At 42.6% G+C, this 221,779-nt stretch overlaps 1 long non-coding RNA gene across 1 annotated transcript; it reads right to left on the bottom strand.

Annotated features, from left to right (window-relative positions):
- Positions 1–15,561: 15,561 nt before the first annotated feature.
- Positions 15,562–200,615, bottom strand: LOC140188435 (uncharacterized). Its single transcript, XR_011883314.1, has 3 exons — positions 200,594–200,615; positions 199,764–199,806; positions 15,562–15,597 (listed from the first exon to the last, which is right to left on the bottom strand). It is a non-coding gene; the product is annotated as an uncharacterized lncRNA (long non-coding RNA).
- Between the last annotated feature and the right edge of the window lie 21,164 nt (positions 200,616–221,779).

The raw sequence follows: 221,779 nt of genomic DNA on the forward strand, positions 1-221,779 counted from the left end.
CCTTGCTGAGGCAGGAGTTCAGTCTAGTCATGACCAACCTCTCAAAGCATTTTTCATCACTGTAGATGTGAGTGCTACCGGGTGATAGTCATTAAGGCAACTAACATTATTCTTCTTAGGCACTGGTATAATTGATGCCTTTTTGAAGCAAGTGGAAACTTCTGCCCATAACAGTGAGAAGTTGAAAATGTCCTTGAATACTCCTGCCAGTTGGTTGGCACAGATTGTCAGAGCCTTACCGGGTACCCCATCCGGACCTTCTGCCTTGCGAAGGTTCACTCTCTTTAAAGACCGCCTAACATCGGCCTCTGAGTCAGAGTTCACAGGGTCATCAGGTGCAGCAGGGATCTTCACAGCTGCAGTTGTATTCTCCCTTCAAAGTGGGCATAGAAGGCCCTTTAGCTCATCAATAGCAAACAAGAGAAAATCTTGTACAACACCTTATATTCCGTCTGGGTAGCCTCCAATCTGATGGCATGAACATCGACTTCTCTAACTTCCGCTAAGGCCCCACCTCCCCCTCGTACCCCATCTGCTACTCATTTTATGCACACATTCCTTCTCTCACTCTCCTTTTTCTCCCTCTGTCCCTCTGAATATACCTCTTGCCCATCCTTTGGGTCCCCCCCCCCTTGTCTTTCTTCCCGGACCTCCTGTCCCATGATCCTCTCGTATCCCCTTTTGCCAATCACCTGTCCAGCTCTTGGCTCTATCCCTCCCCCTCCTGTCTTCTCCTATCATTTTGGATCTCCCCCTCCCCCTCCAACTTTCAAATCTCTTACTCACTCTTCCTTCAGTTAGTCCTGACGAAGGGTCTCGGCCTGAAACGTCGACTGCACCTCTTCCTAGAGATGCTGCCTGGCCTGCTGCGTTCACCAGCAACTTTGATGTGTGTTGCTCCAAGAGCTGAAAGTTGGATTTGAATCCTTTGTGAACCTGAATATAATACCTGTTAACACAGCCGACAATCCTGAATGTGCCAGACCAGCATTTGAATACTGCTGGAGCTCACTGGATAAACTTGTAACTGAAAAGCAAATACTTCAGTGAAAAAATCGATGGAGAAATAACCATTCCTAGTAGTGAATTAATGTATTTGGGAAAGGAATTTACTGATTCTTCACTTGATAATCTGCACTCTGGGCACATCAGATCGAATTTTTTTTTTGTTGTGTTGTTTATTGGTTTCCTGTCTCCCTCCTCCAACACACTGGCTGCTCCCTGATATAAATCCCCTTACTGCAGGTGTCCTCAAGCACTTCAGCTAAGTGACATCCTTCACTTTAAGCACGCTGACTTTTTTTTTAAACACAGAAAGCCATAATTGATTCAGCTGTAGTTTTAGCAACAAGTTGGAACCCCTCTGTCTTTGCCCCTCGCCTATCAGCAGCAACTCACATCCGCATTAGGGGAATCAACCTTTCAAATATCTCTCTGCGGTGCCCTCAAGGTGAAGAGCAATGATTGTCATTTTGTTAGCCAACTGTGAAGCTAATCCGCTGTGCACTCAGCCATTTTTGTAGATTATAAAGGAATTTAAAAAGATCAGACCATGCTAGCTATGTGAGAGACGGTAATTTCCACTCAGTTGTGTAGGTGACTTCACTCTGCGTAATTAAAATTGTTCTCCATTTGATGATTGCATAGAAGAAGGCATAGCATATAATAGGGTGGGATAAAATTAAAGGGCTTTTCTTTTTGGGCATGCCTTTATCGTTGAGGCCCAGCGAGCATTGATATGTGGTGATTTTGCTATTTAGACAAAATGCTTCATATATTTTATGTGTGATTGGGACAGTGCATTTGAGTCCAAAGTGTCTCTATCAGGAATGCTTTAGTCTTCAGTAATGAAGCAGGTGAAGGATGTCTAAGGACATGAAGAGAAGGAATAGGAATTAATGATTACTTACTGCGTTCCTTGCTTGTAACTTCTCTCTCGACCCTATGCATGATCTGCTTCAGGATGTAAGGCAGAAGAACAGCTCCCAGATTTGCCACTTGTGCCCTGCTAACACAAATGTAATAAACGAACAACTTCAATTGGTCTTGCATTAGAAATGACCTGTCTCTGTTTACACTTTCCTCTCTGAATAACCAAATAGCTGACTCTTTGCCTACCAGGAGTATCCTGCACGAAACCCCACATCGTCAACTGAGAATGAGGATTCCGCACTAAAACTCTTGCAAAAATATGCCTAAATTGCATTAGACCCTGCCCAGCACCAACCCTGGTCGTTTCTTCTCCTCTCTCCTATCAGGTACAAGATACAAAAGCTTGAAAGCACATACCACCAGGCTTGGGGACATCATCCACCTCTCAGTTATCACATTCTTTTGATGTTGCCGCAGTTTGCCCAATTTGTTTTTCCGTGCTGGGGGCGGAGAGTTGATGCTCTTGAAGATGCTACTGCATTATTTAAATTTGGCGCGATTGTCTTTCTTCATTCTGCAGGGTGTTTGGGGTTTGATGTTGTTGCAGTTCACTGGTTTGTTTTCCTGCATGGGGGAGTGGGGTTTGGTGGGGTAGGTGTTGATGCTCTTGTTGCCATTGCAATTTCAATGTAGGGTGATTTGTAAGGTTTTTTGCACGTGGGGGTGGGGTGGGGGTTGGTTTGACTTCCATGTTTTTTCTTTGTTTCGTGGCCATCGGGAGAAGATGAATCTCAGAGTTGTATACTACATACATACTTTGATAACAACTGAACCTTTGAACCTTGGATATGATAAAGATGAGTTCTTGATCTCCCAGTCTAACTCTTCAGGCCCTTTGCATTTTATTAGCCTATCCACACCACACTTACTCAGTAATTTCTACACAATCTTCTGTCTTTTTTTCCCTTTTACAATATCAGTGTTGTTACAAATGGCGTGGTTTGTCTGGATGCCACACAAACAAAACCGTTGCATTGTAACTTGGTACAGGTGACAATAATAGCCCAATACCAATACCACTCACTGCCGTATGACTTTGGGAAGCCAACTGGAAACGCTGCACAATCCAGTTCTTATAGTAAGTCTGATGAAAAACAAGTGTACTATGTGCATTTTAGTCCCCAGAGGTATCCTGTCTATTACGAACTCGAGTCAGTCTCTGCAAGGAGCAATATTTTCATTCTTCACAATCTACAGAAAAGCTTTTTACCTTACTGTTAAGGTCTATGTTCATGAATATCTTATCAGCACCGTCCAACATGAAGCATTTCAGTTTGCCCTTTGTAAGCTGTTGATATGTGGTTCTATTTTACTATTTGCTTTGATCAGAAGTATATTTGTGCCCTCGGGCTGTCTAGCATCAAGTCAAATGTGAGGCAGAGGCTCTGTCATCTTAATTTAGCTGTTCTGATTTTTGCCATCAATTCTAATGCACTTCCAGTTTGGTGTTTTGACTAAACTAGGCTATGTCCAACATCCAAAATATAGTAGATACTGGTAATCTAAAATAAAAGCAGAAGGTACTGTAAAGCAGATCAGCAAGTGTTTGTCGATATGGAGACTTAGTGTTTCAAGCTGGTGACATTTCGTCAGCAAACTTAGTGATAAAGCAAGTTTTAAAAATGCGTATAGAGACACAAGAGGCTATGGTTGCTGGAATGTGGAATCAGGAGGCCAGGCAGCATCAGTGGAAGGAGATAGTCAATGCTTTGAGTCATTTGGGTGTTCTGACATCCTTTTGGAGATGTCAGTTGCCCATTTCCTTTGTGCATACCGCCTGACTGGCTGAGTTAAGACATTAAGATATAGGAGCAGAATTAGGCCACTTAACCCATCGAGTGTGCTGCGCCATTTCTTCATGGCTGATCCATTTTCCCATCACAGACCAAAACTCCTGCCTCCTCCCTATGTCCCTTCCATGCCCTGACCAATCAAAAATCTTTCAACCTCCACCTTAAATATACTCAATAACTTGGCCTTCACAGCCGAGTTCTATCAGCAGGTTGTTTCTTTGCTGTTGTTTTAAGATGCAGAAGATGGTGGGTGGGGAGGGGAGGCAGATAAGAAGAGGACAAAAAGGAACGTTTGTGGTTGAGCAAACTTCGAGAGGTGAGTGTGCATATGCTGGCTGCAGGATGGTGCTAAAGGCTGACAATTTACAGAAGGAGATACGAATAGGAGAAGATAATGAAATCTGAAACTACCAAACGTGGAGAAAAAATAAAAATATTACTAGCAGTATAAAATATAAAATAGAGTGGCTGATTCTTTGACCATTAAGTCCAGAAGGCTATAACTTTTCTTGTGTGAAGGAAGGTGCTGAGTTTCATTGAAACAGGGTAGCCAAAGGCAGCAACATTAGAGTGATAGGCAACTGGAAGCTTCAAGGCCTGAGCTCCAAACATAATATAACACCCCACCAACAGGGCTGTTCACTGTTTACGGAGAGAACACTGCATGGGTGAAACATTTCCTCATTCCCGCTCCTGGCATATCCATTACCAAGTAAGGGTACTTTAAGAGTATGTGTCGAAGTACCAATCTACCATCAGACACAGGCATGTTCGAATCTCATGAGACAGCCAGGGTACTTAGGGATCTTAAATAAATCTGGAATCAAAAAGCTGCTCACAGCCGTGGTAACTATGATATCACTCATTTGTTGCAAAAGCACTTCTGTTTTGCCAGTGTCCTTCAGAGGAGGAAACATGCCAGATTTAGCCAATCTGGTCAATATTATTAACTGCCGGTCAAAAAGTTTAATTCTTAACTGCTTCCTAGGTTCAGGTGCAATTAGAGACAGGCAATAAATGGCAGCAATGCCCAAGTTTCATGAATGAAGAAAAGAACTACTTTCTCCAAATATGACGGTACAGGGTTCCCTTAGAATTTAGGTGCATTTGTATCCATTTCAATGAAGTTTCAAGGCCAGATCAGAGTAGGAATTGAGGCAATAGTTGTTTTGGCAGCTTTGCCTAACCTCTGGAATTCTCCACTGAAAGTGGATTTTGAATACGCTGTGTCTGGGAGGTTATATGCAGTTATAGGGTATTCTTGGTTGTATTGATTTATGCCCTGACGAGGCCAGCTATAAGGAAAAGATTAGATTATGAGGACACTCAGTCCTCATTTATTGTCATTTAGAAATGCGTGCAGTACAAAATGATACAATGTTCCTACGGTATGATATCATAGAAACTCAAGACAGACCAAGACCAAAACTGACAAAAAACACATAATTATAACATATAGTTGCAACAGTGCAAAGCAGTACCATAATTTGATAAGAGCAGACCATGGGCACGGTAAAAAAAAAGTCTCATAGTCTCAATAGCCCATCATTTCACGCAGACGGTAGAAGGGAGAAACTCTCCCTGTCTCGTACTCTACACTGCTTGCTTAATATTTGTAGCATTCCTTGCTTAAAGGCACAATACAGCTGCAGCAGCTTTCACCAGCTCAAAATCTTCCAAAGCACACCATGTTTGAGGTACCTTTGAACTATAGTCCCCGCTGTAATAAAAAAAATACTTGGTAGTCAATTTGTACAGAGCTAGCTCCAGTAAAGGTGACTGTGATATCGATTAGATAACCTGTTTCTGGATAATACTCACTGATTGACAGCTGCTGGGCAGCACACTACCAAACCCTCGCCTGCTCCTCCTCAATATAACACCTGAGGATCTTCCAAAGTTGGTGCAGTATTCCCTCTGCACCACCCAAGTGTCAGCCTAGACTTTTTTGTAGTCCCTTCTATGAGCTGAGGCTTGTGTTTACAATCTAGAATAACAAGTAGGTTTCAAAAAAAAATCTTCTAGTGAAATAGTTTGAGATACTTTGAAACGATGCATTATAAATACCTGCTATCAATAAGTATGCACACTACTAACGTTGGTCTTTTTTCTAGGTTGTGTTTCTAAATATGTATTAACTGCATGGCTTAGCCCTAAAGGAAAAAACGTTATGTAAGTTTTTAACAAATGTTCTTATTTGACTCTGGAGATTTTATCACATGTATTTACTTCAGTCTGTTTCATTTTCCTGTACCGTCCCAGATCCCATTTTGATTGGAAGTGAGGGAGAAGAAAGCTGTGCAGAGAATGCTTGCCTGAGGCTTGAAACAAGTGCATTATGTCCACGGATGAAGCACTGCCAGCAACCAGCATCAAGAAGAGCATAAATAAATGAGGCAAGTTTATCTTCTGACTGACAGTCTCAAAACAATTGCTTGGGCCAAATCATAAACCATTTTTTTCCAAGCCACTGAATGTGGCCATGGAGACATTCCCTCATCAATTCTTTTTCTTCTAGGACAGTATAGGCAGAGGGGTGAGGCCATTCACATTTGCTGGCTGAACTAGTTCCTTTAAGAATATCAGCACAGCACTGACATTCATTGAAAGCTCAGCTATCAAGGGAAAGGAACCACATAAATAGTCTTGGCAGATTAAGAACTAGTCTTGGCTTCTGAATGTGTAGCAACTCATGTTGAAAATTACCTTATCAAAAGATCTGAACATACACATGGCCTTTCTTTTCCTCATCTCAACCGAGTGAAGAATTCACTAAATAGTTTCCCATGATATCAGTGTGTCTGTAACACATGATTAAAGGTTACCAGGTCTATGACCTTATCAGCCTTGTCAGCTGACCACTGCCAGAGTGATTGGCTTCCAATCCTGTTGGTCACCCACTGAAACAGGCTGGAAGCAGCAAACAATCTGCTGGAGGAACTGAGCAGGTCAAGCAGCATCTGTGGAAGGAAAGGAACTATTGGCTTTTTGGGTTGAATCTGTACATCCGTGTTTTGACTCAAAACATTAATGATTTCTTTCCTCCCACAGAGTTTCCAGTGGAAGTGTACATTGAGAGGGAGGAGTTGATGATTGAGGATGATGGTACAGCAATAATTATCCTCCTTCTTCTCTCATCTATCACCCTGTCACTTGGTGTTGCTGCTTGCATTGGTCCAATAATCCAAGTACTTATCAGCAGCTTCACCAAGGAGATCAATTCACCATGCAGAAGCTTAGACATGGAGTAATTTGGCCGATGTCAGACATTGTAGAGCCGAACCTAGCCTGTCTCACTACTGAGCAGCTCAGCACCTTCCAGGTGAGGCAACTCTTCCCCTGCGGATCTGCTGGAGTGCTCTGTTATGTTCAGTGTTTCTGATGTGACCTTCTCTAAATTGGTGAGACCCGTCATAAATTGGGGGACCGCCTTCACTCCATCCACCAAAAGCAGAACTTCCCAGTGGCCAAACATTTTAATTCCCATTCCCATTCTCATTCTGACATGTTGGACCATGGCCTGCTCTTTTGGATGGTGAAGCCATCTTCAGGGTGGAGGAGAAACACCTTATATTCGGTCTGGGTAGCCTCCAACTTGATGGCATGAATATTGGTTTCTCCTTCCAGTAAAAAAAATGTTCCCTTCCCCTTCTCCTCTTCCTCCATTCCTCACTCTGTCCTCTTCACACCTGCCTATCACCTGCACCCCCCAGGCCCCCTCCTCCTTCCCTTTCTCCTGTGATCCACATCCCTCTCCTATCAGATTCCGTCTTACCTTTTCCACATGACTTTACCTATTACCTCTTGGCTATCTTCCTTCCCCTCACCCCACCTTTTTATTCTTGCATCTTCCCCTTCCTTTCCAGTCCTGAATACGGGTCTCAGCCTGAAATGTCGACTGTTTATTCATTTCCATGGATACTGCCTGATCGACTGAGTTCCTCCAGCATTTTGTGTGTTGTTGTCTCAGCACTGAACACGAACCAAGCCGGAATCTTTCCTAAATTGGATGTATGCTGTAATATTTTGAACCAGACTGGAATTCTATAGACAGTCATTCAGCTTTGGCTTGCTCTAAAAATCTCCTTTTAAAAAAAAAACACTTAAAACTTGTATTGAAAATAGTGAAACTTGGATCAATCTAAAACTGGTCATGAGAATGGAAACTTTAGAGCAGGGGAAGGTCATTCAGCTCTGTCAGCCTGTTTTACCATTCAATTAGATCACATTTAATCTGTACTGTAGCTGTTTATACACACTAATTCTGTAATCTTCAGCACCTCTGTCTAGCAAAGATCTATCAATGTCAGCTTTGAAATTTCTTATTGACTTAGACACATTTTATTTTCTCTCGGAGTTTCAGTTTTCCTCTACCATTTGTTGAAGGGATTGCTTCTGACATCACTGAGAACAACATAAGCCGAGCTTCATGCCCTTTGTTCTGGACTCTCCCAGTGAAGTAAGTCTCTCTATCTACCGGAGTAAATCCTTTATCAGTCCTCTCAATCCTACCAGAGGAAAAAAAAGGATCTAATTCCCAATATAAAACTTGTCATACTCAATATACAGACACTTCAACAATGAATAGTAATTAAAATACAATTATTAATAGTCAAAGGTTAAGATATTTGCTTTCAGTTTTCATTTTTTAAGGTACATATCACTGGCAAGGCAGGTTTTATTGCGTAATCTTAATTTCCTTTGACAAAGTGGTGACACACCACATTCTTCAACCACTGAAGTCCTTCTGGTGAAGATATTACAAGAAAGCAGTCGAACAGGATGCTCCATGACTTCTATTTATTTGTTTATTTATTGAGATAGAGCACGGAATAGGCCCTTCCGGCCTCTTGGGCCACACCACCCAGCCATTCCGAGCCTAATCATGGGACAATTACCAATGCCCAATTAACCTACCAACTGGTATGCCTTTGGACTGTGGGAGGAAACCAGAGCACCTGGAGGAAACCCACCTGACCAAGGCAAGAACGTACAAACTCCTTACAAGCTGTGGTGGGAATTGAACCCTGTACTGTAAAGCATTTGCTAACCACTATGCTACCGTGCAGTCTGAGACTAACTATCAATGAGAAAGGTGATATTTTTCCAAGTTTGGAGGGTATCTTGCAAGTGGTGGAGATTCCTGTCAGAGTAACTTAGGCAAGGAACCGCCGTCCATCTGTAAGAGCCTACCGTACTCTGCCTGCAGAAGGAATGAAACTTCATGGTGGTGAATGGAGCACCGATCAATTGGACTGCTTTTTTTTTCTGAAAAGAGGCGAGCTTCTTGAGAGGCATGGAGGTGTTGTCTAATTGCCACTGTCATTAGCGTTTGCAAAAATGTGAATAACTATGACTAGGAATCATCTCATAGAGAATGCACATACTAACCTTCAAGGAAAGTCCAAAGCTTAAGGTGGACCCTGTAGAACAGGCATTCCCAACCTGTTTTATGCCTTGGACCCTGACCATTAATTGAGGGGTCCATGGACCCCAGGTTAGGAGTATAATACCGTGATTTCTCATAATTTCAATAGTGTCCATGCCGGATGTATAAACATATTGTAAACTGTAGCACAAGAATAAGCAGGCCTCCAAATCTGAAAATTGGTGCAGTGTGCTTTTAAAGAAAATTTCAGTCCTTAAATGCAGAGAATGGATGATCTCTTGAGTTCGACACTTAGGAATGGGATACGGCCATTCAGCTTCAGTACTGCTACTTATCCAGATAAAAGAGCTCAACCTGAAACATCGACTGTCATTTCTCTTGATAGATGCTGCCTGACCTGCTCAGTTCCTTTGGCATCGAGTATATTGCATTGGCAGTTTCTAGTGTGAGCCAAATAAATTCTGAGCCTTGACTTATAATGAACGTGGAGGATGTGGCAGAGTGAAAACATTTGAGTCAAAGCTACAGAGGGTGAAAGTGTTCACGCCCTTTTTTTGAACTAGGACAAGCCTCAACAACTTTATTAAGTTTATGGCAATTGTCAAGGTTACCGTTACATGGAAAATGAGAACTGAGTCTATTTGCAAGGGTTCTGATTTCATAATCCAAAAATAAAGATCATTCCTGCTGTTATTGATGCTTGATGAGGATAAGCTGTGAAAATGAGCTGGGAGACCACACCGCCACACTGGGGAAGGAGAGAGAAACAGAGCCAGCAATTACTTTAGAACCACAGGGAATATTAGAGCTGCTCTCTGAATACTCATAATTGCCTATGGACATCCTTTGGTATCTTTGGTGCAAACTCTCACTCTCACAGCTTGCAACTATTAAAGATTTCCTTATCTGGTTATCCAGCACTGCAGACAGTGCAGAGTGTAAGGGGGAAGGTTATATCATTAATAAGTAGGAGGGTAATTCTCCCTGCAGGGAGTAAGTAAAAGAGATTTTTTAAAGTTGTGCAGAAATAGTAATTAAGAGCTGTGATGTGGTGGTATTTCCTCAAGGCTAGGTGGCAAGGCTAAGTACTGCCCAAAAGCTGATTAGGTCCTGTTAGGATACATACACACAAATAAAAGCACTGCTTTTTTTAAATCCAGGTAACCTCATGCAGTTTCAATATTTATTGGCGCTTCAATTTCCAGACCTTGGATCTCAGCAGGGAGAATGGCTTGACATGGGGAAATGAAACACGTAGGCAAGCAATGTGCATGCCTCCGGATTTCTGGGGCTTCTTTGTACAGTACTTGTAGCTGGATCAGAAGTAATAGGGAGACTTTGGGATGTAACTTTTGTTTTGGGAGAATCGAGGTATGGTGAAAATAAACGTATACTGCAGATAAGGCTGAATCTTGCCTGCGAATGTGGTTCAGCTGCAAATCAACTTTCAAAGCAGTACACACAAAATGCCGGAGGAACTCAGCAGGTCAGGCAGCATCTGTGGAAAAGAGTAAACAGTTGATGTTTCGAGCCGAGATCCTTCTTCAGGACTGGGGAGTGGTCTCGGTCAGAGAAGTTGACTGTTTATTCTTTTTGGTAGATGCTGCCTGACCTGCTGAGTTCCTCCAGCATTCTTTGTGCGTTGCTTTGGACCTCCAGAATCCGCGGACCTTCTCCCATTGGTGACGTCCACCTTCAAGACTGAAAGAATGTTCAGGGTTTCAGCACGAACATGATACAGGTTCAAACCAATAAATCCGACAGAATATCTGCATTTTGAAGTCAGATTCAACGCCGAGTCTCATGGCAGAGCACAGGTCGTCAAAATTCTCCAGTAATTGTGCAAGAGAGATGTGTGCACTGAACCTCTGCCGTTAGTCCTGGTGTGAGAGCAGTAAACCCATCTATATAAATGGAGTGTGTCTGTGAATGACAAAGAGAAGTATAAAATCAAATGCTCTCCTTTTTCAATTGCCTGAGTTTACTTTAATATTCTTAATGTTCCAGTGTGTGATTAAGTAAATGTATTTTATGCTATTTCTCACAATTTAAAATAATTACTATTTTTTCACTGTTCGTAATGTTTGACATGTTTCACATCCCGCATAGCTAGGGTACTGGCTACATTTTTAGCACACCTGAGTGTTGGCTGTTCTGTTTGCCATCCCCTTCACTTGGCGGAATTTCATCACACAGGGTCCTGCCAGCAGGCAGGGACGAGGCATTTCCATTCAGTTCAGCACTTACACAGCAAAATGTAAGTCTGGATTCTGTTTTGTTGTCCGTGACAAGCAAGATATTTACAGCAGGCTCATTGGGTAAAGGCCATTGTGATGGTAATTTAGTAATTTTCATTCTTTAAGTTAAATCATAGTATTGCTTGCTTGATTGAGATGTGTAACTCTAACCATCAATGCAACAATCAAAACTTGCCCAGCCAAAAGGAGAACCCGTTTCCTCCAGTTGTGGATGCGGCATAGATGATATTTTTCAGATATTTTAAAAACAGCACTCTGTCCTAAAGATGTCAAAGCACGAACAGAAGAAAACTGTCATCTTATATTTGGCATCTAAGTCTGAAAGCTTAATTTCTCTTGCCTCTAAGGAAAAGGACTGAAATTGTACAAGTAACTGCTAGACCAAAGAAACTTCTGTCATTTTTTTTAGATCACAGATCTGCCTCTTTAAAATACTTCCCCACATGACAGTGGTGGAGAGAAACTATAACAACATTGTTTCATCTTAGGCATCATAACCATGTTCTAGATCTCCTCTAACCAGGCCCAATTAGAAATCTGATTACAATGTGTCTAGTATGCAGAGCCCAATGGGCAATGCACATCTGGAATTTAGTTTTGGGAGCTCTTCTGTAACAAGAGCTGAGAACGTAGCATCAGTGGGACCTGGGAAGCGGAACCCAAGGCTGATCTAAGCTGCAGCATACTTGTGTAAATATTAGTTTTTTGAAGTTGTGTTTTTTATTTTGTTGGAACCTCTGGGAGTGATGCTCTGCGAATATTTGGGCAGGGAGGCTGAGGGAGCTTAGTGGGTCAGGCAGCATCCATGGATGAAAGTTGACAGGTTGGGACTCTTCATCAGGACTGGAAAGAAAGAAGAGAGAAAGACAGTATAAATAAAAGATGGGGAGAAAGGGATAGAATAAGAGTTGGTGGGTCATAGGTGGATCTGGGTGAGGGGGGATATAACAGGAAGGTGAAGAGAGGGTGAGAGAGGGAATACAGTGAGGAACTGAGAGGAGATAATAGAAGTAACAAAGGGCTGAAGAAGATGGAATCTGAAGAGCAGATATTGAATCATGGAGTAGAGGGAAGGTGGTGAAGAGGGATCTGGTGGGAGGAGTGGATATCTTATATGCAGATTGAGAGGACGGAAAAGAAGGAAGTCACCAGCCAGGAAGAACCAAACCTGGGAAAGTAGTGCTGGATTTTGGTTTACTTGGGCCAGGCAAAAACACCTCACAAACACAATTAATGTGAGTTGTTCTGCACTATTTTTTAGACTAGAACATTTCTAATAGTGATACTTTGGACTCAAATGCACTGTTCCAATTGGCACCATCATTCTACCCAGATGAAAAAAATGGACCATAACTTCTTTGCCCATATTGTAAGATTAGCTCTCTGCCGTTCTATAACACCAATGGAGTTCAATGTTTGGTGGGCCCAGCAATAAAGGCATGCCCAAAAGTTCTGAGGTGTATAAAAGGACAGCACCATGTTAACCAGAAAAATCATGCAAAGTTTAGTGAATGTAAAGGTACTTTTTAAGCCTTCCTTATCTGATGTCAGGCAAAGACCATACCTAGCAAGGGAGAGCATAACATAAGAACATAAGAATATAAGAAATAGGATCAGGAGTAGGCCATCCAGCCCATCGAGCCTGCCCCACCATTCAATAAGATCATGGCTGATCTGTCCGTAAACTCATCTCCATCTACCTGCCTTTTCCCCATAACCCTTAATTCCCTTTCTATGTAAAAATCTATCTAACTGTATCTTAAATATATTTAGTGAAGAAGCCTCAACTGCTTCCCTGGGCAGAAATTCCACAGATTCACCACTCTCTGGGAAAAACAGTTTCTCCTCATCTCCGTCCTAAATCTTCTCCCCTGAATCTTGAGGCAATGTCCCCTAGTTCTCGTCTCACCTACCAATGGAAGCAACTTTTCTACTTCTATCTTATATATCCCTTTCAAAATTTTGTATGTTTCTATAAGATCCTCTCTCATTCTTCTGGACTCCAGAGAGTATAGTCCCAGGTGACTCAATCTCTTCTCATAGGTTAACCCCTTCATCCCTGGAATCAACCTGGTGAACCTCCTCTGCACTGCCTCCAAAGCCAGTGTGGCCTTCCTCAAATATGGAGACCAGAACTGCACATAGTACTCCAGGTGCGGCCTCACCAGTACCCTGTATAGTTGCAGCATGACCTCCCTGCTCTTGAATTCAATCCCTCTAGCAATGAAGGCCAACATTCCGTTTGCCTTCTTAATAACCTGTTGTACCCGCAAACCAACTTTTTGCGATTCATGAACAAGCAATCCCAAATCCCTCTGCACAACAGCATGCTGCAATCTTTCACCATTTAAATGATAATCTGCTCTTCTATTATTCCTTCCAAAGTGGAAAATCTTGCATTTACCAACGTTGTATTCCATCTGCCAGACCTTGGCTCACTCACTTAACCTATCTATATCCCTCTGCAGGCTCTCCACATCCTCTGTACAATTTGCTTTTCCACTCAGTTTAATGTCATCACCAAATTTTGCTACACTACACTCAGTCCCCTCTTCCAAATCATCAATGTAAATGGTAAACAGCTGCGGGCCCAACACCAACCCCTGCAGCACCCCACTCACCACTGACTGCCAACCGGAGAAACACCCATTTATAACAAATCTCTGCCTTCTATTGGTTAACCAATCCACTATCCATGCCAATACACTTCCTCCAACTCCATGCATCCGTATCTTGTTTATAAGTCTCTTGTGCGGCAGCTTATCGAACGCCTTCTGGAAATCCGAGTATACGACATCCACCTGTTCCCCTCTATCCACTGCACTCATTATGTCCTCAAAGAACTCCAGTAAGTTTGTCAAACAGGACCTGCCCTTTCTGAATCTGTGCTGCGTCTGTCTAATGGAACCACTCCTTTCTAAATGTTTTGCTATTTCTTCCTTAATAACCACCAGCCCCGACACCTTGCTTGTTGTTCGATGGTTTTATTGTTAGCTGAGTATCCCAGGAGCCACTATTGAACAGAAACTGAAATGGAAACATAAATACTGTGGCAGGATAGAGGCTGAGTATTCTGGAAAGAGTGGCAACTCCTAACTCTACTAAACTTTGCAGCATCCATAAGGGACAGCTGAGGAAATGAGATGGGTTTCTTACCTATTGCTTGGTGAATGCAGCTCCAGCTGCTTAAGAAAGCTAACATTGTAATGCATTTGTTCCTGAACCTCCCCTACTCTCTGGTAGAGTGACAAGCTGATTGTTACATATTTTAGGTATGGATATTATCCAAGTTAAAGTAGTTATATTGATCAATTCCCTGTACACTGATTTAATTACTTGCTACTTCATTTTATCATGGCTGTGTTATACACTTCTTACGGAATCAAAGACATGTTTGTCAATACTCCCAACTTCACTAATTAGAAAAGGAAGGAACAGAAAGAATATGGGACTACCAATACCTTAATGTCCTTCAGCCCAAATCACACACCATTCTGACATAAACATATACACTTACTTCTTCAAAGGTTTCAAAGGTACATTTAATGCCAGAGAAATGTATACAATATACATCCTGAAATTCTTTTTCTTCACAACCATCCACAAAAACAGAGTGCCCCAAAGAATGAATGACAGTTAAATGTTAGAACCCCAAAGCACCCCCCCCAGCTCCCACCACCCATGCATAAGTAGTAGTAAAGCAACGATACCTGCAGAAAAAGCATCAGCGACCCCACCAAGCACTCAAGCTTGCAGGAAAGCATCAATAAAGACACAGACTTGCAGTACCCCAAAGACTACTCGTTTACCCGGTAGTTTGACTTACCATAGGCTCTCTCTCCCTCCCTTATAAGAGAAAAAGAGATGTCCCCATTTCACAGCGAGAGGGGAGGCATAACAAACAACTCGCTGATTTACGATGTTTAAAGTCTGTTGCGTTGCTTTTCCTGAGCTCTGTGCGCAAAGAACTCAGTTTTTTGGGCACACAGCCAGCAGCCAGCTTGCTGCTTTCGATCTTCCGTGTACTCCCACGCCACTTCAGGCAGAGGCACCGACCGCAAGTCCCCTCGCCTCCAGAGCCACGAAATCCCGGAACCCTGAAGGCAAACTAATCTTCTAGGCCGCGTCCTTGGTATATTGAATAGCGGCCAGTCGTGAGACCCCGAGAATGGGTCCCATTCCCACAAGGAACCAAAGTCAGTGTGTAACTCCAGGTCAGCATCTTCTAAAGAAAGAGAAAAATAGAGATATTGAAGATAGAAATAGAGCTGTTTCCGAAGATGCAAGCGGAGGAGTCACCGTTAGGTTCCATCATCCTCCTAAGCTTCATCAGCAGAACCTGAAAATCTTGGAAAGCCCCACCTAACACCATTGTATATTCAACAGTATACAGTCTGAATGTCATTCCCAGCCCTAGGGTGCAGTCGATCAAGGCTGCTGCCCATACTTCTGTCAGATGTTGCGCAATGGATGTCTTATTGTCACTTACACCAAATTTGACCCAAGTTGACTAAGAGCATATGTCCTCTTTAAACATTTTGTATTAACACTTAGCTTACCTCTTCTCACCAGCCTAACATCTCCCCTGGTTCTCCTCCTCTTTCACTTACTCCTTTGGTGCACTCTCCTCTCCTATCAGATTCCTTCTTCTCCAGCCCACCTGACTTCACCTATCGTCTTCTAGCAATCCTCCTTCCCCTCCCTTCACCTTTTTATTCTGGTGTCTTCCTCCTAAGTCTTGAAGAAGGGTTTCGGGCCAAAATGTCGACTGTTTAGTTAGATGCTGCCTGAGCTGCGGAGTTTGTGGTGCATTGCTTTGGATTTCCGGCATCTGCAGACTTTCTTGTGTTTATGTATGAACACTTGTTCCCAACCCCCAGTCAGATGTCCAGCCATGTCACCCCACAGCCTTCAGTTTGGTTCCCTACTTGAACCACGCCCGATCTTCTGCTCCATCTTCATTTACTCCACTGTGTCCACTTTCAACCCACCCCTCACTGCCCCTCCCACCTAGATCCATATGTGCAGTCTATACACAGTGTCAAATCTGGTGGAATTCAGAGAAGGCAGCCTTTGTGTATATCTTCATGTGCAAGACAAGTTCTAAGTCGCAATACACTAGCCCCCATGCAATAATTGGCCAAATTGCCTTACACAAAATTGATTTGAACCTAAGTCAGCAATGCTTTAACATGCAACACCAAATCTACTGGAGGGATTCAGCAGGTTGAACAGAACTTATGGAAGGAAAGGAATTGTCCACAGTTCAGGTTGAAACCCTGCATCAGGTCCTGATCCAGGGATTTGACACAAATCATTTCCCTCCCACAGAATCTGCATAACCCACAGAGTTCTTCTAGCAGATTATTTGTTGCTTCAGTTTCCAGTCACGGCTGTCTCTTTAACATGTCGCAGTGAGTTCCGCAGAATTTCTAGGCCTATATCTCTAGTCATGCATAACTCAAAGTACCAACTCCCAGACTGGGACTGAATGGCTCTGGATTGGTTCATATTCCTATTAATGCCACCACTTAAAACTGGAGTGACACCTTCGAGCACATTTCAACATCACGAGCTAAAAATGAGACCGTTGTGAGGAGCCTGAGGGGCCTGAGGTGTATGTTGGCAGGGTGATGATGCATGACATCATTAATATAATTTGAACGTTCTGTGCGTATGTTTTTAGCTTTGCAGGAGTGTGAGACAAAGTGGAAGGGAGGATGGGGTGGGGGGAGTTGGTGGCAGGTGAACTGAGGGGCTGCTTTGTGAGGTTAGTGCAAGGAAGGATTTTGTTTTGGAATTTTTCCTTTTTTTCCCCCAGAACATTCCAGAATTCCCATATTAGAAAGGAAATTATAACCCGACTGATTACTGCTGCAGCTACTATGGGAATCAATGTCAGTGAACCTAGCTCTGCAAGGACACACAACAGTAACTCTATAGAAAACACCAGTTGTTGATTCTTTCCTATATAATATCTTCTATCAATCTCTTCTTCAATTACTACCAACCTAGGACTGCCTTGCAGGACTTCTCTTGCATTTCAAACACCAGTACATCAGTAAGCTGCATACTCAAGACGCACTGTTAAAAACTTGGCATATACTGACATTCTCTAAAGTGGCCACATGCATGCATGATTAGTCACTGATATCAAAGCTAACTTTATATTGGGGTCATGACACTTAACAGAGTCAAATGCATGCTTGGAACCAATTGACTTAGCATTTGATAGGAATCTGCTTTGTGCACCAGTTACCTGTAAGAGCCCTGCATAGATATCACATTATCCTAAACTTAGCATGAATTGGGAGTCGGGCAGAGGTGTAATAGTCTAGATGGTGGCAACCTTGCCAACCATTGGCAATGCCACATAACATTGCAAGTTGGCTGTAGGGATTGGCGCCACAGATGGCAAATCTTTGCCCTGTTAACCCAGAGCAAGTTGTGACAGTTGTCCTTTGTCATTAGCAGAGAGAGGAGCCAAAACCTGCAGATGGTCAGGGACGTCTGAATTTCCCTGGTGCACCTTCCTTTTTCTTGTAACCATGTCAACCATGAAATATCATATTAGAGGAGCTCTCAGATTCCAAACCTAGCTGGGGGAGTGAAAGTGTCTCTAAAAACTAGTTCATAAATATTTAAAATTCTAGAACAATGGAGCAGTGTCTGGCAAAAACATTGGTGCATTAAAATTATACAATATATTACAATACTGAAATTGTATGGCAAACATTGTAAAAGAAAAGCAATTAGCTTTTCTTGCTCCCATTCCAAATGGCCACTCAAAAGGGAAGCAAACAGACAATCTGGCACACTCACCACTGAAATGTTTATTCCAATCATTTTGCATTAAATTCTAGGTCCTTAATAACCATGCAGAATGAGGACACGCTCTGCAGCTCGCTAAGTGCTGATAGCGTGACTAAATCAAGCAATAGTATGGATTCTACTTCAAAATTTGGCAGTCCCTGGCTTGGTATGTCTCTTGATAGGTGAAGACTGCTGAATCAGTTGGGAAGACCAGCATTTGCTGGAGTAGTCTGGTAACCTATCTTTACTGGGAGGGCAGATTGCCACCTGGCTGACTCAGTTGCTTGGTCGCAAGGCAGGAGATGAATGGATACTTTGCTTAAAGATCTTTGGTGGTGGCAAATGCATTTTACAGGGAGATAAATGCTTTCATTTTTACCTGAAAAATATGCATTATGTTACATTCTGGAAACACATGCATTAATTTCCCACAAAGCTCACCCCCCCCCGACCTTCATCCCTCCACCCATCTCCACCTTCTGCCACAACCACACCTCCTATCCATGGCTTCCACCCCAACACACATTTCCCACTTAACCCAGGTCCACAGCCCCACTTCCCCTTCCATTCCCATTTCCTCCAATCATCACCATCCACACACATCCATGTCGCTCTGCCTCCACCTCTCCACAAGGCACAACCTCCCATCCATTAGTTTCTTCACTTCTTCACTGAGACCCACTCAAACCTCTAGAAGTGAACAGCCATTATTTCCAGAAAAAAAGTGGGGAATTTTCCCCCAGGCAATCCAGTACAACCTCTTGAAACAATCCTTAAGAACAGATTTTATGGTCATTAACTGCTCATGGTTGAAATGACTCATTGGAAAGCAACTATACGTTACAGACTCATAGCACAGCAAGTGGCAGTGAAAGAGGATTTGAGTGCAGAAGTTAAGATTGCTTTCAGGAATGATATCTCAAAAAGAGGAATACCCCTGTGTTAGAGAGACGGCACTGAAGATTCACCAGATTGATTCCCAGTGTGGGATGTTTGTTCTAGGAGAGATTAAGCAGTTTGGACTGATACCCTTCTGAGCTTGCAAGAACATAAAGTAATCTCATTGAAACATATAAAATTCTGACAGGACTTGACAGGAAGGACAAAGGGATGATGTTTACCATAAGCTGGAATGCCTAGAACAGGACGCACAGCCTTCAAAGTGGATGGCCGTTCAGGACTTAAATAAGAAGCGATCTCTTCACTGAGAGGCGAGTGATTTTTTGGAATTCTCCACCCAAGAACACTTTGAGAGATCTGGGTGCTGAGTATATTCAAAATAAAGCTTTAAAGAATTTTGAATATTAAGGTAATGTACGGATAAATGGGGCTGAAGTAAAAAATTGAGTGTTGATCTTATCGAATGGCAGGTCAAGTGCAAATAATATATAATAATATAGTATGTCACCCTAGATTAAGTCTTCACGTCTTCGGAGTGACAAAATAATGTACTTCTGACTCAGAATGAGTCACAACTGATGTGTAATACTAAATACTTCAGAAATATATTTAAACACTGGATAAAAATCCCACTGTTTTTATAAATGACTTGGATGAGTAAGTGGAAGTGTGGGTTAATAGGTTTACAGATGACACAAAGAACAACGTTGCTGTGAATTATGTAGAAAGTTGCAGGTTACATCGGGGTATCAATAGAATGCCAAGCTGGGCAGAGAGGTGGCAGATGGAGTTCAATCCAGAAAAGTGGTAAGTGATACACTTTGGAAGACTGAACTTGAATGAAGAGTAGAGGATTAATGGCAAGATTCTCAGCAGTGTGGAGGAACGGAGGATTCTTGCGGTCCACGTCCATAGATCCCTTAAAGTTGCTGTGCAGGTTGATAGGGTGGTGTAGAAGTCATATCAAAGTTCAAAGTAAATTTATTATTGAAGTACATTTATGTCAGCATATATAACCCTGAGATTTATTTACTTACAGGCATTCACAGTAAATGTAAAGAAACACAATAGATTCTATGAAAACTACACGCAAGGATAAGCAACCAATGTACAAAAGACAATAAACTGTGCAAGTACAATAATAAAAAAATCAAAATAATAAAAAAAAATAAATGAATAAATATCAAGAACTTGACCTGAAGAGTACTTGAAAGTGAGTTCATAGGTTGTGGCAACAGTTTAGTGTTAGGGTGAGTGAAGTTAAGTGAAGTTATCCCCTCTGGTTCAAGGGCCTGAAGATTGAGGAGTAACAACTATTTATAAAGCTGCTGGTGTGGGTCCTAAGGCTCCTTCCTGATGGCAGCAGTGAAAATTGAGTATGGCCTGGGTGGTGGGAGTCCTCGTGATGGATGCTGCATTTCTGCAACAACACTCCTTATAGTTGTGGGGAGAGCTTTACCTGTGACTGGCTGGGCTGTGTCCACTACTTTTTGTTGACTTTCTCATTCGAGGGCATTGGTGTTTTTATACCAGGCTATGACGAAACCAGTCAGTGTACTCAACATCATGCATCTATAGAGGCTTATCAAAGTTTTATATGACTTACTGAATCTTAACAAACTTCAAAATGTGAAGGTATTGGGTTTGCTGACCACAAAGTTCTTAACTCAAATAAAGAGCTTAAACCCTATCAGATATAAATAGCCACAAGTACTCTCACAAAAGGAAGATTATACTCTAGCTACCCAATCTTCAAAGACTAGTTTCCTTCCTTGCTTATTCTCCATGGCAACTTAAGCTGTCTATACCCATTATTTGACTAGTGGGTTCCGCCTTCCTAGCAAGGAGAAGATAGAACATAGAATAGTACAGCGCAGGACAGGCCCTTCAGCCCACAATGTTGTGCCGACTCTCAAACCCTGCCTCCCATATAAGCCCCACCTTAAATTCCTCCATATACCTGTCTAGTAGTCTGTTAAACTTCACTAGTGTATCTGCCTCCACCACTGACTCAGGCAGTGCATTCCACGCACCAACCACTCTCTGAGTAAAAAACCTTCCTCTAATATCCCCCTTGAACTTCTCACCCCTTACCTTAAAGCCATGTCCTCTTGTATTGAGCAGTGGTGCCCTGGGGAAGAGGCGCTGGCTATCCACTCTATCTATTCCTCTTATTATCTTGTACACCTCTATCATGTCTCCTCTCATCCTCCTTCTCTCCAAAGAGTAAAGCCCTAGCTCCCTTAATCTCTGATCATAATGCATACTCTCTAAACCAGGCAGCATCCTGGTAAATCTCCTCTTACAAAGTTCCAGCTCCTCTTCCAGCTTACAAAGTAGTTTCATACACAGCTCATTTATTATTTTCAGTGATACATATTTAAATCCAAGCATTCTTTAAACACATTTAAAACTCACAGAGGATTTCTATCTTATAAAACATTTCCAAATTCCAAAGCATTTCTAAAATACAAAGGATTTCCAAAACACAGGTACAATTCCTGTGAGCTGAAAATACATCCCAATGATGCAGGTGAACAAATTATTCATTGCAGAAGTTGAAGCCAGGGGAATAGATTCTAGTTCACCCTGTGTTTCCTTCATGCTTCTTGATGTTTCTTACCTCACTCCTAATAAGCCAGAACTGCTCACTACATTTATACAGTTTCTTGGCCACTTAGGTAACTTCACATGTATATGATATTTGCTCAGATACCCTAATGGTCTAAATGCTTTTTGGAGGCACAATTCCCAGCTGCCTTCAATTATCATTGCGAAACTAACTTCCTTGAGTACAAAAACCTTCCAACTATAAACGACATCAGTTATTTGATATGCTAAATGATATTATCCATTTGGTCGGCAAGCTCCCTTGAACTAAGCAACTTAGTCAGGTTCTCTATTTTCAAACAAGCCAAATTAAGTAGCCCACTGACTTACACTGCACTCTTGAGCAGCAATAAGCCAGCGCAGTGACTTTCTACAGACAGAGTGTCTGCTATGTACAAAGCATGTTTGCAAAGCCTCTCTCAAAACAAAGCTTTGTTTTAGCTTCAAACTGATGATTGCTTGCCAGTTATATTTAAAAAACTGAAGACTGGCTCCTGTTTATGACCAGAAGCTAAACAAATGATATAGTTGGAAGTTTAACTTACACTGCTTGATCTTACAAGTCGGTCTTGGCAAAAACATGAGGCTACCTGGGCCAGGAAGTGAATATCCGTCACAGGAGTAAGTAGAGGCACTGCCATATCTTCTTTGTAATGGCACTTATGTGCTGGATGCAGGACAGATTTACTGAAAAGGTAACATTGAGGGATTTAAAGTTGATAAGCCTCTCCATCCCAAATCCCTTGATGAGGACTGCTCATGGACCTCCTGTTTCCTCCTTCTGAAGTCAATAATCAGCTCCTTGGTTTTCTTGACATTGAGTGAGAAGTTGTTGGAGTGGCACCATTCAGCCAGGTTTTCAATCTCCCTCCTTCATGCTGATTTGTCACCACATGTAACTCAGCCAACAGCAGTGGTGTTGTCAGCAAACTTAAATATGGCATTTGAGTTGTGCTTACCCTCGCAATCATAAGGAGAAAATCCAAAAATCTGAGATGCAAAGAGACTTGGGAGTCCTTGTGCAGAACACCCTAAAGGTTAACTTGCAGGTAGAGCTGGTAGTGAGGAAGGCAAATGCAATGTTAACATTCATTTCAAGAGGTCTAGAATACAATAGCAGGGGTGTGATGCTGAGTCTTTATAGGGCAGTAGTGAGGCCTCACCTCGAGTATTGTGAACAGTTTTGGGCTCCTCCTCTTAAAAAAAAGCTATGCTGGCATTGGAGAGGGTTTGGAGGAGGTTCCCAAGGATGATTCCAGGAATGAAAAGGTTATCATACGAGGAACATTTGATAGCTCTGGGTTTGTACCTGTTGTAATTTAGAAGGATGAGGGTTTTCTCATTGAAACCTTTTGAATGTTGGAAGGCCTAGACAGACTAGATGTGGAGAGGATGTTTGCCATGGTGGGTGAGTCAAGGACAAGAGGGCACAGCCTCAGTATAGAGGGGTGGCCATTTAAAACAGAGGTGCAGAAAAATTTCTTTAGCCAGAGGATGGAGAATTTGTGGAGTTTATTACCACAGGCTGCTGTAGAGGCCAGGGTGCAGTTAAGGCAGAGCTTGACAGTTTCTTGACTGGACACGGCATCAAAGGTTACCAGGAGAAGGATGGGGAGTGGGGCTGAGGAGGGGTAAAAGGATCTGCTATGATTGAATAGTGGAGTAGGCTTGATGGGCCAAATGGCCTAATTCTGATCCTATGTCTTATAGTCTTATAAAATGTGTGGAACGTGGGGTAAGTACACAGCCTTGTGGTGCACCTGTGCTGATGGTGATTGTGGAGGAGATGTTGTTGCCTATCTGAATTGGCTGAGGCCTGCAGGTGAGGAGATTGAGGATCCAATTGCACAAGGAGGTATTGAGGCCTAGGTCATGCAGCTTATTGATTAATTTTGAGGGGATGATAGTGTTGAATGCAGAGCTTTAGTAAATGAAGGGCATGTTGATGTATGCTTCTTCAACGTCCTGATGTTGCAGGGCTGACTAGAGAGCCAAATAAATAGCATCTGCTGTTGACCTGTTGTGATGGTAGACAAATTGGACTGGATTCAAGTTACTGCTTGGGCAGGAGTTCATATGTTTCATCTCCAACCTGTTAAAGCCCTTCATCACAGTGGATGTAGGTGCAACTGGACAGCAGTCATTTTGGCAGTTTATCATGTTGGCCTTCACTGGCCGGGACACTGAGTTCAACAGCCATGAGGTAATGCTGCAGATCTATAAAACCCTGGTCTCCTCATTATAGGAAGGATATGGAAGCTTTAGAGAGTGTGCAGAGGAGATTTACCCCTATATGCTGACTGGATTAGAGAGCATGTTGTGTGAGGAAAGGTTGAGCAAGCAAAGGCTTTAGAGAAAAGTGGCATTGATAGATTGGACAGCTTGCACCTTTTCTCCCAGGATGGAAATGGCTAATAAAAGAGGGCATAATTTTAAGGTGAGTGGAGGAATTTACAGCGGGCGGGTCAGAAGTAAGCTTTTTACACAGAGAGTAGTTGGTGCATGGAACACACTGCCAGGTGTGATGGTAGAAGGAGGTACGTTAGGGACATTTAAGAGATTTTTATATATATAGGCACATGGATGAGGGAAATATGGAGAATTATGTGGGAGGGAAGGGTTAGATTGATCTTGGAGTAGGGTGAAAGGTCAGCACAATATGGTGGGCAGAAGGATCTGTACTGTGTTGTACTGTTCTATGTTCTATTTTGCTGTTTGTTTTTTTTTCAATATCATTCATGCTGTAACATTGCTACATGCAAAGTGGCTATGCATCTTAGGCTGCAATGGTGACTCACTTCGATAAAGAGTCTCATTAGTTGCAAAAGCACCATGGGACATCTTGACACCATGCAGACTTTATAAGAATGCAGATCTTCATTTCTTTACGGGCACTAAAGTTCGGTCTAACCTTTATAATACCTTGCTCAAATTTCACACAGAACAACCTGTGTAGAACCTGTCCCCGTACAATAAGTACCATAAGCAGCAGCCCAGAAACTATAATATAAAGGGTTATGAGAATAATACTGGAACTATCATAAACATTGGAAAGTTTGAGCCTTTTAGTGAAAAGAAGATTTATAAGAGAGCTGACAGTGGCCTTAAAATTATGAATGGATTACATGGCATAAATGTGGGAAAATATTGTTTCATCTTGTCAGTTGATTGGCAGAAGGAACGAATGTGGAAAAATGTGCACAAAATAGAAAAGCCGAATATCTGTTAAATGATGAGAGGTTGCTAAACGTTGGCATTCAAGGGGACTGGGCCTGTTTGTATCCATGTCAGTAAGAGTAGGCATGTAATTGCAATAAACCTCTGGAAGAGCAAATGATATTTTAGCCTTTATTATGAGAAATTTGAAGACAAAGGCAAGTTTCTTATTGTGATTGTATAGAGTCTCACCAAGACCACTCCTGCAGTACTGCACACAGTTTGTCTTCATTATTTAAGGAAGAATATACTGGCTACAAATTTGTTGACCATACAACCTTTGTTGGTAGAATCTCAGATGGTGACGAGAGGGCGTACAGGAGTGAGATATGCCAACTAGTGGAGTGGTGCTGCAGCAACAACCTGGCACTCAACATCAGTAAGATGAAAGAGCTGATTGTGGACTTCAGGAGGATAAGACGAAGCAACATATACTAATCCTCATAAAGTGATCAGAAGTGGAGAGAGAGAGCAGTTTCAAGTTCCTGGGTGTCAAGATCTCTGAGGATCTAACCTGGTCCCTACATATTGATGCAGTTATAAAGAAGGCAAGACAGCAGCTGTACTTTATTTGGAATTTGAAGAGATTTGGTATATAAACAAATACACTCAAAAACTTCTATAGATGTACTGTGGAGAGCATTCTGACAGGCTGCATTACTGTCTGGTATTGGCCGGGGGGCTACTGCACAGGACTGAAAGAAGCTGCAGAGGGTTGTAAATTTAGTCAGCTCCATCTTGGATACTAGCCTACAAAGTACCCAGGACATCTTCAAGGAGTGGTGACTCTGAAACGCAGCGTCCATTATTAAGGACCTCCAGCACCCAGGGCATGCCCTTTTCCCACTATTATCATCAGGTAGGAGATACAGAAGCCTGAAGGCACACACTCAGCCATTCAGGAACAGCTTCTTCCCCTCTGCCATCCGATTCCTAAATGGACATTGAACCTCTCTCTTTTAAATATATAGTATTTTTTTGCACGATTTTTAATCAATTCAATATATGTATACTGTATCAAGCATACTGAATAAGATTTACTTATTTATTATTTTATTTTCTTCTATATTATATATTGCATTGAACTGCTGCTGCTAAGTTAACAAAGTTCATGTCACATGCTGGTGATAATAAACCTGATTCTGATTCAGATTCTGAGTGACAGGTGTGCCTGTGGAGTATTCTCTGGAGCTTATTACAATGAGAGGAAATCTCATGAAAACTAACCAAAATCCTTGATGGGCCAAGCGCAGGGAAGGTGGTCAAGGAGCGTAGGACCTGGGGAACTTTCAGAACGTGTAGCCTAGTTTGGACTGAGATGAAGTGAAACCTTTTCATTGAGAGCATGGGTTCCTAACCTGGAGTCCATGAAGCCCTCGGTTAAGTGTAGGGTTCCACGGCATAAAAAAGGTTGGGAACTCCTGATTTAGAGGATGATAGATCTTTGAATGCTTTATCCCTTAGAACTGTGGGCACTCTATCATATTCATTCCAAACAAAAATTGATGGCTTTCTGGTTAAGGGGATAGTGTTGGGAAATGGCACTGTGGTAAAAGGCGAATGGCAGAGCTAGGTTAAAGGACCCAGTGGCCAGCTCCTGCTCCCACTTCTTATGTTCATATTATAATTTTTATTTCTACCTCTGTTCTTGAGAGTGCCATGTTTACTCCTGTGGATGCTGGACTCCTATATTTAAAAGAGACTAATTCCCATGAGTGAGTAAAGGCTAACACGACCCATTCATCCCCCAAATCCTAACCTTTCCAAATAAATTTAATCCATCCTGCATTGGGTCTCAAGGTAGCAACTGCGAGCATCCTCCTGATCAACTTTCCCTCATTTGCACAAAGTCCCCTAATGGATACAAATGATTTGTGACCTTCTTGTCAGAAAGTTGTTCTCAACAAACACTCTTTGTTTGGGATATGGTTTTGGGATCACCGCAGGTCGAGGTTAAAATTATTGGCACTGACCTAATTGTGGCAGCAAATCTTGAATTCAGTTTGAAAATCTCAGTTGATCATCTGGCACAACTATCCGTTCCTGCTCTAGCCTCTTCTGAAATAGAAAACCCTGCTGTGTAATTTCTTAATATTGCAGACTTGACAGTGTCGTCCATCTTGTCAGACTGAAAGGTCATCCTCCAGTACCAAATCTGCTCTGGGTTTCAAGAGCAGATTGTCAGTTTTCAAGAAGGCTATATTAATCAAATTAAATCACAAATTTGATCATCAGAAGGGAAATGCTCTCCAGACATCAGGCTCAGAAAGTCTCTGGTTTGGTCTCCTTTTCATATTAGTTTCTTCTTTAGATATCCTTTTTCCTGAAGATGCTGGAGGGAGTCCTACTGATTGTATGGGCAGCTTCAGCAGGTCACTGAGCTGTGAACAGGATCATAGATAAATGCAATCCCAGCCAAAGCCAAACTCCACATACTGGATAGTAATGAGAAGCAGTAACCTTTGACTGGAATTTACTCATCCCTAGCATGTCCAGAGCCATTGAAGCCTTTGATTGTGCCCCTTTGCACGGGTTGGTTATTGAATCTGGGCCTTCCTAACCTGTACAGAAAACGCAACACTAAATAGCTCACTCAATCCCTGAGTCATTATTACTGGCAGGTGAAAGGAGGAAGAAATCAGCATCTTGTCACTTCGTCAATTTGTAATTGCTTTGACATCCTGGGAGAAATGTGAGCCTTTTACTGCTATCTTCACACAGACTCAATTTTCAATTTCTCCTGTCCATCTCTGTTGTATCAAAATCACTCTTGTCAATGCACCTTTGCAATCTTTTTGCTTGTCCTTTTGTGAACTTCTGCAATATGTTCCTGAATCCACACAAAGTATCGTGCCTTCAGTCTATTTTCCACCAAGCCTTGGACCTGCGGAAATTTAGTTTTTTCATCTACTTGCAGCCCACAGGCTTTCACAGTTCAGGAGAGGTACAAATGAATTGAACAGTTTTCAGAACAATGATGAGTGATGCTAGGAGTTATTGTTCACAAAAAAAAAGTTGATAGAAGTTTCTTTCCAAGAATCCGTTGATGCTGGGGCTTAATAAATTGTTACAAAATAGAGACTGAAGGATGTTTATATGTTGCTGCTTGCATAAGCAAATGGATCCATCTAGTAACAGAACATCCTGTGTTGAAGGCAGTAACTCTCAATTAAAGTGCATTGTCTTAAGTTCAGAGTAAATTTATTATCAAAGTACATACGTCACCATACTCCACCCTGAGATTCATTTTCTTGCAGGCATGCACAGTACAGCAAAGAAATACAATAGAATCAATGAAAAATTACACACATACAAATTCTCACAAAAAACCAATGTGCAAAAGAAGACAAACCGTGCAAATATAAATAACACTAATAATCATAATCATCAATAAATAAATAATACTGAGAACATGAGCTGTAGAATCATTGAAAGTGAGTCCATAGGTTGTGGAATCAGTTCAGTGCTGATGCGATTTGTAGGGTAATAACTGTTCCTGAACCAGGAGGTGTGGGACCTAAGGCTTTGTTCCTCCTTCCCTAATGACAGCAACGAGAAGAGAGCATGGTCTGGATGGTAGAGTTCCTTGCTGATGGAATACAATAATGCGTCAGGAATCATACCATGTGATGTAAGCTGGTACTGAAAGATACCCCAAATTATTGTTCTCTCTTTCAAGGGGAAATAAACTACTTGCAAACATGAAATTATAAAACCAACAATTCAATTAACAATTTGCATCATAGTCATAGTCATACTTTATTGATCCCGGGGGAAATTGGTTTTCGTTACAGTTGCACCATAAATAATAAATAGTCATAGAACCATAAATAGTTAAATATTTATATGTAAATTATGCCAGTAAATTATGAAATAAGTCCAGGACCAGCCTATCGGCACAGGGTGTCTGACACTCCAAGGAAGGAGTTGTAAAGTTTGATGGCCACAGGCAGGAATGACTTCCTATGACGCTCTGCGCTGCATCTTGGAGGAATGAGTCTCTGGCAGAATGTACTCCTGTGCCCACCCAGTACATTATGTAGTGGACAGGAGACATTGACCAAGATGGCATGCAACTTGGACAGCATCCTCTTTTCAGACACCACCGTCAGAGAGTCCAGTTCCATCCCCACAACATCACTGGCCTTACAAATGAGTTTGTTCATTCTGTTGTTGTCTGTTACCCTCAGCCTGCTGCCCCAGCACACAACAGCAAACATGACAGCACTGGCCACCACAGACTCGATAGAACATCCTCAGCATCATCCAGCCGATGTTAAAGGACCTCAGTCTCCTCAGGAAGTAGAGACGGCTGTGACCCTTCTTGTAGACAGCCTCAGTGATCTTTGACCAGTCCAGTTTATTGTCAATTTGTATCCCCATGTATTTGTAATCCTCTACCATGTCCACACTGACCCCCTGGATGGAAACAGGTGTCACCGGTACCTTAGCTCTCCTCAGGTCTACCACCAGCTCCTTAGTCTTTCTCACATTAAGCTGCAGATAATTCTGCTCACACCATGTGACAAAGTTTCCTACAGTAGCCCTGTACTCAACCTTATCTCCCTTGCTGATGCATCCAACTATGGCAGAGTCATCCGAAAACTTCTGAAGATGACAAGACTCTGTGCAGTAGTTGAAGTCTGAGGTGTAAATGGTGAAGAGAAAGGGAGACAAGACAGTCCCCTGTGGAACCCCAGTGCTGCTGATCACTCTGTCGGACACACAGTGTTGCAAGCACACGTACTGTGGTCTGCCAGTCAGGTAATCAAGAATCCATGACACCAGGGAAGCATCCACCTGCATCGTTGTCAGCTTCTCCCCCAGCAGAGCAGGGCGGATGGTGTTGAACACACTGGAGAAGTCAAAAAACATGACCCTCACAGTGCTTACTGGCTTGTCCAGGTGGGTGTAGACACGGTTCAGCAGGTAGACGATGGCATCCTCAACTCCTAGTCGGGGCTGGTAGGCGAACTGGAGGGGATCTAAGTGTGGCCTGACCGTAAGCCGGAGCAGCTCCAGAACAACTCTCTCCAGGGTCTTCATGATGTGGGAGGTCAATGCCACCGGTCTGTAGTCATTGAGGCCGCTGGGGCACGGCGTCTTCAGCACAGGGACGAGGCAGGACATCTTCCACAGCACAGGAACCCTCCGGAGCCTCAGGCTCAGGTTGAAGACATGGCGAAGTACTCCACATAGCTGAGAGGCACAGGCTTTGAGCACCCTGGTACTGACACCATCCGGTCCTGCAGCCTTGCTTGGGTCGAGACGTTTCAGCTGTCTTCTCACCTGTTCAGCCGTGAAGCCCACCGTGGTATCAATATACAATTGTAAATTCAACTAGTATTGAGCTCATTTAATCTCTTGGTCTCTTTACTCACTGAATTTTGCATTACGAACTGCACTCACCATTGCTAGGGCAATTAGTCTAGTGATTCACTTGCCCAGATGAAACTCATATAAACCTGCCTCATTTTCTGTTCTGCATCTGTTCTTTCAACATTAACATCTCCATAACTCTAAATACATTGAATTAAATGCTTTGGATCACCGTGTTCTTTCTGTCACTTGTATCATTAGAATGTCCATATATTAAACTTAACAGTTCAATAACCGATCAATAACTGCAGTAATTGAGGATTATATATTGTACTTATTACCGTACTTGATATCATGAACTCACTGTGTTTCAGTGACAAAGGATATCGCAGATGTTCTAACCTGAAACAAAAGGAAAAAACCTGCTAGAGGAACTGTGGAGGGAGGGGACAGTTGACATTTTGGATCTGCATCGGGACTGAGCTGTAAAGGGGAGATAGTCAGGATAAAGAGGTGAGAGGGAGGAGAAGGTTTTTCTTGTGAGGTAACACGTGCATTCTTTAGCTAAAAATTCCCTCTCCCATCTCTTTGCAAGAAGCCCTTGGTATTTAACTGCTTTGTTTTCTTTTTGTTCAATCTTCATTGTTCTCAGGTTTGTCTATCATCAAATGCAAACTGTTTCAACTCTAGTTGATCACAGCCTGTACCTTGGACAGTATACTTATGAGAGCTCCCTATATTTACAGTGCTGTCATCTAAGTTGCTTTTTCTTTTATGGGTTTTGGTAACTGTACAGCAGTCACTGAACATCTATTTTCTATAGGGTGTCATTCAGGCTGGTGTCTGGTCTACCAGATCTGCTGGCTGCAGAACCCTTGCACTTCCCATCAACCACCTAGCCATTACTATCTTTGAATGGAGCCAGTGTATTCTAAAGTATGGTGGCTCTTTAATCTCCCTACTGCCCAAAACCCTGACCCTGAGTGATTCATACTGTGTAATCCCTGGCCCATACCAATGATGGGCATCTGGACTCATTGTCCTCTCCCAAAGACTTGAAAGTTCAATTCCCCTGTTACTTAAAAGCCGCAATATCATTTTCCTCTGCCTCAGAGGAAAAGAGTTTGAGGTAGATCAGATAACAAATCCTGCCCTACAACTGGCTGATGGTGTAGTATCACTTAGGAATGTAAATATTATGTTTGGCTTTACTGTAAGAAGTTTGAGTAGGAGGGATTTCCTACTCCAATTATATAGGGCACTGGCAATACTCCATCTGGCATATTGTGTGTAAGTCTGGTTTCTCTCCGTGTGATAAAGGGAATTCAGCAAAAATTGATTAGATTGACTGTTTCCTAGGACAGGGGTCCCCAACCTTTCTTGCACCTGGACTGGTTTAATATTGACAATATCCTTGTGGACCGGCCGACCCGGGCTGGGTGTTAATCATGACCGGAATATAGGTGATAAGTCAACTATAAGCTAATTGGCTAATACGCTCAATTTTGTTTCTAAAGGGGTTTATCTAATGAATTTAATATTAAACACACAGTGCGTATTTTCCTCGCATGAATATAGTGATAAGTCAATTGTAACAGTGGTTGGTCCCAAACCTCCGGGCTGCGGGCCAATACATTGCCGCAAAGAACGCAGCGGTACAGCGGTGGCAGGAACGCACCCAGCACATCTTTAAGAAAAAAGCCGAAATAAACAGGCTAATTGATTAGGTGCTGCCCAGCACGTAAGTGCCGGCCCAGATCAGAGCCAAACATGTACTTACTTTGGAAATTACCTTGGGTTACCCATAGCTCTCTATTTTCCTAAGCTGCATGTACCTATCCCAGAGTCTCTTAAAAGACCCTATTGTATCCGCCTCCACCACCGTCAACGGCAGCCCATTCCATGCACTCACCACTCTCTGCATAAAAAACTTACCCCTGACATCCCCTCTGTACCTACTTCCAAGCACCTTAAAACTGTGCACTCTCGTGTTAGCCATTTCAGCCCTGGGAAAAAGCCTCTGACTATCCGCACGATCAATGCCTCTCGTCATCTTATACACCACTATCAGGTCACCTCTCATCCTCCGTTCCTAAACATGGTGGTGAGAGTCCTGTGTTTCCTGCACTTTCTTCCTGATAGCAGCAGTGAGAGAGAGCATTACCAGGGTGGTGGAGGACTTTGATGATGGATGTTGTCTCCCTGTGACAGTGCTCTGTGTAGATGGAGAAGATGGCGACGCGATGCAGCTTGTGTGGCCACTCTGGTGAATGATATCTGTAATCTGTCAAGTAAGGTGCTGTGCACAATCCTAATTTGATGGAGACAGACGTGAGAGAACGGAGGAACATCTGGAGAAACTTCTGAAATTCCTTTTTCGCTGCCGCTACTACTGTGTGATCCAGAATCTCCAGAGGGGAAGGCCTCGAGTCCTTGGCTTTGCTTGTTGCTCGGCGGCCGGGACGGGGTCGAAGTGCTCGGCAGAGATGGTGCTTGGTGCTCGGTGTCGAAGGGCTGGTTGGAGGCTCGAAGTTTTCGGACGGACTCAGAGTCGGCTGTGGTCGGGTACTTCCAATGCATCGACAGTTGTCGGTGTCTGGAGGTTTATGGCAGAGAGAGTTTCTCCCTTCTGCCGCCTGCTATCGGGGACTATCAGGAGTTGATCGGAAATTTGAGACTTTTTTTTACCGTGCCCATGGTCTGCTCTTTATCAAATTATGGTATTGCTTTGCACTGCTGTAACTATATGTTATAATTATGTGGTCTTGTCAGTGTTAGTCTTTGGTTTGTCCTGTTTTTTTTGTGATATCACTCTGGAGGAACATTGTATCATTTCTTAATGCATGCATGCATTTCTAAATGACAATAAATGAGGACTGAGTGTCCTCATAATCTAATCTAATGTGCACTATGGTGGGAAGGACTTTACTGATGGACTGGGCCATATTCACTATATTTTGGGGATTTTCTGTTCAAGGGCATTGGTGTTTCCATACCAGGCTGTGATGCAACCAGTAAATATAATCTCCACCACGTATCAGCTGGCCAGTAATGGTATCAACACCGAACTTCGAGGTGAATGGTCCCGAGTTCAAATCCAGCCGGCTCCTTGCACGCTTTCCATCGCTGTTGGGTTGAGCGTCGAGCTGGCAACTCAACCTGGTTATAAAAAAGGCAAAATGCTGCTGAAATGACAAAAATGCCACCTGATGTGTCAGGAGAGATGAAAAGGAACAACAACACATCTATAGAAATTTGTCAGAGTTTTAGATGACATGCCGAATCTTCGTGAACTTTTAAAAACATAGAGGTGCTGCCATGCTCTCTTCATAATTGCACTCAATGCTGGGCCCATTACTGATCCTCTGAAATGATAATAACTTAAAGTTGCTGACTGTCTCCACATCTGATCCCCCTGTGACTCATGGACCTATGGTTTCCTCCTCCTGAGGTGAATAGTCAGTTGCTTAGTCTTGCTGACCTTGAGTAAGAAAGAGGTTGTTGTTATGGTACCATTCATCCCGATTTTCAATCTCCCTCCTATATGCGGATGCACCGCCACTTTTGATGCGGCCAGCGCCAGTGGGGTGATCGGCAAACTGAAGTATGGCATTGGAGCTGTGCTTAGCCTCACAGTCACAAGTGAAAAACCGATGGAGCAGCAGTAGAGCATAAAGCAGACAGGCCTGTGGTGCACCTGTGCTATGTGCCTCTGATACTGCTGGTCTTTTTTTTTACTGCACTTGCAGATATCTATGAAAAAAAACATCACCTCCTGTTAATGAGTGAATATAAGCAAACATTAGGCTGACTGTATATTTTAATCCACAAAAAAATGTGGTAAAGAGAACCATGGTGTTGGAATGCACAAAGCAAGCAGCAAAAGAATTAAATGGACTTTTGTGTTCCAATTGTGTTCTTTCTTGTAAAAAACATGGATAATTTATTTTTATACTTTATACTTTATACTTCATTGTCACCAAACAATTGGTACTAGAACGTACAATCATCACAGCGATATTTGATTCTGCGCTTCACACTCCCTGGATTACAAATATTAAATATCAGAAATATTAAAAATAGTTAAAATTAGTAAATATTAAAAATTTAAATTATAAATCATAAATAGAAAATAGAAAAATGAAAAGTAAGGTAGTGCAAAAAAACCGAGAGGCAGGTCCGGATATTTGGAGGGTACGGCCCAGATCTGAGTCAGGATCCGTTCAGCGGTCTTATCACAGTTAGAAAGAAGCTGTTCCCAAATCTGGCCGTACGAGTCTTCAAGCTCCTGAGCCTTCTCCCGGAGGGAAGAGGGACAAAAAGTGTGTTGGCTGGGTGGGTCGTGTCCTTGATTATTCTGGCAGCACTGCTCCGACAGCGTGCGGTGTAAAGTGAGTCCAAGGACGGAAGATTGGTTTGTGTGATGTGCTGTGCCGTGTTCACGATCTTCTGCAGCTTCTTCCGGTCTTGGACAGGACAACTTCCATACCAGGTTGTGATGCACCCTAGAAGAGTGCTTTCTACGGTGCATCTATAAAAATTAGTGAGGGTTTTAGGAGACAGGCCAAATTTCTTTAGTTTTCTCAGTAAGTAAAGGCGCTGGTGGGCCTTCTTGGCAGTGAACTCTGCTTGGTTGGACCAAGACAGGTCATTTGTGATATAGACCCCGAGGAACTTAAAGCTTTTGACCCGTTCCACTTGCGCACCACCGATGTAAATTGGGTCGTGCTGTCCGCTACTCCTTCTGAAGTCAACAACCAATTCCTTCGGCTTGCTGACGTTGAGGGATAGGTTATTGTTTTCTCACCATGCCACCAGGTTCTTAATTTCCACTCTGTACTCAAACTCATAATTACCTGAGATACGGCCTACAATTGTTGTGTCATCAGCAAACTTATATATTGAGTTTGATGGAAACTTGGCTACACAATCATGGGTGTACAGTGAGTACAGCAGGGGGCTGAGTACACAGCCTTGTGGGGCATCGGTGCTCAGAGTGATTGTAGAGGAGAGCTTGTCCCCTATTTTTACAGACTGGGTCCTGTCTGTGAGGAAGTTGAAGATCCAACTGCTAATCCATGTTTTTCTTGTGAGTGCTGTTAATATGATGCTACGTGCCTGCGATGCTGCTGGAAGTAAGTTTCTCATTGCAAGTGTACATACATGTACTGTATGTCTGCCTATGACAATAAGCTCAACATTGACTTTGATTTTAACTTCCAATCTTAAGGATGGGCTAAGAATGTAAATCATTAAAGAATGCCACCAAACCAACGTTGATGGAAGGCCAGTGAAATGGATGTTGAACTGTCCAAGCTGCAGGAAGACCATGACACTTTCAGAAGATTGAGTAGTTTATGTAGATTACCATAAGACAGTGCTATAGAGAGAATGTGAAGCGAAGGCAAACATACATGCATAACTTCTCACTTAAAGGCATCAACAGAAGAGAGTGAACAGTTATCAGTATCATTTGTCAGAAATCAAAACTGCAGTGGTAGCTAACACACAAAGCGGAACACTGAGGGGGAAAGAAACAGTGCAAGTCATGTGATTGAATATGTAAATCAAGATGCTAGTCTATAATGTAAATGCAAGTAGTTCAGTAACTAAAATAGTTATAGTAACAGCACTCTTTCATGAAATTATACCAATGTCATAAGATATGTGTAAATTTCAAATGAGCTCACAATTGCAATAATAATATTTTTGTGTGCATTGTCGTTTTTTGGGGAGGTATGTTATCACACTGTATTGTGACTTTCTATGGTAGTACAATTCCTTTGTATGAATATTATATATTTTTTCTTTAATACAGTTCTGAGTATTTCAGGTGCAGCTATAGATTAAATAGTTCCATGCACAACAGTGACCCTGTAAAGTTAATCACAGGTACAAGGGCTAACGGTTGCTGAAAGACACCACAGTGCCACAGTGGGTTTAGGCAAGGTGGACAGGGCATGTTTCTTCCGTTAGTGGATGGTTCAAGGGCCAGGGGACACAGATATCCAGTCAAGGCCCAAGGATTTGGTGGAGGGAGCAGTGTGGTTGGGAGGTGAAAAAAAGGAATTGTTGCACAGAATACTAATGATCTAATAATTGTGTGTGTGAGGGTAGCACACAATTGAAATTTGATTGAAGCAATTAAGGGCTACAGGGAAAGAACAGGGCAAAAGAATGGAACAGATTTCTCTGCGGGGCATCAATATGGACTGGATGTGTTGAATTGTCTGTTATTACAGCATAATAATGCTATGACTAGACTGTTCTTGCTTCTATGTCTCTAACCATTACCTCTTTTTTTTTCCCTAATTACCTTCATCCTGAGTGGTTGGAGGGGAAAGCTGGGGTGGGGTAGTGGAAGATTGGGTAGTCACCCTGCACTCCTGACCTCGAGATTATTTAATAAAAACAACACTGACAGCGACGACTCTTACCTAAGTATGTGTGCTTGTATCTGTGGATTTCTGAATGGAGTCTGAGTTTCTGTAGTATGTAATGGATTTCTCATTTGCTGTTTCCCCTTGGATGAAACTGATTTTATTCCAAATGTCACTGGACAGATCACTGTGCTTTTGAATCTAACAACCCAGATGTGAATTCAAGCACATCTTTATGGTCTGAAACTGTGAAAAACTCCCATAAACCAATTAACCATGATCCTCTTATCTGTGCATGTATCTATCCGTGACACGGCAGCTGGTTTGGCGGATGGCAATGAAATAAGGGATGATAACGAATAAGTTCAAAGCCTGCCCTGTGTTCACACAGTTTTTTGAATTCTTACATTTTAATAAACATTTAACAGCTTCCAATCTATCCAACTGATTCGCACCACATGGGGGTTCCTCTCATCCTCCCTTCCTCTTTCGACTCCTGTCTGATGAGCTGTTGAGTGCTTTGACTAAAAGTACAATCGAACTTGGGATGGTAACTCTCTTCGGCCTTGAAGGCTGTGACAGCGAAGGAAAATTTGTAAGATCTCCTTTCTCCATTTTCCATTCAGTGCTGCAGGCCAGAAATAAAATTTTTTAAAGTTGTGTAATTGAAATTTTTCCTTATTTCTTTGAAAATGGGTGATTGTTCCAAATAACAAGAAGCAGTTTCTCACTGATTCCAGCTGAATATTCCTCTTCAAGTGTTATTTTTAATTCATCAGTCTTTCTCTGGGAGGTAGAGAAGGGAAAGCGTGAAGCATTATTGCATTTATTTTTCTACTTCTGCACCAATTTGAGTATGCCCTTGAGATAAAATTTCTTGCGTATTCAGGAAACAACACCAGAGTACAATATGCAATCTCTTCAGAATGATACAGCACAGCAAGAGGTCATCAACATCATCTCCCTGTTAACTCTATGAAAGGGCTTTCCAATTAGTCACTGCTCCTTCCTCATGATCCTTCAGGTCTATATGCAGCCTCCTTCTGTAAACCACTCTTGGATCTGCTTCCTTTATCTTTTCAGACCCTCTGCTATGGAACATAACAGTTCGCTGGATAAATCAGTTCCTCCTCATTTTATCCTGGATTTTTTTTTTGCCAATTTGAAGTTCTGTCCCCTGAATACTTACCCTCCTGTCAGTGAAAGCAGCCTCATTGTTTTCCCTTCTTTATTTGAAATCCCATCTCCTTTTAGCCATGGCAGATTCCAAGAACAATCCCAGTTTCTTCAGATTATCCTTGTAACTGAGATCCTTTGTTCTTGGCATCATCCTGATAATCCTTATTTGCAACCTTGGTGAGATCTTCCTCAAAGCAGAATGTTCAAACCTGGATGCTGAATTCTGATGAGCAATTTTGGATGGTAAGTATACAATCTTTGCCTTAGTACTATATACTTCTATTAATAAAACCTAGGATCAAAAATGTGTCTTTTTTTCCCAAGTACCTCCTCACATAGCATAGGAGCAGGAGTAAACCACTCGGGCCTTCAGGTTTGCTCTGCTATCCAGTAAGATTGTGACTGATGTGATTATAATTTACACTCCCCATCCCATTACTTTCATTTATCAAGAGTCTATTTGCATTTGCCTTAAGGTGATCCAAAGGCTCTGCTTTCCACCTCCTACTGAAGAAACAATTTCAAAGGTTCGGGGCCTTCAAAAGAATTTTTTTCTTCATCTCTGCCTTGTATGATTTACCCTTTTTTAAAAAAATGGTGACCCCTGGTTCTAGATTCTCCTACAAGATGGAGCAACTAGTCTACCCACCCCCCACCCTTTCAAAATCCTTTGGCACCACCTCAGTCCATCAGCTATGTTACATGTTTGTGAACAGTTCTCAGTTCCTGCTTTCCTTTTAAAATGTAATGCAAGGAGATGTTAATAATTTAAAGGCATGGCACAGAGGAATAACTAGAATTTAATGACTAGCAAGATAAAGGAGGAGATACTAGGTGTGGATATTCAAAAACTTCACAAACTGTTGGGTTTTAAGAAAGGTTATTTTATTAAATGGGATTAGAATAGCGTAGGATTAGTGTGAATGGGTATTTGATGGTTGGTATGGACTCACTGAGTTGTGGGGCCTGTTTCTTTGCAGTATGATTCTATCACTCTAAGGGGAAAGATCAGGAAGTTTTCTGTTGGGAATTCCAAAGATTGGACAATGGGGATATAGATTGTTACACAAAATTCCAGTCAACTGAACAGAGCACAGGTTCTAGTGATAAAGATTGGGAGAGAAAATATTGGGGCTGAGATTCGAGAAAGTTACAAAAATGAGGAGGGCATGAAAGAAATTTATAAACAAGAACAAGAATATTAGATTGAAGGACTCGGGCTGCAGGTCAGTGAGCTGAGGGTTGGTAGGTGAGTAGAACATTGTGCAAAAGAGGATTGGATCATCTCTAGTATACATGGCCATACATACTGGATTACCCAGCAAGGGTTTGAGGTGGCTGACGGGCTGAGGTAGAGGCAGCAGGTGATGTCATGCAGGTATACCACTAATGAAGATGGAATGAGTTCAGGACTTCATGTTAGGATTGAATGGGACTCTGAGGTTATTCACAGTTTTGACTGAGACAATGGATGGGAGAGGAGTGAGAATGGCCAGGAAATAGTGTTCATGGCAGAAGCCAAAGACAATTGCTTCAGTCCTTTAAATGCATAAATTGTAAAGGGTGTCAGGTCAGTAGTTGGAGCACTCAAAGAGAATAGAAAGGTGAACAGGGTGTGATGAAGTGGTACAGCAGATATTTACCTAATCTCCACTGTTGCCAAGGGACTTCATACAGCTAAGAAAGGAAACAGGATAGACTTGTCAGGGTGATGATGGAGGGTTAGGTAAATGTGCGAAGATGGGGTAAATTACCTTGGTTTCCATCAGCTGTAGAATAATGTCAAAAACAACACCAAGGAATTACTTAACATGGAGGGGAGGGAACGTCGACTCAGACCATAAGAGGCCTGCATCGGGCATTTTCATGCCTTACAAGGCGCAGATTGGAAGTCTGTGTGGGGCGCCACTCCTCGCACAGACACTAGAGCAATGTGTGGTTAAGTCAATAAATATGCCCTGAGGTTTTCAAAACCCGGACTCCAGCAACGACCATGGACACCTTCACAGCGATTGCGCAACCACCAACTGCAACGCCAGCCTTGAACTCCAGGCCGAGTCTTTATGTGCTGCTGTTGTGACTTCCGTCTCCCCTTCCCCCACCACCACTCCGCAGCCCTGTCTTCCCCAGATCCCACCGTCAGCTCCTGGGCCCTCAGAGGCTCCATCTTCCTCTCACCCCAACCCTCCCCTCTCCATTGACACCCCCAGCCTCCCCCCTCCCCCCTCTGATCCCAGCTCTCATCCGTGCCGGGTCTTTACCATCCCCTCCGACCTTCAACTGTCGGAAACAGAACGCTCTGTCCTCAGTAAGGGCCTCAAGTTTGTCCCCCTTCGCCCACACCTCAGCGAGTTCCGTGTTCGCCATGATGCGGAACTTTTCTTCCGCCGTCTCCGTCTCCGAGCCTACTTCTTCGGCAAGGACTCTTCCACCCCCACCGATGACCCCTTCTCCCGTCTTCAACCCTCCTCTTCTTCATGGTCACCCCGCTCTGGTCTTCTGCCTGCTCTGGATCTCTTTATCGCTAACTGCCGACGGGACATCAACCGTCTCGACTTCACCGCACCTTGTCCCCATTCCAACCTCACTCCTTCGGAACGCTCTGCTCTCCACTCCCTCCGCACTAATCCTAACCTTATTATTAAACCCACCGATAAGGGGGGTGCTGTTGTAGTCTGGCGGACTGACCTCTACCTTGCCGAGGCACAGCAACAACTCGCGAATACCTCCTCTTATTTAGCCCTCGATCGTGACCCCACTAAGGAGCACCAGGCCATTGTCTCCCACTTTATCTGCTCAGGGGATCTCCCATCCACTGCTACCAACCTTATAGTTCCCACACCCCGCACTTCCCATTTCTACCTCCTACCCAAGATCCACAAACCTGCCTGTCCTGGCAGACCTATTGTCTCAGCTTGCTCCTGCCCCACCGAACTCATTTCTGCATACCTCGACACCGTTTTATCACCCCATGTTCAATCCCTTCCGACCTATGTTCGTGACACTTCTCATGCTCTTAAACTTTTCGATGATTTTAAGTTCCCTGGCCCCCACCACTTTATTTTCACCATGGATGTCCAGTCCTTATATACTTCCATCCCCCATCAGGAAGGTCTCAAAGCTCTATGCTTCTTTTTGGATTCCAGACCTAATCAGATCCCCTCTACCACCACTCTGCTCTGTCTAGCGGAATTAGTCCTTACTCTTAATAATTTCTCCTTTGGCTCCTCCCACTTCCTCCAAACTAAAGGTGTAGCTATGGGCACCCGTATGGGTCCTAGCTATGCCTGCCTTTTTGTTGGGTTTGTGGAACAATCTATGTTCCGTGCCTATTCTGGTATCTGTCCCCCACTTTTCCTTCGCTACATCGACGACTGCATTGGCGCTGCTTCCTGCACGCATGCAGAACTCGTTGACTTTATTAATTTTGCCTCCAACTTTCACCCTGCCCTCAAGTTTACCTGGTCCATTTCCGACACCTCCCTCCCCTTTCTAGATCTTTCTGTCTCTGTCTCTGGAGACAGCTTATCCACTGATGTCTACTATAAGCCTACTGACTCTCACAACTATCTGGACCATTCCTCTTCTCACCCTGTCTCTTGCAAAAATGCCATCCCCTTCTCGCAATTCCTCCGTCTCCGCCACATCTGCTCTCAGGATGAGGCTTTTCATTCTAGGACGAGGGAGATGTCTTCCTTTTTTAAAGAAAGGGGCTTCCCTTCCTCCACTATCAACTCTGCTCTTAAACGCATCTCCCCCATTTCACGTACATCTGCTCTCACTCCATCCTCCCGCCACCCCACTAGGAATAGGGTTCCCCTGGTCCTCACCTACCACCCCACCAGCCTCCGGGTCCAACATATTATTCTCCGTAACTTCCGCCACCTCCAACGGGATCCCACCACTAAGCACATCTTTCCCTCCCCCACTCTCTCTGCATTTCGCAGGGATCGCTCCCTACACAACTCCCTTGTCCATTCGTCCCCCCCATCCCTCCCCACTGATCTCCCTCCTGGCATTTATCCGTGTAAGCGGAACAAGTGCTACACAGGCCCTTACACTTCCTCCCTTACCACCATTCAGGGCCCCAAACAGTCCTTCCAGGTGAGGCAACACTTCACCTGTGAGTCGACTGGGGTGATATACTGCGTCCGGTGCTCCTGATGTGGCCTTTTATATATTGGCGAGACCCGATGCAGACTGGGAGACCGCTTTGCTGAACATCTACGCTCTGTCCGCCAGAGAAAGCAGGATCTCCCAGTGGCCACACATTTTAATTCCACATCCCATTCCCATTCTGACATGTCTATCCACGGCCTCCTCTACTGTAAAGATGAAGCCACACTCAGGTTGGAGGAACAACACCTTATATTCCGTCTGGGTAGCCTCCAACCTGATGGCATGAACATCGACTTCTCTAACTTCCGCTAAGGTCCCACCTCCCCCTCGTACCCCATCTGTTACTTATTTTTATGCACACATTCTTTCTCTCACTCTCCTTTTTCTCCCTCTGTCCCTCTGAATATACCTCTTGCCCATCCTCTGGGTCCCCCCCCCCCGTCTTTCTTCCCGGACCTCCTGTCCCATGATCCTCTTGTATCCCCTCTTACCTATCACCTGTCCAGCTCTTGGCTCCATCCCTCCCCCTTCTGTCTTCTCCTATCAGTTTGGATCTCCCCCTCCCCCTCCAACTTTCAAATCCCTTACTCACTCTTCCTTCAGTTAGTCCTGACGAAGGGTCTCGGCCTGAAACGTCGACTGTACCTCTTCCTAGAGATGCTGCCTGGCCTGCTGCGTTCACCAGCAACTTTGATGTGTGTTGCTTGAATTTCCAGCATCTGCAGAATTCCTGTTGTTTATTACATTCCACCCAAATGAATGTATGTAGTATGAATACTATGAAATGCAGGTTTTTTTTTGTTTAAATAAAGCAAGATATTTGCCAAACATACATTGTGTTTTTTTTTCTGAAACTTGAAACAAGGAACAGGAATCAGGAAAGTGATCTCCCAAGAAATTTCTGGTACTCATCTATATTATATCATGAGTCGTATCTTAATTCTGCCAACCTGCCTGGGTTCAGTGACACACGCCTATCAAACACATATCCATCTTACTGTTACTGCCTGCCTTTTTGTTGGCTTTGTTGAACAATCTATGTTCCGTGCCTATTCTGGTATCTGTCCCCCACTTTTCCTTTGCTACATCGACGACTGCATTGGCGCTGCTTCCTGCACGCATGCTGAGTTCGTTGACTTTATTAACTTTGCCTCCAACTTTCATCTTGCCCTCAAGTTTACCTGGTCCATTTCTGATATGAGAGGATCATGGGACAGGAGGTCCGGGGAGAAAGACAAGGGGGGGGAACCCAGAGGATGGGCCAGGGGTATAGTCAGAGGGACAGAGGGAGAAAAAGGAGAGTGAGAGAAAGAATGTGTGCATAAAAATAAATAACGAATGGGGTACGAGGGGGAGGTGGGGCATTAGCGGAAGTTAGAGAAGTTGATGTTCATGCCATCAGGTTGGAGGCTACCCAGACGGAATATAAGGTGTTGTTCCTCCAACCTGAGTGTGGCTTCATCTTTACAGTAGAGGAGGCCGTGGATAGACATGTCAGAATGGGAATGGGATGTGGAATTAAAATGTGTGGCCACTGGGAGATCCTGCTTTCTCTGGCAGACAGAGCGTAGATGTTCAGCAAAGCGGTCTCCCAGTCTGCGTCGGGTCTCGCCAATATATAGAAGGCCACATCGGGAACACCGGATGCAGTATATCACCCCAGCCGACTCACAGGTGAAGTGTCGCCTCACCTGGAAGGACTGTCTGGGGCCCTGAATGGTGGTAAGGGAGGAAGTGTAAGGGCATGTGTAGCACTTGTTCTGCTTACAAGGATAAGTGCCAGGAGGGAGATCAGTGGGGAGGGATCGGGAGGGACGAATGGACAAGGGAGTCGTGTAGGGAGCAATCCCTGCGGAAAGCGGTGGGGGGTGGGGAGGGAAAGATGTGCTTAGTGGTGGGATCCCGTTGGAGGTGGCGGAAGTTACGGAGAATAATATGTTGGACCCGGAGGCTGGTGGGGTGGTAGGTGAGGACCAGGGGAACCCTATTCCTAGTGGGGTGGCGGGAGGATGGAGTGAGAGCAGATGTACGTGAAATGAGGGAGATGCGTTTGAGAGCAGAGTTGATAGTGGAGGAAGGGAAGCCCCTTTCTTTAAAAAAGGAGGACATCTCCCTCGTCCTGGAATGAAAAGCCTCATCCTGAGAGCAGATGTGGCGGAGACGGAGGAATTGCGAGAAGGGGATGGCATTTTTGCAAGAGACAGGGTGAGAAGAGGAATGGTCCAGATAGTTGTGAGAGTCAGTAGGCTTATAGTAGACATCAGTGGATAAGCTGTCTCCAGAGACAGAGACAGAAAGATCTAGAAAGGGGGGGGAGGTGTCAGAAATGGACCAGGTAAACTTGAGGGCAGGATGAAAGTTGGAGGCAAAGTTAATAAAGTCAACGAGCTCAGCATGCGTGCAGGAAGCAGCGCCAATGCAGTCGTCGATGTAGCAAAGGAAAAGTGGGGGACAGATACCAGAATAGGCACGGAACATAGATTGTTCCACAAAGCCAACAAAAAGGCAGGCAGTAACAGTAAGATGGATATGTGTTTGATAGGCGTGTGTCACTGAACCCAGGCAGGTTGGCAGAATTAAGATACGACTCATGATATAATATAGATGAGTACCAGAAATTTCTTGGGAGATCACTTTCCTGATTCCTGTTCCTTGTTTCAAGTTTCAGAAAGAAAAACACAATGTATGTTTGGCAAATATCTTGCTTTATTTAAACAAAAAAAAACCTGCATTTCATAGTATTCATACTACATACATTCATTTGGGTGGAATGTAAGAGACAGACAAAAGAGGTTGGCGAAGATTACTGATAAAAATTATCAAAAAAAGGATTTTCTGAGCATCAGACTATTGATTTTCACTCAACTGCTGTCTATGAAGAATAATATGTTGAGTAAGCTGCAAGGAACTCTCTCTGTGATGCCTCCATTGTATATGAATATATTTGGTATTGCTACTCAAGTAATAAAAAGAGGAGTCATTTCATTTTTGTTTGAAGGGAAAGCTCGTGCAGCGGTCAAAGTGGAGGTGAGCTGCAAGAGGGATCTTCACTGAGTGAAGAACTGTCACAACAAGGGACAAAATTGACAATAAGATTTTTTTAAAAACACGGCTTTCAGAAGACATTACTTTGCTTCAGTCCATTTCTCTCAATTACCATTGCTCTCCTTACTCTGACTCCCTTGCCCTCACTCTTCCCTGACTCTGATTAGAATTTGCTCCACCACAATTCATGTTTACCTCTTCCCTGAAAGCTGCTCATGTCAATAATCAGCTAAAGTTAGTTTTGTGTTTGCCCCCGATCCAGTTATCGTTCAGTACCTTTCTTCTCAAATGGGTCCTGCTTGACATATGGTTAATGACCTCCAGAAATTTTACCAGAAAATCACAAATTTGACCAACTGGTCATATGGCCAGTGTTCTCCTCCCCCACACTGCAATCAAAAACCAGTGCTTCCAGGGAGCATCTCTCATTATAATCCTGTTATGTTTTGTAACTTCAGAACAATAGACTAATTGAAAGGAAGACATGGGATTCCAGGAATGCGGGTCTATGAACAAAAATGCTTTATCAACCTATATATAACAAGATTATTCAAATATTATTGAAATACTAAATACACAACAAAGTGGTTTCGCATTACACTGCATCTTCTGCAGTGGGACGATTTAAAGAAGGCCTATCTGGAACAGATCACAGCCAAAACTAACTCAGAGTAGGTTACCCGTAGCCTATTTATACCTGATTTTGTCTACACACTTCCCAAAGCTCAACAGACTGCTCCAGTCCTCATCCCATCCTGCAGACCTTTGGGTGATCCATCCTGACAGGCTTCATTCTGCCTGACATATTTTCTTTTGTGATCTGCTCCCAGAACCCAGTCTTTTGACTTCAACCAGAAACCATCAAATTAGATTAGATTAGATTAGATTTGATTATGAGGACACACAGTCCTCTTTTATTGTCATTTAGTAATGCATGCATTAAGAAATGATACAATGTTCCTCCAGAATGATATCACAGAAACACAAGACAAACCAAGACTGAAAAACTGACAAAAACCACATAATTATAACATATAGTTACAACAGTGCAAAGCAATACTGTAATTTGATAAAGAACAGACCATGGGCACGGTAAAAAAAAGTTTCAAAGTCTCTCGAAAGTCCCATCATCTCACGCAGATGGTAGAAGGAAGAAAAATCCTCCCTGCCATGAACCTCTAGCGCTGCAAACTTGCTGATGCAGCACCCTGGAAGCACCCGACCACAGCTGACTCTTGAGTCCATCCAAAAACTTCGAGCCTCCAACCGGCCCTCCGACGCCGAGCACCATCTCTACTGAGCGCTTCGACCCCGGCCCCGGCAACAGGCAATAGGCAAAGCCGAGGATTTGGAGCCTTCCCCTCCGGAGATTCTTGATTGCACAGTAGCAGCGGCAGTGAAGCAGGCATTTCAGATTCTCCAGATGTTCCTCTGTGCTTCTCACGTCTGTCTCCACCAAATCAGGATTGTACACGGTACCTACTTACAAATAGGATATCATTTCGGAGCAGCCACGCGCTGCATCGCGCTGCCATCTTCGCCTCTCCTTTGTCATTAGTGCAAACTCTTTGTTCCAATTATACATGAGAACTATCTTTATGCACTGTGAATGGTAATCAAGGATGGTAGTTGGATATCTCATTGCACCACTGACTTGATTTCAGTCTTGACCTTGAGTGTTGTGTGTTTCCATAGAACTTACAGTATAGTCATAGAGTCAGATAACACAACAGCACAGATACAGGCCTTTCGGCCCATCTAGTCCATGCTGAGTTTTTAATATGACTAGTCCCATCGACATGCACCTGGACCATAGTCCTCTATACCCCTCCAATCCATGTACCTATCCAAATTTCTCTTAGATGTTGAAATCAAACCTGCTTCTATCACTTCCACTAGCCACTCATTCCACACTCTCACGGCCCTGTGAAGAAGTTCCCTATCATGCTCCTCTTAAACATTTCACCTTTCACCCTTATCACATGTCCTCTAGTTCTAATCTCACCCATCCTCAGTGGAAAAAACCTTATTTACATCCTTGTAATTTTGTATATGTCTATCAAATCTCCCCTAATTCTTCTACATGCCAGAGAATAAAATCCTAACCTATTCAACCTTTCCCTGTACCTCAGGTCCTCAAGTCCGGGCAACTGCCTTGTAAATGTATTCTGCATTCTTTCAATCTTATTGATATCCTTCCTGTAAGTAGGTGACCAAAACTGCACGCAATATTCCAAATTAGGCCTCACCAATATCTTTATAACTTTACTATAACATTCCAACTCCTGTACTCAGTACTATGATTTATGAAGGCCAATGTGCTAAAAGCTGTCATTATCACCCTATCTACCTGTGACGTTGTTTCCAATGAATTATGTAGCTGTATTCCCAGATTCCTCTGTTCTACTGTACTCCTCAGTGCCCTACCGCTCTCTGTCTAAGTCCTACCCTGGCATATCCTCCCAAAGTGCAACAACTTATAAATGTCAGACTGCATTAAAATCTATCTGCCATTTTTCAGCCCATTTTTCCAGCTGGTCTGAATCCCAGTGCAAGCTTTGACTACTTTCCTCACTGTCCACCACAGCCCCGATCTTTATTCATATTTATTTATTTAGAAATACAGTGCAGAATGGGCCCTTAGGTACCTTTGAGCTGTACCACCCAGCAGCCCTGGATTAATCCAAACCTAATCACAGGCCATTTTACAATGACCAATTCATCTCCAAACTTGGGATTCAACTCCAACGACTTGAACTGTATAGCATTGCGCTAACTGTTATGTGACTGCGGTGTCATCTGCAAATTTGCTGATCCAGTTCACCACATTATCATCCAGATCGTTGACATAGATAAAAACAACAATGGAACCAGCACTGATCCCTGCAGCACACCGCTAGTCACACTCCTCAGAGAAACAAATCTAGCTTCTCCACAAAGCCAATGTCTAACTGACTTTACTATCTCATCTTGAATGCCAAGCAACTGAACCTTCTTGACCAATCTCCCATGGGGGATCTTCTCAGAGGCCTTGCTAAAGTCCATCTAGATGACATCCACTGCCTTGCCTTCATCAACTTTCCTGTTAACTTCCTTGAAAGCTTTGTAAGACTGGTTAGACAGGACCTAGCATGCACAAAGCCACGTTTGCTATCCATAATCACTGTCTGTCTATCCAAATAATTATACATCCAGTCCCTTAGAATACCTTCCAATAACTTTCCCATGACTAATGTCAGGCTCACAGGCCTATAACTTCCTAGATCATTCTTAGACCCTTTCTGAAACAACAGAGAAACATTAGCTCTCCTGTTCTCTGATCTGCTGAGTGTTTCTTGTATTCATTTGTTTTGATAGCTGTCTCTCTAACTACCTATTCTAGAATGACACTTCTTTTTTGTCATTGAAGAGGCAAAAATAGGGAGACTTAACTTCAGTTATAGAAGAATCAGGGAGACCTCATCTGGAGCAATCCTTTTTGGAAGGTTGTTTATTTGTGGCATTACAGGTAGACAGTGTGATGAAGAAGGCTTTTGGCATTCTGGCCTTAATCAGACAAGGCATTGGGTAAGGAGCCTGGACATTATATTGCAGTTGTACAATTCTGCAATAAGAATTCTGCAATCATTCACCAGTCAAAGAATGTGCTACTTCTATTTTGCCTTTCATTATGGTCAATTTCACATTTTCTGACATTTATAATTATACTTATATTATAGATGATTGTAATTCACTTGCCATTTTTTCCCCAGTAACACAGCGCATCTACATCACTTTTTCAGTCTCCTTGTGTACTCTTTACAACCTAGTTTTTCCACTTACGTTTATGTCATCAGCAAACTTAGCAATAATATCTTCAGCACTTTCATCCAAATCATTTATATATATTGTAAGTTGAGGCCCCACCATCAACCCCTCTTCACAGCTTGCCAACAAGTAAAAGAAACCCACTCTCTGCTACATGTTAAACAGACAATCTCCTAATCTATACCAGGAACTTTCTTTTTTTTGCATAAACCTGTTATAAATTAAATTTAATTCATCCACTGGTTCCCTTTCATCTGCCGCACATGTTACTTCTTCAAAGAACTCCAATAAGTTGGTCAAACATAACTTCCCGGTTATAACACTGTACTGATTTAGCCAGACTAACTTAATTTTTTATATGATGCCCAGCAAACAACTTACGGAATTTTCCTCCCACATGGATCGCACAATAGTCAGCAGTGTGAGCATTCCAAAGACGTACGGATAGGTAGGTTCATTGGTCACATGACTATATTAGACAGCACAGACTTGTTGGGCCAGAAGGGCCTGTTGCCATGCTGTATGTCTAAAAAAATCTACATTTTCACTTTGACAAACCTTCAGTGCTTTCTCTTCCTTTTTCTATTCAGGAGTTGCATTTGCTCTTCCCTAATCTGTGGAGCTGTCCATGAATCTAGGGAAAATTGAAAATCTAAACCAATATATCAACCATTTCATGGCTGGTAGCGTAGTGGCATCAGCGCCGGACTTTGGAGCAAAGGCTCCCGAGTTCGAATCCAGCCAGCTCCCTTGCACGCTTTCCATCCGTGCTGGGTTGTGCATCGAGCTAACAACTCGGCCTCGTAAAAATCAGAAAGCCTGCTAAAAAAACGCCGTCACGACGGCGTCCCGATGACTCCACTCGGAGTTAAGGGCTTTCTTCTTCTTCTTCTTCTTTGTACAATTCATTGGTGAAGCCACACTTGGGGTGTTGTGTATAATTTCAGTTACCTTGTTATACCAAAGTAGTCAATAAGCTGGAAGGAGGGCAAAATGCATTTAAAAAAGGTTGCCAAGATTTAAAGGCCTATATTTAGGAGAGAAGTTGGGCAGGCCTGGACTTTATTGTTTAGAATGGGGGAGACTGAGGGGTTAACTTACAAAGTGTATGATACTATAAGTCAAAGTCTGTCCTGAACCCTTGTGGCCCATCAGGCCGGTGCTTATGCCAGTTTCTGTGGCGTGAAGCGACTGAGAGTACGAGACTCCAACCCCCCCGGATAGGATGCCAGTCTATCGCGAGATTAACCCCCATTTGCCAGTACCTATTTTCAGCTGGGTGGACTGGAGCAGTGTGTGGTTAAGTGCCTTGCTCAAAGACACAACACGCTGACTTCGTCGAGACTCGAACCCAGGACCTTCAGATCGTGAGCCCAACGCCCTAACCACTTGGCCACGCACCACAATGGTATTATAAGGGGGATAGATAAGGTGAATGCAGTCTTTTTTTTTCCCAGGGAAAGGGAATCAAAAGGTAGAGGCTATAGTTTTAACATGCTGGGGAAAAGATTTCAAAGAGGCCTGAGGGAAAACTTCTTCACACCGACAGTGGTGTATATACGGAATGAGCTGTCAGAAGAAGTGGTTGAGGCAGGTATAATATCAGTATTTAAGAGACATTTGGACAGATACATTGAAAAAAAGGTTTAGAGGGATACCAGCCAAACGCAGAGAAATGGGTTTAGCTTAGTAAGCGCCTTAGGTTGGCAAGGATGAGTTTGGCCAGAGTGCCCGTTTCCATGCTGTCCATTACTCCAGTAACTGTGTTGGAAGCATGTCAAGAAAGGTTTACTAGAGTGATACCTGGAATGGGTGGTTTGTCTTATGAGGAAATGTTTGGATAAGCTAGGCTTGTGGTTAGAAGACTGAGAGAATTTTATTGAAACAAGATCCTGAGGGGCGTGTGTATGAAGAAGATGTTTCACCACTTGAGAGAATTGGGAAATAAAGCACCAGTATTTGAAGATGTGTTTCCACATAAGGCAGAGAGGAGGTGACATTTTATCTCTCAGAGGATCATTAGTCTCTTCCTTATGACAGCAGAACTGTTGAATATTTTTAAGGTAAGATAGACAGATTCTTGATAAGCAAACAGACGAAAGGTTACCATGGACTGATGAGAATGTGAAGATGCCACGAGACCTGTTCTTGTGCCTAATTTGTGTATTCTTTTTGTTTAAGTAATCCTCTGTTTATGGTGAATTGCAACTGGTTCACAGTGCAGTGTCAGAGAAAATACATGTTAGCCTTCACACAAAGTTATATCCCAGGGCATCTACCCAGCTTTGGAACAGATCAATGTGGACATCTGGGGCCTAAGAATGTTTTTGTTTGTTTGTTTAAGTTCTTGCAGAATTATCTTTTCTCTTTCTTAAACACAAGAGATTCTGTGGATGCTGGAAATCCAGAGCAACACTCGAAAGCAACTGGTTCCTCCAGAACAACCTGGAGGAACTCATCAGGTTAGGCAGCATTTCTGGAAAGGAAAAAAGAGTCGAGGTTTCAGGTGGAGACCCTTCAGCAGTGTTTATACTTTCTTACTTTGATTTGGTTATAGGGACTGTGCTTCATTCAATTAAAAAAAAAATCAGCATCTGATGCAAGCTATTGTTCGTGAAGTAGAAACTGTGATGAAAGGAATTAGCTGAGGCTAATAATTTGGGACAGGTGATGGCACTGCTGGGTTAGTGCTTGTCATTGAACCTCAGTTTGGGCACTTTTGTAGATTGAGTTGTTCAAAAACATGTTTTATCATGCTAAGAGAACAGCTTTGAGACAGGAAAAGACATTGTACAATCGTTGTGCCATACTGTGGACTAAAACAACAGATATCATTGCTCCTAAAAATAAATTCCAGTGTATAACAGGAGCCATCCAAGGAAACTGCTCCTGCTGAGGCTAGTGTGTGGCCTTTTCCAGCACAGGCCCAAACCCTGGGATCAAAGGGTTGCATTATGTTCATAGCTACGGGCCTGAGACACTACTTCTGGCATTCTGCAGTAACTCCGTCTTGAGAAAGTTACATCTTCATCTTTATTCTCTCCAACCATTCTCCTGTTTTTACACAAAATTGTTCTGTTGCTCCGAAAGTAACAGCGCTCATTATTAATTGCTGATTTGTTAGAGTAGTATTGTAAAGTTCCACAAGCTAATTCATCATTAATGGCAATTTGAAATGACAAAATATGAACACTTAGCAATAATTGGAATAATTAGCTTAACAAACTAGAAATTAGGTCCTTTATCCCTTATAGGGTTTCACCTGATAATACCACCATATCACCACTGTATAAATTTACTAATGAATAGAAAAGACTGAGGATGTTCTGATCCACGCTGAGCTCACAGACTTTATTCTCGCGTGGGCTAGTGAAAAAGTGGGCAGCTGTATTGTTCATGAGAGTCAGTGGGTGAATGATTGAAATGCTCTCTGAAATTCACAGAATCCGGACAGTGATTGGAAATTATTCATTAATAAGAAGAGCTGAAGTATAAACGCTAACCTTCAGTATTGAACGCTAATGATTGCTTTGACTCCCCACTGCACAGTTTGTAAGTGTGGATTGAAATCAGTCACATGATCAATCTCTCCGCCCAACACTTCAACCATTAAAACAAACTGCTGGGGGAGGGGGGAGGCTACTGCATGAGACAAGTATTACTGGTGGTGTAAACAACTTGATGAAGGGTCTCAGCCTGAAACATCAACTGTACCTCTTCCTAGAGATGCTGCCTGACCTGCTGCGTTCACCAGCAACTTTGATGTGTATTACTGGTGGTGTGCTTTCTAACCCTGTAAATCGGAAGAAGTAATTCTTGAGAGATTGGGAGATAGTTAGTTCTCTGAGCTCACAAAGAAACCATTGTAGGGCATTTGCACCAATGGGGTCTTTGTCAATGAGTTCAGGATGAGGAGGTAATTATAAGGTAATGGGAAGGAAGAGAAAGAAACAGGCCAAACTTGGAACTGAATGGGAAGAAGGAGAGAAGGGAAATGATTGAGGAAGGTAAATGCAATAAGTCCTGAAAGAGGAAATAACAAATGTGTCTTCTTTGGACTGAGAGCATGTTTGTTGGGTGTTGGAAGTGAGGGAGTGAAGTGGGTTAAAATATTACTTGGTTATCCAATACCATTATTCATTCACTAATTGTTTTTTCACATTAATTTAAAATGCAGCTTCACATTGCGAAATTACATAACTACACTACAACAAGGCAAGTTATTATTTTCTTTACACCAATGACTTTTAAAATAAAATTTTCTTTCCCCTTCAATAATTCTATAATGATGTAAGTAAGCATTTAGTTCATTGCTGTTTACATTGTGATTTCACTGAGGTGTGATTTTGCATGCATGCTGATTTTTTCTTCTCTGCTGTTTCCTGATGGTGCAAAAGTAGGGAGCTAATAATTAATAAATAGTCTTTTTGTAATATTTAACAGGTGTCCATGTGTAGTTGCATATGAATGAGACACAATGATTTCAAGATGCTGGGAAATGCAATTAGAAATGTGAAAATATATCTTTTTTCTGCAAGAGGAGAAGCAAGGCTTCACACCCAGGAAATACAATCTGTTTGATGAGAATTTACTCATCTACCTTCCAAAATGTTCAAACCACTTCAGCAAAAAAAAACTAATGTGACCTTGAAACACAGGATGATAAAAAATTCAACCAGTACTAGATTCTTTCAAGCAGCCTTCTCTGGTGTGTATTTGTTGACTCTGCCTTTCAGTTTCAAGCTGATTAAATGTTAGGATTTAAAAAAATATATTTTAGATTTTTATAGCCTGCTATCTGTAAGCTTTAAACTATTCGCATATCTTTTGAATAATAAAGAAAATCTGACAGCTTGCTACCTATCTCTCTCCCTGTGGTTTCTTTTTTGCATGTTTTGTCAGAAGTAATTAGACTAAGTGAACTCATTTAATTGAATAAATGTCATATTTGCCTCACTTGAGAGAAGGAGAGGTAGGTTGCAGAATACCTTTGGCAAACCTTGGCTGGATCCCCAAAGCGTACCCAAATATTTCGAGTAACGCCATGGTGGCATTATTAAATGTGGAACCCACATCCTAAATTTAATAAAGGAAAATGATTCTGATGATTTACATCAAAGAAAATTATCCTTAGAAACTTTAGTGTAGGAACCCATCAGATATTTCCTATTTGTGGTAGACTGAACACCTACTTTGAACAGGCTCATTTTTAGATTAGATTATGAGAACACTCAGTCCTCTTTTATTGTCATTTAGAAATGCATACATGCATTAAGAAATGATACAATGTTTCTCCGGAGTGATATCACAGAAACACAGGACAAACCAAAGACTAACACTGACAGAACCACATATTTATAACATATAGTTACAGCAGTGCAAAGCAATACCATAATTTGATGAAGAACAAACCATGGGCACTGTAAAAAAAGTCTCAAAAGTTCCCGAATCGATCAACTCCTGAGTCCCTGATAGCAGGCGGCAAAAGGGAGAAACTCCCTGCTATAAATCTCCGGGCACCATCAATTTGCCGATGCCTTGGAAGCAGCCGACCACAGCCGACACTGAGTCCATCCGTCCGAGAACTTCAAGCTTCCGACCAACCCCTCCAATACAGCCTCCGGAGCGCCATCCTCTGCCGAGCGCCTTCGACCGCGCCCCGGCTGCTGAAACACGCAAAGCCGAGGATTTCGGGGCCTTCTGCTCTGAAGGTTCCGGTTACCACACAGTAGCAGCGACAGCGAAGCGGGCATTTCAGAAGTTTTCCAGATGTTACTCCGCACTCTCACATCCGTCTCCATCAAATCAGAATTGTGCACAGTCCCCTACTGGACAGATTACAGACATCACCACCTAAGTGGCCGCGCACGCTGCCGTCACCCCGGCACCTTATTTGGATTTTCTATTTTCTATTTTCTACTCAATCCTTCTCAATACTCTCTAAGTAATTATTCTTTTCTCAGCATTTTATTGAGGTAAAGCATTTGCTACCAGTGTACCCATTAAGTATCTTTAGATCTTCTGCCACTGTTGATAGACATACAATGGGTGGCAGAGTAGAGATATGTCTCTACCAAAGAAGGCGTAAGGCGCTCCTTTCCCCTGCTAGCCTGCAGGTCACCCTTGGGCAAGGAGTAGCACCTGCTTAGCATCCCCCCGCGCCCGCCCCCCCCAGATGAGGGTCATGTGAAGCCATGGGAGCAAGGGGATGGTCGTATGAGCAGCTGATGTATCTCACAAGTCCTGGTTATGTGACCACTGATGCCAGGCAGACAATCTCTGAAGGGTATTGATCATGGCTGGGATAACCCTTCTTGTAAAGTCACTGCCCAGAAGAAGGCAATGACAAACCACTTCTGTAAAATAAAAATTTGTCAGGAGCAAACATGATCACCCATGCCATATAACATGCACCTAATGATGGTGATCATGACAATGGTAGGAATCAACTCTGCACTTTTGGTTTCCACCATTTTGAAAATGCCTATAAAATCCCTCTGTTTGTACTTAGATAGAATACACATTCGTTCACTGGAGCCTTTCCTGAGAACCCTCCAATATAAAATATTAAAAGGCCTAAAACTGCATTTACAATTCTAACCTGGCCCATTGATTATTTTCCACATAGTACTTTGACTTCATTTTTTTCCCATATTTTCTTATAACATAGGGAGCTATTTGGTTCATTAAGTCTTCACGGGCTCTCAGAATAATTTGCCATTTCTTTACTTCTAACCCTAAAGCCTATTTTTCTCTTTTACAAGTCCATCAACTTGTTCTCCTGCTACCTAGCTCTTCTAGGAGTACCTTAAAGAAGCCAATAAATCTACCGATCAGCACATAAAAGAGAACCGGAGCACTGGAGAAAGCACATACGACTACAGGAAGAGTCTGCAAACTCCATACAAAGAGTGCCAGAAAGATTAAATTTCGGTCCAGGGAATTGTGCGGCAGCAACTTTACTAACTGTGCCAACCTTTGCTTCAGCATGTAAACCCTGAAATTAATTCTGATTTCCTTTGTCGCATACCTGCCTGGTTTTATGTAATTCCTTGTGCTTCCGTATGTAGTGCTGAAAATAGATGATCCCTTTGTTTCTGAGGTGAATTTTAAAGACATTTCATGAAAGACCACAGTGGCCAAAGCTGCCGAAAAGCATGTGAGAGCATCTGCATGCTGTAGAAGACATGATCATCAGTTATTTAGCTATTGTGCATCTGAAACCCTGAGAACAAGCTGTCCCTATTCATAGTGAAATTTTACAGTAGAGATGGAAGATTCATAGAACAAGCAGGTCTGACAGCAGAACCAAGGGGACAAATAATTCTTGAAATTATGCTTCTCACTGCATTCAGCAACACAGTCAAGGGCAGCAATCCCAACAGTATTATATGACAGTCTTTGTTACAAGCTTTCTAAAAAGTCTGGCTAAGTAGCAGGTTACACAGGTGGTGTACATTACAGTTCACCATCATCGTCTTCATTATGTGCCATGTTGTATGACATGGGTGATCATAGTCAATGTCCATGATTGTTCTTGGCAAACTTTTCTACAGAAGAGGTTTGTCATTGCCTTCTTCTGGGAAGTGTCTTTGCAAGACAGGTGATCCCAGCCATTATCAATCCTCTTCAGGGACTGTCTGCTTGGCGTCAGTGGTCACATAACCAGGACTTGTAATATGCACCAGCTGCTCGTACAACTAACCACCACCTGCTCCTATGCCTTCCCATGACCCTAATCGGTGGGGCTAAGTAAGTATACACCTTCCCCAAGGGTGACCTGCAGGCTGGCAGAGGGAAGAAGCACCTTACACTTTTGGCAGAGATGCATCTCCACCCTGCCACCCATGTAGTTGACCATAGCACCATAAAATATGGAAGCAGAGTTAGGCTATTCAGCCCATTGAGTCTGCTCTGCCATTTGGTCATGGCTGATTTATTTTCCTTCTCAACCCCATCCTCCTGCCCTGCACCCATAACCTTTGACACCTTTACTAATCAGGAACCTATCAACTTCCGCTTTAAGTGTACCAATAACTTGGCCTCCACAACCAACTGTGGCAATGAATTCCACAGATTCGCCATCGTCCAGTTAAAGAAACTCCTTTGCATTTCTGTTCTAAAAGGGGCTATGAATTATATTCCTAGATTCTTCCTCTTTTGGATCCATCCTCTCCATGTCCACTCTATCTAGACCAAATGCAATGTTAAGCTGTGAATAATCGAGTGGCCTCCAAGTTGAATGCCATTTTGGAAACAGAGACAAAATAGTGCTAAATCTGCAGAAAAGGTAATATTGAGATTCTCAGTGCTGCCCATAACTATTAAATTAGACTCTGACTTCCAGTGCCAAATAGGCAACTAAATGCACCAATTAGAAGTCAGTGTCTCACACTGGTCCTCCAGCAGCTTCACTTGAACAGTATCAGGACTTCACACATTTCTGGACCCATTGGATGGGGATGGAGAAGAGGGCCCAGAGATCCATTGGATGGGGATAGGGCAGGGGATCCAGAAATTCATTGGATGGGGATGGGGAAGAGGACCCAGAAATCCATTGAATGGGGATAGGGAAGAGAACCCAGAAATCCATTGGATGAGGATGGGGCAGGGGATCCAGAAATCCATTGGATGGGGATGGGAAAGAGGACCCAGAAATCCATTGGATGGGGATAGGGAAGAGGACCCAGAAATCCATTGGATGAGGATGGGGCAGGGGATCCAGAAATCCATTGGATGGGGATGGGGAAGAGGATGGTGCAGGATAATGGAGCAGATATAGGAGATCAGTCATGATCTCAGTGAATGAACAGCCGCAAAGGTTAGGTGGCCTTCGCCTGCTCCTAATTATTATTCTACAGCTCACACTGTCTCTTCTGCAGTGTACCCTATTTACAATCTTGCCCTTTTGCTCCATTCACTTTTCCTCCCCCTCCCTTTGTCTTTCCCTGGCTCCCTTACAGTCTACAGCCATTAATGTTCATGGTATATAAAAACCCTGACAAAAGCCCAGAGAAGCTTCCCGGCCCTTTCATTCATTTTTTCAGAACATAGCTGTCATCGGTAAGTTTTTATTGTCTTCCCCGCTCACCTTTGAGAAAGCGATGGTGTTCCCACACACCTGATGCTGTTGTCCATTTTGCTGGTTGTCATGGGCTTGAGAGAAACTGAGCGACAAGGTGAGGTGAGCAGCGACATAACGGGTCACAAGTGATGGTGAAGAGAGTGAATGGTTGGGGTGGTGGACGGGGCTCTGCTGTTTTTGTCCTGGATGGTATCACACTATTTACCCATTGATTCTGCGGGTGCTTCAGCCCAAAGGAAACACTATTCCATCACTTTGAAAAGGTCAGGGTGTCAGGGCCCAAGGCGAGAGACAGGCTGGTTCAGGTCACTGCCCTGCGGCGTTTACTCAACTCTGCGCTGAGCTATGAGTCTGGGGATATACCTCTGTGGACTTCAGTTCAGAACCCCACTTGCTTGCATTTATTATTTGCATGGTTTGTGGGTTTGTTTGCACATTGAGTGTTTGACGGTCTTTTATGGGTTCTTTTCAGTTCCTTTGTTTCATGGCTGCCTGTTAGGAGACAAATCTCAAAGTTGTATAATGTATACATACTTCGATAATGAATGTACTTTGAACTTGAACACCCCTAAGGTGTGCCTTGTAGATGGCAGAAAGTCTTTAGTGTGTGGGGTGTAGTTCCACTGTTTATTGTTTATTTTTCAGTGAAGCTACAGCATCAAGCCACAAGGAGTAAAGCATGCATGCCTTATTAGACAAGCTGCTAAAAAAGAATCGATACCAGCTGGCATATAGAGCAACAGACATTGTGTCTAACAGACTCTTACTGAACTCTTATGATTTCTGCTGTGCAGATCCATGGGCAAAGACAGGGCCAATGACTACAAATGCTAAATGCCTCACATTCTCCACACGGATGAATATCCTGGAGATTTGGTTGTGACACTTACCACGTTTGCGACATTTGGTTGAAGGACCAAGGTGCAGTTACCCTGGTGGAACATAATGATTGTGCAACAATACCTGCAAATTTTAATGCTTGATGATTGTAGGAGGTGAGAACCGACTGTCTTGTGGTTCAGGTAAGGAGCAGGTTTGGGGTGGAGTGATTCATTACAGTGGGAAGGCAGGAATAGTGAGCTACTGGAAAGAACAGAAGATGGTCAGAGGCCCACCATGCTGTGGCCTCTCGGGACTGGAGTTTGAAATCCAAAATCAACCGCCATACTGCTGTTTCAGTGAGGTGCCGAGGGATTCATAGGGTACCAGAACGTCACAGGATCTGATGTGCCTGAGTTAAAGATGTCCTCTCTCATATGAGATACCAACTTGTGGCCCCATTTACTATTGCGAGTTGATGAGGAAGATCATTGATGAAGAACAGCAGTGAAGTTATGGCTACTATTGATTGGCAAAGTTACTAAAGCAGAGTATCTGGTTATGATGAAGTTGTTGTCTGGGGGGTGTTTGCTTATAAAAATTACCTGTTGCTTTTTCTATATTAGAGTTGTACTGACAACTCTGCAACTATTACTAGATGTTCTGAAAGAGCCATAAAAAGACTTAAAGGCAGGTCTTTGTCCCAGCACAAAACACACAAGCTCTCTAACCAACAATCATAACTTCCCTCCTCTCAGACCTGACTGCATTTCAGTCCTTATCTGGCTACATCACAGCGCTGCCTCTTTGGATTTGCTGTGTACAGGTGCTCTGCTGCACTGCAGACACTACAACAGTGGCCACATTGCATTGACTTTCAGTAGTGTGAAATACAAATCTTTGTTTCAGCATTCATGGCACTGAGGAACCAAATAAAAGACATAAATCTGAGCTGTGCATTAGGAGCAAAGTGAGGCCCAGTTACTGTTTTCAGGGTTAAGAACCAAGGAGTCATACAGCACATAAACAGGCCTATCAGCCCATCAACTTCATGCTGACAATCAGCCATTTATTTATAATAATCCGACCTAATTTTTTCCTGCAGTTTCAACAACCCTCAGATTCTAACATGTAGGGGAAACCCACTGGTCCCAGGGAGAACATGCAAACTTCACACAGGCAACACCCAAGTTCAGGACTGAATCCTGGTCACTGGCATTGTGAGCCAGTGGATTACTAGCTTCTCTGTTCTGCTGTCCTGTTTATATCGCCTTGCATGTTAATATGTGAGAGGGCTGCAACAGGAACCACAATCGGACTATCCATGCACCGATGCTCTCTCTCCAGATGCCTTTGTTGTTCCATTCAGAGTAAAGTGCACTATTAAGCCTGTTAATGGAAGACCGTTGGAAAAGAAGAGGAAAACTACGACAGTTTCTCCTTGCACAAATGTAAGCATCATTATATTCATGTCATTAACGTAACAAATGCTGTTTTGTGGTCGTGTACTTCTGCTGTTTTACAGGACTTCTGAGTGCTCCCAACAGATGAGCTCATGGTTCCCAATGCCAACCTGCTTGCTCCACCTTCATTCTGAGTCCCGCGCCGGGGAATCCCACAAGTCAGTGACATGTTGCATTTATATCAAGAAAGCTTTGAGCGCATCCTTGAATCTTTCTCTCTGTCTGACTGGTAATCTGTTGCTACGTTGCAACTTATTGCTTACTTGCACTGGACTTCCTCTGGGGTTGTTACACTTTATTCTGCATTTTGTTATTGCTTTGCCTTGTTCTACCTCAATGCACTATGTAATGATTTGATCTGTGTGAGTATGTAAGACAAAGATTTTCACTATATCTGAGTACATGTGACAGTAATAAACCAACTCCAATGCCAAGTCCAATTCTCAGAAAGATTTGTGGAGGTCAAAGACCTGAGGTCAATGAGTCCAGAGGGCAAAGCCCGTGCTTGGTGAATCTGGAGGTCAAAGCCCAAAGGTCAAACCTCCTATGTTGGCAAGTCCGAATGTCAGAGGCCTGATATCTGCGAGTCTGAGCCTACAATTTGGAAGTTGGAGAGCTGGAGGTAGGCTGTCCTGGGGTTGGAGGCTCATGTGTGTGTGGGTGTGTGTGTGTGTGTGTGTGTGTGTGTGTGTGTGTGTGTGTGTGTGTGTGTGTGTGTGTGTGTGTGTGTGTGTGTGTGAGTGAGGGAGGGTGGGAAGGCATCTGTTTGTTTGTTGCTGCTTGCTGTATGTTGGCTGAGAATTGTTCTGCTGAGCATCGTGGGCATGCTCTGTTGGTGCAAGAATGTGTAGCATCATTTGCGGACTGTTCCCAGCACATCCTCAAATTGCGTTGGTTGTTAACACAAATGAAATGTTTCCCTATAGATTTTGGTGTACATATGATTCATGAATGAATAAATCTAAATTTAAATTTAATTCCATCTGAGACAATTTAGTCTAATTAGTCAATGCATTTTGACCTAAGAGAGGATGCTGATGTTGCTTCGCTTATCCTCCCAGTGGAACGGGGAGATTCTGGGCATTGATGCCAACTATCCAGTACTTTCATTGCCTGTTCAAGGTCATGCAAGTCTGAGAAACACACAGAATCATTGCTGCCTAGTTGGATAAATGCTTTATATTGGATATGAGTCCTGATCTTACAGCACAGCAAAGTCATTCAACACAGAAACCTATCACCAGGAACCCCCACCACCCAGGTCATGCTCTCTTCCTGCTGCTGCCATCATGAAGAAGGTACATGAGCCTGAAACCTCGCACCACCAGGTTCAAGAACAGTAATTACCCCTCAACCATCGGGCTCTTGCATCAAAGGGGATACTTCACTTGCATCATCATTGAAATGTTCCCATAACCTATAGAATCACTTTCATGGACTCTTCACCTCATGTTCTCAATATTTATTGGCTATTTACTTATTTATTATTATTATTTCTTCCTTTTTATATTTACACATTTGTTGTCTTCTACACTCTGGTTGAACGCCCAAATTGGGCGGTCTTTTCATTGATTCTATTATGATTATTATCATTTAGATTTATTGAGTATGTCCAAAAGGAAATTTATCTCATGGTTAAATATGATGACATATATGTACTTAGATAATAAATTTACTTCCAACTTTGAACTTTTCAACCTTGAAATGGGCCCTTCAGTCCACTATGTCCATGATGAACTTTTTTTGCCTATCCTCATTAATCCTATTTGTCTGCAATAGGATAGTATCTTTCTATGCCTTGCCTATTCAATAGTCTTCTCTTCAGATGGCCAAAGACTATGCTGGGGCATTGACAATGAAGTTGAACTTCACTCTAATAGCCTTTATGCAATATCTCTTGGAATGCTGGTTTTCCCTCCCCTACCTGAGCAATTCTTAACAGGGTCTGTGTCCCAGTGTGAGGGACGACCCGGTGCTTGGACAAGTTAACCTAGATGGATTGAAAAGGCCAGGTACCAGGAACCAGACGCAATGGTCGAGCTGGTCCTGCTCACTGATCTATGACTTTTACTCTGTTCTCTGTGGCATTGAGGCTGAACTGTGGCCTGCTTCGGCTGCTTTGAGCTTCGTGACAATTTTCCCCGCTGTGTGATGAACTGAAGCTGAGGTTGTGGGCCTACTCTGGCTGCTTCATGCTTCGTGTCTATGAACACACTTTCATTCTGAATAGTGTTGCTTGCTCTTATTGTCTGCACGATTTTTGGTTTTTTTTCTCTCTGTGCATTGGGTGTTTGTTAATCTTTCTTTAATGGCTTCTTTCACGTTTCTTGTTTTGTGGCTGCCTGTAAGGAATATCAAGGTTGTATAATTTATATATATTTTGATAATAAATGTACTTCAAACTTTAAAGGTCCCTGAACTGTATCTCATTCAGGAAATACAATGATTAGATCTCCATGGAGACTGTGGGATGGGAAGTTGATAACACAGAGAGCTCCTTTGATACATTAATGAGACTACCCATGGAATATTACTGTTGCAGCCTTATATTGAAAAGTAGAATATAAACTAAAGGAGTTGAGGTTGTGACAATTAACTCCCTCACAAGCACCTTGCTGGGTAAGGTGTCATACAGGAATATCAAAAGCATGACAATGCACAAAGGTTAGTGCAATGTGGAAAATCATCTGTAAGGAAACAGGTGCAGAACAGTGGAGAATTGTGACTAAGGTCCATTCTGAAGTTTTATTTGATTAGCCTTTAGAGATCAGAAGCTGTTTCTACAGAACTTTCCTTGAGAAGGTTCATTGGATTGAGCAAAAATGGTCTTTATTCATCTTCGCTTCAAGTTAGTCTTTCTTGCCGACACAATCAGTTGTTCCATAAATAAATCTTGATTTGCATTTCATTATCTGAAAAACGTTGCATCTTCCAAATGAAATCTGTTTCCAGGATTGTTTTGCTTAAGGAGCTCATTATTTTAACAATGGCTCAGAAATTGAAAATCACCAACTGTGGAGCTGTAAAGGTCATTATAACATTGCACAGAAAATAAAGAGTTTTTCTCCAAAGCCCCCCTGTTCCTCATAATGTTGGATAAATGTATATACATGATTATGAAATTCTAAGATACAGACTATTTTAGTAAAATATATTAAATCAATCTAATCTATAAACAAAGAGATATCAACATTTCATGTAATGCAGTTTCTTGTGTTCTGCAGCAACAGGTTGAATAATTTACATTTCTTAGTAGCTTTTTGTTACATCCTCCAAGACTAAAACATTTTTTTCTTTTTAAACTAGATATTATAGCTTATGTATATTCCCTTTCCTTTGAAATAGTATATCTTAGTCTGGTATGTTGCAACTCATTGCTAATAGTTAAATCTGGTAATAGATCATGTAATGTTCATCTTGTATTTTTTGCACTTAGACAAAAAGCCTCAGTAAATCTTCAGGGCAAAATCAACATATTTTATTATAATAATTTTTGCAGCTGTTGGATTCAGAACCCCTCCTCCCTAGCTACTCTGGATGTTGCAGGATAATTTTGGAAACTGCACAGACCCCATCTCAGCCAACAGGAGGCAGTCTTGTCTCCCTGGCAACCTAGGGCACCATGACAACAGCCAGCAGGAAGCATTCACCCTTATCATGTGAGAAGAATAAATATCACAGTTGGCCTCTGTAGCTTAAAGTTAGTTAGTGTTAAAAATGCTAATTTGCAAAACAATAATCAGGAAAATTGGAAATGTCAAGAGGGCTTGCACATTTAGTGTGCTTTATCATATTGCTTTTCCAAAGTGTCTTGTTCTGGTATGCAAATACAGCAGTCAATTTGCAACCAGCAGAAGTTCTAAAATAAAAATCTAACAAAAGCAGATCTACGGATGCTGGAAATCTGAAACAAAAACAGAAAAATCCCAGAAAGATGCTGACAGTCAGGCAGTATCTGCAGAAGGAGAAAGTGAACTTCCATTTTCACATACCAGGCCTCATTGTTCCCAACAGTCTTCATTTTAGCTTGGATTCTTTGCAACAACTCCTGAAGTACGGTGTGAAGTTCTAGTTGTCCATCTATAGGAAGAATGTCATTGAGGATGACAAACATGTAGATAGGATTCACCAGGATGTTATTGGGACTAGAAGGTTTCAGTTAAGATAAGAGGAAACATCGTTTACCCTGGAGCATAGGAAGAACATAGAAGAGTAGAGCACAGTATAGGCCTTTTGGCTGTGCTGTGCTGACCTTTTAACATTCACCAAGATCAATCTAATGCTTCCTTCCTGAATAGCCCTTCGTTTTTCTTTCGCCCATATGCCTATAGTGCCTATAAAAAGTATTCACCCCCTCCTTTGGAAGTTTTCATGTTTTATTGTTTTACAATATTGAATTACAGTGGACTTGACTTTTTTGACACTGATCATCAGAAAAATACTCTTTCATGTCAAAGTGTAAATGGATCTCTACAAAGTGACCTAAATTAATTACAGATATAAAATAATTGATTGCATAAATATTTACCCCCCTTTAATATGACACACCAAATCATCACTGGCGCAACCGATTAGTTTTAGAAGTCACAATATTAGATAAATGGAGATCGGTTTTGGAGACCTGTGTGCAGTCAAGGTGTTTCAATTGACTGGAGTAAAAATACACCTGGATCTGGAAGGTCCAACTGCTGGTGAGTCAGTATCCCAGCAAAAACTACCTCATAAAGACAAAAAAAAACACTCCTAGCAATTCTGTGAAAAGGTTATTGAAAAGCACGGGTGAGGAGATGGATACAAGAAAATTTCTACGTCAGTGAATATCCCTTGGAGTACAGTTGAGTCAATCATCAAGAAATGGAAAGAATATGGGACAGCTGTAAATCTGCCTAGAGCAGGCCGTCCTCAAAAACTGACCAACCATGCAAGAAGGGGACTGGTGAGCTTGGCCTCTATGGCAACTCTGGAGGAGTTACAAGCTTCAGTGGCTAAGCTGGGGGAGACTGTGTGTACAACTGTTACCCAGGTGCTTCAACAGTCACAGCTTTATCGGAGAGTGGCAAAGAGAAAGCCACTGTTGAAAAAGACTCACATGAAATCTTGGCTAGAGTTTGCCAGAAGGCATGTGGGAGATTCTGAAGTCAGGTGGAAGAGGTTCTATGGTTTGATGAAACTAAAATTGAGCTTTTTGGCCATGAGACTAAATGTTATGTTTGGCATAAGCCAAACACCACATATCATCAAAAACACACCATCCCTCCCATGAAGCATGGTGGTGGCTACATCATGCAGGTGATGACACAACATGACGGCTTGGTCCACATAACCATCAGCTCCACCCCACCCCACCCCACCCCCCCCGCCACCGTCGTCGGTCTCACCAATGAACCAGAACAGCAGCAGAATTTTGCCCATCGGGGCTTTGTAATCACATGAAAAATGTTTAAGGCACATGTTTGCATCATTTGTTGGACCCGGAGAGGCTGCTGCGACCAGGTGCATGGCCACCTTACCGGACTCTCGAACTTCGCGGGTTGATGTTAAAAGGGATGTGTAACTACGAAAATTCTTCTTTATAGGTTCATGGAAGCACTCACTTTGCACCCATGTTGTTGTGCCGAATTGCTTTCTGACTCTATAGCATTAAAAAAATCACAGTTCCGTTGGCAGGATGTGCTATTGAAATGGAAGCTGACAGACTTCCCAAGAACATTCTGCGCTATACATTCCAGCCAGGCAAATGCTGGCAGGAGGAAGCTGAGCAAGTAAAATTGAACAAGGTGAAACAGCGATGCCTGTAACAAAGAGCACCAGGCAGAATTAGACTTCAAACTCTGATATAGGTTGCACAACTTTGAAACGCAGCAACTCGAAAAGCAGTTGCTGTGGAAACAGCATCAACAGCAAGAGAGGAAAGAATAGTTCGCTAATACAGGTGTTATTACTCCCTAGGTGACTTGGGTCCAATAATTAGACTACACAGGCACACATAAACCCACAGGAAATGAAGCAATCTTAGTCAATTGTTTTGTGATGTAAAGCCTATCAATGTTAAATAATTACCAACCACATGGGATATAATCCTATAATCTTTGGCCACTGCTGCAGAGACAAGATTTAAAACCGTGGTACTTGTCATGTGCTCCGGTAATTCCTCAGGACCAATGTCTTAATTAGTGTGTAATACCTCTCCTTTGGTGTCATCCTGTCTGATTTTCAAGCTTCCTACTCTAATGGGAAAATTTGCATTTCTTTCATTGTACCTACCCATCCCAGATCAAATGATTGGTACAGAGGATTGAATTTCTAGCACTTCCCGCCTGTGTTGCCATAATACAATAATAACCTCGCATTATTCAAAGCAAACCACATGAGGCACAGGAGCATGTTAAAGATGTATTTCAGGTGTAATGTGATGCACTGTAGATTTATATGAGACTCCATGCATCACAAGTTGCAGTTATTAATCTTATTGATTTGCATTATGGTAACATATGTCTTTATGTAAAGATTTAGATCTTTTTCCAGCCTTCTCTGTCTCCAGTGACGAATGTTCAGTGTGATAATAGACCCTATCAACCAGGAAGATGAGTGATGTGTTAAAACCTCTACCCTCCTGGGAAAAAGAGGAGGAACATCAAAGTTCAAAGTAAATTTATTATCAAAACGCATACCACGTCACCATACAACTCTGAGATCCATTGTCTTGCGGGCACTACTCAAGTAAGTACAAGAGACATAATAGAATCAGTGAAAGACCACACCTAACAGGTCGGACAAACAACCAACAAGCAAAAGACGACTAACTGTGCAAATATAAAAGAAAAAATAATAATAATAAATGAGAAATAAACATTAATAGCATAAGATGAAGAGTCCTTGAAAGGCTACGGGAACATTTCAATGATAGGGCGAGTGAAGTTATCCCCTCTCGTTCAAGAGCCTGATAGTTGAGGGGTAGTAACTGTTCCTGAACCTGGTGTGAGGTCCTGATGCTTCCTCATGATGCCAGAGCAGGAATAGAGCATGACCTGGGTGCTGGGGGTCCTTAATGATGGATGCTGCTTTCCTGTGTCAGTGCTCTGTGTAGATGTACTCACTGGTGGGGAGGGCTTCACCGGTGATGGACTGGGACATATCTGTCACTTTTTTTATTAATTTCCATGCGAGGGCATTGGTGTTTCCACATCAGGCCCTGATGCAACCCCTCAATATACACTCCACCACTCACCTGTAGAAGATTGTCAAAGTTTTAGATGTCATGCTGAATCTATGCAAATTTTTAAGTACAGTCGCTGCCTGCTTTCTTCGTAATTGCATTTACATGTTAGTCTCAGGACAGATCCTCTGAAATTATAACACCAAGAAATATTAAGTCGCTGACCCTCTCTACGTCTGATCCCCTGATGAGGACTGGCTCATGGACCTCACAGTCATAACTATAAAGTGAGTAGAGCAGGGGGCTAAGCACACAGCCATGTGTTTGGAGATCATGGAGGAGATGTTCTTGCCAATCCAAACATGAATGGGTTTTACTAGTGAGGAAATCGAGGATCCAATTGCACAAGCAAGTATTGAGGCCAAATGTCTTGAAGCTATTGGTTAGTTTCGAGGGGATCCTAGTACTGAATGCTAAACTGCATTCTATGAAGAGTCTCCTCCTGTTCAGGTGTTCCAAGGTTGAGTGAAAAGCCAGTGGAATGGCATCTGCTGTTGACCTGTTGTGACGGTGAGCAAACTGGAGTGGATCCGACTCAATTCTTAAGGAGGTGTTGATATATTCCATCATCAACCTCTCAAAGCACTTCATCACAGTGGATGTAAGTGCTACTGAATTACATATTGAAGCAAATTACCATGTCCTTCTTAGGTATAATTGAAGACTGCTTGAAATTGGTGGGTACCTCAGACTGATGAAGTGAGAGGTTAAAGATATCGGTGAATGCTCCAGCCAGTTGATCAGCCTTTAGTATTCAGCCAGGGTACTCAACCCCATTAGGGCATGTCAATGAATGCTTACCAGGCAGTTTCCATAGAGTCACAGAACATGGAAACAGGCCTTTCTGTCCATTATGTCCATGCAGACCATCAAGTTGCCATCTGTGCTAATCCATTTTCCCAACATTCAGCTCATGGCCTTCTATGCCAAGGGATTTTGATTTTGATATTAGTTAATTACTGGTACATGTACCAAGATACAGTGAAAAGCTTATCTTGCATACCGTGTAGACAGATCAGACCATTACACCAGATTTCCCCAACTCTTTCTTATGCCATGGACCAATACCATTTTGCAAGGGGTCCATGGAACCCAGGCTGGGAACCCCTGCATTACACAGTGCATTGAGGTAAAACAAGGTAAAACAATAACAACACAGAATAAAGTGTAACAGCTGCAGAGAAAGTGCAGTGCAGGTAAACCATAAAGTGCAAAATAATAACAAACTCCATCTTATTATACAAGAGGTTCTTATTAAATATTGAGACAGTCTATCTCCACTACCTCCTTACATATTTCAGTCATCCTTTGGGAGACTGAATTATTCCTTAAATCTCTTTTATTCCTGCTGTTTACTTTAAATCTATGTCCTCTGGTTATGCACACCTATACTAAGGGAAAAAGTTTCTAACCATCCACGTTATAAATGCCCCTCACACTTTTATTTAGCTCAATAAAATCACCATTCTGAAGAAAAGAAACACAGTCTCTCCAGTCTTTCCCCATAGCCAAAATGCTCCGTGCCAGACAATATCCAAGTTAATCTGCTCTGCACTCTCCCCAGGCAATCACATCTTTCATATGAAGTGGTGGCCAGAATTGCACACATCTGCCCTCCAGCAGTGGCCTAACCAATGTTTTAGTTGTGCCATAATCTCCCTGCTCTTATATTCTATATCCCTGCTAAAGCAGACATGTATCCTTTAAGCCTTCTTAAACTCCCCATCTACCTGTGCTGCTGTCATTGGAGATAATTGGATGTGTACACCAAGAGTCTCCCATTTCCGCAGTAATTTTTAGAGCCTGTCCATTTTCTGTGTCTTTACTAGCCTTCTTAGTCCATTAAAAGTATAACATATTTAGGATTAAATTCCATCCATCATTTCTCTCACCTCCTTACCAACTGACCAATATCATTCTGTAGCCAGAGGCTTCACTATCCTCACTATCCATGATGTCACGACTCTTCATGTTATCTAGAACCTTACTAATTATGTTTCTTACACTCAAATCCAGAGTACTCATGCTTATAATAAACAGCACCAATTCTGACGTGCATCACTCGATATAGGCTCCCAGTTGCCAAAGATCATCCACCAGAGTTAGAAGCAGAATCAGGCTTATTATCACCGGCATGCGTCATGAAACTTATTAACTTACCAGCAGCAGTACAATGCAATACCTAATAATATAGAAAAAAAAGTAAATCAATTACAGTAAATATATATATATATATATATATATATATATATTCAGTAGTTAAATTAAAAATCCTGCTAAACCAGAAATAATATAAAGAAGTGAGGTAGTGTTAATGGGTTGAATGTCCATTTAGGAATTGGATGGCAGAGGGGAAGAAGCTGTTGGGTGTATGCCTTCAGGCTTTAGTACCTCCTTCCTGATGGTAATAACAAGAAGAGGGCATGTCCTGGGTGACGAGGGTCCTTAATAATGGAGCAGTACTCTCTGCCTCCTATTACCAAGACAATTTCTGACTCCATTTACAAAATTACTCTGAAGCCAGTCCGGACCAGACTTTCCTGTGGAATCTTGTCAAACGCCTTACAGAAGTCCAGCTACTAACATCATCTGCACCACCCTCATTGACACAGTTTGCAACCCCTTCAAAAACTCAGTCAAATTAGTCGGTCAGAACTGCTCTTTAACAAGGCTCCACTGATTTTCTCTGATCAATCCCTGCCTCTGCAGATGCAGGAGAATCCTGTTCCCCATTTTTTTAAAATCCAAAACTTTCCCTAATAGTAGATGTTTGACTCAGCAGCCTGTATTTACTTGGCTTATCCTCATTACATTCTTGAATGAAGGCGCCACATTTGCTGTATTCTGGCGTCATTTTTGTGGGAAGAGATTTAAAATTTTCTGTAAGAGCCACACTGGGTCTTTTATCTCCTCTCACAGATGTCATTAGACCTTAGGATCCACCCACCTTTAAGACCACTCCATCCTCCTTTTTAGAGGTAATACCAGCAAGCTCCTCCTGGAATTCTTCAGCTACAGTGCCCTCTATACAGATGAGAAATATTTAATTAAGACCTCGCCTATATCCTGAGATGCCAAGGATTGATTAGCACAATGTTTCCTTATGAGGCCCAATTTGTTTTTCGTTGGCCTCTTGCTCTTAATATACTTTGCTTTGGGATATTCCTTAATCATGTCTGAAAGTGCCACTCCATGCCTCTGCTTTGCCCCTTCAATTATCTTGTTGAGTTCTTCATTCCATACACCCATTGGGCTGTGCTTACCTTTAATTTTCTGAAAGCACCATAAGCTTGTTTTTCTTTTCCTTTTGTGCATGGTCTAATATCCCTCGATAACCAGGATTTTTTTCATCTTACCATTCACCATTACAGGAACACACTGTCCTGAACTTTCACTAATTTATTTTTGAACGACTGGTCATCGACAGACTTACCTATAAACCACTGCTTGTAGTCCATTTTTGTCAGGTTTTGTTTTGTCATTTTTAAAGTCTGCCTTCCCCTAGTCTTAATATCTTGTCTATCCTTGTCCTATATCTCAAATGTTCTCCCAGTATCACTCTTTCTAGCAGCTATGTTTCTAAAAATTAGATCCAATTTGGAAGCTCAAATCTCCGCTATTAATACCCTTCAAATGGAACTGAAGAATTTGTAAGGGATCGTTCAATAATCAATAGATTCTGATTGGGTCCAGAGGACCAGAAAATTGCAAGTGTCACTCCACTCTTTAAGGAGGGAGGGAAGAAGACAAAAGAAAGGAAATATTAGGTCAGTTAACATGACTGGTGGTTGGTAAGATGTTCAAGTCCATTATTCAAGGTACTTGGAGACAGATGATAAAATAGTCCAAAGTCAGCATGGTTTCCATAAGGGAAAATCATGCTTGACTAATTTGTTGGGATTCTTTGAAGAAATAACAGGAGGATAGAGTACAGTCGATGTTTCGCGCCTAGATGCTGCCTGGCCTGCTGAGTTCCTCCAGCATTTTGAGTGTGTTGCTTGTACTTCCAACGTCAGCAGATTTTCTCTTGTTTGAGGGAGGATAGACAAAGGAAAGTCAGTTGATGTTGTTTGGATTTTCAGAAGACCTTTGAAAATGTGCCACACACAAGTCTGCTAAACAAGATTAGAGCCCATGGTATTACAGGAAAGATACCAGCATGTGTAGAAGATTAACTAACTGGCAGGAGGCAGAGTGGGAACAAAGGTGGACCATTCTGCTTGGTTGCTGGGGACTAGTGGTGTTCTGCAGGGGTCAGTGTTTCAATTATGTGTCCATGATTTGAATGGCCGAATTGATGGCTTTGTGGTCAAGATTGCAGACAATACTAAAATAGGTCGGGTGACCATTAGTTGAAGAAGCAGGGAGTCTGCAGAAGGACTTAAACAGAGTGGGCAAAGAAGTGGAAGATGGAACATAGTTAGGAAAGTACACTCGGAGGCCATGTTGCCAGGTACCTCCTGTGCCTAATAAAGTGACGACTGAGTGTATGTTTGTGGTCTTCTGTTGCTGAAGCCATCCACTTCAAAGTTCAATGTGTTGTACGTTCAAAGATGCTCCTCTGCACACCACTGTTGTAATAGTGTTTACTTGAGTTATTGTTGCCTTCCTGTCAGTTTGAACCAGTCTGGCCTTTGTCCTCTGACCTATCTCATTAACAATATGTTCTCGCCCGCAGTTCTGCCACTCACTGGATGCTTTTTGTCTTTTGCATCATTCTTCATAAACTCTAGAGATTGTTGTGGATGAAAATCCCTGAAGATAAGCAGTTTCTGAGAAACTCAAACCACCCCATCTGGTACCAACAATCATTCCATGGTCAAAGTCATTTAGATCACACTTCTTCCCCGTTCTGATATTTTGTTTGAATAACAACTAAACATCTAGAGCAGGTCTGCATGCTTTTATGCATTGAGTTCCTTCCACACAACTGGCAGTTTAGATATTTGAATCAAAAAGTAGGTGTATTAATGTAAATCTGTGGAATTCATGGCCACAAAAGGCTGTGGTGGCCAAGTCGTTGGGTACATTTAAAGCAGAAAGTGGTAGGTTCTTGATTAGCCAGGGCATCAAAGGTCACGGGGAAAAGGCAGAAGAATGGGGTCGAAAGGGATAACAAATCAGCAATGATGGAATGGCAGAGCAGACTCAATGGGACAAATGGCTTAATTCTGCTCCTCTGTCTTAGTACCCCATTATTTCTACATCCATCAGTAATTACTGACATGTTTGCTCTTCTACCTCCACGCACCCCTCACACAAACTCTTCTCCCTCCTGCCATCTGGCAAAAGGTACCGAAGCATTCAGGCTCTCACGACCAGACTGTGCAACAGTTTCTTCCCCCAAGCCATTAGACTCTTGAATACTCAGGGTCTAGACTGACATCTACATCATTTATTATTCTATTGTAACTTGTCCTCTACTGTGCCTATTGTCTTGTTTATTAATTATTGCACTGCCCTGCACTGTTTTGTGCACTTTATGTAGTCCTGTGCAGGTCTGTAGTGTAGTGCAGTTTTGATGTTGTTTTATGTAGTCTAGTGTATAGCCTTGTGCTGTCTCACATAGTCTCGTGTAATTTTGTGTTGTTTCATGTAGCACCATGGTCCTGGAGGAATGCTGTTTCATTTTTACTGTGTACTGTACCTGCAGCTTATGGTCAAAAATGACAATAAACTTGACTTGACTTGACCTTGACTCATGCTGACTGTTTGCAAACCTGCAAAGGGATTTCCATTTTATTTGAGACAGCCTCATTTGAAGAACCTTCTACGTCCTCCTTCCACACTACAATAACAGAGCCCCTAATTAATTTTGTAGTCTCACCTCCTCTTTGCCACCCAATCCCATCTAGCCTGAATATTCTATATTTTGGCATGATGAGTTGTCAATGCCACCCATTCTTCAAACACATCTCTGCGATCGTCACAATATTATAATCCAATATATTAATCATCATAACCGGCTGGTGGCGTAGTGGCATCAGTGCTGGACTTCGGGGCGAGAGGTCCTGAGTTCGAATCTGGCCGGCTCCCTTGCACACTCTCCATCCGTGCCTGGGTCGAATGTCAAACTAACAACTCAACCTCGTAAAAAAAAACCTGGAGAGGGATGGACTCCACCAGGTTTCAGATGCCCAAGAGACGCTGTACGATGAGCATACCAAAAGCTTGTCATGACCACGCTCCGACAACTCCATTAGGAGTTAAGGGCGCGCGCATGCGTGTGCACACACACACACACACACACACACACACACACACACACACACACACACACACACACACACACACTAATCATCATCCTCAGTTCACCAGCCTTACTTGTGGATTAAAATAGATACAATTCAACTTTGCACCTCTCCTTCAATATGTCTCTGTTCCATAGTCCCTACTGCAATCATACTCTGTGGCCCATTCCCCCGAAAAATTCTTTAAACTTGGTAAACCCTCCTCACCTACCCTTAAGGATGTTTAAAGACACTACTATTAGTTTAGATTCAACTTTATTGTCATTGTGCCAAGTACAGATACAAAGCCAATGAAATGCAGTTAGCATCTGACCAGAAATGCAAAGAAAAGTGTTACTTACAAAATAACTGTGGATAAAAAGTAAGTGCTACAGCACACAAATATAAAAGTACTGAGACAGTACAATATGGGTGCAATACTGCTTAGTGCTGTGATGTGAGGTTCAGCAGGGTCACAGCTTCAGGGAAGAAGCTCTTCCTGTGCCTGCGGGTGCGAGAGCAGAGGCTCCTGTAGCACCTACTGGATGGGAGAAGAGTAAAAAGTCATGGTTAAGTCCATGGTTATCTGTGCCTCACTCCCAGATCTCCCCAATTTAAGCCCAATTTACTATCTCCAGACACACATCTTGCACCTATTGTTGTTCACTCACATTATATGACCTGCAAGTCAATTGAAGCTTCCATCTTTTAAATGTTATGCCAGACGAATTAGCCTGCTGTATTGTTTCACACAAGGTGCCAAGGTCAAACATGATCCTCAAATGAGAAAGATAGAGTGTCCTTGACTAAAGCACTGGTCATCTGTTGTGACAGAGCCCTTCAACATAACATTTGTTAGCAATGCTGATGTACAAAATAACTTGAGTATTTTCTGTTCGACTTGCTTGTAAGTCATTTTTTTAAAAAATCATCCCCTTCCTTCACTCACCACTTATCTCTGCCATATTTAATCTTAACCATTGTTTAGTGACTGAGCACACTAGTTTATGCTTTAATCATAACTATCTCATGCTCCATCATAGTCAGTAGATAATCATCCATCACTGTCTGACACTGAACACAAGAATAATTCAGAAATACTGCATATCCAAGACAATTCATCAAAATTATTAAAATGCAATATTCCTATTAGTATTACTTTCTTCACATTAGGCTAGAGAGTGCAATCTATTTGCTGTTGCTCTCTTTTTCCAGTGCTTTAACCATGTGGACCGAGACTAATTTTTTTTACACTTCACTCGGTCCCAGACCTGGCTTAGTTAACATTTTGAAGAATTGCATCTTAATCAATTATCTCTGCTATGTCTACACTTCCCTCACAAGCTCATCTTAAAGCTAGAAAATTGATGAGTTGGGAATCTCCGTATAGTTACAATGTTCAGCTCATGACCTTTAGCTCAATGTCAACAGGTTGGACATGCACAAAACACCATAGAAGGAATAACAAAGAAGACAAAAAAAACATAGAGGTATATGTTGTAAGGGTTGAAGTTGCAGAAATGTGAGCAGATAGGATTCCGAGAGAGCTTTAAGAAAAAGTCAGCAGTGTGAGCATTGGTCCTGTATTGAATGAAATTGAATTGAATTGACTTTATTTCTTACATCCTTCACATACATGAGGAGTAAAAATCTTTACGGTACATCTCCATCTATATGTGCAATGTGCAATCATAATAATTTATGATAAATAGAACAGTCAATGTAATGTAGAGTACACTCAAATCAGCGTGAGTTGATCAGTCTGATGGCTTGGTGGAAGAAGCTGTCCCAGAGCCTGTTCGTCCTGGCTTTTGTGCTGCAGTACCGTTTCTCAGATGGTAGCAGCTGGAGTAGATGGTGGTTGGGGTGACTCAGGTCCCCAATGATCCTTCGAGCCCTTTTTACACACCTGTCTTTGTAGATGTCCTGAATCATGGGAAGTTCACATCTATGGATGCGCTGGGCTGTCTGTACCACTCTCTGCAGAATCCTGCAATAAGAGAGGTACAGTTCCCGTACCAGGCAGTGATGCAGTCAGTCAGGATGCTCTCAATTGTGCCCCTGTAGAAAGTTCTTAGGGGGCCCATACCAAACTTCCTCAACCGCCTGAGGTGAAAGAGGCGCTGTTGTGCCTTTTTCACCACACAGCTGGTGTGTACTGACCATGTGAGGTCCTTGGTGATGTGGATGCCAAGGTACTTAAAGCTGTTCACCCTCTCAATCCCAGATCCATTGATGTCAATAGGGGTTAACCCGTCTCCATTCCTCCTTTAGTCCACAACCAGCTCCTTTGTTTTTGCGACATTGAGAAAGAGGTTGTTTTCTTGACATCACTGTGTAGAAGGTCAGACTGAGGAATCAAACATAAAAACTCAAGGAGATAACAAATGAATTAAGTGGGTATTTCTGTATCAGACATCATTATTGTAGATGTAAGTAACACCCCAGACTAGTTGCAAATTGGGAATTTGAAGAGGAGAAACTTGGGAAAATTACAATTACTAGAAAAGTGGTATTGAGCAAATTGTTGGAGTTTCAGACTAACAAATCTCAGGGTCCTGATAGAGTTCATCCTCAGCAAATTGAGTCCTGAAATGGTTGATATATTGGTTTAGATTTTCAATATTTCCCTAGATTCATGGACAGCTCCACAGATTAGGGAAGGGCAAATGCTCCTCCTTAATAGAAAAAGGAAGAGAAAGCAGCTGAAAATCTGTTAAAGTGAAAATGTAGATTTTTTTAGACATACAGCATGGCAACAGGCCCTTCTGGCCCAACAAGTCTGTGCTGTCCAATATAGTCGTGTGACCAATGAACCTACCTATCCGTACGTCTTTGGAATGCTCACACTGCTGACTATTGTGTGATCCATGTGGGAGGAAAATTCCGTAAGTTGTTTGCTGGGCATCATATAAAAAATTAAGTTAGTCTAGCTAAGTCAGTACAGTGTTATAACAGGGAAGTTATGTTTGACCAATTTATTGGAGTTCTTTGAAGAAGTAACATGTGCGGCAGATGAAAGGGAACCAGTGGATGAATTAAATTTAATTTATAACAGGTTTATGCAAAAAATGAAAGTTCTTGGTATAGATTAGGAGATTGACTGTTTAACATGTAGCAGAGAGTGGGTTTCTTTTACTTGTTGGCAAGCTGTGAAGAGGGGTTGATGGTGGGGCCTCAACTTACAATTTATATAAATGATTTGGATGAAAGCGCTGAAGATATTATTGCTAAGTTTGCTGATGTCATAAACGTAAGTGGAAAAACTAAGTTGTAAAGAGTACACAAGAAGACTGAAAAAGTGATGTAGATACGCTGTGTTACCGGGGAAAAATTTGGCAAATGAATTACAATCATCTACAATATAAGTATAATTATAAATGTCAGAAAATGTGAAATTGGCCATAACACAAGACAAAACAGAAGTAGCACATTCTTTGAATGGTGAATGATTGCAGGATTCTTAATGCAGAGCAATCTAGATGTTGTCTTGTATGGTATGTCAAATGCTTGTATGCTTATGCCTTCATTGGGAAGGTTGCAGAATATTTTTATTGCTAGAGAAGTTGAATCTAAGTATAGGGAGATAAACACATCTGGAGGTCTGTGTACATTATTGGTCTCCTTACTTACGGTACAATGAAAGTGCTTTCAGCCTCCCTGAGGATCTTGTCTCTTTCAGTCAGGTCCTTCTTCTACACGCCAGTCGACCTACCCGATTCTGTTCAAACTTTTCTCTTCAGACAATCCAGCCATTTCAAGTATTAGTCTGGTCAACCTTCCCTGAGCTGCTTCCAACACAAGCGGAGGTGGAGAGGACATTTCCTCTTGTGGGAGAATATAAAACCAGGAGTCATTACTAAAAAATTTAGCAGTTGCTTGTTTAAAGCAGATTTTCTTTCCTCTCAGATGATAGATAGATAGATATACTTTATTGATCCCGAGGGAAATTGGGTTTTGTTACAGCTGCACCAACCAAGAATAGAGCATAAGTATAACAATACAAAACCCACAAACAATCAAACAACAATATGCAAACTATGCCAGATGGAAATAAGTCCAGGACCAGCCTATTGGCTCAGGGTGTCTGACCCTCCACAGGAGGAGCTGCAAAGTTTGATGGCCACAGGCAGGAACAACCTCCCATGACGCCCAGTGTTGTATCTCGGTGCAATATGGGCACTGAGATACAACACTGCTTGGGAGATGCTTGAGAGTTTCTGGAACCATTTCTCAAAGGACAGTGCAAGCAGAGCCTTTAATATTTTGATAGGCATGTGATGTAAGGATATCAAAGATAAATGGGAAAGCAAGTTGAGGTAAATATCAGATTGGCCATGATTTTATAACCTGGTAGAGCAGCCTGATCAGCCTACTCCCGCTCTCAATTCCCATGTTGGTTTGGATGCTCATCCTTTAATGGAATAGTTAATGTCGTCAGTTGCCAAATCTAGATTATTAGATATTTGGACTGACTCAGAAATTGCTGAGATTAATCGAAAATACTTGTAACTGCTTGTAGTTTTCATGCTATTAATGAGACTGTGAGAATGTCAGAATGGATATTTCAACTGCTATAACAATATGAAAGTGGTAATAATAGCTTCTGGTTTCTTGTCAAATTCACAGTCAAGCTACTTGTTCTTTATGTTACTTATGCACCAAGTTCGGCAGGGCAGCTAGTTGGTAAGACAAACAAATCTGCCATCTGAGTTAATCTACTGGGGTTGTCTATTGTGTCTGGTGCACCTGATGTAGCTTCCTCTACATTGGTGAGACACTGGTAAAATGGGGGACTGCTTTGTCAAGCACATCCGCACCATACACCACAAGCGGGACTTCCCAATGGCCAAACATTTTAATTCCCATTCCACTCTGATGTTTCAGTCCACGGCCTCCTTTTGTGCCAAGATGAGGCCACCCTCAGGGTGGAGCAGCAACACCTTATATTCCATTTGAATAACCTCCAACCCGATGGCATGAATATCAATTTCTCCTTCCAGCTAGCCTCTTTCCCCTCCCCCTACCTTTTAGTTCAGGCATCTCCCCCTTCCCTCTCAGTCCTGAAGAAAGGTCTCGGCCTGAAACTTCAACTGTTTACTCTTTTCCATAGCTGCTGCCTGACCTGCTGAGTTCCTCCAGCACATCGTGTGTGTTGATCTGAGTTAAATATTCTGCTCTTCTCTTCTTCCTCTGTTTCCCATTCTGAGCTTTTACCTCTTCTCACCAACCTATTTCTTCACTCTGGGCCCCCTCCTTCTTCCCTTTCTCCTATGGTTCACTCTCCTCTCCTATCTGATTCTTTCTTCTTCAGTCCTTGACCTTTCCCACCCACCAGGCTTCACCTATCACCTTCCAGCTAGCTTCCTTCTCTCCCCACCCCCACCTTATTCTAGCATCTTCACCCTTACTTCTCAGTCCCGAAGAAGGATCTCAGCATGAAATGTTGATTGTTCATTCATTTCCATAGGTGCTGCCTAGCCTGCTGGGTTCAGCCACCATTTTGTGTGTGTCACTAAGTTTTCTGTTACCTGCTTCACCAAATGACATCTTACTTACTTAGTACTTAGTCACCCTTGACTAAATGTTAACTAGGTCCTGCTACAAATGTGCATCATTTGCTGAAGGGTTGCAAATAGAACTGAAGATCAGCAAGCAACTCCACCTTTGACCATACTGTAGGTGGAAAGAAACAGCTAGTTTGGTCCAGGGCTGTACCCGGAGGAACTCCTGTGGATAGGGACTGGGATTAAAGTGATTGACCTACAATTACCATAGCCATTTCTATGGTATGTTTCTGGGCAATGAAGAGCTTTCCCCGTGACCCTCATTGGCATTGCCTTCAACAGGGATTCTTGGCACACCACTCATACAAATGTCACTTTGATATCTAGTTCTATGGTCTGCTGTGGTAGCCAAAGGCCCGATGGCTGCATGTCTGAGTCTGAACCCAAGTCTGTTGAAGGATGGAGACGCAAGATGGCCAGTCCTGTCCTGGGGTTAGATGATTGTTAAGTGCATAGGTGGGAGGGAGGAACGCGTCTTGTTTTGTTGTTGTTGTTTTGTTGCTCGAGGTGTCCTTTTTTCATTTGTTCTGTGTGGTTCTGCCGGGTATTGTGAACACGTAGTGTTGGCACTGGAATGTGTGATAACACTTGCAGACTGCCACCAGCACACCCTCAGGTGTGTTGGCTGTCAACACGAATTATCCTTTTCGCTCTATTTTTCATGCATACATCATAAATAAACTGGAATCTTGAATCTTGAGGATAGTGCAACCATTTATACCTCACCTTAAGAATTCCAATCTTTGATCCAACTTTGGACCAAGGCTACACTGAGAACTATAGCCAAGAAATCAGCTTTTCCTTTGGCACAGGTGTGATGGCTTCTGCCTTTGTTCAGGACAGGGACATCTTTACAGCCTCCTCCTCCTGTTGGATGTTAATTGCCCAAAGCCATACAAACTCGTAGGTGGCAGCATTAGGAAGATTTGATGTGAAATCATTGGCTGAAGGATTGCATGTATTTAGTCTATGAGTCATTGAGCCATCAAGTTATACAGCACAAAAGCAAGCAGTTCAGCCGAACTGTCCATGCCTAGCAAGATTCCTCTTGCAGGCTAATCCCATTTGCTAGTGCTTGCTAGTTTTTGCTACTTCTAAATCTTTCCAATCCATTTACTTATCTGTCTGTTTTTAAAAACTTGTTATTGTACTATCCTCAACCACTTGCTCTGGCAGCTCATTCCCCTCTGTGAAAAAAAAATGGCCCCAAGTTCCTACTAAATCTTTCCTCTCTCATTAATGTTTATTGTTTCTTGATTCCCTAGCTTGGGAAAAAGAATGAAAACATCCATCCAGTCCATCTGAGTTGTGGGCTTGACGCATCGACATTACATTTTTAGGAACTCCTAGGGCAACTCTGCACATGTCTTTCTGTACTCTTCACTGAACCCAGGTTCCTGTCCTGGCTTGGTGGTGATATAGGATGAAGGAGATCTCATCCACACGGTCATAGACGCTGGGTCGTAGGGAATGGGTTCCACAGGGTCATAGACACTGGGTCATAGGGAATGGGTTCCACAGGGTCATAGACACTGGGTCATAGGGAATGGGTTCCACAGGGTCATAGACACTGGGTCATAGGGAATGGGCTCCACAGGGTCATAGATGCTGGGTCGTAGGGAATGGGTTCCACAGGGTCATAGACACTGGGTCATAGGGAATGGGTTCCACAGGGTCATAGACATTGGGTCGTAGAGAATGGGTTCCACAGGGTCATAGACACTGGGTCGTAGGGAATGGGTTCCACAGGGTCATAGACACTGGGTCGTAGGGAATGGGCTCCACAGGGTCATAGACGCTGGGTCGTAGGGAATGGGTTCCACAGGGTCATAGACGCTGGGTCGTAGGGAATGGGTTCCACAGGGTCATAGACACTGGGTCATAGGGAATGGGTTCCACAGGGTCATAGACACTGGGTCGTAGGGAATGGGTTCCACAGGGTCATAGACACTGGGTCATAGGGAATGGGTTCCACAGGGTCATAGACACTGGGTCATAGGGAATGGGTTCCACAGGGTAACAGACACTGGGTCAAAGGGAATGGGTTCCATAGGGTCATAGACATTGGTTGATAGGGTCATAGGGAATGGGTTCCACAGAGTCATAGATATGGGGTTATAGAAAATGGGTACCACAGGGTCATAGACATTGAGTCATAGGGTCATAGACATTGGGTCATAGAGAATGGGTTCCAAAGGGTCATAGACATTGGGTCATAGGGAATAGGTTCCACAGGGTCATAGACATTGAGTCTTAGGGTCATAGACATTGGGTCATAGGGAATGGGTTCCACAGGGTCATAGACATTGAGTCATAGGGTCATAGAGAGTGGGTCATAGGGAATGGGTTCCAAAGGGTCATAGACATTGAGTCACAGGGTCATAGACGTTCGGTCATAGGGAATGGGTTCCACAGGGACATAGACAGTCTTTGGCAGATTATGACTCATCCGATACTGACATTCTTGAATGTCTCATGGATGTTCAACAACACTTAGCACAGTGATGCTATAAATGTGTTTAAGATATCAAGAGATACAAATATCAATGCATGCTGAATTTAAGAACAGATGGTGAACATTCTCTGGATGTTCCACTTTCAGAATAATGCAGATGAATAATAATTTGCCAAGAGGAAATAGCATTTTATGCTTTACCACCTTACTTCCCTTAATAATATGCACTTGCATTTTTGAGAGAAGTTCCCCCAGAGAGCGGGAATTTCATAATTTCAGGTATAGAGGTAGCCTTTCCTATAAGCAAATTAAATGTGCATTATACTAAGGTACCCAGACCAGAGAGGTAACAACCTGACCTGTATAGAATCATGTGACATCAAGTCAGCTAACAGGGGAATTCAGAATCAGAATCGGGTTTATTATGACTGGCATGTGACGTGAAATTTGTTAACTTAGCAGTAGCAGTTCAATGCAAAACATAATCTAGCAGAGAAAAAATAAATAAATAAACAAGTAAATCAATTATATATATTGAATAGATTTTAAAAAGCACAAAAACAGGAATACTGTGTATTAAAAAAAAAGTGATTCAATGTCCATTTAGGAATCGGATGGCAGAGGGGAAGAAGCTGTTCCTGAATCTCTGAGTGTGTGCCTTCAGGCTTCTGTACCTCCTACCTGATGATAACAGTGAGAAAAGGGCATGTCCTGGGTGATGGGGGTCCTTAATAATGGATGCTGCCTTTCTGAGACACTGCTCCCTGAAGATGTCCTGGGTAATTTGTAGGCTGGTACCCAAGATGGAGCTGACTAGATTTACAACCATCTGCAGCTTCTTTCGGTCCTGTGCAGTAGCCCCTCCATACCAGACAGTGATGCAGCCTGTCAGAATGTTCTCCACAGTGCAACTATAGAAGTTTTTGAGTGTATTTGTTGACATGCCAAATCTGTTCAAACTCCTAATAAAGTACAGCCACTGTTTTGCCTTCTTTATAACTACAGCAATATGTTGGGACACTCATGGGCCAGAGAGAAGAGCAAGCACAAAAAAAGGGACATTGGCGATCACCATCAATGCCTCCTTAGTGTCAGGACATTAGCGCATTTGCTGATGATGCAGTTTAGCTTGGAGCATAGAAATTACAACTGATCTGTACTCTGGGTTCTAGCCAGTGACTGCCCTCACAATACATGTGAGCTTGATTGCATGGAGGGGCAGGTGAGAAGAGAATTTAATCAGGCTTGGAAAGAGAATAACAGTGAGGTCCATGTTTCTGCCAGCACACTCCACCCACGCATACGCTGAAAATTGGTCTCTTGGGCAACACCTGAATATAATTGGAAGCTGCGGTCGTCAAGGGAGTGCAATTGTAATTTTCTTTAAACCCTGTTTGATTTTGAAGCAAGTAAATCATATTTGTTTTAATGACTTGCCTGCTGAAAAAAAATATTGTTGCTGCATTATTCCTACTTAGAGTGCTTTAGGTGTGCTTTTGACTATGCAATATATTCATGAAGGTAATTAGTTTTTGTGATTCCACTGCAATGTTTGTTTTTAATTCAGTTAGCTGATATTAAAGATTCAGATTAAAGTAGAAGATGCTGAAACTGCTCAGTAAATCAGGGAGTAGTTTTGAAAAGAGAACTAGAATAAGCTCCATACCCTGCAATGTATTTCAGGCACTTTTGGGTCTTCTTTTCCAGCATCTGCTGAATATGGATTTTGTTTAAATTAGTGTGTTGGAATGACTGCTTTGTTTTTTTTCTGCTTTGACCAGCCATACCCTGCTCTGCTTTGTGTTTCCCTGAGCTATTCTGCCTATCCTTTCTCTGACAAGTCCTGGCTTTGTGTTCCCATGCCCTGCCCTTTCCTTTCTTCTCCTGCCCTGCTTTACTATCCTGGCCTGGGAGGAGAAGAGGGAGAAGAGTAACACTCTAAACATGCTGGACAATTGCAGGCAATGCATAATCAGTATTATGTATGTTAGCATACTGGCTGTGACAAAGGCCCATCACTGATTATGGACGGCACATGGCACACTCCGTAAAATACTCATCCCCAGCAGTAATAGTCACTGGGTCTGAAACAGAGCTGCTGTATGGAACTGTCTCATATAGAGGCAGCAGCAACCTGCACAAGTGTGCTGATGGTGGAGGATACCATCTTTAATTGGGTCAAGGGTTATGTTACCTATATACCCATCTTGTGGTAAAGTTTTGGGGTTTATTTACGTTATTTAATCCAGAAATGGTGAATCCTATAATGAGGTATATGTGTTTATTGTGAGAACTGGCAGTAGATTTTCAGATTGTGTGAAATGGAAGATAATTGAGTTAATTAGCTTTTGGTTGGTCTAGGGGGAGGGGCTTAGCAGTTATAAGCCTCGGGTTACTAAGGCTTTGGGGTTTTTTTTTGTGCTTAGTCTGAGGGTGGCTGTTAACCAGACAGGTGACAATTGCAAGCTGTATATATATATATTGTATTTTTCTTCAGTTTTTTTTCTTGGTTTGATGTGGACATCCAAGTTTTTGATTTCCCGCTATTTTTGTAAATAAAGGCACCTCAATCTATTTTTGCGAATCAAGCCATCTTGTTATTTTTCTTAAGACAGTTGACACACAGTTTTTGTGACACTGACATAGCCACTAAACTAATTATAGGCATGTGGAATTGGAAATCAGCTTTACAACAAGACTGGGGTCTATTTCAACCATGCATGCTAACTGAATTTATACAAGGAGTTTATAATGACTAATCACTTTAAAGGAGAAGACTATTAAGTTGTATTTATGTGCCAAACTTTATTGTAGTAAAGTATCCTAAGGCATTGGCAAACTTTCAACCAAGTTGAAAGTGATCTGTCTAAGATAGTCACTGAGTGCAGCACAGTACAAACCCTTCAACCTACATATACTTAATCATTTAAATCATTTTGAGTGACAGGTGAGGTACCAGGGGACTGGAGGACAGCTAGTGTTATTCTGCTGTTTAAGAAAGGCACTAAAATTAAAGCAGCAAGTTATAGGCTGCTGAACCTGATATCAGTATTGGGAAAGTTATTGGACGATATTCTAAGGGACCAGATATATGAATATTTGGATAGACAGGGACAGATTTGGGATAGTCAGTATGCCTTTGTGCATGGTAAGCCCTGTCTAATCAATCTTATAGAGTTTTTTCAGGAAGTCACCAGGAAAGTTGGTGAAGTCAAGGCAATGGATGTTGTCTACATGGACTTTAGCAAGGCCTTTGACAAGGTCCCGCATGGGAGGTTGGTCAGGAAGGTTCAGTCACTTGGCATTCAAGATGAGGTAGTAAATTGGATTAGACATTGGTGTTGTCAGAGAAGCCAGAGAGTGGTAGTAGACAGCTGCCTCTCTGACTGGAGGCCGGTGACTAGTAGAGTGCTGCAGTGATTGGTGCTGGGTCCATTGCTGTTTGTCATCTATGTCAATGATATGGATGATAATACAGTTAACTGGATCAGCAAATTTGTGGATAACACCAAGATTGGTGGTGCAGTGGATAGCAAGGAAGACTTGAAGTGGGATCTGAAAAATGGCAGATGGAATTTAATCCAGACAAGAGCAAGGTGTTGCCCAGCAGTAGGATCAACCAGGTAGGTCTTACACAGTGAATGGTAGGGCACTGAGGAGTTTTCGTCACCTACTACAGGAAAGGTGTAAATAAGGTTGTTTGATGACAGAAAAAAATTACAAGGATGTTGCTAGATCTGGAGGACCTGAGTTATAAGGAAAGATTGAATATGTTAGGACTTTATTTCTTGGAATGTAGAAGGTTGAGGAGAGATTTGATCGAGGTATACAATAATGAGGGGTATAGACAGGGTGAACACAAGCAGGCTTTTTCCACTGAGGTTGCGTGGGACTACAACCAGAGGTCATGGGTTAAGGTTGAGAGGTGAAATGTTTAAGGGGAACATGAGGAGAAACTTCTTCACTCAGAGGGTGCTGAGAGTGTGGAACGAGCTGCCAGTGCAACTGGTGCATGCAAGCTCAATTTCAACATTTAAGAGAAGTTTGGATAGGTACATGGATGGGAGAGGTATGGAGGATTACGGTTCGGGTGCAAGTCTATGGGAGTAGACAGTATAAACAGTTTTGGCATGGGCTAGCTGGATTGAAGGACCTGTTTCTGTGCTGTATTTTTCTGTGACTCTATGACTCTAAAGTGGTCCCCCCGCAATTAACATCAGGTCTATAACCCAGGCAGCATTCTGGTAAATTTCCTCTACACCCTCGATAAGGCTTCCACATCTTTCCTGTAATGAAGCGACTAGAATTGAACACAGTACTCCAAGTGTGGTCCAACCAGGGTTTTATGGAGCTGTAACATTACCTTATGATTCTTGAGTTCATTCCCCCAACTAATGAAGGCCCGTATACCATATACTTTCTTAACCGCACTATCAACTTGCACTGCAAATTTGAGAGATCTATGGATGTAGAAAGTCCTTCTATTCATCCACACTGCTAAGAATTCTGTCATTAAACTTGTATTCTGCTTTCGTTTGATCTTCCAGTATGTTACTTCACAGTTTTCTAGATTGAACTCTACCTGCAACTCCTCCGCGCAGCTCTGCATCCCATCTGTAGCCCGATGCAACCTACAACAACCACCTACACTATCCACAACACCACCAACTTTTGTGCCATCTGCAAACTTACTAACTTACCCTTACACTTCCCTAGTCAAGTCATTTATAAAAATCATGAAGAGCAGGGATCCTAGAGCAGATTTCTTCAGAGATCCACTGGTCACCAACCTCCAGGCAGAATATGTTCCGCCTACCCTCTGAGGGCAAGGCAGCTGCAAATCCATGTGATCAATTTTTCCATGGTTTTCATGCCTCATGACTTTCCGGATGAGCCTACTATGACAAACCTTGACAGATGCCCAACTAAAGTTCCTATATGCCACATCATCACTCCACCTTCAATTTGTTTTGTCACCTCCTCGAAATATTCAGTCAGGCTCATGAGACACAACCTGCCCCACATAAAGCAATGCTGACTACACATAATAACACTGTGCTGTCCTAAGAATTCTCTCCAATAGTTCGCTACCTGTGACATTAGACTTACTGATCAACAATTCCCAGGATTATCCCTATTACCTTTCTTGAATAGTGGGCATGTGGCCAAGTGGTTAAGACATTGGACTAGTGACCTGAAGGTTGTGAGTTCGAGCCCCAGCCGAGGGAACGTGTTGTGTCCTTGAGCAAGGCACTTAATCACACATTGCTCTGCGACGACACTGGTGCCAGGCTGTATGGGTCCTAATGCCCTTCCCTTGGACAACATTGGTATCGTGGAGAGGGGAGACTTGCAGCATGGGCAACTGCTGGTCTTCCATACAACCTTGCCCAGGCCTGCGCCCTGGAGAGTGAAGACTTTCCAGGCGCAGATCCATGGTCTCGCAAGACTAACAGATGCCTTTTCTTGAATAACAGAACAACATTTGCAATCTTCCGTCCTCCTGGATGGGGTGGGATGATCTTCACATCCTCTCCTGGAGAGGATGTGAAGATCATCGCCAACAGCACAGCATTATCTTCCTTCACTTCCTTGGGGTATATCCTAAAGAAGTTCTAAGGAATTATCTATCCTAATATTACTCAGAAGCTCCAACCCTACTTCTTTCTTAACGTCAACATGCTCCAGCATACCATTCTATTCTACGCTGACCTCACATTCATCAAGGTCTGTTTCTCCCCTCCAGCTCACTTCCCCATTTGTCCCTAAGTAGTCCTACTCTCACTCTAGTCATCTTCCTCTCCTTCATGTATATGTAGAATGCCTTGAAGTTATCCTTAATCATGCTTGCTGAGACCTTCTCATGTCTCCTTCTAGATCTCCTAATTTCTTCTTACATTCCTTCCTGGCTACCTTATAAATCTAAAGAGATCTGTCTGATTATTGCTTTCAAGACCTAAGTATCCTTCTGCCTTCCTCTTGACTAAATGTTCCACCTCACTTGTCAACCATGGCTCCTTCTCCCTACTATCCTTTCCCTGTCTCAATTGGACAAACCTGTCTAGAACTCCATTCAAGTGCTCCCTAAGCAATCTCTACATTTCTGCTGTGAAATTTTCTGAGAATATCTGCTCCCGATTTACACTCTCGGGTTGCTGGCTAATACCACAGTAATAAGCACTGCCTCCCCTTATCCCTTTCCATGGCTGTGCAAAAGGTCAGAATAAAAGCACAGATAAAGACCAGAAATGGGTCAGCTGGCCAGTGAGTCCCTATCAATAATCAATTATACTGAAGCTAATTCATTCTCCCCACATCCCCATCAACTCCCCTTCACGCCCCCCCATATTCTACTGCTCACCAACACACTAAAGGCATTTTATAGTGACGTTAACCTACCAACCTACACATTTTTGGGACGTAGGAAGAAACTGAGAGGACCTGGAGGAAATCCTTACAGTTATAGGGAGAATGGACACCTCCAAACAAGTAGCAAAATGTCAGAATTTAACCCAAGTCACTGGCGCTGATTGTTCTAATTATGTTCTTTCTTCTGTAAGGCTGCATAATTTAGATTATGAAGACACGCAGTCCTCTTTTATTGTCATTTAGTAATGCATGCATTAAGAAATGATACAATATTTCCTCCGGTGTGATATCACAAAATACAGGACAGACCAAGACTGAAAAAACTAACAAAGTCACATAATTATAACATATAGTTACAACAGTGTAAAAATACTATAACTTGATGAAGTCCATGAGCACAGTAAAAAGTTCAAAGTCTCTCAAATATCCCACATCTCACGCAGACGGGAGAAGGAAGAAAAACTCTCCCTGCCATGCCGACCACAGTCCGACTCTGAGTCATCCAAAAACTTCGAGCTCTGATCAGCTCTCCGACACAAGTACTGACAGCCATCTCTGTCCGAAAGATTCGACCTCAATCTCGGTCGCCAACAGCAGACAAAGTCGGGGATTCTGAGGCCTCCCCTCCGGATGGTTCCCCACCGCGCAGTAACGACAGCAGTGAACTGGCGTTTCAGAAATTTCTCCAGATGTTCCTCTGTGCTTTCACGTCCATTCTCCATCAAATCAGAATTGTCCACAGCCCCTATTTAACAGATACGATATCATTTTTCACCGGAGGGCTGCGCACGCGCAGCGCGCTGTTCTCTCTCCTCCCGCCAAATTATGTATAGTTTATACTTTTCTTGTGAATGTTGTGTATCTGGTGCTACATGCCTGTGATGCTGCTGCAAGTATGCTTCTCATTGCACCTGGGCGTACACATACATCTCTGCATATGACAATAAGCTCGTCTTTGACTCCGAACGTTGGCAACCCAACTAGCAGTGTAGCCATGCTGCCCATTTTTATGAATTATTTTCAATGAGGAAAGGAAGTGAGGCAGAAGCTTGGGTCTTGGCAGCTGACAGCACAGCAGTCAGGGTGGTGAATGTCAAGGATGCTTGTTGGGCCCAAACTGAGCGAGCTTTGAAAGAGTCAAGCAAAGGGGGAGACAGTGCCATGAATAGTAATTTCAACAACAGGGGGGATGAAGCATTGATTGCCAAAGTCAACAATAGGCACAGAAGTGGAACCATTCTAGTTCAGTTTTAGACCAGGCAGAAGGATAACTTTTATCATGCAAGAACAGAATTTATGATCGAGACAGAAAATAAAGATTACGTCCTTCACAGTATTTTTGGAGAAACCATATGCTCACTCAGCAAATAACTTGAGGACAATCAGAATTGCCACATTATAATGGAAAGTTTTTTGACCCATGAGCGCAGGCTGACTTCAAAGCGGCTTTGAAAAATCCTCAGCAGAAGCACAAGATGCTGGAAGCACAGTGCAGATCAAGTGGCATCCATGGGGAGGCAACCCGAATCAGCTTTTCAATTCAGCAACTCTTCATCGGAGCTGGGAAATTAATAAAAAAACGACAACTGTAGTCAACATGGTAGAGAGTAGGTGTGGTGAGGGTAGGAAAGAACAGAGGGAATGCCTGTGATAGAGTAATAATTACCTTAATAAAAAGCAGTTAAAGAAAGGGATTGCTGGAAATGGCTTAATATGGATATTCTCTCATCAGTGGACTGGGAAAAAAATAGCAGTTACCCGAAACTGTGAAATTTCACATTAAGGCTTGTGGTAATGTATATAATTCATTTAGTGTTTATAGAATTGGATGTATATATAGTTGATATTCTCCACTCTAGCAGAAGTGATGTGTTTTGGAGATTTATCTCGCGTCACTGTTCTGATCTTCGGCAGATGCCATTTTGGTCTATCTCAGTATTAACTGTGTTTGCAGCCTTATTGCTTTAATCAAATAAATAAACTTCCCAAAGACTGAAACTCTGACTCTAGTTTTTATCTGCATCAGGACATTACCAAGTCCTGATGACTGCAGTGTACTCAGACATACTTTGAGGTGCCACTCTTTGAGGTTACATTGGGTAGAGGTGTAAGAAGCCAAGAACAGAGAAGGAAGAGTGGGAGGGAAATGGAGATTGGACGTAAAGGTTGCCTGGAAGTTCAGGTTGAAATGGCTCATTAATGGTAGGGTTGTAGAAAGTGATTACCCATTGTGACTGTGGTTTCTCCTGTGTAGAGACAAACACATTGTGAGCATTGAATCGAATACATAAGAATTTTGCTTGACCTATTGAGTGCGTCCACCGTTTCTGCATTTGATTCAGTTTCCTGCATCTGCTGTGTTCTGCTGCTGTCTCTGAAGTCTTTCTGTAGTTTGCCGCTCTTTTCTCTGCAACCTCCACCGCTCTCGTAACCCCCGTTATTCTTATTCTGACCTCCAGTGTGTCACTGACTTCCACCAGCTCTGTTGCTCTTGCTGTCCAGTTCTGCAGCCTGGGAATGCGCTCCGTGCCTCTGGAACAGTTAGCGATTACTTAATACAGAAGTAAGTGGAGTTAGACGGTACCTGGGCAGAATCTTCGAAGGAAGTATATAGCCAGTTTTATAGAAAATGAGCTGTTTGGCAGCAAAGATTATAAATTCACAAGGAGAAATGGCTTAGCTTTTATAGTAATGTTAACTTTTCTGTGGAGGGGTGGCTCATACTGAGTAAGTTCAGTCAAGTCAGGTGGTAATAAAAGATGTTTATGAGGGAGAGAACAATTAGAAAATCCATAGGAGGACAATTACAAATCTTTACCTAGGTTTGCTTTGCTGGAAATCTCGGTTTATATTTTTCCAATTATATTTATGAGTGAAGTTACGTGACTGACTTTCCATTGAACTGTATATCGAACCTTTTCCTTAGTTGTTACTCATAATTCATATTGGAGCAATATTCAGAATTTACTGTCTTTATAGCAGTAACTTCATTGGAAACAAATCATCTCATTACATTCCCTTTTGTTGTATTACCTTGAGCTGGTGTACAGTGATGCAGAGAGTGCAATCATCTTACATTTTTCCAAAGTGGCAAGGATTCTATTTCCCATTCCAACTGGCATTCACACTGGCTTTTGTACAACTTCATATTGCCAGGTGGATGTCAGGTTGGAGCCCTTTAAAATTCTTGATCGCCGTTCTCTACAGCAGGTGCCTTTGCAACACTTAAATGCTCGAAAAGCCTCTTAATAGGAATGAAAGATCCGTGTGCATTGTAAGTCCTGAAGGAGAGAACTCCCATTGCAAGGCAGGGACTCAGAAGCTGAAAGATGCTCCACTGATCTGCTGCAAAGAACAGAAAAATACATATTTCCCTGAGAATGCTTGCCGCATTGTAATCAACTAGCATCCTCTTGTAGCACTGTGTAAAGAATGAAATGTCCCTGAGGTATGCGGTACGCATTGGTAAAAGCTAACAAATCACAAGTTCTGGTTGCATTGTTTGACTGTGCCCTTGTGTCAACTCTTGCATGTGTACAGTGTTCAGACAAAAACGCTGATCGTTAGCTTACATCTGATGTGGATACAGCTCTTGTCTTCTGGGATGTCACATTTTGTTCCAGTAACCTTGATGCTGGAAAGTAGTTCTGGTTCTGGGAATGACTGAGGAAGAGGAGGTTTTAACTCATAAAGGGCAGCACTATTCTTGAGAAAACTTATGATGGGAGCAGGGTAGGAAGAGCTTTTAGAGCACACAACCAGTGCTGAAAAGGTTGAAGGTAAAATATTAAATTTAGAATTAGGTGAATTAGTATATTCGCATCTTATGACCGTGATGAATTCTCCCATGCTTTTTGATTGTATAGCTTTGTGTTTGGCCATGGAGGTAGAAATTCCTGAGATTTTTTTTGGAGTTATATGATTTGCTTTAGTAATAAAAGCACTTATGTCTCCTGTGGAGTCTGTGAACCAAGGAGAGGATCTACCGGACATGGATGAAGGCAGGGTAAGATTGAATTATGACTGTCCCTGGATCTTGCACTATTTCAACACTACCAGCTGGGTTTACACAATCACAACTATCACCTATACAAGGTACCATGCCCTCTTCTTATTGTTAACGTCAGGGAGGAGGTACAGGAGCCTGACCACACACTCAATGATTCAGGAACAGCTTCTTCCCTTCTGCCATCAGACCTCTGAATGGACATAGAACCCATGAACACTATCTCACTATTTTTCTACTTATTTAATTGAACTTTTTAATATATATATCCTACTGTAATTTACAATTTTTATTATTTTCCATTGCAATGTACTGCTGCCACTTAACAACAAATTTCACAATATATGCCACGAATATTAAACCTGATTCTGATTCTGAATCTTGTGCAATACATATGATCGCCAGCATTGATATATTCTATCCCTGTCCAAATCAATGTCCTCAAGAGAGAAAGGGAGAAAATAGTAAAGGAAATGCACAGAGTGTTAAGAAAAATAAATTATTTAAGTGGGAAAAGTCTTATGTTGTCAGTCTCCTGTGGTATTCAAATTCTAAAGGAATATTTCTTGTCAATAGAAGGACAGATTTTAATTTCAAATGACCATAAGACCATAAGGTATAGGAACAGAAGTAGGCCATTCAGCCCACTGAGTCTGCTCCGCCATTCAATCATGGGCTGATCCATTTCTTCCAGCTGCCGTTGCTACTGTGCGATCGAGCATCTCTGGAGGGGAAGGTCCCAAATCCTCGGCTTTGCCTATTGCTTGGTGGCCGGGGCCGGGGCCGGGGTCGAAGTGCTTGGCAGAGATGGTGCTCAGTGCTCGGTGTCGGAGGCTCGACGTTTTCAGACAGACTCAAGAGTCGGCTGTGGTCGGGTGCTACCAGGGTGCTGCATCGGCAAGCTTGCGGCGCTGGAGGTTCATGGCAGGGAGAGATTTTCTTCCTTCTACCGTCTGTGTGAGATGATGGGGTTTTGAAGAGAGTTTGAGACTTTTTTTTACCGTGCCCGTGGTCTGTTCTTTGTCAAATTACGGTATTGCTTTGCACTGTTGTAACTATATGTTATAATTATGTGGTTTTGTCAGTTTTTCAGTCTTGGTTTGTCTTGTGTTTCTGTGATATCACACTGGAGGAACATTGTATCATTTCTTAATGTATGCATTACTAAATGACAATAAACGAGGACTGCGTGTCCTCATAATTTAATCTAATCTAAATGGATGTCCTCCAATCCTGAAGACATGGCATTTTGTCCTAGAATCCCCTACCACGGGAACTAACTTTTCCATATCAAATATGTTCAGACTATTTAACATTCGGAATGTTTCTATGAGATCCTCCATCATTCTCCTGAACTCCAGGGAATACAGCTCAAGAGCTGCCAGACGTTCCTCATATGGTAACCCTTTCATTCCTAGAATCATTCTTGTGAATCTTCTCTGAACCCTCTCCAATGTCAGTATATCCCTTCTGAAAAAAAGGAGCCCAAAACTGCACACAATACTCCGTGTGGTCTCACGAGTGCCTTATAGAGCCTCAACATCACAGCCCTGCTCTTATGTTCTATACCTCTAGAAATGAATGCTAACATTGCATTCGCCTTCTTCACCACTGACTCAGCCCGGAGGTTAACCTTTAGGGTATCCTACACAAGGACTCCCAAGTCCCTTTGCATCTCTGCATTTTGAATTCTCTCCTCATCTAAATAATAGTCTGCTCATTTATTTCTTCCACCAAAGTGCATGACTGTACATTTTCTAATATTGTATTTCATTTGCCACTTCTTTGCCCATTCCCCTAAACTATATAAGTCTCTCTGCAGGCTCTCTGTTTCCTCAACACTACCCACTTCCCCACCTATCTTTGTATCATTGGCAAATTTAGCCACAAATCCATTAATCCCATAGTCCAAATCATTGACATACATGGTAAAAAGCAGCGTCCCAACACTGACCCCTGTGGAACTCCATTGGTAACTGGCAGCCAGCCAGAATAGGATCCCTTTATTTCCACTCTCTGTTTTCTTCCAATCGGCCAATGCTCCACCCATGCTAATAACTTCCCTGTAATTCCATGGGCTCTTATCTTGCTAAGCAGCCTTACATGTGGCACTTTGTCAAAGGCCTGCTGAAAATCCAAGTACACTAGGTCTACTGCATCTCCTTTGTCTATCCTGCTTGTAATTTCCACAAAAAATTGCAGTAGGTTAGTCAGGCAAGATTTTCCTTTCAGGAAACTATGCTCTCTTTGGCTTATCTCGTCATGTGCCTCCAGGTACAACGTAATCTCATCCCTAACAATCGATTCCAACAACTTCCCAACCACTGATGTCAGGCTAACAGGTCTATAGCTTCCTTTCTGCTGCCTCCCACCTTTCTTAAATAGCGGAGTAACATTTGCAATTTTCCAGTCATCCGGTACAATGCCAGAAACTATCAATTCTTGAGAGATCATTGTTAATGCCTCTGCAATCTCTCCAGTTAATTCCTTCAGTACCCAAGGGTGTATTCCATCAGGTCCAGGAGGTTTATCTACCCTCAGTCCATTAAGCTTCCTGAGCACCTTCTCAGTCATAATTTTCACTGCACATACTTCATATCCCTGACACTCTTGAATGTCCGGTATACTGCAGATGTCTTCCACTGTGAAAACTGATGCAAAATACACATTCAGTTCTTCTGCCATCTCTGCACCTCTCATTACAATATCTCCAGCATCATTTTCTATTGGTCCTATATCTACCCTCAACTTTCTTTTACCCTTTATATACTTAAAAAAGCTTTTAGTATCTTCTTTGATATTAGTCGCCAGCTTCCTTTCGTAATTCATCTTTTCCTTCCTAATGTCCTTCTTAGTTTTCTTCTGCAAGTTCTTAAAAGCTTCTCAATCCTCTATCTTCCCACTAACTTTGGCTTCCTTGTATGCCCTCTCTTTTGCTTTTACTTTGTCTCTGACTTCGCTTCTCAGCCATGGTAGTGTCCTTCTTCCATTTGAAAATTTCTTATTTGGAATATATCTGTCTTGCACTTCCCTCATTTTTTCACAGAAACGCCAGCCATTGCTGTTCTGCTGTCCTTCCTGCTGGTGTCCCTTTCCAGTCAACTTTGGCCAGTTCCCCTCTCATACCATTGTAATTTCAATGGCATATAAATGTAATGCTCTTAACACAATGTGGCTCAATAGAAATTTCACCAAACTTGGATCTGATTGCCATCAGTTTAGACATAAAGAGCAGCAAATCATAATTGAGGAGGAAGCGAATCTAACAAACAGAAGGTCAACCTTTTCCAAACAGCAAAGGACGTAATTTTCGTTCAACCTGCAGGAATTTGCAAGCTGCTATTTACTGTATTTTCTGGCAAACCTTCTACAATGGCTCTACAAATCCTCAGTAAATTTGAAGATGCATGCAGTATATTTACTATAGCTAAGTGAAACTCTGATTATTGCTGTTATTTGATGGTTTGACATCTACTTCACCAGGTGATAATTGCCTTGCTTTACTTCAGCTCTCCAATGTCACGGTACTTAGGCTCCCTTTCACTCACTGAGGCCTTGGCTTCTGTGTTACCTTTAACCTGACCAGGGCTCTGGCTCCGGCACTTCTTTGAAATTCACCAGACTCCCAGTTTCCAGTCTGTTTCAAATCATCGAACCATAAAATTCCTGGTTCCTGTGCTCTCTTTAAACCTACAATGCTTACTGGAGAATTTACGATAATACAATGTAACATCGAAAAAAAGTGAATTTAAATCGTGTCAACGTGCTAATGGAAATAATGCAACACATACAAAATGCTGGAGGAACTCAGCATGCCAAGCAGCATCTATGAAAAAAAGTACAGTCGACGTTTTGGGATGAGACCCTTCGGCAGGAAATAATATCTGATTGACTGCAAAATCTGCCAATCTGACACTATCAAAGTACTGTATTTGGTGTCATCTCCTCCAGCTTGTCATGAGTAGTACCACAGGAGATATGATGGCCCATTTTAGTTGTGCAAATGCCTACTGCACACAAATAGATGCAAAATAGTGCAGAACGAGGCAGGTAGAAATCTCTATGAAAGCTACATATCAGAACATCACAAGTGGGCGCAAGCTTAATACCAGGAGGAATATGGTTGCTGAGGAGTTAGCAGATTACAAAACAAGTCAGAACACATTTTAAATGCTTCAAATAATAAATGTCATCCTGCCCAACTGTGGGAATTAAAAATGAAAGAAGGGTACAGTGAATGAAAGGGATGGATTTAGAGTCAAATAACCCATGAAGCTTAAAACTGCTCCTATGTTTGGTTTCTTGGTAACACATTAGTCATCCAGTCATGCAAGACAAACTAATATTTTTTATGCTCTTTACAGTGCCAAGAAACATAAGGACTTAAGAAAAAGAAGCAAGAGGAGGACATCTGGTTGCTTGAATTTGCTCCACCATCTGGTGAGATCCAGCATGATCTTTTACCCTAGAGCCACTTTCCTGCACTGGCATTTAACCATTGATTCCCTCAATATCTAAAAATCTATTGATATTAGTCTTGAATATCTTCAGTGGTTGAATGTCCAGAGACTTCCTGAATAAAGAATTTCAAAAATTCTCTATCCTTCGGTGAATAAGTCTATTCTCCTTCCCTTCCTTAATGATTGACTTCTTGTCCTGAGACTATAACTTCTGCTTTGAGACAACACAACCAAGAGCAATGTCAGCTCACCATCTGCTCTGGTAAGCCCCATAAGAATTGTGTGCCTTTTATTATTCCAAACTTTGGAAAAATTGGACTTAGCTACTTTATCTTTCATGGAATGAGCCTGCCTTTCCAGGAACCAGTTTGGTAAACCTTAACAATACTCCTTCTATCCCAAGTAAATCCTTCCGTAAGGAAACTAGCTCTGTACTCAACATTCTGAATGTAATCTCACCAGAGCTTAATAGACTTGGAGGAAAATGTCTCTAACTCTTCTATTCAAATCCTCATGCAACAAGAGTCAACATATAATTTGGGTTCCTTATCACTTGCTGAACTCACTTTCAGTGATGCACATGCAAAGGTTCCTAGGTCCCCTTAAACACCAAAAGTTTTCAATCTCTCACAATAAAAGAAAAACAATTTTCTATTCTTTTCACTAAAGAGATGATCTCACATTTGCGTACGTTTTATTCCAATGCCACATCCTTCCCTATCCTCTTGATCCATTTTAGCTTCCCTGTGGAGCCTCTATATCCTTTTCACAACTTGCTCTGCCACCTAGCTTTGCATATCAGCAAACCTACATAAATTGCGCATAACGCATTCATTCAGTTCATTGAGAGAAATTAAGAACATTTTGTGCTCTGCGGAATCCTACTATATTCTGCCTCCCAACCCAAAACTCTTCTATTTCACATCCCATAATCAATCCTCAATCCACACTAGGAAATTACAACACATAATTTATTCAGCCAGTTTCAACTTCAAAATTGTAACCAACTTGTCAAACTTACATAAATCCATATAGATTCTGCCCATTCTTATCATTATGTTCCAAATGCTCTTTTACCTTTTTCTTAATAATAGATTCCAGAGTTCCCCTGCTACTATTACCAGGGTAATTCATCAATAGTTCCCTTTTTTCTCATTCCCTCCATTCTTCCAATTGGTGGGCACCACTGTAGAATCTATGGAATTGTGAAGGAAATCCATGATATTTCTTTTAAAATCCCTAAGGCAGCTCATCAAGTTTTATCAAATTAATTGGAATTTAGTCCTAGTAGTATCTCCAATACATTTCTTAACTAATGGTAATCTCCTTGAGCTCCTCTATTCTAGGCCTACAATTAACCACCACTTCTGGAGGGCTTTCTGCATTTTTTGTGAAAAATTAAATTATTTGTTTTATTTCTATGTTAGTTCTTTTCCTCTCTTTGCCATTAAGTAATATATATTAACCTTACATAATTGTTCCCTTTTATATATCCATCGAAGCTTTCCCAACCTTTTTTAGGTGGCCCTCAAGTTGGGAACTGTTTAATGTCTCTTACTAGCCTAATTCTATATAATGCTGTCCTTTTCCTTTGAGAAATTCCGAAACTTTTCCGATCCTTGGACCTACTCCAATATTATGAAGCTTTCCCTTTGGTCCAGTATTAAAAGATAACTAAAATAAAATTCTATTTTAATATGATTATTGTTCTCCAAATGTTCTATAAATATCATCAATTAACCATTTCTCATTACACAATACCATATCTTAAAAGCTTCATTCATTTCTCATCTCTTTCCCTCCATAAATTCATCCTCCATTGTACTTCTGCTAATTTGGTTTCCCCACTCTATCTACAGATCAATATCTGCCATGATTATTAACCTTGTTAAACTTACTAGTTACTCCCCATTACACCACTGGGGCTTAGCACAGCCATGAAGGTCCGTCATCTCTGTCTGTCCTTGACCTTCTTCTTTATTGTTCTCCGGGCGTGCTTCAGGGTCCTCATTCCTGCTTTTTGGCTTGGTTGTGGAGGTTTTCAGGGCTTTCTTCATCACACCATCCTCTTGGTTTTCACTGCTGTCAGCCATGCAAGTCCCAAGTGGAGACTCAAGGCTGATTTATACTTGTGTATCAAATGTACGCCTTAAGTACGGCGAAGCCGCATACCCTACGCTGTACTCTACACGAACCGTACGTCGTAGCCTAACACGCACCTTCCCAAAATGTAACTACGCGTCACGGCGACGCAGACCTCAACAAGCGTGATCGGTCCGATTGGTAGCATCGCATTTCCTCCTACGCTGTAATAGCTTGCCATTGGGCAACTGAAGGGCAGGGAAGGTTTACATAAAGCTTTACAGCTTTACAGACCTCTGAAATTATGGAGGACCCTGTGCTTGATGCCAGTTTGTAGCTAGCTGCTACAGCCTGTTGACTTCCACCTGAAGCTAAAACTCGAATGGTGATTGCCAGTCTCTGAGTATACTGTGCGTGCATTGATGTGATATTAATGGTTGGAGACGATGAACCAAATCGTCAAATCTACCTGCCGACATCCGAAAATATTTGAAATGCATTTCTTCGTCCATGCCTCTCAGTGGCCGGACAAGCACAGAAAATTCACCCTCCTTCAGTTTCAGTCGCCATTGTTTGAAGTTTGAGTTTCTTTGTGTTGAGTTTCAACATGAAGAAACTCAACACAGTGGCATAGAAACCCCACCGCCAACTAGTGTTTTGGCGGTGAATTGCAGAGCAATGCAGACACACCAACGCAGAAGTATAAATGCTCACAATGGCATCGCCCACTTGCGTAGGCTATGGCATAAGCTAATACGCACAAGTATAAATCAGCCTTCAGGAATACTGTCGCACACAGGTATAGAAGGATTCATCACTGCTGTTTCTGCAACAATTCTTTGTTTGACCAGTTAGGGTTGTTAGCCCTGAGCTGATCCCCCAAACCTCGAGGACCAGTGGACCACTCTTAATCTGGCCTCTACTATTTGATCTTTTGGGCATGGTTGACCCTATCAAGAGTCAAAGCACAAGTCCCTGACACCAGCCAACATTGTGTCATTGAGGCATGTAAGCCTCCAAACCCTAAGACAAGGTCCTCCTCTTGGTGGGTCCTTGTTATAAGCACCTCTAATTCACTGATATACTTTATGCCCTATAGAAACTATTATGGTTTGGAGCCCACAGTCAACTTCCATCAATATTTTTGTGCTTTGCTGTTTCATACTTCAATCCAAAACTGATTTTCTGAGCGCAGATTCTTTCTCCCCCTCACCATTCTAACATTCAGAATGTGCCTCTCCGTCTTTTCTATTTCACTTATTGCCCCTAAAAATTAAATACTTCATAAAAGTTCATTCCTTTCCCTTTTCACTTTGGCAACACCTCCCCGGTTGAACGCATCTCAGTTATTACTGCTTACTGTGATCATTGTCATTGGACTAATAATTGTGACCATCTGAAAGTTTCCTTTGTGGCTGCCTGTTCAGACTGATGTCAGTGAGGAAACTCAGGGGAGAGAATTCAGAAGAAGGATACAATAAATAACGCCTAAAAACCACAATAACAGGCATTATTTTCAGTTTCTTTGACACTTCCACAAACATGAATGAAGAAAGTCTTGTTCACTCTATATAGTACAATCACATGACTCTCAGTATTGTCTCCTTGCAAAGAATGCCAAACCTTGGAGTATCGTGGCATGTAGGGGAATAAAGGAGGAAGCAGAAGCCCTACTTACCTGGACCTCCTCTTGCATGATCTGGGATTTAAGCACCTCCATTCCCTGCCTGTTGAAGTCCATGATCATAGGACAAGCATGAGCACCTGTGTGCTTTAGTGGGGTGAGGACTGAGATTCGGATGTGGAGAGAGTGAGAGTGAGAATGAGAGAGGGAGGCAGAGAGAGAGAGTGAGGGAGGAGGGGAGAGACTATGATAAAGCATCTATTGTCATGGGGCTTTGAAAGGGAGTAGCAAAGGTGAATTTAGAGGGGGACCAAAGTGAGTAAAAAGGAAGTGGCAACATTACAGAGGGCAGAAAAGAGGGTGGAAGCATAGTGAAAAAGAGAGACAGAAAAGTATGTTTGGGGACCTTTACTAGAGTCCATTCTGTCGCTCCTTCCTTCCTCACTCTCTCTCTCTCACACAGACACACACACACACACACACTCTCATTCTCTCTCTCTTTCTCTCCCCAATTCTTGATTTCACTCTATCCCTCTCCCTCTCTCCTCCTCTCTCTCCCTCTATCCCTCTTCCCACCATCACACACCCCCTCCGTCTCACTCAGGACCTCACTTCCTAAAACATTGCTTGGGCACCTATTTGGCTAGAAGTTCAAAGAAATACAATGATCAAGATGTTATGGATGGAAAAAGATCACAAAGATAATGGTGAGTCTATAGAGAGTTTGAACACATAGGGTGTTTTAAATTACCTTATTAGTGATTACTAAGGCAAATTATTTTACAGTGCAGCAAACAAAATTCCTTTAGGCCATCCATGAATACTGGTATTCCATTATTGTTTAACTGTGCAATTAAAGCTATGATTATAATCCAATTAATTTTTTAACTTGCAACTATTATTTTTAATCACTTGGCAGTCCTAATACATGCAAATACATAAACAAACACACACAAACACGTACATACTCCATATAGGCTGGAAGGCTCAGTCTATAAATTGGAACACCAAAATCCTGTGCTGAGGAAATGCCACATTGTCAAACGTTGTGGCTTTTGGATGAGAAGCTAAACTGATCCCAATTTGGGATAGAGTTAAAAGATCTCCACACCAGTAAGCCCTCCGCTCTGACCACTGATCTACTAGCCCCTGTATTCAAATGCCAACCAACAATCTCCAGTGCCTTTTCTCATCAATCAGCTATTCTGATGAACAATTTCTTAGCTTCTTTCTGATCTTGAGTCCCCTCTGATCAAAGTCCATCGGCCTCCCCTCCAGAACCCAACAGTCCTTCCAAACCCAGAGCCCCTTCCCTCTGTGCCAATGTTCCTCCCACTCACCACCCTCACTGATGCAATTCACACACACTGCAAAAGGGTAGCATGCAAAAGGATTGCAAATGTTTAAGGATTGCTTGATGTCTGACAAAGTCTTTTGCTTAATGCATTGACCTTTCATGTGCAAATATTGTAACTTGCCTTTAAGTTCCCAGGCAATTATCTATTTTTTGTTAGTGCCCTCCTTTTCTTTGTGGGATCTTACTGCTGCCTTCTTTGCCGACATTATAATAATGGCTACATTATTAAGGCCTTGTGTGTCTCTCTCTCTTGTAATGATGTTGGGTGACGTTACCAAGGTTCTGCATTTATGGACTATGGACTTATTCAGTCTTATGGTTTTCACCCATTCTTTCTCATTGTTTTTTTTGTGCAAGGGGAGAAGATTTCGGGGGGGGAGGGGTTGATGTTCTTGTTGCCTTTTGTTAGTTTTTCTTGTGCAGGGAGGGGGAGTTTGGGGGTCCACATTCTTGTTGCGTTTTGTATGGGGGAGTGGTTTTGGGGGTCAAGTTCTTGCTCTGTTTTGTTAGTTTTTTATGTGGGGGAGGTTTGATGATCATGTTGCCATTCTTTTTTTGTGTGGGGGTGTGGGTTTGATCTTTCCTCTTGAACGACTTCTATAGTTTTTCTTTCTTTCGTGGCTATCTGAAGAAGACAAATCTCAGAGTTGTATACTGCATATACAGTTTAAAAATAAGTGAGCCTTTGAAAACTATTTCATAAGCTATAAAGCACATTTGGATGCCCTGAGGTGCTATTTCAAGCCAAGTCAATGCTTTGTCTACTTTCAACTGCAAAGACGTTGCTCTCTAAATATTAGTTTCCAGATCCGAATTTGTTCATAGCACATGAATTGAATAAGAATGATGGAACAAAGCAATAATGAGCTTATCCCATTTGGAAAGAATCCCTGCGTCTCCAATTCAGTGAGCTTCTACTCAGAAGGATTAGTGTAAACTTGGCCAAGGCGCCAGATTATCCCATGGTATCATAAAAGCAACACGATGATGTAAATCTGTGTGAGTAAGATTGCATATTGAAACAAGTTAGTGCTCAGCTTGGAACTAGAAAGCCCTTCAAGGGGAGAAAATTGCATCATTGACACTTGGAGCATCTATAAGGAGAAGCTTGTAAAATAGATAAAGTACTTGGAACATTTATTAGGTTTACATGGTGTATAGAGCATCATTTGAAAGAGCTTAAGCACTGGAATATCACTTCTAAGGCTCCCAGCCCATACAATGAGAGAAAGGCAGAGCAGTGATACAGCCTGTCACCTTCAGAGGAAGAAATGACTTTAAATAGGTTCAGTATTTCTGTTTTGGATCCAGTGATGTGGTGTAGAAGCTTTTGGCAAACCCTTTACAGCTGCCAGCTTGGTTTGTTGGTAGCCGCCTCACCGATCTGCTGGGATCTGACCCAATTTCCAGGCTGACATCTGATCAGGGCAGTGGAAAGGATTCACAGCATTAATTGAAGAAGGGCACTGGAGTCCTTTGTTGCTTCCACCTATCGTGTCTCCAATGCTACCTGCATTCTGTTCCATTTGCCTATCACCCCTCCTCGTCTGGATCCACTTATCACTTGCCAGCTCTTGCTCCACCCTTTCTCTTCACTTCTTTAAGCTGGCTACCTCCCCTCCATCTTTCAGTCCAAATGACACAAAGCGTTTTCAATCCAGCTCACTCCACAGATGCTGCCCTTTTGTTTCCTCCAGCTTTGTGTTTGCTGCTCCAAATTCTACAATCTCTTGTGTCTCCACGGGGACTGGAGGTACCTCGGTTAAGATTTCTCTTTCAAAATGAGACCAATTGATTGTGGGCCTCATTTGTAGTAAGTACTATGCAGACATAGATGGGGGGGGGGGGGGTCAGTGCTTTTGTTGGTACAAGTGGAGGGAGAGTTAATGCTTTTTGCTGCTGCTTGTGTGTGGAAGAGGGGATGGGGGGGCTTTGGGGTTCTGATATTTCTGTCGTTTTTGTTTCTATTTCATGGCTGTCTGTGAAGAGTAAGAATTTCAGGTTGTATACTGTATACATTCTCTGATACTAAATTGAACCATTGAACTGTTGCAACAGATTCCAGCTTTGCCATCAGAACAGCGCCTCCATTTAAAGCAGGGTTTCCCAACCTTTGTTATGCCATGGATCCCTACCATTAACAGAGGGATCCATAGACCCCAGGTTGGGAACCCCAAATTTAAAGGAAGTATTTAGTTGAATTGCATTTTGCGGTAACAGGAGGGTGGGATCTAAGTGCCTCCTAGGAAAGGGAGTAAACAAGCCGATTCCACAAATCGTTTAGTTCTTGCTTGATCTCCTCACAACTCCTGTCACTCAATTTTGTTCCATGCTGCCTGCGATTTCTATACGACAAAATTAATCTGTTCTCAGTCCTAGTGCTTTCATTTGATCCAGTGTCTGCACAGGGAATTCCAGATTGCCTCTTACATCTCTGTGAAAATCAGGCTGTCCTCGAGTCTCCCCAACTGTGAAAATAATTGTCTGTTCCGTTGATTGTTAAAGAATATTTTTAAGAAGTACTGGAAGATAAGCAATCTGTTTGCATCCACTCTTCACCACCTATGACCTTTGGAATTCTGATCGAAGAATTAATGGGTGAATTTATATTCCATAAGAGTCATAAATCAAGCCCCATCTTCAGTGACAAGTGATGTATAGGCAGTCTCAGCCCTCGCCAGGTTCTTTGCCCCAGACTAGTTTATGTGTCAAGTGGTATTAAATTGCAATCTGACACCAATTGAAAGGTTAAATGTTTCCTTGATGATCTCTTGGTAGAACTGTGCAGCGATATGGCTGTCAGCTTTCAGTAACAACCTTGTTGAATTTGCCCAGAATTGCTTCAGTTTTTTGTTCACTGGTTTGTTCATTTGGTCTCAGACAGCCAAGCGTATCTCCAGGCAGGCTGCACTACTAATTGGATTGCATCTTTCTTTTCTCTCCCCTGTTCAAATTATTTTCTTGGGCTCATCAAGGTGAAAAACGAATGATATGGGGAATGAACTGCTCGCGGTGACTGGATCAATGTTCTGCTCTGTGTGGAGGTAATTAAATGTATCCAATTAAGATTCTACCATGGTTTGCAGGATAGGAAGAAGAATAACTTCCAAGTGTACTGTCCACCATTAGGCCTACTGACGTAGGGAGGGGCCACTGCACAGCATCGGGAAAAGCTGCAGAAAGTTGTAAACTCAGCCAGCTCCATCATGGGCATCAGCCTCACTGGCATCGAGGACATCTTCAAAAGGCATTGCCTTAAAAAGGCTGCGTCCACCTTTAAGGACCCCTGTCACCCAGGACGTTGCCCTCTTCTCACTGCTGCCATCATGGAGGAGGTATAGGAGACTGAAGACACGCATTCAATATTTTAGCAACATCTTCTTCCCCTCTACCACCAGATTTCTGAATGAACAATGAACCCATGTACACTGCTTAGATTAGATTAGATTATGAGGACACGCAGTCCTCTTTTATTGTCATTTAGTAATGCATTCATTAAGAAATGTTACAAAGTTCCTCCAGAATGATATCACAGAAACACAAGACAAACCAAGACTGAAAAAAACTGACAAAAACCACATAATTATAACATATAGTTACAACAGTGCAAAGCAATACCATAATTTGATAAAGAACAGACCATGGGAACGGTAAAAAAAAGACTCAAAGTCTCTCGAAAGTCCCATCATCTCATGCAGACGGTGGAAGGAAGAGAAACTCTCTCCCTGCCATGAACCTCCAGCGCTGCAAACTTGCCGATGCAGCACCCTGGGAGCACCTGACCACAGCCGACTCTTGAGTCCATCTGAAAACTTCGAGCCTCCGAACAGCCTTCCAACACCGAACACCGAGCACCATCTCTGCCGAGCGCTTCGAACCCGGCCCCGGCAACAGGCAATAGGCAAGGCCGAGGATTTGGGGCCTTCCCCTCTGGAGATTCTTGATTGCTCGGTAGCAACGGCAGCGAAGCAGGCATTTCAGAAGCTTCTCCAGGTGTTCCTCCGAGCTTCTCACATCTGCCTCCATCAAATCAGGATTGTGATCATTTCGGAGCGGCCGCATGCGTTGTGTCGTGCCGCCATCTTCTCCTCCCCTAGTGCTTGAATATGTGTTTGCACTACTTACTTAAACTAATCTTTAAATAGATTTTCTTATTGTGATCTATAGTTTTAAAAATTATGATGCATTGCCCCGTACCACTGCTGAAAAGCACCACATTTCACAACCTACCTGCCAGTGATATTAAATGTGATTCTGATAAAGATATGGAATCCAAGTGGTGGTATGGGTAGCTAAGATCAAAAAGATTTTTGATACTAACTGACACCCTCCTTCTCTGAACAGGCATTCATATGGAGATAGATGTGCAGAATACAATATTCTGCTCAAGTGTGAGTTTCTGTGATAGGAACCTACTGCTGCCAGAATTGGTATTTTCATCCAAAGTCTCCAGCAGTACTACAAGAAGGAGTGGGGAAGTATTTGTCTCCACAGTAACACAAGCCAGGCAAGCGTTTGAAGGAGGTGTGATTGGATTGCATTCTTGTGTTTCACAGAAACATGAAACATCCTGAGCTTGGGCAGTCACTCTCTGTTGCAGAAGTTGGTGAGTTCAAAAGCTTCAGTTGAGGAGGCTATCTAGGTGTGATGGAGGTTCAGTTTATCAAGCTAGTAATTTAGACTTGGATTTACGTACAATCTTGAGACCCTAGTTCAACTTGCACCTGTATAATTTAATTTCAGTAATGATGACCACTGCACTACTGGATTAATGGATTAATGTATAGGACATATGCAATAACCACTATAAGTCAATTTTATCTCATGGACCTGTGTCAGAACAGAATAAAACAGAAACCACATTCTGCAGATGCTGGAAATATTGGGCAACATTCACAAAATGCTGGAGGAAGTCAGCAAGTCAGGAAGCATCTCCAGAAGGGAATAAGCTGTTGATGTCTCAGGCCAAAGCCCTTCATCAGGATTGGAAAGGAAGGAGGCAGGAGTCAGAATAAGAAGGTAGGAGGAGGGGGAAGGTAGGTGATGAGTGAAAGCAGGTAAGCGTGTGAAGGTTGGTGAGTGGGGGAGGGGAGTTGAAGGAGGAAGCTGGGAGGTGAAAGATGAAAGGACTGAAGAAGTGTGAGTCTAATAGGAGAGGACAGTAGACCATGAAAACAAGAAGAGTATTGTGGTTAAATCACCTGGATTACTAATGCCCTGTCAGGGTAGGAAGTCCGCCATACTTAGCAAACCTGGTCCATGGAGAAATTCTGACCTACTAGAGTGATTATCTTGTAAATGACCTAATAAACGATCCTGTTGGAGGGCAAATAGAGATGGCAGTAGATTGTGGCAGTATCCACAAGATTCGAAACAACGTGCAAATCAAAAAACCAGAGGCTGTTTGAGGTGCTGCCGTCAGATGAAGTAATCAGTAACATTTTACTGATTGTTCAGAAGTATTTCATGTTGAAAACGAGCAGGGAATTTTCTTAAAATGCTGGGAACCTTCCAACAAATGAGCAGATAAACAGCTCACCTGCAGCATTCGGGGTTCTCTGTGTGGAAGTTGACTGCAATTAAAAATGTGTGAATTGCTTGGTGATGCCCTAAAGACTGGATAAGACGTTACATAAATGCGCTTCTTTGGGAGCAAATGCCAAAATTAAGGAAAAGGCTATTCATGCCGTATCCCCACCTGCAATTTACCTCTATCTCTGAAAAGGACAACCTGTGAAGTACCTGCTTCCCCGCACAGAAGAAGAGAATTCCAAAATGTTCACTATTCTCCACCTGACAACCTTCACTTTTCCTTTCAAACTATCAAATACTAATTTCCTGCAGACTTTTCCTACTTTCTGTGCCGTTGTTGCATGGGCTATATAGTAAATGTTTGTGACATCATATCTCACTTATACCAAATACCTGAAGACCCTGAATCTCTCAGTTATCCATTCCTTACGCCAAGTACAGGGTTATTAACATTAGAGCACAAACACAACATTATAAATGGAAGCAGAGGTCGGCCAATCAGCTCCTTTGTCCTGCAGCATCATGGATGATATTTTGTTTCAGCTCCATTTTCTTGCATTAATCCAATGTTATTATCTATTAATGCAATAGGCCACCCTCAGGGTGGAGGAGCAACACCTTGTATTCTGTCTGTGTACCCTCCAGCCTGATGGCATGACTATCGATTTCCCCTTCCGACGAACAAAATTCTCCCCTTCCTCTATTCCCCACTCTGACCTTCTCAGCTGCCTATTACCTCCCCCTGGGTCTCCTCCTCCTTCCCTTTCTCCTGTAGTCCACTCTGCTCTCCAATCAGATTCCTTTTTCTCCAGCCCTTGATGTTTCCCACCCACCTGGCTTCACCTATCACCTATCTCTTTCCCCTCCCCCACCTTTTTATTCTGGCATCATCCCCCTTCCTTCTCAGTCCTGAAGAAAGGTGTTAGCCCAAAATGTCAGCTGTTTATTCACTTCCATTGATGCTGCTGAGTTCCTCCAGCATTTTGTATGTGTTGCTTTGGATTTCCAGCGTCTGCAGACTTTCATGTGTTTGTGTTGATCCAATATATGTATTTCTTTAAATACTAAGATCAAGCCATCCCTATTTATAATATACTCAGTGCCTGAACCTCCACAGGTCCTTTGGGTAGAGAATTCCAAAGATACGTTGCATTCTGGGTGAAGAAATTTCTTCGCTTTCCAGTCGAGAATGGCTAATCCTCTATTTTACATTTGTGTCTTCTGACAACCAAGGTATCATCCCTTCATCTACCTGATCAAGTCCAGAAGAATGTTGAAAGCTTCAGTGTGATGACCTGTCATTCTAATAAACTCAAGATGGCATTATATGCCCTGTGTACATAATCTCTGCCTATAAGCAAACTGTAACCCAGGAATCAATCTTCAATGAATTCTCTATTTTGAAATATATCTCCCCCTTAGGTCTAGAGGACAAAGACCTGTACTAAATATTCCAGTGCCCTATTATAATTCCAATAAGACACATCAACTCTTGTCCTTGTGCAATAAAGGCCAGCATGCTGGTTGTTTGCTGATCCTACATGCTAACTTTCAATGGTTCATCTCTGTGACTGTTCGACTCCACTGAACATACAACACTCTCCATTCTCTCGCCACTTCTAATATTCCCCTTTCTAGTTTTTTGCTACCTCCTATTTTTCCATATTATATTCCATCTGGCACGCCTTCCCCATTCGCTGTACCTGTCTATATCATTTTGAAGATTTTCTGCATCTTTCTCAAAACACACATTGCCAGCCAGATATCTATCATTAACAGATTCGTAAATATGAATGGTACCTTACCAGAGGCGGTCTGAAACAGTTTTCCTAATATTTATTCTGCTAGCTACAACCACAGGAAAACAGATTCAAAAAACACAATTTCTGTCAATCCTGTTATTACCACTTCCTTAACAATAGATTCTAGTATTTTACCAATTGCCAATGTCAGATTAGCATCCTGAACTCATAAATAACGTAGCTACATTTGGTATCTTTCAGTTTGTGGGAACTATTCTGGAATCTGTGGAACTTTGGAAAATAACCATCAATGCATCTATCACCTTCATCACCACCTTCTTCAAAATATTGAGAAGCAGGTCATTAGGGCTTGGATGTTTATTGGCTATTAATTTCCTTGACGTGGTTTGTGGATTAATTCTCACAATTTGTGGACTGGACTCTATAGTCCACGGTATGATGTGTTTCTAGATTCTGGTTGCTCCTTTTTTTGCGTGATTTTGATTGGGGCGGCCTACAGACAATGAATGGCACAGTGCTAGGTTGAACTGTGACTGAGCTGAACTGAGTACGCCTGGGCTCTTTCGATGGCTTTGTGGGTTGGTGTTTTGTATTCTGTATTTTTAACTCTTTGCCATTCGCGCAATTCGTTTTTTTTTCACATGGGGGTGGGGTTGATGTTTTTCTTCAAACAGGTTCCATGGTTCTCTTGGTTTCGTGGCTGTCCGTGGGAAGATAAATTTCAGGGCCGTAATCCGCATACGTATTTTGATAATAAATGTACTTGGAACTTTGACTTCTGGTGCCATCTTGATTTATCCTTAAAGTTCCAAATACAAATTATTCTAATAAGAAAGTCCATAGTACATTTCTTGGAACCGTCCTTTTACATGGTTAGTAACCTATTGATTTACTAGAGGTAATTGCATAAAGACAGTGTACAGGTAAGCAATGCGGAGTATGAATATTCCGATACCCACTGAAATCCCACTCTGTTTTGTTTTCAATCAACTGACATTTACATAGCAGCCTCCACAATGGCAAGACATATTTGTTATTTTATGCACCGTTTTAGTATAAGAAGCCTTAATTGTCATCTCAGGTCCCTGAGTAAAACTATCTTCCTGGTTAAAGCGTTTTTGTTTGTTTACAAGCATGTTTGCATTAAAATTGCATCAAAGTGTCAGCAGGACTGCTGTCCCTTTTCAAGCAAAAAAGTGAATTAAAAATACAGTGGATTCCAGTTAATTGCTCCATTGGTTAATTGGGACAGACACTTATTTTGGACAACACTTAAAGAACAAAAACGAATTGAGGAAATTGACATTCCTTTCATTTATTTGGGGCACTATGCTGCCTAATTGGGACAGGAAACTGTTGCCGATCAGTGTCTAACTAGAGTCAGCACATGAACTTGTGTGACCATTAGACACAACACTGCGCTTAGAAGAAACAGCTTTTAAATAGTATCAGTTTTGTGTGTTTGTGTTCAAAAAACAGTGATTTTTGTCACTGGTAGTTGGCGAGAAATAAGCAGTAGGACAATTTAGAATTATTTTGCTCACCGCAGCTTCAAGCATTCAGTTGTGGAGTTGCCCGACTTTAAGAACCATGTTAAAGCCTGCATTGGGAAGGTGGCAGCGTTATTCAGAAGTGCTAGGGGGAAATATCTCACTGATTGGATAATGCTTTTAAACTAGGAACAGATTGTAGTCTGAGCAAGTCCTGATCCCCAGCTGGAACTTTATCATTTCACTGGGTCTGTCCATGTAGCTCAGCAAACTTCAAGATTATTTTTGAGGCTATGTGACTACTGGATTTACATGAAGGGTTTAAACCTAAGTGTGGACATGATGGCTCAGTAGAGACTGGGTGAAGCTGTGGCTTGATACATTTGTGTAACTTGTTTGTGTAACTGTTGGCATGACAGCAGCACACTGTGGCTGTAAGTGTGTGCAAGCATACACCCCATAAATTGGCATTAATTTACAGCTTTTCCAAGGAGGTGTTATAAGTGGTTGAGGTTAATCAGAGCAAGGCCTCGATGGTGTGGATAGTGTGGAGAGGATGTTTCCTAGAGTGGCAGAGTCTAGGACCAGAGGGCACAGTGTCAGAATACTGTGACCTTTAGAACAGAGATGAGGAGGAATTTCTTTAGCCAGAGGATGGTTAACCTATGGAATTTATCACCACAGATGGCTGTGAAGGCCAAGCCATTGCGTATATTTAAAGTGAAGAATGATAGGTTCTTGACTGGCCACGCCATCTAAGGTTACAGGGTAAAGGCTGGGGAGCAGGGCTGAGGAGGAGAAAACAAAGGATCAGCCATGATTGAATGGCGGAGCAGGCTCAATGGGCTAAATGGCCTAATTCTGCTCCTAAGTATAATGAAATTAACTGTAGAACCAATGTGTTTATGGCAGATATATCTCTCTTACATTATTCAGTAAGGACATGAGAGGTGCACAGAAGAAATCTCTGAATATTCATTTCTCTTTATGCATGGAAGTCACACATAAGTGCATACAACCACATGAATCACTAGAAGTCATGGGCTGACTTATTTTAGGACACTGGTGATAATTGACATTTTGTATTCATATTTTTGATTCTAGATTTACCTTGCTATGATAATTCTGATACTGTTGAGAAAGTGAAACATTGCTTGCGAATGAACTCAGCTGTGCCAAGGGCTTTATAACGATAGAAACAAGCCTACGTAAACTAAGGCCTCTACTCACATCATGACCACATGATGAAGTTGGATGGACACTCTGAGGCTGCCATTGGACGCGGTCGATCATGAATGTCGTGTCCTAGCTGTCTAGATACACAAAGCCAGGCAGCACAATATGGACAGCAAGCTGTTGCCCACGTAGCAAGCTTCCCCTCTCCATGCATCTGATGAGCCCAAAGGAACGAAAGAGACTGATACAGTTGTGTTGCAGGATCTGCCAGTCAGCGTTGAACTCAACGTAGGGTTACCTTCGGAACTCTTACTCCAGATTTTTCCCTCGGGGTTTACTCCCGAAGCCCTCCCCATGAGTGGGTGGAGCCATAAGGCAGCGGAGGTTTGGGATCAGTGTACTCCTTCTCCTAGATGAGCTGCCAACAACGGCTGACAAGCCCCATTTGCCCAAAGCAGCTGGTTTTATGGCACCAGTAACCCGCCTTTGCCCCTTCTCCTGTCAGTAGAAACTGTTCTGCTGGGCTTAGTAGCTAAATCACACGTGAAGGCCAGGAGCTGGACTTGGTTGTCAGAGGCTATTTGGGGTACTCGCCATTGGGAGCATTTAATAGGAACTGGAAGCTTATCCCTATTACCACCCCCAGCTATAGCAACCTGAAGGAACCTGACCTACACCACGGCATTCTCAAATGACATCCATTTTATTTCTCATAGGCAAAGCTGCCCATTATTTTACCATATTTCAAAATTCTTTCCACCCCTCAGAACTCACCTAATTTCACCTTGAGACAATGGCTTTCATCCTACGACTCTGCCCTTTTTGGGTTTCTTCTGCAACACAGTCCGTTCAGTCCAAGAATGACTTGCTTCCGTGAACATTCTGTGGTGACTGATGAAGTCAATGCGAGAATTGCAGAACCTTCCATGAATAGGACAGGAGGTACCTAACAAGAGCATAAATTGAGGCTTGCTCGATGGAATGTGGAATTAGAGTTACAAGAGCCTCACTGTTGGGGATGTTAGCCTGGGAGAAGACAATGTTGTCCACTCACTTAGTCGTCCAATAAATCAGGACGATTTTGCCAAGGTAATGTTGACGTTATCTTTCCAGTACCTGTAAGTTCTTACTGTAACTGTCCAAGTTTGAGAAGCATATATCAGGGCAAGGGCACTGACTTCATGTCGATTCTGAGGTTTAGATCATCAAACACTCCTTTTCCCACTTGAGCATGGGAGGTGATGGTGCATTTCAATACTGATGCCCATCTTTGCTGGGAAGGACTCAAGATATAAGAAGATTTCACATTTTGCAGAGTATTGTTGTGAACCTCTATTGTCAAAAGTTTATGTTGCACATCAGGGAGCTAGGGAATAGTCCCCCAACTCTCATAGTCCAATTTTTAACCTGTGTCCATTGGTATCGTCACCCTTCATCTCAGTTAACTCTTCACTTGGATTAGATTAGTCAACGTACCATTATTTTTCAATACTTACGTTAGATCATCATTATGCTCCCTCATTAGAAAAGGAGGCTGTTTGAAATTTTCAAATAAAAGCAATGTTTTTTTTGGAATTCTGACTTTGGAGTTGAAGTGAACAACTGGAGGCCCCTGTAAAGGATGGAGCTTGACCAAGGAGATAAACACTTGATCAAAAGTTAATGTGCTGGCAAACTTTGGTGATCAATGTAAACAATATGCTCAGAATCACAAATAAGAGAAAATCTGCAGATGCTGGAAATCAAAGTAATACAAACAAAATGGTGGAGAAACTCAGCAGGTCAGGCAGCATTTCTGGAAAGGAGTAAACAGTTGATTCCTGGCCCGAAACATTGACTGTTTACTCTTTTCCATAGATGCTGCCTGACCTACTGAGTTCCTCCAGTATTTCGTATGTGTTAGTTTGTATAGAAATTGAGGAAATGGGTTGAGTGCTTCTAGGAGATAATTTTGTAGGTGATTAAGGAGTGGTTTCTGTTGATTAGTTGATACTTGAGCTATTAAATTCTGCTTTGGATAGAAAAGTTCTCCCAGAACTGCTGTGAAAATGATTACTATGTGACTGAGAACACTTGGAATAGAGAATGGAACATCAGACTCCCTCCCCCTGAATACAATTCTGGACTACTATCCAGTTTATTGGAAGGGGTGTGCGTGCACACACAAACACATTCTAAGAATGCCAGGCAAATGTGATTAAAAACAATTGCTCGCCAACTTCCTCTTAGAAATTCTGAGTCCTTTCCAATGCAAATGTTTTTAAGGGAGCTGTATTTGATAACCTGACCATCACCTGACATATTAGAACCAATGGGATCCAGACTTACTCTGGTCTTGAGGTATTGTCACCTAGAAATTGACATTTGACATATGTGGCCTGACGTTGGAACACCAGTGTGTCTGGAAATATGACGGTGTGTGTGATAAGCATGTGGGATTTGTCATGATGATATGAAGAACAGCACATGGGATGGTAAGTATTACTCAGAAAAGTGGTACATTTTAAATCCAGTCTCTGACACATCTGCCATAGAGTTAGCAGCCAGGAAACTAGATCAAATCACACCAGTTTTTATGGTGAATAAAAATGACATAGATTTTATGCATAATTTGGCTTAGCTCCGAACAGACTAGACTAGACTAGTCCTGAGAGACTAAACAGACAATGTCACTGATGGCACAAGACCCGTTTTCAGCTTTGCCAACATACGCTCGACCTACCAGCCTCACACACTGTGACTATTGTAAAACAGCCTCAGCAGATCTTGCAGCACAGCAGGTAGGTTGTTGATTTTCCCTCCTGTTCAGAGGGACATAACTGATTTCGCACCACCATCAAGAACAGTTGCTACCCCTCAGCCACCAGTCTTTTGAACCAAAGTGTTTAACTTCACTCAACTTCTCCTGCCCCATCAGTGAACTGTTCACTTTTAAGAACTCGTCATCTCATGTTATTGCTTATTTATTTATTTGTTTGTTTGTTTGTTTGTTTATTTATTTATTTATTTATTATTGTTACTTCTTTTGCATTTGCAAAGTTTATTGTCTCCTGCACTCTGATCGAGTTGGGCTGTCTTTCATTGAGTGTGTTATAGCTATTATTGCATAGTTTCTTTAAGTATGCCTATTAGAAAATGAATCTCAGGGTTGTATATGGTGACATATATGTACTTTGATAATAAATTTAAACTGAACTTTGACATTGTAAGGCCTGACTAGGGAGGACTGCAGTATGTTTGGAGTCCCCAGAATATACCCATGCTAATAATTCACTAGTTAGGTGCTGTGTTACTCATTCAGGGTGTGCATTACTGCCATTTCTGTCCATTCAAAGGTTTGGGGGCAGGAGGCAAAGATACAGCAGCAGGGAGCAGTCTTCAGTAACTGTATTTTTTGATAGATTAAACTATTGTTTCATTTTGACTAGTCTGCGAAGGAAGTCCCATTAAAAAAAATTGTGAATTTGAATAAAAAGATATTTAAAGCAGCATTACAATGCTTTATATCCAGGAACATACGCTAAAACAGGACCAATGTGTCTCCCAGTGAGAATGGACACAATATAAAGGAATTGTAACCGGGTGACCGTCGGATCTTATTCAGTATCGTTAAAAGTGTACTTAGGCATCCATCCGGGTAATGCTAGAATAGTTGTCTGTGCCTTTAAGGGAGACGGTGATGTCATTACGCACGCGCGGGGTAGTGGGGAGACCATTTTGCTTTCTGCTGAAGACGTGGTAGAGGTTGGAAGTGGGCCTTCCCAGAGTGTGCTGGGCATGGTGAGGAAAGATTTTCTCGAGTGAATGACTCAACGCTGGATCGCGTGTCTTGGGCAAAGTTCCTCACCAGCCAAGTAGGATTGCCACTACCGTATTAGTACCATATTAGTTCTGGTATTTTTATACTGCATATGCAATTCTGTTCATACACAAGGGTGTGAATCGGAGGTGAAACTGAGATTGTAATGGCAAGAACTGGTTGTAAATTAGTTCGTTTTGTTTCGCGACTCTCTATTGGCACTTAAACATCGAAAGCTGATAAAGGAATTAAAACCCAAAAAAGTCTTTTTTGTCCTGAGCGTGTACTTTTTCGTCAGGCTACAAAAGAATGTTAGAAAGATTTATGCACAGAATTGAGAATGGGTGTTAAACTTCACCATCTTGCATGTTGCAGTTGTCTATCTTTATGTCACCGTTTGGCATTTCAAATACACAGCACCTTCTGAATTAGTATTTCTAAAGTAATCTTTGAAAATGTTGCCAGATCAGTGATATGTAGGAGATAAGATTTTCAATGTCAAAATCTGGTTTTGCAGAAACTGGGCTTTGAGTTATATGTCGGACCCTTGGGGCTAAATTGTTGGTTAAGATTTCCAATACGTCTGGCAAATAATGGTTATTTTTTCACTCAGCTTGAGAATAATGGTATCAAAGCTTCTGTTGGAAAAATACTCAAATATCAATGCTTCAGAATATCAATAATTCCAATGCTTTAGGCTTAGTCCAAGCTGTCCACCTAATTTTTCTGAAAATACTTGAGAGCATTTAACAGCTTGAAGCAAATTTTCTACTTGTGGGATCCACAGACAATTCAAAGATTCACAGGGACTGAAGGATGACCAAATCAGGAATCTTCACTTTCTCTTTGCTGCAGATGTGAAAATTAAATTAACTTCCCAGGAATCGGACAAGTGAATTCAAAGACAGATTGGTCCAGTGTTTATCCAGGGAACTAGTGTTCAAAATGACACTCCAGAAAGAGTAGGTACTGCAGTACCAGCACTAGTTAGATAAGCAAAACGTGGATTTTACGCAGCCAGTCTGAAGCAAGAGTTCTCAACCTGGGATCCATGGCCCCTTTGCTTAGGGGCATTAAAAAGGCTGGAAACTCCTGAGGTTTTTTAAGATCTTAAGAAATAAGAGCAAAATTAGACCATGACAGAGACAAGCTGAACGCTTGCACCACAGAGGAGACTGGACAAACAAGGAGATGGGCCTGTCACAGATGACTAATTATCAATTGTCCCTAATATTTGTCAACAATATTCTATATGAAACTGTGGAAGTTTAGAACATCATTGTTTTTTGAAGCTGAATAAAAGAATTTCAAAACCTTTGCTTAAAGTTCTACAGGGGCACAACTGAGAGCATCCTGACTGGGTACATCACTGCCTGGTAAGGGAACTGTACTTCCCTCAGTCGCAGGACTCTGCAGAGAGTGGTGCGGACAGCCCGGCGCATTCGTAGATGTGAACTTCCTGCTATTCAGGACATTTAGGAAAAAAGGCCCGAAGGATCATTGTAGATATGAGTCACCCCAACCACAAACTGTGCCAGCTGCTACCATCCAGGAAATGGTACCACAGCATAAAAGCCAGGGCCCACAGGCTCTGGGACAGCTTCTTCCACCGTGCCATCAGACTGATTAATTCATGCTGATACAATTGGATTTCTATGTTATATTGACTGTCCTGTTGAACATACTATTAATTACAAATTACTATAAATTGCACATTGCACATTTAGCTGGAGACATAATGTAAAGATTTATATGTATGTGGAGGATGTAAGAAATAAAGTCAATTCAATTTGTTCTCATGAAGAGGTAAGAACTTAACAAGGGCTGAGCAACATTTAGCACAGCTGCATCAAAGCTCCAGGGAGTTAGTTTTGATTCTGACCACAGGTACTGTATGAGTGGAGTTTATATTCTCCCCATAAATTTGGGGGCTTAATCTGCAAAGATATATAGATAGATCAATACTTTATTGATCCCAAAGGAATTAAAGTGTTGTGTAGCATTACAAGTCCACAGATATACAACTATGAGAAGAGAAGTAAGAAAGAATAAGTTATCTCAAACAGTCTAATTGGAGGGGTCATCACTTCCCCGACTGTAGGTTGACTCATTATAGAGCCTAATGGCTGAGGGTAAGAATGACCTCATATTGTGCTTGTTGGAGCAGTGCAGTTGTCTCAGTCTATGACTAAAAGTGCTCCTCTGTTCAGCCAAGGTGGCATGCAGAGGGTGAGAAATATTGTCCAGAATTGACAGGATTTTCTGTAGGGTCCTTTGTCCTATTACAGCCTTCAGTGCTGGCTCCTATAACAGAGCAAGCCTTCCTAATCAGTTTATTGAGCCTGTTAGCATCACCCGTGTTGATGCCATCGCCCCAGCACACCACTGCATTGAAGATTGTACTGGTGACAAAAGATTGGTAGAACATGTGAAGGAGAGGCCTGCATAATGCAAATCATAATCAGTCTCCCCAGGAGGTAGAGGCCACTCTGTCCTCTATGTTGATGCTCCACTCAAGTCTGTCATCCAGATGCATCCCAGGTACTTGTAGGTCCTCATCACATCCATGTCCTCACCATCAATAGTCACAGGGAGCACTTTACTCCATTACTCCGGTTTCCCCTCGCATCTCAATGGTGTGCTGATAAACTAACTGGCTGTGGCAAATCACCCCTTGATGAGGGAACTAGCAAAAAGAATCAAAAGAAAGGTGATGGGAAAGTGACAGAAAATAACTTTTAGAAGCTACAGGGCAATATTATGAGGTTGATTAGGATCGACGTGATTGCTCTTCTAGGAACTGTCATGGCCTGATGGGCTGACTAGGCTCCTTCTGAGTTATTATTAGAAAGTAAACAGGGATGCAGTTCCCTTAATTAATCTGCTTTAATAATCCAATATTAAATGGATTCAGTTTCACCAATGAACTTAAATTTCCTCACTGCTGGTCTGCAAAAAACCTGATAGGGCTGTGGCACATCTGTTCAACACCTTGGCTTGATTTGATTGAAACGTCACACCATGTCAAACCAACATAATCCCTTCACAGATTTCATCCCACTTCCTCAGCGGCAGCCAGTCGCTCAGAAGAAGATGAAGCTGTTCATTAAAGATGAGTTACAGTTTGACTGAAACCAATACTTTGTAATACCTGGTTGATCTCAGTTCACATGGACCAGCAAATCAGCTTTAATTTTAATGCTTGAGCGGCGAATTGTGTAGCGATAGCTGTTATGGGAATAATGAAAGGCAGATGGGTATGGAATTTGAAGTAACAGGGAAATACAGGTGGTTGCCTCCACAACAAAATGGGCAATGTTAACCAATGGCCCAATCTTGCTGAACCTGGGGCCTTGTTGCATCTGTGCACAGGTACATATCCATTAACGGAAAGCATCCATGCAGGAGATGGCACATTCACATTGTAACGAGAGAGAGGGTAATGCGCATGCATAGACTACAGTGCAGGTGCAGACAACATAGTGCAAGGGGGTGTTATTGCTCTACAAGAAATAGATCCATACCTTACACTTTCCCCCCTTTAGATTAATGCAACATAAATCTGTATATATGTGTTGGCGCGTGGCCAAGTAGTTAAGGCATTGGTCTAGTAATCTGAAGGTCGCTAGTTCGAGCCTCAGCTGAGGCAGCGTGTTGTGTCCTTGAGCAAGACACATTGCTTTGCGACAACACCGGTGCCAAGCTGTATCGGCCCTAATGCCCTTCCCTTGGACAACATCGGTGGCGTGGAGAGGGGAGACTTGCAGCATGAGCAACTGCCAGTCTTCCATACAACCTTGCCCAGGCCTGCGCCCTGGAAACCTTCCAAGGCGCAAATCTATGGTCTCATGAGACTACAGATGCCTATAAATCTGTATATGTACAAAACATACGATTTCCCTTTCGTAAACGCATATTCCTAATAAACATGCTTTCACAATAACAGTCCACAACTAATTTCACAGTTCTAAAGGTTCAATTTTCTGGGTCGCACCCTGTTTCTTTCAGGATAGTGCCTCTGGACCTGTGGAGTGGCATCAGGTTTGGCAGGAGTCTTATCTAAGACAACATTCTTGGTTTCCCGTGTCACGTTGTTGTCAGTGATATGATCATCACTGAGAGGTAAGTCCGGTGACTGTAATGTGCCCGTCTTGTTGGATGCAATTGACTCAGGTGTGTTCTTCGGTTGAGCATCCAGTATCTGGTTCACATGATGTCTCCATGTCTGATCTCCAACATCCACTGTGTACATTAGTGGTCCAGTTCTTGTAACTATCTTACCGGGTGCCTTCTTGGTAATCACACGCTAGGACTCCCTGTCCAATCTCGAAGCTCCTTGCTGCTTCACTCGGCAACTGGCTAAACTGTTTATTCTGCACTTCCCTCCGTAGATCTGGTTTCAGGAGGTCTATGCGACATTTCAGATCTGTTCATGGACAGAATTGCAGGTGTTTGATTTGTCATCACATGAACAGAGTTCTGATGCACAAAAAGGAGGCTGTCCACAGTGTGCTGTAGAGAAGTGTCCTCCTTGTCCGTCACTTTAATGGACTTATTGAAAGTTTGGATAAATCTCTCAGGCAACCCATTCGCTGCTGGGTGGTGAGGAGGTGACTTGAAATGTCTGATGCTATTTTTCTGCATGAACCGTCAGAATTCTTCTGACGTGTATTGTGGCCCATTTTCACTCACAATTTCTTCTGCTAAGTCAATTATGGCAATGGTTGTCTTCAGGGCAGAGACAGTCTTCACTGAGGTGGTTGACTTCATTGGTATAGCCACTTCGAATGAGCATCCACAGCAACCAGAAACATGGAGTCTATAAATGGCCCAGCAAAGTCAATATGTATTCCTTCCCATGGTGAAGACGGCCAATCCCATGGTATACTGGTGTCTGTGGGGGTGCACGTTGAACTTTTTGGCATCCTGAACAGCTTTTGCCCCAGTTTTCAATCTGTTTATCTATCCCCAGCCACCACACGTAGCTCCGGGCAAGACTCTTCATCTGGACCGTACCCAGGTGTCCTTTTCTAACACTGGTGTGCAGTTTAGAGGGAATCACCACATGCGATCCACACATCAGCATTCATTGACATACCGGCAGTGGGTCTCATCTCGCTGAGAACTCTGGAAACATAGGGTTAACATGAGCTGGCCATCCTTGCGTGGTGACTTAATCTACTTTTGACAATGACTGGACATTCCTTGTTTCCCTTTGTATTTCAGAATTTGTTACAGGCCTGTCACTTATGGAACTACCTGCCCACATTTATGGCCTGTCTCACTGGCTTCCATTGTTTTGAGTGAGACAATGAGGTCTTGCAGTGACCAGACCTCAAACAGACTGGATGCTAAGGCCCCAGTCTCCTTATGTCCAGACAGGCTTTGACAGAAGGCACATGAAAAAAAAACATTTTAAAATTAAGTTAATAAATAACCAGTAATACATTATTTAAGAAAAAAATGAAAATGTTTAAATACTTATGACACTTAGAAATTGCTTTTAAATTTACATGAAGATAATAGTAAAAAGTTATTTACATCATTCTTTGTCTCACATAGTACAGCCTTTTGAAAAATAGAGCTGCCGTTTCTCTGCTAAGCCTTGAGCAGCAAATAATCTGCTGGAGGAATTTAGTGGGAGGATGGTGGGAGGGGTGTAGGATGGTGGGTGTATTTTGCTTGTGGATCAATTGTACATGTAGTAGGTGGATGGAACTGAGAGGGGGAGTGAAGATAGGTGGGGGGGGGACTTGAGGAGGTTGAGGAAAAAGGATACAAATGTGTGAACCAAAGGAGGATCAAAAGAGGAGAGAGAATGGAGGCAAGGGTGTGAAGAATTGGGATTGGAATTTGCCAATCCAGGTTCTGGTTCAGATCTGAGCCAGGCAGCGCAACTTGAGCGGCTGTCTTTGGAGGGGAGCTACTTGGGGTCGACTTGTGAAAATGTGAGGATGAATTTTTCTTGATTCACTATAGTGATCGGAAATGTTCATGAACTGGCTTCCCTCAGGAACTAAGTAGTTGTGGTGGACTCTCAAATAGGCCAGATTACACATGGTATGTGCATGGTATGTTCATCATTTATCACACACTAAACACAGTGTCTGCATGTTCCAAGGTCACATGGAGGAGTTTTTTTATTCTATTTCCCCTACACTTTTTGGACCAGCTTATTAAACTGATAAATGAATCATCTGTAACTTGAAGAGGCCAATTTTTTTTTGCATTAATCCATCCATCAGATTTCTAACCCAGTGTTCAGGTGGCAGTGGTGCTGCTGCTTTGACGGAAGATCTGACTGACCCCCAGCCCTGTCCATGAGGAATTTGTAGATCACATGGGTTTCCTTCAGAGGCTCCAACTAGCTTCCACACCCCAGGTGAAAACAGCTCTGGTTGTCACACTATAGAAAGGACATAAATGCCCTAGTGAGAGTGCAGAGAAATCTGAAGGGGACCTGGTGGGGGTGTACAAAATTATAAGGGACATAGGTGGAGTCATTCAGGAACTCAGCATGGAAATGGGCCTTCTGGGCCAATTGGTCCATGCCAACCACAGAATCCTGCCTGCTGGTCCCAGTTGTACACATTTGGCCCAGATCCCTCCAAGCCTTTCCTTTCCATGGACCTATCCAAATGTCTCTTAAATGTTGCAATTGTACTCACTTCAAACACTTCCTCTGGCAGGTCATTTTAGGCACTCACTGCCCTCCCAGGTCTCTCTTAAAACTCTCCATCCTTGTACCTCTGCCCTCTAGTATTGGACTCCCTAACTCTGAGGTAAAGACTATGAGTGCCTACTGTATCCATGCCCCTATAGATTTTTTAAACTTCTATGTGGTCACTCTTTGTTCTCTCACAATCGACAGACTAAAGATCAAGCATGGCCATCCTCCTTATAATTAGTCCAGGCAAAATCCTCATAGATCTCTTTTGTACCATCTCCAACTTGATATTGTCTTTCCTATAACAGGATAAACAAATCCGTGCACAATGTTCCGTGTGGTTTCACCAGCAACTTGTATAACTGCAACATCTTAAACTCAATGCCTTGACAGATGAAGGCCAGCATGCTAACACCTTTGTCACCTCCCTGTCTACTTGTACAGCCATACTAAAGTCCATATAGATTTCATCCACTGCCCTGTTTTCATCTAATCCCCTAGTTACCAATTTTAAAAACACTCCAAAAGGTTTGTCAGATGTGACCTCCCACGCACAAAACCATGCTGATTATTCCTGATCATGGAACGGAGGAAATAGTGAGAAACTTGTCATCATAATGGAGACATGTAAAACCACAGGCATGAGTGGGGGGATAACACAGTTGTGGGGGGTAAGTAATTTTTTTCTAGCCAAGGCAATCTGCTGAGCATTGCCTGAGAAGGTGGAGGAAGTCGGTGTTCTGAAAACATTTTAAAAGTATAGACCAAAAGACCATAAGATAGAGGTGCAGAATTGGGCCATCTGGCCCATCGAGCTGCTCCACCATTTCATCATAGTTGATCCATTGTTCCTCTCGGCCCCAGTATCCTACCTCCTACCCCCACCCCCATATCCCTTCATGCCCTGACCAATCAAGAATCTATCAACCTCTGCCTTAAATATACCCAATGACTTGGCCTCCACAGGTGCCTGTGGCAACAAATTCCACAGATCCACCACTCTCTGGCGAAAGAAATTCCTCCACATCTCCATTCTAAAAGGACAACTCTCTATTTTGAGGCTGTGTCCTCTGGTCTTAGACACTCCCACTATTGGAAACATCCTCTCCACATCCACTCTATCCAAGCCTTTCATCATTCAATAGGATTCAATTAGGTCACCCCTCATTCTTCTAAATCCCAGCGAATACACGCCCAGCGACATCAAATGCTCTTCATATGACAAGCCATTTGATCCCAGAATTATTTTTGTGAACCTCCTTTGAACCCTGTCTGGTTTCAGCACGTTCTTTCAGAGATAAGGAGGCTAAAATTGCATGCAATACTCCAAGTGAGGCCAAACAGTGCTTTATAAAGTCTCAATGTTACATCCTTGCTTTTACCTATGTGACTCCAAGGCATTGAAGCCGACGGACCAAGTGTTGCCAAATAGGGTTTGTATAGATGGTTATGTGATAGTCAAGAACTTGATGGGCCAAAGGGCCTGTTTCTGTGCTTGGTGACTCTTTGACTCTATCCAAAAGGCATGTAGTCCGGTAAGTTAATATGCTCCTGCAAATTACCCCCAGTTGTATCACTGAATGGTAGAGCTGATGAGAATGTGGGAGAATTAAAATAGGATGGGTGTCTGATGAGTGTAGATAGGTTTTCGTTAATGACACGGACTTAGTGGGCCCAGTGGTCTGGTTTAGTGATTTATGGTTTTGCAACAGTTTTTGAATTTGTTGAAGTTTGAATCACATGTGCAGAAGATGAACCCTAAGGACTCCAGGCTCTGTAACAACAAAACCAACATTGTGGAAAAGACTTGGCCGGAAGAACTACTTGGCCAGTCATTTCGCCTTCGTCCCTGGGATATGCCTACATTCTTGGCCTTCCTTCCATACACTGAAAGCAGCTTGTATTTTAACGTTAAATGGAATTTATGCTCTTGAGTCTCATTGGACAACTGGTACAGAGAAACTAATTAAAATCGGAGTGTTCTTTACCAGTTCCAGTTTAGAAATGAGTTACAATTTGGGATTGAATAGAATGCATTGAAAAAGCTAATCTGCAGCTACAAAATGTAATCATGAAGGTTAATGGAATTGGCCTACACCACAAAGGAGGGGAAGTAATACTTCATTATTTAGGGCCTGTCAGACTCCAGCTGGAGTACCACCTTCACTTTCAGATGCATTTCTCAAGATGGATAGTTTGGCAGAGAACAGCAGCCAGCATGGATCCAGCTGAATGATGCCATGGCTACAATTGCAGAAGTGATAAAGGATTAGATTAGGAGGACAGCTTGCATAAACAGGTAGTCCCTTGAGTTTAGGAGGTTGAATGATCGTCCACTTTGCCAATATGTTGCAGTAGGAGACTTAAAGAAGTTTCTACTTCTTTTAAGGCTCTTCATTACAAGAGGACACAACCTTAAGATCAGAGTAAGGTCACAGCAGTAGCAATTTATCATACAAAAGATAAGAAGAAATCACAGATTCCATTTCCAAAAATCTTGTGGATACCGAGCCATGGGAATATCCTGTCAGGAAATGTAGGGGAGGCTTGACCCAAGGGCAGCAGAGACAATTTATCAGTAAGCAACCACTTTAATAATAAACTGCAAAGTAACAAGTCACAAGGGGCCACAAAACAAGAGAGAATGGATACTTAACATGACAAGGTAACTGAAGGCTAGGAGCAACTTTTTGAGTCTGGCTGATTCAAAGGTGAACAAGGATTGTTGATGGGGGATGAGTTTAAATTGACTGCAGGTGATGAGTTGGAAATGAATGGGAGGTCTTTCTTGGAAACTGGGAGGCACCTGCCTGTGTAGGGCTGACATAACCAAAATTTTGTTGGAATTTTATTCAGTAAGATTCAAGGCACATAAATCAAAACAAGTTAATTGTCTTATAAATTCAGTATGTAGCCCACTAGGCTTGCCGGCACGTTCGGCCCCGCCAAATAGGGCATTTAAGTTTGGGTGGATGCCATATAATGTACCCCAGTACAAACTCACAAGGCAAATATCAGACAGTACACAATAAGCAATTAAATAATTACACTTTATAACTCTTATTTTGTTGTGTGGTTAGCAGAGAAACAAGATATAAAAGACAAAGGCACCAATTAAAGTTAACAGTTGGTGCACAAAAATCATTGGAGCTCACGCCTCTGGTGTTCCTCCTTAAACGACCTCTGCCGAAGTGTCGCCAACCTCCAGACCCTTGAATTCCCGTAGACTCCGTCCGGTGATCACTGAGCGCTCCCTGCACTTGTCCTTCCTCCTCACTCACCTCGACCAAAAACCCCACCAAAAATTCGGTTCCCAGACATACAAGATAGAATAACGTCTCTCCCATTGGTTAGCTACTCGTTATCTGTAGTTATAACCCAAACATCGCTGCTACAGAGAAACCATTACATCAGCAGTTAACATTACAGAGAAACCATTTCAATAGTTTTAGCAGTTAACATTACTGAGAACCCTATAAGTACAATGTAAGCTGAAGGGCAGTCTGACACCTCCTCCTCCAACTCCTCCCCCACCACCATTCAGGACCTAAAACAGTCCGCCAAGTATGGAAACACATCACCTGCAAGTCTGTCAGGGTCTGTATCCAGTGTTCCCAGTGCAGCCTTCTTCTCTACATAGGTGAAACCTGATGTAGACTGGGGGGACCGCTTCATCAAGCACCTTTGCTTTGTCCGCCACAACAGGTAGGGTTTCCCAGTGGCCACCCATTTTAAGTCTACTTCCTGTTTTCATCTCAACATGTCAGCCCATGTCTTCCTCGACTGCCACAATGAGACCACTCTCAGGTTGGAGGACTAACACCTCATATTCTTTCTGGGTAGCTTCCAACCTGACAGTATGAACGTTAAATTCTCTAGCTTCCAATAATTTTTCCTCTCCCCAATTTCTTTTTTCCATTTTGCATTCTGGATCCCCCTTACCTCTTCTCTTCACCCTCCTATCACCTTCCTCCCGTGGCCCCCTTCCTTCTCTCTCTCTCTCTCTCTCTCTCTCTCTCTCTCTCTCTCTCTCTCACATGGTCTACTCTTCTATCCTATCAGATTCCTTCTTCTTCAGCCCTTTACCTTTTCCACCTATCACATCCCAGCTTCTCACTTCATCGCACCCTTCCCACACCCTCCCCCTCACCTGGATTCATCTGTCACCTGACAGCTTGGACTCTATCCCCTGCCCCCATCTTCTTCCCCCCTCCCTTCCCAGTTCTGATGAAGGGTCTCAGCCTGAAATGTTGACTTATTCATTTCCATAGAGACAGTCAACAGTCTGCATAGGGAAGTCCAGCCTGAGTTCCTCCAGTATTTTGTGTATGTGGACTGACTCATTTTTTATGTTTCTAGAACCTCCAGACCCACAGAGTTTAACTTAATCATCTCAATAAATAAACAATGTACATGATGTTGGGTTGCCAGGTCCTGAGGATGAAAATGTGGTCAATGACTGAGGTAGGTGGGTTCTGAAGATAAGTGCTGGTGGACCCCCAAGTCAGCAAACCCTTTGGTCAGAAGTCAGTGTGAGTCCAGTGTCTGAGACCCAGCATTCAAGGTCCCATGTTCAGTGAGTCCGAGGGTTGATACCAAAGTTTGAAGACTGAAGTTAGTGAGTCTAGAAGACAAGGCCCGATGGTCGAAGCCCCTGGGGTCATCACGTCCAGAAGTCAGAGGCAGGGTGTCTGTGCATCCTAGCTAGGGACAACATTTTCCCCTTCTCCCTCAGGTCAGTGAGTCCCAAAGTCAGATGTCCATACGAAACAGAGTTCAAAGCCCGGAGTTCAAAATCCACTGATAGGAGAGACTTGGGATCAATACAGAAGGTCGAAGCCAAAAGTCAAAGCCCAAAGTGGGTGAATACGGAAGACAAGGCCCAATGGTTGAAGTCCCTAGTTCAACATGCCTGGAAGTAGGAGGTCCTATATCTGCAAGGCTGTGAACCCTGGCTAGGGACTAGAGTTTGGAAATCTGGAGACGGCCTGTCCTGGGGTTGAAGACCTCTATGTGTGTGTGAGTGGGTGGTGGGTGATTGGGAGGAAAGGGGCTTTTTTTGCCTTGTGGTCTTGTGATGGTATTGGGTTCCCTGTCTGCAAAGCCCTAAACCCAAAAGAAGATTTTAAGCCTTATATGACATAGATATCTATGGGTACCCTCATTATAGGGAGGTTATACTGAATCCACCTACTCTTCCAGGACTAGCAACTGTCTAGTTGCTGTGGCAAGGTTTAGCTGCCAATACCCACTGCCTGAGTGGTGACTCCCCCCTCCCCCACCAAGGAGAAGATACTTGCAGCTAACGAAGTAATGTAAACACAGTTCATTTTATTTTTAAAGATACATGTTTAAATTTAGACAAATACTTCTAAACACACATTTAACACTCACAGAGGATTTCTGATTTATAAAACATTTCTGAATTACCAAAGTTTTACAAACTACAAAGGATTCCCAAGCACAAGTAAAATAACTAGAAGAACATAGCATTGAGTTACAGATATCCATCACAGAAACTGAAGGTTCAGGAATGAATTCTAGTTCTTATTTCTATAACCCCATCTTTCTGTCATTCTCCTTGTCATTTCTAACCATCTCCAATGCTTTCTGATATTTATACTATTTTCTACTGGATGACATCATCTGCATGTGTTGTTTTCCAGATACCTTTGCTGGGGAAAGTAACTCACACAGATCGTCTTAAAAGCTTCAGGTGACAGAGATCCCAAGCATCCACAATTAATGCTGTGAAGGGTGACCCTCTGAGTACACAAACATTCCAACTTGCACCCATGTTTGATGAGCTAAGTGACATTGGCAAGGTAGACCAAAGGTTCACAGTCACTTCACTTTGCAAACTGAAGCTCTTAGCAGTCTTACCTGTTCTGGGCTAGCAGCCTGTGTTTTTTTAGCTTCCAGCTGATTACTGCTTGCAACTTACATTAAAAATTGTGATTTGTTCTTGCTTAAGCAAAAAAATGCTGAGCAAAGGTTATTTGTTAAAAATTCCACTTCATCACCAACAGTTTATCACCAATCCTTTGGAAAGGTCATGTCGCTGTGCTGGAAAGAGCTTCTCAGGCCTGGGAAGTGAAAATCCATCACAGTTTTGTTTTGCTGCTGTTGTCCAGTTGTTCTGACATGCTATGCTGGTGCCAAAATTTGTGATGACACTTGCAGACTGCTGCAGCACATCCTCGGGTCATGTTGATTGTTAACTGCTTCAATGTACATGTGATAAATAAATTTGAATCATGAGTAAAATTCAGTTAATTGAAATTGCAGGGCCAGATTGACAAGACTCCTGGCTGCATATCTTCCTCAGGCTAGATGTTGCTGCTTAATTGGTGAGTTGAAGAATCAGTGGGAATAACCAAACTTTGCTAAAAAAAAAGAAAACTTTTCCTGTCCTTTAACTATTTTCCTGCAGTATTTTTCATGAAGCTTAAAAGTCCACTTTTTAGCTTGTTCTTCTTTGAACCTTTGTGTCTTTGAATGGAAAATCGTACAAAAGAAGAGGATTCGGCCCAGTACGTCACTGGTAAAGCCATCCCAGCCATTGGGCACGTCTATATGAAACGCTGCTGTAGGAAAGCAACATCCATTGTCAGAGATCCCCACCACCCAGGCCATGCTCTCTTCTTGCTGTTGCCATCGAGTAGAAGGTACAAGAGCCTCAGGGATTGCACCACCAGGTTCAAGAACCTTTACCACCCTTCAACCATCAGGATCTTGAACAAAACAGGATAACTACATTCAACTTCACTTGCCCCATCATTGAAATGTTCCCACAACCAATAATCTCACTTTCTAGGACCCTTTATCGCATTAGCTCATATTCTCCTTTTTCATTGCTATTTATTTATATTTGCATTTACACAGCTTGGAGTCTCCTGCACTCTGGTTTATCTTTCTTTGATCCTCTTATAGTTACTAATCTATAGATTTTCTGAGTATACGAACAAGAAAATGAATCTCAGGGTTGTATATGGTAACAAATCTGTACTTTGATAATAAATTTTACTTTGAACTTTGAACCATCTAGGTATGTTTCTCCTGTGCTCATACCGCCATGTAAATGTAAGTAATTAATGCTATTACAGCACTCTCCACCATCCTCTCCACTTACAGGGATGAAATAAAGTCAGTTCAGCCTTCAGTTATTGACAGGGGCACACAGTGGAGCAGCTAGTGATGTTGTGGTCTCACAGTTCCAGCAAAGATTCAAAGTACATTTATTATCAAAGTATGTATACAGAATGCAACTCTGCAATTTGTCCTCCCACAGTCAGCCATGGAACAAAGAAACACCAATGAAACCTGTTCAAGAAAATATTGAACAACCAACATGCGAAAGAAAAAAACAAATTGTGCAAAAGGCAAAAAGCAAGTGAACAACACATAGAATATCAAACATCAAACCAGGAGTCCAGCTGTATTCAGGTTAGTTCAGTTCAATGCGGTGCCGCTAGACCGCTGCAGCCACAGGGCAACACATTCTTTGCCGAACCTAACCTCCTGTGCTGCCTGTGTGGAGTTTACGTGTTCGCTCCGTGGTCACGTAGATCTTCTCTATTTCTCAAGTGTCCTCTCATAAGCCACAAGGATGTGCAATTTGGTAAGCAAATAGACAACCAGTTGCCTTTAGCATGCAGGCAACCGGTTATATCTGGAGGAGGAGAGAACATCGACTCAGACCATGAGAGGCCTGTGTCGGGCATTTTCATGCCTTACAAGGAGTTGATGACAAATGTGGAGAGTGTAATGGAATCACTGCAGTCAGTGCAGATCTAGTGTCTGAAGGACTTGTTTCCATGCTGTATAATTTTGTAACATCTATGGTTTATGATTATGTTTACTTGTATCAAATACTGTGGATTCTGGTTAATTGGGCCATTGGTTAATCGAGCCAGCTGCTTATTTGGGACAACTCATAAAGCACGAAAGTGAATCAAGAACATAGCTGGGTTTCCCTTCATTTATTTGGGGCACTATGCTACTAAATTGGAGCTGGAGACTGTTGCCAAACAGTTTCTAGCTTAGACTGAACAGTTTCTAAATTATGTTTTTAAAAAACTGTTTTTTCACAAACATGAAAAAGCCTGCAGATGCTGGAAATCCAAAGCAACACATACAAAATGCGGGAGGAACTCAGCAGGTCAGGCAGCATCTATGGAAAAGAATAAACAGTCAACATTCTGGGCAGAGAATCTTCTACAGGATAGTGATTTTTGTCACTGGTAGTTGGTGAGAAATAAGCAGTAAGACAATTCAGAACTGTTTTGCTCACTGTGGTTTCAAGCAGTCAGGTTTGGAGATGCCAGAAACAGCCTGGTGTGAAAATTAAATGATTTCACTCATTCAACAAGTTAGGTACTATGAAGAATTTGATGGTATTGACAACTATCTTGAATATTACAATGAAGATTTGGAAGATGAATTCATCAAAAATTTTATGAACGTAGTCCATTTTCTACACTCCGCATCCGCATTGCTTTTGATCATTTACATTCAATCAAACGAACAACACAGCAGACAATGGATGAATTAAGAATTAATACACAGTTTTATAGTACTGTAGTAGTATTGGTAGTATTCAAATTTGTTCTGTATTTAATTTAAATACATAATCTGTTACTCAGTTGTGGTAGATTTTCTTCTTTTTGTACCTTTTTAACTATTTCCATGAAACTTTGGCCATTTGGGGAAGCTGCTTATATGGGCCAATTAACCAAAATCCATTGTATAAATTCCTTACATTTCTAGGTGACTGATTGGATAGAATCAAGAAATTGATATTGCATCCAACCCACAGTGTACCACATGTTGAACGTCTTCCACAGATAATGTACAGGAAGATTTATTTCCTTTTATTATTCATTCAAGGAATGTTCTATTCAATATTGTTAATTATTACACCTGCATTTATTATCAATCCTTATAGACCACCAGAACTAGTTAATAGAACAGTTAAAGCATCAACCGCGTTGGTGGGTATGATGCTGAGATGCACCCTAGGATGCGCCAGGACACATCATCGATGATGTAACCTGGGGTCATCGGGTGTTTCGGGTCTTTCAACATCAAACAATCTCACTCAGGTAACCCGGCCAACGTTGGTCAGGCCCTGGCTTGCATCCCAGCAGCTTTGGTCCATAGCCACCTGGAGGCTCACTCAGCAGCCTCTGTGATGTTACTGATGGCTCTACTCACTGCAGCTCCCGTAAAGCCAAGGAGAAGGTAGGCTCTGCACAGCGAACAACCAACAAAACCTTTGCATCCCACTTCCACAGGCTTGCATTGTCCACTGTAATATAAGGGGGAAGAATGGTGGAATTTCTTTCTAAGAGCACTGGTGAACTGGATAGATTTTAGCAAAACAAAAGTCCAAGCATAAGAACATTAAAGGTAAATGCAAGAGTGGGTCATTTTATCCCTCATGCCTTTCCCACCATTCAATGAGATTATGGCTGATATTTTTCACTTTCCTGAACAAACCTAATTTTCCTTGGTTCCTTTAAGCTCTAGCAGTATTTCCCCTTTGAGCTGAATATACTCAGCAAGTCAATCTTTGCAGGAGGGAAAATTCACGAAGCGTTGGTTGTTCCTTTCTGTGGAACAGCCAACTGCGTATTTTTCATACTTCACTTTCTATACTGTATTTTCTTATTAATGTACTGGACCTCCTTCGCTCAATCCTCAGGCTTACTCCTCTTTTCATCAACATTATAAGTCTTCTTTCCTTTGATCTGGTACTATTTTTAACTCCTCTTGTTAACCACAGCAGGAATACTTTTTCTATTGGCTTTTTGTGCCTTAAGGGATATGTATTTGTCATAAACTTGTGTTAATTCTGCATTTCTTAGCTATCAAAAGACCACAGCCAATTTTTTTAATGTTGTTTCCCCATCTGCTACTCTATATCCATTTAATGCCTCATTTTCCAATAGCTTGCTTTGTTCAGACTCAAGACGAAATCTTGTTCAAATTAAACTGTCATTTTTTATGTAAAATCCTATAACATTAGTATCATTATTCCATGAAGACCCCTTAACAATTGATTATAAAGTGACAGCAAAAAAGATGATGCGGATTTGGAAATCTGAAGCAGGAGCTGAAAATGGAGAGACACTGCAAATCACATGACATGTACGACAAGTGAAAACAAGGATATTGGACCACTGGAAAATGACGCTGGAGAAGTCATAATGGGGGACAAAGGAATGGCAGAAGAACTTAATAAGTACTTTGCACCAGAAGGCACCTGCAGTATGCCAGAAATTCAAGAGAGTTGGAGGTAGAAGTGAGTGTAGTTGCTGTTACTACAGAGAAGGTGCTTGGGAAGCTGTAAGGTTTGAGGGTAGATAGGTACCCTGGAGCAGATGGACTACATCCTTGGGTTCTGATGCAAGTAGCTGAGGAGACTGTGGAGACATTAGAAATGGTTTTTCAAGAATCATTAGAGTCTGGAATGGTTCCAGAAGACTGGAAAATTGCAAATGCTGCTCCACACTTTAAGAAGGGAGGAAGGTAAATGGAAGGTAAATATAGGCCAGTTAGCCTGACTTGAAAACACAAAATAATCTGCAGATGCTGTGATCAAAGAAACACTTTCAGTACACTGGATGAACTCAGCAGGTCGGGCAGCATCAGTTAGAAACGATGAGTCGACGTTTCGGGCCGGAACCCTTCGTCAGGACTGAAGAATGAAAGATGGGGAAGGATTTGAAGAATGCTTGTAGCTTCAGTTGAAAGACCAGTAATTTGAAAGACAAAGGGGTGGGGGAGGGGAAGCATTGACGTCATAGCCCTGAAAACAATGGGTGGTAGAAGAAGGAGGCGGAACCATGAGGGAGCTGGGGGAGGTGGCAGAGTGAAATAGGGATAAAGGAAGGGAGGGGGAGGGAATTACCGGAAGTTGGAGAATTCTATGTTCATACCAAGGGGCTGGAGACTACCTAGACGGTATATGAGGTGTTGCTCCTCCAACCTGAATTTAGCCTCATCATGGCAGTAGAGGAGGCCATGTATGGACATACCTGAATGGAAATGGGAAGCAGAGTTGAAGTGGGTGGCTACCGGGAGATCCTGTCTGTCGTGACAGACGGAGTGGAGGTGCTCGAAGAAGCGGTCCCCCAATCTGGATGTCCAATCCTTATACACCTCCATTCGCCATCAAGAAGGCCTCAAAGCCCTCTGCTACTTCCTGGATAATAGACCTCACCAGTTCCCCACCACCACTACCCTCCTCCGGTTGGTGGAACTGGTTCTTACACTTAATAACTTCTCTTTTGGCTCTTCCCACCTTCTTCAGACTAAGGGTGTAGCTATGGGAGCTCGCATGGGACCCAGCTACGCCTGCCTCTTCATTGGCTATGTGGAACAGTCTGTGCTCCAAACCTATTCTGGTACTGCTCCTCAACTTTTCCTTCAGTACATTGACGACTACATTGGTGCTGCTTCCTGCACCCATGCTGAGCTCATCAATTTCATCGACTTTAAACTTCCACCCAGCCCTCAAATTCACGTCCTCTATCTCGGACACTTCTCTCCCCTTTCTCGATGTCTCGGTCTCCATCTCTGGAGACAAACTGTCCACTGACATCTTCTACAAGCCCACTGACTCTATTAACTACCTCGACTATACCTCTTCCCACTCTGCCACATGCAAAAATGCCATTACCTATTCCCAGTTCCTCCGTCTCCGCCGCATCTGCTCCGAGGATGAGGCTTTCCATTCCAGGATATCTCAAATGTCCTCTTTCTTTAAGGATCATGGTTTTCCTTCTACTGTCATCAATGATGCCCTCACCCGCATCTCCTCCATTTCCCACACTTCGGCCCTCACCCCATCCTCCCGCAACCACAACAGGGACAGAGTTCCCCTTGTCCTTACCTACCACCCCACCAGCCTCCGGATCCGGCACATTATCCTGCGCAACTTCCGCCACCTTCAACAGGACCCCACCACTAAGTATATCTTTCCCTCTCCACCCCTCTCCACTTTCCACAGGGATCACTCCCTCCTCAACTCCCTTATCTGCACGTCCATCCCCACTGATCTCCCACCCGGCACTTATCCCTGTAAGCATAAGTGCCACACCTGTCCCTACACCTCATCTCTTGCAGCCATTCAGGGCCCCAAACAGTCCTTCCAGGTGAGACAACACTTCACTTGTGAGTCTATTGGGGTCATCTATTGCATCCGGTGCTCCCGGTGCGGCCTCCTCTACATCGGTGAAACCCGACGCAGATTGGGGGACCGCTTCGTCGAGCACCTCCACTCCGTCCGCTACAACAGACAGGATCTCCTGGTAGCCACCCACTTCAACTCTGCTTCCCATTCCCATTCAGATATGTCCATACATGGCCTCCTTACTGCCATGATGAGGCTAAACACCTCATATACCGTCTAGGTAGTCTCCAGCCCCTTGGTATGAACATAGAATTCTCCAACTTCCGGTAATTCCCTCCCCCTCCCTTCCTCTATCCCTATGTCACTCTGCCACCTCCCCCAGCTCCCTCATGGTTCCGCCTCCTTCTTCTACCACCCATTGTTTTCAGGGCTATGATGTCAATGCTTCCCCTCCCCCACCCCTTTGTCTTTCAAATTACTGGTCTATCAACTGAAGCTACAAGCATTCTTCAAATCCTTCCCCATCTTTCATTCTTCAGTCCTGACGAAGGGTTCTGGCCCGAAACATCAACTCATCGTTTCTAACTGATGCTGGCCGACCTGCTGAGTTCATCCAGCGTACTGAAAGTGTAGCCTGACTTGAGTGGCTGTAGTAGTCTGCAGAGAGTAAGAATTTCAGATTGTGAATTGTAGAAATTCTCTGATATTAAATGGAACATTTGAAATATTGAACGTAGCTGTTGTAGTCCATTATTAAGGTTGAGATTTTTGGGTACTTGGAGACACATGATAAAGTAAGCCAATGTCAGCATGGTTTCCTTAAGGGGAAAGCTTATCAAACAAATCTGTTTGAATTCTTTGAGGAAATAGCAGCCAGGATAGAAAAAGGAGAGTCAGCTGATGTTGTTTACTTGGATTTCAGAAGGTCTTTGATAAGCAACCCACATGAGGTTGGTAGACAAGATAACAGTCCATGGTATTACAGGAAAGATACTGGCATGGATGGAAGCTTGGCTGATTGGCAGGAGGCAGAGTAGGAATAAAGGGAGCCTTTTCTGGTTGGCTGCTGGTGACTAGTGGCGTTCCACAGGGGTTAGTGTTGAAACCGCTTCCTTTCACATTATATATCAGTAATTTGGATAATGAAATTGATGGCTTTGTGGCCAGGTTTGCAGACGATACAGAGGTAGGCAGAGGGGGCAGGTAGTGTTGAAGCAGGGAGCCTGCAGAAGGACTTGGACGTATTGGGAGAATGGGCAAAGAAGCTGTATATGCAATACAGTGTAGGGACGTGTATGCTGGTGCATTTTGGTAGAAAGAATAGAGGTGTAGACTCTTTCCTAATAGGGGAGAGAATTCAGAAATCTGAGGTGCAAAAGGGACTTGGGACCCTCGTGCAGGATTCCCTAAAGGTTAGCTTGCAGGTTGAGTTGGTCGTAAGGAAGACAAATACAATATTAGCATTCATTTTGAGAGGACTAAAATATAAAAGCAAGGATGTAATGCTGAGGGTTTATAAGGCATTGATCAGTCTGCACTTGGGGAATTGATGAAGGGTCTTGGTCTGAAGCATTGACTGTTTACTCTTTTCCATAGATGCTGCCTGGCCTGCTGAGTTCCTTCAGCATTTTGTGTGTGTTGCTTGCAGTATTGTGAGCAGTTTCGGGCCTCTCATCTAAGAAAAGTTGAGCTGGCATTAGAGAAGATCCAGAGGAGGCTCACAAGAATGATTCTGGGATTGAAAGGCTTATCATATGAGAAACGTACTTGCTGGAGTTTCAAACAAGGGGAGATCTCATTGAAACCTATTGAATATTGAAAGGCCAAGATCGAGTAGATGTGGAGAGGATGTTTCCAATAGTAGAGGAGTCTAGGACCAGCAGGCATATCCTAAGAATAGAGGAATGTCCCTTTAGGACAGAGATGAGGAAGAATTTCTTTATCTGGAGTGTGGAGTTCATTGTCACAGATGGCTGTGAAGGCCAAGTTATTGTATAGTTCAAAGCAGAAGTTCTTGATTTGTAAGAGCATCAAAGGTTATGGAGAGAAGGCAGAAAAATGGGGTTGAGAGAGATAATAAATCAGCCATAAGGAAAGAGTGGAACAGACTCAATGGGCTGAATGGCTTAATTCTGCTCTTATGTCTTATGGTCTTAATGTGTCGAATTTATGATCTTCAATTGCATCTTGAAAAATGAGAAAACAGGAGTGTGTTAGGATGTTGAGATATGGAAAGGTGGAGGAATCAAAAAGCATATCTGTGATAGGACAGAAACCAAGGGAATCCAAGTGACAGAATGGCATTGATACTGTCTGAGAGAAGTGGGGAAGGCCTGTTAACCATGACTGCAGAAGGTGTGATTAGAATAAGAACAGAGGGAAGGAGATGTAGAAAACAGAACATGCTGGAAACCTGAAATAAAACCACATGCTGAAAATACTCAGTAAGTCAGACAGCATCAGAGGGGAGGGGAAAGCTGAGTTAATATGGCTGACCAGCTTTGGAACAAACTGAAAAGGCTTGTTATCCCATCCTCTGTTCTCAGTCATCTCCCTCTGTTTACACCTGCTGCAGTTATGAGAGATGCTCAACATGATAACAATTGCAGCCGGGTGAAGGTGTGGTGATGGTTGGCGTTCTGGTTGACCCTCTGAGAGACAACAAAGGCCCTCAGGACATACTGTATGGATGGAGCTGCAGAGGGTCAGGGATGTCCGTGGTGAAGGTGAGCTGGTTGTAAAAAGCATGATGACGAACATCAGCGATGTCACAGATGTAAGTGGGAAGGAACAGGGCAAGAGGAGAAAGAATTGAGTAAGTCCTTGGGATAAGAGCAGTGTAAAACATTGGATCTGTTAATACTTTGGGGAGGAGGTAGAAGTGGGCAATGCAGGATTATTAAAGAAACCCTACTCACTGCATTACACTAGATCTTAATTAGTCTCTGCTTTCTTTGATTCCTCAGTGTACCCATTAATTAAACTATCTATTAAGCAATTTATAAATTCACCTTTTATTTTCTCTGATTAGGTTTGACCATTCTATATCTATGTTATATGCAGCTCTAATTTTATAATGCTCTCCATTAGCAGTACTGTCTGGGGACCTATAGACAATTCTCTCTTATGATTTCAATCAAAGGAAGATTATTACTTTTAATATTCTGTTTTTTTTTAAATGTGGACCCTAACTGCTCAAATCATAACAGTTAATCTCCCTCCTCTGTCTTACCTATGCTCTTGGGCCCACCTGCACCATGACAACAGGACCTTTCCCCTCCCAATGCAAGTTAGTCTCCAGGCCTAACCCTGACACTGGGTTTGGACATCTCTGCATCTCTCTAGACCAGCCTCTTAATTCCAGATTTTATTCAGTTACTGAAGTTTAAATTCTTCAATGGAGTATTTCTACTGATGAATTTTAGTGTTAATAATCTAAAGAATATGCCTTTGAAAGGGTCCATATTTCCATCAAAAGAGGGGGTCAAAAGTGGGGCTGTTCACTTACAATTAATTCCAATTGCAACTCATTGATAAGTGTCTGTTAGCGGCGCTCAAGCAAGGAATCGTCCTTGTCTGCTACTGCTATTTTGTGGCAGAACTACCACCTAATACTAGGTGGAAAATGATATTTGTGCACCGAAAGTGCCATCTTATTGAGCAAGGGGTCCAGCAACCTACTGTTGACTCTGGATAGCATCATCAGCACTGTATTCCCATTATTAGCATCCTGTGGTGACTGACTCAATCCCTGTCCCCACAAGATCGACCCATCATCTACACGGCACAGGGATGTGTTGGAATATTTGACACCACCATTAGTCTTGTCATTAGGAAAGCGAGCTTTTTACTGCTTACTGTTTACCTGTGCAGTGCAATACATGCATTTTGATTTTTTTTAAAATTTATTTGTAGTATTATTTTGTTTGATGTGCTGTGTGTGATAGATGTTCTGTGGGTGCATTGAGATCCAGGAGAACACTGTTTCATTTGGGCATACATATGTACAGTCAGATGACAATGAACTTCAACTTGTCTGTGTAAGTGCATTTCCAGCAGCACTCAAGGAACTTGACACCATCCAGGATAGAGCAGCCCATGGACCTGACATCCTACCTATCACTTTCACACTGTGGTTGCAATGCTTACGCTCAACAAAAGCATTGCAGTACCTCATCTCTACCACCAGGAAATGAAAGGCAGTACGTCTGGGGGAGCACCTCTGTCTGCAGATCTCCTTCCCAGTCGCACATAATGCCACCCAACAACAATAAAACGATGTGGGAAAACCTTCAGTGGCTCAGGAAGCAGGCAGCTTACGACCATCTTCCTAAGGGAATTCGAGATGGTCAATAATCACAGCTAAAGATAACCACATCCCAAATCATTGAAGCATAAAAAATTGCTAGCCCAGAGACTTAATCCTTCTAAGAAGACCAGAACCTTGCCGTTGGGTATGGAGCCTTGCGTGCCTCAATGGCTGGGAACGCTATGTTGGCTGGAGTCAGGGCTTTATGTTTTCGCTCTTGGTCAGGTCACCTTATGCCAAACAGGTCAAAGGGTGGAAGTCAGACTAAGAGTGGTCCACCAGCCCTCCAATGTTTGGGGGATTAGCTCAGGGCTAACAATCCTGACGGGTAAAACAAAATTGTTATGAAAACAGCAATGTAGAATCCTACCACATCTTTCTGCGACAGTATTCCTGAATCTCCACCCGGGGCTTGCATGACTGCTGGAGAAACTACTGACATGGTAAAGGAATACCGGAACCCCAGAGATGGAGCACCATACCTTCATTGCTGCCCTGAATGCCAGAGACGTAATGGGCAGAGTTGTCGTGTGAACAAAGTCTCTGGAGAAAATTACTGGTAGATGCAAAGCAGCTTCTTTATTCGACAAAACAAGGCACAGCAGGCATCATATGGAGATGCTTTCGGTGGAAAGGTCTGCTGGCCCAACATAGGGCTCGATATTTTATGTGCCAAACATCAAAGGACAGCACCATATTTACAATGTATAGACAATGCTTTCTTTGAAACTATGTACGACCTTCACACCTCCTGATTCACATCCACAGGCATCCAAATGAACTTTAATCAGCACTGTCTGATCTGGGATTCACAGCTTTTAGGAACCCATTGTTCAGAACTGCACTCCAAGTTAAATGCACAATACATTTTCAGAAGTGAAGACTGGTATCCAAAGTCAATTATTACGTCATATGTCCTAAACCCAAAAATCATTCTAACAAGCAGTAAGTAAGAGACCTTATCAATATATTATCATAGCTTTGATGTCTACACCATACTTTATCCAACTAGACAGTATTGGTTTTGTCAGTAAGTGGCTGAAATGTAAAATATTTAACTTTCCAACCTGAATATCCCACACCTTAATAGGTACAGAATTCACAACAAATAATTGCTCAGTCTCCGTGTAGCTATCTCGTTATTTCTGCATATGAAGACAGCGTACTTGGGTCCAACAAAATAATAGTCATAGTGCAATAAAAGAAATATATTTTTAAATATTACTGACAGCTTCCAGATGGTGAGTCCCAGATCTTAATGACTTTAACTAAAGTGTTTCACATATATTCCTAATAGCAGACAGTAAAAATAGACACAAAGAGGGAAAGAAAAAACAAGGGGAACTAGAGACCAGTTAGCCTGACAACAGTGGTATGAAGATTGCTGGAATCTATTATTAAGAAAATAGTAGCTGGGAGCTTATAATAGTATTTGGCAGAGTCAATATGCATTTATGAAAGAAAAAAATTGTGCTTGACAAATCTGAGGTTGTAACTATCATAATTGATAAATGATGCAGACTATTTGGACATCCAGAAGCTGTCAAATAGATGTCAAACAAGAAGTTATTACACAAAATTAGAGTGCATAGAATGGGGAGAGAGGAGATGGAATTGAGACCAGAGGGTAAAAGTTAAAATGAAAAATTTGCCAATGTCAGAATACTGAAGTAAAAACAGAAAATAGAGAAACTACTCAGCAAGTAAAAGAAACACAGAGTTAGCATTTGTAGTCAAAGCCCCTTCATGAGAATTTAATGAGAAAGAAAACTAGACAGGTTGAAGTTGTAAGGAGGGTGAGACAAAGGGAATATCTCTGATAGGGTGAGGCCAGGGTTATAAACACACAAACAAGCCCCCTTGCTCAACTTCCTCCCTTCTAGTCTCAGTTGCCCATGTTCCACCCATAAGCCTTCAAGACCTTCCCTTCCTATCCAAATGCCTCTTAGATATCACAACTGTACCCACCTCGAACACTTCCTCTGGCAGCTCATTCCAGGAACTCACTGTTGGCTCTGTTATGAAGTTATCTCTCAGGTCTCCTTTTAATCTCTCCCCTCTTTATTTTGTATCCATGGCATCTAGTTTTAGACTCCCCAACCCTAAAGAAAAGACTATGACTGTCCATCTTATCCATACACCTCATGATTTTATAAATCTCTATGGAATCACTTCTCATTCTCCTACGCTCCAAGGAATAAAGATCTAGTGTGGCCAAACTCTTGCTCTGACTCAAGCCCTTTAATCCAGGCAGTGTCCCTATAAATCTCTTCTGCACCCTCTGTAGCTTGACAATGTCTTTTTATAATAGGGTGACCAAAACTGTACACAATGCTCCAAGTTATATACAGTACCTATAAATAGCATTCACACCCCCCCCCGCCAAAAGTTTTCATGTTTTATTGTTTTACAACATTGAATCAAAGTGGATTTAATTTGGCTTTTTTGACACAGATCAACAGAAAAGACTCTTTCATGTCAAAGTGAAAACAAATCTTTACAAATTGGTCTAAATTTATTAGAATAATTAAACACAAAATAATTGATTGCATAATTACTCATCCCCTTCAAGTCACTATTTAATAAATGCACCATTGATAGCAATTACAGACTTGAATCTGTGTGGATAGGTCTCTATCAGCTTTGCACATCTGGACACTGCAATTTTTCTCCATTCTTTACAAAACTGCTCAAGCTCTGTCAGACTGCATGGAGATCATGAGTGAACATCCCTTTTCAAGTCCAGCCACAAATTCTCAATTGGATTGAGGTTTAGACTCTGGCTTGGCCACTCCAGGGTATTAACTTTGTTGCTTTTAAGCCATTTCTGTTTAGCTTTGACTTCATGTTTGTGGTCATTGTCTTGCTGGAAAATAAATCTTCTCCTAAGTCACAGTTCTCTTGCAGATGGCATCAAGTTTTCCTCCAAGATTTCCATGTATTTTGCTGCATTCATTTTGCCTTCTACTTTCAGAAGCCTTCCGGGGCCTGCTGCAGTGAAGCATCCCCACAGCATGATGCAGCCACCACCGTGCTTCATGGTAGGGATGGTGTTTTTTTTGTTGATGTGCAGTGTTTGGCTTATGCCAAACATAGCACTTAGTCTGATGGCCAAAAAGCTCAATTTAGGTTTCATCAGATAATAGAACCTTCTTCCAGCTGACTTCAGAGTCTCCTACAAGCTTCCTGGCAAACTCCAGCTGAGATTTCATGTGAATTTTTTCAACAGTGCTTTCTCTTTGCCACTCTCGCATAAAGCTGTGGCTGGTGAAGCACCCGGGCAACAGTTGTTGTATGTGCAGTCTCTCCCATCTCAGCCAACAAGGCTTGTAACTCCTCCAGAGTTGTCATAGGTCTCTTGGTGTCCTCCCCTACTACTCCCCTTCTCGCACGGTCACTCAGTTTTTGAGGACGGCCTGCTCTAGGCAGATTTACAGCTGTGCCATATTCTTTCCATTTCTTGACGATTGGCTTAACTGTTCTCCAAGGGATACTCAGTGACTTGGAAATTTTCTTCTATCCATTTCCTGACCTGTATTTTTGAATCATTTTTCCGTGGAGTTGCTTGGAGTGTTCTTTTGTCTTCATGGTGTAATTTTGCCAGGATACTGACTCGCCAGCAGATGGAACTTCCAGATACAGGTGTATTTTCACTACAGTCAATTGAAACACCTTGACTGCATTCAGGTTTATATATAGCTAGGATACCTTAACTAATTATGTGACTTCTAAAACCAATTGGCTGCCCCAGTGATGATTTGGTGTGTCATATTACAAGGGGTAAATATTTATGCAATCAATTATTTTGTGTTTTATATATGTGACTAATTCAGATCACTTTGTGGAGAACTGTTTGGCTTTGACACGAAATGGTCTTTTTCTGTGGATTAGTGTCCAAAAGGCCAAATTAAATCCACTGTGATTCAATGTTGTAAAACAATAATACATGAAAACTTCCGGGGGGGGCGTGTGAATCTATTTTATATGCACTGCAACTTGTGTAACTGCAACATAACATCCTTACTCCTGAGTTCTACATGTTTGCATTTATAAATACTTTCTTCACCACCTTGACTACTTGTGTGGCCACTTTCAGTGAATAATTAACTAATTAACTTGCACTCCCAGTTCCCTCTGTTCCAGTTACCCAGTGCACTACCATTCACTGTACAGGTCCTACCCTGGTTTGAATGTCCAAAATGCATTACACTACACTTATCTACATGGGAGTCCATTTGCTGATCTTCAGCCCATCTTTCTACCTGCTCAAGATCTCCTTGCAATTCATTGTAACCTGCTTCGCTGTCAGCAAGATGCCCCAACTTAGTATCATCAACAAACTTGCTAATCATGCCATGTGCTTTCACCTCCAAATTATTCACATAAGTAATGAATAACAGAGGTCCCAACATTGTCCTCTGGGTTGCAATAGGGTTGGTTTATTGAATGAATTGTCTGATTGATAGATCAATGGGGAATGTTAGAGAAAACAAACATGAACAAAGGAATATAAGGACTGTGAAATGCAGAGTGTTAGGAAATTGTCACACGTCCAGCTGTGCTGGCAATAAAGTTCAAAGCTCGAAGTAAAATCTATTATCGGAGTATGTATATGTCACCACGTACAACCCTGAGATTCTTTTTCTGCCGTCATACTTAGCTAATCTATAGAACAATAACTGTAAACTGTAAACAAGCTGTGCAAATGCAGATACAAATAAATAACAATAAAAAATGAGCACGAAATAACAATATAACAGTGTCCTTGTACGTGGTGGTGCAAGTCCTGAGACACCTGTACCTTCTACCTGATGGTAGCAGTGAGCTCACCTGGAAGCACAGCTCTGCTGTCCTCCATGTTGCAAGATTTAGTTTTGTAGGAGGTTATGGCAGTCAGACCCTGCCACAGCTGTCAGGCATCCCTTGTTGATTCCAGTGTAATCTGGAATCTCCACTTTGCCCAAGAGATAGCTTTCTGGAGATCATACCTGCACCTCTTATAGCATTCTTGATCTCCAGACTTGGATGCCTCTGCTCTGTCTCTCAGCAGGTTCTCGATTTCATTTTTCATTCAGGGCTTTTGATTGGGGAAAACCTTGAATGATTTCATGGGGACACACTCATCCACAGCTGTTTTAATAAAGTCTGGGACAATCCTGTTGTAGCCATTCAGGTCCTCGGATGAGTTCTTGAGCACGGCCCAGTCCACTGACTCAAGGGAAACCTGTAACTAATCATCAGCCTCCTGCAACCAGTTGTCTTGATCTCTGGAGCCTTGCTCTTTAGGAGTGCAGACAAATGATCCAACTTACCGAAATGTGGTCTTAGGAAGGAACAATATTGTAGTGTAGCAATGGTCTAGTGTGTTGGGACCTCTGGTAAAACAGCTCATGTGCTGGTGATAATTGGGCAAGCTTTTCTTCAAACAGGCCCGGTTAAAGTCACCGACTATAGTTAGAAATGCATCAGGGTGGGCTGTTTCTTGTTTACTGACAGCATTGTACATTTTCGTGAGTGCTTGCTTCTAACTGGCCACTGGTGGTATGTAAACTGTGGTCAGGATCACGGATGAGAACTCCCGGTGCAAGTAGAATGGCTTACATTAAATGGTTAGTTGTTCTAAGCCAGGGAAACAAGAAGTGGGCATAATCCCAATGTTCGTGCACCAACGAGAATTGACTAAAAAGCATATGCTACCACCTCTTTCCTTACCGGAATTCAAGGTTTGATCTATTCTGAAAACTGTAAAACCTTCTGGTTGGATAGCTGCATCCAGTGTGTTCACTGTTAAGCAAGTCTCAATGTAACGAACAATTGAGATCTGCCTCATCTGCCTCCGACACAGCAGCCTTGCCCTGAGATCATCAGTCTTATTTTTGAGTGACTGTACGTTCACCAACAAGATGCTCAATAAAGGACAGCTCAACCCCCTGTACTTCAGCCTGGTCTGAATCCCGCCCCTCCTGCCTCTTTTTCGGCCATGGCGTTGACCCTTAAAGGTGCCACGCTTAACTGCTCCTCACTTAACCGTCGAATGTAAGATCTGAAGGTCATTGATGTAATTTCATAGTCTGTTGTTAAGAGGAAATTTACGTGCTGCAGATTGCAGCGAAAGTAGCTCAAAAGGAGTATATTTAATCAGAAAGCTGGTACAACTTCTTGCAACCCACAGAGAGTCACAATGTATGCCAGTGCCATCTTGCTAAAAAAAATACTGGGAGAAATACTGAGCCAACATTACACATAAGAATCAGATTTAATATCACCAGTATATGTTGTGAAGTTCATCAACTTTACAGCAGCAGCACAGTGAAACACACAATAAATAAATAGAGAAAAAAAGCTGAATTGCAGTACTTACATATGTCTATTAAATAAAATAAGTGGTGTAAAATAACAGAAATAAAAAGTAGTGAGGTAGTGTTCGTGAGGTCAATGCCAATTTACAAATAGGATGGCAGGGGGGAAGAAGCTGTTCCTGAATCACTGAGTGTGTGCCTTCAGGCTTCTGTACTCCTTCCTGAGGCTAACAATGTGAAAGGAGCATGCCCTGGATGGTGGGGATCCTTAATGATGGACACTGCCTTCATTAAAGCCACTCCTTGAAGATATCGTGGATACTACAGAGGCTGGTACCCACGATAGAGCTGACTAATTTTAAAAGTTTCTGCAACTTATTCTGATCTTGTGCAGTAGCTCTCCCCACCCCCATACCAGACGGTGATGCAGCCAGTCAGAACGCTCTCCACGGTACATTTGTAGAGGTTTTTGAGTGTCTTAGTCGACAAACCAAATCTTCTCAAACACTGAATGAAAAAGAGCCACCGTTTTGCCTTCTTTAGAACTGCACCTCAGGGATGCTGGCGCCCAGAAACTCGAGATTGCTCGTTCTCTCCACTTTTGATCCTTCTTTGAGGATCGATTTGTGTTCCCTCATCTTACCCTTCCTGAAGTCTGCAATCAGCTCTTTGGTCTTGCTGGCACAGAGTGCAAGGTCATTGCTGCGACACCACTCAACTAATTGATTTATCTCGCTCCTCTATGCCTTTTCATCACCATCTGAAATTCTGCCAACAATGGTTATATCATCAGTAAATTTATAGATGTTGTTTGCGCTATGCCTAGCCATGCAGTCATAGGTGTAGAGAGAGTAGAGCAGTCGGTTAAGCACGCATCCCTGCAGTGCACCAGTGTTAATTGTTGCTGAGGTGGAGATGTTAGTTCAGGCCCGTACAGTTTGTGGTCTTACAGTTAGGAAGTCGAGGATCCAACTACAGAGGCCCAGGTTCTGTAGCTTTTTGATCAGGACTGTAGGAATGATGGTGTTAAATGCTGAGCTGTAGTTAATAAACAGCATCCTGACATAAATATTTGCATTATCCAGGTGATCCAAGGCTGCGTGGAGAGCCATTGAGATCACATATTCTGTAGCAATAGGCAAATTGCAGTGGGTCCAGGTTCTTGCTGAGGCAGGAGTTGATTCTGGCCATGACCAACCTCTCAAAGCATTTCATCACCATAGATGTGAGTGCTACTGGACGATAGTCATTAAGGCAGCTCACACTACTCTTCCTGGGCACTGGTATAATTGTTGCCCTTTTGAAGCAGGTGGGAACTTCTGACTGTGGTAGAAAGAGATTGGAAATGTCTTTGAATATTCCTGCCAGTTGGTTTGCACAGGTTTTCAGAGCCTCACCAGGTACTCCATTGAGCCCTACTGCCTTGCAAGGGTTCACCCTCTCGATGACTTATACCAGAAATGGACAGTTCTTGTACAGAGAAAACAAATTACTTGAAGTTGTTGAATTCAATATTGAACCTAAAAAGCTACAAGGAACCCAAATGGTAGATGTAGTGCTATTTTTCAAACTTACTTTAACAATAATAATAACTTATTTACTGAGCACTTTTCATACATATGATGTAGTTCAAAGTGCTTTTACAATGGAATAAAGTGCAAATATGAAAGAAAAGCCAAAATGATGTTAGTTAAAAGCAAGGTTAAATAAATAGGTTTTGTGCTGGCATTTAAAAGTGAATCTGCATCCTTTATAGTCTTAGGCATTGAGTTCCACAGTTTAGGAGCCTAGTTCAGTAAAGCTGACTTATCAATTATCTTTATGAGGGATATTGTTTAAATTTAAGAGACTGACAGAAGAAGACCTGAGAGCTCGAGCAGGATAATGAAATGAAAATGAATCTGTGGTGTACTGCAGTCCCAAACCATTGAGAGCTTTAAAAAGCAGTAAGAGAACTTCAAGGTCAATTTTAAAAGACACAGGAAGCCAATGCAGAACAGTTACTACAGGAGGAATATGCTGCCTCATTCTGTTTTTAGTTAAGGTCTAGCAGTGGCGTTCTGAATGAGTTAAAGTTCGTCAATACATTGCTTTGGAAGGCCAGTAAAAAGTCCATTACAGTAATCTAGTCTATTTGATATAAAGACATGAATTAGTTTTTCAGCATCATTATGTGACAGAAACAAATGTACTTTTGCAGTATTTCTTAATAGTAGAAATGTTGCTTTAGTCATTTTATGGGGATTTAAAATTCAAATCTGATTCAAATACCTTCGTCTTTGTTATTGTAGTTCAGGGGGCTACAACCAGGTAGGTCTATGCTCCGTCCACCAGAACAAGTAGGATCTCACACTGGCCACCCATTTTGATTCCATTTCTAGTCCTGAAGAAGGGTCTCGGCCCGAAACATTAACTGTTTATTCTTTTCCATAGAAGCTGTCTGACCTGCTGAGTTCCTCCAGCATTTTGTGTGTGTTGCTTTGTATTTCATGCATCTGCAGACTTTCTTGTGTTTGCAATACTCCAGATGCAGTCTAGAGTTTTGTAAAGCCACAACGTAACTTCCTGACTTTTGAACTCAGTGCTTTGACTAACAAATGCAAGCATGCTCTTTCCCTTCTTAATCATCCTATTAACATGTGTAGCCATTTACAGGGAACTATGAACTTGGAACCCAAGATCCCTTTGCTCATCAACACTATTAGTTGTCTTTTGTCATTTGACCTACCAAGGTGCAACTTGCAACTATTTGGCCAGTTTAAACTCCATCTGCCATTTCTCTGCCCATACTCTATCTGTAACTGACTTATATCCTGCTGTATTCTTTGACAGGCATCTAAGCTATCCGGAATACCACCAATCGTCATATAATCTGCAAACTTACTAACCCATCTACATTTTCATCTGTCATTTATTTACCTCACAAACAGCAGAGGTCCCTACAGAATGCCGTTAATCACAGATCTCCAGCAGGAATAAGTCCCATCAACCACTACCCTCTGTCTTCAATAGGCAAGCTAGTTATGAATCCAAGCGGCCAATTCACCATTGATCCCATGCATCTTAATCATCTGTGGGAGCCTCCCACAAGGGACTTTGTCAATCGCCTTACTAAAATCCATGTAGACAACATCCACAGTCCTATCAATGGTGGCTGAAATGAGGAACTGGGGGAGGGGGTGGAAAGAGGTCTTTTGGGGGTGCACAAACCTTTTGAAAAGTAGGAGCGTAGAATTAGATGGTTATTTTGAAGTCCTGGAGATTTGAGCAGGAAGGTGGAAGAAATGATTGAAGATGTCTGAAGTTTAGAAGAAAATTCCTTGGAGCAGTGGGGGAATATTTTGCAAGTTTCTTTGAATAACTTTGGGGTCAGTAAATATTTATAAAGGATTACTCCACTGAAGTTTAAATAAAAGATAGTCTCTGAATTGGTGTATTAAATATGGTGTGTAAATTCTACTGATAGGCTAAATGGATTTTACTTATCTTCAGTGTTGATGGAGGCCTTTCTCTGACAAAATACTTTTTTATCCATGTCTATGCATTATAAATGAAGCCTTGAGAAAGGAAAACTCAGACATTCATATGAGTATACTTGAAAAAATAAGTGAGAGACATTTTTTTTATTTTTAAATCACAGCTGTTTTATCATCTGTCAGGAATCTGAAAGTGATAAAAACAAGTAAGTAATATGATGCACATTCAGCAGAATGTACAATCCCTACCCTAGGCTTTGAACATAAATCTGTGGACAAGAAATGCAGTTACAAAAACAGAGAAACTTCAGGAAATTAGTGAGCAGCACGCACAAAATATGTTGGGGAAACTCAGCAGTTCAGGCATCATCCAAGGAAGTGTCAAGCCTGCACATGCAGGCTCCTCCCAGTCTCCACCCAGCTAACAGGAGTCACCTGTCACTCAATTCCAACTCATCTCCTGCAGCCTATTTAAACCCAGCTCCCAACAACAGTCCTTTTTCACTCATACAAAACAGCCAGCCTCAACCAGTTGCGACCAGCGGTAGAGGTGGACGAATCCAAAGTGGGCACTGGGCCCATTCTCTCCCACTCTTGTGCCTCCTTCTCATGCAAGTTTAACGCTACACGGCGTGGTTATGGAGTAGGAGGCAGGAAGCTACTCACCATCAAATAGGATTTGGCTGATACAAAACACTGAGCCCTTCCTGATCTGGATTGAACCTTTTATCCATACAACAGACCTGCCATCTCAACCCATGTCAGGCTTGCTGGGCCCTGTTCTTTCACCACTTCAGCTTCACCATCGCCTACCGATCCAGCTAAAAGAGCACAAAGTGTTGACACTTTGTCACAACAGTTTGACCCAGCTGAAATGGAGATAGAGGCTCAGCCCATCATTCCATCCTCCCAGATCTTCGCCCCCAGGAAATTGTATTAGACCGGAACCCAGAATTTGTCTGCTGCTTGTCTGCAACTTCCTCCACACCTCAGTGAGTTTCTCCTCTGGCTATCATCCAGTGGACAGTCAGAAAAAGGCAATCAGCAAGTCCCACAATCTGCGCACCTTCTCTGCCATAGGTATGTCACCCTTGAAAGAGCTTCATGGCTACCAGTCCCCATTGTTCCCTGCGGAGGAGCCGACAGTGGAGGTCCCATCCACCAGGGCCCTGGTTTACCAAAACCAGAATGCTTGGAAGAGGGTATGGAGGGCCATCCTAGCTGCCAACCAGACCTACTACCACCTGACTAACAGCCGTCGGTGCTCAGCTAGACTACTCCGGCCTGGGGATCGTGTCAAGCTGCCCACCCAAGATCTGCCCCTCTACACTGACTCTCACAAGCTCTCACTCTGGTTCTTCAGTCCCCTTAAGATTACCTGTTGTGCCTGTACAACTACACATCAATGACAATAAAATCATGCAAGCGGAGAGTGATTTAACTGGTGTATTCACATTGCAGAGAGAGAGGGACAGAGACCGAGACAGAGAACAGATCAATACTCATTGGTAAGTTATCAGTCTGTGAGTAATACTAAAGGGAGTCATTGATCTAAAAGAATAGATCCATACATTGCACTTCCTCCCCCTTTTGATCAGTGTGATATAAAACTGTATATGTAACAAAACATACAACTTCCTTTTAACAACCCATATTCAAATAAACACACTTTTACAATAACAGTCCATAACTAACTTCACTACACTAAAGATTCAGTCTTGTGTGCCGCTCTGTTTCTTTCAGGAAGCGCATTTGGACCTGTGGAGAGGCATCAGGTTTGGCAGGTGTCTTGTCAAAGACAATGTTCTCTGCTTCAGGTGTCGCGATGCTGTTAGTGACATGATCATGACTGAGAAGCAAGTCCGGTGGCTCTAATGTGTCCATCTTGTTGGATGCAATCGACTCAGGTGAGTTCTTCGACTGAGCATCAAGTATCTGGTCCACATGATGTCCCTATGTATGATCTCCTACATATACTGTGTACGTCAGAGTCTTGTAGCTTTCCCACCGAGTGTCCACCTCTCAGTAATCATGCGTTAGGACTTCCTGTCCAAACTCGAAGCTCCTTGCTGATTCACTTGGCAACTGGCTGAACTGTTTATTCTGCACTTCCCTCCGTAGATCTGCTTCCAGGAGGTCTATGTGACATCTCAGATTCCTGCTCATGAACAGCATTGCAACTGTTTGATTTGTCATCGCATGAACAGAGTTCTGATACATAAAAAGGAAGTTGTCCACCATATGCTGTAGAGAAATGTCCTCCTTGTCCATTGCTTTAATGGACTTCTTGAATGTTTGAATCAACCTCTCAGATAACCCATTCATTGCTGGGTGGTGAGGGGCTGACTTGAAATATTTGAAGCCATTTTTCTTTATGAATAGTCTGAGCTCTTCTGATGTGTATTGTTGTCCATTGTCACTCACAATTTGCTCAGGTAAGCCACTTCTGGCAAAGATAGACCTCAGAGTACAAGCAGTTTTCTGATGTGATTGACTTCATTGGCATGACCTCTGGCCACTTCAAATGAGCAACCAAAGCAATCAGAAACATGGAGTCCATGAGTGGTCTAGTGAAGTTAATATACACTCTTTGCCATGGTGAAGAGAGCCACCCCCATGGATATAACTTTGCGGCATCCCAAACAGCTTTTGGTCAAGTCTTCAATCTGTCTATCTATCCCCAGCCACCACACATAGCTCTGTGTGAGACTCTTCATCTTGACTGTACCCAAAAGCCCTTCATGCAGACTCTCTAACATTGTGGTACACTGTTTAAAGGGAACCACAACACGAGATCTACACATCAGCATTCTTTGACATACAGATAGTCAGTCTTGTCTCACTGAACTCTGGGCCATCCTTGCATGGTGATTTCATAGACTTCTGAAAATGTCATGTCAATCTTTGTTTCTCTATGTATTTCCAAACTTGTTATCAGCAACTGGTCCACCAATGCAATGTGGAACACTTTCGCTGGGTCACAGTATGAAGACTTTTCTTCTTCAGTTGCCAACAGTGGAAGATGTGCCAAGCTGTCAGTATTGATGTGTTGTTTGGTACTGTTGAACTCAATGTCATAAGCGTGGGCTTCCAGGATCACGGCCAAGCATCGTAACTGGATAGCAGTCATCACTGGAATTCCCTTCCTGGGATTGAAGATGGACACAAGGGCCTGGTGATCTGTTACTAGCATAAACCTTTGTCCAAGGAGGTTGTGGTAGAATTCCTTTATTCCCCATACTAGACTAAGGGCCTCTCCGGCGACCCGTGCATAGTTGCATTCTGCGGTCATCGCTGATCTTGAAGCAGATGCAACCAGACGTTCAGATCAATTGTTCATAGTGTGTGACAGAACGGCTCCAATGCCATAAGGGGATGCAACACACCAGTCTGATGGGCAGAGGTGGGTCATAGTGGGTGAGCAGTTCATCTGATGTTATTAGTCTCATTGTTTCCTTGAATGCTCTTTCACATCTTTCTGACCATTCCCACTTTGTTCCTGTCTGCAATGGTGCATTCAATGGGTGCAGCACCATAGCAAGATTTGGGAGAAATTGGTGGTAGTCGTTTACAAGGCCCAAGTATGACCTGAGTTGTGACACATTTTCTGGACTGGGTGTCAGCAGCACGGCTTCAGTCTTCTCTTGTGACTTCTGTAAGCCATGCTTGTCAGTGACATTCCTACAATATAATATTTCATTCTTGAAAAGCTCACATTCCTCTCTCTTTGCACACAGACCATACTCACTCCAGCTGGTAAGCACTTTACCAAGGTTCTGGAGGTGCTCTTCACCATTCCTGCCAGTGACAATGATGTCGTCAAGGTAACATTGTGTTCCTAGGATACCTTGGAGTACTTGGACCACCGCTGGAGCTGATGTGATGCCAATGATGAGGCAATTGTACTGGAACAGTCCCCTGTGAGTGTTGATTGTGAGGAACGTCACGCTTGACTCCAAAATCTCCATCTGCAGATAGGCTTGTGACAAGTCAATCTTTGAAAACCTCTCCCTGCCTGCTAAAGATGCAAATATATCTTCTATTTGTGGCAGGGGATATTGCACAGTGGGCAGCACAGAGTTGATACTCATTTTGAAGTCCCTGCATACGTGAACAGCTCCAGCCTTCCCCTTCCTGATCACCATGACAATTGGCCCAATCGCTCCAATCAACTTGGAGAGAATTCCAGATGCCTCTAAGCTCTTAAATTCAGCATCCACTTTAGGATGTAATGTGCAGGCACTGGATGTGCGCTATGGAGTCTTGGTGTTGCTGCTGGGTTTCATGCCTTTTGAGTTTACTAATCCCCTTCTCAAACACCTTTGCATTAGCATTAAGCGGCTGTGCCAGTCTCTGGTTAGTGCAACCATCTGGGCTGCAGTTGCCTGTTGATGATATATCGAGAGCTTTGGTTATGTGCCAGTCTAGTTGGATTTTTTTCTCAACCATTCTCATCCATCCACTTTTCAACACATAAAGCTCTAACTGCTGTGCTTGGCCTCCATACGTCACATTCACTTCCAGTTTGCCTTTTGGTGTCACTTTTTTCAGCTGTGTAAGTCTTTAGCATCACTGTATGGATCTATTTCTTTGAGAGCAATGACTTCCCTTAGCACTACTCACACTTACCTATGCACATTGATCTGTTGTCTAGACATGCACATAGATCTGTTCTCCCTCTTACCCTCTGCAATACCAATACACCAGTCAAATCCATCTCCACGTGCTTTTATTTTAATTGATATGTAGTTGTACAGACACAACAAATTGAAGATGAAGATGGGATTAACTGGTGTATTCACATTGCAGAGGGAGAGAGAGACAGACAAACAGACAAAGACAGAGAAAGACACACACAGAGAGAGACAGTGAGAGAGACAGAGAGACAGAGAGAGAGACAGAACAGATCAATGTGCATCAGTAAGTTATCAGTCTGTAAATAGTGCTAAAGGGAGTCATTGCTCTGAAGGAAATAGATCCATACATTACACTACCCATCACATCAATCCAGTCACTTACCAACTCCAGCTGCCACCATCCCTCAGGATCACAACTACCTTCCATGTGTCTTGCCTCAAGCCCATTGTCCATGGACAGTATAACATACCTGAGCCTGCACCTCCACAATCTAGGATGGTGGAAGGTGGACCAGGCTCCTCTTAGTCTCTAACAGCTAACAGGAATCACCTGTTACTCATTTCCAACTCATCACCTACTGTCTGTCTGTCTAGGTACCATAACTGATGCGGACTTTGGTGACCATGGTTTTCCATATAGATCTATCCTTCATTTTCTGGATGACCACCATTTCCTCGATGTGTAGCCACCTGGCTATGCTTTTCATGTACATAAGCTGGGGTCTTCCTCTAGGTTTGCTCCCCTCAATCTTTCCAGAGAGTATGAGTTTTTCTAGTTCACCTTTCCACATGTTGTGTCCTAGGAATCTGAGTTGTCTTTCCCTTATTGTTGGTATGAGTGATTGAACTGCTTGGGTTCTTCTGAGAACTTCTTCATTTGATGTGTGTGTGGTCCATGATATTTTTAACATTCTTCTGTAGAACCATAATTTAGCTGCTTCTAGTCTCTATTCCATTGCTGGGGAAATGGTCCAGCATTCACTTCCATAAGTCAGGATAGAATAAATGTACCACTGCAGTATTCTGTTTTTAGTGTACATGCTCATATTCTGTCTGTTAATATGGTCTTCATTTTTTGGAAAGCTTCTTTCGCCATTGCTATTCTGTATTTGATATCTGTGTTGCACCTGCCATTACTTGTTATTAGGCTGCCAAGATATCTGAATTTGTTGACTTGTTTGATCATCACCTGCAGCCTATTTAAACCCAGGTCTCATCCACAATCCTTGTTTACTCATCAAACCAACCAGCCTCAATCAGTTGCTTCTAGCCTTCAGTTACAAAACCATAAGATTCGGCCCATCGAGTCTGCTCCGCCATTCCATCATGGGCTGATCCAATTTTTCCAGTCATCCTCAATCCCCTGCTTTCACCCCATACCCTTTGATGCCCTGGCTTATCTATCTCTGCCTTAAATACACCCAATGACTTGGCCTCTACAGCCACTCGTGGCTGCAAATTCCACAGATTTAGCACTCTCTGACTAAAGTAATTTCTCCGCATCTCAATTCTAGATGGACGTCTTTCAATCCTGAGGTCATGCCCTCTTGTTCTTGAATCCCCTACCTTATTTTGTTGCCTGTGAGTTTAGTATCTCTTCTCTCTTGTTCTGTGACCCATCATAGTTTGTTATTTTGCAGTTGATTGTTAAAGTTATTGCTCACCATTAATTCATCTTTGCTGCTCTGTTTTGGGTCAAACTTCCTCTGTATCTCCTGACAGGAAGGAAATGAGCAGTTGACTTTTCAACATGAGACTCTTCATCAGGGCTGTACCGAAACGTCAACTGTTCATTTCACCTCCATAGCTGCTACCTGACCGGTTGAGTTCCACAAGCATTTTGTGTGTGTTGCTCAGAATTTCCAGCATCTGGTGAATCCCTCGTGTCTTGGGAAATAACTAACTGACATACTTTGTACTATTAACTGAAGTAAAGCCAGTTACAGCAACTACATAAAGCTGAGAATAGAATATCCCAATAGTTTTAAAAATATATTTCGAATAAACTTCAAATAAGTTTGTGGTTTAAATGATAAAGTAGCCCTGACAATAGATATACACTAAGAGATCAAATTACCTATGCAGATAAAGTCCATGGTATTAAGCATGTGAGAAACAGGAACAGAAATAGGGCACATATGATAGAAACCCTGCTCACATGGTTGAACTCTGACCTTATCTCCTGTTCTGCTGGATCCTTCTATGCCTTGCTATCCCCAGCCTTAAATACTCTCAATGAACCTTTGGGACAGGGAATTACGAAGAAATCTAATCATCTGAGTAAAGAAATTGTTCTCATCCCTACCTTGAATGTCTGACCCTTTATCCCGAGATAAAGTGTCCTACTCTTGACTGAGGAACCAAGACCCTTTGCATCCAGATTGTCAAACTTTCTCAGTGCTCCATATATTTCAATGAGATGAACTGCCCTTTAAGGTATAGCCCCATCACAATCAATCTCTCCTCACAGGGCTATAGCCAAATTTCAAGGACGAATCCAAAAACCATTATTGCACCAGACATATTTTCTCATGGGCAGGAGACCTAAATTGCACATTATACCGAGAGTGGTCCAAATCTCTCATTGCTATTTCATTCTATTGCAACTTACAGAATAACTCTTAACAATTAGATTGATATTCATATGCTGTGCCAGCAAGACATAAAGATGTACGTAGATGTTTATGACACAGAAAGATGCCACATTCCTCATTTATCTATACTGTGTGTATGCTCAAGTAATTCAAGAGGAACTGTGAAGCTGTAAGTACCTTAGGTCCTGTGTCTCCCCTGTGCCACAAGTACTTCTCTGGCTGCAGCAGGAACATATTACATACACATTCTGTCTGATCTTCAGCTGATCACAGCAACCCACAGTCTATCACTTTCTGGCACCCTCAGGATGGGATCGTTACCTTCTCTCTCATCCCACTCCCAGCTCTGGAATCTCCACCATCCACAACAGCAAGAGTTCATATGTGGATTTTCTCATGCAGTATCTAATTTGTGAATGAATGTAAACATTAGCTGCCTCGGCAACTAGCTCCATGACTTCCTCACTGGGAGACCACTGTCAGTGCGGGTCGGAAACAACATGCCCTCCTCACTGACAGTCAACAATGGTGCGCCTCAAGGATATGAGCTTAGCCCACTGCTCTACCCCTTCCCTCTACACTTACAACTGTGTGGCTATGCACAGCTCAGATAAACTTGCTGATGACAAAACTATTGTTGGCAGAACTTCAGATGGTGAGTTGCAAGATAGATCAGGCCGATTGAGCGATATCACATCCACAACCTTGCACCCAACGTCAGTAAGAGCAAGGAGTTGATTGTGGACTTCAGGAAGGAGAAGTCGAGGGAAGACGCAGAGGTCCTCATTGAGGGATCAGGAGTGAAAAGGATGAGCAGCTTCAAGATCCTGAGTGTCATCATCTTGAAGATCTATCCTGAGCCCAACATACTGATGCAATTACAAAGATGGGACAACAGTGGTTATACTTCATTAGGAGTTTGAGGAGACCTGATATGTTACAAATAACACTCAAAATTTTCTACATGGAAAGCATTCTAACTAGTTAAATCACAGTCTGGCATGGAGGGGCAAATGGACAGGATCAGAAATTTGTAAACTCAGCCAGCTCCATCGTGGGCACTAGCCCTCCCCAGCATCGAGAGCACCTTCAAAAGGCGATGCCTCAAAAAGCTCAAAAAGGTGGTATCCATCATCAAGGACCCCCATCACCCAGGACATGCCCTCCTCTCATTGCTTCCATCACGGAGGAGGTGCGCAATCCAGAAGATAAACACTCAATATTTCAGGAACAGCTTCTTCCGCTCTGTCAGATTTCTGAATTGGCATTGAACCCACGAACACTAGTTCTTTATTTACACTACTTTTTCAATTTAAATTGTTCATATACATACATACATATATATATATATATATATATATATGTGTGTGTGTGTGTGTGTGTGTGTGTGTGTGTGTGTGTGTATGTATATATATGTATGTATCTATGTATAAGTATATATAATATATATACTTATTGTAATTTATGATTTTTTATTATAATGTATTGCAATATACTGCTGCAGCAAAAAAATCACAACATGGGGAATCGGAATCAAAGTCAGTTGCAGGTCAAACCTGAACAACTCCGAAATGAAGTTCAAACTTTTCTTGCCATTCATAGCTCAGGCACTTGGAGACCCTCCTGCTCACAGATAACCCAGCACAAGCTGAAGATTAAACAGTGATCTTGCTTATCTGTACTCCCCAGACAATTACACCTCGGAAGGAGTGAGTTAGTGCTGACAGGAGAAGAGGAGCAAGGCTTGCAACTGCAGGGAAGGATGCTGGCCTGCCAAGGGGCTGAAATAAGTGAAAGTGTGGCTTAATAATAATGGGCTGGGAGGGGGATTAAGAACACATGACTGATAAAAGGGAGAACTGTAAAAAAAACCGTGGCCCAGATTTGGTCTTGAATTTAACAATCATTGGCTTAAGCCATTTTAAGCAGGAGAATCAAACTGAAATTCCACTGAAAGGAACTGCGGTGGGAAAATGTGCTAGGTATTGCACATCTGCCAGGGGAGATAATGTTGCTGAACTGATTAGATGTTTTATGACTGTAAGGAAAGGTGTTCCAGCTGGCTCTTCATTAACATTTCATATGATAATTTCTGATACTGGATGTTTCAGCTTTTCTCTCAAGACATATGCTTGGGTTGTGTGTTGCCATACCAACACCACACAGCTAAACAGCACTCACTTGCACAATAAAGGTAGCAAGCCTGTGTCTCGGGCTATAACATTCAGAGGTACATGCGTTTTGCTCCTGCAATATTTGAGGACAAGCTGTTATGTGGACTGTAAATTAAACTTTGAGGACTGAATTCTATCAACTTGGTTCCATTTTTAAAAAGCAAGAAACAGAAAAGTAAGCAGAGGCATTGTAAGATGCTAAAGATTCTATGCAGTGTTGTAGTAATGGATGGTGCCTTAAAGACTATGTCGTGAAGTAGGGTTTTAATTAATAGGCACAATTGTGGCTTAATGATCCCTGTTACTACAATACAGGATAGAAGTACTAGATGATGGTTTTGGCAGATTGGTTAGATGGGCACTTCCAGTCAAGATGGTGCGAAGATGCAGTCTCCTTCGAGGTTTTTGCTCAGACTTAGTTCTTAGTTGTTTTTGTTACGTTGTTAGGGATGTTTTGGGGGACAGAGCAGTAAGTTAAGCATCAGGTTAGGGTTTAAGAACAGGGATGTGGAAGGGTTAGAGTTCAAGTTTGAGTCTGGGCCTCTGCTCCATGCTCCACATCTGAAGGCCTGCGACATGGCCATGGAATGAAGATATCCATGGTCAGATGTTGGACCAGCAGACCAACGAGGATTAGAGCTGGTGGCCCCAAAGGTCAGCGGGTCATCAGTGGGTTTTGAGTTCGCAGTTTTGTGCAAGCAGGAGATACGATGGCCAGTAAAACCTGAGGTACGCAAGTTGGCGTAACCGGAGTTTGAGGCCTGGTGTTTGAGATTCCGATCATTGGAGTCCAGAGTTCGAGGCCTGGAGCTCATGATACTTATTTGTTGCCACTGGTGAGTCCTGGGGTTGATACCAAAGATCAAAGCCTGAAGGTCAATTGAAAATCTGGAACTTGAGGCCTGCTGGCCAAAACCTTGGATGTGCAAGTCAGTGAATCTACTGAGGAAATCAAAGGCTCAATGTCAGTGATTGTGTGAGCCCACTGAAGGCAGGAGGCCCAGAGATGGCCCGTCCTGGGGTTGGAGGACTCTGTGCTTGGGCGTGGGTGGGTGGGAGGGAAGAATGGGGCTTGTTTTGCTATTGTTATTTGTTGCTGTTGCTTGTGTTGTTCTACAGGGTAGGCATGCTATGTTGGCACCAGAATTTGTGGTGAAACTTGTGGCGAAACTTGTGGCTGCCCCCAGTACAACTTCAGCTTTTGTTGATTGCTAACACAAACAATGCATTTCACTGTGTGTTTCAATGTACATGTGATAAATAAATGAATAAGAGATACCGTGAGGTAATAGGGTAAGCAATCAGGATGGCATAATGTGTCAACAGTTATTGGTTTGTGATGGTTTAGGAGTTCCAAATACTCCAGAAGATTGATGCTGAAGGGCTCCAGAGAGCATAGTCAATGACACAACGGGTTCCGGTTTCTTCACAGGGAAAGTTAAACCTTCTAGGTGAAACATTTCCCAGCATGGGTGGGGAGGGGCAGCAGGGTAGCGTAGTGGTTAGCACAATGCTGTACAGTAGAGATGACCGGGGTTCAATTTCTGCCACTGCCTGTATAGAGTTTGTACGCTCTTCCCTTGACCATGTGGGTTTCCTCTGGGTGCTCTGGTTTCCTCCCACAACCCAAAGACATGCCAGTTGATAGGTTAATTGGTCATTGTAAATTGTCCAATGGTTAGGCTTGGATTAAAATCGGGGGTTGCTGGGCAGCGTGGCTCAAAGGGCCAGAAGGGCCTATTCTGCGCTGTCTCTCAATAATAATAAGGTAGCGATATCTCTGCTTTGTATCAACGACATGAGTTTTAATCTTGCTCAGAGAGAGCAGCAAGCAATGTTGACACTGGTTGCTTTGGCTGAACCATGGAGAATGGCCGGGCCAACTGATTCTGGAGGGATTGGAGCAGAGTCATAAGTTGGCGGAATAATTCAGGAATGTCAGAGAGAGTGGGGTCTGAAGAGGGTGGAAGCAACAGAAAAAGGTGGCCTTCTGCATTGGGGACAAGCATGTTGTTAATGTTGAGTAGAAAGAGCTTCATATCTGACATTGCTATATACCTGGCTTCAGAGAGTTTAGTACTGTCACTTTGTAAAAATTTTAAGCATAAAAATAGGGGCACCAGCAAACCATACTTCACCATTCAGCACTGAATATGTAACTTTTATGGGCCTGAGCTACAACTTCTTGCCTAATCCCCATTAATCCAGATTCCTACATAGTCCAAATATGAAATCCCTTACCTAGATATGTTCAAAGTTCAAAGCAAGTTTATTATCTGAGTACATATATGACACCATATGCAACCGTGAGATTCATTTTATTACGGGTATACAGTGTCTATAAAAATTATTCACTCCTTTGGAAGTTTTCATGTTTTATTGTTTTACAACACTGAGTCACAGTGGATTTAATTTGGCTTTTTTGACACTTGATCAACAGAAAAGACTCTTTTGCGTTTAAGTGAAAACAAATTTTTACAAATTGGTCTAAATTTATTAAAATTATTAAACACAAAATAATTGATTATGTATTATTCACCCCCTTAAAATCAATATTTAGAAGATGCATCTTTAGCAGCAATTACAGCCTTGAGTGCAGATAAGTCTCTATCAGCTTTGTGCATCTGGACACTGCAATTTTTCCCCATTCTTTGTTACAAAACTGCTCAATCTCTGTCAGATTACATGGGGGTTGTGAGTGAACAGCCCTTTTCAAATCCAGCCACAAACTCTTAATTGGATTGAGGTCTGGACTCTGACTTGGCCACTCCAGGACATTAACTTTGTTGTTTTTAAACTATTCTCCTGTAGATTTGGGTTTATGCTTGGAGTTATTGCCTTGTTGGAAAACAAAGCTTCTCCTTAGTCGCAATTCTCTTGCAGACTACATTAGGTTATCCTCCAAGATTTCCCTGTATTTCACTGCATTCATTTTACCTTCTACCTTCACAAGCCTTCCAGGGCCTGCTGCAGTGAAGCATCCGCACAGCATGATGCAGCCACCACCGTGCTTCACAGTAGGGATGGTGTGTATTTGATTATGTGCAATGGTTGGCTTACGCTAAATGTAGTGTTTAGACTGATGGTCAAAAAGCTCAAGATTGGTTTCAGCAGATCATAGAACCTTCCACCAGCAGACATCAGAGTCTCCCACATGCCTTCCGGTAAACTTTGGCCAAAATTTCATGAGTTGTTTTTTTTTTCCAACAGTAGCTTTCTTTTTGCCACTCTCCCATAAAGATGTGACTGATGAAGCACCCGGGCAACAGTTGTTGAATGCGCAGTCTCTCCCATCTCAGCCACTGAAGCTCGTAACTCCTCCAGAGTTCCCATAGGTTTCTTGGTGGCCTCCCTCACTGGTCCCTTTTTTGCATAGTCACTCAGTTTTTGAAGACAGCCTGCTCTAGTTAGATTTACAGCTGTGCCATATTCTTTCCATTTCTTGATAACTAACTTAACTGTGCTCCAAGGGGTATCCATCTCCTGACTTGTGCTTTTTAATAACCTTTTTGCAGAGTTGCTTGGGGATGTTCTTTTGTCTACATGGTGTAGTTTTTGCCAGGATACTGACTTGCCAGCTGTTGGACCTTTCAGATACAGGTGTATTTTTACTACAATGAATTGAAACACCTTACTACACCAATTGACACAGATCTCCAAAAGCAGATCTCCATTTAACTAATTATGTGACTTCTAAAACCAGTTGGCTGCACCAGTCATGACTTGGTGTGTCATATTAAAGGGGGTGAATACTTATGCAATCAGTTATTTTGTGTTTTATATTTGTAATTAATTTAGATCACTTTGGCGTGACTTGTTTTCGCTTTGACACAAAAATGTCATTTATGTTGATCAATGTCAAAAAAGCCTAATTAAATCCACTATGATTCAAAGTTGTAAAAAAAATGAAAACCTCAAAGAGAAGTGAATAGGACAATATGTGGACAAAATGAAACAAAAACACACTAGCATACACATATATTCTGCTGAACATGAAACTACCTTGAAATTAGTTTATTACTGAACTCTATTTCATTTGGGGACAACAACGTTAACAACCAGAATATTTTATCATATGTTTCTAAGCACAAATCATTGCATTTTTATTTGGGAAATACTTTCAATCCTCTGGAAATACACTCTTTGGGGAAATTACTCTGCTAGTTATTAAGTATGGCATCCAATGTGTAAAACACCCAGGAATCAAATGCGGAGTCTAATTTCTGATGTAAACACACCATGGTAGTAATATATAAGCTAGTCACACTGTTGAAACATTTCTTAATCAAAGTGGAGTCCCTCTGATAGCAAGCATCTAATCCTATTGAGTAGAGTACATAATTCACTGACTTTGGAGAGCAGAACACAAATGGTGATTATCTACCTTTAACATATTAAGATAGATAGCCATTAATCTTCAGACTTTTTCTTGAGTGTAATCTTTAATATTTATTAAAAATGGGAATTAAAAAGTTATGAAATTGTGCTTTATTTCAGTTTCACACCTTTCTCACGGCAGAACAACAAATGGAACAACGTCCATGCACATTATAAAAGTTGAGTGAGGAAAAGCGAAGAGAAGTTTTGCATTACAATGAAACATGTCCAACACCTCATCAACAACAGTGTAATGAAAAATAGAATGACATGGGGCTTCTTGGATAGACTTGTAGAATACATGTCAGGACTGCAAAGGACATAGTAAATATCAATGTGTAGTGGCAGGGAAGGCAGGAGAAAGCGGTGGTCAGGAAGAGCTAGTAGTGGTGACCACAATTAGGAGGAATCATTAGCTAGGAAAGGTGCTGTACTTCATCCAATAGTTTTGATGAGACCAGTCTCAAAAAGAGCATCCACCTGTGAGTCTCTGTCGCGAAGGATGACGCCAGGACATCTTTCAAGAGGATGAACCCTCGCAAGGTGTCAGGCCCTGATGGCGTACCTGGTAGGGCTCTGAATACTTGTGCCAACCAACTGGCAGTAGTGTTCAAGGGCACCTTTAATATCTCAATGCTGCAGTCAGAGATACCTGCCTGCTTCAAAAAGGTGACATTCATACCAATGCACAAGAAGAACAGGGGGAGCTGCAGCTACTGTGACAAAGAGCTTTGAGAGGTTGGTCATGGCTAGAATCAACTCCTGCCTAAGCAAGGACCTGGACCCAATGCAATTAGCCTATTGCCACAATAGTTCTACGATGGATTCAATCCCACTGGGTCACCCTGTTCTTCTTGTGCACTGGTATGAATGTTACCCTTTTGAAGCAGGTGGGAACCTCTGATGCAATTACAAAGAAGACAAAACAGCAGCTATATTACATTAGGAATTTGAGGAGACTTGGTATATCACCAATGACAGTCGCAAATTTCTACAGATGTACAATGGGAGCACTCACACAGTCTGATATGGAGGGGCCATTGCACAGCAACAGAAACAACTGCAGAAAGTTGTAAACTTACCCTGCTCCATCATGGGCACTAGCCTCCCCAGCATCGAGGGCAGCCTCAAAAGGTAATGCCTCGAGAATGCATCATTACTACCATCAAAGAGGAGGTACAGGAGCCTGAAGGTACACATTCAACATCTCAGGAACAGCTTCTTCTTCTCTGCCATCAGATTTCTGAACAGGCAATGAATGCCCTTTTTTTTCACTATTTATATTTTATACAATATAGACTTATTGTACTTTATAATTTTTATTATTATATATTGCGCTGTACTGCTGCCACAAAATGACAAATTTCATGACGTATGCCAGTGATATTAAACCTGATACTAATTCTGACTTATGGTCAGGACGTTCAGCTGACAATTCTTCAATTTTAATGAAGTTTCTTTCCGAAAGGTGTTAGTGTCAGCTTAGTATCACTCATTATTTTTCTCCAAGCCATTTTCCCTGTTCAACCTGTTTTGAGACTCTCATATTTCATACACATCAAATAAATCTTCCTTCTGCTTCCACTGCTCAGTGGAACCCAATCCGGCCATTGTTTCCTTGGAACTAAACATTCCCAACCTTAGTATCATCCTCAGTAATATCTACAGAACCATGTCCTTGAGATCTCATCCTTCCTCCAGCACGAAGCCAGAAATGCACACAGCATTCTGCGGGGAGAAGCAAAATGTAGGCTGCAGGACAAGCAACTCTTGCATTCTTTTGTCTGCATTCTTACTCTCTAGCTGCACTCACTTCACTGTTTTTATGAGAAAAGGGTCTCTCTCTCTCTCTCTCTCCCCCCTCCCTCTCCCCCTCCCTGTCCTTCTCCCTCAATAATCCCTAGCTAGATGACTCAATTGATAGCTTATCTACCAGCCAACCTCAGCTTCAACCTGGCCTCATGTCATCAGAGATGTTCGCATTGTCCAATCCATCTCTCCTCTACCCTCCCAGTAACTTATTTTCTCTCCTCAGTTTTAACAGAGTCTTTGACCTGAAATATTAACTCTGCTTCTCTACCATGACTTTCATTTATTTTTTCTACTACGCCTGAGCTAATAAACCTCGCATATCTGTTCTACTCTGAAATCTGGACATACTCCAAGTCCCCACTTTTCCGTATACTTCTCAGTTTCCATTCAATTATTATGAACTATCTTGTTTTGGTTCATTCTCACAATACCACTTGCCTCTTCCCTGCCCTCTTGCAGTCCAAAGCTTTCGTCCTCTCTATTAATGCTATATGTCATTTTGCCAACTTCTACATCATAACCCCTGTGAATTGTAGATAGCTTCTCTTACATCTATCCTCTGAGCTTGGCCTGAATCCATACTGATGAGATAAAATTGGCCTGGGCTCACAGAGCAGTACAAGCCAGAAGACTTTGAGAAGTTTAGTAAGGCTGGCCAAATCTTCACCAATAGTATATTTGTAAACACAATAAATAACATGGCATGAGCTGTAATAGAACATTAGCAAACCTATATTAACAAAAATACTTCAATATGATGCCTATGAAGGTTCTCAGTCATCCAGGTCATTGTATATCAAGCAGTAGTAAATCAAGGCAACTGGACTTGCTGTGTTGTCTGGAAGATGTTTCACCACTCATCCAAGAGCTTGCTTCAGTTCTGATCCATGGTGGGTAATTTTCTGTCTTATAAACTGTGCGAGTTGTTTAAGGATATAGCAATCACATGAGGATCGCTAAGACTTGCAGAGGTAATGACTTGCAGGGTCATTAGTCTTACCTTTGCATCAGTGGAGGTGTGAACTTTTGTGGAGATGCCAGGGTAGAAATGTTAGGACTGCATTGTAAGTATGCCACGGTCTCTGATCAGGGATGGTTTACTACAGCTTGACTTCTATATGATGTCTTTAATCTTTACCTTCTATGATCTTAACCCTATGACAGTTGTGCATGCGGAGTTTCCTCTGACTGTACAGGCCATCAGACCTGCAAGCTCTCCTTCACTTGTTAATAATAGATCATTTTGAACATAATTGACCTCAATGCTAACTAGCAATATACACAGGGATCAGTCTTGTCTGCAGTTGCCTGTAAGATGCCAAAGTCTGCCGTGAGCCTATCTTACTTTATAACATAGAATATCATCCATGTCAATGTCATTACCCTAGAGCATAGAACACAGAGCAGTACAGATCAGTACAGGTCTTTCAGTTTACAATGTTGTCCTGACCTCTTAACATACTCTCAGGTTAATCTAACCCTACCCTCCCACATAACCTTCCATTTTCCACTTTTAATCATAAAATCCTGTTCCTCTGCTACAGTACCATAGATATAAAAATGATTGGTGCCTGACTGTTAGCACTTGATGGGGATACACACGTAAATAAGAACATACTGTAGATACAGTACCTGGGGTTGACCTTCTGGCTCCTCAAACCTGCCCACCATTCAAAAATATTATGGCTCAGGCCACAGCTCCTCAATAACAAGGTGACAAAATAAGAGCTCATGGTATAACAGGAGAGATGCTAACATGGGAAGAAGAATGACTGACCAGCAGAAGGCAAAGAGTGAGAAAAATTCCCAGAGCGGCAATGGCTAATACAAGAGGACATAATTTTAAGGTGATTGGAGGAAGCTATGGGGTCGGGTGGGGGGAGGGGGGATGTCTCAGGTAGATTTGCACACCGAGAGCGGAAAGTCTATGAAGTGCACTGTTGAGAGCTGTGGTAGGGGTAGATTCATTAGAGATACTTAAGAGACTCGTAAATTTCACATAAATGAAAGAAAAAAAAATGAAGGGCTACATGAGAGGGAAGGATTAGATTGACCTTAGAGAGGTTAAAACGCCAGCAAAAACTCCTGGGCCAAGAGGTCTCTATTGTGCTGTACTCAAAGTTCAAAGTTCAAAGTAAATTTGTTATCAAAGTACATATATGTTACCATATACAGCCCTGAGATTCATTTTCTTCTGAGCATATTCAATGAATCCATATTAGAATAATAACCATAATAGAATCAATGAAAGACCGCACCAAAAATTGGGCATTCAACCAGTTTGTAAAAGACAACGAACTGTGCAAATACAAAATGAAATAAATAAACCATCATCATCATCATCAGGTGCCGCGCTCAGTTTGAGCTTTGACTGCCATGGCCCACACACTCCTGTTTCGGGTCAAGTGGATCAATTCATTGGTATTCATTTCCAGTTCTCTGGCTGCTGTCTCCATCATCATTTGTCTTTGTCTTCCTCTTGCTTTCTTCCCTTCAATCTTTCCCATAAATTACCATGCATTCTAACTCCTCTTTCCTAATCACATGTCCAATGAAGTTACGTTGCCTTTTCATGATCTCATACATTATTTCTCTTTTTGCATTTGCTCTGTTCATGACATCCTCATTAGATATTTGTTTCGTCCATGATATTCTTTGCATCCTCCTCAAAAACCACATCTCTGCTGCTTCAATTCGTTTCCTCATGTTACTATTGTCCAACATTCTGAGCCATACAACATAACTGGATAAGCATAACATTTCAGTACTCTGAGGTGGGTTGTCATGCCTAGTTTAGCATTGGTCAGTATACTCTTCATTCTCGTAAAAGTGTCTTTTGCCATCCCTATTCTTATTCTTAAGTAAATAAATAAGTAATACATTTCGAGAATATGAGATGAAGAGTAATTGAAAGTGAGTTTATAGGTTGTGGGAACATTTTAATGATGGGGCAAGTGAAGTTGAGTGGTTATCTCCTCAGGAGCTTGATGGTTGAGGGGTAATAACTGTTCATGAACCTGGTGTTGTGAGTCCTGAGGCTCTTGTACATTCTTCCTGATATCAGCAGTGAGCATGTCCTGGGTGGTGGGGGTCCTTGATGATGGATGCTGCTTTCCTGTGACAACTTTCTGTGTGGATGTGCTCAATGTTGAGGAGGCTTTACCCATGATGGACTGGGCTGTATCCACTACTTTCTGTGGGATTTTCCATTCAAGAGTATCAGTGTTTCCATACCAGACTGTGATGCAGCCAGTCAATATACTCTCCACCACACATCAATAGAAGTTTGTCAAAGTTTCAGATGTCATACCAAATTTTCGCAAGCTCCTTTGTAATTGCACTTATGCGCAGGTCCTCCAAGATAATAACACAAAGAAATTTAAAGTTGCTGGCCCTCTCCACCTCTGATCCTCCAACGCGGGCTGGTTCAAGAACCTCTGGTTTCCTCCTCCAGAAGTCAATAATTAACTCCTTGGTCTTGCTCACATTGAGTAAAAGGTTATTGTTATGACACCGCTCAGCAAGATTTTCAACTTCCTTCCTATATGCTGATTCAACGTTGCCTTTGATTCAGCCTATGACAGTGGGGCCATCAGTAAACTTGAGTATGGCATTGGAGATGTGCTTAGCCACAAAGTGAGTAGAGTGGGGAACTAAGCTCAAAGCCTTGTGGTGCACCTGTGCTGATGGAGATCATGGAAGAGGTGTTGTTGCCAATCCGCACGGACTGGGCTCTGCAAGTGCGGAAATGGAGGATCCAATTGCACAAAGAGGTATTGAAGCCAAGGTCTTTCAGCTTATTGATTAGTTTTCAGGGGACGATGGTATTGAATGCTGAGCTGTAGTCAGTAAAGAGCATCCTGATGAGTGCATCTTTGCTGTTCCAGGATTGAGTTAAGAGCCAGTGAGGTGATATCTGCTGTAGACTGGTTGCTCTGGCAGGCAATTAGGAGTGGACGCAAGCGGGTTCTCAGGAAGGAGTTGATAGATTTCATCAGTAGCCTCCCAAAACACTTCATCACTATGAATTAATTGCTCCTAGATGATAAAGGGAGGTTACCACGTCTTTAGGCACTGATATAATTGAATCCTGCTTGAAGCAAGTGGGTACCTCAGGCTGCCAGAGTGACAGGTTAATGATCTCAGTAAGCACTCCACCCAGCAGATCAGCACAGGATTTTAGTACTTGGTCAGGTACCCCATCCAGGCCGGATGCTTTTGTGGGTTCACCCTCCTGAAGACTGCTTGCATATCGGCCTCAGAGAATGAAATCACAGGACTTCAGAAAGGGCAAAATGAAGGAACACATACCAGTTCTCATAGAGGGATCGAAAGTGGAGAGAGTGAGCAGTTTCAAGTTCCTTGGTGTCAAGATCTCTGAGGACCTAACCTGGTCCCAATATATCAATGCAGTTACAAAGAAGGCAAGACAGCGGCTATACTTCATTAGAAGTTTGAAGAGATTTGGTATGTCAAAAAATACCCTCAAAAACTTCTATAGATGAGCATTCTGACAGGCTGCATCACTGTCTGGTATGGGGTGGGAGGCGGGATACTGCACAGGACTGAAAGAAGCTGCAGAGGGTTGTAAATTTAGTCGGCTCCACCTTGAGTACTAGCCTACAAAGTACCCAGGACATCTTCAAGGAGCAGTGTCTCAGTAAGACAGTATCCATTATTAAGGACCTCCAAAACCCAGGGCATGCCCCCTTCTCACTGTTACCATCAGGTAGGAGGTACAGAAGCCTGAAGGCACACACTCAGCGATTCAGGAACAGCTTCTCCCCCTCTGCCATCCAATTCCTAAATGGGTATTGAACCCTTGAATATTACCTAATCTTATTAATTTTTTTGTATTATTTTTAATCTATTCAATATACAAATACTGTAATTGATTTACTTATTAATTATTATTATTATTTTCTTCTATATTATGTATTGCTACTGCTAGGTTAACAAATTTCATGACACATGCCGGTGATAATAAACGTGATTCTGATTCTGATAGGTGGCTGTAGGAGTTCATGGTGGTTCCTCTATGCACGATGTACTATAAAGGAGGCCTCTTCTGGTTGGCTACCAATAACTAGTGATGTTCTGCTGGAGTTTGTTTCGGGTCTGCTACTCTTCTCATTATATGCATGTTATCGACCTGGATGATCAAATTAACGTCAATATGGACAGGTTTGCAGTTGATACAAGGATAGGTGGAGGGTCAGGTAGAGCTGAAGATGCAGAGAGTCTGCAGAAGGACTTGGACAAATTAGGATAATGGGCAAAGAAATGTCAGATGGAATACAGTGTAAGAAGGTACTTTGAAAGACAATTTTCTAAATGGGGAACTAGTAATGCAAATGGACAGGGAATCTTAATGCAAGTAGTGGGTCAAAGAAATTTTGGGATAGGAGATAGGGATCCTCAACAATACTTCGGTCTCCTCTTATGTAATGCTCCCAGAAGATGTTCCGGGTAATGGGGAGAGAGACCTCGGTGATGCTCTCAGTGGTTTTTACTGTCTTCTGTAGGGTTTTCAGGTCCAATGCCTTGACCCTTCTGTAGCACACAATGATACAACCAGACAGGACACTCTTGATAACACTCATGTAGAAGGTTGTTAGAATGGGGTTGGGGAGCCTTGCACACCTCAATCTCCACGGAAAGTGTGGAGATTGAGGCGTACAAGTCTCCCCACATCACATGCTGGTGATAATAAACCTGATTCTGTTGTGCTTTCTTGACTAACGAGGAGGTGTTGTGGGTCCAGGTTAGAAGAATGAGAGGGGATTTCATTGAAATACTGAAAGGCCTATGTAAGGTGGATATGGAGAGGATGTTTCCAATAGTGGGAGAGTCTAGGACCAAAGAGCACAGCCTCAGAACAGGGATGAGGAGGAATTTCTTTAACCAGAGCGTGGCGAATCTGTGAAATTCACTGCCACTAATGGTTTCAAGTGTAAGTTGATAGGTTTTTGTTTGGTAAGGCTATCAAATGTTATAGGGTGAAGGCAAGAGAATGGGATTGTGAGGGAAATGAATCAGCCATGATCAAATGAAACATCAGACTTGATGGGCCAAATGGCCTAATGCTGCTCCTTTGTCTTATGGCCCTGTTTTAGTCTTATAAGGGTGTCCAAACTTACTATTCTGAAAATTGGTGAATAGATTTTATTCTAGTGGTGATTTTGATATTTACCATTGAGGACAGAACTAAATGTACCATTGTTAGCTTCATCAGTTATATGTCAACTTGTTAACCTTGGGTAAGTCCATACTTCAGACACTACCACAGAATATTACTAGAAACTGATTCTTCAAAATTTCCTTAGTATAAATCCTGTTTGGAAAGTTTTGAAAATGTAACTGTTGATAATCTAAAATGAAAACTGAAGCTCTGGAAATACTTGATCTGTCTGGTATGCGTTGAATGAATTAGTCCCTTACATACTTCGAACTAAACAGTGAATTCAACAATTTCAGAAAAATGTCTTTACACTTTACTTCTGAACTCCTCCATCACCTCCATTCAGGGCCCCAGACAGTCCTTCCCCGTAAGGCAACACCTCACTTGCAAATCTGTTGGGGTCACCTATTGTACCCAGTGCACCTGATGCGGCAACCTCTGCATTGGTGAGACACAACATAAATTGGGACAGGCTTTGTCGAACGTCTCCACTCCATCCACAAAAAGTGGAATTTCCTGGTGTCCAACCACTTTAATTCCTATCCGCATTCCTGTTCCCACATATCAGTCCATGGCCTCTCCTTCTGCCATGTTGAGGCCACTCTCAGGGTGGAGAATTAACATCTCAGATTGTTACAATACACACCTGACCATGCCCCTTCCAGGCTTTAGGCGCTCTGACTCTCCAGAATATGGATAGCTATCACAGCCCCTTTAAAGATTCAAGCCCAGCCCGTTAATTGGTGGCCATGTTTTGGCGCCAGAATTTCAATATTGAAAAAGCACCTGAACTGAGGTTCGATGCTCAATCATCAGCTCTACTTTGGTGTCTTATCAATCGCCTTGTTTAGAGCTCTGTCCTCATTTAAGTCTCGCATCATCTCTCGATTCTAGGCTCGGATTCTCCAGCACCTGGGTCCTAATCATCCTCGCCTAGATCCCTTGTCAAAGTATGATTGAACCTAGAGGGGTACTGAAGCCTCTCGTAAGCTGTGGGCAGCCACAGTGAGAAAATTTCAAGACAGAGCCGAGAGATGCATAATCTCCAGGTTGCCAAGGAGCAATCATTGTTAGGAGGAGTGCAGAGTCATTTGGGTGAGGCTGTCAGTCGCTCTGTGGAGTCAGTCCAGCTTCGACCCCAGGGAGATTTGTTGGTGACCTAGGTCCTTGCTGCAGCTTCCTCACTCAGTGTTTGTTGGTGTTCGAACTCCAGCCGTCCTGGTTTTCATGATCTCTCTCCTGACCGGGAAAGCCCTGGCTTGGGGCCACCACGCATTGGGAAGTTGAAGATCCGCTCTGATTCGGAAGAAGTCATAAACTCCATGTAGAGGGAGTTCTATCATCCCGCCGGAGCTAATAGAGCCTCAGGTCATCTGATGAAGATGCATCGGCAGCTGACTACACTGTTGAGTTTTGAAGTTTAGTTGAGGAGTGTGACTGGAATGGGAGGCCATGGCCATTCTGTACTGCCATGGACTCTGAGGCAAAGTAAAGGATGTCCTTACTTTGGGAGAGCTGGTAGAGGACTTAGAAGCTCAGATTGATCAGTCCATCTTCCTTGATAATCACCTGGCGGAGAGAAAGTGGGACTATCTCAGGAGGTCAAAGAGGGTGCAACACTCAAGATGGATGAATTCCCTTCTGTCTACAGGGATTTAGAAGAGGTCTTCAGCAAGAGAAAAGCCTTGACCCTTCCACTGCACAGAACCTACAACTGTGCAATAGGTCTGCCTCCTGGTACTTGTCCCCCACAGGCTCGATTATATGCGCTCTTGTGCCTGGAAAGAAGTGCAATGGAGGAGTACATAAAAGAGGCTCTTGTCGTGGGATTCATTTGGCCCTCCAACTCATCAGCCAGCATAGATTTCTTCTTCATAAAGAGAAAGGACAGATGCCTACGGCCATGCATTGATTGTAGAGGGCTGAATCGTGTAACGGCCAAGAATCGTCACCCCCTTCCACTCACGAACACTGCCTTCGAGATTCTCCAAGGGGCAAGAGTATTCTCGATGCCGGACTTGGGGAGTGTGTACAATCTGGTCTGCATAAAGGAGGGTGACAAGTAGAAGACTGCATTCAACACACCGACAGGGCACAATGAGTACCCGGTCATGCCCTTTGGCCTTGCAAACGCGCCAACAGTTTTCCACGCCCTTATAAATGGTGTGCTCCAGGATACTTTACTTGGATGACATAGTTTTTTCAAAGTCCATGGAGGAGCACGTCCCTCATGTCAGAGATAACTTAAAGAGGCTCCAAGATCATGAACTTTATGTCAAGCTGGAGAAATCCGAATTTCACAAGACCACTGTTTCATTTTTGGGATTTATCATCTCTAAAGGCAATCTCAAGATAGACTCTACTAAGACACAGTCAGTCAGAGATTAGCCACAACCACCCAAAATGAAACAAGTCGAGTAATTCCTGAGATTTGCCAATTTCTACAGAAAGTCCATCGGGAACCTCAGTTCAGTGGCAGCTCTGCTGACAGCAGTAAGAGATCCACGGGCCCTTTTGTTTGGACCATTGAAGCAGAGGCTGCTTTTGCAGAACTTAAACAGCCGTTCACAACAGCTTCCATATTGGTTTGACCTTACCTGGACCTTCCCTACAATGTGGAGGTGAACGCCTTGGATTTCGGAGTAGGTGTAGTGTTGTCTCAAAAGACACATTCGGACAATAAACTGAACCCGTGTGTGTTCTTCTCCATGTGACCATCCCCGGCAGAGATGAACTATGACATCAGAAATAGAGAGCTGCTCACGGTCAAGTTGGCATAGGAGTCACTGGCTTGAGGAGTCAAGAACCCTTTTACTGTATGGACAGACCATAAGATTTAGGCTTATATTTAGGAGGCACAAAGACTGAATTCCAGGCAGGCCAGGTGGGCTCTTTTCTTTAACCAGTTCAATTTTGATCTGACCTATTGACCAGGGTCAAAGAGCCAAAAGCCAGATGCCTTGTTTCATCAGTTTGACAAACTTGAAAGAGAAGACCAGCCCAACACCATTTTGTCCCAACCTATGGCGACAGCACTCATTCACTGGGGAATCGATGCAGTTGTTTGCAACACTCAGGCGCAGGGGAGTTTCCCAAGAATGGTCCTCCAGATTGTCTGTTTGTCCCATGTTCTGTCATGTCTAAGATACTTCAATGGGGACATGTATCTAGAATGATCACTTACCCATGTGTTTCAGGAGCCTCGAGTTCATTAGAAGATACTGGTGGCCTGGAATGGCTAAAGAGCTCCAACAATATGTGCAGGCATGCGAGGTGTGTGCCCAGAACAAAGAGCCCCGCTCCCAACCCAAGGGCTCCTTCATCCTCTACCAGTTCTGGACAGACTATGGGTACACATCTCCATGGACTTTGCCACAGGTCTTCCATCTTCCAAGGGGAAACCGTTATCATGGTAATTGTTGATCATTTTTCAAAAACCTGCAAATTCACTGTGTTAGGCAAACTACCGTCAGCTGCAGAGGTGCCCCTCCTCCTTCTCTTTCTCCCATAGTCCACTCTCCTCTCCTATCTGCTTCCTTCCTCTTCAGTCCATGACTTTTCTCAACCACCTGGCTTTACCTATCACCTCCCAACTCATCTCCTTCCTCTCCCCAAACCTTTTTATTCTGGCATCTTCCCCCTTCCCTTGCAGTCCTGAAGAACGGTCTCAGCCCAAGTTGTCAGCTGTCATTTCCATAGATGCTGCCTGAGCTGCTGAGTTCCTGCAGTGTTTTGTGTGCATTGCTCCAGATTTCCAGTATCTGCAGAATCTCTTGTGTTTATTATTTCAGAATTGACCAGTTCTCAGCCTGTAACTTTGACATATCGAGGACAAGCCCTCTTCTTGTTATACCATCAGAGAGAAGACCTATAGCTTATTACTCAGAAGCAGCTCCCTCTCCTCTGCCATCAGATTTCTGAACAGCCCATGAACCCATGAGCACTACTACATTATTCAATTTCTCCTTCTGGCAAAATATCCCCCCCAAACTTCCCCTCTTCCCCTCTTCCCCACTCTGACCTTTTATCTTCCTCAGCTGCATATTACCTCCCCCTGGGTCCCCTCCTCCTTCCCTTTCTCTTCCACTTTCCTCTCCTATCAGATTCCTTCTTCTCCAGCCCCTGACCTTTCCCACCCACCTGGTTTCGCCTTCCAGCTAGCCTCCTTCCCCTCCCCCCAACCTTTTTTTTCTGACATCTTTCCCCTTCCTTCTCAGTCCTGAAGAAAGGCTTCGGCCTGAAATATTAACTTTTTATTTATTTCCATAGAGGCTACCTGACCTGGTGAGCTCCTCCAGCATTTTGTGTGTGTTGCTACCACATCATTCGTTTTCACAATACTTATTTATCTTATGTAACTTGTAGAATCTTCATGTCTTTGCATTGCACGGCTATCACAAAACAACAAATTTCCTTTCATCTAAATCAGTGATAATAAAGGTGATTCTGATTCTTTCTCAGATTCTCTCCATAATTGCAGCAAAAACTGTCGAGTTTTTCCCTTTTACTTCACTATTCTAGAAAATACGATCTTACAGTCTTAAAATTGTTTCTCTTCTCTCCCTCTGTACCAATTCTTATCCATTCAGTGACATCTACTCCAGAAATCCGTTGTGATTAACAAGACTTGTTCAGCATCATTTGGTCTGGCTTGGTCTCCACACTATCACGAAGAGTTCCTTTACTTTCTCCTCCCTTCCCCTTCCTCGACACTCAGACATGTTTGTTTTCTTGCATTTCCAGGATCTGATGAAAGTTCATTGAATGGAAATATTAACCTTTTTTCTCCTGCCACTGTTGCTGCCTGTCCTGCTGACGATTTGTTGTTTTAAATGCCAGGCTATTGCAGGTATTTTACAACTAAGCATGATCCCATTCTCCTCCAACAATTACCCTGTGTAGCAGTAATAGCAGAACTCATTTGATGGAAATATCCCCCTGCTTTGAAATTTTCTTCCCCACTAAGACAAGTTGCACAATTTCCCACTTGGGCCTTGGTTGAGTTGAATCAGCTCAGTATAGACAAGGGGATGGAGCCTGTAGCAATGTCTGCAGGAAGTGCGGCTAACAACTCACATCAACAAACCTACACTCAGTGTTACATCAGTAAGACAAAGGAGATGGTGACGGACTTCAGGAAGGCCCTGTTACTATTGATGACCTACAAGTACCTGGGTGGGGGTGCACCTGGATGACAGACTTGAGTGGAGAACCATCACAGAGGCTGTGTACAAGAAGGGCCAGAGTTGCCTCTACTTCCTGAGGAGACTGAAGTCCTTTGGAGTATGCAGACTTCTCCTTCATATGTTCTACCAGTCTGCTGTTACAGTACAATCTTCTGTGTGGTGGTGTACTGGGGCAATGGCATCAAACACGGGTGATGCCAACAGCCTCAATAAACTGATTAGAAAAGCTGGCTCCGTTATGGAGTCAAACTGGACACAGTGGAGGCTGTGGTAGAACAAAGTCCCCTTGTGGTAGAACTCCGCAAAATCCTGGCAGTTCTGGACAATGTTTCTCACCCTCTGCATGCTACCTTGACTGAACAGAGAAGCAATTTTGATCATAGAGTAAGACATCTGCTCTGCTCCAAAAAGCGTTATATAAGGGCATTTTTGACCCTCAGACATTAGGCTCTATAATGGTCAACCTATGGCTGGGAATGTGATGACCGCCTGCTGTAAGACTGTTATTTTTTTAAATTCTTTCCCTTACTTCCCTTCTAATACTTGTATATCTGTGCGCTTGTAATGCTACTGTGACACTGTCATTTCTTTTGGAATCAATAAAGTATCTGTCTATTTACGTGTGGCTATGAGGAGAAAAGTAGTTTGAATCTCAGAAAATGACAGATAGAAAGTGACAACAAGAGAGAGAAATACATGTGATAGAGGGAGAGACAGACGAAGTGATAGAGAAAGATAGATATAGAGAGATCCCTCTGTTCACACATTGCTAAGAATTTAGCCATTAACCTTCTACTTTGTCTTCAGGTTTGACCTTCCAAAGTGTATGACTTCATACTTCTCCAGATTGAACTCCATCTGCCACTTCTCAGCCTAGTTGTGCAGCAACCTTCTACGCTATCCACAACGACACTAACCTTCCACTTTCTCATCCGAGTCATTTATAAAAATCACAAAGAGGAGGGATCCCTGTGCAACACCACTTGTCAAGGACCTCCACGCAGAAAACTCTCCATCTACTACCAGCCTCTGCATTTTGTGGGCTATCCAATTCTGGATCTACACCGCTGGGCTTCCGTGGATCCCTTGCCTCATAGCCTTCTGAATGGGCCTTCCATGGGGAACCCTGTCAATGCCTAACCAAAATCAATATACACCATATTCACCACTCTACCTTCATCAATTTGATCTGTCATTTCTTCGGAAATGTCAATCAGTCTCGTGAGGCACAACGTGACATTTGCAAAGCCATGCTGACTAACCATAACTAGACTATGCTTCTCCAAATGCTCATAGATCCTATCTCTCAGAACCCTCTCAATTAAATTGCCCACCATTGACTTAGTCTCACTGATCTATAATTCCCAGGATTATTTCTATTACCCTCTTGAACAACTCTCATAGCTGCAATTATATCAAAGTCACTGAAAGCTCTCAACCTCAACAACAGATATTTCACGACAAAACTATTTTTCTTTTGTCATTTTCTACACATGCCTAATCAGGGCATCTGCAGATCCAGTCTTGGTTCAATCACTGGCCCATTGTATACATAGGTAAGTAAGGGAAGACTCCAGCCCTACCAACCCAAGACTTTTTTTTGTATCATATGAGCAAACTGCACCTTCATCAAGATTCAAGATTCAAGTTTATTTATCATGTGTACTTCAAAACATACGGCTAAAAACCAACAGAACCAAAGTGTGTGCGGGGGCAGCCCGCAAGTGTTGCGACACGTTTTGGCGCCAACATAGCATACCCACAACACTTGGCAGAACACTTGCCACAACAAGCAACAAAACAACTACAGCAAAACCCGTCGTAAATTGTGGTCTGCTTCTTCGGGCATTTCTGAGCCATCTGCCACAAGTGAGACTTCTGGGTGGCCAAACACATTAATTCCGATTCCCATACCCATTCCAACCCGTCAATCCATGGCCTCCTCTTCTGCCAAGATGAAGCCACCCTCAGGGTGGAGGAGCAACACCTTATATTCTGCCTGGGTACCCTCCAACCTGATGGCATGAATATCAATTTCCCCTTCCGGTAAAAAATGCCCCTCCCCCCATTTCTCCATTCCTCCATTCCCCACTGTGACCTTTCACTTCTTCTCACCTGTCTATCACTTCCTCCTGGGTCCCCACTTCCTTCTCTTTCTCCTATTGTCCCCTCTCCTCTCCAATCAGATTATTTCTTGGCCTATCCCACCCACCTGGCTTCGCCTATCACCTTCCAGCTAGCTTCTTTCCGCTCCCTCTTCCTTTTTATCCTGGCATCTTCCCCCTTCCTTCTCAGTCATGAAGAAAGGTCCCAGTCTGAAACTTTGACGATTGACTTTTTTCCATAGATGTTGCCTGGCTGGCTGAGGTCCTCCAGCATTTTGTGCATGTGTTGCTTTGAAGCTCCAGCATCTGCAGTCTTTCTTGTGTTACAGCAAAAGAAGCCTTGATCCTCCTTCATAACAGTCCACTAACCCCAGCACAGGCCATCTTCTTTGGCCTCCAACTTCCAGTAGACTTGGATTTGGACTCCAAGTTGCAGACTTTGGGCTTCAGCTTCCTCGGCGGAGTCACAGAGACTTGCGGGCTCTGGGTTGCGGCCAATGGGACTCAACTACTGGACTTCCAATTTGACCATCGGGCCTTGATCTTCAGCATCAACCCCAGGACCGGCTGATCACCGAACACTGGGCTTCGAACTCTGGTCTCATCGATTTGTGAACCCAGGCGATCACTGGACCTCATTCCTCCTGCTCGCATGGAACATTGACGCTGGAACCCTCTGACACTTGCTGTTTTGGGAATGGGAGGTGGGGTAGTGGCCACCAGCCCTCATTCATACATGCCTGCCAGTCCAAATTCCAGTCAGGGCAACGGATGTCCCATGTACGTGTTGTCGGCTTTAAAAGCAGAGTGGCGACTTCGATTCCAGCCTGACCTTTAATTTCCTCACATCCTTGTCCATGAGCCCTAATCCCTTCCCTTCCTTTCCCCAAAACCATCCCCATGAGCCAAACAAATAAACAATTCGAAGCCAGAGCCTCAGCAGAAGTCACAGCTCAGCACCATTGTGGAATCAATTAAGCAATTTGGCAGGTACATTATCATGATTGAAGTAGGTGGTAAAATATGGAGATAATTGAATAATTCAGATTCTGATTTATTCAGATTTAGATTTATTTATCACATGTACTGGAAAGATACAGTGAAATGTTTCATTTGCATTAACAACCAAGACACCTAAGGATGTGCCAGAGGCAGCCCCCAAGTGTTGCCACACGTCCTGGCACCAGCATAGCATGCCCACAATACTCATCAGACAACAGAAAACACAACATGCCGTGAAACAAACATTAACAAAACAGGCCTCTTTCCTCCCTCCCACCCAGCCACACATATGGACAGATCTCCAACTCAAGGACAGGCTTTCAGCCTCCAGACTTCAGCCAAATGGCTTTGACTTCTGGACAGAAAACTGCCAAATCAAACAGAGCCAATTCAGGCATTATTAAAAGAAAACTTGATAGATTAAAAATAAATAGGACCATTTCCCACACCCAGCATTATGAAAATAGCTTTTCACAGAATCTCCTCTTTCGGTTAAACTCTCACTCCTCCTGGAAAAGATAACTTGTGACAACTTAACTAATCCTTGCCTGTTTCTCGGATACAGTTTGTTGAGCTTTGCATTTTCAGAATATCTTTGCTTAAAAATTCATAGCGTACTCCTCATGAAGTCTTAATTAATATTTTTAAATGAGAAATTAATGATTAAATATAAAAACGTAAAGGGCTATGTTCAAAGAAGGCTTATTTTATTGTAATTTGACCACAAGGAACAGCTTTAAGAGGAATGCATGTGATTTAATGTTTTGTGGGATCAGAAGGTATTCTAAGGTCAATGATGCAATCTGATATTCATATGGTTGAGGTCAGTTCTATTTGTTTAAACAAAGCTAGTGAACAGTCAATATTAAATTAGTAGATTTATGGTCTTAGAGTCCTGAGAGAATTGATTTCACACACGTGTATCAGTTCAGGAATTTAAACCCCATTCCTACTGGTTACAGAGCCCGTTGAAACAGTACCTAGTGGTTCACAGTCTGCTCTGCTGAACTGTTGCGAATACAGGGTGGCAGTCATGCAGAAGTTCGCGCTGCTACTGTACAGTTCAGGCAACTTGGGTTTGATCCTGACCTTGGATGCCATCTGAGCGCATGTTCTCTCTGTGACTGTGTGGATTTTCCCTGGGTGCTCCAATTCCCAACCACGTCCCAAAGATTTGCTGCCTTCTGTAAATTGTCCCCCGTGTAGGCTGGTGGCAGGAGAAATTCTGGGGAGTTAATGGTCAAGCAAAAGAGGATAGTTTGCAGGGAAACAAATGGGAAAATGAGACTCATTGGAAAGCTCTGAGAGCTGCCATATACCCAATGGGCTGAGTGGCCCCTTTCCATGTTTGTAAAAATATGTGTAATATAGATTAGCATTTTTATAATACCTCCCAGGAACTTTCAAGGTCAGTTTTGTAATTGTGCTGAACTTGGGCTCAAACAATGGTTCTAGAATGTAGCTGGTGCAATCATACATTTAATGGCCACTTCATTACGTACACCTGCTCATTTATATAAATATCTAATCAGCCAATCATGTAACCGCAACTCAATACACAAAAACATACAGACATGGTGAAGAGGTTCCGACTAAACATCAGAATGGGGATGAAATGTGATCTGAGTGATTTTGACTGTGGAATGATTGCTGGTGTCGGACAGAGCGGTTTGAGCATCTCAGAAACAGCTGATTTCCTGAGATTCTCACACACACAACAGTCTAGAGTTTACAGAAAATGGTGCAAAAAAATAGAAAACATCCAGTTCTGTGGGTGAAGATGCCTTGTTAGTGAGAGAGGTCAGAGGAGAATGGCCAGACTGGTTCAAGCTGACAGGAAGACGACAGTATCTCAAACAGCCACACATTACAACCGTGGTGTGCAGAAGAGCACCTCTGAATGCACAACACGTCAGACCTTGAAGTGGATGGGCTACTGTAGCAGAAGATCACGAACAGGAGGTACCTAATGAAGTGTTCACTGAGTGTAGACATCATCTCAGCCTTTAAGCATAGGTTTGGTAAGTAACTGAAGAGAAAAGCATAGGGAAGCAGGTTATGGCAAAATAGTACTACATCAATAAACTCATCATCCAAGGATCTGTACTCCTGAATTCAAAACCCAGCACAGCGCTGAGATATTTAAGTTGACTTAATCAATTAAATGATCTGGAATAATAAGCTAATTGAAGCCATAGTGACCAGTGAAGTATTATAAAATCTCATCGCTCATTGATGTTTTGAAACCAGAGCAATCTCCCATGATTTCTGCACTTAAGTAGCCTTACAGGATATGTAGTTGTTTGAAAACCTGTCATATGATGTGTGTTCAAAAGCAACATTGTAAAAACCAGAAATAAATCAGTCCTGCTGAAGGGTCTTGGTCCGAAGCGTCGACTGTACTCTTTTCCACAGATGCTGCCTGGCCTGCTGAGTTCCCCCAGCATTTTGTGTGTGTTGCTTGGATTTCCGGCATCTGTAGATTTTCTCTTGTTTGAGAAATAAATCAGAACGTTTTGAATGCACTCAGCCAATCATGAAGCATCTAAGGATGAAAAGCTATTGACGTGAAATAATACTTCTGTTTCTTTCTGAAGAGATGCTGTCTGACCTATTGAGTACTTCCACATATTCCACTGTTTCTAAGAAATCTTTATCGAATAAACTGTAGCTAGTCATGAATATGGTTCCTGCCACTTTTTCAAAGACAGTTCGAGATGGGCAGTAATTGCTGGCCTCATGAGCAATGCTCAAATTCACGAAGGATTAAAATAGCAATGGGATGAGAGCAATTGCCAGCATAAGGCATAAGGACCAATGTAGACTGGGTGGGCCACCTGGCATAGTTCCATTTGCTTAGTTTTCTTGAGTTACGATTCCCAATGCCAATCATTATCCAATGGCTCCACTGAAATTCAAAGCCACCCCAGGATGTGATGCTGCATACCCCATATTCCCTGAAGATATTAGCCTTCGCTCAGTGGATGACACTCTTGCCTTTGTCAAGTGATTCATTTCCCAATTCTAGACATTTCAGCTGACTTGTTTTTGCAGTGTTTGAGGATGGGACTTGCACTAAATGTACTGAAGGTATAGGTACTCCACCAGCCTATTCCCACCGTACAATTCTGCAGCTGCCTCCCTTCCCTGTTCTCTACCTGCAAATGTCAAGATCCACAATACATTCCCAGAAAACATGGAATACTTTCATTACCTTAGGATGCACCCGCACTAAATATGTTTATTGGCACTTGTAATGTGTAATCACAAGCTTCACATGACAGGGGAAGAGGAATGTTCAAAATCCACGACCTTAAACTCTGCACCAAGTTCAGGCTCTACTCTACAATATTAATCCCTGACACTTTGAATAGTTCCAAAAGTAGACAACCTACAGTAAGTACCTTATATCACTGGAAAAGTAGGACTCATGCTGTCTCTGTCACTGCAAAATTCTCCAAAACCATTGGAAGGATGGTCAAACCACGCCAATGTGCCCCCATCCACCTGGGTCCTGAACATCACTGTTCTGATCATGTCCAACCAGCTCTGAAGGGCAGACCACATTATGTGCTCTGCAGACTCCTGAGACAACCAAAGCTCCATTACTGGAATGAAATTTCCAGGAAGACAGCAGAAACATTTGTGATGCATTCTGGCTGACTCTTGGAAATCCTTAGCCTGGAAACTCAGGGTGGATAAAGGCGCTGAGCACTCTGAACATCTAGAATGGCAGAAAGAGCAGGCAACGTGTCAAACAACCCACACACCTGTCCAGCCAACCATCACCCTCCTCACCTTTGGCAGACCTGGGGTTCTCACATGGGGCTCCTCAGCCAGCTCAGAAGGGCTGAAAATAAACTCAGCACTAATTTTGAAGGCTAGCTAAGCAGAAAAGGAGGGGAGGGGAGGGAACGCCGACTCAGCCCATGGGAGGCCTGCGTCGGGCATTCTGCATACCTTACAAGGCGCAGATTGGAAGTCTGTGTGGGGCACCACTCCTCGCACAGACACTAGCGCAATGTGTGGTTAAGTGCCTTGCTCAAGGACATGAGCACGCTGCCACAGCTGAGGCTCAAACTAGCGACCTTCAGATCACTAGACGAACGCCTTAACCACTTGGCCATGTGCCCAGTGCAGAAAAGGAAAAGAAGGTGAAAACTGGGGGGCGGACATTAAAATTAGGCACTCAAGCAGTTATAAAGTAGAAGAGAAGAGCTTCTCCTCAACCACTTTAACAAATAATCAGGTCTATATCATGCTACTATCATATTTTGCAGTTGTGAATTCAAATATCAAATGTAAATATGTTAAGACAGGTTTCCTGGCAGCAAAATGGGATGAATTGGTGATGTGATGAGAGCTTCCACCTGAGGGGAAAGGGCACAGGCTGCTGGACATTGCATCCATTTTTTAGCCTCTGTGGTTCATTTTAAGTTCTTTTACTGGTCAAAAACCACACAGCATTCCTGCTTTGTATGCTCAGGCACAGCCTAAGTAGCTATGAGTTTGCAGTCCATTTTGTTTTGCTTCACGTTTTCAGTATCTGTGGTTGTTTTTTTTTCAGATTACCGTCAAACAGATGCTGCATGACCTGCTGGGTATTTTCAGCATTTTCTGCTTTTACTTGGGCAAAATAGGATCGGTCAGTTCAGTGGTGCAATCCTGACGTTGGGTGTTGTCTATATGGTGTCGGCGCACATGTGAGCGCACAGACTTGATCCAGCTGCTCTTGTTTCTTCCCAATCCAAAGGGCAAATGGGTTTGCAGGTTAATTGGCCAGTGCAAATTGTCCCTCATGTGTAGGCGAGCTGTGGAATCTGGAGGGAGTTATTGGGAATGTGAGAAGAGTAAATAGGGATTAGTATAAATAGAAGAACAGACACAAAATGCTGGAGGAGCTCAGCAGGTCAGGTGGCGTCTATGGAAGGAAATGAATGGTCCATGTTTGAACTGAGACCTTTCATTGGGGCGGTCAAGGAGCCAGAATGCAGCAGAGGAGAAGCAGTCAGAGAGAGTCCCACAGAACTCCTGTCGAAGAAGAGGTGGAAAAGTTCTTCAGGGTGAGCATACCTCGAGGAGACTTCTCAGTGAGGCAGCAGAATGGAGACACAAGAGACCCGGCAGATGCTGGAAATTTGGAGCAGCACACAAAAACTGCTGGAGGAACTCTGCAGGTCAGACAGTATTGCAGCCCTGAAGGTCTTGCCTGAAATATCAACTGTTCATTTCTTTCATAGGTGCTGCCTGATCTGCTGAGTTCCCCCATCATTTTGTGTGTGCTGCTCCAGAATTCCAGCATCTGCGGCCTCTCCTGTGTGCCTTTGGAATAAATGGATGTTTGATGGTCAGTAAAAGGCCTGTTTCTATGCCATATGCATATATCTATTCACATCATTCTCTCCATACATGCACATCTATTTGTATATTCAAATTTAGCATCTCATATTCTCAAAGGAAACTCAGACTCAAAGCTGTCTTAAGTCAGAGAATCTGGCTCAAGCTCTCTTAATGTACTGATTGGATCCTCAGAGGAGATGTCATGGGTAAGTTTTTTACGCAGACATTGGTGAGTGTGTGGAATGGGCTGCTGGTGACGGTGGTGGAGGTGGATACGATAGGGTCTTTTAAGAGACTCCTGGACAGGTATATGGAGCTCAGAAAAATAGAGGGCTATGGGTAACCCTCAGTAATTTCTAAGGTAAGGATGTGTTCGGCACAGCTTTGTGGGCCGAAGGGCCTGTATTATGCTGTAGGTTTTCTATGTTTCTATATTGGTGAGACACGATGTAGATTGGGAGACTGCTTCGCTGAACACCTACCGGTAGCAATGGAACCTCCCAGTGGCCACCCATTTTAATCCCACTTCCCATTCCCATTCTGATATGTCTATCCACGGCCTCCTCTACTGTCGTGATGGGGCCACACTCAGGTTGGAGGAATAGCACCTTATCTTCTGTCTGGGTAGCCTCCAACCTGATGGCATGATCATTGTTTTCTCGAACTTCTGGTAATTCCACCCCCCCCACTTCACCATTCTCCATCCCCTTTTTTGGTGCTCCTCCCCCTTATCTTTCTTCCATGGCCTTCTGTCCTCTCCAATTAGATTCCCCCTTCTGCAGCCCTGTATTTCTGTTACCAATCAACTTCTCAGCTCTTTACTTCACCCCTCCTTTCCCCCCCAGTTTCACCTACCACCCTGTGTTTCTCCCTCCCCAGCCCCCAGCTATTAAATCTACTCCCCATCTTTTTTTGTCCAGTCCTGCCGAAGGGTCTCGGCCCAAAACCTCAGCCGTACACTTTTCCATCGATGCTGCCTGGCCTGCTAGGTTCCTCCAGCATTCTGCGTGTGCTGCTTGGATTTCCAGCATCTGCAGGTTTTCTCTTGTTTGCGATTGGATTAACACCCACTTTTACCGCATTCTCAGTGTGACAGTGCTCCTAGTCATTAATCCCAAATTTGCCCTGTAATTTTCTTGCTGGAAGATAATTACCCTATTACCGTATTGGAAGATTAAAGGACAAAGAGGGATGGAGAGCATGGTGGTTCTGTAATTCAGCGAGCAGTGAGTCTGGAGTAATTATCAGAACTGATCTCTTTGCACAGCATTACAGATATTGAATCTTTGAATGGCTTAGCTTTAGCAGTTAGAGGAGTGACCCTACTCATCTTTATATTGGTTCTGCCAGCCCATTATATCTTCTTATGTCTGCCCGATTCTTGTAACTTCTAAGTGTGCTTCTAAAGTGTTCTTTCCAGCTAAGCCTTCAATCAGCTTCAGAAGGGCATGAAGACTAGCTGTTAGATCATCTTATCACTAACAGCTTCTTTATAATTAACTGCCAAAATCCTCTTGAATGCATATTTTGGGCCCAATGCCTATTTTGTTCCTATACTTATTTTTATTTTCTATTAACCCAAAGATCATGGACATTTGCCCTGTGGTCAACAAAAGAAAAGGGGTGGGTCAGGCAAAGTGGAAAGGGGGGTATGCAGAAAAGAAGAGAAGGTAAACACAAAATAATCTGCAGATACTGGGGTCAAAGCAACACTCACAACACGCTGGAGGAACTCAGCAGGTCGGGCAGCATCCGTGGAAAAGATCAGTCGACGTTTCGAGCTGGAACCCTTCGTCAGGACTGTAGGGGGAAGGGGCAGATCCCTATAAAGAAGGTGGGGGAGGGTGAGAAGGAGAAGGCTGGTAGGCTCCAGGTGAAAAACCAGTAAGGGGAAAGATAAAGAGGTGGGGGAAGGGAAGCAGGGAGGGGATAGGCAGGAAAGGTGAAGAAAGAATAGGGGAAAACACAATGGGTCGTAGAAGGAGGCGGAACAAAGAGGAAGGTGATAGGCAGCTGGGGGAGGGGGAAGAGTGACATAGGGATAGGGGAAGGGAGGGGGAGGGAATTACCTGAAGTCGGAGAATTCTATGTTCATACCAAGGGGCTGGAGACTACCTAGATGGTATATGAGGTGTTGCTCCTCCAACCTGAGTTTAGCCTCATCATGGCAGTAGAGGAGGCCATGTATGGATATATCTGAATGGGAATGGGAAGCAGAGTTGAAGTGGGTGGCTACTGGGAGATCCTGTCTGTTGTGGCGGACGGAGTGGAGGTGCTCGACGAAGCGGTCCCCCAATCTGCCTCGGGTTTCCCCGATGTAGAGGAGGCCACACCGGGAGCACCGGATGCAATAAATGACCCCAACAGACTCACAAGTAAAGTGTTGCCTCACTTAGAAGGACTGTTTGGGACCCTGAATGGTGGCAAGAGAGGAGGTGTAGGGACAGGTGTAGCACTTGCGCTTACAGGGATAAGTGCCAGGTGGGAGATCCGTGGGGAGAGACGTGTGGACCAGGGAGTCGCAGAGGGACCAATCCCTGCGAAAGGCGGAGAGGGGTGGAGAGGGAAAGATGTGCTTAGTGGTGGGGTCCTGTTGAAGGTGGCGGAAGTTGCGGAGGATAATGTGTTGGATCCGGAGGCTAGTGGGGTGGTAGGTGAGGACAAGGGGAACTCTGTCCCTGTTGTGGTGGAGGGAGGATGGGGTGAGAGCCGAAGTGCGGGAAATGAAGGAGATGTGGGTGAGGGCATCATTGATGACAGCAGAAGGGAAACCACAATCCTTAAAGAAAGAGGACATTTGAGATGTCCTGGAACGGAAAACCTCATCCTCAGAGCAGATGCGGCAGAGACGGAGGAACTGGGAATAGGGAATGGCATTTTTGCATGTGGCAGGGTGGGAAGAGGTATAGTTGAGTTAGTTATGAGAGTCAGTGGGCTTGTAGAAGATGTCAGTGGACAGTCTGTCTCCAGAGATGGAGACCAAGAGATCGAGAAAGGGGAGAGAAGTGTCCGAGATAGACTACGTGAATTTGAGGGCTGGGTGGAAGTTAGAAGTAAAGTCGATGAAATTGACGAGCTCAGCATGGGTGCAGGAAGCAGCACCAATGTAGTCGTCAATGTACCAAAGGAAAAGTTGGGGAGCAGTACAAGAATAGGTTTGGAGCACAGACTGTTCCACATAACCAACGAAGAGGCAGGCGTAGCTAGGGCCCATGCAAGTGCCCATAGCTACACCCTTGGTCTGAAGAAAGTGGGAAGAGCCAAAAGAGAAGTTATTGAGTGTGAGAACCAGTTCCGCCAACCGGAGGAGGGTAGTGGTGGTGGGGAACTGGTGAGGTGAAGAGAAGGTAAATCTGTAATAAGCTCCTTGGCCAGACAGCATTGAGCTCTGAGGTTTTTAGTGCACCTGAATTGGTTAATTGTTGTTTAATGACAGCTATTAATTGTTTAGTGTTCCTTGTGTTTTTTCTCGAGTGACACGGTCTTCAGTCTCCTGGTGCTTTCTGTTTAAAGTTGTTAAGCTTATTTCGATAGGCTCGAGGATTCTGTGTTAGTCGGATTACTTAAGCAGACACCCGATTAGCGCTAATTGCGGGATCGTAGTTTTGGAAATGTTATGTCTCACGGCATCACTTGGCCAAGCCACTGACATTCTGTTTGAATTCTTATGAACAAACTCTATATACCTTCTCTACATTGGAGTCTCTCTTCCCTCCACAATTGGGCTCCAGTGTTGCTGATGCACATGGTGACTGGGTTCCATTACCACTCACCACCTTCCAGTATTTCACTCACTCCACTGTTTCCCCCTCTCCCTTCTCCATCTCCCCTCATTTCCCATGTCTCCATATCGCCTTCTGACATAAAACAGGCCATTCAGTCCATCAAGTCTATGCTGTCTCACAGAGCAATCCCTTTCTTCACTAATTTACCCTGTAATCGTTTCTCCCTACGTTCCTGGCAACTGTCCCCAGGTTCAATCACCTACTCCAATCCTAAGGGAGAATTGTGATATAGAACCATAATGTTTCAAAGTCCCCGGTTACAATCCATGATCTGCATTCAGCTGGGCTTATCTCCGTCTCCACAGACAGAAGTGTGAATGGAGACAAGACATTTCTCATTTCAAGAGTTTTCAGGCCTATGTGCTTGGACATGACATTAACTGTGATGAATGTAAGCTGACTGGGAGAACACATTGTACAACCCAATATCAAGAACATGAAGAAGAAGAAGAAAGCCCTTAATTCCGAGTGGAGTCATTGGGAAGCTGTCGTGACGGCGTTTTTTTTTAGCAGGCTTTCTTATTTTTACGAGGCAGAGTTGCTAGCTCGACACTCAACCCAGCATGGATGGAAAGCGTGTGAGGGAGCCGGCTGGATTCGAACTCGGGAGCCTTCGCTCCGAAGTCCGGCGCTGATGCCACTACGCCACCAGTCGGCTTATCAAGAACCTGGGAATGATCAAAATAAAACTGGAGATATTGGAAATTTTAAATAAAAACAGAAATTACTGTAAAAACTCAGCAGGGTGGACAATATGTACAGAAAGAGAAAGAGAGTTAATATTTCAAGTTCAACATAACCAAGGCATTCAACGGATGTTGTCTGACCCATTGAATACTTCCTACATTTCCTTTTTCTACTTGAGGCTGAGGAGAGAGTTGCTTCAATATGATGGTGGATTTCTTGAACTCATTGGTGGCAATATCTAGCAATAACTGAACAGGAACTCAAAATGGGATCCCCTCCAAGGTGATATAATGGTGAATTTCCACATCAGTGAATTCTAATCTATCTCTCTTATTTACAAAATACAGAAACTTTATGTACTGTACAGCAACATCATAGTGAGCGGGAAAAATTGATGAATTATGTCCACTTAAGTCCAAGACAAATTAGGGAATATTGAATAACTTATTTTCGAATTGGTTCAAGGGATTCCCTCTTTTTTCTTGCCTTGTGATATTTCCTGTGGATTGTTTGTTCCACCATCAACCACCAGGCTCTGGTACCAGAGGGGATAACTTCACTCAACTTCAGTTACCCCAACACTGAAATGATTCCACAACCTATGGACTTACTTTCAAGGACTCTACAACTCATGTTCTCGATATTTGTTGCTTATTATTATTACTTTGTTTTTCTCCTGTTTGTATTTGCACAGTTTGTTGTCTTTTGCACTTTGGTTTTGGTTGTGTGTGGGTTTTGATTGATTCCATTGTGTTTCTTTGTATTGTACTTTATACTTTATTGTCGCCAAACGATTGGTATTAGAATGTACAATCATCACAGCGATATTTGATTCTGCGCTTCACACTACCTGGATTACACATATTAAATATTAAGAATATTAAAAATAGTTAAAATTAGTAAATATTAAAAATTTAAATTATAAATCATAAATAGAAAATAGAAAAATGAAAAGTAAGGTAGTGCAAAAAAACCGAGAGGCAGGTCCGGATATTTGGAGGGTACAGCCCAGATCCGGGTCAGGATCCGTTCAGCAGTCTTATCACTGTTGGAAAGAAGCTGTTCCCAAATCTGGCCATATGGGTCTCTAAGCTCCTGAACCTTCTCCTGGAGGGAAGAGGGATGAAAGGTCTGTTGGCTGGGTGGGTCATGTCCTTGATTATCCTGGCAGCACTGCTCTGACAGTGTGCAGTGTAAAGTGAGTCCATGGATGGAAGATTGGTTTGTGTGATGTGCTGCACCGTGTTCACGATCTTCTGCAGGCTTCTTTCGGTCTTGGACAGGACAACTTCCATACCAGGTTGCGATCCACCCTAGAAGGATGCTTTCTATGGTGCATGTATAAAAATTAGTGAGGGTTTTAGGGGACAGGTCAAATTTCTTTAGTTTTCTCGGGAAGTAAAAGCACTGGTTGGGCCCTCTTGGCAGTGAACTCTGCTTGGTTGGACCAAGTCAGGTCATTTGTGATATTGATCCTGAGGAACCTAAAGCTTTTGACCTGTTCCACTTGCATACCACCGATGTAAATTGGGTCGTGCGGTTCGCTACTCCCTCTGAAGTCAACAACCAATTCTTTTGTCTTGCTGACATTGAGGGATAGGTTATTGTCTTCACACCATGCCACCAGGTACTTAATTTCCTCTCTGTACTCAAATTCATTATTACCCGAGATACGGCCTACAATTGTTGTGTCATCTGCAAACTTATATATTGAGTTTGATGGAAACTTGGCTACACAATCATGGGTATACAGTGAGTACAGCAGGGGTCTGAGTACACAGCCTTCTGGGCCACCGGTGCTCAGAGTGATTGTAGAGGAGAGCTTGTCCCCTATTTTTACAGCCTGGGTCCTGTCTGTGAGGAAGCTGAAGATCCAGCTGCAGATCTGAGTGCCAAGGCCCAGGCTCCGGAGCTTAGGAACCAGTTTATTTAGAATGATGGTATTAAAGGCAGAGCTGTAGTCAATGAAAAGGAGCCTTACGTATGCGTCTTTATTCTCCAGGTGTTCTAAGGAGGAACGTAGGGCCAGAGAGATGGCACCTGCCGTTGACCTGTTGCTCCAGTAGGCGAATTGCAAAGCGTCAAGGTTGACCGGTAGGCTGTGGTTGATGAGTGCCATAACCAATCTCTAGAAGCACTTCATAGCAATTGATGTCAGAGCCACAGGTCGATAGTCGTTCAGGCATGCCACCTTGCTCTTCTTCAGCACTGGGATTATCGTTGCCTTCTTAAAACACGAGGGGATCTTAGACTGAAGCAAGGAGCAGTTGAAGATGTCAGCAAATACTCCAGCTAGCTCACTTGCACAAGCCTGGAGAACCCATTATTACTATAAATTATTATTATTAGTATTATTACTATACCCATTTATTACTATAAATGCCTGCAAGAAACTGAATCTCCAGGTGGTATATGAAGACAGATATGTACTTTGATAATAAATTCACTTCGAACTTTTGAACTTTTTCACAATCAGAGTTCTCTGAGATGCAGAGTACAGTTCATCAGTTTCCATCTGCATCCCAAAGTCATGTATGTTTGTGGGTTTGTTGTCTGTCATAAATTGCCCCCAATGTCAGTGAGTGTAAGAATCTGGGGGAGCTGACGGGAATGTGGGGGAGAATAAGTTACTGCAAAAATTGGTGGAGAATGGGATTGCTGTATGAGTTAGTATTGACTTGAGGAACCAAATGGCCTCTGATACTATAATATGACATAGAAATGTGAGACATGAGAAGAGATGGATTAGTGAGTAGGGCAATGGGATGTAAGAGGGGAGGGGGAAAGAGAGTAGAAAGAGGGAAGGAAGAGGATGCTGGTATGATGAGAAGGGGGATGATCACTGAACACAGGGAGAGGGAAGGATAAAAGCAGAGTGAACTAAAACACCAGGTTTTTGTGTTATGTAATGAAAATTAAGCAAGTTTAGCTTTATTGTTCCCAGTAATAGATAGCATAGGATTTCTTCAGCAAGTTCTCCATAACCACTCCCAGTGCCTGCACCAGGAAGTGCTGGAAACACTCAGCAGTTCAATCTGAACCTGTAGGAGGACAAACAGTTAGTGTCTCAGGTCAAAGGCAAAGGGTCTGATGAAGGGTCTTCCAAAGGGTCTTCAAATGGAAACGTTAACTTCCTTTCTCTTACTACGGATGTGGCTTAACCTGTTGACTATTTGCAGCATTTTCTGTTTTAATTTTAGTTTTCCGATGTCTGCAGTTTTTGTAATTTAAACAGTTTTTGCTTTTATTTCCTTATACTCAATAGCTGGAATGTAAACTCCACTGAACTATCACGTTAGTTCTCAACTACTAATCAGATTCTCCAATATTTCTGAGGTGAACAAACAATATTTGTGACATAAATTTATTGAATCCAACCTTTATGACAAAATCAAAAGCAAGAAAAGTGCTTCCTTCAAAGTGTAAAAGTGCTTCCTTCACCAGTATAAATTTCCATACAGTGGGAATGTGACCTTGCTCGTTGATGAGCTCCTTGGTGTGTTATCTAGTCCATATTTCCCACAGACAGGTGAAGGGTTGATTTATCCAGACTAAGAATGGCTGGGGTTCTTTGGGACAGGGGTGGGGCTGCAGTATCCTCCCCAACCTGAGCTAGGTTGCAGCACAGCCAAAAACTCCTTGCAGCTTTGCAATCCTAGATATTCTAGAGTGCCTTACATCCCATGGGGTCTGGTCACCACAGCTAACTGGCAATCAGCCAAGTTCTGCAGCAAGAGAAAACAAAGATCCTCATTTCTGCTATTGAGTAAGTCAGACCTCCCACTCATAATAACTTAGAAATGACTCACGATGTCCAGCTGTAACAAGTTGGTAAGTGGGTGTCATGCTGGGCTGTGGTGTAACACTGTGTAAAACAGCCTCCTCTAGTCTAACACATGAAGAGCTGCCACTAAAAAGGAAGAAAAACTTTGTGGTTGAAGAACGTAAGAACTGCAGTTATAAACCAAAGTAGGTGATTGAGACCAACTAAAACAGCCCCATGTATAGAATTATATAAAGAAGGCTCTTTAGTTTATCCAGTCTACTGTGGAGCAGCTTCCTTCATCTCACCTTTCACTCTCATATCCAGCAACTCAGTTGGTAGTGAATGTCAAATCCTTGCCAATATGACTAAAAAGCTTAATTGTGAAAAATACTTACCTCTCCGATAGCCTTCAAAATTCTCCCCTCTCCTTAAACCTATGCCCTCTAGAATCCCCCCATGCTACAAAAAGACCACTTAATTGTACAGACCTCTGTGATTTTGTGTTTTATATTCTATTTTTCCTCACATTTTTTGTTGTCATCTGCATGATTTTTTTTGTGCATGGGGGGGGCATATCTTTCTTTGAACGGGTTGGTTCCACGGTTCTTCTTTGTTTCGTGACTGTCTGTGGTGAAGACGGATCTCAAGGTTGTATACTTCATACATACTTTGATAATGTACTGGAACGTATGAGGTCACTCCTCTGCGTACTATATTCCAAAGTAAATAAACTTTGGAATCTACTCAATCTTTGGAGTAGATTCTTTGAAGTCTACTCAATCCCTCTTCATAAATAAAGCGTCCATTCCAGGCAACACTTTCTGCACTCTTTCCACTGCCACCATATCATTCCTGCAGCAACCGGATCTGGTCACAATGCTACAAACACTCATTTCTAGCTATCATCACAGATTTGGTCCAAAGTGCTGAGTTGAGCATAATCTACCCTTGACACTCAAATAGACTTAATTGGGAGTGGCATGATGGACACCTAATAACAACAATGTTAACGGATATCAAGAGAAACCACTCCAGTGACTAGAGTCATACCACGCATAATAGTAGATGGTATATCAAATCAAATTAATCAAAGTTTAATTTTCATTCAACCTTAATAGATACAATGAATGAAACAGTATTCCTCTGGGGCCAAGGTGCAAAACAAACAAAGCAGCTCATTCAAAATAGTGAGCAAAGAAGCATATTCACGGTATTAAAAAAAACACACATATAGTCCAAGATCCTCAGAGACATGCCCCGCAATTGATGGTACAGTCTCCCAGCCATGTGAAGATGCAGACAATCCAGCCTGTTTTCCCTCCACTTGAACACAGAAGGGCAGCACCGATGGGAGAGGCCAGTCCCTGGCCGAGCACGGACGCCACGCTCCACCACCTCCGGCGTTACCTCACCTGGCCTGCAGCAGCAGGCAAGTCCTCGACTCGAGGCCCTGTCCTTGCTACAGCCAAGGCCACGCAGCTTCCATGTTGACCGTCCCACCACCAGACAAGGGTAACAGGCCTGCGGCTACTTACATCATCACTGTGCAACGGAGACTTGCGATCGCAAGTGAAATGTCCAGGACTATCTCCCATGGTTATACTGCATGCAGCAGGCAGCCACACAGTCTGTGGCCAGGTTAGTTCCTCCGACATCCTGGCCAGCTCTTCCTACACTCGGCCAGCTCTTCCTACACTCGGCCAGCCCTTCCTGCACCCGGCCAGCCCTTCCTACACTCGGGCAGCTCTTCCTACACTTGACCAGCCCTTCCTACACTCGGCCAGCCCTTCCTACACCCGGCCAGCTCTTCCTACACCCGGCCAGCTCCAGTGCTGATACCTGTCCAACTACTCCGATCATGAACAGCTCACTGATGGAGTAGTCCTGCAGTACCCGAAGTTCTTGGAGTAAAGTTGTCTTGTTATCATAAAAAAACATATTTAACAAAGGAAGAATCACCTTTGGTTGGCTCTTGGGAGACAGCTACGTGTGAACGTGCCAGAAGTCTATATGAAACAACCTACGACTACATCATAAACAGACAACGTTTAGGTATTGGCTGTTAAATGACAAACATCATTTACATCATACCCCCCCCCCAACTCTGAGTGGAGTCATCGGGACGCTGTCATGACGGTGTTGTGTAGAAGGCTTTCTTATTTTTACAAGGCTGAGTTGCTAGCTCAACGCTCAACCCAGCACGGATGGAAAGCATGCAAGGGAGCCGCTGGATTTGAACTCGGGAGCCTTCACGCTGATTTACACCATACAGTGACAGGCAATGGTTATCCCCAGCAAAAAAGACAAATTACCTACCCTTGATATTCAGTTGCATTATCATCACTAAATCCCTGACCAGGAACATCCTGGAAATGACCACTGACAGAAACTCAACTGGCCCGTCACATAAATACCACGTCTACAGGAGCAGTCAGAGTCCAAGTGTCTTGCAATGAGTCAATTATCCCCTGACACCCCAAACTATTCCAGCAACCACAATGTACAAGTCACAATTATGATGGAATACTGTTCATTTGCTTAAGCGAGTGAACCTCAACAAAACTTGAGAGTCTTTAACCCATCCAAGTATAGACATCTGCTTGACTGGTACTGAATCTATCACTCTAAGAATTTAGTTTCTCCTCCACCAGCATAATGGTACTATTATGTTTATTGTTGACAAAATACAGCCCAATTACTTCCACATCACCTCTCAACCCTATCAATAATTCAAACAAGTGCATGCGAATACTACAACCTGCAATTTCACCTTCATATCCTGACCTGGAAATATTTTGCCATTCCATAATCGTTAATTATATTGAAATCTTCGAAAGAGTGAGCAATTTCAAGTTCCTGAGTCAACATCTCCGAGGATCTATCCTGGGCCCAACAAATTGATGCAATGGCAAAGAAGCATGCCAGTGGCTATATCTCATTAGGAGTTTGAGGAGATTTTGTTTGTTACCAAAAACACTTGGGAATTTCTACAGACATACCACAGAGAGCATTCTAACTGGCTACATCACCATCTGGTATGAGGGGGAGGGTGGGGTTGGTCACTGCACAGGATCGATATAAGCTGCAGAGAGTTGTAAACTCTGTCACCTCCAGCATAGGCACTAGCCTCCCTGGTATCCAGGACATCTTCAAGGAGTGATGCCTCAAAAAGGCAGCATCCACCAGTAAGGGCCCCCATCACCTAGGATATGCCCTCTTCTCATTGCTACCATCAGGATGAGGTACAGGAGCCTGAAGGCCCACACACTTAGCTTCTTCCCCTCTGCCGTCTGATTTCTGAACGCATGAACACTGTCTCACTACTTTTTTTTTGCGCTGCTAACTTAATTGAATTTTAACTACTAAAACATAGCAACAAATTTTGCGACATATGCCGGTGATATTAAACCTGATTCTGATTTCCTGAACTAATTGTATTGTAGGAGTACCTTCACCAGAGAAATGGTAGCAGTTCAATGAAGTAACTGGCTTCTATGCCTCAAAGGGTAATTAGGGATAAGCAATAAATATTGGTTTTGCCAGTCAGAACCACATTCCAATATACATACAAAGAGCAAAACTAACGGCCGTCTCACAGGTAGTAGATCCCCAGTACAATAAACAAAATGGATCAATGAGAATGTATTCTGGTTTGATCGCTGGCCGCTCGACCATGGTTTTCGGTCGGGCGCCGGACACTCGGAGGGAGATTTGGTGGGGTTGGGTGCCCGGCATTTGGCTGGGGGCTGTGGTCGAGTGGTCGGCGACTTGGGGCGGCTCCCCCACCGGACTTAGTCTGGTGAGGAGGGTGTGAGGACACCCAGCAGGACTAAAAAAAAACAAGACCTGACAAAGGGCGGATGAGCTCCTTGTGAGCCAACGGCCATCTTCCATGGAAGAGATTAAAGCCTCACCACGTACCTACGAATCATATGCTATGCACCTATTTAGAAGAGACACGATGAACTTGGGCGCTGCACCGTGTGTCTGGACCTGCCCAGGGCCTCCGCCTAAGGAAGGGTTGAGCTCGAAGAAGCGGCCGCGGCTGGAGGCCGACACGGCCTCGGGCTCGAGTTCGGCGGGGAGCAGCAGCGGGCTGTGCCAAGGCGGCCAGCGAGAACAAACTGGATGTACTCGGCGCTGTTGCAAGATCAAAGAAGATGGAGGTGCATAGCCGCCAACCCCAGATTCAGGACGGCACCCATTGACTGACTGACAGACAATAAACAAAAAGTGAGAAAAGCCCTAGCCCATTTAACAGAAAGGTCGCAATCTCAACTAAGTCACAGAATTAGAACATATACTCAGCACCAAGATGTTTTGTCCCTAAGGTTTTAAGAACAAGAATGCCGACTCATAATGCCAGATCACCACTCTATTTGCATCACGTTTACAGGGTTTGGTTCACAGACTGAAACAAGAATTACTCTTCGGAAAAAAGCAGATGCTTTGAAATGTCATGCATGTGATGTGAGAATCAATAACATCTTCCATATTTTCTGAGAAGTCTGCTGGGCGAGTACCTGGAACGGTAAGTACTCAAAGACCAGTATAACCTGCACTATGTCCCTTCACTTTGGAGGATGTGTGAAGGAGCAGCCAGCAACAGGTAGCACAGCGGACGCTATTACCGCTCAGGGTGTCAGAGTTCAGAGTTCAGTTCCGGCAAAATCTGCCAGGAGTTTGTACATTGTCCCTGTAACTGCATGGGTTTACTCTGAATGTTCCAGTTTCCTCCCACTTTCCAAAGATGTACCAGTTAGTAGGTTAATTGGTCATTGTAAATTGCTCTGTGCTTGGGCTTATAGGGCCTGTTCTGGCTGTATCTCTAAATAAATCAATAAATACAACTCTCCTCAGATAACAATCATACTCGTTGTCCAGTGGTGATATTAGATGGCCTCCATCTGAGATTGGGAACCAATAGTAGTCCTTTTCTCTTTACATTTTTGCACCTTAACATCTTACCCTATCCTTAGGTTTAGGAAAGACCAACATCGAGGTGGTTAAAGTGTTGAATACCTTCCCACCTCACTGTAAATCTGACTACCATATATCTGTCAGTACTAAATCTGAATTTATTAAATTACCGTGCAGTTTGGGGTAGGATATTTTTCTTGCACCTTGCTGTGAGCTGTGTTAATCTAAGTATGTTTTTGTATTATTGTATTTTCAAGAATGACTGTATCTATTTATCCAGCTGTCTGTCCATCTGTCTGCCTATCCACCTAGCTAAATAAAATGAAACAAACCCAGATGCTGCAAACATGAAACTAGAACAGAAAATTCTGGAAACACTCAGCAAATCAGGGCCGCACCAGTAGAAAGAGAAACAGTTCACATTTCAGATCCAGAACTGCAGAAGAGAAAAACTAACGAATTTTTGGGGAAAACTAACTTATTTTGTGCCACCTATCCAATTCTTTGGCTTGAAATATTAACTGCTGCTCTTTCCATGGGTGCCCTCCCCGACTGTTTCTAACAATTTCTGTTTTTTGAAAAATCTAACTAATTAAGAGGGAGGAGAAGATGGCGGCACGATGCAGCACGCGTGGCCATTCCAAATGATATCGTATGTGTTAATTAGGGGGCTGTGCACAATCCGGATTTGATGGAGGCAGTCGTGTGAAGCACAGAGGAACACCTGGAGTAACTTCTGAAATGCCTGCTTCGCTGCCGCTGCTACTGCGTGATCGAGAATCTTCGGAGACGAAGGCCTCAAATCCTCGGCTTTGCCTATTGCCTGTTGCTGGGGCCGGGGTCGAAGCGTTCGGCAGAGATGGTGCTCGGTGCTCGGTGTCGGAGAGCTGGTCGGAGTCTCGGAGTTTTCGGACAGACTCGGAGTCGGACTGTGGTCGGATGCTTCCAGTATGCTGCATCGGCAAGTTGGTGGTGCTGGAGGTTCACTGTCTGCATGAGATGATGGGACTTTTGAGAGACTTTGAGACTCTTACTGTGCCATGGTCTGTTCTTCTCAAATTACGGTATTGTTTTGCACCGTTGTAACTATATGTTATAATTATGTGTTTTTTGTCAGTTTTTAAGTCGGTTTGTCATGTGTTTCCGTGATATCATTCTGGATCAACATTGTATCATTTCTTAATGCGTGCATTACTAAATGACAATAAAAGTGGACTGCATGTCCTCATAATCTAACCTAATCTAATCTAATAATCTAATCTATTTATCTTTTGTTTTCTCCCTATCTCTATTTATATCTGTCTTGTTGCCTATTTATTTATTTTTCTCTCTAACTATTTTACCTCAGTCTATTATGTTTCTCTATTCTATTTTCACTTCCTCCTTGATAAAAGCTGGAACTAACTGTAGTGAATTGACCTTTGCTGTGGATGAGGTTGGCAAATATATCACAACTAGGTCATGAAACTAGAACTATAACCTTGTGTAGGCCTAGTCAAGGGACTCCCAAGGCCAGTTCTGCTATTTAATTTTGATAATAGAACTAGTTTAGTCAGCTTGGCACCACATCATGGACCAAAAGTCCTGCTCCTGTGTTGTACCATTCTGCAGTACTTGCAAAAGTCTTAGGCGCATATACATAGCTAGGGTGCATAAGATGTTTGTACAGTGCTATATTTGTTAACGTGGAGTGAAGAACGAGTTTGTAAATCTGGCGAGAATAAAGGATGTTGGGAATGCTGAGGGTGGAACGCCGTGGGAGGAGCGTGGGACAGGCGGCCAAGGGTGGGGGTGTAGTGCGGGTGCAGACACACACACAGCCCTGAGACACCAGACAAGGTCATTTCATTCTAAACAATTTGCTTATTGATCATTACAGAACGTCCCTCTGGTGCTTCCCACTCCCTCCCCTCTTCCTTCCCCTTTTTCCAACCATGATTCTCATCTCCCTGCCCCCGTCCCACTCTCAGTCCACAGTAGAAACCCATATCAGAATCAGGTTTATCATCATGTCAAGTAATTTGCTTTTTTTGTGTCAACAGTACAGTGCAATACATAAAATTACTACTATCCCATGCAAGAGCCTTAGGCACCCTAGTTAGGTAGATATATATATGCCCAAGTCTTTTATACAGTAGTGTATGTTTTAACTGTATCAAATCAACTACCTACCCTTACTTCATATTCCTTGATCCTTGATGTCCTTACTTTACAAAACCACTATCAGTATCAGCCCTGAATCTTCCAGACATTCAGAGTTTCTGTGGGGGCGTTCCAGATCTTGAAATTTTGTGGGTATAATATAATCACTTTGTGCGCTATGCCGCAGAACTCTATCTAAAACTTTCTTGCTAAACTCTCACAGTCTCTCTGAGCACACTGGGCTTCCTTCAGGGTATTCTCTCCTGACTCTACTGTGTTGTAATTCATACATGATCTGACACACTCAGAAATCATAAATATATCAATGAGGGAACAAATCGTCATTGATTTGCTTTTGCAAACTTGTGTTACACACATAGTGCAGAGCTCAATGGCGGGAGTAGGGCTGACTGCAGGGCTAAAAGCTGTTTCTCGTTACATGAAGCTCCGGTTCTCCGGTTCTCCTTGGTGATCCATCCCACCAATCACCTCAAACCTCACAATCATTCCACTGTCCTTCCGATGTCTCCCATGACCCTTCAATCCACCTTTCTTCACCCCAACCACCATCTCCCAACCCACAATTTCAGAAGCACATCAAAGGACACGTGAATGGTTCCAGATTCCCTCAAAAGTTGCAGGATGGTTACATTTTCCTATTATCTTACTTCAATATCCACCCCAGAATTACAAACGTATGTTATATCTTACTGCACTGGTAATCTAAGATCAAGACTGATTCAAATTCAAATCCAAATCCCATTATGATCATGTATGAATTACAATACAGTTTAGAAAACTATTATACATTCATTGGTCTTTTGCAAAACCAGGAATTGCTCAGTCATGTCCTTCAAAGAAGGAAATTTGCAGTTCTTACATGGCTTAGTCTATATGTAATTCCAAATTTACCTGTTTCTTCAATCTGTTCTCTAAAGTGGTTTTAGGAGCCATTCTGTTGAATCAATAGAGAAGGGCAATGAAATATCAAACTTGACAACAGCACGTATAATCCAAGACTGAGTTAAAAGAAGAAGCAAATGAGACCGTCATGAGTGTTCACATATCATGGTTTTCCAATAATAATGTCCACCTTTCCATATTGTGATACCCTAGGACGTACCGTATTTTTATTTTGTCTAATTTCCAGAAACTTATATATTTTTGCAGACACTTTCACTTGTTTATGCCAGAGTTGTGCCCATCCTTAAGTCCTCCTACTGTATACAGTACAGATTTTATGAGCTGAATTCAGTGTTACCTGTCTGTTATCTAGCCATGTTGCTCCTGTAGGTGCAGGAAAGTTGGACTGACCAGGACAGTGTTTTAACATAAAGCCTTACACCTGTAATGCTCACTCCATTTCTCCTTCCACAGATGTTGCCAGACCTGCTAACCATTTTCTGTTCCTGAAAGCATTTCAGGCCCGTCAGTTTCATTTTGCATCAATGGGTCCTTTCTCAGTTTGACTCCACTCTCATCTTCCAATAGATTAGAGGATTTAGGTCAGAACTTCCTGAGTGATAAATTCCTGAGTGTAACTGCTGGAATTAGATGCAGTGAGCCTTAATCTTGAAATAGCGTGGATGCAGGAAGGAAGCATAACGTACAAGCCCATAATACATGTACCTTAGTGGTAACAAGGGGGCAGTTCAAAGGAATTTCATCTGCAAAACCTAAATCAAGAAGAAAACCAGAAAGAAGAACAAGCTTTGGTAAAAGAACAATAAAAGATACTATACCTTGCAACATATCAGAATGGGCAAAAGTTATAAGGAGCCATATTCTTGTCGAAATATTGATGGTAGAAATCCGCAGTGATGCAGCAAGAAACTGACAGAATTAGCAGAAATCCATTAATTACAAAACAGAAGGCAGGGTACTACCAAGCTAAATATTACATTAACATGAAGGGTGTGAAAACTTAATATATTGTTTTCATTATCCAATTCACTGAGAAATGGTAAGTACTAATTAATATTTCTCTCTTTCTCTCTCTCTCCCCCATGCCTGCCTGACTGTTTGACTGTCAGTCTCTCTCTGTTTTCTCTCTGCTGTACAATTTTTGTATCAATTTGTTGTTCTTACAATATCCACTGAACTTTTGCCCTTTGCTCATCATAAGCTGTAAATCGGTTCCATGTATGTGCTCTCAGTTATGCATTCTTTCCCACCAAATTGTAAGAAAGAATATCTGGGGCAGATTTTAATCTCGAGGATGTGCACCATGCTGGACCATACTGGCCATCTGCCATAATAATGTATTGTATATTTCAATTGCCTTCTGTGCATCTGAATAGCAGGGAACATATGTAACAATCAGCCACTGAAAATCATCCATTTTGCAATTCCACCCTTACTTAACCTCCAGTCTTTTTCACTGTCTTCCACTTTACTTTTATTAGGATGTCTCATAGTTTCATATTTCCCGAACTGCCTTCATTCAACTCCCTCTATTTAGACTTCTGCATGTGGATGAACAAGATGGCACTTAAAGGAATTGTGTCACCTCAAACTTGCTTTGCACCCTATCTTTTACAAATGTGCTTTCTTCTCTCTCTTCCCTCTATTTGCAACTTGAGACCTGTTTCTTTTCTCACTTTTCCAGGTCAAGTGAAAGGACATTGACATGAACTGTTCATGCAGTTTGTCTCCACGGGCTTGCTGAGTACCTTATATCAAAACAGTGAATATGGGCTTGGTCTTCCCAATTACTAAAGATTTGAAAATTTAGACATAGTATAATGTTATCACTTCTGTCTGCCTTCCTTTCTTATTACCTTGACAGCATCTTAGAGCTCTAGTCCTTTCCTAAATTTTGTCTGAGTTCTCAGAAGCAGCTGAGTACTGATTTAAGCAACACACATCAAAGTTGCTGGTGAACGCAGCAGGCCAGGCAGCATCTCTAGGAAGAGGTACAGTCGACGTTTCAGGCCGAGACCCTTCATCAGGATAGAAGGGTCTCAGCCTGAAACGTCGACTGTACCTCTTCCTAGAGATGCTGCCTGGCCTGCTGCGTTCACCAGCAACTTTGATGTGTGTTGCTTGAATTTCCAGAATCTGCAGAATTCCTGTTGTTTGAGTACTGATTTACATTATTCTTTTACAGATACTTTTTGACAGAACAACTATTTTGTAAGAAGCAAAAGCAATCATTTTATTCACTGAGAGCATTGCTGAATTTCTCCTCCCACACCTCAGTCAACACAGATTCAGTTCCTGATCTCTGCTGAGTCAACCGGTCATAGCTAAATTGATTACCATAAAACCATATTACATAGGAGCAGAATTAGGTCATTCAATCTATTGAATCTGTTCGGCCAATTGACTGATCATGGCTGATTAATATTTCTCTCTCAACCCATTCTCCAGTCTACTCCCCACAACTTTGACACCATTACTAATCAAGAACCTATTAACTTATGGCTTAAGTATACGCAATGACTTGACTTCCACAGCTGTGTGCAGCAATTATTGAACAGATTCAACACCTTCCGGCTAAAGAAGTTCCTCCATTTATAGAGACATTCTTTTATATTGAGGTACTACCCTCTGGTCTTAGATTCCCCCACTGCTGAAAACATTCTGTCCCAGTCCACTCTTTCCAGACCTTCCTATATTTAGTAGATATCAATGTGATCCCACATCATCCTTCTAAACTCCAGTAATTACAGGTCCAGATCCATCAAACACTCCTCATGCAGTAACCATTTCATTCCCAAGATCATTTTTGCTAACATCCAATGCCAGCATGTCCTCTCTTAACGCCCAGAACTGTTTACAATGCTACAAATGTGGTCTGACCAATGCCTTACAAAGCCTCAGGACTACACAGCATTACTGTACATCCTTGCTTTTATAGTCTAGTTCTCTTGAAATGAATGCTAACATTGTATTTGCTTTCCTTACTACTGACTCAACCTGCACCTTAACCTTAAAGGGATCCTGCAATAGGACTCCCAAGTCCCATTCCACTGCGAGTTTCTTAATTCTTCTGCCAATTAGAAAACAGTCTATGTCTTTATTCCTTCTACCAAATTCCATGATCATGCACTTCCCTGTGCTGCATTCCAGCTACCACTTCTTTGTCAATTCTCTCAAACTGTCCAACTTCTTCAGCAGATTCCCTGCTTCTTCAACACTACCTGCCCCCCTACCTATCTTTGTATCGTCCACTAACTTAGGCATGAAGCCATCAATTCCATCATCCAGATCATTAAAGTATAATGTGAAAAGTAGCGGACCCAACATTGATCCGTGACACAACACTGGCAGCCAACCAGTAACAGTCTCCTTTATTCCCACTTTTTACCATCTGCCAATCCACTAATCTTTTATCCGTACTAGTACATTTCCTGTAATACCATGGGCTTCTATCTTGTTTGGCAGCCTCGTGCTCTGCAGCTTATCAAAGCCAAGTAAATTCAAGTTTAAAAAAATCACTCACCTTTGTCTATTCCGCTTGTTACTTCCTTAAAGACTTCCAACAGATTTATCAAGCAAGATCTCCCTTCAAGAAAACCATGCAGACTTTGGCCTATTTTAAGAAGTGTTTCCAAGTACCCATAAACCTCATCCTTAATAATGGACACTAAACTTCTACCTACCACTGAAATCAAGCTACAATTTCTTGTTTTCTTAAAGAATGGAGTGAGATTTCGGGTCTTCAAGTCTTCTGAAAACATTCCCAGAATCTTGTGATCCTTGAAAGGTTACTTTGATTAGTCCACAATTTCTTCAGCTACCTCTTTCAGAAACCCAGAGTGTAGTCCATCTGGTCCAGGTGATTTATCCATCTTCATTTCTTAGAGCTTCCCAAGCACCTTCTTAGTAATAGCGACTCTACCCACTTCTATCCCCGATTCTCTCGAACTTCTGTTATGTTGCTGGTGTCTCCCACAGTGATGACCGACACAAAATACTTATCCAGTCATCCACCATTTCTTTGTTCCCCCCGCTATGTGTCCAGCCTCATTTTCCAGCAGTTGATCACCCACAGTGATGTTGTAATTAGCTTATAGGGCTCATCCTTATGTGGCATGATGTTCATGCTTTAGTAATTTCTATTGCTTTTTGTATGAGTGTGCTTGCACATTGACCACGGACCAATTAGTAGGAGGTGTGAATCAATCCCCTGCCAACACATCGATGAAACCATTCTACTCATCATGCTTGCCCTTAGATTGAAACTAACTCAACATCAAACTGCTTGTAATATGACTCCACTGCCCCATCTAGAGGACAAGTTATTTCAGGGTTGAAGTATCCCAGAAATTTCTAATCAATCATTATCAATTTTGTTACCAGAGTGTTATCATTGTTACTGTTGTAACTTGGCCAAAATCACTGGAGGGATGCAGCTGGTAGATATAAAATTCACTTAAAAAAAGTCATTAAAGTCTCTATTTGGGATGCACAAAACTGGCAGCCTCAGTGTCATGAGAGCAAGAAAGAAAGAGAGAGGAGAGAGAGAGAGAGACAGAGATTCCTCAACAGAACATTTTTATATGTGAAAGAACAAAGGTAATAGAAAAATTCCTATAGTTACAATGCCTTCATAATGCTTCTTTTGAGTTACATGTAGTTATCAAATGCCAGAATCTTCCCACCATCACACCCAAAATGAGAGTTAATGACTGTGGTCTCTCAGTTGTATACATGCAATTGTATATTGGTTGCATTCATGCATATGCAGACATCTCAAGTCAGTTAGACAGTCAGTTAACAGCTACATTTTAAATTCAATCTACAATCCATATTCAGGTCTGAAGGTTTGTTGCTGAAGCTTAATATTTGCTATATACTCTAACTCTAGAATGCACCTTAACAGTTACCAGAAGTGAATCTTCCAATCCATTTGTGCAACATTAGTAAGATCTTAGCCTGTGCGACGATGAGTGAACTCTATTTATGATGGAGTCTGACCAGATCTCTATGCAGATTTTGCACCATACCTTTGGTGAAGAACTTGTCTTCATCGATCAGGACATTTGAGTACAAGAGTTAGGACATCATGTTACAGCTGTACAAGACAATGTTCAGACCACACTTGAAGAATTGTATACAGTTTTGGTTTCCAAGCTTCTAGAAGAATGTCATTAAGCTGGAAAGGATGCAGAAATGATTCACAAGGAGCCTACCATGATTGTTGTGCTTCAGGTATAAAGAGGAATTGGACTGGTTGGGCTTTTTTCTCTGGAAGGGGGGGAGGCTAAGGAGTGACTTTATGGAGATTCATGAGGGGCATAGACAGAGTAAGTGGTCAGACTTTCTCCACGGTAGGGAAGTCTAAAACTGGATGGCATTTTTTCAGGGTGAGGAAAAATTTAAAGGAGACATGAAGAACTTTTTCAACACAAGGAGTGATGGCTATATGGAACGAGTTGTCGGGTGAGTAAAATTACAATGCTCAAAAGACAATGGATAGGACAGGTTTAGAGTGATATGGTCAAAGTGCAGGCACATGGAACCAGATGGAAATCGCAGATCACGTAGATGAGTTGGGCTCACACAGAAGAGCCTGTTTCCATGTAATATAACTCCATGACTCTATATCACCAATAGTTACTGATTCAGAGATATAAATCCTGTTGTTATGATAACATGACAATGATTCCAGTGAGAAATTTGGCAGATAGCATGTTGTGACTGTGATCAAGGTCACCAAGAAACACTGAAGGTACTGATATAGAAATCTTTATTCTGCACAGCAAGAGGCTTCATACGGGAGGCACTCTTGGAAGAGGTTCCCCGACCCCAATATTACCTCTCATTTTTATATGTTAAAGAACAAACAGCAGGACAATTTCTATAGTTACAATGCATTCATAATGCTCCCTTTGAGTTGCACATAATTTTCAAACATCCAGATCTTCACACCGACACCCAAAATAAATGTTAATCGCTGCTGTCTCTGGGCTGCATTCATGCATATGCACACATCTCAGGTGAATGGGGTGTTTCCTGGTTTGCAATCGACCCCAGCCTGCAGCTCGTGGAAGACCATTGTTCTGAGCTGCATTTTAATTTCAATCTACTACCCATATTCAGATGTGAAGAATGGTTGATGTTGAAATTAATATTTCCTATATTCCATAACTCCAGAATACACCCAAACAAGCAAATTGGAAGTACATTTCTTATAAATTGTAATAAAACAGGAAGCCATGTGGCCCATTGTGTCTATACTGTCTTATATGGCAACCCTTCTGAATTTGATCCCCTCACAAATCTCACTGTAACCTTTTTTCTCACACATACCCATTGATATCTCCTCTGATTTACCTGCCAGTCATCTACATAAGGGGTTAATTTACAGTAGGTAACTAACCCACCTTTGGAATGTGTGAGGAAACTGGAGCACAGTGTGAAATACACGGCATACAGGCAGCGCTGGAGGTCAGAACCACATCTGGCTGCAGGAGCTGCAAGGTAGTAACACTACTCGTTGCACCAACATGCCACCTAGCTCAGTGGAAAAAGAAATGGCATGAGTTGTGTCTGACCACTCTCACCGACTTTATATCTGATGCAAATTCATGATGCAGATTCACTTCCTTGGGTTTGCACTCATCCTTCAACATCACTCTTTCCCTGCCAAACTTCCTAACAGTTAGTTCCATCATGAAATTGTCTTCCAATTTACTTTAGCAAACACCTTTCCCTTTCAAAAACAGATTCACACTAGAAGAACAGTCTACCCTTTAACCTTGAATATCCAAGGTCACCTGTACTCTTTGTAACTTCCAGCAGCCAAATATGATTATCCTGGAAACAGCGTAGAGTCATAGAGTCATAAAGCACTGTAGCACACAGACCCTTCAACCCATCTAGTCCTTGCCATTATTTTGCATAGTCCTATCAACCTGCACCCACCCCAATACCTCTCCTGTTCAAGTGTTATCCAAGCTTCTCTTAAATGTGAAATCGAACCTGCCTCCATCACTTCCTCTGGCAACTCATTCCACACTCACACCATGCTCTGAATGAAGATGTTCCACCTCAGATTCCCCTTAAATAGTTCATCTACATTCTGTCAAATAAAGTAATTTTATTCATCTTCTCCCTAGTTTTCCATTTTTGTATCTCCTTTCCAGAAGGCAACTGCTCAGCCTGGAAGAGATTCTCACAAAGGATACTTTCCCTTCAGTCCCCTAGTAGTTAGCACACATTTACTAGTGTATTATGGCCGTGGTAGCCACTGAAAATGAACGTCGAGAGGTGGGAGGACATCGCAAGCGATCGCTCTCACTGGAGGCTGGAACTACGCAGAGGTCTAAAAAGAGGAGAAGCAAAGCTGAGGCTTGCTGCGGAAGAAAAGTGCACTCGTCGGAAAAACAGCACCAAAACAACACTGGAGGACAGTGCCTTCAAGTGCAGTCGCTGCAGCCAAGACTGTCACTCCCGTGTGGGCCTCTACAGCCACAACAGACACTGCTCTAACACAGACTGAAGCAAGACTTTCCAGGTGCAGATCCATGGTCTCGCGAGACTAACAGATGCCACCACCAGTGTGACCAATTGTTTTTTGGTGCTCAGACAGTGACTGGTGGGAGCCATCTCTTCACTTTCTTCCCTCTATCTGGCTCCAGAAGCAGGCAATACTGGGGGAAGAATGAGGGAAACAAAGCAGGGTTGGATCTCAAGTGCTGATTGTCCCAGGTTGTTGGGAGTCCTGTTACCATGAGATCAAACAAATCAGTGGTAATGACAGGTTAAACCTAGGCTGTTCTAGACCCAATTGTCTCGTTTCCACCTCGTCAAAATCCATACATTAAAGCAGCGTCACTGTTAGCCAGGAGAAATTTTGTTATTCTGCATTGCAAGGATTACATTTTAAATAACATCTGAATGTTTTACACAAAGCAATGACCTTGAATATTATTCCCTTCTGTAAATTTTCAATGAAGCCTCGATTGCTTTACGACCATTTTAATTTTGAATGATAAGATAAATGCCTTTCGTCAGACCGTAATTAAAAACCACAAGATGACAGTGCTAACCTGTAATTGAATATGATTAAGTGTAATGTTCTCTGGTTAAAGGTGTCCTGCAGGGACACCATGAAATATCTTCATGGTGGGCCAGGTTTTTAACATGACGATCTCCTCTGCAAGAGAGAAATCATATCTGGAGCTGAAAACAAAAGGTTGAGAAGCCCAGAACACCAATAAGTTCAGTCCTGTTCAGCAACAAAACTGGAATCTCAGTTCCATCAAAAATAAACAGAGTTCAAAGTTCAAAGTGAATTTATTATCAAAGTACATACATATATGCCACCCTGAGATACATTTTCTTCCAAGCATTCACAGTAGAACAAAAAAAATCCAATAAAATCAATGAAATACTACACGAACAAAAATGACAATCTTTCCCAACAGCGAGCTCCCAAAGTAATTCCAATGTAGCTGAATCTGCCATTTCTTTGTTGTCCTCTGTGAAGAATATAGGCAGAAAATGGTTCGGCACAGCCAAGAAGAGCCAAAAGGCCTGTTTCTGTGCTGTAGTTTCTATGGTTCTATGGTTCAGTGTAGAACAAGAACAGGCCATTCAGCCCATGATGTGTGTGCCAACCATAATGACGGTCCAAACTAATCCCATTGGCCTGAGCACTGTCTATGTTCCCTCATTCCTACCTGTTCATATGCCTGACTAAATGCCCCTTAAACACTATAATTTAATCTCATTTGTCAGCCATTGAGTCATAGAAACAGAAACCTCAGTGGTAAAACCCTGATTGCACTTAGTCTATTTGTGATCTGCATAATTTTGTATACCTCTATCAAAGTTCCTCTCACTCTCCTACGTTCTAGCGAATAAAGCCCGAGCCTGGTCAAATTTTACCTGTAACTCAGTCAAGTTCTGGCAACATCCTTGTAATTTTTTCTATACTCTTTTAATCTTGATATTCTTTTGAAGATGAATGACCAGAAACCAGAAACCAGAATACACTCAAAAACTTCTATAGTTGCATTGTGGAGAGCATTCTAACAGACTGCATCACTGTCTGGTACGGAGGGGCTACTGTACAGGACCGAAAGAAGCTGCAGAGGGTTGTAAATCTAGTCAGCTCCATCTTGGGCACTAGCCTACAAAGTACCCAGGACATCTTTAAGGAGCGGTGTCTCAGAAAGGCAGTGTCCATTATTAAGGACCTCCAGCACCCAGGGCATGTCCTTTTCTTACTGTTACCATCAAGCAGGAGATACAGAAGGCTGAAGGCACACACTCAGCGATTCAGGAACAGCTTTTTCCCCTCTGCCATCCAATTCCTGAATGGACTTTGAAGCTTTGGTCACTACTTCATTTTTTAAAATATATAATATTTCTGTTTTTGCACATTTTTAATAATCTATTCAATATACGTATTTGATTTACTTGTTTATTTATTATTATGTTTTATTTTATTTATTATTATTAACTTTTCTCTCTACTAGATTATGTATTGCATTGAACTGCTGCTGCTAAGTTAACAAATTTCACATCACATGCCCGTGATAATAAACTTGATTCTGATTCTGATTCTGAAATACATACAATACTCCAAATTAGGCCTCATCAATATCTTGTACAAACTCATCATAATATTCCATCTCCTGTTCTCAATACTTTGATTAATGTTTTGGCCTTAGTTCTCTAGCGTTAGGTTGAAAACAAATTGCACACGGCTTACCTTCCCTATGAATGCATCTCCAAAAAGTAGTTGGGTGCATCAGAAGTTTGCAGAAAGAGAAAAGTCAACTATGTCACTCCAATAGCCATAAAATAGTGTCAGATCTTTTGCAAGTTTGAATGCAATGCACTGCCTAACAAAATGGTTGCCATATGCATTACATCAAACAGTGATAGGAAAATCAGGCTGTCTATCATGTCCAAAGATGATGGGAAACCTGTCTGGGGGAGTTTTTAAACTGGAAAAGTTGTTGTACTGGGCAGTTCCACTCTCTCAGCCTCAGAAGTCCATGTCCATTGCAGACATCCCACCCTGCAAAAACTCATTTCAGGGAGGTAGCACCATCAATTTGCAGGAGACTCCCAGAACTTCTGGGAGAGGTGGGATGTCTGCAATAGAGTAGCTCCTTAGCAGCTAGCCAGCTAGTTTAAATAACATTAGCTATGCTAATGAAAGAATGACACCTGTTAAACTCACCTTGACATGTCTTTTACAGTCTTAACCCACCATGGGCAATAGAAAAGTCACTGTTGCAAACAGTGCAACGAGCAACACTGTCATTATTTTGACCCCTATTAGGCAGGGGTACACTTTAGTGTAGTCTGGGGTGACATACGTTTTATATTTTCTTTTTTTGGAACACTCTGCCATGGCACGTGCGCTCTCTCTCTCTCTCACTCTCTCTCTCAAAAAAATTTCCGGGGTATTGTATATAATTTGCGGGCATCAGGGAACCACTATTAATATACAGGAGACTCGCGGAACTTCCGGGAGAGGTGGGATGTCTGCCATTGATAGAAACAGGCATCACAACCTGGGGTCTTTCTTGGTTGTAGTGGATGACCATGGTGTCTTCTGACTCTTGTCTCTCCATGGAGCATGTCTTCCTGGCCACTGAATCTCACTGTAGATTGCATCCGCCCAGACCGCTGGAGCGGACTTTGCATGTTAGGACAACCATGTCCCAATCTCATTGAGGTATGATGCCAGCAGCTCCCCTCATCTGGTTTAGCCCACCTATCAAAGTGGTGTACCGAGGTGTGGCTGCTGTCACATGCACTTGAAGCCACAGGTGAGAGTTGAATGTCCAGAGGGGACCAAAGATGAATGAGTGAGCTGTCCCTGAACGGACATGACAAACCTTTTTACAAGAGGTGCTAACACTCCATAGAAATCCCATACACCCCACCCACCATCACTATGCACTAAAATAAACTTCTGTGTTTTTAAATGGGTTCTTTCTTGTAAAAGTGTGTATAATTTATGTTTACTTTTCATTTTTCTTGTGCCTGAGATGCTACTGCAAGGAAGTTTAGAACAATAAACTTGATTTTGATGTTGACTTTAAATAAGTGAGTTTAGTGTCCAAGGAGGGTTAAGGATAGTAAAGAGTCAGAGAACAGTGGATCAGCAGAGGTTTGCTTCCTTCATGTATTGTCTCACAAAACTATTATTGCCCTGGGGACAGATTTGATACAATCAGCTCGTTTGCCTTTGATCTGATGACATGTAGCACTCTCCATCCATTTTAACAGATGATTTGACAATATTTTATTGGCATTAGAGCAAGATAAAGATCTTCATCAATGTCTATTTTTTTAGTACTATATTAATGATAACTGGGAGATGTCTGTCTTATATAGAGTGGTGAAATTCTCTTCTTCACCGGCTGTGTAGTATTTTCACAGAGTGGATTGTTATGGAGCCTCTCCAATTCCCAGACAATTAAAATAAAATGAAGGTGGGCACATGGAAGTTCCCTATCAGGAGTTTTTTTTTTGCTGCCTTTTTTAAGGGGATCTGGGGATCAATAGCCCCAGAAAGTTCAGAGTGTATCAGCTCCATAGGCCTGGGTGTGGATGCTCCTGAGGTTAGCCAAGATTTGCCAGTCTGCTTTGCTCTGAGCAAATTCCCAGAACAGTGAGAGCATGAAATCCCACTTCATCAAGCACCAGTCCCCACCATCCCCATGTTAAATACTTTTATAGCAAGAATATTGAAAAGTAATGCTGTGTTTAAAATTCCTCTCTACTCCAGGGATTTTTGATGCAGTCCTAAAGTTAATCTTTCATTGCCGCATTACTCTTAAACCCCTGGGGTCTTCAGAGCAGACCAACAGAGTGGACATAAGGGTTTGAAAACCTCAGCTAACATAAGGAAGATCAATACCTTAAAGAGGCCCTGCTGTTCACACAGTCTGTCTGCATCTAAATCTTCTGTTTCTGTCATCTTTCTAGAGATCTGGCCCTTTAAACTAGTCTGACTTTATAAGATAGCTTGATCGATTGCCTTTACTCTGCTTTACTCTGATAGGGTTCGATACGGCAAATTTATCTTTGTTTTCCACTCATCTGCCATGCTGTCCCACTGCACTTACAATTGCAAGGCTGGGTAATTAAGATGTGGGCGAAGAGAGAGAGGACGTGATTCCAGCCATGCTTTCTCAGTACGATGGACTGTCAAAAGCAGCCTCCTCCATTTCTTCTGTAGGTGGACATCAGCTGTCACACGAACACGGACATGCTCGCTGGTTCAGACATGGAATCAAAGGCCAGCGTGGTCTTTTAATATTGTTTTTTTTCCCTTCTGCTGAAGAAACTGAGACTCACTGTGTTACACTATGCACTGCCTTCTGGTTGGCACAGTATCCTTCACAGCATAGCTGCTATAGGCAACTATAGAGATGAATGTGCATTATAGTCAGCCCCAGCCCTTAATATACATTCCCCTCTGCCATTCTACATCAACATCACTATCTCCATCATCCTCCCAACCACCACCACTCCTACATCATTCCAACAGCTTCACTATCCCATCCACCACCACTACCCCATCCCATTTCACTAACATTCCCCATTATGCATTCTGATCACTTCATCTCCGACACAACCACTGTTCCCATCACTCCATCCCTCCCTGGTGACTATTTACACCACTCCCACATTCCTTCACCGTCACCCCTCCACCATCTCCTTCATCATCCATCCCCTCCTCATCATGCTCCTTCCAGCAGATAATGCAATTTCCTGTTCCTGACCCTCTCCATCTATCCTCAACCATACCCACCTTGCTATTCAACCCTTGCCATCTGCTTCAGCAATAAGGATGTTTCCAAAGGACTTAGATTAGCTTTAAGAAGGTTAAGGAAATGTTTTTCTTTGAATACTACAGACTTTGGGGCCATCCCCACTCTATTTATGATCAATACAGCTTTGCTATCTAATGTGGGGTTCATGGATTAGTGAGACATTTTGGAGGAGGATGTTGTAAATGTCTTCATTTCCCCAGATCTGCTCACTGCCCACCAGGCCTGTATTAATTACTGAACTCCCTGGAGAAGGGGATCCTGAACTTTATTCTTGAACCACTGCAGTCGTTCAAGTGAAGGCATCCCCGCAGTGCTATAGTATAGGCAGGTGAATGATAATGAAAGATCAGCAATGTATATCCAGTCAGTATGGAGTGTGACTTGCAGGGGGACATGCAGATGATGGTGTTACCAAGCACCTGCCGCTTTTGTCCAGCTTGGGAAGAGATTGTGGGTTTGAGAGTTGTGCTAGGACTACTTTGTCTGAGGTACTGCATTGCATTTTATAGATGATATGCAGGACAGTTGTGGTGCACTGGTGGTAAATCTGGAACTCGTCAAGTGCCTGCTTAGAATAGAACATGGAACAATACAGCACAGTACAGGTCTGTCAGGACCCTAGGTTGTGTGGCCTTTTAACCCTTCCCTCCCACATAGCCCTCCATTTTTCTTTCATCCATGTCCCTAAATAAGAATCTCTTAACAGTCCCTATTGTATCTGCCTCTACCACTATCCCTGATAATGCAATTCATGCACTTACCGCTCTCTGTGTCAAATACCTACCTCTGACATCCATCCTATCACCTTAAAATTATGCCCTCTTATGTTAGCCATTGCTGTCATGGGGCAAAGGTATTGACTATCCAACTCTTTCTAAACCTCATCATCTTACACACCCTTATCAAGTCACTTCTCTTCCTCCTTCTCTCCAAAGAGGAAAAAACCCTTGTTCATTCATCCTATCATCACAAGACATGCTCTCTAAACCAGGCAGCATCCTGGTAAACCTCTTCCTCTGCACCCTCTCTTAAAGGCACAATTTCACCTAGGAAATGATTGCTTGTACCATCCAATCTCTCCTGTGATTTAACCCAGATTAGATAGCACTAGATCCCAATTGTTAATGGATCCAGCTTCTTGGCTACCATATTTAGCCTGAAGTTATGCAAAGCTACTGTGCTAGTTTTACATCTAGCTGCTTCTGTACATAAACAGCAGAACCAAAGGAGTTTTATAACTAACAAAGTTCTGCACACAACCTGGGAACAGGTTGAAAATAACAAAAGGGCAGTTTTAAAGGTTCTAATTCCCAGTGTTGGGACCAGGTTCCTCCTTGATTTCTTGCCAGAAATTCCACAAGCTCTTTAAAATATCATATTTCCCAACTATAAAGGTATTCACTTCATTTTGCAACTGGGTGAAAGCTGTAATGAACGCCAAGGGGATTTCTTGCGAAATGAAGACTGCATAAGTAAAGAAATCAAGCATCTAGATCCCAGAGGGGTTTCTGAACCATCACTGATAAGGAGTGAAGAGATTTGCCTCGTTATGCCTGTCCAGTATTGCACTACCTTAAGCAGCTTGGCCATGGCTTCACACGGTCTTGAATAGGAAATAAACTGGCAATTCATTCTTAATATACAGACCTGAAGGTCAAAGAACATGGTTGTTGCCACCACGCATATCACAAGGAAAAGTGGGGCAGGAATACTACTCCAAAAAATATCAAGTGCTTCGCTCATTTTGAACATTATGTTTGTGGCTTAGAACAAGATAGACAAAAATAAAATCCTGCACTGCTAAGTGGACTTGGAACATATAGTTCTGATGAGGTTCTTCAACCTTTGACCTGATACGTTAACTCTGTTTCTCTTTCTAGAAATGCTACCACCTGCTGAGTGTTCCCAGCATATTTTTTTGTGGGCTAGTCTTCTAGTTGGGTTGTCTTTCTTTGACGCTGTTATAGTTACTATTCTATAGATCTGTTGAGTATGCCCACAAGAAAAAATAATCTCTGTTATTTCAGATGCGAAATGATTCTGGTTATGGATAAGAAGTGAAATCACTTACACAGCTCTCTTACAATACTGCGAGGTACTGACAGCAGCCATGACAACAGTACAAGAACCTGTTCAAAGAAAAAAACTACAAGCCTTCCCCAATCATATAAATGGCAACAAAATAAAAATGAGCAAGAAGTACAGAGTATAAAACACAAAATTGAAAGAGTCCGGGCATATCCAGTTCAGCTCAGTGTTCTTTATCTCCTGGCTGCCCGATTTCAAAATTGCCCTAAATATCAGCAAAAAAAAAAGAACGAACAGAAACCAGAAACACATCGCAACATGAGCTACAAAGTCCAATTCACAAACCCTGCCCAAGACCCAGAGCTCCGGCACCATCCTCCGACAGCGTCGAGTGAGAGAGAGAGGACGTTCAAACGCAGGAAAAATGATTGTTTTTGCTCCAGCATCCAGCATTTGTAGGCTGTTGGGTCTCCAATGAATTTATCAACCTACTTGTGTTTGGTTTGTGAGAGGAAACCCAGGCAGTCACAGGGAACAAATGCAAACTTCACATAGACAGTAGGTGTAGTCATTATGAAGCCAGGTCCCTGGTATTGCCAGTCAGCAGCTTTACCAGCTGTGATACTGAATCACTCTCAGATTTTAGGAGATCTTGTATAATCATAATTTTAATATCAACTGCATGAGAACTGCAGCCCTGACATTAAACAAGCTGGCAGAAAAACCCTTAGACTTTGCTCATTCACACTGAGCATTTCTGTATAAAAATACATATTTACATAGCCACTTTCACAACCTCTGTTAATCCCAATGCAATCAATTAAGCATTTTTTAAATGTAATCACCTGCGGGAATTCTGCCACCCAAATTCCATATACAGTTTCTCATTGGTATGAGGCAGAAAATCTTGTAGACCATTGACCTTTCCATTGCGACAGGCAATACTTGGCATTTTTAAATTAGATGTTAGCATCTCTCAAAGTCACAGTTCTCTGAAGACATCTCTATTTGAAAAGGTTCAATTTTATCACCAACCTACAGGATGTCTCAGCCTAATTTTATCCTGTTGGACTGTTTGTGGCAGGGTGCTTAGAGTAGATGTTGGATACTTCTCCGAGCATTGGCATTTAACCTTGTAGTTGCTCACAAGTACAGCATTATAACATTTAGATCTCAGCCAGCTTCCCATACTCATTATTCCAGCAGCCTGTGTTCAGTCCCAGCTGTCAGTGCTGTCTGTGTGGATCTTACACATTCTCCCTGTGACTCCCAAGTGTTCTGGTTTCTGTCACATCTCAAGGGCATGCTGGGTAGTAGTTTAATTGGCTGCTATAAATTAGCCCTGGTATTAGTGAGCACTATTATTAGAGACCCCTTGTACCTAATAAAGTGACCACTGATTGTATGTTCATGGTCTTTGCCTGTAGCCCATCCACTCCAAGGTTCGACGTGTTGTGCGTTCGGAGGTGCTCTTTTGTACGCCACTGTTGTAATGTGGGGCTATTTGAGTTACTGTCACTTTCCTGTCAGCTTCAATCAGTCTGGCCATCCTCTGCTGACTTCTCTCATTAACAAGGCATTTTCACCCACAGAACTAACACTCTCTGGATATTATTTGTTTATCATAACCGTTCTAGAGACTGCTGTGTGTGAAAGTCCCAGGAGATCAGCAGTTTCTGAGATACTCAAATCACTCCATCTGGCACCAACAACGGTTCCATGGTCAAAGTCATTTATTCTTCCCGGTACCCGATATCTTGTGCAAACAACACCTCAACCTCTTGACCATATCTGCATGCTTTTATGCGTTGAGTTGCTGCCACCTGATTGGCTGATAAGATATTTGCATTAATGAGCAGGTGTACAGTTGTACCAAATAAAATGGCTGCAAAGTGCAGGTAAGTAGCAGAAGAGTTGGGGGTTGGGATTTGATCGGCATTGGAGAGAGAAGTAAGTGACGTGCTTGAAAGTCAGCAAGAACCTGATAGGCTTCCACATTCTGAGAAAAGGGAGAATAGTTTGAGATGAGAGTCATGGAAGACGCTTGGGAAATAAAATTCCTTCTCACTGCTGTCCCGTCCATGCTGAGCACAGACATGAAGAGAGGTCGCACAGTCCCATTCCGTAGTCACTGTGTTCAATGTGTTGGGTCTTCAGCACCACTGGCACCTGGCAAGTGGAATGCCTCTGAATCCTCAGGATGCAGCACCTTCATAAAGATCTCGCTCAGACAACATGGCCCTCCCTCGTCCCCTGACTTCATGTTCGAACCACTCATGGGCCACTCCACTGGGGTGGTGTGGTAGTGCAGTGGTTAACGTAATCGCTCTACAGCGCCGATGATCACCGATCAAGATTCGATTCCTGCCACTGTCTGTAAGGAATCTCCATGATCACATGGGTTTTCTCTGGGTGCTCCAGTTTCCACTCACATTCCAAAGACATATAGATAGGATTCAGGGTGGTGAGTTGTGGGCATGTTATCTTGGCAGTGGAAACTTGCAGCACAACCCTTGCTGATTTGACTTGATGCAAACAAGGCACTTCACTGTATGTTTCAATGCTTGGATGCACGTGAGGCAAATAAAGCTAATCTGCTTAATGATAATTGATCTTTTCACCTCCGGTAAGAAGTCAGTCTTCCTGGCTTTGAGAGGAGATATTTCTGCACAGCAGTCTCCTCATCATTCCCACAGAGTTCAGAGCCTAGGTGCCTGAGTTGGGTCATTTAGCTGAAAGCCTAGTGCTTACAGTTCCTTTTTTGATAACCAAACATATCATTTCATCAAGTGTTTTATTAAATATCATGCAAAAATCCTTTGGTCTACTTAGCCCTAAACACATGACAAGCATCTTTCAATGATTGTACAGTATACTTCATGTAAAATAACAATTACCTGGGAAAGTTTGAAAGGCTGTAATTATATCTCAGAGCTTCTGTGGCTGGATAACAAAGTGTTTAACTTTATGTGCTTGGCAGAATTCCCTTAATTGAATTAGTTTTCTTTATTCATGAGACTAAGCTCTCTGCTATTAAAAATTAAAAGGGGGAGAATTCTTCTGGGGTTTTATGCCAGTGAACCAGGGTAATGAATGGACTCTTGGAACCCTGACGATAGCAGACAAATATCATTCCTTTCTCTCGATCCCACGAGTCAGAAGGCACACTTACATTACCATGTGAATCTTGCACATGAATCACACACATTCTGTTCAGATTTGGTTCAGATTTTTACTGCACTGCTGTATGCATTTCATTTTAAGCAGTTCTGCTTTCAGCCTGTTTGGGTTTGAGCTGAGTTAAGGGGTTTTGTTGTTCAACTTAGGGATGTGGTGTCAGCCAGTCAGGATGATGGAATTGGGAGAAGGTTCTAGAGGACGCTGGGTGAAGTGGTTTTCTGAGGGACACTGGTGTGGGTCGAGGTCTTTTAGGCAGGTGCTGGGAGAAGACAGGAGGGAAGGTGGCTGAGGACGCCGTCCCTGTTGCACAAGGTGCTTTGTGCAGATAAATGGCTTCAAAGAGGAAGGACCAATACTCCTGTGGGAGAGCCTGTTTGTTCGAGATGGATTTTGAGCGACGTTCGCAAGGTGCGTGCTTTCATGCAGACCGAGGGTCCAGCGTATGAGTTAGAGACAACTTCAAGATGAGCTCCAGCTTATATGCACATTTGACTGTTTAATTATAATGGGCCCTTTTCTTTTCTTTAATAACTCTTTGATTAAGTTAATGTTCATAAATATACTTCCTTTATAATTGTATGCAGTGTATGATCAGTTGTTTCTTGCAATGAGCAATTGCAGGGAGGCAATAAGTAACACAGGATTCACACAAGCCAGGATTTGGGTGGGCGAGACTTCACAGGTTTGGCAGGACCAAAGTCGTACACACCCTAGATGGGTGGAGCCTAAGAAAGGTGGGTTATCTGTTTTTTTTGCCCCGGAGGCCAGTGGCTGTTAGCGAAGGGCTGGTGAGGCACATTTCCAGAGCCCCCCAGAATAAAGGGGATATATATATATATGTATATGTATGTATGTGTGTGTGTGTGTATATATATGTATGTATGTATGTGTGTGTGTGTATGTGTGTGTGTGTGTGTGTGTGTGTGTGTGTGTGTGTGTGTGTGTGTATGTATGTATGTATGTGTGTGTATATATATACATACACACACACACGCACATCCCAGAAGTGAATGGCAAATTAATCAAAATTGAATTAGACACTGGTTTGGCCGTTCAGTCAGTCCACAAAATGAGTTTGAGAGGCATTTCAAAGATAATATACAGATATCCAACTAAGAACTTAATGCTAGAGAAAAGATAACTCCTGTGGGAATGACATTCGTGACAGTGAAATACAGTGACCAGCAAGCCACATTGAGCTTGTATGTGGTTAAAAAAAACAGGAGGGTCATCATTGTGATTGGCTGAGACAACTACAGTTTGATTGGAGATTTAGCCAATATTTGCATGCCACATTCCCTGCAATGAAGACAGCTGAAAGTGAATTAAGTAACTGGATGACACCACAACTGTCTCCATGACGAACACCATGAAATGTTGCCCAATAGGTAGATAATTGATACTTTATTGATCCCCAAGGAAATTATTGTGTCACAGTAGCATTACAAGTGCACAGATTTACGAGGATTAGAAGAAAAATAAGAAAGAATAAAAAAACTGCTGCCTTAAAAATAAGATTTACAAGTCAAAGATTACAATATTTACAATAGCTCCAAGTTCACACTGATAAGATGGTAGTGCAAAAATTGCCGTAATATTATACAGTAACGGGTGCACATTCACACTGTCCAGATAAAAAGTGAACACAGTATTGCACATAGAATCCACAATAGCAGGGTGTGGTAAACAGAGCTTAAACAGATCTCTGTTAAACAGAGGTTAAGAATAGTCTAACAGGAGGGAGTCATCACTTCCCTGGCTACAATTTTACTCATTTTAGAGCCCAACGGTGGAGAGTAAGAACAACCTCATATGGCGTTCTTTGGAGCAGTGCAGTTGGCTTAGTCTATTACTGAAAGTGCTCCTCTGTTCAGCCAAGGTGGCATGCAGAGAGTGAGAAACATTGTCCAGAATTGCCAGGATTTTTCGGCAGGTCCTTTGTTCTACCACAGCCTCCATTTTGTCCAGTATGACTCCTATAACAGAGCCAGCCTTTCTAATCAGTTTATTGAGTCTGTTGGTATCACCTGCGTTGATGCCATTGCCCCAGCACACCACCACATAGAAGATTGGTGCCAACCTCTGTACCTCTGGTTGGAAAGCATATTGGACCAAGGAAGGACCATGCTGCTCAGAGAAATCATGAAAGTGACAAAAGCAGTGATCTGACTACAACAGCTTTCACAGGCAATATATGTGAGAAAGCTCCTGATACCTTAATCAGGCAGTTACTTGTGAATTGTGGCTTGATTTTAAACTAGAAGAGAGTTCAAGGAGCTTCAGGAAAGCTGCAAGCATTTGCCTTTTGTGAGTATAAAGAATGAGAATCTACTCTGCATATATTAAGGTTATTGCATGAACTTCAAGTGGGAGACAAAAAGCTGCTTGTAAAAGTAGATGCAAAGACCAAAGCCCAGCTGGATGAATGGAAGGCCAAAAAGAAAGGAGTCAATGGAGATACAAAGATGCATGTGTGATGCAAAGGATTTGTCAGATGATTTTGTGAATGAGGAAACCAAGAGGAGAGATCAGATAATAAAGAGAGTGATAGAGGATTAATACAAGAATACTCCAGTGAACTAAGTGCACCTTCCCAAGATCTAGATGCGCAAACTAGAAGAAGCCAAAGGAAGAAGAAGAAATGCCAGTGCCACTGTCAGAATCACTTCCTGCAGTCTCAGAGTCAGCTCCTACAGCCAGCTGGAGGACACCCCAGAACCTGAGATTGTTTTCACAGCCACGAGTCTCACCTGCCGAGGAGAGTCTTCCCCCAGATCAGGAAAGATGTTATCCCACAGGAGTATGAAATACTCCACAGTGATAAAATCTTCAGGCCTGAACGGGCCAATTTAAAATTCACTATGCTGTGGATGTCTTTATATAATAGATTATATAATATATAGTGTATATATTTGAGATGAGTTCCTTATTGAGTTGAAGTTTATAGCTAAGCAGGAGGGTGGAGGAGTATTGTGTATTTAATATTTAAGTAATGTTTGAGTGATCTTGTATATATTGGTTGATTAAGCATTCTTGTTCATTTAAATAATTCATTATGGCTTACATGTGAATTGCATATGTTATCACACTCCCACGTGATATGTGCATGCCTCGCTTAAGATAAACATGAAGTTAGACCAACATTCCTGGACTCTTGTGCCTTCATTTGAATTAGTTTAATGTTTTGAAATTACAAAATGTAACAATGCAAATTGCAAAAGTCTTTTTCTATACCATAAGGGCTTCTTCCAAAGCAGAATGAGGCAATCCAGAATTCTTATTGTTCTATCTCACATATTTGCATAGAATACCTTATAGACAGAAGATGTTTACTTGCGCAGAACCACTGCCAGGTTCATTACATTATATGAGCAGTATAAATCAAAAAACTGTCTTATGAAATCTACCAGATGGTCTTTTTTGATGTAAAGTCTAAGAATCAGTTTGTTGGCCTTGTTTTTACATACCATGTCAATACTTTAAAGCAGTCTCCAATTTGAAATTTGCTTTAGCACAGTTGTCTCATGATGCTTAGGTCACTTAATGCGTAAAAGATTCATCTGTTCGTTGTCCTACTTCAAACACTAGCCGGAAATTGAAATCATGCCTTTGACTGAGGAGTCAGAGCTGGAGATTCCATATCAAATGGCCCTCAGAGGACAAATAATTTGATTAATGTTGACAGCCAAGCTGCTGCCTTCTGATTCATTGAAAGATCAAAGAACCCAACTGTTTTAGTTTCACACTAACAGGTGAGGTTTAATCTCATCCTTATTGAGAGAAGTGGGATGCCATCTTTTGAAACTGTGCATAGCTGTTTGCTGTGGGATCTCAGGTGTGAGGTCCAGTGCCTGATGTGTGGAGCTTGGACCTCAGCACTTAAGAGGACATTAAGGCAACTCTTCAGTGGTGATCAATGGTGGATTAAACTACTTAATCAGTAGCAGAGCAGGTGTGGGA

This window comes from Mobula birostris, chromosome 27 (genome assembly GCF_030028105.1).
Source record: "Mobula birostris isolate sMobBir1 chromosome 27, sMobBir1.hap1, whole genome shotgun sequence".
Classification (NCBI taxonomy): domain Eukaryota; kingdom Metazoa; phylum Chordata; class Chondrichthyes; order Myliobatiformes; family Myliobatidae; genus Mobula; species Mobula birostris.